The sequence below is a fragment of the Cricetulus griseus genome, chromosome 3 (genome assembly GCF_003668045.3).
Source record: "Cricetulus griseus strain 17A/GY chromosome 3, alternate assembly CriGri-PICRH-1.0, whole genome shotgun sequence".
NCBI lineage: Eukaryota > Metazoa > Chordata > Mammalia > Rodentia > Cricetidae > Cricetulus > Cricetulus griseus.
In genome coordinates this window covers 67708404-67996761 of record NC_048596.1, presented here as the reverse complement: position 1 = coordinate 67996761, position 288358 = coordinate 67708404, and the positions used below count along the sequence as shown (strand labels likewise).

Here is a 288358-nt window from a genome sequence, read left to right as displayed (position 1 = left end):
TGGCATCAACTTTAGATCATAACACTTTCTTTTCCCCAGACCCCCTACCATCTCCCAAGCTCACAGTTCAGAGCATCCTCCACTACGACCTCCTCCAGCTCCCTGATCTCAAAGCTCTCCAGAGCCGGTTGTCCGGTGCTTTGCCCAGGCCTCCCTCTCCCCCAGACCTGTACACCGGCACCCTAAGGCCCTCTGATGGCCTTGAATCCCTTGAAAGAGGGTTAACCGCTGCTCAGGACACCCTGGAGATCTCGCCCCTTAAGCACCCACAGGTGGCCTGCACCCTCCTCCCTCAGGCCCCCACTGAAGGTTGGGGGTGAGGGAGCGCTGTCTCCTTCCGGGCCTCAGGCTCCCGCTTACCCTCCCCGCCACACTCACTGCTCTCGTGTCCCCAGCGCCGACGGGACGAAGTCAGCCGCCACGGGACTGCCCTCTCGAGATTGCACAGGTACCGCAGCGCCGCTGTGGCCGTCAGCATCCGCGTTCATGTCGCTCTGCGTCTAATGGGCTGTCGCGGCCGCCATAGAGACGCGGTTCGGGCAGAGCGGACGCGCAGGCCTGGCCTCTCTAGGCAATGGAAGACCGTCTCCCTCTCTAATGCTCCAACCTTGCCATGAGAGGCCAACCCGCAGTAGAGAATCTAGGCTTCCTAGATGTCTTCTCCCTCCAGCCTACATCGCTTGTATCCCTTACTCTCTCTCAAAGTGACCATATCTGGGGACTGCTGTTTGTAAGCCATCGTTCAAAGTACTGCACTTTGGGAAACTCGCTGTCAGACGCCACAAAAACATCCGAAACACACACCACAGTCCAAATTCATGTCATCTCCTTGCTCTAGCGAGGCAGATCTGGAATGTAGTAGATCAGCCCATCGCATTACTGGCTTCCCGACCAAAAGACTAATTTCATTTGTGGCTAGAATTCTGGAAAGTAACTTGATGCAACCGGCTGACCCTTTAAGAGCTTTTGGTCAAGGAAATGAATGCCTTAGGGCCACCCACAGCACACCAGCCATGGAGCTGTGATAAAATGAGTAGCGGAATGTTCGGGTACCTGGGTGGGTCTTCCTCTGTGCCCAGCTAGGCATCTGAGCCTGCCCAAGCCTCCACCTCTGCATGCTTTAGTTTGACACCGTAGTTTGCTCAAAATAAAAGGTGACTTGTTACTCAAGACTTCGTGAACCTGAGATGTCTTCTGCCTATTGCTTTTGACTGCAGCCCGTAGTTCTCAATACAATGGAAAAGATCTTATGTGTTATGGGCCTAGGATATTTTCTGTACTAGCCATGAAATAGTCATGGTCCAATGTCCTAGGCAAGGATTTCAGAGGCTCCTAACAAGCTGCCTGCCGACAAAAACTTGTTTCCAAGGCTACCTTTCTGTTGACTCCACAGACAGAAGCCCAATAACAAGTCCCTTGAGGCAAATGGCAACAACAGTTACCCTCCCAGTTTGCAGTTCATCTTCTCCTACACATGGTGTTCCAAGATCTTCTGGCAATAAAGAATAAAGTAAAGGGCAGATGGAAATCCATGTACATAGTGATTAAAGAACTCAAGAAAGAGCGTAAGTAACCTTATTACAGAGCAATAAAACCACCGGATACCACAGCCAATTAGTGCTGCCTTGGGCAAGTAGTTGTTTTGATCTTTTCTAGACTCTAGATGCTACAGAAAGCAAACCTGAATGTGACGCACTGGGTCTGTAAAAGTTTTCAGTTCTAATTAAGAAGCATCCATGAAAGATAAGCCTGCCTTCAGCCTAGTATCTTGCCAACACTTAAGATGTTTTCGCTGTGTGTGATGAAAGCTATAAACAGTTGTTGGTACAGAGCCCTGGGAAAAGCCATGGTTTATACCAAATCCCTTCCCTGACTCCAGGAAGGATTATTCTGGCTGCTTAGTCCTGAGGGCTGTGGGGGCACCACCTCTGATCACCCAGGGAGAGGGGATTCTTGGCTGGAGGAGAAGTTCCATTGGGCAAGCTGTCTAGCAGCACCAGGGAGAAACAGAACTATATAAAGAACACAGCCCTTCCCACAGAGCACCAGTTACAGAAGCCCAAAGGCAGACCTATACAACCTGAGGTTGCCAGTGGTTATTTTGTTTTGGTTTTTGGGTTTTTTTTTTTTTAATCCCTGCAGACTAGCAGTGTTCACCCACAGCTCCTCTGGAACTATGTTTCTGAGAGTCCTCAAGCATTTCCCATTTGACAAATTCAAGATCAAGGGAGAGCTTTTCCTTCTTTGACCATGCAACAGTCAGTACACACACTTCTAGAAAAACCCTCCTTACCCTCCCTCACCCCCATTTCTCACTTCTGTTTTGATGTGAGCTTTCTGTTTTGGTTTGGTTTGGTTGGTTTGGTTTGCTTTGGTTGGTTGGTTGGTTTTTCGAGACAGGGTTTCTTTGTGTAACTTTAGCTGTCCTGGAACTAACTCTGTAGACCAGGCTGGCCTGGAACTCAAAGAGATCCACTTGCTGCTGCCTCCCAAGTGCTGGAATTAAAGGCATGAGCCACCACCACCCAGCTGATATGTACTTTTGAAAGGGGACAGTGGGCACTCAGTTCTTGAGTTGGATCCTCATGTTTTGAGACTGGGAATCACCATGGTCAAGTTCTTTTAACTTCCCCAGGTCAGTTTGCATAACATATATTAACAAGCATAACAGTAGCACCTAACACACAAGGCACCTAGAGAATGTCAATTAGATTACTCCAGTCCAATCCTACCTGTCTGACATATGAGAAATAGTAAATTTAAGTTCTGTTCGTTTTCAACTATAAAATGGGGCTTTAAAAATATACTGTTTCACAGAAATGTCAGGAAGTGTAAGTGAATGCACTGCATGTTTCAAGAGCCAAGGAAAGACCTTACATATAGTCAGGGTTCCGAAAATGTCGGCTATTATCTTTATTACAAGTTGAACATCGTTAGTCTAGTTTCATTTCCTTTTGCTGTGATAAAATGCTGACCAACGTGTTATTGAGGAAAGGGTCTATTTGATCTACAGGTTATATAGCCCATCACTGAGGGAAAGCAAGGCAAAGAACTCAAGGTGGAAGCTTGAAGGCAGGGATTGAAGCAGGTTTCTGAGGAGGAGCACTTACTCACCTTGCTCAGCTACCTTTCTTAAATAGCCCAGACCCACATGCCCAAGGATGGCACTGCTCACAGTCAGTTGAACCCTTCTACTTCAGTTAACAATCAAGAAAATGTCCCACAAGCAAGTTGAGAGGCCAATCTGATGGAGGCAAGTCCTCAATTGTGATTCCCTTTTTCCCAGCTATGTCTAGGTTTATGTCACGTTGACAAAAACCAACCAGCACAATCACTAATCTAAGAGTTAAAATCCAAACAGCTCCAAAATATGAAATAATTCTGGTCTTATGTATATCAGGGGCTGGGCAGTGGTGGTGCACCCCTTTAATCCCAGCACTTGGAAGGCAGAGGCAGGTGGATCTCTGTGAGTTCTAGACCAGCCTGGTCTACAAGAGATAGTTCCAGGACAGCCTCCAAAGCCACAGAGAAACCCTGTCTCGAAGGAAAAAAGTATATCAGGTAAAGGAGCCTCCAGCCCAGTGGTTCTCAACCTTCTTTTTTATGTTTTTTCAAGACAGGGTTTCCCTGTGTAACTGCCTGTGTTCCTAGCTGTCCTGGAACTCACTTTGTAGACCAGGCTGGCCTTGAACTCTCTGAGATCCATCTGCCTCTGCTTCCTAAGTGCTGGGATTAAAGGTTTTCGCCACCACAGCCTGTCAGTTTTCAACCTTAATATTGCAACCTTTTAATGTAGTTCCTCATGTTATGGTGACCTTCAACCATAAAATTATTTCATTGCTTCTTCATAACCTTAATTTTGCTACTTTTATGAGCCATAATGTAAATATCTGATATGCCTAAACCCACAGATTGAGAACTACTGTCCTAGCCTGTAATGACTTCCAGTTTAACCTCTTGCCCCAGTTCCAACTTATTCTTCTAGCTGCCTAGATTTCTCTTGATGCCTTAAATTCAATGAAACTGAACTTATGGGTCCTACCCATGCTCTCATGCCTCCAGACTTTTTAAAAAATTTTATCACATACTTATTCTGAATGCCAGCTCCCTCTCTCCTGAACACACATACACCATGTGTACATTGTGTGTGGAAACATCAGAGAATAACCCTCAAGAGTCAGTTCTTTCCTTCCACCATGTGGGGTCTAGGGATTGTACTTTGTACTGAGCTAGTGGTATCTGCCTCTGCCTCCAAAGTATTAAGATATAAGGTAGGCACTGCCAGCTCAGTACATGTCCATTCTCCTCAGTAACCTGCTGATAGGATAAAAACCATCTTCTTTGGACTCCACACTTTTTCACACAACATTTACTCAATAGTTACAAATTGGGCATGATCTACATGCCTGGCATTATTCCATATGGTAAAAATACAACAGCAAACAAATAAAGCATGAACTCTTATCTTCATGAATTTCAGAATAGGCTAGCAGGGGAAAAAGACAATAATCTGTAAAATGGAATAAAAAGTAGAGATAAAGCTAGATAGTGATAGGAGTTTTTCTTGGTTAGCTTTATCAACTTGACACATCTTAGAATTATCTGGGAAGAGAACCTTAATTGAGAAATTACGTAGATCAGATTGGCTTGCTGGGCACAACTGTGGGGTATGTCTTAAGAGTGTCAGAAACAATAGCCCTCACTTCATAATAAGAGTACTGGATACTGACTGGGTAGTGATGGCGCACTCCTTTAATCCCAGCACTCAGGATGCAGAGGCAGGCAGATCTCTGTGAGTTCAAGGCCAGCCTGGTCTACAGATAGAGTTCCATGACAGCCAGGGCTATACAGAGAAACCCTGTCTCAAAAAACAAACAAACAAAAAAGTGAAGCAGTTTATTTTGCAACCTTGAAAACTCCTATGTGAGCCTAGGATGGCAAGCCTACTACTGAGTGCAAAGTATAGTTATAAACCCTAGCAAAAGACCTTTCCTTTTTTAAATAATTAGGAGGGTATAATCCTAACAACAAAAAAACATGAGTGGGTCTGCCTCCATCTTGCTTAATTTATTTTATCTTATTTTTGGTTTTTCAAGACAGGGTTTCTCTGTATAGCCTTGGCTGTCCTGGACCAGGCTGGCCTTGAACTCACAGAGTCTCATCCTACCTCTATCTCCTGAGTGCTGGTATCAAAAGCATGTGCCACTGCCACCCAGCATCCTGCTTATTTTAAAGCTTATCAAACATATGACCTTGTAGGCAAGCTTGGTTGTCTGTGATTTTCTACACTAAACTTACATTTTGGGAGGGTGGCTTATTAAAGTTTGTGTGTAGGAGGACTAGATAGACTAGCAGTCATTAGGGAGGGTCAAATATTTTCTGTTCACCTGTAGCTGGATCTAAACTGGCTCAAGTAACCTTTGAAAAGTGAACCATCAGATTTAATTCCTAACAATTTATAATTGATGTAGGAGGGCACAGCCCTTTGTGGGTGGCACATAAGCATGCAGTCTTAAACTGTATGAGAAAACTAGCTGATCTGGAAAGAACTGCTGTTGGCAAGTTAGGTTGTCTTTCTCAGGGAATAATTTCAGATGTAAGTTGGGAGCTATCAATGAAAACTTCCCCAGTAACCAGACTAACCCAATCAGTCCTGCAAGAAGGGGTCTGGTGGCCTTTCAGAACACCTAGAGCAGGCATAAAACAGTGAGTCATGCAGTTGACTAGAAGACCAACATTCTAGGCAGAGGAGACAAGAAATGTAAAAGCACTATGACATGATGAACTGTCAGTGTTTCCAGAAAGCAAAAAGGCTACTACTGTAGCTGAAACTGAGCAAACCAAGATAGCAGAAGTAAGAAATACAATCAGAAATACAGGGGTGGGGGTGGGGGGTGGTTCTGTTAGTGGAGAGTTTGGAGGTTGGCTAAGTGTGATTGACACCTTATATTTGAACATTAACATGACCATTTCATTGGCTATGTTGAGAATGTATTTGGCAGGTTAACAGCATCACTTCATTACCTTGATATTTGGAGTATTCAATTCTGTTATGAAGCCTTTCCTGCCTTTCTCTCCTTCCTCTCAGTTTGGCATTGGAAAATATCTGCCAACAATGTCAAGTGTCCCTTAAAGGCAAACTTACCACCAACTGAGACTCTCTCTGAGAAATCACTGTAACTAAGAGAGAGAGATGATGATGCTTTGGCTCAGAGTAGCAGGTGTGCTGGTCGTGAATTGTAGGTGGCTATATTTTGAAGATTGTTTCAGTTTATCTGATGTGGGGATCAAGAGAAAAGGAGTTGTCAAGGTTGACTGCAAGGATTTTTGAATTGAGCAATTATCAGAAACAGTTTTATTTGCTGAACTTAGGAAAGGAGTGAATGGCAGCTTTGTAGGGAAACCAAGCTTGAAACACTGAAGATTCAACAAGTTGCAAAAGAGTAAGTTCCTTCCCTGAAGAGTTTCCTTTTTCTAATTTTTATAGTTTTACTTATTTGTTTTTATCTCCTATGATCTTCCCTAAATTTGTAGGTTTTGTTTGTTGAAACAAGTCTAGGAGCTTTGGCTGGCCTTGAACACGGCTTACAGTTGAATTATTTTTCAGTACAGAATCCTATCGTTTTATCAGCTCTACTACTTCTGACCAAAATTACCGTCACTACATCAGTCAAGATTATTGTAGATCTCCCTTTCCCTTCCACCTCTCCTAGACATTAGTCTCAACCAGGTAGGCAAAGTGGTCTGTTCAGACTGAAATTACATCATGTTTTTCCCGTGTCAAAGCTCAAACTGTGCAATTGCTTGAGTCATCTCCAGCCTTTCATCCTTCAGCTTCATTTGCAGAATGGACAAACTGGGTTATAACATGTGTAACAGAAAGTGTAAGGGAAAGTGCTGCGTCTCTTAGATCTGTAATTCCTACCCTCTCCTCCCCCGCCCCCAGCTTGGAAGACTCCATTTCCCAAAATGCTCAGCGGCGGGGCGTCCAGAAGACTCTGCGCCCAGCGCGGGGCATGATGGGGGAGGTGGAGATTTCCATCATGGCGGCTTCCATTTCGGGCTACACCTTCAGCGCTGTGTGTTTTCACAGCGCCAACAGCAACGCCGACCACGTAGGTGCCGGGCCCCCTACCGTGGCCGCTGGGACCTTCGGCCTCCTCCTCGGGCCGGCTCCTGAGGCCAAGCGGGGACCGCTGGAGGCTCGGCCCTCGGTACCGGGGCCAAGCCGAGGAGCTGGTGACCCAGGCGGCTCCCGCCCCTCTCCAGCTCCTGCACTCCGCGGGCCCTTCCCTTGGCGCTCTCGGCCTCGGGCGGGTCCTGGCACAGCTGTTCTCAGTCCAGCAGACGTAAAGTGCCCGGCCCCGCCAGTGTCAGGAATTGCTTTGCAAAACTGGGTGTCTACCGCTCGCCGAGAGTCGGGCTCACAGACTTGAGGAGCGCCCCTGGGTCGGGAAGGAGTAGAGAGATCAGGCTTGGAGTCTAGAAGGAGAGGAACCAAGTCCTGCCTGCTGGCCTCACTGGTTGTCGTGGCTGTCACTCTTCATACTTAGCAAGCGCGCTTGTGTGTGTGTGTGCGTGTGTGTGTGCGTGTGTGTGCTGTGTGTGTGTGTGTGCGTGTGTGTGTGCGTGTGTGTGCGTGTTTGTGATTTTTTTTTCCACCCGGTGGGAAATGGAGAATGTGAACAGGCGCCTTAGGTGCCGCGTCTGTTTGCACTTCCTCGAAGTTGCTTGTTTAGTTCCTCAGCGAACATTCTAATCCATGGAACTAGTCTTAATAAGGAAGTGACAGGCCCACATATGAGCGATCGTGGAGTCCGTAGGAGCATGGTCTCTTATTTTAAGCTGACCTCTGACTGGAAATTCTTTGTGACTATAGATGCTTTTACAGGACGTAATTAATTTGCCCACCAGTTGGGGGATTTTTTTTTTAAAGTGGTATTATTGGCTAGCAATTCAAATTCATAAGTAAGAATGTGTTTCTGTGGTTGTCAGTACAAAACAACGATAGCTGGAGGATTGGATTTGGTTTAATGTCAGCAATCTTTTCTTCCATTAATTAAAAACTGATTCTGAGAGGTAATTCCCTTAGTAAAATTGAGTGAAATGAATTTACTGTTCTTTTCATCTCTGCAGTGTTGATGGTAGAGATCACTGATAGGAATATATTCAGCATAGTACCCTCCCCCCCCCCTTTTTTTTTCAGAGATAGCTCTGAGTAGCTTTTGGTATTGCAGCCACCCATAAGTGGTTGTGCTACTGCTAGTGTCTGTGGACCATGGTTATGAGTTCAGGGCTGCTGCTTTACTCTGATTATTTTAGAGTACCTAGGAATATCATAGTCTATAGACAAGATTATTATAAGGATAAGAAGCGTCAACAGTCACTCTAGACATTGCTGTAGTCCTCTTGTTTCAATTGTTAATAATTCCTTGTTGGTTATTTGCTGTTTTGAAATAATGTCATATAATTAAGGCTGGGCTTGAACTCCTTATCCTATCTCCAACCTCCTATGTGATGGAATTTCAGGGGTACACCATTATAACCAGCTTTAGATTGCATGAGGCTAGAAATGTTTTGTTTTTTTTGTTTTTTTCGAGACAGGGTTTCTCTGTGGCTTTGGAGGCTGTCCTGGAACTAGCTTTTGTAGACCAGGCTAGTCTCTAACTCACAGAGATCTGCCCGCCTCTGCCTCCCAAGTTCTGGGATCAAAGGCGTGCACTTCCCCCACCTGGCTGAGGCTAGAGATTTTATACATTTGCATTGTGTTTTATACAATTATATTCGTTTCTATTAAATTTACCACAGTTATGGATGTGGAATACTTAAAAGTAGTGTCATTTTTAAAGTTGAAGAACCACAAATTTATTTTTGTAAGACACATTTGTTTGGTCTAAGAAAATTAGTCTAAAGCCAAAGTTATTCTATAGAGCCAAGGTTAGCAAACATTTAAATTTTTTTTTGGCCAGGCAGTGTGGTGGCGCATGCCTTTTATCCCAGCACTCGGGAGACAGAGACAGTCAAATCTCTATGAGTTAGAGGCCAGCCTGGTGTACAGAGTGAGTACCAGGACAGGCTCCAAAGCTACAGAGAAACTCTGTCTCGAAAAAAACAAACAAACAAAAAATTCCTTTCTTTTTGAGATTATAATTACATCATTTCTCCCTTTTCTTCCCTCCAAACCCTCCCATGGTCTCTTTTTTCATTAATAGTTATTACACGTTTATATTTATATATGTATACGTACATATACCTAAATATAACCTGCTCAGTCTGTATAATGTTATCATATGTATGTTATCAGGGCTGACCATTTGTTTTGGATAACCAGTTGTTTTACTCTTCCCTAGGGAAGACTTTGTCCCACTCTCAGCATTCCTTAGTGGCCTGTAGTTCTTTGTGTAGGGCTGAGGCTTTTTGTGCTTTCACCCTTCCACTTTGTCCTGTTATTGGTGTCATCTTGTTCAGCTCATGTTTATTAACCAGTCATATTTGTGAGACTTTATGGGCATAGCTTCTAACAATCTCACAGCTAACTCCTTTGCCTCTTACTGTCTTTCTACCCTCTTCCACAATGTTCCCTGAGCCTTATATGGGAGTGTTTTGTAAATGTGTCCACTGGGACTGGGATCCATGATTGGTTGTGGTTTTCTGTAATGGTTTCCATCTTTTGCAGAGAGACATTTCCTTGATGAGGGATGAGGGCTACACTTCTGAATGTTCTGGTTGTTGTGTGGTTCGTAAGTGTCACAGCTGGGTAGGACTGTTTGTTGCCCCACTCCTTTGGAAACTTGCATATTGTCTTCTGGCATATGAAAGCTGGTTCTCGGGGCCTGGGGAGTGGGGTTATTCAGGTCTGTTCCAACTCAGGGGCCTATGGGCTAAGTTTCTGAAGTGCAAGGTGTGTCTTTAGCAATAGGAACTTCTTCCACCTCTTGGGGGCACCCAAGGGCAATAGCAATAGACAGCCCTGCCCTCCAAAGAGTTTCTTATCCCTGATATTGGGTTTTTGGCTCTTGGAGGAAAACAGACATTTTCTGAAAAGGACCAGATAATAAGAAATAGTACTTCCTCTCTATTTAAAAAGTTTTGGAGCCATATGGTCTCTTTAGCCACTAACTCTTCAGTTCTGCTGTTGTAAGGAGAGACAAGGTGTGGACCATGAACAAAGGAGGTGACTGTGTTCTAAGAAGAGCTTATTTGTAGCACTGAAAGTTGAGTGGCTAATGATTTTCACAGTTCATGGAACATCTGTTTTAATTTTTGCAACCATCTGAACATGTAGAAACCATAGTTACCTTGCAGGCCATGCATTAACAGAGTTGGGCCTGTGGTTTGCCTCTTCCTGCTATAATGCAATGCAGTGGTTCTCAACTTTCCTAATGCCACAATCCTTTAATACAGTTCTTCATGTTTTGGTAACCCCTCAATGATAAAATTATTTGCATTGCTACTTCATAACTCTAATTTTGCTGCTGGTATGAATTATAATGTAAATATCTGATATGCAGGATATCTGATGTGAAACACCTGTGAAAGGGTCATTTGACCCAAAGGGGTCATGACTCATGGGTTAAGAAATGCTGCTGTAATAGTTACTCAGATAATCCAGACCAGTAATAAATAAACATTCCTAGTTAACTTAAGGATGTTTTAATGTCATGTGAGTTTTTTGTTTGTTTTTTCTTTTGAGAGAGGGTCTCTCTGTGTGGCTTTGGCTGTCCTAGAATTCTCTATGTATACCAGACTGGTCTAGAACTCAGAGATCCACCTGCTTTTGCCTCACCAGTGCTGGAATTAAAGGTGTGTGCTACCATACCTAGCTTCATGTGAGTTTTATCATTGTTTCTTATGCTGGAAGACTATTATGGTTAATAGGGAAATATAGAACACAGTTAAAATCGGATTTCAGGTAAATAATTTTATGTAACATTTAAGATATGTTAAAAACTTGTTTGCAGCTAGGTGTAGTATTACACACCTGAGAACTCATAATTAATAAGGCAAGTTTATATAGTGTTTCTCATGGTCCTTCTACATCAGCCTATTCAACATATCCTACTAGCTTGGGCCACGGTAACCAGTTAGTTGGTGTTTCTCAAACTAGTAGTCATACACATTTGTTCAAATATGGGAATTCTGTCTTTTTCTCTGCAGTGATGGGGGCTTGAACCTTGGCATTCTACTACTGAGCCACACATATCCCAAGCCCAAGATTTGTTTTTTTGTAAATGAAATCTGTACATTGGTCAGATTTAAATATAGGCAGAGTTTTTTGTCAGGACCTCAGTCCTGTTCCACCAAACACTTCCCAAATAACCACTCAGAGATTTATTATCAATTATAAATGCTTGGGCGATAGCTCAGGCTTATTACTAATTATCTCTTACAATTCAAATTCGCCCATTTTTATTAATCTATGTGCTGCCCTGAGACTCATGGCTTTTACCTCTCCTGCATGTCCTGCTTCTTTTCTGTCTGTCTGGTGACTCCTCTGACTTCCCCCTCCTTCCCAGCATTCTCTCTGCACCAAAATGCTGCCTAGCCATTGACCAATCAGCTTTTGTTTTTGTTTTTGTTTTTTGAGACAGGGTTTCTCTGTGGCTTTGGAGGCTGTCCTGAAACTAGCTCTTGTAGACCAGGCTGGTCTCGAACTCACATAGATCCGCCTGCCTCTGCCTCCCAACTGCTAGGATTAAAGGCATGTGCCACCACCGCCCGGCCCAATCAGCTTTTTAATAACAGTGTGAACAATATATATTTACAGTGTACAAAAATTGTTCCATAGCATTTAAAGAATGCCCTGAGGTGTGGTATTTGGGAAATTTGAGATACTTCATCTCTTTTGGGGTTGCTAGTAGTGTTATGGGTCAAACCAAGGCCTCACATCTCCCAGCAAGTCCTCTGTACACCTAGTAGACACTCTGCAAAGTCACATATAGAAGTGAGGCCCCAAAGCATCTGTCCTGCTCCCTTCACCCACAAATGTGCATTTGCAACTGGAAATGTTTTGCTTTGTTTTTGTTTCTGTTTTTTGAGACAGGGTTTTGGTATGTAACAGCCTTGGCTGTCCTGAAACTTACTTGTAGACCAGGCTGGCCTCAAACTCACTGAGATCCCCCTGCCTCTGCCTCCTAAGTGCTGGGATTAAAAGGCCTTCCATCACCACCACCACCAGGCTGGAAATGTTTTTAAACTGGGAAACTTCTGCAGGTGGAGTTTTTCTGTCCCAACTACCTGCTCCCAAATAACCAGCAACCACTTCCCAAATAAGTGACTTAATATAAATTGTAAATGCTCAGCCAATAGCTTAGGCTTGTTACTAACTAACTCTAACAACTTAACCCATTTCTATTAATCTATGTGCTCCCCTGAGGCTTATGGCTTTTACTTTTATCCTATTTTGTCCCATTTGTTCTCCATCTGGCTGGCGATTCTTCTGACTCTGCCCTTCCTCATTCCATCATTCTCAATGTGGCTTTCCCACCTAACTTTATCCTGTTCAGCTATTGGCCAGTCAGCTCATTATTAAGACAATCATAGTGACATATATTCACTCAGTGTACAGAAGGATTATTCCATAGCAGCTTTTGAATCAGCATAGAATGGAGAATTATGTAGGACAAGGTCTTGTTGCAGCAAAATTTATGCAAGTGTTTGGTGAACATTAAGTGAGGTTGGGCATGACGTAAGTGTAGCAGTCTGATAGTAAACAAGCACAGGTGCCTGCTCCCAAGCTTACCCTTTAGCCAGAGTGGGCATTGATTATGTCTGTAAGATGGCAGATAATGAGAAGACAATGAAGGTGGAGTACAGGGAACAGAGTGCCTGGCAGATGTGATTTCCCACATGTCAGTCTGGCAAAGCCTCTCAGATGAGGTTCCATTTGAGCAAAGGGAAGGAGTAAGCCCTGGGTAATCTAAGAGAGAGATTACAAAACAGTGTATCAGCTCATCCTCTCTGCCGGAGGGTTATTTTGATGTTTAGGGCATATCCTTACCAGCCATGTTTGTACTAAACATGGCAGCAAGTGCTCAGACTGGTAATTTGCAAAGGAATTCCATGTTGACTATGTTGATAGATATTCCTTCCCCACGGGTGTAAATAAGCTTCTGTGTTTATTAGATGGCAGCAACTGTGTTGTCTGAAATCCTGATTTCTCATGCCAGCTCTATCCTGTCATTGTCTTTATTCTTTCATCATTAGTGGTGTTTTTTAAAGCAATAAAGTAAGTTATATGAAGTTTCAAGAAAGCAACTGTAGCATATTTCTGCCTCCTGAGATTGTCTAGCATGCTATGGGACTGACTAGGATTTAAGTAATGAACTCACCTAAAAACAGGGAATGCGTATAGGTTTATAATGATATGTCATTGGGGAACATTTTCTTCCATATAATCAATCCAATTAATAGTATACCAGCTTTCTGTGGTCCTGTTGGTGGTTTACAAAACAGTACTTTACATGCCACATGCCTTATTTGGATTGGTGTTAAAATTGATAGAAAACAGTAGTCCTTGTTTCCTTTAAGTTCTAGCAAAAATTATCTTTAAGTTTAACTAGTTATTTTCTCCTGTTATTTTAGGAAGGATTTTTGCTCGGAGAGGTAAGACAAGAGGAAACGTTTAGCATCAGTGACTCACAGATCAGCAATACAGAGTTTCTGCAAGTAATTGGTAAGCTTGTCGTTGTCCTTAGAAACATCCTTTTTTAATAATTTTTATTTTATGTGTATGGGTATTTGCCTGCATGTGTGTCTGTATACATGTATACATGCCTGGTGCCCTTGAAAACCTAAAGACCTAGAAGCCTAAAATTCCAAGCTTCAGATACCTTGGAATTGAAGTTACAGACAGTTGTGAGCCACTCTGTCGGTTCTGGGGATCAAACCCAGGTCCTCTAGAATCAAGCCTAACTTTGAAGGTAGAGGCAGGAGGTTCAGGAGCCCTTGCTACATAGCTAGTTTGAAACCAGCCTGGGTTATTTGAGCCCTTGTCTCAAGGTTAAATAAGTAAAGTGTTAATGCATCAGGGGCTGGAGAGATGGCTCAGCAGTTAAGAGCACTGACTGCTCTTCCAAAGGACCTGAATTCAGTTCCCACCACCCATGTATCAGAGAGAATGCGCAGAAACTAAAATTATATCCACCAATAGATGATATGATGACTGGTGAAACAGCTCAATAGATAATCCAAGTTCAGTCCACAGAATCCATGTGGTGGAGGGAGAGAATTGATTTCTCACAGATTGTTCTCTGATCTCCATATGCATGCTATAGCATGCTATCCCCCCCCCCACAAAAATAAATAAATTGAATAAAAAAATAATAGATGATATGAGGAAGTAGAAAGATGGCTCAATGGTTAAGAGTATTTTGTTGCTCTTCTAGCACCTATGTCAAATGGCTTGCAATTGCCTGCAACTCCAGCTCCACGGGATCTGATGTCTTCCTATGGCCTCCACAGGCACCTGTACTCAAGTGTGCTTACACACACAGATATACATAAAAACAACTAATTTTTTTTTGTTTATGAGACAGGGTTTCTCTTTATAGCTTTGGCTGTCCTAAAACTCACTCTATAAATAGGCTGGCCTCAAGAGAGATCTGACTGCTTCTACCTACTGAACACTGGAATTAAAGGCCTGCATCACCATGCCTGGCTTTAAGTAAATCTTTTGAATTTTGTTTTTATTTATTTATTTTTAGTTTTTATGTGTTTGAGTGGCTTTCCTGAATGCATATCTGTTAACCACATGTGTGCCTAGTGTCCACAGAGACCAGAAGAGAGTGTTGGATCCCCTAGAACTAGAATTATTGATGGCTGTGAGCTACCATATGGGTGCTGGGAATTGAACCCAGGCTCTCTGGAAGAGCAGCCATGCTCCTAATATTTATTTATTTATTTATTTATTTATTTATTAGGTATACGATGTTCTGCCTGCATGTGTCCCTGTAAGGCCAGAAGAGATTTCATTACAGATGGTGTGAGCCACCATGTAGTTTCTGGGAATTGAACTCAGGACCTCTAGAAGAGCAGTCAGTGCTTTTAACCTCTGAGCCATTTCTCCAGGCCGAGCAGCCATGCACTTAATTGAATTTTTCTTTTTGGATTTTTAAGACGGTTTCTCTGTGTAGCTTTGGAGCCTGTCCTGGAACTCACTATGTAGACCAACCAGGCTGGCCTGGAACTCACATAGATCCCCCAGTCTCTGCTTCCCAAGCGCTGGGATTAAAGGCATGTCCCACCACCGCCCAACTAAATCTTCTTTTAAAAATAAAAATAAATTGTATAAGATGTTATGTAGATGGATTTTTTTCCATAGGTCTGTTGGCTCTCCAGTAATGATACGGAGACTTACCATTGATTTTGAAAGCTTGGTTGATAGCTTAGGTTTGTTTCTAACTAGCTTTTTGTTTGTTTGTTTTGTTTTGTTTTTTCAAGATAGGGTTTCTCTATGTAGCTTTGTAGACCAGGCTGGACTAGAACAGAGATTCGCCTGCCTCTGCCTCTGCCTCTCAAGTGCTGGGATTAAAGGCATGCACGACCACCACCTGGCACTAACTAGCTCTTATAACTTAAATTTACCCATTTCTGTTCATCTACATGTTGCCACGTGATTCCTAGCTTTACCTCTCCTGTGTTTCTGTTCCCTCTGTGTCTGCTGGCAACTCCAACTTTCTTCTTCCCAGCATCCTCTCTGCCCCCAAAATCCTGCCTTGCTATTGGCCATTCAGTTTTTTGGGTTTTTTTTTTTTTTTTTTTTTTTTTTTTTTTTTTTTTTTTGGTTTTTCAAGACAGGGTTTCTCTGTGGCTTTGGAGGCTGTCCTGCAACTAGCTCTTGTAGATCAGGCTGGTCTCAAACTCACTGAAATCCGCCTGACTCTGCCACTGCCGCCGCCACCACCACCACCACCACCGCTCCGCCGCCACCATTCAGCTTTTTATTAAACAAATCAAAGTGACATATCTTCACCATGTACAAAAAGATTCCACAACAATGATATTTCATGTACAGTGCACAGATGTAAACATGGGTCTTTTCTCAAGCTATTTCTTACTCAGCAACAAGTCTGACTTACTGAATTGGTATGTGTCTGCTTGATAGTCTCTCCAAAACCACAGTGAACCTGAAGCCTATAGATCATTCTGTCTCATTGCATGTTTCACTTCGTGCTACAATTGTAATTTAAGAAAAGCAGTTCATGCTCCATAGAGAAAGATGCCATGAACCACCAGACAGGTTCAAGCAGAGGGGTTTTTTATTAGGGAAAGGTATCATAAAAAGGGGAAAGGGAGTGGGGAGACCAGCCTCTGGGGACAGGAGCAGCAGGAGAGAGGAAGGTGGGGCAGAGAGAGAGGGAGGAAAGGAGGGAGGGAGGGAGAACAGACAGACCAAGGAGGATGGGAGGTGGGTAGGGCCCTTTTAAAAGGGAAAGTAGTGGTTGGGCGGTATCGCACACCTTTAATCACAGCACTCGGGAGGCAGAGGCAGGCGGATCTCTGTGAGTTCCAGGACAGTCTCCAAAACCTGCAGAGAAACCCTGTCTCGAGGGAAAAAAAGGGGGGGGGATAGTGAATGTGCAAAGGAGGTGTTCTTAGTGGCTGCAGATAAGGGCATACCCTATCAGAACCCCAAGGCAGGCCAGTACAGATGCCTGAATACTAACAACAATGAATGAAGATGTTGTTTTAGTCTTTCCTAGAGGGATCTGTCAAAGACAGTTCCATATGCTCTTAATACTTGCTAGACCTACACAGGAGTCCAAGGGAAACACTCAGCATTCACTCTGGGAAAGGCTGCTGAGAAAGAGGAAGGAGGGTTTATGGATGTGTCACCTCCCTTTCAATCAGTTTCTTTTTGATAAATAGCATAGTCTTCAGGAATACCTTAAACGCATCACCAAGTGGCAGTCTTGATATGAAGAATAGAGCAAGGGGTGTTTCATTTATTTATATAGCAAATGTGTTATAGGACTTCTCTCTCTTTTTTCTTTTTATCTCGCTTTTTAAATTGTGTTTGTGGATATGTACATGTGAATGCAGGTAACTGCCTCAGCTCCCCCTAGAGCTGAAATTAAAGGTCGTTGTGAGCTGTCTGAGGTGGGTAATGGGATATGAACTAGGGTCCTCTACAAGACCAGTGGATCTTCTCTCTAGCCCCTTTTAATAAAATTGTGTGTTCATGATGGGGCAGGTGTGCCAAGGCAGAGGTCAACTTTGTGGAGTCGATTTTCTGCTTCCTCCTTTACATGGGTTCCAGGGATCATACTTAGATCATCAGGCTTACATGGCAAGCACTTTACCCACTGACCCATCTCATTGACACTGTTGAAGACTTGGTATACTCAAGGCATAGGAAGGAATACCTAGATACCTTTTGCCTTCCAGCATGATGGAAAGGATATGGTAAACATAGAGAAATACCACACAGCTACAAAAAAGAAACAAAATTTTGTAAGTGTCTGAGTCAAGGGACAAACTGGTAGTGCAAAACCAGTAATGACATCATGAAGGAAGAAACATAGGTTTAGAGGGCTGCACCTTTTGGGGAGCATTGTATAAAGGCTGTATAAAGCATACAGAGAATCTGCCCTTTTTCTGTATAACTGAAACAGGATTCAAAGTGAACCTGAGTGGAGGATAAGTTGTCACATTGGGACCAAATCATCAATTTAAAGTCTGTTCTAACAGCCTTCTAGTACAGAGAATGGGAGCAAGAGTGAAGATTGAGGTGGAGTTAGAATTGAGGGAGAAGAGGTGATCCATCTGCAAGAGGAAAGACTATAATAGCATTGACACAGCCTTTCCCTGCTATGCAAAGACATGTTTTGTGTACAATGCCTTTCATTGAGAGGTTTGGGGTTTCATTTTGCTTAACTCCTTAAAATTCTAAAAAGTGGCTGGCAGGATGGCTCACTGAGTAAGAAGACTGGCTGCTAAACCCACTGACCTGCGTTTGATTCTTGGAATCCATGTGATAGAAGGAAAGAACCAACTCTTGAAAGTTGTCCTTTGACCTCCACACCTGTGCATGTCATGGCACATGTAGGTGCACACACAGATACAAAATACATATTAAAATTCTGAATAGTAGAATTTTACTTTATAAGGTATCTGTGTATGCAGTTATTTGTTATTTGCACCTAGGTTTTCAAAATTCATCTAGTAAAGGTTAAATTGATAAATTCAAGGCCAGTGAAATAACCCAGTAGGTAATGGCACTTCCTGCCATAATATCTTGAGATTGAGCCCCTAGACCCATGTAGTGGAAGGAAAGACTAAATTGTTCTCTGACATCCACACATAATGGTTATAAACATACAAATAATTTTTTTAAAAAATCTAAATTGCCAGATGTAGTTCAGTGAGTGCGAAACTTGCACTTCCAGTATATATTCTAGCTAATTATTTATTTAAGTACTGGATATCAAATCCAGGGCCTCCACATACACTAGACAGACACCCCCTCCCCCCATGAACTGCATGCCTAGAGCATGTCTATATGCCTCTAATCAAGTGGTTCTCAACTTGTGGATCATGACTCCTTTGGGAATTGAACAGTCTTTTCACAGGGGTTGAATACTAGATATCTTGCATATCAGATATTTATATTATGATTCAGCACAGTAGCAAAATTATAGTTATGAAGTAGCAATGAAAATAATTTTATGGTTGGAGTCACCACAGATGAACTGTATTAAAGGGTCACAGTGTTAGGAAGGTTGAGAACCACTGCTCTAATCTGACTTGTAAATTAAGGACACTCTGGACAATTTAGCTTGAGGACTACTACTTATCCAGAGTTCAGTTGTTCCAGGGCTTTCAGTAAGCAAAATAGTGTTTCCTTTAAAGTGAAAGGTAAGTTTTCCTTTTTCCTAAATCCTAAATAACATTTTTGCTAACCATGTCCCATATCTCAGTGACTAGCTGTGTCTGAAATAACGTAGGGTAGCACACTGTATCATTTTAAGCATCAAAAGAAAGGACTTTATAGATGAGGTTTTCTTGTTTTCATTGTGTATTGATGCCATATGCAGCGAATGACTCTTCAGCAGCAGGTCTGCATTTGTGCATGTGTTTTGGCAGCCTTAACTAATGAGAATAGCTGTCATCGAAGGTTCTGCTTTTATTTTAATTGTGGTAAAATTATTGCCTAAAATCCCAAGGCTGTCTTTTTAAACAGCAGATGATGAGTCACTCTCTATAAGAATGTGGTAAATAGAATTGACTAGTTAATTATTCTCATGTTCTCAAAAAAAAAAAAAAAAAAAGCCTTTGACCCCCTGATGAGTTTGAAGAAATTGTTCACTCTGCTTAATCCCAGCATCTTTTTTTAGAAACTGTTAGGATCTGTCTTATAAGTAACTGTTTTCCTTAATACCAACCAGCTTTGAAAGAGTTGATAGACATCCAGCATTCCAAGCACCTGGCCCAAGTTGTCAGGCATCATCGTTAGAGGGTTATTAATGGTAGGAAAGTTGAGGCCCTTCTCTTCCAAAGCTGTCCCCACAGCTTTTATCCAGTTTGATTAAATACTTCCAGTCAGTGGCTACTTTTTCCTGCAATGCTTTGTTTAAATAGGTAAGATGGAGTAAGTTGTACAATAGCTTCATGTTCCTGAATAAAAACTGTCAGATGTGCACTCATCACACAGAGACAAGTGCAAGCAGAGCTCTCACCCTCCAGTCTGCTTTGTTCTGAGACTGTGTCTCTTGCTGTAATGAAAAGCAGTCAACTGCCTTCATGGCATACACATGGCACCTGTTTATAAGAAGAAAGTGGTCTTGATTATCTTGAATTTTGATTTGAAAAAATCATGAACTATTTTATAATTGCCTGTGCCTTACATGATTAACTGAGTTTTTTGTTTTTTCCTTTTTCTGGTTACAGAAATTCATAACCATCAGCCCTGTTCAAAACTTTTTAGGTAAGCCATATGTGGATCCTCATTGAAGAAGTTTGAAATAAGTGAATTTAGGCCTGTAATTGATTATAAGTATAATTAAGGGTACTCAAATCTATTTAAAACTTTTTTCTGTTTTTTTGTGTGTGCATTTGTGTTGTCATTTTTGCTTAAGAAAAGATCTTGCTGTGTAGCCCAGGCTAGCCTTGAATTCATGATCTTCCTTCTCAAGTGCACTACCACACCTGGCTCTGAATTTTATTTATTGGATGCTAACAGTGTTTGAGGGATTGTGCTTGAGTGGAAAAGGGAAGCAGGGACTTGTAAACAATTGTGTCTGTGGTTTAGATTGAGCTTTCCCCTCAACCTCCCTATCAAGAGTTCTTTACTTAGAGAAGAAAGTTAATCAAAGATTACATATATATAAATTTATAGAAATCACATATAGATATAAATTTAATTTTGAGAAAAATTAAAAATGTTGATCCAGGATCCAGGTCCTGGTGGTACATGCCTTTAATTCTAGCACTTGGGAGGTAGACGCAGGTGGATCTCTGTGAGTTCAAGGCCAACTAGGCCTACACAGTGAGTGATTATCTAAAAAATAATTAAAATAAAAAGGGAACATAAACATTGCTTTTTTGTGTTTAAGTTACTATATGCCCTTTCTGTCATATGGCCACTGAAGGACAGAACTTAATGGAAGAGAGTCATTCTGAAGGAAAAAAGCAATAGGAGAGTGACATCTGCAGGGAAAAGTGGATGCTCCCAAACCAACACTCGCCTCTCTGGCAGTGTGGCTGGGTGAATGGAGGTCTTGCACATGCTAACCTCCCCTCTAAAATGGAGCTACACCCCCCAGTTGTTAGTCTTCTTTCTTAACCCATACCCTTCCATCTGAGGACTGGTATGTGTATTTCAGAAAACTCCCTGGGCTCTGCATCTTCCCCTTCTCTCCCCTAAAGGCAGACCAGTGCTTTTCTTCCAGTGAGCCCACATAAACATTGCTTGTTATTTGAGACAGGGTCTTTTTTTTTTTTTTAAGATTTATTTATTATGTATACAACATTTTGCTTCCATGTATATCTGCACACCAGAAGAGGGCACCAGATCTCATAATGGATGGTTGTGAGCCACCATGTGGTTGCTGGGAATTGAACTCAGGACCTCTGGAAGAGCAGTTGGTGCTCTTAACCGCTGAGCCATCTCTCCAGCCCCGAGACAGGATCTTATTATGTAGCCCTACCTGACGTAGATTTAGCTGTAGACCAAGTTAGTTTCAAGTCACCGAGATCCCCCTGCCTCTGCCTCCCAAGCTCTCAGATTAAAGATTTGTGCCAACTATGCCCATTTTTTCTTCCGTGTTCTTAATATTCATGTCCTTCCTTCATCCCTTCTAAGTCACTTTGTATGGTTCTTTCTGTTGTTCGTCCCCTTCTGTCTTCACCCTGACCCCTCTACAAGCACCCATGCCTGGGGACTTCTATCGTCCTTCACCCTGCACATATACCCTTATTCCTTAGTTATTTCAGAGATTATCATTAAGCAAAGTGACTGTATTTACATGAAGCCAGAAGTAGCCATTTCTATTTAACTGAAAGAGGAACAGGGATACCAGGTGAGCAGCTATGGGTTCATCTGGAAAGATGATTAGGTTTGGTCCACACATTACCTCTGCCTGGCTGTGAATATATTCTGGCCTGACTGTCAGAACTTCACTGGACATGCTCTGTCTCTCCCTCCTGAGTAATTTCACAAATCATTGCTGGAACAGAACTTTCAGAACCGGGATTTGACTCCTGCTTAGAACTGAAGGAAATCTTAGAAATCATCTCTTAGAAATCAAGCTTCTTACTTTGCAAAGCAGGAGGAGAGAAGAGCATGTAGGGTAAGTAGTCTGTCTCAGATCTTGAAGTGAGAAGTACAGCTGGAGCTGCTGTCTCCTGATCTCCGAGACAGTTCTTTCCCTACATCCTGTGAAAACCTTCCTGCCTTTGGGACCTGGGTGTGTGGTGGAGGAGGATGGCATTTCTAAGACCATAACTAGGCACAAGGGCCCTCATGTCAGTACATCTGATTGGTCTCGTTTGAAGCTACCCATACTAGTTTCCAGTTCAATCGGTCTGTCCCACTAGCTCTGCAGTTTGGACCAGTTGGTTAGCTTTTCTGTCTCTTTATTATATAAAAATAGCAGAAAACCTTATTGAATTGGGGATGAACTCATACCTCAGAACTGTGGCTAGAATATGTAATGATAAAGCATCCAGTGGGAGGTCTGTTAAACATTCCAGAAACGTTCATTTCTCAGAAAATGGGTTTCTGTTATCTTTTTTTTTTTTTTTCATAAGTAATTGATACTTAGAAACAAAGTAGTGGAGCCATTTGAAACCACACATTTTGTAATTACTTAATTACTTCCCACACATGGAAGGAATGTCTTTTGAATGTAGCAATCTCTTTAGTAGTATTTGATACAAAATGTAGCTTGCTATCAAGAAAGCACTTAAGCTGATTTCTGTTTACCAACCTTTGAGAAGAAGCAGTTTCATCTATTAGAGTTAGATGTTTTGTAGGCCCCTGTGGTTATGTCTATGTCACAGTACTATAGCATTTTAATTATTTTTTTTTCTTCTTTAAAAAAACAGTTTTTATGATTATGCAAGCAAAGTGAACGAAGAGAGTTTGGACAGAATCCTTAAAGATCGGAGGAAGGTATGTTTCATATATTGCCTGATACAGTAGCACAAAAAAGGAAGAACAGCAAGAACTCATGATAACCAGTGTGTATTAAAGGTTTTCTCTTTGTGCTGGAAATCAAACTCAGGGCTTTGGGCATAACAGGCAAGTACTCTGCCACTGAGCTACATGTCTGATCCCGTAAGTAGATTTTAAAGACAAATTACAGATTTGAAACATTACACTATTATCAGTGAGTGTGTGTGTGTGGTGGGGTAAGTATAATGTGATTTCATTTCTGTAAAATTTGTAAGAAAAAAAATTGGCTTTAAACCTGGTAGTGGTGGGACACACCTTTGATCCAGCTCTCAGGAGGCAGAGGCAGGCAGATCTCTGTAAGCTCAAGGCCAGCCTGGTCTACAGACTTGAGTTCCAGAGTAGCCAAGACACAGAAACCCTGTCTAAAATCAACAAAAAAAAAAAAAAAAAAAAACTTTAATACAGAAAATTAACAGTAGTCCAGATGACACTGGATGGTTCATTCTTTTTAGTTTATAATTTGAAAAGTAATTTTGTAGATTTTTTTTTAGTTTTAAAAACATTTTAAACTTACTCAACAATTTCATACATGTATAGTGTGTGTCTTGATCATATCTACCTCCAGCCTCCCCTGTTCCCTCTTAGACCTCTCCCTAACATTTGTCCATTTTATCTTCATGTCCTATTTTTGTTTCTTGTTTGTTTTCTTTTGGCTTTGGCTTTTTGAGACAGGTTTTCTCTGTGTAGTCTTGGCTGTCCTGGAACTTGCTCTGTAGAACAGACGTGTATACAGAAGTTTTTGTCCTGCCCAATCCCACTGCCATTTCGTCCCAAATAAATACACAGAGGCTTGTATTAATTATAAACTGTTTGGCCGATGGCTCAGGCTTCTTACTGGCTAACTCTCTCTTAATTATTAACCCATTTCTATCAGTCTGTATTTTTCCATGTAGTTTTGGCTTACAGGTGATGCCCAGACCTCTTGCTCCCTCTGTAGCTACATGGTGTCTTACTCATGACTGTGTACCTCTTCAAAACATCCTCCTAGTCTGGTAGCCCCTCCTATACTTCCTTCCTGGCTACATCCTGCCTGTCCATTGGCCGAAACAGCTTTATTCATCAATCAATATGAGAAACATATATTCACAGCATTCAGAAAGATATCCCCCATCACAGGCTGGCCTAGAACTCAAGAGGTCCACATGCTTCTGCCTCCTGAGTGCTAGGATTGCTCTTTGTTTGTTTTTTTTGTTTTTTGTTTTTTTTTTTTTTAAACTCACTAAGTCCAGTTCATTCTGCCTAGATGTACATGAGTAATCTACGAGTGTCCACTCACTCAAAGAAAAATGGCTTCTGCTTCTTTAGCTGCCTTCAGTTGCTATAGCTCCTCAGCTTCAGTGATACCTCATAAAGATACACTAATATTATAGTCACAACAATAATCCTGGAAAATGTAAATTATGCTGGACATGGTGGCTTATGCCTATAATCCCAGAACTTGAAAAGTAGAGATTGCAGAATCAAGAGTTGAAGGTCATCATTGGCTACATTGAAGGCCAGCCTGGGCTTCTTGACACCCTGTCTGAAACAGTAACATCTGCCACCCCAAAAATGTAGGGACTGGAGAGATGGCTCAGTGGCCAAGAGTGCTTGCTGCTCTTCCACAGGTCCCATAGTCAGTTCCTAGCACCTATGTTGGAAAACTCACAACTGCCTGTAACTTCTGCCTCGGGGTATCTGATGTTCTCTTCTGGCCTCCAATGGCATCTGCACATGTAAGGCACACACAGACTTATACATCAGTTTTAAAAAAAGCAAATAACGGGTGAAGATATGGCTCAGTGATTAAGAACACATTTACTCTTGCAGAGGACCTGAGTTCCATTCCCAGCACCCACATGCCAACTGCTTAGTTGGGGTTTTTATTGCTGTGATAAAATACCAGGACCAAAATAAGGGTCTATTTCATCTTACAGCTTGTAGTCCATTATCTAGAGAAATCAGGGACCTAGAGACAGAAACTGATACAGAGGTCATGGAGGACTGCTGGCTGATTCTTGGCTTACTCTTCATGGCTTACTGAAGATGGAGGTTTCTGTCCTGCTTGGTCCCACAGCCACTTTGCCCCAAATAAACACACAGATGCTATATTATTAAACTGTTGGCTGATGGCTAGGCTTTCTTATTGGCTAGCTCTGTCTTAATTATTAACCCATTTCAGTGGGTTAATGTGCTTGGCATACAAACATGAGAGCCTGAATTTAGATCCCTGTGCCCACAGAAAAACCAGACACAGAGATGCCTCCCACATGCATGCATCAGTGAAGGTACCTGCACACATAAGGACACTCAACATGTTTTAAAACTTTACAGCCTGGTGGTGGTGGCGCATGCCTTTGATCCCAGCACTTGGGAGGCAGAGACAGGAGGATCTCTGTGAGTTCGAGACCAGCCTGGTCTACAAGAGCTAGTTCCAGGACAGCCTCCAAAGCCACAGAGAAACCCTGTCTTGAAAAACAAAAGATAAAACTTTACAATGTGGAGGTCAGAAGACAACTTTGTGGAGTCAGTTTTCACGTTCCACCTTTATGTAGTATATTAGTTACTTTTGTATGGCTGTGACAAAACACCATGACCAAGCCAACTTATAGAAGGGCTTATTTTGGGCTTATGGTTCCAGAGGGTCAGAGTCTGTGATGGCTGGACAGCATGGCAGCAGGCAGGCATGGAAACTGAGACAGCTGAGAACTCACATCTTAGACTCAAACAGGAAACAGATAGAATGGGAGTGTCATGTGGCTTTTGAAACTTCAAAGCCCCCAGTGACACACTTCCTTCAGCAAGGCCATATACCCACTAAGCCTCCCCAAACAGCACCAACAACTAGGGGCTAAGTATTCAAGTGTAATAGACCTATGGGGGACATGTCATTTAAACCACCACACGTAGGTTCCAGGGTTGGGGATTCAAGGCTTGCACTATGTGCCATCTCACCAGTCCTCCACACACACAAAAAAAGTTTTAAAGGAGGGAAGAAAGAAAAAATAAAAATAATAGGCAAGTTATTAGATGTAAAAAGAAGTCTGTAATAACAACCAAGACACACAGGAAAGGAATTCTGCCTCAACCAAAACCACAAATTTAAATGAAGATGTGCCACGTTTGGCCCATCACATAGGCACAAGATTAGAAGACTCAGCTCTGACAACATGGCAGGAATGAGGAGGGAGTGGTTGGTGAATGGAAATTAATGCAAGCATTTGGCAGGCAGATTTTGTTTGTTTTTTGAGACAGGGCCTTCAATAGTCCAAGCTGGGTTTGAACTTGGTGTGTAGCTAATGCTAAACTTCAGTCTTCCTGTGTCATTCTAGTGCTGGGAATACAGGCATGAGCCACAACACCTCTCTTGTGTCATTCTGAGGCTCTAACCCAGCGTTTGGTGCATGCTAGATAAGCTTTTTACCAGCTAAGCTACTTCCCTACTCCCAAGAAGAGTGTTTATAGTAAGTTTTAAGTAGATAGCCCTGGCTTTAGAAATGTGACCGGAGAAAATAATTATACTCACATCTGGAATTACTGAACATGTAACTCTGCCAGGCCTTTGCCATGTATTGACATACTCCTGCTGCAGCCTGTGAGACAAATCACTCATTTGACTCTTTAAACTACTCAAGAAATTTGCTTAAGACTCTGTTGATTAATGATTGAACAAAGGCTTATACCAAAGTCTACTGTCTTGATCCATGTACAAGGAATTTTGTTGTTTCACTCTTTTAAAAGCTATCTATACATTCATTGGCAGGGAATTATTAGATCAAGTTGATTACATTCATATATCATACTATGGAACTTGAAGCAGCCATTAAAAAGAATGGAGGAGGAACTGGAGAGATGGCTTAGCAATCAAGAGCAGTGGCTGCTCTTGTAGAAGACCTGGGTTCTATTCCTAGCATATACATAATGGTTCACAACTACTTATAACTTGAGTTCCAGTTCCAGGGAATCCATTGGCCTCTGAGGGCACCAGACACACACATGGTGCATGCACAAACATACATGCAGGCAAAGCACCCATACAAAAAAATATAATATTTTAAGAAAAAAGAAAACAGGAGGTCTTCAGATCTCTAACTTATATGAAGTGAAAAGAGTAGGAGGTTTGTGTTTGTGTGTGTTTTATTATTTTTTTTGCATGAGTATATGCACACACACGACATGCATACATACTTATGTACCACAGCAAATGTGGTGCATAAGGCCAGAGGACAACTTGTAAGAGCTGATCATGTAGGTTCTAGGAATTAAACTCAGGTTCTCAAGTTTGGTGGCTTTACCTTGTTTTTTGAGTGTAAAATTAAATGTGAGCCTCATGCATTCTACCATCCTACTACTGAAGTAGTTCCAGAAGAAAACAGTGTTCTATGTAGCTTGATATAGTTTGAGTAAAGGGTTCTAATGCACAGAAAATCATCTTGTTGGAACTTTGTAAATATTTTTCATTCTTTCTTTTTCTTCTTGCTTTGATCTTTCAATACAGGGTTTCTCTGTGTAGCCCTTGCTGCCCTGGAACTCGCTCTGTAGACCAGGCTGGCCTCAAACTCAGAGATCACCTGCCTCTGCCTTTACCTACAAAGGCATGTGCCATCACCACCTGGCTAAGATATTTTTTCAAAAGTGGAGATGATATATAAGTTTTAGATGACAAAAAAGGCTTTATAGTTTATTCTTATTTGGGTCCACCTCCACCCAGGAAAGGCATGAAACTAAACCTTCACCTCAAAAGAGTGTGCTACCTACAGAGAAGCACTTAAAATGTTACAGTTGAGAATAGAACTAATGTGAGATTTTGTTTTGTTTACTACAAAATTCTCATATTGGGCAGGGAGAAGGTTCAGTGGATAAAGGACATGCCTTGCAAGTGTAAGGACAGGTTCCCAGAGCCTGCATACAAGCTGAATGGTATACTAGAGAGATGGCTTTTGCTGAGGACTGGGGTTTGTTTTCCAGCACCCACAATGATAACTCACAATTTGTAATTCTAGTTCTGGGAATCTGATGCTCTCATCTGGCCTCCACTGGCTCTGCACACATGTGGTACACTTAACATTTTGCACAGGCAAAATACTCACTAAAAAATTTTAAGGGAGTTAGAGGCCAGCCTGGCCTAAAGAACGAGCTCCAGGATAGCCAGAGCAACACAGAGAAACAAAAACCTGCCTTGAAAATAAAATAATAATAGCAAGGACTGGAAAAATAGCTCCACAATTAAAAGTATTGCTTAGTTGCTCTTCCCAGAGGAACTGGATTTGGTTCCCATGGTAGCTCACAACTGTCTGTAATTATAGTTCCAGATGATTCATTGCTCTCTTCTGGCTTCTTTGAGTACTATAACACACATGATACACATAGATAAATGCAGGCAAACACTCAGATACATATAAAATAAACTAAATGTTTAAAAAATAATAAATCTTAACACACACACAGAGTAGGTTGGGAGTAAGCAGCTACTTGTAATTCCAGTTGGAAAGTAAAGACAGAGCAAGTTGGCTAGTTAGACTAGGGTTTCTGGTCCAGTGAGAGATCACACTTCAGTATAGAAAGATACATGGAATCATATATATGCATCTGTGCACATGCACTTGTACACTATGCTCCCACATACAGAAGCACCACATGTATACTTTTAAAAATCTTTAGTATACAGTTCTAGCAGAATACATACTGTGCTTACAAAGTTTCCACAGACCTCAGTTTTAGGTCAAGACAAGCATGTGGGTGAGATTTTGTATCTTCTGAAATCAAAGCATCCTTTATGAAACAGATAGTAACAGGCACAACAACTTCTCGGTAGCAGTGTAAGGACCAAGAGAAAGTTGGTCAGTGTGCCCAAATGTCAGTGAATACTGAGGCATGAGGAGAAAGCCTGTGAAAACTCAACTGTGAAATGTTACAAAGTTTAGGGAGAGAGGTCCCTAATTCTTGATTCTGGTAGATGCATCCATCCAAAATGTCCTTTTTAGTACTGGTGACCTAGATTCTCATTGAGCTTGAAACTACCTTGTCTACTAACTCAAAAATACGGAATTGTAAATATCATCAGTATGAATTTGGCATCTTCACCTTCACTCTTTAGAATGATAAGAGAATTTGGTTTAAAACTGTTAGCAAGCCTGGCGGTCATGGCACACGCCTTTAATCCCAGCACTTGGGGAGGCAGAAGCAGGTGGATCTCAGTGAGTTCAAAGCCAATCTGGTCTACAAAGGGAGGTCCAGGACAGCCAGGACTACACACAGAGAAATCCTGTCTTGGGGGAAAAAAAAAAACTGTCAGCGAATGTCAAATTACCCTTTTTGTTTTTTAAAGTATGGATTTTTGTGTTAAGGATTGCTTAATGCTATAAAGGAAATAGACAAATAGAATAACTTTATAGTTAACAAACAGTGGATCTAAGAGGAGTTAGAGTGAGGAGTGGGGGGTGAATGTGATCATACACACAAGTATGAAATTCTCAGAGAAATATTAATAGTATATTTAAAAAAGAACAAGGCTAAAAATTAACAAACAATAGATCTAATGAAAGCTAAAAGTATTTGATCATTGAATTTATCTTTGTTTATGGCTGTGTGTATAAGTGTGCACATGCTTTTTTGGTGAGGGGGGGGGTTGGGACAGGGTTTCTCTGTGTAGTCCAGGCTGTCCTGGAACTCACTCTGTAGACCAGGCTGGCCTGAACTCAGAGATCCATCTGCCTTTGGCTTTCAATTAAAGGGGTCTGCTGCCCAGCCTCACATGCTTTTATTATTATTATTATCATTATCATTATTATTATAAAACAAAGTTTGTTTATTCACCAACAATTGTATAATTTAGAATTATAACATGAAATGAAAAACAAACAAATTTCTAGATATTTTTAAATTCCTGACATGTTACTATTGAGATTCGGGGGACAATAAATCAGTATTCTCAGGTGTTGTCATTTTAAAAAGTGGTTTGAGAGAGAAAGATACCATTCGACAGAGCTTGGCAGAGAAGGGAAACTGGCCTCTGGGGACAGAAGCAGCAGGAAAGAAGAAGGAGACAGAGAGAGAGAGAAGGAGAGACAGAGAAACAGGCAGAGAAGCAGAGAGAGAAAGACGGGAGGTGGGCAGGGCCCTTTTAAAAGGGAGCTCTTAGTGACTGCAGCTGAGGGCATATCCTGTCAGAACCCCCAGGACAGGCCAATACAGATGCCTGAACACTAACACCAGGTCTTAAAATTACAGTATTTTAACATACTTCTAGCATTCTTTACACTTAGTAATTTGAATAGCTGAGATTCTTATTAGAGATGTTCTTGTGTGTCCAGCAGGCCACATTATGAGGCATATTCTGAGTCTAGTTCACCAGCTGGCATGGCTGTGCTATAGGCAGGGCTAATAATACTAACCTTTAAACCCAGGCTGTACAGTGGGCTGTGCGTGACAAAATGCAATTAATGTGTGCTTTCATCTGTTTAATCCTTGTGCACACACTTGACCTGTGACTTTTAACCTGATAATGCACATCCTCATCACCTGCAAACCTGTCTACCATTTCCTCCAAACACCTCCCTTCCCTGTCTGTGTCAGCCTCTGAACCACTGCTTTTGTCAGGACTTCTTGAATTTTCCATTTACAAACCCTTCTTGTTAAAATTTTTGCATGACCCTGGATGTACAGATCAGACATTTACTGGTAATAGCTCACAAAGAAACTGATTTTAAGACAATTCATTGGTATACATATAATTTTATTATTTAGTGACAATGCTTCCTACTGAGATGATGTCCTTATTTATTTTTACATAAAGAATTAAACTTTTGCTAGACATTTAATACTGTGGAGCATAGGAATCTTCAATATATTTCAAATTGATCAATACTTAGGTTTTATAGTCCTTAAGGCTGGAAAAGCAGCTTCACATGACTATGTGAAAAAATATCATTACATAAAATTACAAATATTATTGAAAATTCTGTCTTAATCGAAGCCAAATTCATTCACTGATTTTTTTTTAAAGCCCAAGTCAGCAATTAAAAAACAACATTCTAATACAGCTCAATTCAAAGATACACAAATTTGATATTTAGGCATTGAAGGATGATGATAGAAAATGTTGTTTTGTTTTCCATAACTAAACCATTATGTTTTTACCAGAACTACAAGCTTTGTCTATGCAGTTCAGGAGAAGCGCCAGTCTGGTGCTTCTGGCAGCGTCTGCTGGTGTGGCGTGCTGCATATGCAGTACTTGTACTGAGTTCATTGCAGTGCAGTGCCTGCCTGTGCTGTGTGTGTGTGTGTGTGTGTGTGTGTGTGTGTGTGTGTGTGTGTGTGTGTGTGTGTGTGTGTGTGCCTGCTGTGTGTGTGTGTGTGTGTGCAGTGCCTGCTGTCTGTGTGTGTGTGTGTGTGTGTGTGTGTGTGCAGTGCCTGCTGTGCTGTGTGTGTGTGTGTGTTTGTGTGTGTGCAGTGCCTGCCTGTGCTGTGTGTGTGTGTGTGTGTGTGTGTGTGTGTGTGTGTGTGCAGTGCCTGCTGTGCTCTGTGTGTGTGTGCAGTGCCTGTGTGTGTGTGTGTGTGTGTGTGTGTGTGTGTGTGTGTGTGTGTGCGCGCGTGCGTGCAGTGCCTGCCTGTGATGTGTTCAGAAGCCAGGCTGAGGTAAAACCTTGCAGTGCAGCATTCAAGAGTGCTGCCACAGACATCTCAGATCTATCATGTATGTGAGTGTTTGTGTCCCTGTGTGTGTACACACTCATTGTGCAGTCATTTTGTGCCGTATCACAGAAGTAGAGGTCAGAGGGTAACTCACATGAGTCACTCTTTTTCTTCCACCATGTAGGTTCTAGGTATCAAACTCAGGTTAGCAGCCTAGGGGCCAAGCACCTTTACCTGTTTGAGCCATCTTTTCAGCCCTATTTGATTTGAATTAATTTATGGTCATTTCACATTCAGAAACTTTTTACTATTACCAATTTTTTTTAACCTCACATTCAGTTATGTGGCCCCATATGAGGTCATGACATAGTGTAAGAAGCTATGCCATATGTCACTACAGATTCATTTTCTAGACTTTTATACTAATAAAAATCCTTTAGCATATACTCTCCACACCCTTGCATACTTATTTGAGATTCCTCCATGCTGATTTGTTCCCTTTTTATTACGGTATATGATCCCATTGTACCACAGTTGACCCAGTTTATCCATTCACTTGTTCACAGATGGTTGTTTTAGTTCTGGCCTAGCCAACATAAAGTGGCCATAACATTTGTTTACTGGTGTTTGTGTTTGGATGTGTTCTGAATTAAATAAGCTCTTAATACTTTCTTCTGTTCTTATTGCAGAAAGTTATCGGGTGGTACAGATTCCGTCGGAACACCCAACAACAGATGTCCTACAGAGAGCAGATTATCCACAAGCAGCTCACCCGTATCCTCGGTGTGCCAGACCTTGTCTTCCTTCTCTTCAGCTTCATCTCTACCGCCAACAATTCTACTCATGCTTTAGAATATGTTCTATTTAGGCCAAATCGAAGGTAAAGAAAGCTTCCCACCAGCTGTGCATAAAAAGAAAGATGCTGGGCTTCAGGGGGTAAAGCAAGTGTGAGGACCTGAGTCTGGCTCCGGAGCAGAGCACCTGTGTAAAAATTGGGCATGGCAGCCTTCATCTGTTACCCCAACACTCAGTGGGCAGAAACAAGTGGGTCCCCAGGGGCTTGCTTACCAATTAAATGAATTAAAATAGTTTGGGGATCAATAAGCATCATTTAGACATGTTTGTATTCTTACAGGTAGAAACTTCATTTGTTTCTTCATGACCCATTATGCAAAAATAGAGTTTTGCTACTGTTTGTAATTTAATCTTTAGAACACACAATGCAAAGACAGAAATTGTAAAAATGATCCATTATTAATGATGAGGGTTTTGCTCTGTGACCTTGATAAAGAGCAAAACCAACATTATGTGACCATATTTGCTGCTTGTGAGTTGCAGAAAGTTTTCCTTCTGGAAATGTGCTCGTAGGATCAGTAGTCAAAATCAGTGAAATAGTTATTTTTCTTAAATATTTCTTTTTTATTTTTATGTGCATTGGTGTGAAGATGTCAGATCCCTTGGGACTGGAGTTACAGTTGTGAGTTGCCATGTGGGTGCTGGCAATTGAACTCAGGTCCTCTGGAAGAGCAGCCAGTGCTCTTAACCGCTGAGCCAACTCTCCAGCCCTCAGTGAAATATTTATTGACAGAAACCTGCCGTCAACCTTACCCTTTTGTTTTGTTTTTTGTTTTTGAGGCAGGGTCTTGCCCTGTAGTTCAGATGACCTGGAATTTGCTATGTAGACCAGGTCAGCCTTTAACTTGTGATGATCTTCCCCAATTTGCTGTTTGATTTTTTGAGACAGGGCCTCCCTGTGGCTGGATCCCTGACAGACCTGGTACTCACCCTGTAGCTCAGAATTAGCCCGCATAGCTGAGAATGACCTCGAACTTCTCCTCCTCCTGCCTCTACCTAAGGAATACAAAGATTACAGATGTGTGCCACCACACCTGGTTCATGTGGTGTTGCGTATTGAGCCCAGAGCTTTGGGCACTCATGGCAAGTACTCTGCTAGCTGAGCCACATCCACAGCCTTCAGTCCCAATCCTTTACGTTTTGTTTTGTTTGTTTTGGGTTTTTGTTTTTGTATTTCAAGACAGGGTTTCTCTATGTAGCCTTGGCTGTCTTGGAACTCACTCTGTAGACCAGGTTGGCCTCAAACTCACAGAGATCTGCCTGCCTCTGCCTCCTGAGTGCTGGGGATTAAAGGCGTACGCCACCACTATGTACATAGAATGCATGGCTGATGCTGGCAGAGGCCAGAAGAGGGTGTTGGATCCCCTGGAAATGGAGTTACGGACAATAGTGAGCCATCATGTGGGTATTGGAAATCAGACCTGTTAATCCCAATTCTTAAATGAATGCTTTTAAAACTGGGAATGGTGACAAATACCGTAAACCCAGCAATGAGGTAGTGAGGTGAGCAGAGTGTTTGAGCCCATGAATTCAACACTTAGCTAGGCAATGTAGCAGTAGAGCCAAAGTACGGTGGCATATGTCTGTAATCCCAGCACATGGGAGGCTGAAGCAGGCAGAATGAACAATTGAAGCTAGCTTAGGCTACATAGTGAGACCCTGCCTCAGACAAACAAATAGATGTACTTATTATGTGCTGTTTTTCTCAATTCTCCCCACAGGTATAATCAAAGGATATCACTTGGTATCCCCAATCTAGGCAATACTAGCCAACAAGAGTACAAAGTGTCTTCAGTGCCAAACACTTCTCAGAGTTATGCCAAAGTTATTAAAGAGCATGGGTAAGTTGAAAGGTGAAATGAGTTCTTACAGTATGTTCTTTATTAATATTTTTAAAGTGTAAGGAGAAATGTAAAATCAAGTGTATTTTAGCTGAAATTAAAGAAAACAGACCACTACCAGTATCATCACACATATCCAAATTCGTTCTTAATAAACTATTGAAATGATCCCTATAACTGAGTGGTGGTGGCACACATCTTTAATCCTGGCACTTAGGAGGCAGAGACAGGTGGATCTCTGTGAGTTCAAGGCCAGCCTGGTCTACAGAGTTAGTTCCAAGACAGCCAGGGCTATATACAAAAAAAAAAACAAAACCCTGTCTTGGAAAAAAAAAGACAGAAGAAATGATCCCTGAAGCTGAGTATGGTAGCTCACACTTGCAATCCCAGCACTTGAGAGGCTGAAGTAGAAGATGGTCATAAGTTCAAGGCCAGCTTACAGAGTAAGACCCTTCCTCAAAAAAAAAAAAAAAAAAAAAAACCAACAACAACAACAAAACAAGCCTACTCTGCAGCGAATGGTAGCACATATTTCTAATCCCAGTTCCCAGGAAGCAGAGGCAGTGGATTTCTGTTCCATTCCAGGATAGCCCGGGCTGCATAGTAAGACCCTGTTTCAAAAAGATAAAAATATATCTAGACAACTTAGACTGGAGAGATAGTTCAGGGGTGAGTAAGTATTTGCTGTGCAAGAATGACACCTGAATTTGTATTCTCATGTAAAAATGCTAGGTAGGAGGCAAGAGAGAGATGACTCAGCAATTAAGAACAATGGTTGCTCTTGTAGAAAACCTGAGTTTTATTCCCAGCACCCCCATAATGGCTCATAACCATTGTAACTCCAGTCCTACGGGATCCAGTGCCCACTTTTGGATCCTACAGATACCAAGCATACATATGGTTCATAGACATGCATGCAAATAAAACATTCCTACACATAAGACAAATTAATTAATTAAAAATAAAAAGCTGAGCTGAGCAGAGCACATTTATGACTTCAGCACTCGGATCACAGAAATAGGCAGGTGCTTGGAACTTACTGATCAGTCAGCAAAACATCCAAAATTACAAATCCCAGGTTCTGTGAGAGACCGTCTCAAACAATAAGGTGGAGAGAAATAGGAGGACACCTGACAGTGGCTTTGGCCCCAACAGAAGCATGCACATTGAAGCACACTTTTACATGCACATGAACAATCATGCATGTACACCTTCACACACACAAAAAAAATAAGTAATTCCTGAAAGTTTTTCTTTTTATTCTTATTGAGATAATTTTACTGTGTTTTCTCTCAGATTGCATTTTTTTTAAAGATTAAAAAAAAAATTATGTATGTGAATGTTTTCCTGGATGTCTATATGTGCACTGTGTGTGCAGTGCCTGAGGAAACCAGAAGAGAGCATTGGATCCTCTGAACTAGAGTTATGGGTGCTCTGGTTTGTGGTATGCAAACTGGGAACTGAGCCTAGGTCCTCTGCAAGAGCAGTGAGTGCTTGTAACCTCTGAGTCATCTCTCCAGCTGCTTTCCTCAGGTTTAAAAAAAAAAAAAAAAACAGCCAGATGTGGTTAGTTGTATACACCTTTAATCCCAGTACTTAGGAGGCAGAGGCAGTGGGGTTTTTTTAGTTCCAAGCCAACCAGGACTTCATAGCAAAGACCAGCCAGGGCTACATAGAAAGATTCTATCTAAAAATAAAAATAATAAAAAAGAGAGATAAACATAGTTACTAGGAAATGTCCTTTTTTAATTGGTGATGTATTTTTTATTTCTCTTCTATTAGCATATTCTTGTTAGATGTTGTCATCTTTGAGTCACAGCATGTAATTGATACTGTGAGGTAGAACTGTTAACAAAAATGCCTCCTCGTGTTCATGGTGATTTTAATATTCTGACATCTTTTTTCTGTCCTCTAGTACTGACTTTTTTGACAAGGATGGAGTCATGAAGGACATCAGGGCAATTTATCAGGTTTATAATGCACTTCAGGAGAAAGTACAGGTAACTGGTCTTTCCATCTTTTTTTATATTGCTCAAATCCTACTTTTTTGTTTTTTAAATATATATCTTTTAATTGGCAAATGAATAGCTGTGGTTCAAAAATCATAATGGATATCTGGAGAAATGGCTAAGCGGTTAAGAGCACCGACTGCTCTTTCAGAGGACTCAGCTTCTGCTCCCAACATCCACAAGGCAGCTCATAACTGGAGTCTGTGGCTCCAGCTCCAGGGGATCCAGCACCCTCACACAGATAAACAAATGTGCATATGAAATTTCTTAAAAAGTCAGAATGGATTTTGTGAAGATAATATCTGATGTCAATCAACAAATCCTGCCTCATGTGCTGAGGTAGAGGCCCTGAAGTAATTTATTAATGCTGCTTCTTAGAACACTTATGACCCCTTTTCAGTTGTGCTTTTTATGGTAAGTGCATCTTCAAAATTGAGTTTAAAGAGGGGTGCTAAGAACACAGTTGTCTCTGTCAGTTATATTCTTAAGGGGGACAATGTCAAAAGCCTACGCCCTGGTCTAGCTCTGCCTGCCTTCCCACACCCCCAGCTGCCATTGTGGAGTAGGAGGATTGCAGTGGAATCTGTTTCTTCTTAGTTATTCATGCAACAAATATTTACAGCATCACCTCCAACTGCCAGCTACATGCTGACAGTGATTCCCACTGCACTTACATTTGAGAACTAGAAGAAAAGTGGCCAAGTTGCAACTCTCAGAGGTCTGGGAAAGACCCCAGAGAGTAGAGGGAAGAGTGGAGGCAGCATCTAAAATGGGGGAAAGCCTTGGTGAGAGGACAAAGCAGTTTCCAGGGCCTATGTTCATTGTATACTTGGAAGTGGAGGGAGCACCATTCATGCTCACTGGTGCTAGACTGGCTTTCTGGAAGTTTCTGGTATTTCTGCTATGGGAGGATTGTGCAGTGAAAAAAAGCTTTGTCTAAAATCATGACCAGGGCCTTTGAGACCATTAGCACTAACCAAATGACTTCTAATGGTATCACACATTCCCTTCCTGATTAAAGGTCAGCTCTCAGTGATTGTTAGTAGCTGAATTACAGACAACAAACCTCAACTCTGAAACTTTCTTTTCTAGATTTCCTTATCATAATTATTTTTAGTTAAATAAATCTGTCTTACGCACTTTTTAATTTTTTATTTTTATGTATATGGATATTTTGCCTGTCTGTATAGATGTGTGCCATATGCATGCAGTGCCCTTCAAGACCAGAAAAGGGCATCAGATCCCCTGGAGCTTGAGTTATAGGTGGTTGTCAGCCACCATGTGAATGCTGGGTATCAAACTCCAATCCTTTGGAAGAACAGCCTGTGATCTTAACCTCCTAGCCATCTCTTCAGCCTATCTTATCCTGTTTCTCTTTTTGTTCCAATAAAATTGATTAAGCAAGGGAAGAAATTCTATTTTTCCCATCCTAGACTTTTTAAAAGACTTCTAAGCTAAACTGCACAATCATCATCTTTAAATGATTAAAATTAAGAAAGCAAGTCAGTGATAAATAACAGTCCAATGGGGCTGGAGAGATGGCTCAGTCAGTAAAGTGCTTGCTGTATAGCCATGAAGACCTGAGTTGTTCCACAAAACCTGCATAAAAAACTTGAGCATGGGCTGGAGAGATGGGTCAGCATTTCAGAGCACATGGTGCTCTTGCAGGGGACCAGTGTTTAATCCACAGCATCTTTTCTGGTGGCTTACAGCTGCTGTAACTCCAGCTCCAGGAGATTCAACACCCTCTTCTGACTTCCAGGGCACCCACACAAGCACATACATACACATAAATAAAAAATAAATCATAGAAACGTTGGGTGTGGTGACATACAACATCAGAGAGGCAGAGACAGGAGAATCCCTGAGGCTACTTGACCAACCAGTATAACATACTCAGTGAACTCCAGGCCAATGAGAAACTCCCTGGAACACTCTTAAAAGTGACAAAGAGAACTGACTCCGTAAAGTTTCCCTCTGACCTCCACAACATGTGGTCATGGTGCAGGCACATGCGCACACACACTATGCACTTATTAATTTTTTAACTTATTGAGTATGTGTGGATATGTGCATGTGAATGCAAGTGTCCGCAGAGTCCAGAGAATTCCATTGAGCTCAGGTTATAGGCAGTTATGAGTCACCATGAGTGCCAGGAACCAAACTCAAATCCTCTGCAAGAGCAATCCTGCTTTTAACCACTGAACCATCTCTCTAACCCCCTAATGATAATAATTTTTTTAAGATGACTGAAACTGACTCCTCATTGTGTTGATTAAAATAGCTTTTAGGACACAGCCTTTAAAAAAAAAGCTGGAGAAGTGGCTCAGTGGTTAGAGAGTGCCTGTTGTTCAAGTGTGAGGACTAGAGTGCAGATCCCATGTAATATGTTGGACGACATGGTCCTGTGCAAGCCTAGAACCCTCAAACTGAGTGGGCAGAGACAGGATTACTAGCTTCCTAGCTTCCAGTCTAGCCAGAAAAGCTCAGTAGCACCATGTTAGGGAGAGACACTTTCTCAAAGGAATAAAGCAGGGGGTGACACCTGAGCTACATAGGGAGGGCTTGTCTCATAAAGAAGAGTGGGGTAAGGCAGCCTGTTCTCGTGGGCACTCAAGTCTGCTCTGCCATTCCAGTTTGTGTTTAATTTGAATGACTTCAGTGCCTGGTGATCTTGGAGGCTAGAAGATGGTGTGGATCCCTTGGGAACACAGTTACAGGTGTTGTGAGTCTTCTGGGAATTGAACCTGGGTCTTCAGGAAGAGTAGCAGCCAGTGCTCTTAACTGCTGGGTTTTTAATAAGGCTGACTCGAATAAATTTTTCCTGAGGATTTTTGTTTTTTTCAAGACAGGGTTTCTCAGTAGCTTTGGAGCCTGTCCAGGATGGCCTCTAACTCACAAAGATCCACCTGCCTCTGCCTAGGATTAAAGGCATGCGCCACCACCACCTGGCTTTCCTGGGATTTTAATAAGGCTGAATTTATAGATTACCTCCTACCTGGTTTGAAGCTAACCTTCTTTTGTTTTTCATCCCCTCAGGCAGTGTGTGCAGATGTAGAAAAAAGTGAGCGAGTTGTTGAATCTTGTCAGGCAGAAGTGAACAAATTAAGAAGACAAATCACTCAGAAGAAAAATGAAAAGGAACAAGAAAGAAGTAAGCTTCTGACTGAGTCTACCATTCCATATCAGAGAAATGGATTTGCTCCGTGGGATGGGATCCTGAAGGCTGAACATAGGCTTTCCCATATGCTAGGCAGATACTTTGCCACTGAGCTACAATCTAGCGCACTCCCCCCCCCACCGCTGCCTTTTTTTTTGGTGGGGGGTCGAGATATGGTTTCTCTGTACTGCTTTGGAGCCTGTCCTGGTACTCACCCTGTAGATCAGGCTGGCCTCTAACTCACAGAGATCCACCTGCTTCTGCCTCCTGAGTGCTGGGATTAAAGGCATGTGCCACCAACTCCTGGCCCAGCCCCCTTTTTGCATTGATTCTATTTTATATTTATTTTATACACTTTCTCACTATGTAGACCGGGCTGGCGTCTGCCTTAAGATCTGCCCCACAAAGCCTCCCAAGTACTAGGATTACAGGTGTCTGCTCCCATGCCTGATGAGGTCTGTTTTTTCCATGAGATTCACATGACTCTACCTGCTGAGTGTTGGGATTAAAGTCGTGCGCTGTCATACTGAGCTTGACTTTCTGTTTATTTTTGGTTTTGTATTTGTTTGTTGGGAGTACCGGTGGAGGTCAGGTTGTAAGAGTTGGTTCTCTTCTTCCAGAACATGGGCCCCGGGGTTGAACTCAGATTGTCAAGTCTTGGAGATCAGGGCCTTAATCTCACTGGCCCTACTTTCTATTTTCTATTTTTGAGACAATATTCCTAAATTGTCCATACAGGGTTTGAACTTGCATAGTCAAGGCAGGCATAAAACTTGTGATCTTCCTGCCTCAGTCTCCAAAGTATCTAGAATTTTTTGTGTGTTTGGGGGTTTTTGTTTGTTTGTTTTTAGAGACAAGTGTTTTTCTATGTAATCCTGGCTGTCCTGGAACTCTGGTCTATAGACCAGGCTAGCTTTAAACTCAGATCCACCTGCCTCTACAGGGGTTAAAGGCATATGCCACCATGCCCAGCTCAAAGTAGCTAGAATTACAGGTCTTGCTACTTGACTACATGAGACCATTCCACAAACCTCCCTTAATCCCCATGCTTGTGAGGAGGGGTCTCATATATCTCAGACTGGCCTTGAACTTTCTCTATAGCTGAAGATAACCTCAAATTTCTGATTCTCCTGATTTTTTTCTACCAAGTACCAATACCACCACACTTTTATGTAGTGGTGGGGACTGAATCCCAGGCTTTGGGCATGTTAGGCAAGCTCTTTATCCACCAAGCCATGTCTTCAGCTGTACTAAGCAAATACTGGGTTCACATGATGGAGGGAGGACATTCCCTTGTCATGAAGCATTTAATGAGAAGTGCTTTTTTTACGGTATTCCTCAAGTTTCTGAAACTGAAAACAAGAGGACCAAAGAAAAAAGCTGAAGCAGAAGTTAAAGTAGATCTAAGAAATTTGGTACAGATTTTTGTGTGTATTGACAATATCATCTATTTCTAGTAACCGTGAAGTTGTTACCAAGCTAACTGCAGCATGCTGGACATACCAGGATTGTGTCCTGTGTTCATTATAGCCCATAAAAGAGACACTTAAAATTTTGGGGGACTGGAAAGGTGGCTTAGCAGCTAAGAGATCTTGCTACTCCTGCAAAGGACTAAGTTTGTTCCCGGCCCCCATATACAGTAGCTCACAACTACCTGTAGTTCCAGTTCCACTGGATCCAGCACCCTCTCTGGCTTCCTTGGGTACTTTTATGCAAGTGGTAGACACAAATGCAAATACACATTAAAAGAAAAGCAGTATTGTATTTGAAAGGAAACTGTCTAAGGAATGTTCCATGTTCGTGTAACTTGTAAAGGTGGTGAGGATGGTTTTTAGTGTCAGCTGGTAGTCTCAAATTTTTGAGCACAGTGGGCAACAGCTAGGCAGAATAGCACATAATTTGTAGTGACAAACCTATGTTTTACATCTTGGGGTTACACTTCTAGTCAGATTGCCTGGATTTTTGACTGTTTTCTTGTTTGTTTGGTTTTGGTTTTTGAGACAGGGTCTTGCTATATAACCATGGTTGGCCTGGTACTTAATATGGAAATAAATGGATGTATAGAGAAATCATTTATAAATATTAGCAACAATCACTTCACAGCCTTGCTGATCATTTCCAAAACACACTCAGGCTGGCCATTTAATGGAGTGGAAGTAAAAAGCTGTGAAGATGGAGAACTTGTTAAAATATTCTTCCTGTTTCCATGCAGGGTTGCAGCAGGCCCTGTTAAGCAGACAGATGCCGTCTGACAATCTGGAGCCAGCATTCAGCCCTCGGATGTCCTATTCTGGGTTTGCAGCTGAAGGGAGAAGTACTCTAGCAGATACAGAGCCCTCTGATCCTCCTCCCCCATATTCTGATTTCCACCCAAACAATCAAGAAAGTACTCTGAGCCATTCTCACATGGAAAGGAGTGTCTTCATGCCTCGGCCTCAGGCTGTGGGCTCTTCCAACTATGCTTCCACCAGTGCCGGACTGAAGTTCTCTGGAAGTGGAGCAGATCTTCTTCCTTCCCAAAGAGCAGCTGGAGACAGTGGGGAGGAGTCAGACGACAGTGATTATGAAAATTTGATTGACCCTGCAGAATCCCCTCATAGCGAATACTCACATTCGAAGAATTCACGGCCCGTGACACATCCCGATGAGGACCCCAGGAACACTCAGACCTCCCAGATTTAAGTAAACAGATGACTCTCTCTCCACTTGGCACTGCTTTTCTTAATGGCTTATTGAGAGTTTGTTGAGGACTTAATCTGTGGGGAGAACTGGTTTCTCAGATGCCGTGGCTCTCGAGTGGAGCACCCCATGCACAGAACCCCCAGAATCCTCTGCCCGCTGGTCCTCGCCTCTGGGTACAGTGCATGGGTTCACAGCAGAATCATTACGATAATCAAATTGTCCTAATTCTGGTGCGATTCATGGATGTACTAGTAAATTTAGGCAGAATGAAACTCCTCAGTGTATTTTGTTCTTTAAGATAAATTGGAGATCAGAGACTAAGCACAATTAGTCTATAAACACTCTATAAGTTGGAAACTTACCTCTGCACTATCATGCCTTGAAATTTGCTTTTTCAAAGGGAAACAAGTTTAGCAGCAGCCTTCAAAGAACTTTCTATGATGAGCCAAATTATCTTTGCCAGAAAAGAAATTTTGTTAATTCCAAGAAGCCTAATTGGAACAAGTCAGACATTCCTTCTCCTATCTGCATGACTTTGTAAGATGGGAGAGAGGGCTTTGTTTCAACTTTTTTCTACTAGCCTGATACATATTGTCACTTAAAATGGTTGCCTTTTTAAAAAAGTAGAAATACTAATCCCCAGTGAATACTCATCCTGATCAGTGTCATAAGTCAGTCTTTCGGTGTAGGGCGGCAACTGCTGCACTGCACCAGCACAGTTGGTCTCTGTTCTGGAATCTTTGAGGAAGGCCACACGGCAGTGGATGGCAGAAAGGAGTGAGATGCCAGGCCTGAGTCTGGTGAACAGATCCCAGACACAATGAATTTATCTGAGTTCCTGTGTAAGAGATGTAATGCAGATCCAGGGCTAGATTTGTGGAGGAAGGACATTTTTAAGAACATATCCAGGAATCTTGGTGAATAAGATATGCTTCAATGGTCTGAATAACCATACTCTTCCCCCTGTTTTTTTAAGTTGCCATTTGGGGGATAATTGCAAATGTGTGGAGACCATTGGGATGCACTTATGTTTTTATTTAATTATTGCTTGTTTTCTAGTTTTGCCCAAAATGTGTAACCACTAAAAAACAATTTAGAATATAATGGGCTACTGGATTAGATGGTAAGTCCAGCATTTATGCCGGTCATTCAGCCCATGATGCTTGTCCCTGAACTGCCTTTCCTTGGACTGTTTAACACATGTAAGGATGAAGATGTTGTTAAAAGGCTTAAGATCTGGTTCCAAAGGATTTATTTCTGTTTTATAGCGGTGTTAACTCATGAGCTCCAGCTCCCAGTCTCAGACAGCAGATTCAGGCTTAGAAATGAGATGCTGGACTGCCCTGCTTTGGTTGTGCCCCATGGTCTTCATTGTAATTGTCCCGGTTTTGCTGGGCTTACACCACTGCCGTTTGATTTGAATGTTGAGGGTCACTTTATGTGCAGTGCGTTCTAGCCTTTATCAGCTACCTACTATCGGCTTCAGCACGGTATGAATTCCAGTTTTTTAAAGTGCCATCGCCATCTCCTCTGTTCAGATTTTGACATTCAGGAAAATATTCTTATTTTTATGCCATACTGAAATATACAGTGTATATCTGACAAAGCAGTTAAATGTGACAATAAAAACTTATTTAATCATGATATGTTAGTGTCTGTCTCCGCACCAGCAAGTTCTTGCTTCAGTAGGTATTGCTTCTTGGGTAAGGTTTTTTTGGGTTTTTTTTTAATGACTTGCTTTTTGTTTGTGTGCATGTGGTTGCATGAGGGTATGTGCATTTGTGGGTGCAGGTGCTAGTGAAGTCTAGAGGAGGACATCAGGTCCCCTGGGGCTGAATTTACAGGTGATTGTGAACCTCCATTGTAGGCACTGGGAGCTAAAGTGTGATTCCTCTGTAAGAACAATAAATGCTCTTACTTAACCACTGAGCCATCTCCATGGCTATGTAGTTTCTTTTTAAAGGGCATTAAAACTTGTCCTCAGTCTCCATGGAGACCTGTCAGTCTGGCTTCAAGAGGAATCTAAGAACACAATTTAGTAAAATGTTCATTTTGATTTCAAGGAAAGTATGAGGACCAAGCTATCTAGAGAAGAACCCACAGTGGATAAAGCTGCAGCCTGGAGCTCTGGTGGCATCTCCCCAGAAGAGTCGCTCTTGTTTGAAGTGATTGATTAACCCAGGTCACCGCTGGGCATTGGTGGCACACGCCTTTAGTCCCAGCACTCGGGAGGCAGAGGCAGGTGGATTTCTGTGAGTTTGTAGGACAACCTGGTCTACAAAGAGAAACCCTGCCTTGAAGAAAAAAAAAAAAAAGGCTAGTGAGGTGGCCCAGCTGGTGAAGTGTTTGCTTATACAGTCTGATGACCCAAGTTCAATCCCCAGAACCCATACAAAGGTGGACAGAGAGTGGTCTCCACAAAATTGTCCTCTAACCTCCACACACATTATGGCACTCGTGCCCGCACGTCATACACACATGCAATAATAGTTCTTTGTATTTTAAAAAGTGGTCAAGAGGGCTCAAAGAGTAAAGTATTCACTATCAAGCTTAAGGACCTGAGTTCAGATCTACAGCACCCAATTAAAAAGCCAGGGGTGGTAATGTGCATCTGTAATCTGTAAAGTGCTGGGGAGGTGGAATAAACTCTAGGTTCAGCAAGACCCTGTCTCAAAAAAAAAAAAAAAAAAAAAAATGGTGGCAGGGCTGGGGAGATGCCTTAGCTGATAAAGACTTAATTGATTTCATTTTGGGCAATCCACACAGTAGAGAGAACCAATTCCCAGAAATTTTTCTCTGACTTTCCTATGTGTGCCATGGCATACATAAACACAAATTAATAAAACAAGGCACCTAATGTTGACTTCTGTGTAGACATAGGCAAATACACTCACTACACTCACATATGCACACAGACACCACATACACACAAATCCACAATAAAATATTTTTAAAGTCAAGAATGTTAAATTAAGCTGGGTGTTGGTGGCGTACACCTGTAATCTCAGCACTCAGGAGACAGAGGCAGGAGCGTCTCTGTTCACTCCAGGCCATCCTGGTCTACACAGAGGGTTCCAGAGCTACATAGAGAGGTAGAGAGATTCTATCTTTAAAAACAACAACAACCGGGGCTGGATGTACGGCTCAGTGGATAAGAGCATTGGCTGTTCTTCCAAAGAACCCAGGTTCAATTCCAGGCACCCACATGGCAGGTCATAACTCCAAGATCTGACACTCTCACACAGATATACATGCAAACAAAATGCCAATATACATAAAGCAAAAATAAGTTTTTTTTTTTTAAAAAAAAGGAAAATGTTTACTTCTCAGCTGACAGTCTCCCAGGAGAGCCTATAATTTAGCTTAGCTGTCTTTCTGTGTCTCTGTGTTGTATGTTTGTGTATATATATATGTCTGTGTATGTATTGTGTTTTGTTTTTGTATCTGTATTTTGTATATATGTATTGTGTGTGTGTGGTGTGTGCAAGAGCAGGTGCATGTATATCACAGCATGTATGTGGAGGGAGGTCAAAGGACAACTTTTGGGTTCTCCCCTTTCACTGTGGATTTCAAGGCCTGGGCCTGGTTGTCAAGCTTACACAGCAAGCAAGCACTTGCACTTGCTGCACCAGCTAGTCTTACTTCTTATAGTGGTTTTTGTGATGTCTTCAGTAAGGCAGGAGTCAGGTAATGGAGTACTGATGACCTGGCTATCTGATCTCTGGTCATTGGAGCAGGGGTATCAGGACACTCAGATGAGATAGTCCCTTGAGTACTGCCTGTTACCAAATAGCCTTTTACTCAAGCAAAGATTCAGCAAAAGGAAACTCGGTCTAGTGTTTTTCTAAGCATTCATGCTAATTATACTCAAATGCTACATTTCCATACAGTCTCCGGAAGAAATAGTTTGCAGCTTTTAAAAATACTAAGGTAGAAGTCAAAAACTTGTTTTTTGGGCCAGGCAGTGGTGGTGCACACCTTTAATCCCAGCACTTGGGAGGCAGAGACAGGAGACCCTCTGAGTTCGAGGCCAGATTGGTCTACAGAGTGAGTTCCAGAGTGAGTTCCAGGACAGTCAGGGCTATACAGAGAAACCCTGTCTCCAAAAGAAAAAGGAAGTTCTAAGTGTGGAAGGTGGTTTGGAGAAGCTAAATGAAGAAGCACAGGTTACTAGAAAGTATGACCTGATTTCTGTCGGGGAAGGATTGTTCCTTGATGGAAAAAATCTTCAAGGATAGTCACATAAATAACAACAGTAATAACTGTTACTTGTAGGCTGTGAAAATAGGGTGATCTTTTTTGCTTATTCACTTCTTTGTATTTATTATTACTAATTTAGTTTTTTGAGATAGGGTCCCACTTTTAGCCTTGATGGCCTAGATCTCATTATGTGGACCAGACTGACCTTGAACTGGTAGAGAGCCATCTGCCTCTGCTTCCTGAGTGCTGATATTAAAGGCATGTGCCACTGTGCCCAGCATTTTATTAGTTGTTATTTAGCTATTATTTATGTGTGCTGGATGGGTTGGTTGAATGTATTGGGTGCACATGCATGCAGTGCCTGTAGAGACTAGAAGAGCATCAGTTGCCCTTGGAGCCACCAAGTGAGTGTTGGGAACCAAACTGGGGTCCTCTGCAGGGGCCATTTCTCATCTCCTTATTTACATTTTCTAAACTTTTTTTTCTTTTTCTTTTCTTTTCTTCTTTTTTTTTTTTTGTTGTTTGTTTTTTGAGACAGGGTTTCTCTATGTAGCTTTGGAGCCTCTCCTGGCACTGCCCCACTCACTTTCTAAACTTTTTACAGTAACTTTTTATAGTGATTCTTCAGAAATGGTGATCCTTCCGCACATGCCACCCTTGGGGTGATCTAAGAGCAGTGTGAGTCGTTGGTTTTCTGCACTGTTTTCTCTGAGATGTGATCCAGATCCTATCAGCCTTGCTGGAACAGCTAACTTCCTTAGTGCTGAGCCTTTTGTCTCCCTCCTGAAGCAAAGCACCCATTCACATTTTTTTGTTTGTTTGTTTTTTGTTTTCCCAAAACAGGGTTTTTCTGTGTAGCTTTGAAACCTGTCCTGGAATTCACTCTGTAGACCAGGCTGGCTTCAAACTCATAGAGTTCCACCTACCTCTGCCCACTGAGTGCTCGGATTAAAGGGGTGTGCTACCACCACTCGGCTACTCATTCACATTTTTTATTCATCAACCCTGATTTTTTTCTCTAATAAATTTGAAACCAAGTTAATGTTCCTTAGTGTAGAATTGTTTCCTACAGGTCCAAAAAGTCTCAGAGAACCAAAGTGACAGGCGGCCAGATGGGATACATTCCTCTAAGGCAGAAGCCAGTAAATGCTACAGCATGGATCTGGGAAGACTTAAAACGTAGGAACAATTCCCTTGGTGTGTGTGTGTGTGTGTGTGTTAAAACGTAGGAACAATTCCCTTGGTGTGTGTGTGTGTGTGTGTGTGTGTGTGTGTGTGTGTGTGTGTGTGTGTTGACCACACATGCATTTCCTTGATCATGTGGATACTCTCTTTGCAAGACTCTGCCTTCTGCCTGTTGTTGTTCCTTAGTGTGGTGAACTTCAATGTGTTAAGTATCAAGAGGTGCAGAGTCTGGTCCCCATACAAACAAGTCTAGGAGGTGTTTGATTCCAAAAGAAACATTTCCTCATTAGGAACATTCATAGTGGCCAGTTCACTGTGGTTGCCAGAGCTTGGGGCATTAGGTCTCAATGACAAACAGATGTGCTTTAGTTGTATTAAAACATGGGTCAGCCAAAAGACCTTTTTGACAGTCTCAAATCAGGTATGTGGGAGGAGTAAAGAAACAGCAGCTGCTCCCTAGAAATAAGCACAGGGTCCCTGGCTCCAGGGAGGGGGCAGGTAGGAGTCTAGAGTTTATGCAACTTGACACTTTAAAAGAGTTTCAGTCTGGGACAAGGCTACCCATTGTTTAGAGGCCAGCTCAAATGTCTCCTTTAGAAACCCCTTCTGAGTCCCCGAGAGAACTGTGTAACCCAAGTGCCAGGCATATATCTTGATGCAGTCACTACCCAACACAGGGCAGACTGAGACTTAATATGTCTCACACTGTGGTAGGTGGTGATGCCCCAGAGGACAGAATAGTGACCAAAGCACCTCTGAATCCCCAGGGCCTGGGGCAGACAGGGTACCAGGAAATATGGTTTCATAAAGGAAGACAGTTACTCTGTTAAAAAGGGGTCAGATAAAAACCCTGCAGATACACATGCTTAGAAGAAAGAGGTGGTAAGACAGAGGTTAGTTACCAGCTGGGAGGTGCCAGTGAGAATTCTGGCTGGGCTGGTGAGATGGCTCAAATGGGTAAAGGCACATGTCACACAAGCCTGCTGACCAGAGTTTGAGCCCCAGAACCCACATAAATGTGGAAGGAAAGAACTGACTCCACGAAGTTGTCCTCTGACCTCTACTTGCATGCTGTGCCACACACAGGTGTGTGAGTGTGTACACTCGAGCATCGTGTACACACACCATATACACCTATAGCTGTACCTTCCTACTGGGCTGTATGTCCTGGTAGCATGTGACAAAATAAATCCCTTCCTTTACACTAATTTTGTCAGGTATTTCATCACAACAAAGAGACAAGTAATTAATATATTAGGCTTTAGTCAACTAATCCCTAAATATATAAGAAAGTCCTGATAAGATCATCCCCACATGCAACTGTTTGCAGACCCATCCACCCGACTCACAGCTGTCTACAAATAAAATAAGGAGTTAATATGGAGCCGGGCGTTGGCGGTGCACGCTTTAATCCCAGCACTCGGGAGGCAGAGGCAGGCGGATCTCTGTGAGTTCGAGGCCAGCCTGGTCTCCAGAGCGAGTGCCAGGATAGGCTCCAAAGGTACACAGAGAAACCCTGTCTCGAACCCCCCCCCTAAAATAGTTAATATGGCTTCTTTGACACCCCATTATAGCAATAGCAATGGAGGACTCCTTCTGTGCAGTACAAAGAACCCCAAACTGGACTGAGGAGACCTGTCAGAAATATCAATGATTTTGAGCAAAACACTTCTTCCAGGGTCACAGTTTCCCACTGTGCAAGAGGTAGCCATTAAGGGCTTGATAGGTCCCATTATTTTCCACATGGAAAGTTCTAGATGATGGCAATGCTGTGTACCCAGAGAACTCAGTACTGAGAAAAACAGAGTGGAGAATCTGGTAGAGTACTTTCTCCCTTCTCCTTCAGCTTAATCGGCATCTGAGGTCTGTATTTCTGGATTCTGCACCAGGGGCCAGGGTTGATGTGTCCGTCTAGGCTCTTTGGTTTTGCCAACAAGGTGGTCCCATTCCCAGTGTCCTCAGCAGGGGCAGGTCCTGAGAGAGGCATTTCATAGACTGATAAAGTCCCAGGCACAGCCTGGCATGGAGTGGGAAGATAGGTGGGGGCTGCAGAGGGTGGCTTCCTGTGCCCACACATTAATTTATTCTCAGTTTTTAAGGTCCTGTTGCATTTGGCCTTAGACCTCGCCATGTGTCTCTCAAAAGATCATGGGCAGTGGTGTCGAATGCCTTTAATCCCAGCACTCAGGAGGCAGAGGTAGGCAGATCTCTCTGAGTTCGAGGCCAGCCTGGTCTACAGAGTAAGTTCCAGGGCAGGCTCCAAAGCTACACAGAGAAACCCTGTCTGGAAAAACCATAAAAAAAAAGCAAAACAAAACAAAACAAAAAACCACCATCCACTCCTCATTCTAGTGGCAGATGCCTGGCCCAAACTAAGCCAACCAGATTCTAGAAACTTATAAAGTTATACAAAACCTCAAGGTGGCTGGGGCTAAGTCACAGGGGTGGGTGTGGGGCCCAAAGCCTAGAGGGATGGCCCAAGAGGTTCTGCTACTGAGGTCTCTGGAGAACTTCTCTCTAACATGGCCATGGCTCTCCAGCTCTTCCTCTGATAGAGGGTGCCACTCAGAATTCCTCAGCGAAACTATGTTACCCTGCTAGTTTGTTTCCTGTGGTCCTAGCCAGAGCACACTATCTTCTAGGGAAAGAGATAGGAAGTTGCTGGCTCTCAGGTAGGCAGTCTCCTCATGCCTTGTTCACCTGAGATCTAGTGGATGTGCCAAGAGCCTCCAAGGACAGTAACTCTCCCTGGTTTTCTGCTCCCAAAGCTGGGGACCCTACTCATTTCCCCATTTTGTTTGTTTGTTTTAGCAACTGTGCAATGTTGATTGAGAGGTTTAGGGAGCTCTAAAATATTTGGGAATTTTCCTTTTTGCCAAACAGAGTTTCATATATCCTAGGCTGATCTTGAACTCAATTTATAACGTAGGATAACCTTGAACTTCTGATCCTCCTACCACCACTTCTGGAGTGCTGGGATCACAGATGTGTACCACCACACCTAACTAGGGATTGAACGATGGATTCATTTCAGGCACTCTATCAACTGAGATATAGATCCAGCACTCCCTACCCCCTTTTATAAACTTAAATAATTATTTATGCATATGGGTGTTTTGTCTACATGAATTCTGTGCACCACATGTATGTCTGTCCCTGTGGAGGTCGAAAGAAATGGTCAAATCCTCTGGGACTGAAGTTACAACTGGTTGTAAGCTGCTCTATAGGTGCTGGGAACCTAACCTGGGTCCTCTGTAAGAGCACAAGTGTTCTTTGTTTGATTTGCTTGTTTGTTTGTTTGTTTGTTTGTTTTGGAGACAGGGTTTCTCTGTGTAGCCCTGGCTGTCCTAGAACTCACTCTGTAGACCAGGCTGGCTTCAAACTCAGAGATCACCTTGCCACTGTCTTGGCATGCACCACCACTGCCTGGCTGCAATGAGTGTTATTTAACAGGTGAGCCATCTCTCTAGCCCCCTGCCCTTTTTATTGTTGTTTTGAGACAGAAACAGTCTTACTATGTGGCTCAGGCTGGCTTTGAATTCCCAATCCTCTGGCCTTTGCCTCTTAAGTGGTGGGATTACAGGACTGCATCATCACACTCAACCCTGAGGGCTTAGGTATTTCCATTCACGGCAATTATTTGGAATTTGTCTTGCCCAGCCTGGCCACCAACAACACAGATACAAGGCCGTGGGACTCAACCTCTCCTCTGGTATTATCTATAAAAATGTCGTCAGTTTCTGATGTCCATGGACCAGCATCATTTCGAAAGCTAAGGTTTCTTGGATGGTAGCTACTCAGTAGAGTGACCAACCCCCTACCTCCCAGCCATACCAATGACATCCCAGTGTAGCATTGAAAACACCAAGTCGCCAGGCGTTGGTGACACACACCATTAATCCCAGCACTTGGGAGGCAGAGGCAGGTGGATCTTTGTGAGTTCGAGGCCAGCCTGTTCTACAGAGAGAGTTTCAGGACAACCTCCAAAGCAATACACCATGTCCTGAGTACCCTCAAGATGATTGACTCCCTGACCAATCGAAGAACCCAATGGCACTTATAGGATGGTGTTGCTGGAAGGGTTAGTACACTTTTATGGCCCATTCTTCCTTGGGAGAGGCTGGGAAAATGTTGGCACTCTGGCCCAATCGGAGCTAGGAAAACTATGTCAAATATATTCCTTTATAGGCTTCATTGATGAGAAGAAATGAACATACCTCAACAAACAGTAGCCTTCAGCTAGAAGATATCTCAGGTGAGAAGTCTTATGGGGGTGGGCAGGAGGAGGGAAAGGAAGTTAGTTAGCACTGGCCTCCTTGGCAGTTCCCTAAACCAATGGTCCACCAGGTAACTCAGACCCTCTCATCTGCCCTAAGTAGGTCAGGTGTTCTCTTTCTGTTATCATGCCCTGCCCTCCCTCCCTAGGCTATGATCCAGCTTAAGCTATGATCCAGCTTAAAAGCTTCTCCTCAGGCCTCTCTCCTGAGTTCCCTGATCCCAAACACACCAGCTGTCTCAGGGAAAACAGCAAAAATTTCTGTGATGAAGTACAGACCTCAGGGACCACCTGCCATCTGGTCACCTGGCCCAGGCCTAGGAAGGAGCCTAAGAGAGCTGAAGTAAGACTTGAGTTGGGCGGGGCAGTGGTGGCGAACACCTTTGATCAGGAGGCAGAGGCAGGAAGATCTCTGTAAGTTCGAGGCCAGCCTGATCTATAGAGTGAGTTCCAGAACAGCCAGGACTGTTCCACAGAGAAACCCTGTCTCTAAGCCGGGTGTTGGTGGTGCACGCCTTTAATCCCAGCACTCGGGAGGCAGAGGCAGGTAGATCTCTGTGAGTTTGAGACCAGTCTGGTCTACAAGAGCTAGTTCCAGGACAGCCTCCAAAGCCACAGAGAAACCCTGTCTCAAAAAAAAAGAAAGAAAGAAAAAGAGTTGGAATCCTAGCCTGGTGCTTTCCTTAATTACACCCCCTGGGGCAATCAGCTCCCTGACTCTGAGCTCCATCTGTAGTTACAGATGGGTAACAATACTTCTTTCAGAAGGCTGTGTTAAGTGGCAGAGTAGAGCATAAGGGCTTAAAAATGAAGCATAGGGGACAATTTATTGTCCAGAATTAAGCTCTCCTCCATGATGGCCAGTTTTACTGACCAGGACCAGCATGGGTAGGTGTTGAGAGGCCTGTTCTCCAAGCTACTCTACAGAATGGGCCTTGAAGGGGCATGGGGCATGGGGTAACTGTGGGAGATGGCCAGAAACAAGTGTCAGGTGCCTTTCCTAAATTTTATCAGTTTGCTAGACTGGTCTTTCGGTGAGCTTTGGTCAGAATGTAAAAGGAAATACACCTAGAACCCACAGTGGAAGGAGAGAACCAACCCCTGAGAGTTGTACTCTGTCTCGCACATACTAATAACAATAATAAATAAAGTAGGATAAAAGAAATATAAGCACAGATGGGGCTAGGCCAGCACTCTCCAATAGAACCTTCTGCCCCAATGTTCCGCCTCTGCATTGTTTAGTGCAGTTTCCCTCAGATCACGTGGGCTACTGAGCTGACAAATGTGCCTGACAATTCTAAAAAAAAGTAAATGAGTTTTAGAAGCTGGGGATAGAGTATTTGTATAGAACCATAGAACACAGGAAGTCTGTGGTTTGTTCCCAGCACTGTGTAAACCAGGCATGGTGGTGCATGCCTGTAATCCCAGCATTCAGCACTCCGGAGGTGGAAGAAGAAAGATCAGAAGTTTAAATTCAGCTACCTGGCAAATTGGAGGCTGGCCTGGAATATGTGAGATAGTGTATAGAAATAAAGAAAAAGAGAGGCGGGGAGATAGCTCAGTAAGAGTGCTCGCTGTGTAATCATGAGGACATGAGTTCAGATCCCCAAAGCCATGTAAAAACACCCATGTATACCTGTTCCCCAACACTGAGGATGGGGGATGCAGGAGGATCACTAGGGCTTGCTGGCTACAAGCCTAGCCCCAAAGCAAGCTCCAGATTCAGTGAGAAACCTTGTCTCAAGGAGATAATGTGGAGAATGGCAGAGTATAAGATACCTAATGTCTTCCCTTGGCCTCTGTGTGTACACCTGCAAACTCACACACATGTTCTAAATTTTAATGCAGTTTTCCTTAAATAGCTTTGTGACTAGTGGCTACAACACAGGACAGCCAAGGATGTTAAGCACTTGTCACTTAACGAGGGGACCATAGAGGCTGGTGTGTATCATGATGTACCCCATGTCACAAAGCTGCTGAAAAATCCAGGCGGGAGCCTCCTGCCTCCTCTACAGCTGCTCTCTAAATCAAGATTGGCTCAGTGAATGCTAGCCCAGGAAAGGACAGCTTCTGCCCCAGATAGACATAAACAAAAAGCAAGCAGAAACATGCAAGTGTTCTGGAAGCCCCACAGGCATTGGCAGCCAGTTTAGGATATATGTCTGTCCTCGCCCAGGCTGAAATGCCCTTCAGTGTCCTGGAACTTCCAGTGTATGCAGGCAAGAGCCAGACAAGAACAAAGAGACCACACTTGGGGTGGCCGAAACCTCTGTAACCCTCTTTCTGACCAGCACACTTGCTCCCTCCCCTGTTAGCCCAGCTTGGACAGAGAAGGCCACCTTCCGTGGAGGTCAAAGCCATCTCAGCAGCTCCACACAGACTCCACCTGCACATTCCCTCAGCCTGCCCACGCACAGGCACCCAGGTGGAAGATCAAATTAATCCAGTTCTGTGTCCGGAGGCTGGCACTCATATCTCCATGCACCAGGGAGTGTGGGCAGAGTTATGGGCAAGGCTGAATGACGTTCACGCCTCCAGGAGCAGAGGTGGGCAGGAGGGTAGTCCTGGCACCTCTTTCAACCCAAACCATCTGTTCCCAACTGAACCATATGAGAACACCAGAGTGTCCCAGGCACCCTGAGACCAGGCAGGATAAGTGTCCAGCCCCATTCCTTGACTCTCCCACCCCTTATATTCCCCACCTCTTCCTGCTCTCTTCCTTTCTTTCCCTTTTCATTTGTCCAAGTAAGTTTTTAATCGAGGTATAATAGCACAGAAAAGTCATAAACATAGGAAATTCCCCAATCACCTCGGCTAGGTAACTGACCTGAAGATCGAGAAAGGGAACACAGGGCTGGAAAGAGGGCTCAGCAGTTAAAAGCACTTGTTCATCCAGAGAATCTGGGTTTCCAGCACCCACATAGTGGCTCACAACCATCCATGCCCCCTTCTGATCTCCCTGTGCACTAGGCACTCAAAAAACACTCATACACATAAATAAAATGAGAAGACAGAAGACACATTGTGCTTGGTAACTCCCTTCCCTGTCCCTTACCAGCCATTACCCCCATCTTAGTTCCGGTTGCTGTTGCTGTAACAAGACATCATGACCAAAAGCAGCTTGAGGAAAAAAGGCTTTGTTTTAGCTTCTAGTCCATGTCACAGTCCATCATCAAAGGGAGTCAGGGCAGGAACTAAACTCAGGAAACTGGAAGTTGGTACAGAAGCAAAAGTGATGGAAGGATGCTGTTTATTGACTTGCTCTCCATGGCTTGCTCAGTCCGCTTTCTTATGCCACCCAGGATCACTTGCCCAGGATTAGCACCATCCACAATGGGCTGGACCCTATTTTGTAGCAATTCTATCAGATTGAAGAAGTCAATTTTCTATAAACTTATCCCTTGTTTTAAATTTATTTATTTTAAATTACCATTATTATTTTAACTATATCATTATCTATCTATCTATCTATCTATCTATCTATCTATCTATCTATCTATTTTTATGTGTTTTGTCTGCATGTATGTCTGTGCACCACATATTTACAGTGCCCTCAAAGATCAGAATAGGGTGTCAGATCCCCAGAGTTGTAACTGGTTGTAAGCGTCCATGCGGATGCTGAGTATCAAACCTGGTTTCTCTGGAAGAGCAAACAGCCTGTGCTCTTAACCACTGAGCCGTCTCTCCAGTCCCCAGGTTGTTATTCATTATTATTTTTACAATAATTTACTTATCTTTATTATTTCATGTGCATTGGTATTTTGCATGCATGTATGTTGGTGTGAAGGTGTCAGATCCCTTGGAAATGGAGTTATAGACAGTTGTGAGCTGCCATGTGGGTGCTGGGAATTAAGCCAGGTCCTCTAGAAGAGCAGTCAGTGCTCTTTAACTGCTGAGCCATTGCCCCAGTCCCAGTTTTTATTATTCTTAAATGTTATTTGTATGAATGTTTTGCCTGTAAATATGTCTATTCACCATGTGCATGCCTAGTATCCTCAGAAGTCAGAAGAGGGCATCAGATCCCATGGGGCTGGAGTTACACAGACAGTTGTGAGCTTCCACATGGGTGCTGGGAATCGAACATACATCTTGTGGAAGTGCAGCCAATGTTTTCAACTGCTGTTCCCTCTCTCCAGTTCCTCAGCTTCCCTTTTAAAGACCCCATCTCTAAAACAGTTCTATTCTGAAATGCAGAAATTATTTTAGTGAATTAATTAATTTATTAATCTTTCTTTAAAAAAATTTCTTTACACCTGGGTGGTGGTGGTGGCAGTGGCGGCGGCAGCATGCGATTTTAATCCCAACACTCAGGAGGCAGAGGTAGGCGGATCTCTGTGAGTTCGAGACCAGCCTAGTCTACAAGAGCTAGTTCTAGGATAGTCTCCAAGGCCACAGAGAAACCCTGTCTCAAAAACCAAAACAAAAACAACAAAACAAAACAAACAAAAAACAAAAACAAAAACAAAACAAAAAAGTCTTTGCTTTTATTTAATATGTAGGGTCTCTTGCCTACATGTATGTCTGTGCACCACATGTGTGCAGTCCCCAGGAAGGCCAGAAGGTATCCAATTCCTTGGGTCTACAATTACAGATAGTGAGCAGCCATATGGGTGCTTGGAATTGAAGCAAGCACCTGGGTTCTCTGTTAAAAACAACCAGTAATCCTAACTACTGAGCCATCTGGTTTGTATGGCCCCCATAGGCTCATGTATTTGAATACTTAATCACCAGGGAGTGGCACTATTTGAAAGGATTAGAAGTACTAGGAGGTGTGGCCTTGTTGGAGGAAGTTTGTCACATTTTTTGAGGTTTCAAAAACCCATGCTAGCCCCAGTCTCCCTCTCAGCTACTTCTCCAGCACCATATCTGCCTCCATGCTTCCTACCATGATGACAATGGGCTAACATCTGAAACTGTAAGCAAGACCGTAATTAAATGCTTTCTTTTATAAGGGTTTCCTTAATTATTAGGTCTCTTCACAGCAATGAAACAGTGACTAAGACACTATTCTGTAGCTCCTTATTTTTATTTATGTATATCTCTCTGTGTGTATTCCACTTGTGTTCAGGTACCCATGGAGGCCAGAAGGGACTTCAGATCCTCTGGAACCAGAGTTACTAGAACTTGTGAGCTTCCCTTTCATGGGTGCTGGGACCCAAACTTGGGTCCTCTGCAAGAACAGATGGGCTCTTAACCATTGAGCTATCTGTCCAGCTCCCAATTTTTTTTCTTAAATTGGAAGGTTTCTTTTGCACTGTACTTGGGGTGGGGTGCAGAGAATATTCTTGTAAATGTCATGAGGATGAGTGCTTTTGTTTTGTTTGCTTTGTTTTCTGTTTTGTTGAGATAAGGTCTTTTGAATCCTGGCCTGGGAGATGATTTATGGTGTAAGAAAGTTTGCCAAGCAAGCTCCATGACTTGAGTTTGATACCAGCATGGCAATGGAATATATTCAGTAGTTCTTCAACAAGGCTGTCCTTCCTAATCCACTAGGGAGCTTTAGCTCCATCAAATCTCCCCCACTAGAATTCCTGATCTGACTGGTCTAGGCAAACTGGGCCCCTAGTATTGTTTCAGTGCTCACGAGGGGATCCTGGTGAGCAGGCAAGGTTGAGATGGCCCATCTGTCTTCACAGTGATTTAAGGGCATGATGTGGTGAGAGGGTTAGTGGCCTTTGGGTGTCTCTATGTTGCCTCTGTCTTACCTGGGGGCTGGCTGAAACCTGAGAGAGCCTTCAGGCTGGTTATAACAGGCTCTTCATTCAGCTGCTCTTATGACTTGACACGCCATTCTCTTTAGAGAGCACAACCTGATAGAGCGTCAGCATCCCAGCCCTCAGAACAGGTCAGGCTAATGGCAAGAATCCAGGCCCCAGTGACAATAGCCTCTGCCACACTGGACACACCCAGTGTCTATTAGACTCTGTGTGGGCATTTTTCTTCAACCCACAGGTGTTATTATGTGAGCTACATGGTGATGGCAGTGGAGTCCACAGTTAGCCCAAGGTGTATAAGATGAAGTGAGTCAGACTGGAAGCATCCAAAGCTGCCTGACCATGAGGTCTGTGGGTATCTCATTAGTTCTTTTTGCTCCCCCTGTCCAAGGGGAGGAGGCTACAAACACCCAAGCCAAGCCAGCAAACAGGGACCTTTCCAGGGGCAAAGTCATATTTTTCAAGCCTCAGTGTCTTTGGAAACCCAATGCTATTTGGTACTTGGTATAGAAAATACTTCTGAGAAATCCTGCTCATCTTGACCCAGCTTCTGTAGCTTCACCTCTGGACACGTGCATTTCATCAGCAAATGTCTGCCATGCTTGTTGTTTGACACCCCTATGTTCTCTTTCTAAAGGACAGGCAGATGCTTGCTCTGTTCCTGAGAAGAGTAAATATGATGCAGATGGCTGAGTACACAACTTCCTGACTTGAAGGGAGACAGAGCCTCCCACTAGCAGGCTCTATGTCCAGGCTCCAGCACCATGAAGTTTGCTTTCTTTCAAATAAAATGTTTAGGGGCTGGAGAGATGGCTCAATGGTTAAGAACACTAGCTGGTCTTCCAGAGGTCCTGAGTTCAATTTCCAGCAACCACATGATGGTTCACAACCATCTGTAATGAGATCTGGTATCCTCTTCTGGCCTGCAGGGATACATAGTAAATAAATCTTTTTAAAAATGTTTAAATATGCCAGCAGGAAGGATATTAATCCCTCTTATTCCCTTCCTCCAACCCCCACCCTCCACTCCCAACCTCTATCTCTGCTAGAGATGCAACTCAGGTCATTAACACTTGCAAATCAAGTGCTGTATCTGAGCAAAATTCCCAGTCCTGAATTTAAAAACCAAAAATCCCATGCAGCCAGGGAGACGCTCACTCAGTCAAATGCTTGCTGTGAAGATATGAGGACTTGAGTTAGAACCACCCAAATCTACGTGGAAAAGCCAGGCGTGCCAAAATGCATGTGCAACCTCAGTGCTGGGGAGATAGCAAGTGCATTTTCTTGACTTCTTAAACGCCAGGCAGGGAAGTTGGGCGGTGGTGGCGCCCACCTTTAATCCCAGCACTTGGGAGGCAGAGGCAGGAGAAATTCTGTGAATTCGAGGCCATCCTGTTCTACAGAGTTCTAGGATAACCAGGGCTGCACAGAGAAACTCTGTCTCAAATTCCCGTTCCCTTCTCCCCCGCAAAAAAAAGTCCTGCGGGGACTTGATTGCGTCTTTGACAGGAGCCGTCGATAATAGTTCCACCAATGTCTTCTGAACTGGGCCAGTCACCTGTCACTTCCTTCTTCCTGTGTCTCCGGAAAAGCTTGTTCTGGAAAACTCCTAGTGCCTGTGCTGGGACTGTGAGGGGCGCGGCTTGCACACATCAGGCGGTTTGGCAGAGGCCACCTCTTGGCAGCCATTATGCCAAACCTTGACCTTGATACCTTTGGGGGAGGGGGGCAAGGCAAGGCTCCTCCACCAATGGAAACCGCACAGGTCATCTAGCAGCCAAGGTCTCTTCAACTCTTCATGAGTTTCAGAATGTTCAAGGATTTTTTAATGTCCACATTATGATTGATTTTCTTTTTTGGTCTTTCCAAGCTACAATCATTCCAGCGCGGATGTGGGAGCCCTTTCAATACTAGCGTGTGTGGATCCATGAGTTGCAGTGAAGAAATAATTACCTAAGGAAAGAGGCTTCATGTTGCTGCTACAGAACTGTGGGAAGATCCAGCTTTAAAAAAAAAAAAAAAATGTCAGGGAGCTGGGCGGTGGTGGCGCATGCCTTTAATTCCAGCACTCGGGAGGCAGAGGCAGGCAGGTGGATCTCTGTGAGTTCAAGACCAGCCTGGTCTACAAGAGCTAGTTCCAGGACAGCCTCCAAAGCCACAGAGAAACCCTGTCTCGAAAACAAAACAAAAAAACAAAAAGTCAGGGAAAGCAGGGCTTTGGTGGCTTAAGCCTTAAATTCCAGCAGAGTCAGAGGCAAGAGGATCTCTGTGAGTTTGAGGCCAGCCTAGTATACATAGAAAATTCTAGGACATCCAGAGCTATACAATGAGACTCCATTTTTAAACAAAACTAATAATAACAGCTTTATACACCAGTGATTTTTTGGAACAAGGAGAGTCAACACCCCCAAAAGGTTAATTATTAATAAGTTCAAAAGATTTTAGGCACACTCAGCCCAGACCAGACCTTTTATTCCCTCTTTTTCTTCATGTAATTTGTCATGAATTGGTCAAATGTAACTATGCATGGGGACCGTTCTGCAAGAGCTACTGCTCCTTAGAGCTATGGTATAAGACAAGTCAACACATTCAGTCCCAGGGCTTTTTCCAAGGTCATTTTTTTTTTTGCTGTGGGTTTTGCAGGGTATTAACAAAGAAAAAAACAAAACAAACAGCTGAAGTGATGGCCCAACAGCCAAGAGCATTTGCTGCTCTTCTAAAAGACCTTCATTCAGTTCCCAGCACCCATATTGAGTGTCCCATAGGTAACTCTTGTTCTTTGGGTTCTGCTTCTGGCACCATGAGCACTAGCATACCCATTAATTAAAAACAAAATAGGAAGAACCTTTTGCGTACACACACAGAACCTTTCTTTCCTTGCCTATTTAGTTTTTAAAGTGCTTCATTGGCAATCATGTCTCAGTTCCTGGGAGAGATGATTGTCTCCATGTGGGAAGGGGGACAAGAGGTGGAAGAGAAAGGCTCAGCTGTTGACAGCCTTCTCTGGCTGCACTTTCAGAGGATCAGAGTTTGATTCCCAGCACCTACTTGGCAGACTATAGCTGTCTATAAATTCAGTTTTAGGCGATCAGACTCCCATTTCTGGCATCCCAAGACACTGTATGCACCTGATGCACACACATGCAGGCAAAACACCCATATTCATAAAAGAAAAATAAACAAATTTTAAGAGGTAGAAGAGGTCCTCATTCAGGCTGGTCATTTGCATGTGGTGTGTGCCTCCACCATGTAAACTCATTTTATTTGTGCATTGTAACACACATTTGTAATCCCAAGAAACTGAGGTAGGAGGACTGATTTGTGTTCCAATGTAGCCTGGGTCACACAGCAAAATCTTGTTTCAAAAACACAAACAAGCTGGACGAATGCCTTTAATTCTAGCACTCGGGAGGTAGAGGCAGGCGGATCCCTGTGAGTTCGAAGCCAGTCTGGTCTACAGAGCAAGTTCCAGGACAGACTCCAAAGCAATACAGAGAAACCCTGTCTGGGAAAAACCAAAAGCCAAACCAAAACCAAAACCAAAACAAACAAAAACCACCACAAACAAGGGCTGGAAAATAGCTCATCATTTAAGATAGTATAGAGCTCTAAAGAAGGTATGAGGTTGATTCCCAGCTCTCCATCAGATGGCACTCCAATTTCTTGAAACTCCAAATCTAGTGGTTAGAATGCCCTCTTTTGGCCACCGAGGGCACTACACTCACTTAACACAAACCTACATTTATACCCACATGATTTTAAAAAATAAATCAGCTGGGTGTAATAATGCAGGCTTTTAGTTCCAGCACTTGGGAGGCAGAGGCAGGCAGATCTTTGTGAGTTTGAAGTCAGTCTCTTCTGCTTAGTGAGTTCAAGACCAACCAGGGCTACATAGTAAGATCCTGTCTCAAAAACAAAACAAAACACTAAAATTAATTAAAAAAAAAAAAACAACAACACAAAGCAGGGTTGGAGAGATGGCTCAGAGGTTAAGAGCACTGACTGCTCTTCCAGAGGTCCTGAGTTCAATTCCCAGCAACCCCATGGTGGCTCACAATCATCTGTTATGAGATCTGGTGCCCTCTTCTGGTTTGCCGATAAACATGGAAGCAGAATGTTGTATATATAATAAATGAAACCTTTTAAAAAGGGGGGCTGGAGAAATGGCTCAGAGGTTAAGAGCTCTGGCTGTTCTTCCAGAGATCCTGAGTTCAATTCCCAGCAACCATATGGTGGCTCACAACCACCTGTAATGAGATCTGTATGCCTTTTCTGGCCTGCAGGCATACATGCAGACAGAACACTATATACATAATAAATAAATCTAAAAAATCTTAAAAAAAACCAAAACACAAAGCAAGCCGGGTAGTGGTGGTGCACTCCTTTCATCCCAGAACTTGGGAGGCAGAGACAGGTGGATCTCTGTGATTTTGAGGCCAGCCTGTTTTAGAGAGTGAGTTCCAGGACAGGCTCCAAAGCTACAGAAAGCCTGTCTTGGAAAAAAAAAACACAAAACAAACAAACAAACAAAAGAGTGAACCTACATCAGTAAACATTTCTCAGGAAGAATGCAATAAATGAATTGTGATGCCTTCATCCTAGGAATATGATCCTGACTCCAAGAAGTGAGACCTATCTGATATTTACAAACAATGATCTGTAGAAAGCTATGGCATGAAGTGAGAAAAAAAACATGGCATGGAAGAAGTATTTAGTAGGTTTCAATTTATGTAGAAAAAGCAAGCATGCTGGAAGATGCATATTCTTCGACACTTCCACATGAAGGCATTTCCAGGATTCCCCACTCCTGTGAATTTGAGTTAGATGTTGTCAGTATTCCTGAGGGCTCCAGGACTGTCTCCACTGCCTCGACCAGCAAGGAAGACGCAATGCTGAGACTCTTCCTTAAGCAGTTTACTCAGGAAACTGAAACAATCTTCTGACCCCGGGGAAAGCCAGCCCACAGCTTAAAAGCACTCTTGCCAGCCAACCCCAGAACGCCACGTGGCTAAGGCGGATAGGCTCATATTTGCTGATGCAAGTTTGAATCTTAGACCAAGCCAAATAAGGAGTTGTTTATTCCAGAGAGCGCTCACCCTCCGGATGGTGGAAGGCGGAAACCGGCGCCATCTTTAAGGCGAGGCGCATCGAAGCTCTCCACACAGGACTCCTCTTCTATCACTCTTCATTGTGCACTTGACTGGATTTGGAATCACCTAGGAGACACACCTCTGGTTGTATCTTTGAGAGTATTCCCGGAGATCTTCCACTGAGGAGGGAAAAACCACCCTGAATGTGGGCAGCACCAGCCTGTGGGCTGGATGAAAAGGGCAAAGGAGAAAATAAAGGGAGCATTAGTGCTCCCTTCTCTGCTGTCTGGCCAGTACTGTGGATTGCTATATTCCTGCTGCCACACCTCCTCCCATGGCGACTGTCTTACTTTGAACTGTAAGCCAGAATAAACGCTTGTCTCCTCAAGACACTTCTGATAGTGTATTTGGTGACAGTAACAAGAAAATGAGTACACTTCCTGTGATGGTTTATATTGATTGCTGCTTGACAGAGTCTTGAATCACACAGGAGACATACTTCTGGGATGCCCAGGAGGGGTTAGGTTAATTGAGGGAGGGAGGGAGGAAGACTCACCTTAACTATGGGTGGCACCATTCCATGGGATGGAGTCCCAGGGGAAAAAGGAGGAAGTGAGTGCGGCACCGGAACTTCCTGTGGATTCTGTGGGTGCAATGTGACCAGCTACCCCAGGTTCCTGCTCCCATGAATTCATTATGATGGGGTGTCACCTCAAACTGAGAGCCAAAATAAACCCTTACTTCCTTAACTCTGTTTCTTGTCAGTTAGTTGATTCACAGCAGTGAGAAAAGCACCTCATACATTCCTTCTGCCACTGGGATTGACCTAGAAAAGAACCAATGTGAAAGCCAGGTGGGAACCGAAACCCTACAGCCTCTCCATGATTCACCCATTAAACCAAAGTGGCCAGACACCATACACTGTGTCTTCAGGGTGCGAGTCTGTGACAAGGCCTGGGACTTTTGGTGGTGTCTTGCTATAGCGGATGATAGCAACGGGCAGGGGGAGGGGATCGTTTTTTCAGCCACAATCCCTTAGCTAGGGACTGTGGCATCTTCCCTTCTCTTTTTTTTTTTTTTTCTTTTTTTTTTCTTATTCCTCATCTTTTCCTCTTCCTCTTTCCCTTTTTCTGCTATTAGCTTCAGGCTAGGTTGGACTATAGAGGGCCCATCTTTAAAACAGAAGTAAATAAAGAAGGCAGGGGGATGAAATAAAATGTCCCATTTCTTCTATTGGTATATGGTAAATCTAATTTTTTTTTTTTTGGCTTTTCAAAACAGAGTTTCTCTGTGTGTCATGGAACTCACTCTGTAGACCAGGCTGGCTTCAAGCTCATAGAGATCCTCCTGCCTCTGCCTCCCAAGTGCTGTGATTAAAGGTATGAGTCACTACTGCCCAGCCTCTAATTCAATTTTATAATTTAAAGTGATATTACCTGCTGTGGTGGGGCAGGCCTGTAATTCTAACACTTAAGAGACTTAAGAGGTGGAGGCAGAGGAGATCGGGTGAGTTCAGGGTGGAATTCATGCTTGGTGTTATAAACCTAGTCAAAAGCCCATGACTGCAGAGGTACTAGGTCCCAGGGAGGAACCTATTACTGTTGCTTTGCTAAATAGGCATGTTGCAATGACTTTTTGTTTGTTTTGTTTTTCAAGACAGGGTTTCATTGCATAGCTCTAGCTGTCCTGGAACTCACTATGTAGACCAGGCTGGGCTTGAATTTAGAGATCTTCCAGCCTCTGTCTCCCAAGTACTGAGATTAAAGGCTTGTGCCGCCACCACCCAGTGTTGTTACAATGTCTTTAAATCTATGTTCATACCCCTAGATTAGTGAGGCTCTCAGCCTTGGTCATAGAAGCTTCTCTTTGCAGTAGGCAGAGGTTAATGCAGAGACTCATCACTGGTCACAGCGCTGAGAACAAGTGCTCAGTCCAAAATACAGCATGACATCAATGTCACCTCTCCAAAGTTCAGGGTGACTCTGAAGAGGAGGCAGAAAGGATGTAAGAGCTGGAGGGTGTGAAGAAGTCTCAAGACCATTCTCTTCTGAGGGTGACATGGCTGATGCCCAATGACACCATAGCAACTGCAGTTACCAGCACATAACATTATGCAGGCCACAAATATTTCATCATAGGTGGGGTGGAATCCACCCCGCCCCGAGGAACTGTAGATAGTTAATAATGGTTGCTGGGGAGGAGGGAGTCATAGTCCTCAATGGTGTAATCACTGGTAAGTTATCCTTGATCAAGTAAATAACCCCACACTCATGCTCATGCAGGCAGCCCCAATTAAATGCAGTATAGCACAGACACAAAAGGACAGGAAAGGTATAGTGAGACTCTGTCTCAAAAACAAACAAGCCTCCAAAAACCCAAAATTCATTTCAGATTAATTTTCTTTTAAAAGAGTCTTATTTCACCAGGCAGTGGTGGTGCAGGCCTTTAATCCCAGCACTTGGCAGGCAGAGGCAGGTGGATCTCTGTGAGTTCGAGGCCAGCCTGATCTACAGGGCAAGTTCCTTGACAGGCTCCAAAGTTACAGAGGAACCCTGTCTCAAAAAACAAAAAACAAACAAAAAACAACAAAACAAAAGAGTCGTACTTCATCTGCAAAGCAGTAATGTAAATTTTCTTTTCTGGGGATGGGCAAGATGACTGTGCTGTTTTCACAGAGAACTGGGTTAGCTTTCCAGAACTCACACTTGAAGTCACAGCTGTCTGTAACACAAGTTCCAGAGAATCTGATGCCCTCCTTGGGCTTCTATAAGCACTTGTGCACACACAGTGAGCATACATGGACATAAAGCAAAATGATTAAATGAACTATTTTTAAATGACTTCTTTGAGGTGAGTGTGGTAGCGAACACCTTAATCCCAGCACTCCAGAGGCAGAGGCAGAGGCAGAGGCAGAGGCAGAGGCAGAGGCAGAGGCAGAGGCAGAGGCAGAGGCAGAGGCAGGTGGATCTCTGTGAGTTCAAGGCCAGCCTGATCTACAGAACTAGTTCCAGGACAGCCATGGCTGTTACACAGTAAAACCCTGTCTCAAAAAGGTCTTCTTTTAATATATATATATTTTGACACAGGGTCTGCTATGAAGATTGGGCTGGCCTGGAACTTGTGCTTATCCTGTCTGTACATAGGCCCTGCCTTGCCACAGGCACTCCTTGAAGGCCCTGCCTTCTGGATTCTTGGCACAAAGGCTTTTGGTCACTACCAGACAGCCCTTACAGACCAGCTGTACCTGTAGGACAGGTCTCTTGTTCATCCCTCCTATCTGGCTCTTTTACTTCCTTAATGCTTAAAACAGAATTGGGGGCTGGTGATCACACAGTCAGTAGAGCCGATGTCAGCCCTCTGCTTCTGGTTGCTTTCCTGTGTCCAGTGGCTATGAGGTCATGGGTGTAACCTTCTGAAGATTGTGTTCTCTGAGACTTCTTCCCACCCTCCAGTTCTTACATACTTCCTGGCTCCTCTTCAGAGACTCCCTGAGCCTTGGAGAGGTGGCATCATGTCATGTCTTGTTTAGGACCAAGAGCTCACAGGTGCTTGTTCTTGTCACTATGACCAATGACGAATCTCTGCATTAAGGTGACAACAAGGCAAAGCCCCTTTCTGTCACAGGTCCTGTTACATGATCCTGAGCAGTTGGTTCAAGCATTCTTGTTTTATTTAACTCCTGTCTCTGAAGAAAGACTGGTGACTCTAGTCTCCCCTACTAGAGAAAGGAATGGGACAATCACACCAGCAGTGGCTGAGTGAAACAAACCGGTTGTGCCGGCTGCCTTGCTACTAACTCCTGCAGGGAAGGGAAGGGCTGTGGACCAGGAGATGGTGGCGCTGTGGTACCTCTTCCCTCCCCAAGCTGAGGGAGGCAGCATTGCCAGTGCCTTCAACCCAAGGGAGTGGGGTGCTTGCCAGAGGGGAGACTGGCAGCCCATCCTCATGCTGGTCTGAAGAGTTCCCTAACAGAGCTGCTGCGGACAAACTTGGGAAAGCTCTGAGGTAAGTCAGAGTCGTCTGGATGCTATTCCTAGAGGAGCATGCTGGTGACACAGGAGTCAGAGGTACTAAGTGAGGTCAGCCTGCATCAGGGCCTGTGTGATGTCAGGGGAAGTCAGCTTTGGAGGGGTGGCTGGGCCCTTACCCTTCATGCTAGTTTCACTGTGTACCAAGGGAGACAGCAGTTACAAATCTGCCACCATAGAGGGCAGTAACAACAGTGTGAATGCAAGAAGCTAAGTAAGGATGTCCATTTGTTGTTGTTGTTGTTGTTAGCTTGTTTCAGTTTGGGTTTTGAGACAGGGCCTTGCTACATTGGCTAGCCTGGCTCAGGACTTGAAATTCTCCCGCCTCTGCCTCTTGCTTGCTGAGACTACAGGTCGGTTTGTACCATCATACCTTTGCTCTTTTACTGACCCCTCCTCTTCCCTGATCCAGATGGGAGGTGCTGCAGGTGATAGCTAACCAGTGGGGATGAGGATGGGATATGGAGGACAGAGAAGATGGACCTCAACTCCTCCAGCTCTTCTTAGGGGAAGCTTCAAATTGGCATGGAGTTGTGATTTACCTTGAACCATGTTCTTTATTACCTAAAGTGAGAGCTGTGGCTCAACACCTGAAAGCCACTGGGAGTGAGTGGGATGTGCTAAAGTGTCATCTGGGAGGGGAGAATTGGCAGAGGAGCTCTTCACAGAGGGTGGAAGGCTCGTGGGTGCAGCCAGACCTGTGGTATGCTTGCTACAAGGTTGAGAATGTTGAGGCCTGAGGATGTGTCTCAATTGGTGGAGTGCTTGCTTACTTAGCGTACACAAATCCACAAGTTTGAGAGCCAGCATTGGATAAATCAGGCATAGTGGCCTGTAATTCCAGGACATGGAAGGTCTCTAATTCAATAATAGCCTGTACTGCACAAGCCCAGTTGCAAAAGAAAAAGAAGTGATGAAGAAAAGAAGAAAGAATAGAAAAAAGAAAAAAGGTTGCTGGGCATAAAGATGTGCATCATTGTAATCCCAACATCTGGGAAGTAGAGGTAGGGGGTTCAGGATTTCAAAGGTCCTGCTTGGTGTGGAAGTTTGAATGACAGATATTTCCCCATAGTTTCAGGCTTTTGAATACTGGGTTCCTATGCTGCTAGGGTTGGACTTTGATAGTAAAAACCTGCCACCACTTCTGGTTCACTCTCTCTGCTTCTTGCTTGTGGTTCAATATGTGAGCTCCTAGCTTCCTGGTCCTGCTGCAGTTCCTGCCACTTGATGTCATACCTCTACACCACCATCATGAACGTTATCCCTCTGGAACTGTAAACCAAAATAGCATCTCTATTCCTTTAAGAAAAGTAACTAATATAATCGATTACAGAGCAAGATGGAGGGGAACCTGGACTACATGAGAAACTGTCTCAAAAACAAAAACAAAAACAAAAACAAAAACAAAAAAGAACAGGGCTGGAGAGATGGCTCAGAGGATAAGAGAACTGACTGCTCTTCCAGAGGTCCTGAGTTCAATTCCCAGCAACCACATGATGGCTCACAACCATCTATAATGAGATCCTTTGCCCTCTTCAGGCATGCAGGGATACATGCAGACAGAATGTTGTATACATAATAAATAAATCTTAAAAAAAACAAACAAACAAAGGAGAAGGAGGAGGCTGGAGGAAAAAGAAGCAGTTCCAGAAGGCCCTTTAGCTCTTACTTTCCCTTCACAATTCAATTCCAGTGTCATTCTCTGAGGGCCTTCCTGTCTGGCCCCAAGCTTACCGCTATAATATGGGGTTCACCTGGACTCCAAAAGCTTCCACTGTCAAGACTGGATCCAACTCCAGTGCTGAGCACATAGAGAAGCTTCTGTCAAGTTAAAGAATGAAAAGAAATTAAGGCAATAGGTCTAGGTGAGACTCATCCCAAGATAAATTCTACAAAACCCATAATGACACTTGTGTCTACATTTTGTCTGGATGAAACATTTACAACTGGATTTGATTGTCAAATTAAGACCTGAGATTGTAAACCAACATTTGTTTTGCACTTGTTTTTTTTTCTTTTTCTTTTTCTTTTTCATTGCCATCGAAATATCCTGAAAGGAAGAAAGAACCCCATCAGGGACTATCAGCTAAAAAGGAAGGATACTTTTTCTGACAGTTTCTTTTTAGGAAAAATGCAGGGTTTGTTGCTAAGAGCCTAAGGTTAGTTCTAAAGCAAGTCAGGACCCATTGGCAAGAGATTCTTCAGAAGATGGACATTTAGTATTAAGGACCATAAAAGATCAGCTACTGTGAAGGAGGGTACAGATACATAGGGTTTCTCAAGTTCATCCCCTTTATCCCAAGCGACCTTATGTAAATAGATAGCCCAGCATTGACCTGTGAATTAAAGGGGACAATTCTCTTCTGTCTCCCCTTGAGATTTTATCTATTTTTAGTTTATGTATTGGAGTTTTTGTCTGCATGTATGTCTGTACATGCAGTGGTCCCAGAGGCCAGAGGATGTCAGGTCCTATGGAACTGGAGCTACAGATGGGTGTGAGTTGCCAGGTGTAGGCTGAGAACTGAGCCTGGGTCATCTGGAAGAGCAGCTAGTCCTCTTTACTGATGAGCCATCTCTCCAGCTCCAAATTCTTTCCTGTTTTTTTTTTTTTTTTGGCTTGTTTTTGAGACAAGTTTCATGTATCAAGGCTACATTTTGAACTTCTGATCCTCCTACTTCATGTGTCAAATGTTAAGATTACAAATGTAGGCCATCATAGTGTGTGTGTGTGTGTGTGTGTGTGTGTGAGAGAGAGAGAGAGAGAGAGAGAGAGAGAGAGAGAGAGAGAGGTCAGAGGTTGATGTCTAGTGTCTTCTTTCACTTTCTACCTTATTTTTTGGGAGGTTATTTCACTGAACCTGTAGGATCTTCCTGTCTGCACCGCTCCAGTGCTGGGGTTACAGATGTATGCTACTATGTCGGCTTCTGTGTTAGCATGGAGTTCCTAATTCAGGTCTTCATGCTGGCTCAGGAAACACTTACCAATGAGCTGTCATGTCAGGTACTGACCTCCTTCTTCTGAGACAGTCTCACTATACAGCCCAGACTGGCTTGAAACTCATGGTCTTGCCAGCTCAGCATTTGAGCTCTAGGATTACAGATGTTCACTGAAATGTCAGCATGAAGAGGGGTAATTCCCCATCTCAGCTTATTGGACCTCTTTTCCTATACTCATCTCACGCCTTTCTGAGAAGTCAAAAGCCCGAGTTAAATATAAATATATATATATATAATATATATATATATATATATATATATATATATATATGCAATGCTCTTTTGGAATATAACCAGCTTGCTAATCACATCCATGATCACATTAGCCCATGTGCATAAGCATATGATTCCATATGTATAAGAGGCCTGGCAGATGTTATTATTACCTTAATTTAAATTTTATACATGAAGAAATTGAGCTCAAAAAGATTAAGCGATAAGTTCAAGTCATAGGAAGTAGGAGGTAATGCTGTCAAAGCCACCTCAGGAATGCTGCTTCTAAATTCTATGTGGACTTCTTTAATACCCTAGTGCTCATTAGAAGTTCCAAGGGCAAGAAGTGGGAGTATTTCCAAGCTAGGGTTATTCAATGTCTCACAAAACAAAACAAAAAACAAAAACCCACCCAATAATGACAACAAAAGGAAAACGCAAAGTCTAAAATGATATATTAAAATAGTATATTTGTGGAAATATCTTAAAATTTAATCTGTAATTATCTCTCTTGTTTTGTAAAAAGCTGAGTAGGGCTAGGGATATAGCTCAGTGGGCAAGTGTTTGCTTTGTAAGCATGAGGACCTAAGTTCAAATCCCTGGAATTTGTGTAAAATACCTGGCACAGCTCTGCATACTGGTAAAATCAGTATTGAAGGGCTGAGACAGGTAGATCCCAGTGGCTCCCTGGTCAGCCAACCTAGCTGAAATGGTGAACTTCTGGCTCACTCAGGATTGTTTCTCGAGGCAATAAGGTGAACAGAAGTGTCCTCCTTTATGCTATACACATGTACACATACATCTGCACATTCACCTTCATGGAGGGGGGTGTACCAGGAAGTTAGCAAGAGTTGGAGAGGTAGTGACAGGAAGATCCCTGGGTTTGCTGATCAGCCAGTCTATCCATTCAGCCAGACCTAGGTTCAGTGAAAGAGACCCTGTTTTTTTTTTTCTTTTCTTTAAAAAAGAAAGAAATGAGTGAATTTTTTCTCTTTGTGTGTGTAATATGGAGTGAACTCAGGACCAGGCTTCTTCGAGGCAAGTGCTCTACCACTGAGCTATGTCTCCAACCCAAGAAATGAACATTCTCGTTTTCTTTTTTCTCCTACAAGAACAAAGCTCCAGACAGTGAGCCCTGAGTGGGCAGTGGTGGTCCCCGAGAAGCCAGGGTTGGATGGGCTGTTTTCCTGGGCCCTAAATCCAACTTGCAAGGCTGGATATCAGGAATGTCCTAGCTGAAAACCAGAGATGCTGCCGGTATGCTATTGCCTGGACTAGGCCAGCACAAAGGACGGAGTAGGAAATCCAGAGACCAGATAGAGTCCACAAGGGAGGGAAGCAAAGGGCTACTCCTTTGGACACATGGGGTGGGGGATGCTACAGGCCTTTGCCAAGCATGATTAAATAAGCCTCATGTGTGCCCAGGAAAGGCATTGTTAATGTACTGCCTTGACTGGTACAGTACAATTGTAGGAATACTGGCAAGTGTGATCATAGGAGCCATTGTTCTTTCTTGGCCTGACAGACAGCTCTGCTGCTACCCTATGAAACACCATGTTCAACTGTCTTGGCAAACTCTCTGTAAGCCCTGAGACCAGCATCAGTGACAACAGCAGGAGCCATGGCCTCAAAGAGCCACAGGTTGGCAGGATACAGAGGTGCAAACTCAAGGCCAGCAAGTGATGGGGAGATCATGAAGGTGGCAGCAGTGGCTATAGGACAAAAGTCTCAAGCTACCCAGACTCAGGAGCCCAGAGGATCTGGGAAGTATAGCATTTTCAAGCAGGGAGCTTCGTGTTTATTTTGCTCTTTGGTGGCCCCAAGGCTGGGGCTGGCCCAGGCATGCAGAGCCTTGTCATAACCTCTCTGAACTTCCTGGACCCATTCCTTCTGTTGATGACATCTATTCCCGTGTGGCAACACTGTTATTGGACTCCATTGTTCTGCATCTGGAGCCTTGTAAGAGCTGAGTCAGAATGTTCCCCTGTTGATCCCTCCCTCCCTCCCTCCCCTCCCTCCCTCCCTCCTCCCCCTCCTCCCTCCCTCCCTCCCTCCCTCCCTCCCTCCCTCCCTCCCCTTCTCTCTGATAGGGTCTCATGTATCCCAGCTAGCTTCAAACTCACTATGTAGGCAAGGATGATTTAAACTTCTAATCCTCTTGCCTCTACCTCCTGAGTTTGGGAATTATGGATATGTGTAATATGCCACCGTACTGGATTTATGCAATCCAGCCACCGTACTCTATGCAATGCTAGAGGGCTAACACAGGGTTTCACAACTAGACAAACACTAACAACTGTGTTATATAGCCAGCCCCACATGTCTCTTTTCTCTACACATCTTGAAAGTTGCTCCCTTGAGTCCAGGGGGTATCATCCAGTTGTTTGGGCACAGCAATTTTATACAATGCCTGCTGGTTCTCAAAACAATGCCATTTTTTCTTTCTTGCAACCAGTCAATCTGCTGTTGGTCAAAATAAAGACCAGACACACAGCATGTTCTGTTTTGTTTGTTCTTCTAGACTGCAGAAGGGGAAATTCTCACTATGTCAATATCTTATCAAGCCTTTGTATTTTACATCTTGATTTTAGTTCCTTAGATGAGTGGGGTGCCCTCCAAATGCTGCAGCAACTCCATTTCCTTTGGGTCCCTGACTCAGGCTTCAGAATCTCCTGTGGGAGCTGCTGTACAGTTTCTGTTGCCATGGCACTGCAAATGATTTGTAAATGCTGAAATGGTGTGATTGCAGTAGACCCTCAAGAATTCAGTGTCGCTACATGAGGATTGGGGCTATGTGAAGATTTATTCGCTGAGTGACTGACATCAGAGACCACCCTTCAGGCATCATCTTTAGATCCTAATTTGATCACTTTCCTGACTCTTAAGTGACTGATTTGTAATAGATGGTTCAAATAGCGAAAATCTGTCACTTGATGGGATGCTGAACCACTGCTGCCAGATGAAGTCCTTCTTGGCCTTGATCATTCATGGTACCTATACTCTGGAGCTGTTGTGTCTTTTCTTTGTCACTGGCAATTATGAATCTCCTCAGATGCACTGCCTCCTGCTTAGCTCAGACATCCATCCATTTGTCTGCTCCTTCAGCAGCAGCTTTTTGCTTTTGTTTTTTCCTTTTCAAAGATGGATTTTAATTCCAACACAAAGCAAGTTCAAAGACAGCCAGAGCTACACAGAGAAACCCTGTTTCCAAAACAAACAAACAAAAAAGACTATATCTTGTCTGGAACTCATAATATAGACCAAACTGGCCTTGAACTCACATGTCTCTGCTTCTACTTTCAGAGTGGTGGGATTAAAGCCTGTACCATCACATCTGACAGCAGCAGTCTCTTGACTCCATTATCAGTCCTGTTCAGCATGATACCCCTGTGTTTTGGAGATAGAATCTACTCCAACTCTTAGAAAATGTATGCATCCTATGAAAGATGCTCTGAAGCATGTAGCAGGCTGTGTGTGTGTATGTGTGTGTGTGTGCCATCAACCAGCTCCCAAATCATGACATCGAGACTTATTATTAGTTAAGAGTGCTTGTTTCTTGCTGTTATACCTGTTTCTCTTCATCTACATTTGCCTCAGGGCTTTTACTTTCTTTTCTACTCCGTTTCTGGTTAGCTGGTTGGTGCCTGGCTGGTCTCAAGCATCTCCCTCTCTTTCTTCCTCCTTCTCTTCTCTCTTCTTCTCTTGAGCCTAGATCCCTCCTCTTATACTTTCTGCCTGCCAGTCCAGCCTATCCATCTACTGTCTAGCTGTTGCGCGTTTAGCTTTTTACTAGACCAATCAGGTGCCTTAGGCAGACAAGGTAAAACACATCTTTACATAATTAAACAAGTAACACACCTTTACATCATTAAACAAATGCAGCATAAACAAATGTAACACACCCTTACATAGTTAAAGTGATATTCCACAACAGGGGTGCCTCATTTTCTACCCTGATCTTTTACCCACAAACTAACTGGGTAAGCGTTTGTTGGTGGATAGTGAAGGTAAACACATTCATTGTAGACATGGGGGCATAACTTAGAGTCTAAATAAGGATGCTACCCTTGAGGTTCATGGGTTCTGTGATCAGTCCCAACTTAGCCTGTTGCCAGATCCTCTTCTGTTAATGGGTGCTGACATTCCACCAGCTGGCCTTTATTGTGGCATAGAGCACAATATGTTCTTGGTAGTGTGGGAGATCCTCCTTCTTTCTTCCCCTATGAATAAGGGGAAAAGAATGAAAACCAGTCCTACCTGTATGCACACAGTGTGTGAACACTCCTATGTGTACACACTTTACAGGGTGTGTGCCTTAATTTCTTTGGGCTATTATAACATATCACCTTTAGGAATTTGCACAACAGAAAGGCATCTTCTCTCACAGTTTAAGAGGCTGAGAGTTGGGAATCCAGTCATGGCAGGGCCATGCTTCCTTCAAGGCTCTGGGTAGGAGGTGTCCTTACTTGTTCCTAGGTTTTGGCATTTGACAGCTGTCCTTGGGGTTCCCTAGCCTCTAGACTCATCACTTCAACCTCTGCTTCCCTTGTCACATGGCTGTCTGTGTCTCCTGTGTTTTTATGTGCCCTCCCCTCTTCTTGGAAAGACACTACTCACTGGTTTTAGAGAAAACTCTATCAATCACATTGACTGATTACATCCACAAAGTCCCTATTGCATAAAGTCACATTCTGTGGTTACAGATAGATATATTTGGAGGAGACACTATTCAACCTTGTATATGAAGTTAAGCAAGAAAGCTGAGTCTCACAGTGGAATGCATCTCAAGTTAAATGATATTAAATGCAAAAAAATAATGTACATTTGTTTGTGTGTGGATCCATATGCATGTGTGCATACTGGCACATATTGAGGCCAGATTCAGTGTTGGGTGCCTTCCTCAATCAGTCTTCACCTTACTTTTTTTTGGAAGGTCTCCATTTTTTTTTTTATTCTTTATGTACAAAGACTAGTATGATCTGTTTCAGTGGGTAGACAGTCTTGAATAATCCATTCAATGTTGATTAGTCCAACTCAATGAAGCCTATGTCCTTCGAGTACTGATGGAATCACTGATGGCACATATTCAGTCATATTTCCAGACCAGACCATGGCAGTTAGAGGAGACGCAGCAAGAGTGAGATCCCTGGTCGAACTTCCTCGGGTGACCCCAATAGAGCTGCTGGTGACCCATCTTGCCTTCAGCTGGCCAAAGAGGGCAAAAGGCTCACTTTACATTTTAAGGCAGGGTTTCTCACTGAACTTGAAGCTCATCAGTTTGTAAAGAATGGCTGTATGCCCCAGGGACCCTCCTATCTCTACTGTCTTAGTACTGGGATTACATCATGCACCACCATGCCCAGTTTTCTTTGCGTGTATGGGGGTCAGAGGACAACTTTTAGGAGTTGGTTCTCTCCTTTATGTCAGTCTTGGGGATTGAACTCAGGTGATCAGACTCAGCAGCAGGTGCCTCTACTCTCTGAACCATTTTGCCAGCCTATGCCAAACTCTTTTATGTGTGTGCTGGAAGACTCAAACTTGAGTCTTTATGATTGCATGGTAAGCACTTTTACCAATAGAGACATCTCTGCAACCCTGCAAAATGTCTAGACCTAATGCAATATACATATTATGTTTGTGTGCACACACACAATTCAAAAATGCAGGTGAAAGATTTCTCAACAGTTACATAATGATTTTTTTTGGTGATTCCCCAGTTGAGGTTCCTCAACTTTTTGTTGTTTTGAGACAGGGTTTCTCTGTGTAGCTTTGGCTGTCCTGAAACTCATTATGTAGACCAGGCTGGCCTTGAACTCCCAGATTTCTGCCTGCCCCTGCTGCCTCCTGGGTGCTGGGATTAAAGGCATGCACTACAACTGCCTGGTGAGGTGCTTCAGTCTTGCTGGAGCAGAGGCACTCAGGGTCCCCAGAATGGCTGGAGTTTCAGAAAAGTATTTGTGCATTGATTCATGATAAAGTGGATCCTATGGAATTACTAGGGTTTGGTGTAGTCTATTAAGATATAACAGCCAGATCAATGATTTTCAACAGTCTAATATGATAGAAATACAGGTTAATGTGTATGCAGATTTACCACTTTATGCCCTGGGAGGGCTCTGTCCACATACAAAGGTGAGCATAATGGGCTTTAAGAAGTCACACTTTGGGACTGGACAGATGGCTCAGGTTAAGAGCACTGACTGCTCTTCCAGAGGACCTGGGTTCATATTCCCAGCACCCTCATAGTATAGCACGCGCAGCTGTCTGTATACATTTCTAGGGGACCTGACATCCTCACCTAGACATATATGAAGGCAGAACACCAGTGCACATAAAATAAAAAATAAATTTAAAAAATTAAAAAAGTCACACTAATTCCTGTAAAAATGCCCCACTGCTGAGTAAAAAAGAATAAGTTTTTGTGGTTTCATAAACTCAAGGGCTCCAGACACCCTTGCTAGGTGGATTCATCTTAGTGCCCTACAAATGACTTTCCCATGTGTAGACTGATTATGGAGGGAGGGGCAAACTCCAGAGCATTGATCAGTTTTATATACTGAAGCGTTTTACACACTGTTTTATGGTGAGTTAATAATTTGGCAAGGGGGTAATATTATGTGCCTGGAAGAAAATGTGTTCATTCCCATTTCTCTTCCCCCCTCACCCTCCCTTCTGTCTACCCACTAGAAGACTTAGGTAAAGGGCTGGTTGGCTTGAGCGGAAGAGTTGGAAGTTGACGTAAAACTGGAGATTTTTGGCTGAGTGGTGGTGGCGCATGCCTTTAATCCCAGCATGTGGGAGGCAGAGGCAGGAGGATCTCTGTGAGTTCGAGGCCAGCCTGGTCTCCAGAGTGAGTGCCAGGAGAGGCTCCAAGCTACACAGAGAAACCCTGTCTCGAAAAACCAAAAAAAAAAAAAAAACCATAAAAGTGAATGAAATTATTACCTAAAGAAATGTCTGGGTGCTCATAAAATGGTGCAGGAAGCAGAATATGGGATAGTGATGTGACCTGAAGTCCGAGGAAAGCAGGGGTCACATGCCGCCTGTCTCTCTATAGATGTGCTTGTTAGCATCCATCATCTAGTGATGTTTTATTTTAGTAACCGCTTTAGTTCAGCCACTAAAGATGAAGGCTGGGATCGATAGTGGCATGAACCTCAGGTTAAGCAGCCGCCTTATTGAAAAGCTAACCAGGTCCTTCCACATTCACATTTTCATCAAAACTCAGAAACTGTTTGCCTGTAAGTAACAGTGATTTTACAATTTTGTACTTTATCTCACCAGTTGCTTGCTGCTTACAATCTGAGCCAATGGTGTGTGTGTGTGTGTGTGTGTGTGTGTGTGTGTGTGTGTGTATTTGGAGGATGTTGTGTGTCTTTCTTGATCACTTTCTACCCTACATACTGGGCAGGGTCTCATGATGAAGCCAGAGATTGCTGTTTTAGCTAGTCTGGCTTGTCAGTTTGTGGGTTCTGGAGATTCAAATTCTGGTGTTGAAGCTTGTGAGGCAAACTTCTACCTACTGAGCCACCTCCCCAGCCCCATCAATGAATTTTAATGATTTGTTTATTTTTATATGTATGGGTGATTGCTTGCAAGCATGTCTGCACCACTTGTATCTAGTATCTACAGAGGTCAGAAGGCAGATTGGATATCTTGGAATTGGACTTACAGATGGTCGTGAGTGGGTGCTGGGAATTGAAGCCAGGTCCTCTGGAAGAGCAGCCAGTGTCTGAAGTGCTCTCCAGCACTGCCCTCTTATCAGTTACTCAGTAAAAGTCGGAAATCAATTTTTGGAATTCTGTTAGCATGCTGGAATTATGAAGCCACATTCCATACAGAGATAAATATTTTTTCCTGTCTTCTGTAACTTTTCTTGCATGTATTTGGATGTGAAATGTGGCTTACTAATGTTTAGATTTAACAGCTCTTGTGATGAAAGTGCTTCCTGACTTTTCTTGTCTACTTTTCAACTTTAGCTGATTTATTTTCAAATGAAAACAAAATTCCAAATCCCCTTCCACAGGGCACAGACAGAGCAGCAATCTGTAGATGGGGATTATCTGGGTTAGACTTGATAATCTCAGAAGTCATTGTGAATAGCATACTCTTTTTCATATATGAAATTCTGTATTCAAACAAAAACTTAGGCCTGGGAATGACTTTTATAGTGAATGCAACATCATTTTAAAGACTACTCATGTGGTTATTTCCATTTTATCCACTGTATATAACTTACCAGACAAATGTGGAGATGGAGTCAACCCCATGCATCAGGACTGCCGACAGCAGGCACATGGGAGTTCTGGGTTTATTCTCCACTAAGCTGATTACCTAGTACAGATTTGATTTGACCTCAAAATCTGCCAAACAACAGAAGGCTGTCCCTACAGCCCGCTGTGTCTGGGAAGGGACAGGGATACTGTCCTCAACAGATGTGCTTAAATGTGACTCTACAAGTAAATGACCCCTAGTTCTTATGAGGTTGTCTTTTTATTTGCTCTTCCTGATGACTTGGCTGGTTCTTATCTTTCTTCCCTGAGAGGAGTGGTGGAGTGTGACTAGGTACTACAACTAATGGCTTCTCTCTGCTCTTTGCATGAGTGTGCACAAATGAACACACCAGGCAAATGTGCACATGCATAGTTACATCCACAAATACACAAATAAATAAATTGTTAAAAAATTGTTATTGATTAGGAGGTTTGAGGCTAGCCTGGACTACACGAGATTGAGGCTGGTCAAAGCAACACAGACCTTGTTTCAGGGGGAAAAATTAAGTTAATTTGTTTGTTCAAAATTTTATTTTTAATGCATCATATACCATTCTAAATGTTTAGGACACATTAGTAATCATCAAAACATATAAACAAGGGGGAAGGCACTTTTTGTTCATCAGCAGTAAGTTCTAAATGATGTGCAAAGACTAGCAGAATGGAGTTCACTATAGAACAATTCATGCTTTATTTTATTTTATTTTATTTTATTTTATTTTATTTTATTGGTTTTTCGAGACAGGGTTTCTCTGTGGCTTTGGAGGCTGTCCTGGAACTAGCTCTTGTAGACCAGGCTGGTCTCGAACTCACAGAGATCCTTCTGCCTCTGCCTCCCAAGTGCTGGGATTAAAGGCATGCACCACCAACACCCGGCCATACTTTATTTCTTATGTGAACTACCAAGTGAGTCTGTGCTGGGAAGAAAGGTACATTTAACAAATATTTATAGCCATTATAAATCTACCATATCAAAGGTCTCAAAATGCTGGTTTTCATGATTCCCTATTAACCCAGAGGCTGCCAGGCAGGCTCTTCTCTTTGGTCCACTGTTTGAAGCAAATGAAATTATTTGCATGAGTCATATTAGTTAACTTAAGAAATACTGGAATGACATCATGGATAGTTTCAAATACTTTGAAACAGCATTAGCCTGTATTATTTCTGAAATGACTGAAAGGAAAGGAATGGAAAATAGTCAAACATTTCTAACTGCCCTGCTTTGGAATTACTTTTAGCTAATTTGTCATTGTACCACTTGGCAAAATGGCAGAATATTTTCAATTCCATAAGTGTTACATGGTAAGATGTGATGAAGGATTACATAACAGATCAATATTTTTATTTTTCTTTGTTTTCAAGATACAGTTTCTATTTGTCCACCACACCCAGCTCAATATTTTTATTCTTATGTATGTATTCATGTCTGAATGATATTTGTGCATCATGTGTTTGTGTGTGTGTGTGTGTGTGTGTGTGTGTGTGTGTCTACTCTTGATATGTGTGTAAACATGCATATGTGCTTGGGATGACAGAGATGTCAGCTTGTCAGTCGTGAAATGGAAAGGTTTGTTAAAAACAACTGGGCACAACAGGCAGTAGTGGTGCATGCCTTTAATACTAGAATTTGGAAGGCAGAGACAGGGGGAGTCTCTGTGAGTTTGAGGCTAGCCTGGTCTACAGGACAAGTTCAAGGACAGGCTCCAAAGCGACACACAGAAACCCTGTTTTGAAAAAACAAAAGCAACTGGGCAAGTAAATATCCCTCTGAACCCAGATCTTGAGGCCTCCACCTTTTTAGTACTGGGATTACAGACATGTACCAAGCCTAGGTTTTGGTCTATGGGTTTCTTTTATCCTTTTGCCTGAGTATGTGTGTGTGTGTGTGTGTGTGTGTGTGTGTGTGTGTGTGTATGAATATTTACACACACACAAAGATGCATTTAACAGATGTGCATGGAGGTGCCTTCCATGTTTGTTCTAAACTTGACTGAAGCAGAAGCAAGAGCTTGAAAATTCTGGTTAGCTAGCGGGGCTTGGTCTGGAAACCCCCTTCTCCATCTTTTGAGTGCTGGAATTACAGATGGGCCACCATACTTATCCAGCATTTTATTTTTTATTCTATTTTATTCTGTTTTTTTGAGACAGAGTTTCTCTGTGTAGCCTTGGCTGTCCCAGAACTCACTCTGTAGACCATGCTGGCCTCGAACTCACAGAAATCTGCCTGCCTTTGCCTCCATAGTGCTGGGGTTAATGACATGCATCATCATTGCCTGGCTACTCATTCAGTATTTATGTGAATTCTGGGGATCTGAACTCAGGTCCTTATGTTTGTGTGGCAAGTGCTTTTACCTAAGGGGTTATATATATATATATTTTTTTTGAGATGGGGGTATGTTCTCAATGTACAGCCTGGAACTTACTATGCAGATCAGGATTGAACTTACAGAGATCCATCTATCTCTGCCTCCCAAATTCTGGGACCAACAAATGAATGCACCTCCACACGGGCCAGAATTACTTGGTATTTTTACTTTTTAATTGAAATATATGCATTTATTTATTGACTGAAAGAGAGAGTGATAGCAAGTGAGCATGACTCATTGTGTGTGTGGAGGTCGGAGGACATCTTGCAGGAGCCAATTCTGTCCTTCCACCACGTGGGTCCTGGGGATTGAACTGAGGTTATTCAGTCTTGGTGGCAAGTGATTTTTTTTGAGTCACCTTGCCAGGTCCTGGGATTAATACTATTATCATCATTGTTTTTTTTGTTTTTGTTTTTGTTTTTGTTTTTTGAAGACAGGGTCTCTCTGTGAAGCCTTGGCTATCCTTGAACTTGAATTATAGACCAGGCTGACCTCAAACTTACCGAGATCCGCCTGTTTCTGCCTCCTGAGTGCTGGGATCAAAGGTGTATGCCACCACTCTCTGTCTGAGTATTACTATTTTTTTTTAAATGCATTACAAGGAAACTGCCTAAATATTAGTTATCAAGATGTTTTTAAAAAAACTAATAGGTAGTGGTGGTCCATGCCTTCAATCCCATCACTAGGGAGGCAGAGACAGGTGGATCTCTGTGATTTCAAGGCCAGCTTGGTCTACAAAGCAAGTTCCAGGACAGGCTCCAAAGTTACAGAGAAGCCCTGTTTTGAAAATCCAAAACCACCTGTAATACTCATATGATTCAATGGCACATTAAATGACAAGACCCAGTAGCAGGTCATTTGGCCATGATGGCTTTTTGCTGTGAACATAAATCATATTTTGAGATGGCCACAACCATAAAGTAACCTCGGACAGACTCTATGCTTCTAGGTGCCAAAGCCTCTGGTCTATTAATGATATTGTGGTTGATGATTGCGCTGATAAGTGGTGTAAATACGTCTTGATTAATCAAGATGTATTTTCTTCCCATCTAAGTTCAGGATCCACTAGAGGGCATGAAGACCCTTGGGTTAGGTACCATCCCCCTTTAGTCTGTTGGCCTGACACAAAGACAGCCTTATTTGTCTCTACCTTGCCAATGTCTTTTTTCCAAGCAGGGCTTCTCCATGCAGCTTTGGAGCCTGTCCTGGAACTTAGTCTGTAGACCAGGCTGGCCTCGAACTCACAGAGATCCTCCTGCCTCTGCCTCCAGAGTGCTGGGATTAAAGGCGTGAGCCACCAACGCCTGGCTCTGACTTTGTTTCTTACTTCATCAGATCTTCAATAACTGTCAGGGAAACTGCATTTTGTGTTTTCTTTCTTTCTTTCTTTCTTTCTTTCTTTCTTTCTTTCTTTCTTCTTTTCCTTCCTTCCTTCCTTCCTTCCTTCCTTCCTTTCCTTCCTCCCTCCCTCCCTTCCCTCCCACTCTCCCTCACCTCTTTCTTTCTTCAAGACAGACAGGGTCTCTCTATGTAGCCCTGGCTATTCTGGAATTCAGTCTGTAGACTAGGCTGGCCTCAGACTCACAGAGATCTACCTGCCTTTGCTTCCTGAGTACTAGGATTAAAGGCATGTGCCACTATACCCGACCACACTGTGCGCCTCTGTTGAAGCTGGTACTCAAGATACAGAAGAGTGTAATTTAAACGCAAGATTGTTTGACTCCAAAGTCCGAGCTTGTGCCACTCACAGCTCTAGGTTCAGAGGATAACACAAGTGAAATTACTTCAGACCTGACAGGTTTTGTTGTTTCTCCCTGTCCTCTTTCTCTTTGGACTGTGCTGGCCATCTATCTCAAGTTTTCACAATAGACAAGAGACCATCTACCAAGCTGCACTCACTTAAAAAGAAGCAGTAAAATAGCAACGGTTCTCTCACAATTTAGCGAGTCTAGCTTATATGAACACCTGGCCAAAGAGTTTCTTAGTCTAGCTGCCAGTGCTTTGTTCCTATTCCTGTAGGAAACCTAGAGAAGACACACCAAAGCTGTGTGCCAGGAAGCTGTTTTATTGGATACATGCAATAAGGCTCAGAGGACAATAGTCCAAAAATAGGTTGACCCTCCTAATATCCTGAGATTGGGATTTTTATACATGTAAGATTTGTGTAGTTTTTCTATATAACTACACACTAAAACATGAGTGTTTTAAACTACTAGACAGTGATGGTTAGAATGAGAGGGAAAGGAGGAGAGAAGGGGCTCCAGGGGAAATATATGGTCAGTCTTTATGCATGAGAGTACATGGGCTGGACCTTGACCAGTCCAAATGGCTGTTTCTTGTTGCTCTTTCTCTCAGTCCTCTAGGGCTTCTTCTTCCCCCACCACACTATGACTATTAATTTCTGCCCATTAGGTGAAACCTGTTGAAGTACAGTCCAAGACTGTCAGAGGGTCCAGTAGGAAGGTTTATGTATAGTGTGTGTGTGTGTGTGTGTGTGTGTGTGTATGAACATTCATGTGAATAAAGGTAAGCACATATCATGACTCAAGTGGAGGCCAGTCAAAAAATTCAGGTGTTGGCCTTCACCTTCCAACTTGGAGGGTCCCTTTGTTGTCTGCCTCTGCATATGCCATGCTAGCTGGATTAGGAACTTCTTGGGGATTCTCGTCTGTCTCTTCCTCACATCTTGCCTTGAAAGCACTGGGATTACACATGTGTGATAGCATTCAGTTTTAAGTAGGTTCTGGGTACTTGAACGAAGGTCTTCACGCTTATGTGGCAAGTGCCTTTATTACCCACCAACCCATCTTCCCAGCTCCAGATGAGATATATTTTGTCTGATCTTCACAAGTTTACTTTGTCTGCTCACAGGAGATTTTATTTTCTGTGCAGGTTTGTGGCTGGAATCCAGGAGGGCTACAGTACTAGTTTCCCAAAAAGCAGTGTCGTTTGTTACAGATGCCAACATGCAACAAAAGACTGCTCTGAATTTGACTTCCCTTGGGCCGTCCAACAATTTCCCCTCCACCTTCTCTCCTTTGTTTGCAAAAGTGCAAAGATATGCTGAAAGCAAAACCTTTCCCTGGGCCCAGTCCCTCACTGTAGCTGTCCTCCTATTTCCTGCCTTCCCCTCGTGGTCAAAGCCCCTGGATAGTAGTCTGTAAACCCACTCATGGCTTTAGCTTTTGAATCTTGGCATCTCTCCTCATCATCCTACTGAGAACTGTTCTCTATAAGGTCAGGGAAGCTGTTTGTCAAATACACTGACCTTTTCAAGGTTCTAATCTTCGCAATCTGCATACTTAATACTATTTTGGGAACCATGTACTCAAGGCTCACCACACAAGCAGCTTCCAGAATGTAGCACATCCTTCAATGTCCACCTTTCTATTTATTCCTTTTTCTCTGCCGGCAGTTTTCTTTCTTTCCCACTTCTGGGACTTCCACTGTAACTACTCTGTAGATACCTCTGCTGTTTGTGTCCAGGATCAGCCTGGTATATTTCCTAGCCTCTAATAAACCCCTGCTGCACTCTTCTGAGGGCTGCATCTGTAGACAACTGATTTGAGGAGGGCATCTCATGGCATCTAGTTCCTCCTGTGAATTCCAGTGTTGTTCATACCACAGTCATGCGTGGTCCTCTGACTTCTGATTCTTTCTATTGCCCCAGTTTCAGGTACTGGGAAACCATAAATAGAATAGTTCTTAACAGAAAACCTTTTTCCAGTGAGCCTCATCACTGTATTCCACTTCTGTCCCTCCTTTTCCACTCCCAAGGCTACTCAGGTCCTTGTCACTCAATTGTTTTTTCCTGTCCCCATTTCTACAGTTCCCCCCTCATTTTTATCACAGACTTTCCAGGAAGGTAGTTCTCATGTGGCACCTTATCATGCAAAAACCCTTTTGTTGGCTACTAAAAAATATTTTAACCTGGGCATGGTGGTGCATGCTTTAATCCTAGCCCTTGGGAGGCAAAGGCAGGCCCCTGTGAGTTAAAGAGCCAGTCTGGTCTAAACAGCAAATTCTAGATCAGTCAGGGCTACAATTCCAGACCCTGTCACAGAACAAAAAAATATTTTATTTCTAATTATGTGTGTGGGCATGTGCACATGAATGCAGGTGTTCCTGGAGTCCAGAAGGCATAGGATCCTCTAGAGCTGGAGTTGCAGGTGGTTGTGAGCTGCCCAACATGTGTGCTGGGAACTGGACTCAGCCCTTTTAACTTTGGAGCCACCTCTCCAGTCCAGGCTTTCTACTATTAATAGAATTAAGTAGAAATCCTCAAATGGAAAACAAGACAGAAAACAAATGGAAAACATGGTAGGATTGTATTTTCTACAGGTAGCTCAGAAACACCTAACAGGAAAGATACAGCAAACAATATTGGCCCTATTAATTACCAAGGTGGCTCTAAGAAATATATCACTTCATTCTTTAAATGGATTATTTCTCAAACCACAAATACATCTAAGAAAATGGTAGTTTGATCTTTGCCAAATAGCACCAATCAAGGTTTTGGGTTTTTTTGTTTTGTTTTGTTTTTTGAGACAGGGTTTCTCTGTGTAGCTTTGGAGCCTATCCTGGCACTCGCTCTGTAGACCAGGCTGGCCTCAAACTCACAGAGATCCTCCTGCCTCTGCCTCCCGAGTGCTGGGATTAAAGGCATGCACCATCACCACCTGGTTCCAAGACCAAGTCAGTTATTCTGTTTGTTAGCATGTTAAATTGCTTAGTATCTATAGATACTAAGTGCAGACTTTGGGGGTAGGAGTCCATCAGTAGTTTTCAAACCTGGATGCACATTAGAGTAGCTGAAGGATATTTAAGACCTATCTATGCCCAGATTCTCCTATTAGGGAGCCTCTCAATCAGTCTCAACAGGTAGAGCCCAACATCCATGTTTAAAAAGTTGCACTACTGATTCTAATGCGTTGTCAGGGTTGAAAACTAATAATTCCCCTTTGTGCATGTTCTGTGGGTGTGTGCAGGCCTTGGGGCAAAGGTCAATCTTAGATGCTCTCTTCAGTAACATCCACTTTAGTGTTTTGAGACAAGGTTTCTCACTGGCCTGGAAGAAGTTTTGACTGGCTGGCAATGGGAGCCCAGAGATTTTCCTGTCTCCTCCTTTCTGGCATGCTCTACTACACTAGACTTTCTTCTGTGGATTCAGGGGCCTGAACTCTAAGCACTTTACGTACTGATCGACCTCCTCAGTTCTAGATTTCTATCAAGTATCTTTTCCCCCCCTTAATTTCAAGTGGTTTTTTTTTTTTTGACTTTGTTCTTCTTTTCAATTGTAAGTTAATTTTTACTGGCAATCCCATTTTGTAATTGTAGGTTTTTTTTTTTTTTTTTTTTTTGAAAGGGTTTCTCTGTGTAGCTTTGGAGGCTTTCCTGGAACTCGCTCTTGTAGACCAGACTGGTCTCGAACTCACAGAGATCCACCTGCCCCAGCCTCCCAAATGCTGGGACTAAAGGTGTGTGCCACCACTGTCCTGCTATAGTTGCCTTCCTTATTTTGTGTGCTTATTCCTTGGTGCACAGATTTTTCAATAGACATTTACTAAATTTAATTATAAAGCTTCCTCCAAATCATAGTGCTTTCTTGTACTACTATAACAAGATAACATCCAACTCATCATGTGATCTATGCTCAAAACTGTGAAGCTTTGATTCAGAAAGGGGAAGCTGGAATTATTCAGAAGCGCTTAAAGAAAATGTTTCCAAAGTGTTAGTTGTACTATTGTTCTTACATAATAATGTGGTATGATTCTATAAATAAGTTAATTATATCCTCAATAATGTGTTGTTTTATAGGCAAAAGGCTATTTCCGTTTAAACTGAATTTATGTTCTTGAGCAAGAGGGAGGTTGTTGAAGGCCTCTACCTCATAGCAATGGCTATGGAGAGGAAACACACTAATGGTTGTGGAAGATGTTGGTGAGGGGAAGCTATACAAGATGTTATTCTTCACTGACCACTGTGCAGCTGTACATATATCTTACAGCATTTTATGCAAAGAACTCAGAATACCACAGACAGCTTTACAAAGTGAGTTCCTACCCAAGTTTAGAAACATCAAACTTCAAGTAACATGGTCATCCTTTTCTTGTACCTGTAATATCCAACACAACTACTGAACGCCATCCCAGAGTGCTGTAATGTTCCTTCAGCTCCTTTCTTTCCTTTTTTCTTCCTTCCTTTCCTTCTTTTTTCGAGACAGGGTTTCTCTGTGTAGCTTTGGAGCCTATCCTGGCACTGGCTCTGGAGACCAGGCTGGCCTCGAACTCACAGAGATCCGCCTGCCGCTGCCTCCCGAGTGCTGGGATTAAAGGCGTGAGCCACCAACGCCCGGATAAACATTTTTATTTTTAATTATGTGTGTGTGGCCACTGAAGTAGCTGCTGGGAACTGAACTTAGGTTCTTTGAAAGAGCATAAAGTGCTCTTAATTGCTTGCCATTTCTCCAGTCTCCATATTATTATTATTATTATTATTCAAATTACATTTGCTTATTGTGTGTGTGGATCAGAGAACAACTTCTGGGAGTTCTCTTGTTCCACCATGTAGGTAGTGGGGATGGAACTCAGGTGGTCAAGCTTGGTACCTTTACCCATTGAACCATCCTCAACACATTACTTCTAAAGCAATTTACACTTTGAAAAAGTTTACGTATAAAAGGGTGGTGACAGACCTTAAGTCCAGCACTCGGGAAGCTGAGGCAGAAAGATTACTAGGAGGTGCAGACCAGCTTTAGAGACCGAATGAGAGCCTGTTTCAAAATACTGAAATTTAAAAACAGAAAGAAAAAAAAAAGGTTTCCAACTGCATAAGGAACCGCGAAGCAGCCTCCCAGTTAGTAAGCAGTTCACTTCTGAGACGCGAGACTCGCGTTTGACTCAAAGCTCTGGCGACTCTGCTGCAGAGAAGAGCCTACGGAGTCCCGTGTACCTGTTAACTGCCTTTCAAAAGCATCCCGCACCTGCACTTCAGGACACTCGCCAACGCCGAGGACGCGTCGCGGGAGCGCGCGCGGCCTCACAATCAGGACGCACGCTGCTGATGTCACGGCCGCGGCCCGCCTCCTGCGCCGGGAAAGAAGCAGCTGTCTATTGGCTGGGCCTCCGGCGTCCTCGGGACCAATCACAGGACGCCGAGCAGTAAGGTCCAGTCCCTGACGTTGTGCGGTCGCCGCGGGGTTTATTTAGCTCTAGGGTCCTGACCGCCGCCATTCGGAGTCCTCAGCGCCCGAGGCCGTCCCTTGTCCGCTCCGCCCCTGTCCCCGAGCCGCGGCCCCCGCCTCCGCGCCGCCTCTCCGCCCCTCCGGCCGCTGGGAGCCGCGCGCGGGCCCGCGGAGAACATGTCCTGACTGAGGCGGGAAGGCGGAGGCGGCAGCAGCGGGGTGGGCGGCGGCGCCGAGGGAGGCGGAGAGGGGCCGGGCTCGGCTCGTAGCCGCGGGCCGTGCGGGAGTCGCTGCCGCCGCCGCCGCCGCTGCGGCCGCTGGGCGCCGCGCGTCAGACGGGGAGGAGGAGCTGCGGCCGCCAGGTAACCGGGCCAGGGCTGGGGGCGCCGCTCCACAGGCCCCTCGCGGGTTGGCCGCGGCCTGATGGGACCTCGCGGGGCCCAGGTTGCCGAGTCTCCGGGTGGCAGCTTTGCGGGAGAGCTCATCGCAGGCCCGGGACTGCCGGCAGCCGCGCGTCCATCTTGGGCTTCCCGGCGCGGGGACAGTCCGGGGACTGAGGGAGAGTGGCCCGCCCGGCTTGTTTACCGACCTGAGTTGGCCGCGGTCGGCTGCCTGGCTAGAGCTGCCCTTCTGCCCGCCGCATTCCGGCAACTGGGATTTCCTCCCGAGTCCGAGTGTGTGGGTCTTGTTCCCACTCCTCAGTAGGCCGTAAACACCGGGATTCGTCGCTTTAAGTTGGTGTTAGTCTCCAAACTTACATTTTGGTCCCTTGTACGCTTTCTCTTCGCCTCGTATAGTGGCCTCCCGTTGTTGCCATTTTTAAGCAAATCAGGGTGAGAGTTGAGGCTTCGGGTGGCTATGGGCACCTGGAACTCCGCTCCTGGTAACGATCACTTAGTGCAACTACCTTGTGTTTTTGTTTTTATGTTTGTTGTTGTTTTGTTTTGTTTTCTGCTCGGATTTGGCCGGTCGTTGCACAGACAAAAAGAGTTGTTATACTTGTTTTAAGCGCCGGGGACAGGCAGTTTAGGTTAAGCAGGAAGTTTGAACCCGCCCATTATCTTGGAGATACACTGGTATTTTGAAACCACCTTGCTTAGAATTTTGTATCTCAGCCCTCGATTTCCCCTTTCGGTTATCCCCGACTCACTGTTATAAGTGCCTCCTACTGCTTCCAGTGTGTGGTCTCACCGTACATTTGACCTGTGATGATGTTAATAAATGTGATGTACAAATATTTGGAAGTGTTATATAATGAATGTGGGCTCTCATTTAGTTGACTTTCTGTCAACTTTTGCAGCATCCATGGTACTTTTGTTGATCAAACATGGGTGACTTGGTATACGTAGAGAAGTCAGGGTAGCTCCACTCAAGGATCTTGGTTTGACAGGGGCCATTAGAAAGTCGTCTGAAGCGGGGCAGTGGTGGCGCACGCCTTTAATCCCAGCACTTGCTAGGCAGAGGCAGGCTCATCTCTGGAGTTCGAAGTCAGCCTGGTCTATAAAGCTACACAGAGAAACTCTGTCTCAGAAAAACAAAAACAAAAAAAGGAAGTCGTCTGAGCTATGCTTGGGAAGAGTAAAGCTGGATCCTGTTAATTATTAGTTTTAATTAAATGAAATAATTATAAAATACATTTAGAAGCCTGCCTCTTGATTATGGGGCTCTTAAAATAATCTCATTAAATTTTTGTAACTTTTTTTATTGGTTTGTGAGGGGTTAAAAAAAGTCTCAGTATGATACATTTTACTTTTTGTACAGAGGACATTATTTGAATGCCTTGAGAGATTTTTACTTGTTGCTATTTTAACACCTATTAGTGGTGTTGAGAGTTGGGGCACTCATTTATTTACTCTTGAAATGTATTTCGGATAGCATGATGAACTTATTCATGGTAGTGTATTTTAAGCTAATGGCCTTCATCCAAATCAGTGTGCTGATAGGGGTTATGGCATATTGCTTTTAAAGTCTGAGGATTAAGCCCGGGCATGGTGGTGCAGGCCTTTAGTCTCAGCATTCAAGAGGCAGGGGCAGGTGGATCTCTGAGTTCTGGAACAGACTGATCTACAGAATGAGTTCCAAGACAGGACTATACACAGAGAAAACATGCCCCCCTCAAACCCAAAAATAAATAAATAAATTCTGAGGATTAACAAAATTCAGTTGTACAACATTTGAGGTAAATTGGTTCATGTATAATTGATACAGTGAGAGCCATTCCATGTATTTTATATTTATATTGCTTTTATAAAGTTTAAACTTTGAAGTAAATGTAGTTGCAAAAGTAGGATGCTAACTTTTTATGTAACTTGGTTCGGTTTTATTTGAACATTGCTATGGCCTTCCCCTCTTCCCTAGAAATAACCTTGAGTTTGAACACTTCTCTAAATTTGTGGTGATTTATTTGAAATAACCGCGTCCCACTTATGCCTTGGGTAAATTATATTTTGTGTATTTAAACACACTTATGCCTTACCACAATATATAAACCTACAGAAATGAATGAAATAACTCAAACTCCTTCATGGTGTTCAAATTTCTCAGTAGTCTGGTGTTGATATATCTTTTAGTCTTAATTTTTTTCTTCTTTCCTAAGTGAAACTCATTCCAGCCAAACTTAAATTGTTTGTTCCTATGAAGTCTCTCCTCTTGGTCTTTATTTAATCCACTCTTTCTGTATTCATGGTTCTTACTGTGGACCAACTTAAGTGGTGTCTCTTAAGAACCCTCTTGAAGCTGGGCAGTGGTGGCACATGCCTTTTATCTTCACTTGGGATACAGAGGTGTGAGTTTGAGGCCTGCCTAGTCTGCAAAGGGAATTTCAGGACAGCCAGGGCTACAAAAAGAAATCCTGTCTTGAAAAACAAACAAACGGGACAACAAAAGAACCCCCTTGAGAACCTGGAGGGATATATTTGCTCATATTTTGTATGAAACTTTCTACCTTTTATCCCCTTTATCTGTGGTAGTGTAGATTTCTTTTTATGATTTCTGCTTCCCAACTGTATTTTTAAGGATCAGAGAAATGAGCTTGTTATCTATGAAGACAATATAGTTGGCCCTGAAAATATGGTCTACCAAAGTATTTCTGGTTATAGAGGTATTCCAGGATATATAGTTTATATTTGCTCTACTAATGAAGTTTCTGGGATTTTTGGTGACTTATGAGACAAAATAATTGAAACTATAGTCATGTCTTTAAAAAGACTTGGCTAGTATGTTTACATCTGTTAGCACTGTTTTTTTCTTTTTTTTTTTAAACTAGTACAAGGTGTTGGTATTTTTCCAATGATTATGTTATATTATTCAAATGAAAATCTCTGGTTTCCTTCAGTGTCTGAGGCAGGTACTTGGCTTTGGATTTGGTACTAGTGACAAAAAGGGTAGCCATTCTGTATTTGTATGCAGATGATATGGGAAGGAGCAATCATCTGTAGTTTCACTTTGCATTTCTAACCTCAGATGCTGATAGTATGTATAATTGGTCAAAAGGCCAATGAAGCAGGGGAATATGTGATGTAGCTCAGAGCTAGACTGCTAACCTAACAAGTACAAGGCCCTAAATTTGATCCCTAGCACCATAAAAAAAAAAAAACAAATAGATAAGCTTTAGCTTCATTAAATACAAAGAGAAAAAAGAAAGCAAAGAATTGAAGTGATTTACTTAAAACAACAAAAAAAGTCAAAGCCATTATATGCTGTCTTCTGAATTCCAATTGCAGTGTGTTATTGCAGCTTAATATGAAGCACTAAATAAGGACCTTTTCCTTCATCTACACAACAGGGATTTTGACATACATCTAAAATAAAGCATAAAGAATGCTGTCTCAAAATGATAAGCTTATAGTTGAGAATAATTAGAATAACAAAAGTTTAGTGAATTTCAACATACAGTAGGAGAAATGGATAGCCACGTTTAAAAAAATTAAGTTGGAACCCTGACTTCATTATAATATTTTATAGTTTTAGCTCTTATATTTATATTTATGGTCAGCCAGGCAGTGGTGGGCACATGCCTTAAATCCTAGTACTCAGGAAGCAGAGGCAGAACACTCTGAGTTCCGAGGCCAGCCTGTTCTACAGATTGACTTCAAGGACAGCAAGGCTACACATAACCTTGTCTCAAAAAAGAAAAAAAAAAAACTTTATAAATGATAATGAAGTAAGAGATCCAACTTAACTATTAGTAGGGATGTTAACTGATCTAGGTTTCAATTTTATTACTGGTATTGGTCTATGAAAGTGCTTTTTACTAATCCAAGAAGCCCATTGACTTGATAAGGTTATGTTAGTTTTTTTTTTTTAGTATTAAATGAATATTGAACCAGTTTATTGGTTCAGTTATTTATCTCACTCTGATATATAATTCTTTCTATTTACTTTTTTTTTTTAAAGACAGGGTTTCTCTGTGGCTTTCGAGGCTGTCCAGGAACTAGCTCTTGTAGACCAGGCTGGTCTCAAACTCACAGAGATCCGCCTGCCTCTGCCTCAAGTGCTGGGATTAAAGGCGTGCACCACCAACGCCCGGTTTAAGACAGGTTTTCTCGTGTCGTAGAACTCTCTCTATAAAACCAGGCTGGCCTGGAACTCAGATATCCACATGCCTTTGTCTCCCAAGTGCTGGGAATAAAGGCATTCAACACCAGGCGCACGTATTTGCTGCTTTTTGTCTTTGTTTGACAGGGTCTCACTGTCTCATGGCAAGCCCAGAACTTGCTATGAGACCAGGCAGCCTAGAACTCACAGAAATTTGTCTGCCTCTGCCTCCTGACCACTGAGATTAAAGTTGTTACACTATGCCTACTTCAGTGTATTTTGTAGCTTTGTGCTTCTATACTCATGAACCTTTTCTTCTTTTTCATCTTGTCTTTCTCCTCCTCCTTTCTTCTTTGAGATAGGTTCTCATGTAGCCCAGGCTGCCCTAAAACTTGGCATGTAGATGGATTTCTGATCTTCTGCCTCTACCTTCCCAGTGCTGGAATTTCAGGAATGTATGTACCATCATGCCCAGTTTATACTGTGCTGGAGCTATAACCCATGGCCTTGTTCATGTTAGGTTAGCCCTAACATAAACTACATCCCCAGCACTGTAGTACCAAACTGTTGAGAAGGCAGTTTTTTACTACTTCATTTTTCTGAAGTATATTCATTTGTAGAAGTTTAGGATGAAAGGAACTTTGATTTGCATTTGTTGTATTTCTTACTTTTAAACCATATATGTTAGTTGTAGAATAAATTGTTTTATCAGACAGGGTCTTACTGTGTACTCCAGGATAGTTTGGTGAATACTTTGCAGGCTGACCTAGAACTTGTGGATAGTGATCCTCCTATCTTAGCTTTCTGAGTGCTGGCTTTGTTAGGCATGTGCTATATGGTTTTAAAAATAACAATATTAATTTCCAGACCCAAACTGGATGTTTTATGCCACTATATTTAACACTTAAAATTATTCTGTAAAATTGCAAGAACAGTTTTTTAAAATATTTACTTTAAATTTGTTTATAATCCAGTAACAGTTTATTGACCAATGTAAGACCCTGAGCCATGATTTTTAGTAGGATTGTATTAATAATCTCCAAAACATTTGATTCTCTCTCTCTTGCTTTTCTTTTCTCTTTTTTCTTTCTTTAAGCAATCCAAGCCTTAATTCTCAGTCTAGAAATAACTTATTGATCTATTTAACTCCTTATGCTTGGGATCCAGGGACTTGTATATACTAGGTAAATGGTCTGTCACTGAACTATACCTACAACCCTTAAAAACTCCTTATTATGAAAAATTTCAAATTTACACATAGAGACCAGGACAATGAAATCTCATGTGTTCATAACCTCATTATCAACACATGGCCCACATTGTTTCATTTCTAGCCTTTTTACCTCTTCCTTGGAGATTATTTAAAAACATATAATGTAAATATGTCAGTGCTGATTTCCCTCTTCCACTGGAACTATCCCAATGACAGCAGGCTTGTGCCTTTGTGTCTACATCCTGTTACTTGGCAGTCATATCAGTGGCTCGATCACATTCTATTTCTGTTGCCATTTATATTATTTGGTACATTTAATTCATGGTAGTATAGTTTGGGCATCTGGCAGCATTAGAGGCAGGTTTTGATATTGCTCAGGTATATTATATAGTAACAAATATTAGGCTTTTTTTTTCCTGTTTTTTTTTTTTTTTGCTTTTTGAGACAGGGTCTCTGTGTAACTCTTGGAACTTGCTCTGTAGAACAGGCTGGCCTTGAACCCACAGAGACCCACCTACTTTTGCCTCCCAAGTAAAGAGATCAAAGGTATGAGCCACCACTGCCTGGTTACTTAAGTTTTAAAATTTGAGCTTATCTCAGTATATTACAGTGGAAATAAGGGAAATTTATTTTTCATTATCTTTGGAAATAAGTTGTTTGCAAAATAAATTCATTAGTTTTCTAAAGTGAGTTTTACACAAGAACATAGGCTTTGCTAACTAATGTAGTACCATGCTAGCCAGCACATTATTTAGGTGCCTTTTATTTTTACAAGTAAAATGATTTTGGCTCTAACAGATACGTGGGAAATGCTTACTAATCACATAGGCAGTCATTGTTTGCTTTTCTTTAAAGTGTGGTCATCTGTAGGTTCTGTAACAACATCTATACATGTCATTTAGTTAGATTTACTCTTTTTCTGCCCCCCCCAGTCTCTTTAGACTTACCTCTTTTTTCACTTGGCTGAATGAAAACAGAAGGCTTTTAAAATTTTTATCAGCATAGCATGCTTGTTTTGTTGTTTCTTTGAGACAGGCAGGTTCTCACTATCTGTGTAGTAGCTCTGGCTATTGTGGAATTCACAGAGGTCTTCCTGCCTGTGCCTCCTGAGTCTGATCCTTTTCTTTCACTTCTCCAATGTGGGCTGCTATAGATTAGTCTAAAATCAGGCTGCCTATGTGTCATCTCCCCTCCCCCTCCACTCCCCATTATCATTCTAGGTACTAAATTTAGTGTATTTTCTTAAAAATAAATTTCTAGGTTCTGCTTACTTGTTCAACTTTTTAGACATCTTTTTATAGTTTTCAATCTATAAAGGAAAATGTGAATAAAATGTGTGTCACCAAGTTTTTTTTTTTTTTTTTTTTATGTTTGGGTATTACCTGTTGGTAGTCTCAGAGGGATTGCTCTGCATGAAACTCAGGCAAGTTAATAGTTCAAGTTTGGATAGTGGGAACAGGTGACTGAGTGTGTGTGTGCTTGGATACAGAAAGCCTTGATTCAAATTCTGGCTCTACCACTTAGCTTGTGACTAAAAAAAAATTTTTTTTAATGGTAGTTACTGTGCTTTGTCTCCAGTCTTTAAAATTGGACATAATAAGTGTACTGAGGAGTGAATTGGTTAATATATGTAAAATGTTTTCATACAGTGCTCAGCAAGATTTATTAGCTATTACTGTTTACTTGTTGAACAGGGTTAACTTTGGCAAAATTGTGAAATAGACAGAGTTGGCCTAGCTATTTACCCACTTCAGATGATTGGAACCAACAGTGCTTTCAACTTGTTCTTCTTTTGCACTCTTCTGCATGATGCCCTTTGCTGTCTTTACAACTGCCCTTTGCTGTCTTTACAATGGAAAAAAACAAAACAAAAACAAAACTTCATTCTGTGCTTATTGCTTATCATACTATAGGAATCATGGTTTACTTTTTTTTTTTTTCAAGACAGGGTTTCTCTGTGTAGCTCTGGCTGTCCTGGAATTCACTCAGACCGGGGTGACTTCGAACTAAGAGATCTTTTTGCCTCTGCCTCCTGGGTGCTAGGATTAATGGCACACGCCACCACTGCCCATATTAAGCCTGTTTGTAGTTCTTAGAAAAGTCTCATTATTTTATGATTCTCAGGATGGAAGCCAGGATTTCAGGCATGCCAGGCTGCATTAACTCCCAGTTCTTTTTTATTTTTACTTCAGAGAGACAGGTTCTCTCTGTAGTCCTGGCTGTCCTGGGACTCATTATGTAGACCAGGCTGTCCTTGAACTAACAGTGATCCACCTGCCCTGCCTCCAGAGTGCTGGGATTAAAATGGTTGGTTGGTTGGTTGGGTTTTTGAGGCAGGGTTTCTCTGTGGCTTTGGAGTCTGTCCTAGAACTAGCTTAGACCAGGCTGGCCTTGATCCACCTGCCTCTGCCTCCCAAGAGCTGGGATTAAAGGTGGGCACCACCACCAGCTCCTCTTTTATTTTTAAGTGCTGAATTGACCGTGGACTGAATTGGCCGAAGGTTAATTGTCCCATTCCCATACACATTTAAGAAGAAGACTGTAATATTTCATTTCTATAGTTTCCCTGAGTACAAGGAGAATGTTTTATCTAGTTATATCTGTCCACTATTTGTAAATTGATTAGTTTTGTTTGAGATTGTAATTTGGTGTGCATGACTCTGTAGTTATGGTAAAATTGATTTTACTATAGCTTAGGGATATATTCTTTACCTTCTTTCTTACACTATCTAGCAACTGAAATGCTAAGAGAAAGTTGTTTTATATTTAAAGAGACAAAAGTTAGTAAGTAAAGAGAATTCCTGAAATGACTAGGAGATTGATGAAAAGAAAAGCCACTATTGTTATATGCTAGATTGGATACAATTGTAAATAACTGTGACTTCTAGGTCTTTTTCATTCTCATCAGTGGATTGCTAACTCCTGTTTAAGAAGGGGAACCTGATAATAATTCCTTTATTATGTTTCCTCCTCTGGCTAATGCATTCTTTTTTTTTTTTTAAGATTTATTTTTTCTGGGTGGTGGTTGCACATGCCTTTAACCCCAGCATCAGGAGGCAGAGACAGGCAGATCTTTGTGAGCGAGTTCCAGGACAGGCTCCAAAGCAATACAGAGAAACCCTGTCTCAAAAAACCAAAAAAGAAAAAAAAAAGATTTATTTTTATGTGCGTTGATGTTTTACTTGCATGTATGTCTGTATGAGGGTGCCAGATCCTCTGGAACTGTAGTTACAGACATTTGTGTGCTGCCATGTTGGTGCTAGAATTGAGCTAGGTACTCTGGAAGATCAGCCAGTGTAGCCATCTCTCCAGCCCCTAGTTAATACATTCTTATCAGATTGAAATGGTAAACTTCAATGGGGCTGGAGAGATGACACAGTGGTTAAGACCATGCACTTTCTTGCAGAGGACAGGAGTTGTGTTCCCAGCACCTACATCAGGTGGTTCACAACTTTAACACCCCTGGCTGTCTTAGTACTTGGTCTATGGACCAGGCTGGCCTCAAACTTCCTGCTTCTGCCTCTTGAGTGCTGGGATTAAAGGCGTTCGCCACCATCGCTCGGCTTGGAACAAGTATTTAATGAACAGTTTATTCTTAGTAGTCTAGTCCCTTTAAACTGTTGATAGTTTAACTGAGGCTTTAGAAACATGAAATTCTGATGTAGAATCAGTTTTGGATATGGTAAGTTTGAGATGTATGTTAAATAGTTGAGTAGATGTTCTGTAGGCAGCTGGATTCATTAATCTGAAGTTGGGTAAAGTGTCAGACTGGATGTAGAATTTGGGGATCATCAGGGTATAGGTAGTATTTAAAACCCAAAGACTGGGGTCTGTGAGAGATAGCTCAGGTACAGGCATTTGCTCTCAAAGTTGATGTCCTGAATTTGATCCCTGTAACACCCATAGTAGAAAGAGAGAATTGACTCCTTAAAGTTGTCCTCTTGCCTACATGTATACGTACATACATACATACAATACAAATAATGTAATAAGTGTAACCTCCCCAAAGATGTATTACAATTTCTAAGAGTGATTAGAGCTGTGTCAACCAAGGAACTCTTGGTGCCTGAAGTCAGAAATAAAAAGAAGCCAACAAAGATTGAGGGAGAATAGCTAATGAGAAATAGAGGCAAGCCAGGGGCATGTCTTGAAGTCTAGTGAGAACAGTGTGGGTCACAGGACCAAAAGGCTCTAGATTAAACTATTTGACAAATTTTATTGTTGTTTTGTCTTCCCATAACGTATTCATATTCCAAATATTAAAGTATCAGGGACAAAATGTTTTATAATTTTATTATGGAAATTATATTATTTCTATTATAAAGTACATTTTATGCAATACATAATTCATTTATTTTGAGACACTGTCTCTGTAGTCCATGCTGGTCTGGAAGTTGATATCTTGACATCCTCCTGCTTTTACTTTTTTTTTTTAATTTTTGGTTTTTCGAGACAGGGTTTCTCTGTGGCTTTTGGAGGCTGTCCTGGAACTAGTCTTGTAGACCAGGCTAGTTTCAAACTCACATAGATCCGCCTGCCTCTGCCTCCCGAGTGCTGGGATTAAAGGCGTGCACCACCACCTTATAAATTAAAATTTATTGTCTTATGTGTATAAATAAAGTTTTGCCTGCATGTATATCTGTTCACCACTGTGTGTGTGGTGCTTGTGGAGTTCTCAGAAGAGAATGTTGAATCCCCTGGAACTGGAGTTACAGATGGTTGTGAATCACCATGTGAGTTTTGGGAATGAAACTTAGGTCATCTGGAAGAGCAGCTGTGTTCTTGATTAATGAGCCATCTCTCCCACCCATTGTTTATATTTTGTTGGGGGATGGAATGGGAGGATGACACAGTAAGACCATGATTTTCAGTGAAACACTTTAGATATTTGGTGACACATAAAGATACATGACTTCTGTGCTAAAACATGGGGAAAATAGGTATAGCTAGCTTTTGCCAGTTTATAATCTGGCTAGCTAGCTAGGAATATATCTCAGATCTATCAAACATGAATTGCAGTCTAAAACCTTAGGTAGGAAACTTCATTTGCTTTGTTTAAATCAACTTGATTTGAACTTTGAAATCTCTTGATATGAAATTCAACCTTAGTCCTGTGTGTGTGTGTGTGTGTGTGTGTGTGTGTGTGTGTGTGTGTGTGTGTATTTAAGGAACTTTGGGATTATGAATCTCACCTTCTCTAGTTAAAATTTTTTTTTTGGGGGGGGCAGGGTTTCCCTGTGGCTTTGGAGGCTATCCTGGAACTAGCTCTTGTAGACCAGGCTAGTCTCGAACTCACAGTGATCCACCTGCCTCTGCCTCCCAAGTGCTGGGATTAAAGGCGTGTGCCACCACCGCCCGGCTTCTAGTTAAAATTTTTTCTTTCATTGTACTCCATAGGATTCCTTCTGGTTTCTCTGGTTCTGCTGCCAGCTATGGGCTCCCAGTGCTTGGAACTTTTTAAAAAATAGTGCTGGGTGCTGGAAATTAAACTCAGGTGTGTCCCCAGCAATTGGAATTTTGAGACACATTTTGACTGAGTGGCTCAGGTTGGCCTTGTGCTTGTTCTCGTTCTGTCTCTTGATTCCGACTGCTTTGATTCTAGACGTAGACTATCTTGTTTGGCTTAAAAAAAAAAAAAGTCAAAACAGTCGTACTCTTTCCTACTTAACACTGCCTCCAGGGTCTTGGCACTTATGTAGGTTTGCCCATCAAGTTGATCTCAGTCACTCTTTAGAATTTTTACAGAGGTTGCTCAGAAGCTTCACTGTTGCTTTTTCCTAGGTCACTGAATCTGATGTTATCTGTATTTTGTTGGTTTTATAAAACAATGTACTAGTCTGTAGGCTTTGTCTCTAAAGTCTCTTTTCGGAAGCCTTTGATGCCCTAATTGAAAATTGGTGGGAGTGAATGATGTAAGAAAAATTTAGGAATTGATATTCCAGAAATTAATACTAAGAGGAAATACAGTAAGTCTACATGTTAATAAAAGAATTGCTTGAAATGTCCTTGTAGTTATCTGAGAGCTTCCTATGAAAGTGATGAGAGGTAACTGAGTTTTAAGGATGAGCATATCTAAGGCAATAACTTCATGCGTGCATCTTTGGAAATGATAACATATCAAGTTGAGGGTATGTGTAGTGTATTTGGGAGTGAGTGAGTGGGCTTGTGTGTGTTATACACACAAGTGCAGGAGGGAACTGAGAGGTTATATTAGAGAAAGCTTCAGAAAAGAGAATTGCTGTGGTAACAGTCAGCTGGGTGTATTTAGAAAACAAAGATGCTTAGGAGACTATTATGGTAGTTCTGACCTGAGCCGAGGAAGAATTGATGCCAGTGGGATGGAAGCAAATAACTGATTAGATGGAACCGTTAGGAAAAAATTGGGAAGAAGGCAGAATTCAAGATGATTGACTCTGAGATTCTCAACTGGGTTCAGTGACATGAACGGGTTTCATTTGTGGAAACTGGAGAAGTCAGGGTAGGAGTGCCTTTTGAGAAGATAAGAGATTTAATGGGGATTTGATAAGTTATCTGAGCCATAGAATGGGATTAGATTTGTAGTTCGTGAGTTCTCCATGTCATCAGGATTCTGCTGTAGTACCACTGTTTTCCTGATGCTTGTGATAGAGGAAGATGAGAAATTGAGTGGGAATTTGGGCTTAAGAGTCAAGCAGTGTTGTCTTTCCTTTTTTTTCTTCTTTTTTGTTTTTGTTTTTCAGGACAAGATTTTTCAGTGCAGCCCTGAACTGCAACTCACTCTGTAGACCAGTTTGGCCTTAACTCAGAGATCTCCCTGCCTCTGCCTCTCAAATGCTGGGATTAAATGAATATGCCACTACCGCCTGGCTCAAGCAATGTTTTCAAATTTTTTTGTTTATATAGATTTTGTAATTCAGAATTACTTTGTAATGTTTTAAGAGAACTTGAAAATTTTGTGTGTGTAGTACCCTCTTTCATTTTCTATAGTTCTTTAAGATGTTCTGTGAGCATTTATAAAACTCCACAGTTTACTAGTAACTATATATTATGTATAGTTTATGTTAAGAAAGTTAAAAAAACACTTTAAGACTGCTGTCATTAATCCTTTTGAGTAGTTTCTCATTGGAAACTATTGGCAACGGAACATACAGTTTGTTTCTTAAATAGATTGTGCTTGATGAGGATTATTCACATGCATTCTTTGCTTTTTTTTTTTTTTTTTTTTTTAAACAGTGGTACAGGTGACCAAACCTGGAATTTTGGCCATGCCAGGCCCCATAAGGGATGGTGGTGTAGCTCAGTGGTGAAATGTTGGCTTGGCTTGCCCAAAAACTCCAGGAGGGTCGAGATTGTAGTATAGTACCTATTGTTTTGAGGCATGAGTTAAACGTTGCCTGCCTGCCTGCCTGCCTTTCTTTTTCTTTCTTTCTTTCTTTCTTTCTTTCTTTCTTTCTTTCTTTCTTTCTTTCTTTCTTCCTTCCTTCCTTCCTCCCTCCCTCCCTCCCTCCCCTCCCTCCCTCCCTCCCTCCCTTCTTTCTTTCTTCCTTTCTTTCTTCCTTTTCCTTTCTCTGTGTAGCTTTGGAGCCTATCCTGGCACTCGCTCTGGAGACCAGGCTGGCCTCGAACTCACAGAGATCCGCCTGCCTCTGCCTCCTGAGTGCTGGGATGAAAGGCGTGTGCCACCAACGCCCGGCGTGGCTTTCTCTCTCTCTCTCTCTCTCTCTCTCTCTCTCTCTCTCTCTCTCTCTCTCTCCCCCCTCTCTCCCCCCCTCTCTCCCCCCCCTCCCTCCCCCCCTCCCTCCCTCCCTCCCTCCCTCCCTTCCTTCCTTCCTTCCTTCCTTCCTTTCAGCCAGTCTTGCACTTTATTGCCTTCTCATCAGGCCTTAACCACATACTTGCGAAGCGGGTACAGCCTGTCCTTCCTCTGCTGCTTCTCTTCGTGTTTAGTGAGCCGGCGGCGCATAGCTCTAGTCTTCTTGGGTCGCAGGTCTAGAGGCTTGTACTTCTTACCCTTGTAGAATTTCCTGAGGTTTTCTTTTTGAGTCTGGTTAATTAAGGTGAGGACACGGGCAAAGCGGCGCCGCCCGTCACCTTGGCGACGCGAAGCTGGGACAGCTCCACCTTCAGATCGTCCAGTTGTTTTAGCCAGTTGTTTTAGCAGCTCCTCTTTCTTGCTGCGCAGGTCCTGAGCCTTAATCTTGGCCATAGCTGCGCAGCTCACCGCTGAAGCCTCCTCGTGGCTTTGTTTCTTAAGCGTTTAGTAATACTTCATAAATAAGGCTTAAAGAAGATTTTAAATTATTTTAGGTGTGTTTTTGTCTGTATACATATATGTACACCTCATGTTTGCGTGGTGTTTGTGAAGGTCAGACGGCATCGATCCCCTGGAACTTGAGTTAGTTATGAGACACAATGTAAGTGCTGGGAACTGAACCTGAATCTTCTGCAAAAGCACCAACTGCTCTTAGCTAGTGAAGTCACTCTCCAGCCTCAATAAAGACTTCTTAAGAAGAAATGGACATACTTTTGATTCTTTAAGACAAATGTTGCTTGGTTCAAGTGTAACATATAGTTCTGTGGCAAAATGAGTCAAGAAGCTTAAAAGATGTTTTAAAAATCTCTGTTGTGCAGATTTTTTGTACCAATTTATTGAAATATGAGTCCTTGAATAGAATTTGGAAACCTAGATTGCATGAAGAATTAGACTTACTAAGTTAAATGACTTGGCTATAATATGTTAACATGATATTTAGTCACAGTTCTTTTTCAAAATGTAGCATTAGCTCTTAGGAGCTAGGGGACTGGATAGATAGCTCAGTGGCTTAGAGCATGTACTGTTTTGTAGAGCACTTTTGGTCTCTAGCTTTCAACCACCTGTAATTCCTCTTCTGGCCTCTGCAGGTACCCACACTTAGGTGCACACACATCCACACAGATACACAGATACAATTAAAAAGAAAACTGTTACAACAAAACAAAACAAAACACCCTCTTAGAACTATTTGCCTTGAAAATCTGGAAGAAAAAAGATACTTTCTGTTAATTCTTAGGAATGTAAAAATCACACATTGTCCTTACTTTTTGTTTTTGTTTTTGTTTTTGTTTTGTTTTGTTTTTTTGAGACAGGGTTTCTCTGTATAGCTTTGAAGCATATCCTGACACTTGCTCTGTAGACCAGACTGGTCTCAAACTCACAGAGATCCGCCTGCCTTTGCCTCCTGAGTTCTGGGATTAAAGGCGGTATGCACCACCAATGCCCGGCTGTGTTTACTCTTTTAATTTACTGATTACCACAGATAAAAATGGCTCTCTCAGATGATCTCTAGTGAATTGTAGCTTTCAGTTACTAAAACATAGTGTTCTGTTAAGTTTTAATTCCCCAGAGTATGTATCTCTATAGAAAATAGTCTAGTGTGCTTTGCTTCTCTTGTCTTCCTTGAATTTCAGTTTGGAATTGCAGTTACTTGTATTTTCTGAATGGGTAGGGAAATTAGACCACTGTTTGTTTTTCATTTACAATAGCATTTATGATGAATGGTCATGATGATTATTATGTAATGCTGAAATTTAACTCAGGGCCTTGCATAGGGGTGACATGCTCTCCACTGACCTCTGCCTCCAAGCTAGTCTTGATATTATTACTACTTTGAATTTTATTACATTAAAATTTTCATTTTGTGTGCCTGTGTGAGTGTGTCTTGGCTAGTATGGAGAGGTCAGAGGACAGCTTGTAGGAGTTCTCTCCATCTACCACATGGATCCCAGGAATAAACTTAGGTCGTCAGTGTTGGCAGCAGGCACTTCTACCTCCTGAGCCGTCTTGATCCAATATAATTGTGTCAGTGGCAGTTCTTTGTTTTTTGTCAGCCTTGCAAATTTAAGTGTGTTATTACATACAGTTTACTGGTTGCATAGAGATTAGTAAAGTAAGATAACCAACTGTTAGTTGAGCATGCAGTGCAAGCACCTATAAGATGCTTCAAAGCAAGCACGGATTTTGAATATAAACATTTTATTTTTTTAATTTTTTTTAAGGAAGTAACTTTTTTTTTTTTTTTTAAAGATTTATTTATCATGTATACAGTGCAGGCCAGAAGAGGGTACCAGATCCCATTACAGATGGTTGTGAGCCACCTTGTGGTTGCTGGGAATTGAACTCAGGACTTCTGGAAGAACAGTCAGTGCTCTTAATCCCTGAGCCATCTCTCCAGCCCAAATATAAACATTTTAAATGAAACACTGTAATTGCTTTAGTATATGTCTATTATGACATGTGTTCTTGTTATGCTAACTTTCTGCATGCTCGTTATACCTTCCAATAGCATGAATAAGTAATTTACATTTCATTTCTGAAAAACTAAAGGAAGGAAATACCTAATGAATATGAAAATTTCTGTTGTACACTTTGTGTATGCTTGTAAGATTATAGTCCCTGCCATTGGACACACTTTTAGATGGGCTGTTAGATTGTGTATAGTCAGTGTGATGAATAAAGTAAAATTTAAAAATCTAAGCAAGGGGCTGGGAGGATACCTCAGTTAGTAAAGCATTTGTTTTGCAAGCGCAAGGACCTCAGTTTGATCACTGCACCCAGGTGTGCTTTTGGAACCCTAGTGCTGGGGAGGCCGAGACAGGAGGATCCCTGGGGCTCACTGCCCAGCCAGCCAGTTTAGCCTAATTGGGGAGCTCCAGGCTAGTAAGAGGGCCTGTCTCAAAAGAGGATGGCATTCCTGAAGTTGTTGTCTTGCTGCCACATGTTCACACATGCTCGAGCACACACGCGCACACACCCACCCACCCCCATATAGTTTTAAAATGTTCAAGCAAGATAATTTAAACTGCCTGGTTAAGAAGTAAGTGGGGAAAAACCCCAAGCAAATGTAACTACAAGAAAGATATTTCAAACTAAATTATAAGTAATTATTTTTTACAGACATGGATCATCTCACCTTTTCTTTTACAGTAAGTAGTACAGATTGGAATTGACTCAGCACGGCTCATACTCGATAATATTGTTGGTTGTGTTGGTGCATGCCTACAACCACAGGTATTTGGGAAGCTGAGGCAGAAAAACTGCAAGTTTGAGGCTAATCTGGACTACATGTGGAGACCCTGGCTCCAAAAAAATGAGATGTGGATACACACACACCTGTGCACATACACAACACATTATGCAGGAAACTTCCTCATGTTTAATTGGGCTGACCAGCCCAATAAATTAGCTGTTTTTTATTGCTATATTAAAGTAAAATTCTAAATATAGTAGTTTGTTATTAAGATAGTAAGTGTAATTAAAATAAAATTGATTAAAATTTAGGCTTTCTACAATAACTTTTGAATATAGAAGGCTATAAGTGAAATTCAGTTTTGGTCTCCTTTACAGGAATAGCTATTCACAGTCAGACAGAACCACTTACACGTTTTGCAGTATCTCCTGAGGAAGTCAGAGTCTGTGCCAGCATGAAGATTGAATCTTGTCTTTGGTCTGATTTACCTTTATTGTAACCATGTGCAAGGTGGAGGTTATAGCATGGAAACTAAAATCTTAGTAAGTGTGATTTTTATTTTAGCTATTAGTTTCCTTTCTATGGTGAAGTTGTCCTCTTAGCAAAGGCCACTCTGTATATGGGGTGTAGATTTGATAGGGAGGAACAGAATATACTTATAAAGTGATTTGGCTTTCCAGGTTTAGAAAGAAGGAAGAAATACCTGTCATTCTGCCTAGGAACCTTTTCTCTTTCCTGGTTAAAATAGGTCATGGGGGAGGTACTAAATTTAGAATAGATTGAAAAATTGAGAGGTTGTTTAGTATGGTAATTTAAGTCATTGAAATATCATTAAATTTGCCATGTAAACTGCTTCACTTATGAATTACTTGTTGTTAAACAATAAAGTCTTCATTATAGTGTAGTGTTAGTAAGCCCACTGTAGAGCCTGGGGAAGTATTGACTTACTTATCTCTTACTGTGTAGCCCAAGCTATCTACAGTCTCAAGATTCTCCTGCTTCAGCCTTCTAGGTGCTAGGATTACAGGCATGTGCCAGCACTCTGAGCTTCTAGGACCTTTTAGATAGCAAGTGTGTTTTTAATATTAACTAAAATTTTAATTTGTTAATTTTCAAATAACAAATATAAACATTCAAAAATAAATTGACATGATTATGCTAATAGTTTTCTTAGAGATGTTTTATCTATTTGAATTTCCTGAGAATATAGGTGATGAGGAGTTTTTCTTTTTTACTCCAAATGTAATAAGATTTTGAGGATACAGAATATCAGAACTATTTCTAGTTTATCATGTTATTTTGTTAATTGTGATCACTGCTCTTCAGCATCTTTCTTTTCTATCTGTGCTAATTAAAAGCAGTGAATAATGAGCACTTTCAAGCTATTTTTCTCCCTTAGCAGATAATTAGGTAGGACTTTGATCCTCTGAATCATGGATCAGACATACTATAAATAGCATGATCCACATGGTTTGTAACTTGAGAGTGGTTATGTGTTTAAGGTACTATTTGGTTTGTGTTCTTTCTCTTGCCTACAGGTCTTTTTAACTTCTAAATTAATGGTGACAGCTGAGCTGAAATTGAGTAATTTCTATTAATGACTTACCTATTTTTATCTCCTTCCCCTGTAGAACAAGTCTATATTCATCTCCTATCACTTTCAGCAGTCCAAAGTAATCTTTCATTAAATCCTGAAGTCTAAGAGCTTCTTTGGGATTTTATCTCCAGTATCTCTCTGGAAATCCCAAAACAAAAGTAGGATAATCCAATAAGAAATTTTACATGTGTCTTGTAAGAAATAGGTATTTTCTAAGTTGAAGTGTATTTTTATTTGGGGGCATATTTTCAGAGGTGGAGTTGTGCAGCTATTATTTTAATAACAGTATCCTAATTATTTATAGCTTCCTGCCTGACATAACTCACTTCAAGAAGTACACAATGTCAGAACATGGGATTAAGTGGGCCTGTGAATATTGTACGTATGAAAATTGGCCATCTGCAATCAAGTGTACTATGTGTCGTGCCCAGAGACCCAGTGGAACAATTATTACAGAAGATCCATTTAAAAGTGGTTCAAGTGATGTTGGTAGAGATTGGGATCCTTCCAGTACTGAAGGTGGAAGTAGTCCTTTGATATGTCCAGACTCTAGTGCAAGACCAAGGGTTAAGTCTTCATACAGCATGGAAAATGCAAATAAATGGTCATGCCACATGTGTACATATTTGAACTGGCCAAGAGCAATCAGATGTACTCAGTGCTTATCCCAGCGTAGGACCAGGAGTCCCACAGAATCGCCTCAATCCTCAGGATCTGGTTCAAGACCAGTTGCTTTTTCTGTTGATCCCTGTGAAGAATACAATGATAGGAATAAACTAAATACAAGGACCCAGCATTGGACTTGTTCTGTTTGCACATATGAAAACTGGGCTAAGGCTAAAAAATGTGTTGTTTGTGATCATCCCAGACCTAATAACATTGAAGCAATAGAGTTGGCAGAGACTGAAGAGGCTTCTTCAATAATAAACGAACAAGACAGAGCTCGATGGAGGGGAAGCTGCAGTAGTGGTAATAGCCAAAGAAGATCACCTCCAACTACGAAACGGGACTCTGAAGTGAAAATGGATTTTCAGAGGATCGAATTGGCCGGTGCTGTTGGTAGCAAGGAGGAACTTGAAGTGGACTTTAAAAAACTAAAACAGATTAAAAATAGGATGAAAAAGACTGATTGGCTATTCCTCAATGCCTGTGTGGGTAAGTTTCTGTTTTTGTGTTTTTTTTTTTTTTTTTTTTTTTTTTGGCATTATTTTGAATGAGATGGGAAAAGGCATTGAAAGTGGCTTGAAAAATAGGAGGGTGAGTATTACATAGCATTTGATTCATTTGGCGTGATACCTCAAATATACATATATAAAGTTTTTTTTTTTTTAACCTTGTCTGCCTTGTACCAAAGTGCCCATTTGTGTATGTGCCTTTTTATGAGCTTGAGAGAAAGCTTTTAAGTAAATTACTGTTAACATATTGCAAGAAAGTATATACCTGAAGTTTAAAATTGTTTCTCCTATTTATTGTAACAAGATGTGACAGAGGAACACTAGCTGCTGTTTCTGGATGTTTGTAACCAGTGTGAGCATCTTGTGATGATAGAGGCTTTAGTCAGAAGTTAAAAATATCATAAAAATGTGTGACTCCAAGAAGTCGAATGAACATAATATTGACCTTGAAAATGCTGATGTTAACTTAACATGAATGTCATGTAGTAAATATTTACACACTTGGTGGAAAGGATTTCACTCAGCCAGCTGATTCCATAGTTCAGATTATGATTTATGTGCATTGTGTTTTTAACACTTTCATAAAGAAACATATAATATTAGACCTGGTTGCTAAGAGATGTTAAAGGGCAAATACAGGTGGGATGAGGATTTTTCTTCAGCTACTAACTTGACAAATTAATAATTTGTGGTATAATTCATAAAGGTGTTATTTGGTTCTGTTTTGTTTTGAGACAGGGTCTCTCTACACAGTACTGGCTGTCCCAGAACTCACTATGTAGACCAGGTTGGCCTTGAACTCCCAGAGATCCACCCATCAGAAAGTGTTACTTGATTCTTAAAAGTTTTTTTTGTTTTTTTTTTTTTTTTTCCCCCACGTCTCCTGGAGATTAGTGTTTGGATTTTATTTAAATTATTTCTGTGGATTGCTTACTTTGACATTCAACTTTTTTAAATTTTTGTTTTTAAGTTTCATTGATTTCATTTTATGGGTATGGTTGTTTTGCATTAGATCCCCTGAACTGGAATTATGGATGGTTGTGAGTATCTTGTGTGGGTGCTGGGAATCAAACAAGTGCTCTTAACTACTGAGCCGTATCTCCACATTCACTTTTGTTTAGAAATATTTGAGTGATTTGTAAGGTTAAACTTGACGTGGAACAATATCTCCCCCCAATGTGGTTTTTCCTTCTGGAAGTAGTCCCAAGAGTATGGAAGATACAGATGGTCCTCCAGAAATCTGAGGTTTCTCGGGACTGGAGACATGCTCAGTGCCAGAACACTTGTTTTCTTCCAGAGGATCTGAGTTTAGTTCCCAGTGCCCATATCAGATGGCTCACAACCATCCATACCTCCAGCTCCAGGGGCTCCAATGCTTCTGACTTTCATGTGCATCTGTACCCAGGTGTTCATAGCCGTATACACAATTAAAAATAAAAAATAAATCTTAAAAACAAAAGAAATGTGGAGTTTTATTTTTTAAATTTCATGTTTTTGCCTGCATTTATGTCTGTGCACTACATGTGTGTAGTCCCTTGTGCAGGCCAGAAGGGCAATGAATTCCCTGGGACAGGAGTTACAGAAGATTTTGAGTTGTCATGTGAGTGCTGGGAATTGAACCTGGATCCTCTGGAAGAGCAGCCAGTGCTCTTAACCTATCTCTTCAGCTCTGAAATCTGAAGGGTTTTTTGGTTTGTGTGTGTGTGTGTGTTTAATTTATAATGTCAAAAAGTATGTCCTAGCAGTTGAGTGTGAGTGTGTGTGTGTGTGTGTGTGTGTGTGTGTGTGTGTGTGTGTGTGTGTGTGTGTGTTTAATTTATAATGTCAAAAAGTATGTCCTAGCAGTTGAGCCAGTGTAGCAGAATAGGTATCTGAACATTAGATAGTGATAGAGGAAGAAGACAACCTGGAAGGCCAATCTCTGACCTCTACAAATGTACACAAATGCAAGCCCACCTTCACACACATGTACATACATGTGCATATAACATACACGTAAATAAGACACAACTTATTTTAGTATTAATTGTAGAGGAATGGATATTTTCAACTTGCCTATTGGAGTTTATTTTCAAGGAAGTAAGCTGATAAAATTTTATTAGTGGTATTTTTGGAAAACAAAACTTGCACAATGTAATCAATCTCATATTATTAAAATCTTAGTTTTGAAATCTCTATCTAGTTAAATGAAAAAGTCTATTATAATAATACAAATAAAATTAGATTAAATTACATTGAAGATAGATTAGTTTTTGAGAGATTGGAGTAGATTAGTTTTGGGAGATTGGAGTATTGTCAGTTGGGATGGCATAAGGTTATTATATCAAGAAAACAACCATGTCAAAACAAAATAAAACTATTGAAGATACTTTGGGTTCATTGGTTCTTTAGAGTCAAGACTGGCTATGTAGCCTAGGATGACCTTAAAATTCTGGATCCTCCCATCTCTAATGCTTGACTACTAGGTTTAGAGTAGTGTATCACCATGCTGGGCTTCTCAATTTTAAGATAAAAAGTTTTATAGTTGTGACTCAGGAAGTGTGTGGTAATTTGTTAGAGCAACAGTGGGAAATGAGTATATTTTTATTTAAAAAATTTTAAAAGCATGTATATATGTTTTTCTTGTATGTATATATGTGCACTATGTGTGTACCTAGTACTCATAGAGGCCAGGAGATGACATTGGGATTACAGATGGATGATTGTATGCTGCCATGTGGGTGCTAGGACCTGAATTTGGGTCCTGAAAGAGCAACAAGTGCTCATAACTACTGAGCAATCTCTCTAGCCCTCAACTATGGGAAAAAAGAAACCCAGAAAAGTTATATTTAGTCTGCACCAGTTCTTGGGTGGTTTAGAGTTCTTTCATTGTCTGGAAAAAATTGTGCAGAAGTTAACCTGAGGAGATATGATGCCAGTCTTTTCTGCACAGAGGTTGTAGAGATTTCTGTTTTGCTAGAACACTAGACCAGAACAATCAGTTTTTAGAACTTTTGAAATATGTTTGATGCCTATGAATGCTAATGTTTTCAGTCTTGCCCCCCCCCCTTTTTTTTTGAAGGCAGTAAAATAAACATGCCTATATGAAGCTTATTGTATCCTAGGGTAGTCTGTCTCTTGCTGATAGGTCACAGCATTCAGGGGTCAATCAGATTATTTGTGCTTAATGTTTTATGTGCTGTTTGTTCTGTTTGATTGCTTGTAGTATATATAGCATATACAGTACAATCATTTGGACAATATATTTTTTATCTTTAGAAATTTTCCTTCCCAAGGGATTGCTTTGCAATCATTACTTCCGTGTTATGGACTCAGTAGCAGAGATCTTTGTTCTAATATGTCAGTTTTAGAAATCATCTCTCGGGAATTTAGAGAGGGAAAAACCATTCACTACCTTGTTAAGTTTCAGTTGTGGTTATTTGAGTGCTAAATTGTGAAATTTAATTATTTTATTCCTTCTTTTGAGACAGATTCTCATGTACATGCCCAGATCTGCCGTCAACTGTCTGTGTAGTGGAGAGTGACTGAATTACTGATTCTTATGCTTACACTTTCCCTGAGGTTACTGGCAATGTACCACTCTGCCTAGTGAACTTTGATTTTATATTCTTGCCAAACTGAGAAAGATTTTCTCGGCTTTAGTGTCCTGTTGCTTTTTTCTTTTTTCTTTTTTAGAGATAGGGTTTCTCTGTGGCTTTGGAGGCTGTCCTGGAACTAGCTCTTGTAGACCAGGCTGGTCTCAACTCACAGAGATCCACCTGCCTCTGCCTCCCGAAGGCTGGGATTAAAGGCGTGTGCCACCACCGCCCGGCTTTAGTGTCCTGTTTCTTAATATGTTACTTTACATACGGATGAAGGCAGAACCAGACAGAATTTTCTGGTATTTTTTTTAATAATAGTCTTTGACATTTAAAACTGGACAAACCCTGCCTTTTGAACAAAAATGCTGTATTAAAGGCTTTTAATTGCATCAAAAGTAGCAAATCTTTTTATACTGTATCCATAAAAGGAAAGTAAGCTTCTGGAATGCTGGCGGTGTATCCTTTCTATGTCCTTGCTTAACTATGTGTGATACTCTTAATGTGGGGTATGTGGGTATAGCCAATGCAACTCAGCATCTAGCATCGTAGTGGTGCTTACCTTTAATCCCAGCACTGGAGAGGCAGAGGTAGGTGGATCTGTGTAAGTTCAAGGTTCCTACATAGCCTATGTAGTTTTAGGCTAGCTAGGGTTATGTAGTGAGACCCTGTCTCAAAAACAGAAACAAAAATTCAAAACAACAACAAAAAGCAAAACAATCCAGTATCTTTTGCTTTATACACATTCTTGTTCATGGATTTACTTATCTCAGGTAGTTTATATTTAGCACCATAAAAGAAGTAATTGTCTTCAGGTAGTTTTTGTATTTTCTTTGCGAGTTTAAGGATTTTCTCTCATGATTTTATGAACTGAGTTCTCAGTAATATAAAAGGTCCTAATTAAAGAAGTAGGGAATGCATACCTGTGTGGGTATGAACAACACCCCCTTCCTTTCCACTGTTAATTGATGCTGAGCAGTTTATTTTGATATTTGAATACTTCTTGACACTGAGGGTTTGAAAAAAAGGAAAACTTTCAGGAATGGAGGCAGATTAATGATTGGTGCTGGTGGACATAGAGTCCTAGAAGTTTTCTTCTGGTTTATTGTATATTTGATACATGTATTCTGGCTTGCCAACTAGCAATTTGTACCTCCTATACTGAGAAAGGAAATGTGGCTGGCTAGCCAGCCAGACTTTATGGATATAGTACCTTCTTCTTCTGCTGTTTCTGAAACCCAGGGCCTTGTGCTGGTGATTCTTGATTGTGTGTATGATTATATGACATGATGTATGCATAATTAAAATTGGACATTAAGTGAATGTAGTAGGAACAGGAAGATTGCCACAAGTTGGAGGACAGCCTAAGCTATATAATGGACTATAAAAGGATGTGCTTAGAGTCAGTGTTACAGTCCAAACCAAACCAAAAAAAAAAAAAAAAAAAGCCTTATTAAAGCAAGTTGTGTACATTGTGGGCTACACCAAGCATTGATATTTGGGCTTTTTGGTTTTTGGTTTTTCAAGACAGGGTTCCTCTGTGTAGCTTTGTAGACCAGGCTGGCCTTGAACTCACAGAGATCCACCTGCCTCTGCCTCCTGAGTGCTGGGATCAAAGGCATGTGCCACTACTGCCCAGCTTGTCAGTTGAGCTTCTTAAAGAAAAAAATAATAATAAAAATCACTCTTCTTTTCTCTTCTCATTCCCAGTCTGATTTTGAAGACAGCTACCTTTCATCATCAGCTTATTCTCAAAAACTTTACAGTCTTTATGAAAGTTGCAAGCAGAGCACAGGGTTACATAGCTTTGCCATGGTTTTCCATTGTTTAGTTTGTTAACATTTGGTGCCTCCTCTCTTTCACTGGTTTGTTTCTTCTGAAACACTTGAGTTAGCCAAAGATATATGGCACTTTGCTTCTCAATCTTTTAGCATGTATTTCCCAATAACAAGGATGTTTTCCCTACATAATCACAGGATATAATTACACAGGAAATGGAGTACTGAAGTCCACATTCACCAGTTCCTCTGAATGCTTTGCCACACCCTGTTGAATCAAGGCAATGACATTATGTTCAGTTGTTTTGTTCAGTTTTGTAAATGAGACTCAATTTAGAATTTTTGGTTTTTCTATGATATAGATTCAGTTAGGTATTGCTTTTAGTAGGAGAGGGAGGAATACTACAAAGGTGAAGTTAGCAGTGCTTCTAATATCTCTGAATAATGCCTGTGTATCATTGTCTTTATATTTTGAACTTTATTATTTTATGGATATGAGTGTTCTGCCTGTTTACAGGTTTACATCGTGTGTGCAGTGTACAAGGAGGTCAAAAAATGGACATTGGCTCCCCTGGAGCTGGAGTTACAGGTTATGCGATGGGGGTGCTGGGACTGAACCCAGGCAGTCTGGAAGAGCAGCCAGTGCTCTTAACCTCTGAGCCATCTTTCCAGTTCCCTCAGTGTCTTAAAAACAAAACCAAAAATAAGAATTTGTGGCAAAATAAATATACATTTTACTATTTTAATCTACTTTAATTTTTGGTGCTGGGGAATTGATTCTTGGCACATGCTGGGCATACAGTCTCTACTGAGCCACCCCTTGCCTCACTCTTAGTGGTGTTACTTTTTCATTGCTGTGCAACCTTCCACCTCGAGGACTGCTTTCATCTTATATATTATATTAAACTGTGGCTCTTTTTCCCACCCCAGCAACTGCATTCTACAGTCTGTGAATTTAACTACTCTAAGAACTGCACATGAATGGGATTATATGGTAGTTTGGTCTTTTGTAACTAGCCCATTCTAGTTAGCATAGTATCTTTGAAGGTTCATGTGTTGTGACATGTGCCAATTTCCTTCCTTAATTTTTTAAATTAGTTAATTTTTGTGTATGTTTGTGTGCATATGCCCATGGGCCATACATCATGAGGGTAGAGGACAGAGAGTAAGTTTCAGGGGTCACTTGTCTTCCAGCATGTGGGACCCCAGGTTGTCAGGCTTGACTGCAAGCACCCTTACCTGCTGAGTCATGTCACCCACCCCAGAATTTCCTTCCTTTTAAAGACTGAATAATGTTTTATTTTGTATACATATATCGTGCTTTATTTGTTCATCATTTACTGGACATATTATTTTATCAAATTTAGATGCTTGGTCTGGCATGGTGGTACATGCCTGTATTCCTAGCATTTGGAAGGCTGGGCTGAGGCAAATGGATTGCTGTGAGTTACAGACCAGCATAATCTATGTAGCAAGTTCAGAGCCAGCTGAATTTACACACACACAAGTGGTGATGGGTAAGGCAGACTAAAATGTTTTCATCTTTTGGACTTAGGGTTATGGCTCAGTTAGAAAAATGTCTGCCCAGAATCCCTGTACTGGGACATCTCAAAAACCAGGCATAGTAGCTTATGCTTTTAATTCCAACTCGTGGGAAGTAGAGGTAGGAAGATCAGAAGTTCTAGATTTCCAGATGTGTAGTGTGTTAGGATACATGAGACCCTATCCCAAAAATAAATAAATAAATAAATAAAAATAAGAAATAAAAAAGTTTTCATCTTTTAAGAACTAAGTATATGGACCAGGAGATGGCTCACTGGGTAAAAAACACTTGTTGCATAAACCTATTGACCTGTGTTTGATCCCTGGAACCTATGTAAAAGTGGGAAGGAGAGAACAGATTCCATAGATTGTCACTGTGGCACATATGTTCCTCCTCTCTCCATCACACAAACACAGCAACACACTAGTTAATAAATATTTCAAAGAACTAAATATGTAGTATAAAACTGAGTTACTTTCTTAGTTACTTTTCTATTGCTGTGATAATACACCTTGACCAAAGCAACGTATAGAAGAAAGTTTATTGTGGGCTTACATTGTTAGTGGGTGAGTCCATGAATTTCATGACAGGGAGCATGGCAGCAGGTAGGCAGGCATGGCGCTGGAGCTTGGTTTCTGGGATCCACATGATAGTAAGAGAGAACCAACTACCAATTGCCTCTGGACCTCCACACATGTCTGTGGCATGTGTTACTCCTCCCCCCAATAAATGGAATAAAAGGGGGGGGGATAAGGTAGAGAATGATCAAGGAAGTTGGCATCTGGTATAGTTGGAATTTTCTTTGGGCCGCCAACCAGCTCCCAAATAAAGATATGGAGACTTGTTATTAATTATGAATGCTTGACCGTAGGTTGGGCTTGTCCCACTAACTCTTTTAATCCAATTTAACCTGTTTCTATTAATCTACGTTTTGCTTCATGTCTTTTTTACCTTTGTTTCATTCTGTATGTCTTCCCCTATGTCTGGCTGGCCGGCCCCTGGCATCTCCCTGGCATCTCTTTTTCTTCCCCCAAGCCTAAATTCCTCTTCCTACGTACTCTCCCTGCCTGGAAGTCCCACCAATATTTCCTCCCTCATTATTGGCCACTAAGCTTTTTATTAGACCAGTCAGGTGCCTAGCAGGCAAGGTAAAACAGCAACACACCTTTAAGTAATTAAACAAATGCAACACATCTTTACATAGTTACACAAAAATGTAACATCTTTGCACAGTTAAACAAATATTCTGCAACACACACACACACACACACACACACACACACACACACACAAAACTTAAGGGTCAAGAAAACACAGACTAAAAGAATTCATCACAATTGAGCTGTAGAATAAAACATTGGAGAGGTAATCTGTAGGAAAGGCTGAACCATTTGAGGCCTGTTCACCTGGATAAGGAAATTTAGCTCGCAATGTCAGGACAGCAGCGGACCTTTGAAACCTCTGAAGAGAGTGCCTCCATCTAATTGATGGTGTAGGAAGACCATCCTGGCCACAATATAGGGAAACAGTGAGTGAGACTAACCCTTGGGAGGAGTAGGCCAGAGGAAGAACTGGCAAAAGTGGAAGACTTTATATTGGACTGAGAAGAGGAGGAGTTAAAGAAAATAGCCAGGCTTTTGGTTTGGACACCTGGGGTTGGATAGTAGTGTAGATAGAATGTAGGAAAGAACAGGGTAATTTTAGACATGATGTGAGGGCGTCTCATAAGGGCCTTAAACTACTGGGCAGAATACACTATTCAGTTTATATGGATGGATGGATATATGGGGCAACCACGAGTAAGCTGTGGAGCCTTCTTCTGCAGCAGGAAATGATGGGGACTATGCTGTTTGTTTTTTCTGGCTGAGAAGCAGATAGCTTTGTGCTCATCTAGATGAACCCAGTACTTTATAACATGCTTTCTCACTTGATGAGTCACTGTCTTGGGATTACCATCTCCTGGTCCTTGTATGTCATGAAGGATACCTATGAATGTGGCCCAACAAATTGCAAACTAAAAACATAACAGATTTTTTTTTTTTTTTTGCATCTGATTTCTTTCCCCTCCTCCCCCAACTTGATTGCATGGTTTATGACTGTGTTAACTTTGTAGATGATAGTGCTGTATCCTAGTGTCCTAACTGCCAGGCCTTTCTAAAATAGTGAAATTTTAAATAAAGTCAACTAAGATACTGTGGCAGTATGTGGAATCAATTTGGTTTTGTTTTGTTTTGTTTTTTTGAGACAGGATTTTCCTTTGTAGCACGGACTGTCCTGGAACTTGCTTTGTAGACCAGACTGGCGTGGAACTCAGAGGTCCACCTGCTTCTGCTTCCCAAGTGTGTGTGCCACCACACCTGGGATGAAATTTTTGTTGTTTGGAAGTCAGAGAACTTGTAAATTTCACTGCAGTGGTGTGTTTGGCATATTTTAAAAGGATACTTCTAGAATTCTTCATTAAAAAAACTCCCTTCAGTTATTTATCTCAGTGATGTTTTAGGTTATCTTAAAATTGGAAGTCATATTCATTTCTCTGACTTAGTAATATTTGTGCTTCTGTTGACTTGTCCCAAAGATGATTTTGTGATTTGCTCCTTTAAATTCTTCCATTGTGTTTTTGTAGCAATTCTTTCTGTTCATCAAGACCTCTTTGTTTCTTTCTTTCTTTCTTTCTTTCTTTCTTTCTTTCTTTCTTTCTTTCTTTCTTTCTTTCTTTCTTTCGTGGGGGGAGGGCGTTTTTCGAGGCAGGGTTTCTCTGTGGTTTTGGAGGCTGTCCTAGAACTAGCTCTTGTAGACCAGGCTGGTCTTGAACTCACAGAGATCCGCCTGCCTCTGCCTCCTGAGCGCTGGGATTTAAAGGCGTGTGCCACCACTGCTCGGCTCCTTTGACCTCTTGAACCTCACTGGCAACTTTATTAAGCCCCTCAATAAAACCTCAATAGGCACCCATCCATAAGCTATCTCCTCGAAATCCTTCCTTCACCCTCAGCCGGCAGCTATGAGTTATTCAGGACTCTTGTGTTCTCTGCAAGGTTCCCTGCCCTTCGGTATGAAAGTATCTGTCAGTTCATATGCTTATCGATGACTTTGGGATTTATATTTTCACAATAGTTGGGTTAATAGTCTGAAGAAAGGAAGAGCTCATAGGTATGATATGATATAGTTCTGAAATTGTTAGTGGATCATTTAAAAGGTATTAGGAACTTTCTGACTTCCTTACTTCATTGAACCTTCTGTTTTCCTTAAGAGGATGTTTTAATGAACAGTGGGATTAGAAAGAAGTTAGTCTTAATTATAATTAAGAAATTATTTTCAGAGCCAGAGAGATGGCTTAGTGGTTAAGAGCATTTGTTGCGTTTGCAGAGGACCTGGGTTTAGTTCCCAACACTTACATTGCAGCTCACTACCATCTGTAACCCCAGTTCAGGGAATTCATCACCTTCTTCTGGCCTCTTCTGGCACTAGGCATACACATAGAACACATACATTTAGGCATGTAGGCAAAACACTTATACACATAAAATACAAATGAACAATTAAAATAATTTATTTTCAGTTTCTGATTTCTTGTTTTTTTTGAAAGGTCACTGTTGTGAGACACTGTTCTAGAATAGAAATAGCTGGTCTGAGCTTGTTACCTTTGGTTATAATGTGAAAAATGCAACTAGGAGGCAGTTTGGTCTGCTCAAATTATTTCTGTACTTGCCTCTGCTTGTGCCTGTTTGAAGCCACGGCTAAAAATATTAAGGACTTTAAAATAAAATTCAACTTTTCATCTTGGAGAGATGGCTCAGTGGGTAAAAGTGCTTCCTGTGTGAGCCTGAGGACCTGAGTTCAGATATCAGCACCATTAAAAAGCTAGGAGTTACACCAACTCCCCACCATCATATCACTCATCTTCTGTATAACTCAAGGTTGTGGGCTTGCTGATTTACCAGTGTATCTCCATGTTCAGTGATGGACCTTGTCTCAAAGGAATAAGATGGAGACTGGCAGAACAGGGCATTTAATGACATTTTCTTCTGACTTCTGTAGGCATATGTACGTACGTACATACATACATACATACATACATACATACATACATACATACATGCTCAAAGAAAATGCAACTCTTATTTGAGTATTAAAAGAGTTCCTTGCATATATTTGGGCCCAAGCTTATGATTAAACTATACCTAAGGATGTTTTTAAAAAATGGTTACTGGGTAGGATAGATTCCTCCTCTGGCTCTAAAAGGAATTTAATGCATTCATTTTCATTTCTGCGCAATTATAAAGTATTTAGTAGGCTGAAAATATGATCTACATATGAGAATATTTTATATTTTATTTTTGATTTTTTTGAGACAGGGTTTCTCTGTGAAACAGCCTTGACTGTCCTGGAACTCACTCTATAGACCAGGCTGGCCTCGAACTCTCAGAGATCCACTTCCCTCTGCCTCCCAAGTGATGGGATTAAAGGCATGAGCTTATATATAATTTATTAATGTAAACTTTTTGAAATATGTAAAAAGTGTTGTGGTTCTGAAATAATTTATTCAACTTCCAAATCCTTTACAATCTTGTTTTCTAAAAATGTTTAAAACAGAAATATATTCTTTCTAGAGTAAGTAGTAGAAAACTAAGGTTTTTAAGATTTAATTAATAAATGTATTTGTTCACGTTATCACAGACAAAGGCCATGGCTGTCTTTCTTTGTTTTGCACTGTTGTTTTCAGAGCTGCTGGTCACATCCAGGGCCTTAGGTAGAGGAAACTGCCTAGACAATACAGCCAGCCACGTCTGAATCTTTCTACTGACCACCCTTCAGAACATTCTGAACACTACCATTTAAAACTAACTTTTCTCTTTAAGGGTTCCTGAAATTGTGCCTGCTGTCTCCATGTCCACCCTGACCCCACAGCATAAACCATGCTGTGATGTTACACAGCTACCATAGAACTCCAGGGTAGTGTTGAGCTGGCCCATGTGGGTTCAGGTAAGTCTGGCTTTTTTTTTTACCATTTGGCATTTTTTTCAAAGTTAGTTACCATTATGATTTTATATCATAAAGGAAAATAAGGCAAAACTTTGAAAACTGTGCCATATATGGGGGAAAAATAAGTCTATTATCTAAACATCTAATGAGCCAGCTCCAGATGCTAACCAATGGAGTTCCATAGTAGCTGTGAAGTCCCCAGAGAGTTTCTGACCTGTGGCTTCAAGATATGTTAAGCTCCACTCTGGCCCACTTTATAGGACAGGTGATGTGAGCTTTCCTGCTGCAGCTGCCTCTTAAAATTTTTATTTGGTAGCTAGTAATATGCTATATGCTTTCATTTACTTAAAGACTATATAAATTAAGAATATGTTAACATTTTCCTTACCTCTAATTGCCAGCAGTAGCTAATTTTGAATGTATGATGATCCTGTGGGTCAGTTTTAGGTTGTTGTTTGGTTTGGAGTTAGTTTCAGAATGCTTCCACTTGTCTTTATTTGCCTTTATAGTAATATAAAGGAGGAGGGGCGGGACAGAACACACAGTGTAAGTTTGTTAAAGAATACTAAGGCACTTCAATTACTTTTGGAGACATTGTAAGTGGTCAGAAGCCTAAAAAGCAGGTGTAGATCATACCTGTATGTCTTGTTAGACTGGATCAACTCTCCCACCCCTAGCCTCTTTTCTATAAAGTAAGGTTTTAACACTTAACATTTATTTGCTGACTTTTCCTGCTTTCTTGTGCTTCTGTTTTTTTCTCCTTTTAGATGTTAGAAGTTGCTAAAAATGTAAAGAGCTTGGGAATATCTTTGTGATTGTGATACTTTCCTCCTCCCTAAGCAAAAAAAAAAAAACAAAAAAAAAAACAAACAAAAGAAAGTGATGGCTAAAGTTTAATTATATGACACAAGCCAGTTTTTTTTTTTTTTATATCAAACCTATAGTGAAAACTCCTGAGAAGAAACTCTAAACTTGATCAGTAGCCCTTTTTGAGCACTATGTAGTAAAATTTAGCAAAACTTGGACAGTTTCACGATGCTCTCATGTCTTTACTCTGTAATTTATCAGTTATTGAAAGAAAGAGCTGTGAGCTCTTATGGTTAATGAACACAATATACATATTTCCAAAGCGTTAGACAGTAAGTGTTATTAAAAATAAGTATTTTGTTCATATTTATGTCAGTTGTGTGCCGGGAAATTTGGAGTCTTAATTCTTCTGCTTCTTCGTCTGTCTCTAGTTTGTTTTGGGGAGCAACAGCATAGCCCTACTTGAGTTTAGCAAAGACTGGGAGGGGAGAATTCAGTATTTTTGATGTTCAAATCTAATGAAAATTCTGATTCGTTCTGTGTATGTGATTCATCTTTCTGAGGTATGATACATATGACATGGAGTTCAGCATTTGAAGTTCTGTATACTTTGAAGACAGGCAGGCAGTAGTGTTAATTGTAGTCTCAGGTGTAGTTTGCACAGTTCAGTGTGCTGGTTGGTCTCATGTCCCCGCCCCATGTGCCAGTGCTAAATTTCAGACATTCTTCAGAAACATTAGTGAGGAAATGAATTCTTAAGAACTTCTAAGATGTCAGCTCTACAGAGATTTAGCTGAAGAGTAAAGGCAGTGATTTAGAGGATCTTCGCTTCTTCCAAACCAAAGAAAGAAGTCACTTGAACTGTACACAGCAATTTCATTCATGCCTATACATCTGTATACTTATGCACAAATCTTGCTTTGTCCTTTCATGTATATTGATCAAGTTGTTGGGTTACTTTCAGAACTTTGAGCATTTTATGTAATGTGTATTTTATAAATAGATAATATTTTTAGGTTTTAAGCCAAAAATCTGTAAAAGGGGCAGAGATGAAGTGTTGGGGATCAAATCCAGTGCTTTTCAATTGCTAGATATGTGCTCTATCACTGAATTAACTCCAGCCCTAGTTTTTGTCTCTGATAGGACTGAAGAGGAAAACAGTTGTCTTTGTAAAGAAACACTGTAGGGTTGAGTGTGGTGGTACATGTCTGTAGTCCCATCATTGGGGAGACTGAGGTAGGGGAATTGTCTGAAATTTGTGGTCATTCTTTGATACATAGTGAGTTCTAGACTAGAGTTGCGTTGTGAGGCCCTAGCAAACAAAATAAAATAAAACACCTACAGAAACAAAAGGAGATCGGTTGAACATTCTCAGTTCTAAATAATATAAAATGCATTAAATTATTTTTAGATTTTTTGTATACTTTGAACATAAAAACTCTTTAATGAGAGATGATTTTAATAAGTAGCACTACTTATGTCTGTTCTTGAGCTTTGTACTTCAGGAAGATATCTCATGCTAACTCTACTACAATTTGGCCCTAGTGTCTTCAAGGGCACTTTTCTTCACAAGGATGTTTTAAAGCGTTTATGTTTAAATTTGGGTTGATTTATAGTTGAGATGTGTGGCAAGCAATGTATTGACCCAAAATACAAACTAAAATTTCTGTAAGAAGACATTCTTAGTTAATAACACCAGGGTTACCGTTGGCTTTGTTTTTATGGTGTTGGGATTGAACCTATATCTTCATATGTGCTAGGCAAAAATGTTCTACCATGAGTAAGCTTTACTCACAGCCCCAATATGGTGGGCTCTTATTTATTTTTGAGTAGAAAAGTTGCACTGTAGTTACTTAGGCTCTTGTCAAGCTCTTAGGGCCCTAGGATCCTCCTGTCTGAGACACCTAAGAATTGGGACTATATAGTATACAGCATCATGTCTACTTTCTCATAAGCCTTTAACCTAAAAATTTGTATGTACATGTTGGTGGGGATTTAGAATTGCGGAAAAGATTCATGATTCTTAGAGTTTGAAAACTTTTTTTTTTATTTTTTATTTTTTGTTTTTTCGAGGCAGGGTTTCTCCGTATTGTTTTGGAGCCGGTCCTGGAACTTGCTCTGTAGACCAGACTGGCCTTGAACTCACAGAGATCCTCCTGCCTCTGGCTCCCGAGTGCTGGATTAAAGGTGTGCACCACCAATGCCTGGCGAGTTTCGAAAACTTTTAAAGCTGACCTTCCTTCCTCACAAATGTGATTTAAAAGGATTTGGGGGAAGATAGGTATCATGTATTTACTGTCTTTTGAGTTCATATTGCTTTAGTAGAGTACTCAGGACACAACAAACATTTCAGTGAGTGTGGGAATTAAATGGTCAATTTTAAGATTTGTTTTTAATAAAGGACTGTTTTATTATACCATGTATAAGGAATGTCTTTTTCTCAATTCCTAATTCAAAATGGCAATTAAAATGCCTTTTAAAAATACACTAAGAATGTTTTTAGTTAATCTTAGTATTTTACTCAGAAGATAATTTTTTTTCTGATATACTTAGGAAACACTGAAAAATAGTTGGTGTGGTAATTTGTTTTACTGTATTTATTAGAGGCTAATGTGCACTTTCATCCCCTTCCCCTGGTCTTTTTATTATCTATATTGTTCAGTAATTACTGTCTTAACATTAATTTGTGTTAAGGTTAATAAAATGATTTAATGGGAATGGAAGGTTTGTGGCTTTGAAAAAAAGTGTTATTTCTTTTATGTTCCTGCTCCTAATTGCTTTGTTTGCTTTAATTTAGCATATTTAAAATTGTGTAGTATAAGTTTTATTTTAACGGTTATCATTCCCCCCTTTCTCTCACTGTATAGATCAGGCTGACCTTACAGAGAGCTGGCTGCCTCTGCCTCCTAAGTGCTGGGATTAAAGATGTACACCACCTGCTTTCTTTAGAGACATTGTCTCTCTAACATAGGCTAGCCTGGAATTCACTGTGTAGACCAGGCTTGTCATGAATGTACTACCCTCCTGCCTTTAATTCCAAAGTGGAGTGCTGAACTGACACATTCAGCTATTTATGAACAATTTGTAATGTATATAAGGAAGTCTTGACTGGTGAATTCAAAATGCTGTCAATTTTTACTTAAAATGAAAATTATTTCAGAGCGACACAGCACTGTGGATAGCTTGAAAGTTTGTTTTATTCTGCTTTAAAAATGCAGAGTAAGGTCTGGAGAGATGGCTCAGAGATTAAGAACACTGACTGCTCTTCCAGAGGTCCTGAGTTCAATTCCCAGTAACCAAATGGTTGCCCATAACCATCCGTAATGAGATCTGGTGCCCTCTTCTGGTCTGCAGGGATACATGCAGGCAGAACACTGTATACTTAATATTTTAAAAAAATGAAGAGTACAAGACAGAAATAGCCAAACACCAACTGGAAGCACATGTGTGTTTCTTTGGGTTTTGCTGTCAGGATGAATGCAAGGGAATAACAGCTCATTTCTTCTGTGAAATCTTGTTTCTCAAACTAAGTTGTCTTTATTTTAATCCATTTACTGTATTCTGATAGTTCTTTAAAGCCTGCCAGAGTATGGAGCCTAGCCATGATGGTGAGGTAAGTGCCAAAGTAGGCAGTTCTAGTTCTGGAAGAAAACTTAAAAAATGGTAGGGAAATACCAATTTTCCTTATTTTCTTTAGGACATATAAATGATGTCAAGGATCCAGGAAGTACAAAGGAATGTTTAAAGAGTTTAGTGTGGTTGCTTCACCTATATATGCCTTTTGAAGAAACATAATTTAAGTGCTTTTCTGTCTTGGTGCTTGTTTTAGGAGTTGTGGAAGGTGATTTAGCAGCCATAGAAGCATACAAGTCATCAGGAGGAGACATTGCACGCCAGCTCACTGCAGATGAAGTACGCTTGCTGAACCGTCCTTCTGCTTTTGATGTTGGCTACACTCTGGTACACCTGGCCATACGCTTTCAGAGGCAGGACATGTTAGCAATATTGCTTACAGAGGTAAGTGTGGCATTTTGGTTATTAAACCCTGGGCTTGTATGTGTTACCATTGAACTGTCACCAGCTTTAATGTCACATCCCCTTGGAACTGGAGTTACAGTTGATTGCAAGATGTCACATGGTGCCATGAACCAAATCCATGTCCTCTGTAAGAGCAGCCAGTGTTCTTAACTACAGAGCCATCTCATGCCCTAGCCTCTTCAGTTGTATTTTAATGGGCACTCCTTTTCTGGTGTGGTGGATGGTTTTTTGTTTTGTTTTTTTTTCGATAGGGTCTCATTACCCAGGATGAGTGTTGTATGTAGCCAAGGATATCCTTGAACTCCTAACCCTCTGTCTATCTCGCAGCTACTTAGTTTGTAGGCCTGTCTTACCCCCCCCCCCTCACTTTTCTTTTTCTTTTGAGAAAGGGTTTGTCTGTGTAACAGCTCTGGCTGTCCTGGAATTTGGCTTTGTAGACCAGGCTGGCCTGAACCTCTGAGAGATATGTCGGCCTCAGCCTCCCCAGTGCTGGGGTTAAAGGCATGGGCCACCACCACTCGGCTCTCTTTCCCTTTTGTGATGAGGTATTACTGTGTTGGTTAGGCTTGCCATGATTCCCTATACATACAATATCTGTCTTTGAAATGCATATGCATATAATTTCCTGAGTTGATGGAGCTACTGATGTATACCACTGCCCCCCCCCATATAGCCTTTTGAAGCAGGACTTATCTTTTATTTGATTATTTAACTAAGAAGTATTTATTTAGTGCCTATGCTATGTGCCTACCTCTGTGGCTGAGGAGGATAGAATTGTAAGGATGCTGACTATTGAGTTTCTAGAGAAGTGGAGAAATGAATGGGTATTTCTGTGTAGTATGAGTAGATGACCATTTGAGTACTTAGGAGAGAGCTTGGGAGGTATCTTCCCTTTCTGCTTAGCAGGTCACATTTCATCAAGCTTCCCTATCTCCCTGCTCCTCTTCCTTCTGCCCATCACAGTATTGCAATTATCCCAGGCTAGCTTGCAATTTTTTATGAAACTGAGGATAACCTTGGATTTCTAACCCTTCCTCCACCTCTTGAGCACTGGGATTACAGTTTTGCACTGTCTGCCACACTGGGTTTATGCTGTTCTAGGGATGTCCTTGTGCATGCAGGGTAGGTGGTCTGCCAATAGAGCTATATCCCAAACCCCATTTCATCAAATTTCTGGAGAAGGGATAGAAGTTAGCATGTGAAGTAAACATGGTGGAGAATTGAGTTAAGTAAACAATTTATGAAGGTCTAAGGGATCATATCCCTAGGAATATGATCCCTGGGATATGATTTTATTTGGACAAGAGATGTTATTTTTCATGATAGGAGAACTAGAATAAAAGCACAGAAAGTCAGATAAGTGTGGATTCAATTTTTGTCACTACACATCTTCTGGGTATACTTTATATAAGTGTGTAAATTGGTAATTCAAGATAACCAGTATCTGGTAACCATTATGTACAGATACTGTATGGGGATTAAAAATATGCAAGATAGATGAAAACTTGTTTTTGTTGACAACCATTATCTTTAGCAAGATTTCAGTGACATCAAAAGAGGTTGGGTAGACTCAGGGAAGGGGAGCTTACTATCAGGGAGGGTAAAAAGGTAGGCTGTGAATCTCACATAAGAGGGTATGTTAATAGAAAAAAGCACAAAATCAAGTTCTTTTGGAATGAGAAGAGAATGTTGATTGTAGGATATGTATCTGGGGCAAAGATTTTCATTGAGTTTTGTGTCACGGACCTGGGAGATAGGTAGTACTTATGAACTCCTGGAAAAAATGGCTTTTTATGGAAATCTAGTTATTAAAATACAGCTATCAGGATAACCAAATTTGTGACTTTTAAGAGAGAGAGAGAGAGGGAGAGGGAGAGAGAGGGAGGGAGGGAGGGAGAGGGAGAGGTGTTGGTGGTGGCACACACTTTTAATCCCAGTAGTCAGGTGACAGAGGCAGTTGGATCTCTGTGAGTTCCGAGGTCAGCCTGATCTATAAAGCAAGTTCCAGGATAGCCAGGGCTGTTACACAGAGAAACTCTATCTCAAACAGAGAGAGAAAGGAAGAGCGGAGAGGAGGAGGGAGGGAGAGGGAGAAAAAGAGGAGAGAGGGGGGAAGGAGGGAGGGAAGAGAGAGGAGAGAGAGAGTGCATGTGTATGAGTAGCTGATACTGGCTTAAAATTTACAGTCCTCCATCTCCTGAGTGCTGAAAATTAGAGACAACATGCTATCATGTTCATTGCAAGAAAATGCCTTATAGTTTAGGTCATAAGCTAAGGAAAATGAAAGATTTTTGTATAGTAAAAGTAAACTCCATGGATCTTTCCTAGTACTTGGACTACAAGTTCAGTACAACTGGCCTAAGGAGGATGTTTGAGGTTTGAGAATGGTAGTGAAGGGAATGTTTCATGTTTCTCTTGAAATTTATTTCATTCCATTTTTTTAAAAAGGGAATTTTGGGTATTCATGGGTATTCTCTGACAAATAGTAATTTGGAAAATACCTGATAATTGGTTGCTGATTTTCAGTTATTTGAACTTTGAGTTTCTAGGTTCATGGAGCTAAAATGTAGTGAAAATTTTCAGTTACTGGCAGTCATTGAAATCAATGATAAGGAGTCCTGTAGCTGCAGTAATTCTGCTGAGCTAAGAACTCTGTCTCCTTACTTTAACAGTAGTGATGCATCGAAAGTTGTTAGCAAAACACTATAAGACATGCTGCTCCAGGTCCCATTTAAGGTAGGAAGGGGGCTTGTGGTAAGGTAATAGCTAGCTTGCTCTCACCAGATTTCTAACAGCAGAGACTGACTGGCTCACTCAGTATCTACTTCCACTTACTAGCAGATATTCTTTCTGTGATGTAAATAGTTTCCATAGAAGTGTGTTTTTTTTCTTTCTTTCTTTTTTTTTTTTGCGGGGTGGGGGGGGTGGGGGTGGGGGAGGGGGGGTATAGACAATGGTGAGATGTAGCCCATGCTGGCCTCTTTACTCCTGATCTTCCCAACTCTGACTTTCTAGTGATTATGACTACAAGTATGCACCATCATTCCTTGTTTCACACATTAAATAGAACTGGAATGCTAGTTGAAATCTGTACTATTTGTTGCCATTCCACATTTAATAACTTCTTTGAACAGTTGTCCAAATGTCCACTGGCAAGGAAATAATACCTAGTACATTTAAGATTAAAAAAATGAATTTGGGGGAAATTGTGCTAATTTAAGTGCTGTTGTGTTTTGTTTCTATTCATGATAAATAAGATACAGAAGGAAGTTTCTTTCTGTATTTAAGGTGTCTCAACAAGCAGCAAAGTGTATTCCAGCAATGGTGTGTCCTGAACTGACAGAACAAATTCGGAGAGAAATAGCTGCTTCTCTTCACCAGAGAAAGGGAGATTTTGCTTGCTATTTTCTGACTGACCTTGTAACATTTACATTGCCAGCAGGTAATCCCAAAATTTATTTTGAAAAGCAATCTCTTATTTTCTTAGTTATTTTTTTATAGAGGTAAAAATGTTTTTGTAAGAAAGCAAGTAAATTGGGATTTTTAACATTTTTATATTTATGTGTATGAGTGTTTTGCCTGCATGTGTATTGGTGCCCCACATATGTCTCTGGCACCAGTGGAGGCCAGAAGAGGGTTATCAGATCCCTGGAACTGGAGCTGGAGCTAGAGACAATGGTGAGCTGCCATATGGGTGCTGAGAATCAAGTCCTCTGGAAGAGCAGCCAGTGCTCATACTGCTGAGCCATCTCACTAGCACCATAGGTTAGGTTCTTAAGATATGACTGTTCTGTTTATGCTTGAAGTCATTCATGCAAGAAATATTTGTAAACAAATACTTTGATAGTTAGAAGACAGTAAATGATTTTTGTTGTTGTTGTTAGCCTTAGTTTTATTCGAAGATAGGTTTTCACTGTACAGTTCAGGTTATCTAGAACCTGCATGGATCTCTTGTTTCATCCCACGAGGTGCTGGGATTATAGGTGTAAAGCCACTGTGTTCTATTCCTTAGGTGTTCTTTTTGAGACAGGATCTCATTGTGTAGTTCTGGCTGGTTGTTAAAATTGCTATGTAGACCAGGCTAGCTTTGAACTCACAGAGATCTCCCTCTTGAGTGCTGGGATTAAAGGCATGTGCCACCACACCTGGAGTATTAAAAACAAATATACATGTATAATATATACACATATATGTATGTATTACCCATTCGTTTTCCCCTTTTATTTTAGAATATCCTTTCTTAAGTCTCCTATTTTTAATTTTTCCCTTTATTTTCAAATCATGTCTGTTTTGAAACTGTCTACCTGTTGACTGTTACTAAAAGTTGAGATTAGGATATAGATTTTTAATGGGTTAGGTTATTTGAATGAAAAATAATGGCACCTTGGATCATGTCACCATTTTTCATCCATTAATTTCTGCTCTATTTATGAAGCTTTTTAAAAAAGATTTTATTTATTTATTTATGTATACAACATTCTGCTTCCATGTATATCTGCACACCAGAAGAGGGTACCAGATCTCATAATGGTTGTCTGTGAGCCACCATGTGGTTGCTGGGAATTGAACTCAGGACCTCTGGAAGAGCAGTCGGTGCTCTTAACCTCTGAGCCATCTCTCCAGCCCTTATGAAGCATTTTTTAATGTTTTTAATTCTCTCATATTTGAAAATGTTTCGAGATTGCCTTTTGTGAATTGATACTGAATAAATATACCAAAGAACTTTTTTTTTTTTTAAAGTAAAGGTTCTATCAGGAACCTGAGTATTTTCAATCTTTTGTAGTCATATGTATTTACACATGGAAAGGTTTGATAATGAAGCCTTTTTTGTGTGTTTTGTTTGAGACAAAATTTCTCAATATAACTCTGGCTGTTCTGAAACTTGATCTGTAGATCAGGCTGGCCTTGAACACATAGATACTCTCTTGCCTCTGCTTCCTGAGTGCTGGGATTAAGAGTGTGCACCACCATTCCTGGCTAATGGAGTCTTTTAAAATCAGCATATTTCATTTAAACATACTCATCTCAAGGTGTTAACTTGAAAAACATTTATTGTATGAGTGCATGTTAGTCATGCATGTTGTTGAGGTCAGAGTACTACTTACCAGAATCTTTTTTCGTTACATCATGTGGGTCTTGGGGAATTTGAACTCAGGTAATAAAGCTTAGTGGCAAGTGACATTTTCTTGCTGAGCCATCTTGCCAAACCATACATAGTTTTTTTTTTTTTTTTAAGATTTGAAAATGCCGCTGGGCGTTGGTGGCGCACGGCTTTAATCTCCGCACTCGGGAGGCAGAGGCAGGTGGATTTCTGTGAGTTCAAGACCAACCTGGTCTACAAGAGCTAGTTCCAGGACAGCCTCCAAAGCCACAGAGAACCCCTGTCTTAAAAGAATTGAAAATGCCATTTAAAAAATTAATATATTAAAAACACAAAACACTTTAAAATTAAAATATATTTTTAGATTTATAAATTTTAATGTATGTATATTAATGTTTTGTCTGTGTATACATGTGCATCAAGTGTGTGCTTGGTGCCCTCAGAGGTCAGAAGAGGGCATCAGTTTCCCTGTAGGTGCTGGGAATTGAACCTGGGGTCCTCTGCAAGAACAGCCACTTCTCTTAACCACTGACCCCCTCTCCCCCCCCCAGGCTTTTAAGGGTAATGCTTTTTATTGCACTAGAGTGCTCTATTAAGTAACCTGAACATAGAATGCTTGAAGAAGGTTACAAAAACACTGTATGTCAAAGTGCATACAGTTCATTAACTTTTATGAGAAAATTTCTCTTATGTTTGAAAATAACAGTTTAATAAGTTTAATAAAGTGTACACCTTTAATCCCAGTACTTGGGAAGCAGAGGCCAATGGATCTATGAGTTCCAGGCCAGACTGGTCTACAGAGCAAGTTTCAGGACAGTTGGGGTACACAGAGAAACCCTGTGGGGTTTGGGGGGAGTGGGGGGGGGAGCATGGGACAAAAAACAATCCAACAAACAAATAGAAAAAAGTAGGTTTGTGCAGAAGCAGCCCATATAAAGAGAAAGCACAAATAAAAATCTTAAGTATTTGTTTACATGTTATTTTTTATATTAACTAAGAATTTTAATAGTGAAACTCAAAAAAGGATTTCTCTGCATAGCCATGTTACATACGACATTAAACATAGATATCTGACAACTTCAGTAGAAAGGAAACATTTTTAATTAGAAGCTGGCATTTATTTATTAAGTTTTAAAACAGGAGAACAACTTTTAAGCCTGATTTTTCTGTGCAGATATTGAAGATTTGCCTCCAACAGTTCAAGAAAAATTATTTGATGAGGTACTTGATAGAGATGTTCAAAAAGGTAAGTGGATGATGAATGATATAATTTATCTTTTATCCAATCAGTTAGCTGTTGTATTTTTATCTTATTTTTTTAAAAGATTTATTTATTATGTATACAGTATTCTGCTTGCATGTATGCCTGCATATCAGAAGAGGGTACCAGATCTCTTTATAAATGGTAGTGAACTACCATTTGGTTGCTGGAAATTGAACTCAAGACCTTTGGAAGAGTACCCTTAACTCTTAACTTCTAAGCCATCTCTCCAGCCTATTTCATTTTTTATTATGTAGGAAGTGGTTTACTATGTAATTGTTTTGCCTTCTTTTAAATTAAAAATGCAGAGTCATTGAGAGCAGTATCATAGTTGTCTCATGCAAAGCCCTGGATTTGACCCACAACTCTGAACAACAGTGCAAAACAAAAAAGATATCTACAGCCTTTGTCTGTGATAGCATGAACAAATACATATATTAATTAAAGCTTAAAAACCTTAATTTTCTGCTACTTACTCTAGAATTATGTATTTCTCTTTTAAACATTTTTGGGGGGCTGGAGAGATGGCTCAGGGGTTAAGAGCACTGACTGCTGATCTTCCAGAGGTTCTGAGTTCAATTCCCAGCAACCACATGGTGGTTCATAACCATCTGTAATGTGATCTGGTGCCCTCTTTTGGCATGCACTGCATACGTGATAAATAAATAAATAAATCTTTTTTAAAAAACACATTTTTAGAAAACAAAATTGTAAAGAATTTGGAAGTTGAGTAAATTATTTCAGAAACAAAATATGTTTCACATATTTGGAAAGTTTACATTAATAAATTACATATAAGCTGGGCAGTGGTGGCATATGCATATGGGAGGCAGAGGCAGGTAAATCTCTGAGTTTGAGGCCTGCCTGGTCTACAGAGTGAGTTCGAGGACAGCCAGGGCTATAGAGAGAAACTCTATCCCCAAAACCCAAAACTAAATAAATAAAATATAAAATATTCTCATATAGATCATATTTTCAGCTCACTAAATACTTTATAATTGTGTAGGCATGAAACTGAATGTATTATTTAAATTCCTTTTAGAGCTAGAGGAGGAATCTCCAATTATAAACTGGTCCTTGGAGTTGGCTACGCGTTTGGACAGTCGACTTTATGCACTTTGGAACCGGACTGCTGGAGATTGTTTACTTGACTCAGTACTACAAGCTACCTGGGGCATTTATGACAAAGACTCGGTGCTTCGGAAAGCCCTGCATGACAGCCTGCATGACTGTTCACATTGGTGAGCTGGAACCTTTCCTGTTTCAGTTTAGAACTGAGCTTGCTGGATCATTTCCTTATAATAGTGGGTTACTTTTCTGCTCATACATAATTTTTTTATGTGTATAAGCATTTTTCTTGCATCTGTGTCTGCACCATGTATGTGTCTGGTACCCAAGGAAGCCAGACTATTGGATCCTTTGGAACTGAAGTTATAGACAGTTTGAGCTGTCATGTGGGTGCTAGGCATTGAACCTGGGTCTTCTGAAAGAGCAGCAAGTAATATTTAACTATTTAACCATCTCAGCCAGGCAGTGGTGGCACACACCTTTAATCCAGCACTTGGGAGGCAGAGGCAGGTGGATCTCTGTGAGTTTGAGGCCAGTGTGGTCTACAGAGTGAGTTCCAGGACATCCAGGGCTACATAGAAAAACCCTGTCTCAAAACAAACAAACAAAAAAACCCCCAGGCAACCAAAAAAGTATTGAGCCATCTCTCCAACCTGTCTTACATAAAAAAATTTAAAATCTTTATTTTTAACGAGGGCGGGGAGAGTATATGTATACGTTTGTCTGCCTATAGTGTGGTGGTATGATTGGTTTGGTTTTTGAGATGGCAGCTTTTTTTTGTTTGCTTGCTTTTCTTTATAGGTCTGCCTTGTAAGTTTAATGTGATTGCCCTGTAGGATGGATATATTCTTTGCTGCTGATGAAATTTAGCTTCTTAGCTGGAAAGCCAGATCTGGACTATGGTGGCAAAATCTGATTTGAAAAGCAGTCTGGATCAGGGCATACTGGTCTGGTATACCTGTAACCCCAGTATCTTGAGTGGAAGTGTCAGGAAGACTGAATTCAAGGCCACCTTTCAGCTATGTATAAAGACCCTGTCTCAAAAATTTTTGCTTCATGCCGGGCATTGGTGGCTCACGCCTTTAATCCCAGCACTCGGGAGGCAGAGGCAGGTGGATCTCTGTCAGTTCGAGGCCAGCCTGGTCTCCAGAGTGAGTGTCAGGATAGGCTCCAAAGTTACACAGAGAAACCCTGTCTCAATAAACCAAAAAAAAAAAAATTTTTTTTTCTTCATACAGAACCAAACACATCACCCAAGGCAGCTTGGGAATGTTTCCTTCCTAGTAATTGACTTATCTAGTAAGGCTGTAAGTAAATTGTGAATTTTAGTAGTTGATTTACCCCTTTCCCTAATTGTGAGGCTTTTATTTTTTACTCTTTAATTTGTTGCTAATAATTGTAGTTTTGGGACTTACTCTGCCTGTTTCTTAAAAGTGGCCATAAGTGATCTTATATTTATATTTGAGCTGGACTGAATCATTTGAGGTTGTTAGTCTAGTACAAGGGTGAGAAGAGGTAGTAAGAGAGCACATAAATGAGCCAGGTAGAAGCATTTTATTAGAGTAAGACAGCATGAGGTGCTTTTAACATTGTGTCATTGCAGCAGAACTTTGAAGTAGTCTTGATTCCAATGGATGCTTCAAGGTGAAGACCTGCAGTTATTATGTGGACAGGACTCCTGATACAAAGTATGCTTTGATGCCATCTTCTGGAATCTCTGCCATTAGATACTTTTGCTTGATGTTTTAGAGATCATATGGAAAGCTGAGTGGAAAGCACAAATGATAGAATCTCCTTCTACTTATCTTGGGAATAGGTTTGGGATAAAGATTATAATGGGAAGAGATGGCGTGTTACTGTTTTTGGTTTGGGTTCAATGACTAGTTTGCTCATCAAACTCAACACATGACTTTCATGGCAGAATGAGATTGGTGGACAAACTTGGATCTTGATTTTGGCTAGGAGAGGAAAGGTCAACATTACTACTTGTTTAAAGCTGCTCTTTACTGAGTTGCTAATTTGCATAGTCCAAATCAACCTGGGAAGATTGTCTTCAGCCTTGTAAAATCGTTAGTTAGAGCTGAGAAAGCAATACTCTATTATGTGAACTTGTATGACTTTTGGTTAGGTTGTTTTTATCTCTTTATGTGTTTGTAGCCATGCAGTTCTGTTGGATACCTGTGATCTGAGCTGGCTGATGTTTTCAAGACTGAATAGACAGTATTGTCCTTCTTTTGTCTTACTTTTCCTGTTACTTTAATCAAATAACCCAGTTGTATGACTGACTTTTCCTGTAGAGACAACACCCATCTACTAGCCCACAACTGACCAAAGTAAAGTCCATCTTGATGAACCAATGAGTTTTATGTGTTTCCTTATAGGAATATGGATGAGAGATTACTTAATAGAACCAGAAATGACCAAAGCCAAGCCCAGCTTGGGTGGCAGCTCATGAAAACGAAACTTGGACCACACTGAACAGCCTATAGGCAACTCAACAGGTCCTTTGCAGGTGGCTCAATTGGTCTGATCCTGTTACAGTAGTTTGCCTGGTCTCTTCTTCTTACACACAACTGGTCTTGTCTTAGTCTTCTCTTAACAATTTTCACTGTTCATATACTTTTGGGAGAGAGGTTCTAATGAATCTAGTCTGTTTCAGGGACTTCCTGAAGCTAGTTTGAGTTAACTGCCTGTCTTAACAGCTTTCCCATATAGTATTTCACCTCTCCCTAGAACATCCTGTTGCTTCTGAGCTGGGCAGTACTGGTACATCTTTAATCCCAGGCAGAGGCAGGTAAATCTCTGAGTTCGAGACCAGCTTGGTCTACAAAGCTACTTAGAGAAATCCTGTCTCGAAAAACCAAAAACAAACCAAACCAAACCAAATCATGGTTTAATAAGTCTCATTTGTCAGTAGTTTCTAAAATTATACATGCTATTATAGTCAACATCTGTAGCTGAAGTTCTGTGCTAGCTAGTGTTTTGTCAACTTCATACAAGCTAGAGTCATTTGGGAGGAAGAAATCTCAATTGAGAGAATGCCCCTGCCAGATTGGCCTGTGGGCAAGCCTATGAGGCATTTTCTTGTAGTGATTGGTGGGCCCAGCTCACTAGAGACAGCGCCACATCTGCACAGGTGGTCCTGGATGTATAAGAAAGCAGGTTGAGCAAGCCAGTGGCCCTCGATGCTCATTGGCTTCTGCTTAGGTTCCTGACCTGAGTTTCCATCCAGAAACACACATAGACACACATCCCTACCCTCCTACCCCCAGTGATAAAAGATAAAGGAAATTCTTTCCTTCCCAAGTCACCTTTGGTCATGGTGTGTTATCACAGCAATAGAAAAACCCAAAACCCAAACTAAGACAAGGTCACAAAGATTTGGTCCTCTGTTTTTGTCTTTGGAATTTTATAGTTTTAATTTTTGGCATTTAGGTATTTGATCCATTTATTATGGCCTAAGTTAATTCTGTAGAAATCTGATTGTACAGTTTACTCTCTCTTCTGTGGTCTGGACATTTTTATTGAAAATTAACTGACTATAGCCAGGCAGTAGTGTCCCACGCTTCTAATCCCAGCATTCATAAGGCAGAGCCAAGCAGATGTTTGTGTGTTGGAAGCCAGCCTGGTCTACAAGGTTACACAGAGAAACCATGTCTCGGAAAAACAAAACCAAACAAAACAAAAAAACCCAACCAACCAAACAAAAAACTAAAACAACAATAACAACAAAAAATGAAAAAGAAAATTAATAGATTGTATAAAAAAGATTTTTTTCCCTGAACTCTTGTTTCTTCCTCTCAGAAGTTTGAATCCTTTGACTTAGTACTTGTGTTTAAAGGAGTCCTATAGTTTTTGTTTTGTGTAAACTTTAGGATCTGTTTAACAGTTTTTATAAAAAAAAAAAAAACAGCCAGGATTTTGATTGTAATTGAATTTAAAATTTTTTTTATGTGTGTGTGTGTGTTTCTTACATGTATGTCTATGCACCACATGTATACCTGGTGCCCACAGAGGTCAGAAGAGGTCATGGGATCCCCTGGAACAGTTGTGAGCTATGTGTGGGTCTAAGAATTGAACTTGGGTCTTCTGTAAGACAAATCTGTTAACCACTAAGCCATCTTTCCAGCCCTGAAAATACTTTTTAATTAACAATTAAATCAATAAAATGTTATGTTTTAGAAACTCAAGTTTATAAAATCAGTTTTTACAGAATCCTACCCTAAATTAAAGATATGCTTAACTTTTTGCTGCAGCAGTAGCTTTTCTTGTCTTTTGCCTCTCCCTTTATATGTAAGTGCAATAAGTGGAATATAAGTGCATAAGAGGAAAATGTCTTTCAAATTTAAATATTTGTCTTCAGAGGCCCTTTTTTCTGTAGAAGAAATAATTTTAGTGAAATTTGTGTGTCTAATTTACATGACAGCATTTTAAAGGGTGTTAATATAAAGAATTGTTCTTTCTAGCTATAGTAACTCTTTGGATTAGTATGTAATCATGAGATTTTATTGATGTAAAGGAATCTCAGGTAGTGATATTAGTTATTTTTAAGAACATGATGGGATGTTTCAGGGATTGTGTTTATACATAGTGATGCATCACTGGAGAAATGTGGTAGCTTTGTGTTTAATACCCTAACTGATATCTTGACCACTTTCTGTGTTTTAGAGACAGACTCACTGCATAGTCCAGGCTAGCTGTAAATTCTGTAGTGTTGAGGGTATAGGTGTGCAGAACCATAGCTGGTTTTTGAGTGGTTTGAGTTTATTAAACCAGCAAATACTATTAATAACAATGAAACTGTTTTCATCACTTTATTTAGTTAATTAGATGGGTGGTAAATTTTATTCTTGTGGAGATATGCTAAAAGATGTCTTTTTCCAGAACGTGGGCATTGATTTCTTGACAGAAATTGACCCCCCCCAAAAAAAGCCCAAAACCAAAACAAGCAAGCAAACAAAAAAAACATATAGGGCTCAGAGGTTAAGAGCATTGGCTGTTCTTCCAGAGGGCTTGAGTTCAATTCACAGCAACTATAAGGTTGTTCACAACAATCTATAATAAGATCTGGTGCCCTCTTTTGGAGTGCAGGCATACACTACGTACATAATAGATACATCTTAAAAAAAAAATAAAAACAAAACTAAACTAAACACTTGTAGCAGTGTATTGCTGGTTCAAAGCTTGCTTATCATTTCCTTTGCCATTTGCTTGCTAGGTTTTACACACGATGGAAAGACTGGGAATCGTGGTATTCCCAGAGCTTTGGTTTACATTTTTCACTGAGGGAAGAACAATGGCAAGAAGACTGGGCATTTATTCTCTCACTAGCTAGTCAGGTAAGGTTGTATCAATATTTTTTTCTTTCTTTTTTAAAGAGGAAATCTACATGCTCTTAGTTTCTTCAGTCTGTTTGATCAGAACATGCTGAAAGCAGTATGAATGAGAAGGAAAGGTGCTTTATCACTGCAGAACTGTTGCTTAATTCAGGGTAATTGCTGTCAAATTTGTCAAAAACAAAAGATCTAATGATAGCTTTTAAGCATGGTATAGTCCAGATTCCTGCTTGTTCTTCCTTAATACCGGAGGCTTTCCACCCATTTTACCTATCTTCACAGTAGCTCCAGATTAAAGGATGGAACTGAGCTATAAGGCTTGGAGAAAGAATTTGACATTCTTTATATTAACGCCCTCATGACTGCATTTATGTGTTAAGGGAAGAGGGCAGTCTGGATTACTCTGAACAAATATCCATTTGTTCAGTCAGGTTCATTTGAACCTTGAGAAGGGAAGTTCCTTATGTTTGGACAGTTTGTGCAGTGTTCACGGTGGCTAATTTATGAAATAATGTACTTCATGGCCATGTGTTGTCTATAGTGGCTATAGTTGAAGGATGGACCTAATTTGGTAATACTGCCATTTGACTTTGTGCAAAGTAAAGCTGTTTTCATGATAACTTTGTTGCATGTAGGACTTTCTCATTTTATGAAGTGTCCCTTGCTATCTGAACTTTTTTCTGAGATTCTCTACATCTGTGAGTTTGGATATGAATGATGCCTATGTAAAGACATGGGAGATTTTGTTATAATTCTGTTGGACATTGTCATTTGGGGAGTCAGTTTCTCTACCAAGGTTTTCGATATAATATTGGTTTTTACACAGCAGTTTTCCAGTACTGGTAATAAATGTTTTAAAGGTAAATTGTCTTTTCTTTTTGTGTGTGTGTACAGCCTGGAGCAAGTTTGGAACAGACACACATTTTTGTACTCGCACATATTCTTAGACGACCAATTATAGTTTATGGAGTAAAATATTATAAGAGTTTCCGGGGAGAAACATTAGGATATACTCGGTTTCAAGGTAAGCCATTCCTCAAGATTCCTCTAGCAGTTTTGTTTACTATGACCATATAGTTGTAGCTTCAGAGCACTTACTTATGGGGAAAAGGTCAGAGGAGCTGCTGGGTTTCAGGAGGTTAGAACAGTGGGGGTGGGGTTTGGGTAGTAGATAGGTACTTTCTCCTTTTGCTCTTGTGCTTTTTTTCTAGGAGTTTATCTGCCTTTGTTGTGGGAACAGAGTTTTTGTTGGAAAAGTCCAATTGCTCTGGGATATACAAGGGGCCACTTCTCTGCTTTGGTTGCCATGGAGAATGATGGGTATGGCAACCGAGGTGCTGGTGCTAATCTGAACACTGATGATGATGTCACCATCACATTTTTGCCTCTGGTTGACAGTGAAAGGAAGCTCCTCCACGTGCACTTCCTTTCTGCTCAGGAGGTAAGTAGCATGTTGTCTTGTTACCCCAGAAACCAACCTCCTGTGCCTTCCAGAAGTGGTGGCATCTTTAGTATGTGATAGGAGCTGTCCAAGTACCCCCCACACACACACACACCAGTCAGAGAAAACTGACCTTTTCAAAATTGAAAAGGCAGCAGGCTGGTTATTGAATTTATGACCTAAATAGAGGTAAAAGGGGTGCCACCATGTTAGTCTCCCCAGGGCTGGGGTAAAGGTGTGCTCTATCCTGCACCTTTTTTTTTTTTTTTTTTTTTTTAAGGCATTGTAAGGGGACTGAGTTAAAAAAAGGGCATGGGCATGGCCCTTAGGGTTCTGAATGAGCTAGAAAGTTCAGAAAGAGATTGGATCTTTAGTTTATGCCAAAAACATGGAGAGGCAGCAGTGTGTAAACCAGGCAGTGAGGATATATAAAAGAAGACCCAGAAAGCCTATGTTTTAGAAAATTATTGGCTCTTTATTATATATTCTAGTAATGACCACAAAACACAGTCATCAAGAAAAATAGTTCATAGACCATGACTTGTACAATTCTAGCCCAAATGTAAACTTAACCAGGGAACTTACCTTGTCATGTCTGAAGCTCATAATTTCTGTAAAGGTTATGTCAAGTAAATTACCCAGTTTTTATGAAGAGGTTATTTCCTCATTTAATTGTGACCACAAAAAAAAAAAAAAAAAAAAAAAAAACCCTCCTGGCTTTTAATGATGAAACTGACAAAAGGTTGTAGTTAGGTTGAAACAGTTGTTTGCTTTTACTTTTCCATTTTCACAGCAGCTTCAGGTTATTCCTGCCAAGCATCTGACCTGCTGCTGTGTTACTTTCTTTTCTTCATATTCCTCTAAAAGCTAGGTAATGAGGAGCAGCAAGAGAAACTGCTCAGAGAGTGGCTGGACTGCTGTGTGACTGAAGGGGGAGTTCTAGTGGCAATGCAGAAAAGCTCGCGTCGGAGAAATCACCCCTTGGTCACACAAATGGTAGAAAAATGGCTTGACCGCTACAGACAGATCCGGCCTTGTACATCCCTGTCTGATGGAGAGGAAGATGAGGATGAGGAAGATGAATGAAAACAAACGCACTTAAGGAGCAAAAAGACCAAGGCATCAGATCTGAGATGACCCCAAAATTAATTAGTGTGGTATTTTCAGCAGAACATACAGCATGGAGTGAGCCACACCCTGCAGGATCTGCTCCCAAGTATCTTTCTGCTCCACACCCACTGGAGATAACGAGTGCATCTGCATGAGGAGATGGAGAACTTTGAACTACAGTTTGTAAAAAAGAAAAAAAACAAACAAACAAAAAAACCCACACCAAACCCTAATTTTATTGATAGAACTTTTTTCTTTCAAATTGTAAATCTGTCTATGAATGTATCGCATGTGGTTGTGTAAGAAGTCGTGTACTAGGAAAAGTGCACCAGCATCTTCATGTTATTGAGAACATTTCCCCAGCATGGGCACTCATAAAAAGCACATGGCAGATAACCTTGTTGAGATACTCTCATTAGAACCTGATATCCTGCTCCCACCATAAAAGATCCATTTTCCATTGTTTCAGAGATTTGAAAACTTTGTACAAATTATCCACGGCAAGATAAAAATAAACAAGCCTTTATTTTATTAATAATTTAGTTCCTGTTGTGCCCAATAAAATAAAAATCAAATCCTTAGGAACAAACTGCAAGGAAAACTAGCAATTTTTTTTTTTTTTTTTTGCAGTGAACTTTACATAGAAATTGTCTTGTTTTGAAGAGGGTTTTGGTTTCTGTTGTTTTCAAGTTTCCTGAATTGCCCCTTTTGTTATTTAGATATTTGTTTGGAAGAGTGCCCTATAAAAGGGGTTCTTACTCGACTTTGGGCAGGTGCATTTTTGCACTTAGTCCCTGGATGGATAGAACGGCTGAGCAGGCCCGTTTGTCACAGGGTGGATTGTGTGACTGTCACTTGGACTCAGACCTGTTCAGCTCCCAGGTGGCCATACAGAGGGTCTTCAGATTCTTCCTGTCTTTATTGTCACCTCTGCTCTAAAGCAGATGCTGTATCAAGAGCATGCCTTTGCTTAGGCTGATTGGGAATAGAGTTCAGTACAGAATAAAGATTTTTTTTTTTAAATGCAGTAAGGTGGTCAATGCATTGTATGATCAATTTCTCTGTGTAGTCTGAGAATTTTGCATGTTGGTTAGTTGTAGCCATTATTTAAAGTTAAAACTATAATCTTTATGGAGTTATTTGACCACTTCAGGTATGTTAGTATTGGGTAAACATTTCTGACCTATCTCAGGAACACGACACATAGTTTCCCACTAAGCACTTAGACTGACGTGGCAAGCAGGTGCTACATAGTAAACGCACACTTCCCCTTTTCTTTCCCTTTAATGAAAAGGCTGTGAAACCTTTAAATCTTGTTTTCTGATGAGATGGTATTAAAGTGTACACAACCTTCATTTTTCTGGAATACTAAAAAAGTACCTATGAGCCGTTATGTCTTTAGTTCTTTTTCTTGTGAACATTCAGTAAAAAGGTGTTCCCAAGATGAAAGGTCATTTATGCTGCATGTTAAAACCTGGGAAAGTAGTTTTCACACTAGGTGACTCCATATAAACGATTTGTGGTATCAATAATGGTAAATGTTACTGTTCCAGTGGTTAATGTTTTCCTGCAAATTGACTATCTGGTTTCCATTTTGATCAGTGAATGATAACCAAGTCTATATAAGGCTGCTATTCTAAGTACTTAGCTTCTATAGCATCTGTAATACCTGTTCTCCATGTGTACAGTTGATTTTTTTCAGGAGGCAGAGATCCAGTTAAGCAAAACCTTCTCTCCCAAATGAAGAAGCCACAGAGAACAACAGGGGAAAACTGGTCTCTGGGTGGATCTGTATTGCACCCAAACCTTGTGGTGTAGTCAGGCTCAGGACTGAGCCTTGTTCTGTGTACTGTGGTTTCCTGAGTGTCCTTTCCCAAGTTTCCCCTGTATTTATTTATTTATGACCGGTGACTCTGACCACATATAATTTGATGGGTATCACACTCTTCCCTGTGGGAAAGAATTAGAGATGGTTCCATTTCTCAGGCTCAATACAGAAATGGGGCCTTACATAGTTTCTGTAGCAGACTGACTGGCTGTGAAAGGCCAACACTTTTGGTAAATCAGTGCTATGTTAAGCTCTTGAACTAAACCAACAGCCATAATTATTGTCCCAAAAAAGTGTATGCCGAACTTTGTTAAAGATTATACGTGGCTGGGTGACAGGTGTAGGTATCTTTAGACTGACTCTGAAAAGTAATACTTTTATAACTGCGTGGACTTTGGTTCTTTTTTCTAGGGTGACACCAGTATTTTGTTTTTATTCTGATGTTGTCATTCTTTGGAGTCAGTTTATATATAATTATTTCTAAAGGACTGTTTGAGCAATCATGATCTAATTAAACAAAACCTAGGCACACCATGGATTCAGATCTGACTTCTTCTGTTTCTGATCTTTAGGCCCACTGTGTCAGACATAATGAATGTTAAGTAAAATGCTGCTGTGTAGACAGTTGGGACCTCTTTTTCATCTGTATTTGATCGGCTGTTTTTGACAAGACCTGTGATTGTCAAGGGAGTGTTCTTACTACCTTACTGCTTTCCATGTGTGGTCATTTTATAGGGCAATTAAGATAGGGCCCTCTTGAAGATAGGCCAGGCAGTTGGGAAGGATAAGGAAAGATTTAGAGTGTAAAACTTGGAATTGTGGGACGTAAAAGCATTGAACGTTATTTTAAAAGGTAAGTAGAACTTCAAAGTTCTCTGTCTGTAGCCACAGCGATAATTATTTCGCACCCCCCCAAAGAAAAATTCTAAAAGTTGACCAGTTTCTAGAATTTACTTCACTCTAAAGCACTGCCTCATCTTTGACTAATTTGGACTTCCAGGTCAGACAGTGTCACCACAAGAGTTGGAAACTGGCTGGTTGTCAATGTGGTGACATCTCAAGGGCTAACTTTTATAGGTGAGATGTACTTAAATGTCAGGACTTAACAGAAATTTTAATTACTTTTATTGAAAACTGCACTGAACGCTAAATGTCCACCTTTACAATAAACAAATACAGTAACGGTAACTCACACTAAAACAAAACATACTTCTGATAGCCATTATTTTTCTGTTTGGGACAGTTTAAAGTTTTTCTTTTGTCACAAAAACAGGAATGTACCTATACAAAGGCTCAAAATAGGCCATCTTTAGAAACAAAAAGGCAATGATTCACAAAAGACTATGAATAGAACATGTAACTAGCTGATACAAATCTAATAGGATTTGTTAAAATCAGTCACATCTAATAGCACATCTGAAGTGTTCTTGTATAAAATATCACGTGAAGAAAAGAATTTATCAATGTCTAAAAAAGTGGGTTTGTTCATAGACAATCTGACAAGTTACCATAAAAAGTGTTTCCTGAGACATAAGGAAATGCAACATTATTCTTCTTGAACCCTTCTTGTCCAAGACTTTCCACTCAATAAAATAGCTGAGGATCTGAAACTGAGAAAATATATTTGAGTACAAACAGCTTGTGAAACTTAATACTTTTTACTTTTTGTTCTTTTCCTTTTTTTGTTTTTTTTTGTTTGTTTGTTTGTTTTTGCATCATCAGAGGGTTTTACTGAACTCACAACCAACTTTGCCTGCTCAGAGTTGAGAAACTTCTATACAGGAACTTTTTACTTCTTCAATCCTATACATGTAGATGTCTACACAGGCAAACATGTCCTCCCCCATCTTGTCTTAATTAATCTTCCTACCGGTAAAGGAGGCAACCAGCCCCTGGAGACCAAAGGGACTAGTCTTGATGGGGGTTTCCTCTCTTTTTTTATTAATAGTCAGAGCTCTTGATGCAACACTCTAGAGCAAGTTGCTCAGGACCTGCCGTGCCCAAGGGACTGATAAAGGAAAGCTCTATTTATTCTTTGTGATTTGATGCACAGATGAAAAACTTAACACACAATAACAGAAGTTGGTCGTTAATAAATCACGTCCTAGTTTTTCCACACTTCCAGAAGCAGACACCATCTTCAGTATTCAATCTTTTGTAGCTTTAACACTGCAACATCAGTGATGTCCAGGATCAGTTTTAAAGACTGCCAAATTCCTTCTTAGTTCATCTGTTTGCTACTGTCTCTTGGTCCCAAGTTTTTCTGAATGATTACCTTCTCTGCTATTGCTCGTTGGGGTGCTCTCGATTGTCCCCGTGTTTTGTGGGCTGGTTGGGGGAGGGAGCTTGGGAAGGATGTGCCACTGTGGGGAGGTTGTGAGTCACCGGGATGCCTCCTGGGATGATCCCTTCCATAGCTGCAGGAAGCCCTCCTGGAGCCACCCCAACAATGCCTGGGGGATACCTGAAGGAGCACACAAAGGCTTGTTACTGTTTTCCCCAAAGCAAGGTGAAACTAGGTTTTTATGTAGAACTGTGGGAACCTAGTTTTAACTGTGGAACTGAAGTTTTAATTACAGCTGGGCTGGTTTTGTGTCTTTTAGACAATAGGAAGGTATCGGTACATACTAATTACTAACATTTGTGGATTTGTTTAAAGCACACAAAACAATATACAGGTTAGACTCAAGGTTACTTTTGGAAAATACCAGACTGATTTCCCTGCAGATTTCACAAAGTACTCTAAGTTATGTTTTCAGGTCCTATTCTCTAAAGTGCTAGAAGATGTAACTTTATAGTTACGAGGAATGGCCAGACTGCCTCCAACAGGATCCTCTACAGGGCGTAGCCATGGCTTATTCTCAGACTTCTGCTTCCAGAACTGAGAAACAGACATGTGGTTCATTAGCCACTGAAGAAACTGATGTGATGGTTGAACTCAAAAGAAAGTGGCTCCCTAGGCTGATTGGTCCTGTGTTCCTCGCAGAGGAGGACTGGTATAGTAGGCTGTTGGTCCATTGCCTCTCTCTGTATGTGGAGATGCCACAAGACACTATGTATATGAGGATGAGCTGCCTACAGAGCACATGGGTCTAAGGTACAATGTGACTCAGTGTATAAACTCAGGAGACCAGAGCTTTGTAAGTAAGGTAGCAAGGATGGAAGTCCCAGCACCTCTCCAGACCTTTAAGTACATTCTAAGCTTTAGCCCTTTGCAGTCCCATGGAATGTTGCAGAGGGCCAAAGAGTCTTATTTGTTGAAGGAATTGAAAGGGATCTTAAGGGTAAGCACAAACATGAATGAACAAAAGATTGTGCTGTAGTGTGTACAAGTGACAAAGTCCTTATGAGGTAAGCTAAGATTGGCTCTAGGTCTGGTGGCGCACCAGAACTCGGGGGTGGGGGGTGGGTTTCCATTGATTGGAGGCTAATCTGGATTAGAGCGATACCATCTGACAACACCCTAAGATAAAGATGAGACTGGGTGGAATGTAAAGACTCATGTGATCTATACGAATATGCATAGCTTCTTCAGAGCTTTATTACATATAAACCAAATCCCATCCTTCCCCACCTTATTCAAATGCTAGAAATAGAACTGGGAACACACGTCAATGTCCTGTCACATTTCTAGCTGTCTTGGAAGTGGGACTATCTATCACTCAACATTACAGTGTATAGATCAGCCATGGTAAAGGCCCATTTTGCCCCAGATAGGAATGTTGTTAAGTGTTCATAGAGCCAGGCTGTGGCTTCTTTCCCCTCAATGCTCAGTGAATTCATTTCCCTAGAAGCTAGCAATGATGGCAGAAAGGGATCATGGGAACCCCCACAAACAACCCTATTGCTTCCTTTAAGTGCATCTGTTCCTATTAGAAGGTTTTCCTTGGACAGAAGAGTCAAACCAGAAAATGGGATCATTAATACATTCTCACAGACTTGGTCTCACAGACTTGGTCTCATTATTCAAGAGGAAGCTCAGTCTGCAGGGGTCTTTAGCAGGGTTATATCACCTTAAACTTCAGAAAATAACTATGGAGTCCTTCTTGTCACCATCTCCTATACTTTCTGCATGGAATTTGCTGGGCCAGAAATGGGGCTATTAGTGCACATATAATCCTAACCCCTAGGAGGCTAAGGCTAATTTAAGGGCCCAGGTTACAGCAACTAACATAGGTCTTAATCCTAACCCCTAGGAGGCTAAGGCAAATTTAAGGGCCCAGGTTACAGCAACTAACTTAGGTCTGGGCTTTTCTTGCCTCCTTTTCTCCCTAAGGACATGATGATACCAGGTGCAGAAAACATGAGTTCTCCTTCTCACCTGTATGTGGCACCATTGAGCTCGGGATGAATTGCTTGCTGGTCGATGACTGACCACGGAGCTGAAGTAACGAAGAATTCTTTGTTGACACAGTTTCGCAAGCTTTCTGGGATGCGACCTAGAGTAGGTGGGTTATGATTAATCATATGCGTTATTTCACAAGCATGAGCTTAGTGTGTGTGTGTGCGCCATGGCACATGCCTGGCAGTGAGAGGACAATTCCTCTGTGAGGGATCTTGTGATTGATCCCTTTGGAAGTGTGTTCCTTTGACAGCTTGAGCCATACATTTAAAGCCACAGGACTTCACTGTTCTAGTGGCTTCGGCCTAAATCACTTATCAAGGGCGTTCTTGCTGACTGTTCGGCTACCCTCTGCAATAGGGGAGCTGGGTTCCTCTTTGAAATTTAGTTTTAGTTCGTAATAATAACTCAGCAGATACTTTTAGCCATCAGGTTTAGAGACAATGGCACCATGTTAGGGGTGGTGGCTGCTCACCTGTGATTGCTCGGCGGATCTCAGTGGCAGCTGCTTCCCTCATCTCTAGTGATGCTTGTTCACTGTACCAGGCTGTGTGCGGCGTGCAGATGAGATTTGGTGCATCTTTCAATGGGCCCTGAGCAAAGCTGGTGAACGGAAATGTATTCAGTAAAAATGGGAGAAGTTTAATACAATTACTACTCATTATGGGAGGCCTCGAGGCCATTTGGAACAGTAGCTGTGTAAGTTACCAGTAAACAGGGAAGCCCTGTGTCAGATTTCATTTGAACAGGAATTGGCGAACAAGTCACCACAACTATGACAGCAGGTATGCCAGACAGAAAAGAAGCTACTTGAGGGATCCCTTCTAGTCAGAATGAATATTCCAGGGTCGCAGATCAAAGACACCACCATCTTGCTTTTCTGTCCCAGCCCTCTCTAATGTCCTTTTGGGGATCGTTCCACAACACTGCAGAGTCTCAAAGACCCTGACTCTACTAAGCACTTTTGCAGACTTTCCTGCCCAGTTTACTGTGTTGGAAAGCACTTCAAGTTTCAAGTGTTGGACTGGATTCCTGGTAGGAAGCTAGAAGCATCGCAGCCACACACATACCTGAAGGGCTCAGACTCGTGCACATCAAGAGCTGCTCCTCGTATCCTTCCCTCTTTGAGGGCTTGAGCTAGGGCTTTCTCATCTACCAGACCACCTCTGGCTGCGTTCACAAGGAATGCTCCTTGCCTCATCTACAGAAGGAAAGAGGAACCAGTCATACTGTGAGAATCTCTGGAAGGAGGCTTAAAATGTTGGGTCTGCTGTTTCAACTATGAGGGGCCGTTCAGGGAAAGGGGAATGGGAAGAAATGGAGGTCAGAGTGTTTCCCCTTCTTCACCGGGCCATGAGGTATGGAAGGCTGGAAATGTGCCAGTCAAGTCATTTGGCTGCCTGAAGGGATGGATGGGAGCCAGTTAGGCCATAACCCCTATTACTGATTATCCCAGGGGTCACTTCCCTGCATACCACTGTGCCCATGAGCCTGCTTCCATCCCTTCATGCCCGTGGCAGGTGCTGTTAAACTCTGGCAGAATGTAAACTCGAACCAGTTTACAGTTACTTTCCAGTTACCTGCTTGATAGTGAAGTCATTGATGAGGTGGTGGTTATGCTCATTCAGATTGCAGTGCAGGGAGACACAGTCACTCTGATACAGCAGGTCTTGCAGGGTGTAGACCCTTTGCACGCCCAGAGACCGCTCTATCCCATCCTGTAAGTAGGGGTCATAAAATATGACGCTGAATCCAAAGGCCTTGGCTCGAACTGCAACTGCCTGCCCCGTGCGACCTGTGCAGAGACAGAATATTTAGGTGAGTACGGCCTGCAGAGCCTGTGTGCTGTCCCCCTACTCTGTTCAGTGACCTGAGATTGTCGTTCTTTCTGGGAAGTGCTACCAAGTTACCATGCCAGAGTGTGTCCTCTGACTGTGATGATGTTATATCCACCACGGGGCTTTATAAAAGATGTATGTGGGTCTGTGCATTTAAGTGCAGGTACCCAGAGGCCAGAAGAGGACATCTGTGCTGGATAGTCTGTCAGTTTGACACAAGCTAGAGTTATCTGAAGGGAGAGAACCTCAATTGAAAAGACGCCTCTATTAAGATCCAGCATTAAGCCGGACAGTGGTGTCGAACGCCTTTGATCCCAGCACTCGGGAGGCAGAGGCAGGCGGATCTCTGTGAGTTTGAGACCAGCCTGGTCTACAAGAGCTAGTTCCAGGACAGCCTCCAAAGCCAGAGAAACCTTGTCTTGACCCCACCCCCCAAAAGATACAGCATTAAGGTATTTTCTTAATTAGTGAATGATGGGAAAGGACCCAGCAAATTGTGGGTGGTGCCATCCCTGGGCAGGTAGTCCAGGATTCTTTGGTCTCTGCATCATCTCCTGCCTCTAAATTCCTGCCCTGTTTATGAGTTTCTGTCCTGCCTTCCTTTGATAATGAACAGTGATAGGAAGTGTTAAGTCCTTTACTCCCCAACTTACTTTTTGGTCATGGTGCTTTGTGAGCACTAGTAATGATGACTAAGAGAAATTGGTACCAGGATAGTGGAATATTGTTGTGACAGACCTGACCATGTTGTTTAGGGGAGGATTGTGGAAGGATTTCGGAACCTTGGGCTAGAAAAGCTATTGAGTGTTGAGCACCCCACGAGCTTTTCTGTAGGAACTTGGAAGATAAGAATGTTGAGAGTAAGCTTGGCAGTGGTGTTGCACACCTTTAATCCCAACACTTGGCAGAGACAGGCTAATCTCTGAATACGAGTTCAGCCTGGTCTACAGAGCGAGTTCCAGGACAGCCAAGGTTACACAGAGAAACCCTGTCTTGAAAAACCAAAAAAGAATGTTGAGAGACGTGCAGATGATGGAGACCTGGCTTGTGAGTTTTCAGAAGGAAATTTAAAGACTCTAGCAAGGCTGTTTACTATTCTGGATAAAGATTCTGTCATTCTGGTGAGCTGTGATTAACAAGAGACGGAAGCCACTGAAGTGAAACCTTCATGTTGTTACTGGGACAATTGATACTGGTTAACCAGAGCTAAGAAATCAGTGGTGATTAAGAGGAGACCAGTATCATTAAAGTGAAATCTTTGTGGGAAGTGTTTCCTGAGAGTCAGCATGCAGAAGCTATGTTCCAGAAGTGGCTAAGGTTGTATCTCATGCTGGCAGCTGAACTTGGTAGTTAAGTGTTAAGTCACACAGGTGGTACTGGTTTTGAAGGCAAGAAGTGGTCATGAAAAGCAGCTGAGACTCGACACTGTGAGAGGCCAGGAAAGGACATTGGTGAAGGTGCAGCCTCAGTGGCAGTTAAAGGCCCAGAACTGAAGAAGTCATGCATAGAAGTTGAGGCTTGGCACCACAAGAAAAGCCTATGAGAGGTTACTGGTGAAAGTGCAGCCCAGTTGCAGCAAGGAACCCTAGCCATAGCCTAGAAGACAAGCTGTGCGTGCTGCAGAGGACAAAGCTGGAGTAGTGACCCAAGCCCCTTAGGGATGCCCACATCATGAGTAAATCACAGTGGAGTTTGGTTTTGCTCTGATAGGATTGTGACTGTGCCCTGATTCTTCCCTCTTGAAATAAGTCAGCATTTATTTGTTGATTTTACTAGAGCATACATTTGAGACTTTGAATTTTAAAAGACTTTGTATTTTTAAGAGATTAGCTATTTTAAAGGGGCTAAAATGTTAATACGATTGAATTTGTAAAGACTGTGGGACTTGAAGGGAGGCAACCTCAATTGAGAAAATGCCTCCCCAGTGTGGGTGCTGGGAACCAAACTTGGGCCCTCTGAGGAGCAGCACACACCCTTAGCTGATGTGCCACCTTCCAGCCCCAAAGGTCCTTTTATATAATTATTTTCCATGGACATTTTTAAAGTGATACCCAATTAGGACATCACACTCTCTTTCCTCAGGTCCAAACATCACCATAATGCCCCGGGTCCTGTTATTTCTCTCATCTTTGTTTATGTACCCAACTTCTTGACACTCTCTCAGTATGCGAACATCAATGTTTCTAGCCTAATGCCTGTTGGACTTGCCTTTAATGGGGGTCAAAACACCATTGCCCTAAGGCCTGACGGACTCTCCCTATTATAATATGTCAGATAGCAGACAGAACTCCACAATGGCTATCCTCTGCTCAAAGCCACTGATCCCAGCAGCACTTCCTGTCTCATGATGGTTTTAAGCTTGAAAACAAAATGGTTTGAGAGGGATTATGCAGGACTGGAATTCAAATAGGCAAACTACAAGTATACCTTATCTAAAACCCTGTTCTGTTGAAGCAGGGAGTAGTGATGCACGACTTTAGTCCCAGGACTTGGGAGGGGGAGGCGGAGGCAGGTGAATCTCTGAGTTCAAGGCCAACCTGGCCTACGTAGTGAATTCCAGAACACCCAGGGCTACATGGTGAGACCTGTCTCAAAAACAAGAGGAACAAAACCTGTTCAAACTGTGGTTAAGGTTGGTGTGACAGCTCAGTGGATGAAGGTCCTTGCTGTCAACTCTGACAATGACCCAAATGGTGGAAAGGAGGACCAACCCTGCTTGTTCTGTGACCTCCAAAGTATACTCTGTGGGAGGTGACACCTACATACAGAACCCACATAAATGGTTTTGAAAATGAGCAAAGTTAGAAGGGAAGGCGTACGTCTTCATCTGGTAGCAGCAGACACTCACTCTTTGTGCTCTTTGCTATAACTGTGGAGTAATGAGGCCACTCTGACAGCGGCGGTGTCAATGTCATCTCCCTTATTGTTGTCACTTTGAGGACACGGCTGACCAGGAGCTAGCCTAACCCCATGGTAGGGTGGCAGAGGAGCAAGTATGACTGGACAGTGGAAGGAGGAAGGAAGTGTGGAAGTAAGGGCTCAGTGACATCCTTGAAAGGTGGGATTGGAGGACCCGTGTCTAAGCTGATAAATGAGTTCTTCTCTTAACTGGGTGTGCAGTTTCTTTATACTGTGATCTGAAGCCTTCATATGTCCAGGGCCTCGGTAGGTGGCAGAGGTGCTGGATCCCAAAGCCAGAACTAAACACACCGTGCTGACTCGGCCATTCTCCATGGGAGTGCGTTGCATCAATTCACACAAGTTTTCACTGCCTTCTACTCTTACCCAGAGCACTTCTGACTAAAATGCCATCAACATCGTGGTCTCTGTAGATGAAAACCCAAAGGCACAGGCCATGTTTAAGACAAAACCTCTTCGCTGGGTGTTGGTAGCGCACGCCTTTAATCCCACCCAGCACTCGGGAGGCAGAAGCAGGCAATCTCTGTGAGTTTGAGACCACCTTGGTCTACAAGAGCTAGTTCCAGAACAGCCTCCAAAGCCACAGAGGAACCCTGTCTCGGGAAAAAAAGAAAAGAAAAGACAAAAACCCCTCACTTTGGCAGACCACACATTAAGTGTGGCCCCTGTATAAAGGTGACATGATGTGAAATGTTCCAGTTTTTAATAAAACCTTTTTTTTTTCAATGCCGTATCTAAACCCTTGTATGCCAAATTAAAAACAAAAGCAAACATCAGTAGGCAAGTAAGTATCTAGACAGTTTTTATCAGTATGGCAGGCAGTGTGAGGGACCTTTGTCCAGCCCCAGCTTCAGGTTTCTTTGAGCCTCCTCCCTTGTTGCTCTTCAGCAGGCTGGCCGCAGCTCTGGGCAGCCGCAAACATCCTTTCTCCTGTCTCTTCACTACAGTTCCTGGGGGCCATAGACCATTAGAGCTATACAGGAAGCCAGGGAGACTGCAGCAGCCATGAATGTAGGGAAGCCAGGGGGAGGGCTTGGGAAAGCTGAAAGTCAGCACTCAGCCAAATAACACTCAATTACAAAAGCACATGTGATGGGTACAGGGACTCCAGAATGAGAGGGGCTTCTCACCGGCTGGCTCAGAGCCGCCCACAGGTTCTACAGCCTGATAGAGACCATCCCAGGCCACAGAAGGGCTTCATAGGATGGCCACAGGAAGCACAGGAGGGTACTAGCAGAGAGTGCTATAGTACTCACACATGGTACCTGCATATCTGAAGACCTGTGAAACACCACAGAGCCTTCCCCAGCATCTTGAACTCAGACTCTGACTGCCCCAGAGGCCTAGGCTTGGGGTCGGGGGTTGGGGGGGGGAGGGGAAGAGTGAAGCTCTATAGAAAGAGGAGCACTCTTGGAGTCATCCAGTAAATCCTCCCTCTTCTAAAACTGTCTTAGAAGCCCTGACCCTCAGCCAGCTCTGAGCTAAAGGTGATACGAATCAGAAAAATTTCTGGAAGCCAGAATCAACCTTTTCCATGTGTTCCTTATGCTGCCTTAGAGTCAAGAGGCAGCAGCCATGTATCCCCCTGCTTCCACCTAATGCTCTAGTTACAGAACGAGAAATGGAGGCAAAGAAGCCAAACAATTCCTTAAGGTTATGGAGTGAGTTAGTGATCGCAACCAGCTAGGAGTCCTATTGGAGTCTGTGTGGATAACAGCAGTAGCATGTGTCTATCTCACTTCACCGCTTAAACTTTCCTCGGTCCCCTACCACACTTGCTGGAGACTCCCAGGTCTCTGCTCAAATATCTCCATGGCAACAACCAAGTCCAGAAAGACTATGTCTTGTCCTAGTCTCACAAGAGATTTTCAAGCCCACAGCTTGGCATTACCCTCAGGCTTGAATCTTTAAGTGATTTCATGTTACTGCTGGGGGGAGGGGGGCATCTATATTTAAGAGCCTTCAGGACCTATGACCCAGGTTGCTGCTCACCACTAGTTACACACACTCACCAGTAGTAACACACCTTGTACAGCCAAACTTTTACCCTCTGCCTCAGGGAGATTTACCAAGCACAGTCCTTTCCAGTGACAGCAGAGGGTGCACTCCTGCTGTACCACTGGCCAGCAACATAGACAGATTCTTGTATAACAGGCCCAGATCTCACTACCGGTCAAGTTCTCTTATTATTCTTGACCCTTGACCTACCCACCCCCACTCCCTTGAACCAAGTCTGTCTCAAGAGGCACATACCAAAACCGATGAGGCCCAGTGTTTCCCCTCGGATCCGGGCAGCTCCCGATGCAACCTCACGGATCTGTTCCACGCTCTGAACCCGTGTGCCTTCTCGTAGGGCCTGGTACAGCCATGTGTTCCGCCGATACAGATTGAGGATGTGGCAGACAGTGGAATCGGCTGTCTCCTCCACTGCAGCAGATGGGATGTTGCAAACAGCAATCCCTGAAAGGGAAATGGCCAGGCCCAGAGGTGAGCAAAGTCCCAGGATTCTGAGGTACCCTGCTTAGAAATGGAGAACTACTACTTCCTGTCCGGGGTTGGGTCAAGTATTTGGTAGGCCCTCTTCGTCTCAGAAGTACTCACCACTAACTACACACATATCCAACATGGTTTATAGGTTCAAGTCTTAGCTCACAGCCAGCCCAACTCCCCTTCTTTCCAGTCCTGGTCTGAGGCCCAAAGGAGCCCCAGAGCAGGCAGAAAGATGGTGGGTGCTTCAGTCCCAGATCTATCCGGGACAGGCCTGGAAGGGTGGAGGGACCAGAAATCCAGACTCTTTTCCAGGCTCATTGTGGAGCTATATGGGCAAGAGATTGTTTCCACCTTATGCACCCTAATGTAAACCCCAATACCCTAGTCACTAATTACTGTTGACACACAGCTCCAGGCAAGCATGCTGACACACACCTCTAACCTTAAACGCTGAAGGCTGAGGCAGGAGGATCTTGACTTTAGAGTTATCCACGTTTCTAAAGCTCATGGTTTATCTGATTCTGGCAGAGAGCAGGAGGCCTGAGGCCTGAGGTGGACCTGTCAGAGAATGGACTAAGCCCCCAGGAAGGAGGGGTGTGGGCACCAACTTCCCTTCAGCAGGGGGTGTTGAGGAAAGGTAGTAGCTTTCCCTGCCACTCTTCAGGCCAAAAGGCTCCATCTTGATTGATAGTTGCCATCTGGGCAGCAAGGTGCAGCTACCTTTCAAGGTAGCCTTGGGTTCTGTTGGCTTTTCAAGACTGGGGGATACGAAGATCACCTAGACGGAAGGTGATCAATAGTCCCTTAAACACCTTAGGTCTGTGGTATTATGTCTCTTCTTGTCTCTTCTTGCTACCATGACTGCCCTGGGGTCCAGTGATGTGACTCCTCCCAATAAAACAGACAGCTCAAAGCGAAGGAGGGCACCATGAGCAGGCCATCCTCTCTGCCTGGCTGCAGTGGACTTCTCTGGGCTACAGATAAATTTGCTAAGGAACCTTGATGATGGAAGCTATCTTTCCTATGAGTTGAAGAGCAGTAATCCTGCAAAACACAGGGGCCCCATTCATTTGGAATGACTCAGCATGGGATCTCGGGCTATTATTATATTGTTATGACGCATTTCAGTCCTCTGAGAAAAAGCCCAGTGGGTGGTAATCAGATTCGGCTGTGTGCCCAGCTGTGGTTCAGGGATGTCATAGCTTAGCTGACCAATGACAATCAGTGCAGGCAGGCCCCCATATGATAAAGGCAAGGTGAGAGTTCTATATAAAGAGGGAGACCAAGGCAGGATGTTTGCTCAACTCAAAACCACAATGTGGATATGTAGCTTCTTGGCTCTAGCACCCTCGTGGAGAGGCGGAACCCAAGCCTGGGAATAATTAATAATTGGACAAGAAGAGGAACCATCTTGCCAGAAACGGCAGACAGCTGTCCGTTGATCATTGAAGTGGGTCTTGTAGACATGCCAAAGAGTTCAGTGGATATGTTCTCCCCAGGGTAACCTCCAAGTGCCAATTCCCATATGGTTCTCTGACGTCCCGAGAAAAAGACCATGGTTTTAAATGAGGAAATGAAGGAGTCACTGTAAGTGGCTCCAAATAGCTGAATAACCTTCTGAGGAGAGACCAAGGATGTTCCATTACCTGTGTTATGCATGATCTCTGGAGAACTAGGGTGTTGTGGGTAAGTGCTGCCCTGCATTAAACAGATTGAAGGGCTGCACCTATAGATACAGAGGGCTTCACACAAGACCCAGTTATCACTACCTGCTAGGTCCACTGTGGAGTGTTCCCTTCCAGGAACAGGGCACACCTGCCACTCGTCTTACTACTCTCCAAAGGGTCTGCTGGCTGACTTGATAGGCACCATATGTACTTAGAGCTAAATGACAGACACTGCTGGAGGACCATCTATTTCATTAGCAGAAGTCTTCTGAATAGCCACTCCAATCACAATGGGCCACAATAGTGACACTTCGTGTCCCCTTTACACTTTTCAACGCTCTGGCCCTAGGCAGTCTGTTTCTTGGACTCTGACTGGAGAAGAGGGGCTGACTACCAACAGGAACTATGTGTGAGAGACAATGGGCTAGAAAGCTGAATGTCTTCCTGCATAGTCCCAACTCAGGGAATTTATCTCTATTCCTGACAGACACACGTCTTTTGTTTGCTTTTTTTCTAGACAGGGTTTCTCTATGTAACAGCCCTGGCCTGGAATTAACTCCATTGGCCAAGCTGGCCTTGAACTCAGAGATCTACCTGCCTCTGCCTCCCAGAGTACTGAGATTAAAGGTGTGTGGCCACTTCCTTCAGGCTCAGATACATATTTTTAAACACAAGCATACTTGCTCGTGTCTGGGAAACATCTTTTTTCTTTTCTTTCTTTTTCTGAGACAGGGTCTAAGTAGCTAAGGCTAGGCTCAAACTTGCTATGCAGACCAGGGTGGCCTCAAACTCAAGAGACCTCCCTGGATAACAGGTGTATAACACCGCACCAGGTAGTTTTCTCAATTAAACTCAGGTACGTGGCCTCACATCAATCACAACAAGTTTCTTCTGTTGCCAAAGAGGGGCTCAGAGGGGCTGTAACTGGAAAAGAACAAGGCTGCTTAGGGTAGGGACATAGGAAGCCATGATTACCCAGGACTCTCAAAAGCCCGGGCTGAATAGGACTGATTCTGCTTTACATGAGATGTCTACCTTCCCCTGTGAGGTTGCCCCACAGACATACTGTGGGCATTGGCTGGTGCCACCCGGCACAGCTTCCTTTGTCCTTTTCTTATCCTGGGGTTCAGGCTCATAGTAACTGCTGCTCTAAATGCAAAGAAACAGAAAACTAAAAACAGGCACCCACCCCTCTCAAAGCTGCAGGCTCAGACTGTGAAGGGAAGTTGGATCCAGTGCTGCTTCAGTGGCCAGCATGGCGGGTGTGTCTGGGTTATAGACAGAGCTGTCGAGTCTAGCGTTAGGCCCGGTGCAGAGATGACTGTGAGGCACTGCGCACACCTGGCTTTGCTGTCCTAGGAGTTAGTTCCAGGAGCCCTTGGGGTGAGGCAGCAGCAGGTGGTAGGCCCAGGCTGATGGTACGAGCATTACTATGCTCAGGCTGCTGTGGCACCATCGGTACATGGGTTTCTAGTTATTCTGAGGTATTTCAAATGCATGAGGCTCATGAATAAAGAGGCGGCACACTTTATTCAGACAAAATACGTGGCTCTGAGGCACTCCCCACTGACCCCCCCAGGCTCTGCTGCCAGTGTACACCAATTCTCATGGGGGTGTGGGCAGGAGTCCCCTGTGCCACTCAGGTACTCTACCTTCCTGCTTAGCTTTCTACCCGCCTGTGGTTTTCTCTGAGAAGCACCCTGGGAATGGACAGCAGGTGGTGGCCAGCTTCTTTTGGTGTGCTCAATGAAGAACTCACTAATCTACTGCTTATCTCAAGATCTTCCAGCCCCTGAACCTGCTTCGAGCTGAGGCTGGGCAAAGGTGCATGGGAAAATGGAAACAAGACTCCCTAGGACAACTGCCCTGCCTTCTGCGTTCTGCCCATTACTGAGTGTGGCCTCCAGGCAGCCAGCATGGCCTTTCGACTCACCGAGCTCACCAGCAGCCTTGATGTCCACGTTGTCATAGCCACTGCCAATTCTCACGATCACACGAAGAGCCTTGAACTTCTCCAGGTCTTCCCTGGTGAGGGTGATAGTGTGGTACATCATGGCACCCACAGCCTCATTCAACACCTGTGGGCAGGGACATGAGTCACAGGTCAGAACCCCTGGGAACACAAGGCTCTGAGACTTTGTTAGCAGAAATTATAGGATGGAGACATGGAGTAAGTGCCTGAGGGTGGCAGAGTAGGCTAAGGACATCGGGAATTCCATACACTTTAGGCATTCCTGTGTGTGACTACTGTGCTTACTGACATCAGCTGGCCTGGAGGGGCCCAGGTAAGGTGGGGTGCAACCCACCTTTTCATGGATTTCCTGAGTAGACTGTGCATCACAGAAGGCCACAGTGGCCAGATCCTTCAGGATGGGCATTTCCACGGTACAGTCTCTGCCGTCGAGCAGTGCCACTAGGGGGCGGGGATGCAGGGGGCCGTTCATGATCTGAGGGCGGATACCTATAAGGAGAAGAAATGTGTGGTAAGTACACTGTAGGGAGGGTGTCCTCAGTGGCTGATGCCAAGGCAAGCAGAGAGCACACAAGTCTGGTGGAGCCAAGGACATGACACAGCTTTACCAGCTAACGGGGGGGGGGGGGGCGGCAGCAGGGAGTGAGGGGTAGTGATGTTCCTAGATCACTGGAGGGTAAGTGCAGAGTTCTGGTATGAACTCACTTCGCTCTAAGACCCAGAGGGGCAATTGTATAGCTCACTTGAATTGCCCCATAAAGTAAAACTCTGGTCCAGTGAGATGGCTCAATGGGTAAAGGCACTTGCCACCAAGCCGCATGGCTTCAGGGTAACTGACTCCCACAGTGCAGGAGAGAACTGACCCCTGCAAGTTGTCCTATGATTTCACATGTGAACATACACAGACCCGAGAGCTGTGTCCATCTCCCTCTGGCACCCTCTCACTGCATGCAGAGACATCCTCACACCATACTGGCAGTCAGGGCAGACAGTGAGCCCAGAGTAGAGAGAATGTCTTTGTCCTGGTCTTACGGGAACAAGCTGTGTTGAAAGGGAATCTGACTGAATGGCAGCCAGACCCTGATATTATAGCATTCCCAGCATTCACCTGCCACCTGCCTGAGTGGTCGTGCCCCAAGTTCTAAAATCCTTTCATACTGGCAATGGCAAGGTAGTGAGCAGCAGGGTACACCCCAAGTCCTCACTGGCCCATGGCTCAGGTAACTGACAGGTTGGTCCTATAAGAAAACAAAGCCTCAGCCGGGTGTTGGTAGCGCACACCTTTAATCCCAGCACTAGGGAGGCAGAGGCAGGTGGATCTCTGTGAGTTTGAGACCAGCCTGGTCTACAAGAGCTAGTTGTTCCAGGACAGCCTCCAAAGCCACAGAGAAACCCTATCTCGGAAAAAAAGAAAAGAAAAGAAAGCCTCACTATCCCCAGTAGGTCCAGGTGAGGTCCCTGGAGGTGGCTGCTGTCACAGAAGGTGAGGTGACAGTGACATCACACAGTTGTTGATGTATTCATCCTGTCAATCAGCTACAGAGCACTGCTTGCTAACCAGATGAGCAGCTGAGGTATGTGAGGTTCTGATGCCACCCTGCCTTCTTTTTACTAAGGGAGCGTGCAAAACGGCCAGAGTCTAAGAACATGGGTTGAGCGTCTGGCAGTATCAGACTACATAGGTCAGAACTCCTTCCCCAGTCTCTCAAGAAGCTTGGCTTTTGGAAAGTGCTACCAGGATGGTTCACTGTACCAAGTCGGGAGTTCACGTATTAATTAAGGAGTAGTTTACCTCACCTTGCTAGTGAACAAGACAGTGCCAGGAGGAACAAGCCAGAGATCTAGAGCCATTCAGTACACCTGGAGTGGCTGAGAGCCTCCATCTAAGAGGTCCATCCACAGTCCCAGAGCATGTTATCTGTTACCTGGGTAACAGACTCCAGGTTGCCTAGCGATCAGTTCCCTCCCTGACATGGTCTCCTTTTTTTCTTTGGTGAATCCTTTCCTTTGTTCTTTCCATCAGGAGAGGTGGGTTGACAGTACCCTCAGGGCACCTGGCCAAGACCTAAGGTATGAACCCCAGTTGAGAAAAACTCTGATAGCAAGGCAAGGGAAGAGGGGTGGGGGGACAGGACAGGATGGGACGGGACAGAGACCTGTTGGGTGTGTAAGGATGCTGACTGGGGATGACCGGGCAGGTGGCAGTGATACCATGGAGCCTGGCAGAGGAGCCACCTAGCACACCTTAGGAGGAGGAGGGCTGGGAACCTGTCCCCCCCACCTCCCGCCAGTATCAGGGAATACAAACTCAGAGGCAGAGCCCTGGTGATCTTAGCACACAGCTCCTAGCACATCGCCCTCCCACCTGTTTCAACAGTTCTGATGAACTGTACCATTTTTACAGATGAGGGTGCCATGGGCACATCTCAGGGTAAAGTACATTTATATTAATATGATACATATGACCCTCAGGGGTGGGCAATCAGTCCTCTGGTTGGCCCCTGGCCTGGAGCTGTGGCTCATTTTTTCAATCGCCAGGGGAGTTTTTGGAGAAAGGAAGCCCAAGGCATAGTACCTAATGAGATGTATTCCAAAATGGAGTTTAGGTACTAGACACTGTTCATGGCTTTTCCACATAGCCAAACCCTGAGATTGACAAGGACCTGGCAATGCCGCCATCATTCTCCACCTCCCACATACTTGGGAGACACTTGATGATAAAGTGTTCAGTGACTATACAAAATGATGATATATCCCTCTACTCATCTCCAAAACTTGTTCTGCCCAATAACAATTAGGCTTGTTATGGGAACACAGGCAGTGCCCCACCTCTGACGGCCTACCCAGCATCATGGGTGGGGCAGAGAACTCAGTTCCCCAGCTGTCAGTTACTAGCTGGCGCCAGGACTGCCTCTAAACAACATGGAACTTGCTCTCTATCTCTCTGGAACCATAGAGCTGCAGGTCCCTCGATGTAATATTGCTTGGAGATCAAACTGCTGAGCAGATCACATTTATGCCAGCCATCTGGCTAATACCAGGTGCAAAGGCCTTGTAGACCCCAAGTGACCTCTAGACAAGAGACATGGGCAGCTTCTGGCCAACCAGCCTCTGTGCCACTGTAGTTGGAAAAAGCATTGTAGGACACTGCATGTCCAGAAACACATGGTCCTGCTCCACATATACCAAGAGCTATGAGCAGATAAGCCACCGACTCCCTTCAAGTATTAGGATGTATGAATACTTTATAGTGTAATGTACACTTAAATTAACAGCACACGGATGACCCTCCAGGACGGAAAGTCGAGTTATCTCCTGGCTCGGGATCTACCCATGGCTGCCATGCTTCCCAAAGCAGCAGTACCAGGAGGGAAATGTGGTGATCCCGTCCCACAATCATGCCCTGTTATTTCTGAGACCCACTTTCCGTTTTCTTGGGCACTGTATGAATAAAGATGAAGAAAGGAAGGAATCCATTTCTAAAATGTGGTCTGAATCTATTTCTGTTGTTTGCCGATTAAGAACCTAGGTTCAGGGGACTCTGTGGTTAAGAGCACATATTCTTGCAGAGGACCTGGGATTCCATTCCTGGCTCCAACATGGTGGCTGACAACCAACCATCTGTTAACTTCAGTTCTAGGAGCTGTGTTGCCCTCTTATGGCCTCCCTAGGCACTGCATGCATCTGAGCCATACACACATACACAGGCAAGCAAAAATACCCATACATACAAAAGCCTTTGGATCACAAGAGTTTGAATACCGCCTTGCGACGTGGGCTAAAATGTGAGCATGTTTCCCAAAGGTTCTTCCCTGGGACTTTGGTCCTTAGTACAGTTAGGGTGTGTCCTTGGAAGGGAGCAAGAATTTGTAAGTTTCTCCAGAGGATGTTGTAATATATGAGCCTGTTCTCCCTGCTTCCTATTTCAGGTACTGTCACCATCCTCTATAGCCAGGATGTTATCTGCTGCTGGGACAGAAGCTGGCAATGTACTCTGGAAGTCCTGACACCTTACTCTAGCCAAGCTGGAATCAAGAGTCAGAGACCAGGAACTCATGGATGGCACCCAGACAGAGTCTCTTAGATGCTTAAGTTACTTTGCTGGAACTCTCTAGATGTTTCCCACCAGTTGTCGACTTTCTGGGTAGCATCAGATTGCCACCTGCAGGCCACTGATTTTTAAACTAACTTGCTGTGCTCTAAAACCTAAGGGATATATACCCAGGAATGGCGAGGTCAAGGCAGTCAGGCTGACAGAAGTTAAACAGCCCTTTAGAGATTCCAAGATAAAAAGGTGTCGTCCATGGAGTCCTATGTGCCTAGCATGATACCTAGTCTTTAAATAATTCGTTACCAGCTCTGAGACCCATAAGATAACCGGGGAAGCTGCTGAGTCGGTCATATGGGTAGCTCCCAGCCTCACCCACAGGGGCATAGAACCTGGGAGGAAAAACCAGTGATGGAGATCTAAGAGCTGCTACCACCTGCAAGGTGAACCCCTCAGAGGGACCAATGGAGTCCCCCCCAGTGTCTTAAGACAAGCCTCCCCATTGGTTTGGACTTTTCCCTATTATATGGCCACTTTCCATTAGAACATAACCCTCCTGGATGGGCACAATTCATTTCTAGAAAGTCAGGTGGGAAACCATAACTGAACTGGTGTGTGTGTATACCAGAGGCTTGGGATTCACAATGCAAACCCAAAACTGAGGTTCAGGGTCAGGGTGAGGGCTGGATGCTGACACAGTGGTCATATGGCTCAGCCTCAGTGCATCCCCAGCATGCCTCTTGTTCTGCCAACACATTTAAGCACATTGCGGAACTGTTTCTGTCCTGCCAGTGTAGGGATATACACAACAGCAAGAAGGTTCTCGGGGCAGCAGTGGAGCCTGCAGCAGTTGCAGCAGCTAGCCAGGGAGCGGCCAATGGCACCCAGCTCCGTGCTGAGAAGCCTGGGATTCAGGTGGCAAGTCTTGCTAAGACTCACCTCTTTACATCACACCATCTGTAAGGTCAGAAAACACAAGAATCAGCAGCCTCAGCTTTTGTTGGCACAGCTCCGAGGTCACAGGCCTCAGCACCAGGGTGCACCACATCACAAGGCCTGCTGAATCTTCCCGCCAGGCACTAGTGACCTTGACCTCTGTTGAACTGAGGGAAGGAACCTGAAGGTCAGTCAGTGTTTACCCACCACAGAAACAAGATGAGCCTGGAATGAAGCAGGGCCCCTTGGGGACACGCCCAGGAGAAGGAAGCAAGGACCACCAACACAAGTGAAGGCAACAAAACAGCTGCACAGCGCGGCAGGAGCCTGCTAAGAAGATCCCATAATCCCCTCAAACCCGAGGACTAAGCTGTGCTGGATTCTGAAAAGAGTGTACCATAAAATGCCTAGGATAAAGAACCACTGGCTAAGAGGTCTCCATTGTTTCTAGAATGATCTTCTAGGGAGCGACAAAACTTAGATGCACCCCAGTAGGGCTTGGGCAAGGTAGCTGGGCCCATGACAGGCCCCACAAACAGGCAGAGCTGGCTGAGAAAGGATTGGCCCACTGCTACCGCATAAGCCCTGAGGGGCTAGCTGGTCACAAGGCCTCCTCAGGAGAGGCTGAGGACTTCTTAACTCAGGAGTTCTTCTGGGTGGAGACTCTAGGAGGGCCACAAGAATGCCATGCTAAGTAGGTTGGTTTGCTTAACACTATTGTATTTTGGTGGGTTACAGCTCAAGTGAGAAGAAGTACAGATTGCTGCTCCAAAGGCCTGGGCCATGGCGGTGGGCCATACAGACTTCCTGTGTTCACACCTGTATTTTTGGGCAGAATGCCTTCCAGGGGGAATGTAGAGCCCTACACTGGTGGGAACACTGTTGTGTTCCCAGCTCAGTAATAGGTAAGCAAACTTAAGACTACTCTCCCATCCCAAAGAGATCAGCATTTGCTGTTACTTCAACTGGGTTCTACCCCAAGACAGACACCTCTACAGCTTGTCCAGAGTGCTCAGACAGAGGAAAAGGACAAGTACTTTCTCTTCCCATGTCACCTGCCAGTCTCCAGCAGCTGCTGGTGCTCAGAAATGAAATGAAATGTCTCCTAACAAGTTCTTTGAAGTGGGTCCCTGAAGAACATTACCAGACACTGACCAGAAAATAGTGTGTCAAAATGCATAGCCAAGGACACAGGCTCCGCTGGTGTTCTTGCTAAGATGAGCTGTGTGTCCTACATCCCTGGTGGCCTGCCTCACCAGGGTGGTCCCTGGGCATTGGGTCTGGTTATCTCTAAGCGGGAGGATCGCTCAGTGATGGACTTTCCTGCATCCCACCCTGCTTTCTTAAGTCACTAATGACAAAAGCAGGTTCTGATTTTCCAACACAGAAAGTGAGAGGCCAAGAGGCGTGCTGAATTCTCTCAAGGTCACGGAGGAGGAGTTGACTCAATTCTACTTTAGGGCTGGAGGGAGGAGTTCAGGCTTACAGTGATGTAAAGTGGGTAGGCTGTCCCACAGTCACCATTCATAGGAACTGCAATAATGACCTGAACACCAGGCCAGGCCAGGGATGCATCCAAGAAAACACATCAAGTCTTCCAGAAAGAATACCAAAAGCACCTCCTTCTATTGCTGCCTTTGTGTGGAGGGTCGGGTCTTCAGTTTCCACACTCACTGAGCAGACCCACCCATCCACCCATCAATCAAAGACAGGAGCTGGAGAGTCCCCAGTCCTGCACAGGGCCAAGGATCTTACCAGGCAGGTTTCCTCGCTCCATGGGGGGCAGGGGTGTCTTAGGCTTTGAGCCCTAAGAGAAAAACTATCATGATAACTGTCACCCAATGTCATTCTGTAGCACCAAGGGAGAGAAAAACTCCAAACTCCCTTTGATTTTACAAGGCCTCTGAGGTCCATGGCTGAGGCTTGGTGGCTGGTCCCTAGAGTCCTCAGAGGAGAGCCATAGTCTGGGAGAGAAAGGATGTAACTGCTATAGGTATGTGATTTAGTGCCCGTTCTCCCCAAACTTGACTGGGGATACCTGGTCACTCTTGATAGTGGCCTGTGATTCAACATGAACTGATGGACATGCCAGATAAGACATACCCTGGCCCAGAGTCAACATAGGATTCCACAGAATCGTGGGTGACTTCCTCTACAGGAACAGCCTTGAGGTGGCCTGCGGCTGGTGTCTCAGATGCCCTGAGCTTTGCATATACTGGCCCATGGGCCAGACAAGGCATGATGAAACTTTGAGATAACTAGGGACTCCTGGGCTTCTGCCAGTGCACTGACTCAGAAGGAACATCCTCCCACAAAGCCTCAGGCAGAGAGAACTCAGGGACCACACTTCAGCTATAATGAGCAAGGTCAGGAAGGTGGGGGTGCAGATCACCCCACTCTGGGACTTCCCACAGCCACTCACCTGCAGCCCAGGTGACCCTTCCACACGGTAACTGCTAAGAGAAGACGACGGAGGGCTCCAAAGGACCCAAAAAGAATACCTGTCAATCAAAGCTCTCTGTGTATGTATTTCTGCCAGTAATTCCCTATGGCAGGTGGGGTGTTTACTTTCAATCAGGCCAGAGAAGAAAGATGTGTTCCACCTCCCTCTGATGCACTAGCTGAGTTTCCTAGAGAAACAGCAGCCTGGATTGTGTGTCAAGACAACCTACTCTCCTTTCCTGTCATGAGACTCATTTTCCAGATTTTGATGGAACCATGCATAGGACAGCCAAGCAGGAAACCACTCTTGCAAGCTAGTGACCAACTGACAGAAAGAGCCAAACACTTCTGCAAGGCCAGGGCAGAGTAACACAGCAGAACAGCATTGCTGAGGACTGCAGGCAAGAACCACCAAATACCTTCTAGAGTACAGCCTATGCCCTGTGTGGTCCCAGAGCAAGGCCAGGCTAGTTCAGAGCCACACCCTTCCTGACTTTAAAAGAAGTGCAAGGACACAAAATTCCATCCTCCCACGTCACTCATGCAGCTAGAACCTGGTGGCTTTGCTTTGGGCTCCAGCCATCGCCTTGCAGCCCTGGACGTTTCTAAGAAGGAGCATCGTGACAGGATGTGAGTAGCTCTTAAATGCTTAAACTGTGCCCATGGCAACAGAGAGAATGCCAGAGATAAACACCATGGAAGACTGGAACAGAAACCTGTCCAAGGAATCTGGAAGAGGACAAGAGCCACACAGGAACATGCAGAGCCCAGAGGTGGTCCCTGGTATCTCACCCTGATGTCAAGATCATTTGAGACGGTTTCCTAATTGGTCTGGCATTATGTAGCCCAGGCTAGACCAAAGATTGTGGCAATACGTCTGCCTCCCAAGTGAAGGGCTACAGAGGTCTGAACCTTTGTACTCAGACTCTCCTTATTGAAGGCTGAGAAAACCCACTGTGTTTAAGTACCTGGGATCCCTGTACCCAGCACTGGGGCTTCAAAAGCTAGGGGATAGAGGGGGAGAAGTCTTAGCCAGCCTGAGTGATCTGTGAGGACATGCCAGTTTCTTTTGGCACTTGCAGGGCCTTTTGTGCAAAAACCAGGAGGCAGCAGCAACTGGGATGGCAGAGGCCTAGGTGCCCCATGTGCTCACATCACAAAGACACAGCGAGAGGCACAGCCGACTCATGCCAGAGGACCAGGATAGTCTGTGGGCAGCCTGGTCCCTGGGAATGGAACACATGCTACCTTGCCCCTCCAAGGGGCAGACCTGGCTCGGTACTCTCTCTACATCAAAGTAAGCACAGATGTTACTGTCATTCTGAAGCTAAGGCAGCCCCTGGGGGCCAGCAGAAGAGAGAAGAGGCCCCGTCTGTTCCACGTTCTCCATTCCGCAGGAGTTTTTAGAGGCCCACCAAGAAAGTGACTCTTGAGGACCCTTTTGTAGGCTCACCATCTGTGAGGCCAGTAGGCTGACGTTCCCAAGTGTGGCAGCTGGTCGGTCCCCACCCCTTCTTTCCAAAGTCATTTTTTCTAAGCATTCTAGGTTCAAATCCCCACATACAAGGAAACACTAGACTGTACCAAGTCACATTTATCACTCTCTGTATTAAGGGCATCTGACAGAGAAGTCCTCAAGCGCTTGGGGGAGGGGGGACACAGCTTTGAGCATCATAGAGGAAAATGGACCACAGGACTTGGCTCTGAATTCTCCTGACAAGAGTTCCTATTGTCCATTCCAGCCTGGACACAGGGGAACTACAGAGGGGGCAGCCACTCTCCAGGGCCCAAAACTACATGGAAGAGTCAAGCAACACAAATGGAGTTAGGCTTTGATGAGCCTGAATGGCAAAGATAACATAGGCAGCTGCTCTAACACAAGGAAGGCCAGGAGTGCAGAGGAGAGACACTTCAAGAAAGTAAATGTCAACATCAGAGCGTTAGCTAGGTGACCAATCAAGAGGACACACACATCAGGGTCATTTAGAGAAAGCTCCCCCACAATAAAAAGCTCTTGGGTTTGGTCCTCAGTGCAATGGGAGTCTGGGAATCCACTGTTTCACTCACTAAATGCTAGAAAGCTTTCAGAAGAATATTCTACTCCTTGTGTTCAGGCTCACCAGGAATGGTCTGTGTTCTGGCCTGGTTCCCCAGCTTCATATTTTTTTTTTCTTTGCCCATTTAATCTTGTCCTTGTTATAGTTGCTGATAGCTTAGCCCTGGTCCTCTAGGGACCAAAGAACAGCTTGCCTTCCATTTAATCAAGAGACTGTTCTTCACTCTAAGGAGGAAATTCCCCAACTCCTATAAAGAGTTTGGTCATGTGGTCAGAGCAGCTCAGGACCAAGTGTAGCCCTGACTCAGGCACCAGGCAGGGACAGGCCAGACTCAATAAGGGTCTACAGAGTCACACACAGGCCCTCCTTGGGCTTGCCATACCTAGAGTGGTGAGTGAATACAATATAGAACTTTGGAACTTCATTCAAGGAGACCATGCCCGCATCCTTACAAACCAAAGAGCCCACCCTCAACATGCAGAAAGCACTTCAAAGAAAGAAATTTGAGGCAATCATGGGGGCCCTGTGGGGGCAATCCCCATCCTGACTCTGATGGCACCAAGGCAACATTTCTAATCAGATCATGTGTTCACATGGCACACCATGCCATTTGATAAACAGCCATAGATTTTTTTTTTTTTTCCAACTGACCTTAACAGTCCTTAGTAACAGCCCTGGCAACGAGATAACTAGAATGGGAGGCTTCAGGGTGCTTCATCAGTGTGGCTACATTAAGAAAAATAGCTGGGGATGGATATGGGAGGTGGGTAGGAGGTCTGTGAGACTGCATCTCACACAGGAAAGAAACTGTCCTTGGCTCAACATTGGCAAGCTGTGCTTTTTGGGATTCGGGGAAGAACAGGATGGAAAACGGCCGCCACCATACTGGTGTTTGTGGCATCTGGTACAGAGAGGCTCAGACTCTTGGCCATGGGTGACAACACGTGACAGACACTGTGTCAGCCGGCCATGTCAGTGTGGGCTGGAGAGTCGACACACCAGGTGCCATCAGCTAATCCTGTGCATCTGCCTGCCTTGCCTTGCTGTTCTGAACTGCTTGGTTGATGGGCTTGGGCAGGAGTGGCAAATAGAAGCCTATTGTGCACAAACACCAAACAAAGCAAACACTAGTACCCACACTGTGTCTAAAGAGCCAAATGAGACCCTTAAAAAAATCCCAAAACAATTTTGCTGCTGCAAATATTTGACATGACTTCATCATAAGGGCAGGAGAAGGGGGTGGGTGGGTGTCAAGCTCCCAGGCATTCCAGGATCTTCCCTACTGGGCAGAAACTAACAGAGTTTGGTGAAATCAAAATGAAGGATCAGTCAGGCTGACCCTGCCACTAATGAATAACATACATGACTCCATTTCAAGATCAGAGGTTGCCATCTCTGGGACCAAAGGCCAGGCAGCCTGCCCAACAATGTGCCTCAGGACTCAGGTGCTTTTCCTTTGGTCTAACACCTCTCTGGGGCTCAGCACCCCTATGCCTGAAGCCATGCCTATAGACACACTCCATGAAGTCTCCTGCTGCCTTCGGCATACCCCGATCTGGCTGTAGACTCCATGAAACAAATCTGTCACCCAAATGCCATTCATACAGCTGAAAAGCAGCCAGGGAGCCAAGGCCCTGCCCCCAGCCCTGACAGGGTAGAGTCACAATGCCACACGGAATGTACGATAAGGAACAAGGATGACAACTGCTGCTCTGGGATAGATCATTTGACAGAGAAATTTATTTGCTGGCGGACTTCCGACTGCAGGCTTGCTCGGCACTGGCTCGCTGCCATGCAAATGAAATAAAAATCAATATCCTTGGGTCTGTAAAACAGTGTGTCAACAATCACACTCCAAACAACTTATATAACATACCTCACCCTGTACCCGAATAGCAGTGAGTGTTTTTGTTCGAATGCAGCACAAAATAAACAGGGGAGGGGGACGGGACCACGGAGTTTTGCAGGACCTCCTCCTTCAGCAAAACCTTTCCAGGACTTCAATGAGGAGATAATCTTTCTGTGATTATGACCAAACCCTTCCGTTGCTTAGCAACACATAATTAAGGAATATGTTTTCAGATCCGCTTTGCAAGCCCAGCCATTATCAGATGAAATTACTGGAGCAACAAATGTCATCGCCATGCAAATTAGTTGGTTGCAAAGAAAGAATGTTGGACTCAGACAGCAAGAAGGCACAGGCCCTCAAAACTTACCAATTCCCCTCCTGGCACACATGGAATTCAAAATTAAAAGTATAGAATCAAACTTTAAAGAAAAAGAGTGGGGGTTGGGGGTGCAAAGACAAAATCACTAGCAAGAAAAAAATAAGAAAAAGTAAAAATAAATGGAGTGGGGGAAGGAGACCACCCCCAAGCAGTTAGCCAGTCTCGTTAGAAAAACAAAGTGCACGAAGGGCTGGCTCTATAGTCATGACAGTCACTCTATGTCACACTCACAGAAAAATGTGTCTTAGGGCTTGTAAGGCCAGGTTCATCCAAGGCAGTTTTAAAGGACACTATAGAAAATGTATAGCATTTCCCACTCTACTACCCCTCTCCTCTATGCTAAATATTTTTAAAATGGATCTTAAAACTTTGAGGACTTGGTAGTTAGGAGCACTGCTACTCTTTTGAGGATCTGGGTTCAACTCCTAGCACCCAGATCAGGCAGCTAACATCTACCTGTAACTCTAGTCCCAGGGCATTCGGTGCCCTCTTCTAGCTTCCGGGATTCCCTGGCACATACAAACATGTAGGCACTCATGCATACACACAAACCAAAAATTAATATAAAAATGATGTCATTTTCTACATTATGTTGGATAGCAAAGGCGAGAAGAAAACTGACCTTTTATTTCGGTCAAGACTGTTCAGAGGACGCCCACCAAGAAGTTTAACCATGGTGTCCAATGAAAAGCATGCAATGAATCAATCACGTCGGGCTTTTGCTGTGAAGAAAATCACCTAGCATTCCTCCCTCCCCCTTCAATGTGGAATTATTATCTTCCTCACGAATAAGCAGAATTCCCAACCGTATTTTCTAAAATGAGAGGCTAAATCTGTTTTTTTCAAACAGTTCTAAAGAATTTCAACATGTTGCTTTGTTTAGCCCACAACTGTGGAAACAGACGCATTCATATCGGCAGTGAAGAATCTCTGCCTCTGATATGTGTGCTGGACTTGCAGAAGGGTGCTGTCTACACTGCCAGGCACTTTTACCAGCAACTTATCCATGCACAATTTATAGGAGGCATTCCATCAGATACTCTTGGCTTTCCCAAAGCTACCCAACAGAACTGAGAACCACCCGTCTCATACAAAGATTTAAAACAACAACAACAAAAAACCCAAAACACCAGCTCCTGATCCTCTGTGGAAAGCGGCTATGTTTCAGCACCAGAAGGGGAAATCTACAGACTTCGGCTTAATTCAATCAAGAACAGGCCGCAGGAGGAGGGAACTGAACCCAGCATTCACCCTGGGGGATATGGTAGGGTTGGTGGGTGGGGCAAGCAAAACAGACAGACACATTATCTACTCTTCCCTTCTCAAATCTCTGTACCCTCCCTTGACCCCGTGAACTCCCAGACAGGAAGGGTAAGTTACTTGGTTCTGGAGTTAGCATAGTTGACACGATGATGGGGGCCCCTGTCCGCCGAGCCACCTTCTGGTACGGAGAATGAGGTGTGTGGAGGCTTTGGCTAACTGGTGGCAGAGCAGACGGCTCCATAGGGACTGCTCCAGGTTTTCTCAGGAGCTGGGGACTGCCATGAGGGCTGGGCAGCGGAGAGGTGCGCTCCCTCTTCAGCAGTTCCATGGGCACCGTGTATGAAGTAGAGTAGGCTGTTCTGTGACTTGATTGAAGGGGAACAGAAGGGCCTGGGTTAGTCAAGGCTACCCCAGCTTGTGAAGGATAGGAGGGAGCCAGCCGTGCTGTTAGGGCACAAGGGGTAGGAGAGCTATACCCAGAGTTGGAGGGTAAGTGGGGGGGTTGGGCCCCCACCACCGGGGCAGAGTAAGTAGCTGCTGTCTCCAGGAGATGCTGAGAAGGTGCGCTGGAAGGGCGGCGAGCTATATCTCTAGCTCGGGGAGATGGTGTCTGTAAAGGCCCAGGAGGGTGAAACTGCAGGGCTGTGGTACCCAGTGAGGCCAAGTCATTGGGCAGCAGTTCACTTCGGTGGCTGAAGCTACTGGACCGAGCTCGAGGTGGAGGACCTGTCCGGTCCTGTCTCCGAAACTGCATCTCTGTCCTGCAGCTGCTGGCGAGGCGGCTCAGGACACGGGCCTGGCCCAAGTTGGGTGCAACGGACTTAATGTCAGCATCCTCCAGGGTGGCCAAGACGGCTGGGGAGTCAAAACCTTGCTGTAATAGGGCCGCCAGGGTGGCCTCCGCCACACCCTCTGCCCGTAGCAGGGCCAGAAACTCAGGGTACACTGTCCTCTTGCCCCTAGGCCCCTGGAACGTAGACAGGTCAGCTTCATAATTCTCATAGGTCAGCTTTGAGTGGACATTTTCCCGGGTAGGCCCATAGCCTCTATTCAGGGAACCTGGGGCCGCCCCTGTGCTGTTCTCGGTAGGAACAGCTGAGCTGGGGTCCACAACCAGGCATGTTGGGGCCACCTGTCTGGCAGAGGTAGAATCAACAGGTCTTTCACAGACATCATTGTAGACTTGACTGGGGGTGGGGGAGTAGGTGGGGACCTCTATCCCTAACCTTGTATCAGGCTGTTCCCTTCCATACCTCCCAGGAGATGGATCCCTGACATGTGCCCTCTGTCCGTGCTGGATGGTTTTACCCCCAGATTCCCGGTACAGGTGGCCAGAATCCTGCAGAGCTGGTAACTGGCCTTGTACGTGCTCCCACGGCACTCTGCTGCCAAGTACTCCGTAGCTGGGCACCGGCCGGCTGGCTCCTGGGTCCCGATAGAAGGGAGGCTCCTTGGATACTCTGGTGCCCCTGGATGGGTCGCCATAGTAGTCTTGTGGCAGCATGGAGCCACGGCCAGACATCACTGCCTGTCTGCTGTCGTAGAAAGCGAAGTCAGGCACGGAGCCCTTTCTTGATGGCAGAGAGTTACAGAAAGCTTCTCGGGATAGGTAAGGCTCAGTGTCCTGTGCGTAGTGGTTTAGCAGCTCACACCAGGTCCCTTCTCCAGGGCCATACGTCAGAGAACTTCTCCTCCCTGGAGGCCCAGCATTTTCCCAAGGGACCTCATACCAGCCAGCAGCATCCCAGCTCTGAGAACGGCCAATATTGATGTGCCTGCTGGGAACCGGCATTGGCAAAGCAAATGACTACGGCAAAAGCAGGGAGGAAGTCTTTCTTTATAAATCTTCAATTACATACATCAAAACCAGACCTGGCCGCACACGAGCCCTTCCGAGACGGCAGGAACAACCAACTGGGGGTTTCTGTTTCAAGGCACGACCTAAATTATTAATCCTCTGAAACCTTAGTAGGCAAAAAGCAGACTCACGGTAACTTTGCCTCACTCGCCAAAGGTAGCCCGCAAGGTCTGTCCTGTGTGACTCTAGCCCAGGTAGGAGGCTCTACTCCAGCCCACAGGGCCCCCTTTCCAGTGGCTGTGCTCACATGGCCCTCAGCTCTTGCAGCGTGAGGATTAGGAGCTAAATAAAACCCCTAAAGCTTTTGTTCCATGTGACATCTCAGACTGATGAAGCCGGCTGGCTGCCTGCTTTAGCCAGGCACAGCTATAGCAGGCAGCTGGGAATGATCCCACATGGCTTCTCCTCCTGAGCCCGATCCACTCCCATCCCTTGTCCAGTTTTTGTTATCCCTCTTGTGGGAGCCCCTGACCAGTCCCTCTCCACCGATGGCAAGAGAAGCAAGCTAGGACTGCTTAGCTGTCCATCCAGTCCTAACCCCACTGCACGAGACGTTAATCCGTAGCACACCGCTAGAACAGATCAAATGGAAGTATATAGGAGAGCCTGGCAGCTGTTCCCAGAATGGGAGGTGCTCTGAGAAGCAGGAGTCTGCTTCGAGATCAAACAAGTTTCATTGCTCAAATCCAAATAGACTCACCTTAAGATCGGAAGACAGATTCTTTTATACCTCCAGGGAAAGAGATCTATGGGCTCAGACCTGGAATTCATCAGCGTAAGACAAGGTTCAGCCACCAAGAAAAAAAAAAAAAAATAGGGACTCCTGTGCTTCCTGTATCACTCTGTGGGACATGTGCAGAGCCCCAATCCTCCTCGTCTCCACCCCAAACCTGTGTCACAGACATCACAAAATAAACCAAGGTGGCGATCAGGAAGTATATTTAAATGAGATAATATAGCTGCATGCAGCCATGAGGCCAAAGAATTATGTGCCTACTTCTCTCTTAACCTAAGATTTAACTAGAACCTTCAACTAGAGAAATACCACAATTTAAATGAAAAGATTCTAATGTGAGAAGTATGGAAAATGTACTGATGTACTGTGGTGGGAATTTGAAGTACCATTACTTTTTCTTTTCCTCTCTCTCTCTCTCTCTCTCTCTCTCTCTCTCTCTCTCTCTCTCTCTCTCGTTTTGAGACAGGGTTGCTCTGTGTAGCTTTGGAGCCTATCCTGACACTCGCTCTGGAGACCAGGCTGGCCTCGAACTCACAGAGTGCTGGGATTAAAGGCATGCACCACCAACGCCTGGCGTGAAGTGGGTTTATGATAGGTAGTGCAATGTTTTCACCCATTCCTGAGCAATTCTTACCAAATTCTGGGACAAGAGCTGTGTAAATAGCTGATATGCCTTAAGGACTTCTTATCCCTCCAAACCAGCCTTCAACGACAGATGGCACCTGCGACCAATGCTGGACCACAGTGCAATTAACCTGAACACATGATCCCAAAGACTATAGACCATCATGTTAATACCACTGCCCCGATTCCTGACCCAAATCCTGTTCCCACTCCCCATTCCCTAGGATTCAAGAGGAGGATGAAGAGCTGGGAAAGGCAAAGACTGCATAGCATCAGATTCCCACACATGAAATACACCTTCGGCCAGTACCTGGAACTGATCCGCAGCACACTGAGGATAATAGCAGAGGTCCAGGTAAGGAAGACCAAGGAAACAGGTGAGGACACACCCAAGCTGGAATTTACAACTCTCTACCTCTGGTTCGAAGTAAGTTCACTGAGAATATTACACACACACACACACACACACACACACACACACCCAAAAAGAAAAGCTACAAAAAACAGTACAAAGCTACACATACCAGCTCACTGCAGTAGATAGTACTTAGTAGCCTGTCAGGGTCAAGGGAAAATAAGCTGGGAAAGTGCCCACACGTGGTGTTTGTAGCCTTCAAAGGGTGGCAAGTGCTCAGTGCTTGGCTATTATCCTCTGTTGTGATACAGCATTAACTCCAAAGGGGTCTACTTGTAGTGTGGACAGGCTCCTCTAGATATAACTAGAACAATCTGGTAGCTGTCTGGGAACTAGCTCCCACCCGAGGGGACTCTGGGTGCCTTACCAATTTCCTGCCAGGAGTTTTGTAATGGCCAAGTTCACAAATCTAAAATGATGCAGAAAACTGCTAAAACTGGAGAGCTTGCAAGAAACCAGCAATGACTCTTAGGCAGCCCCTGAAACAGTATGAAGGCATGATCACAGGGCAGGGCTGCAGCAGAAGACAGGTTCCAGCCTGGCATCCGTCCCCTCTGCAGTAGAACCAGGAGGCCCAGATTCCATTCCCAACCACCTCCAGCTGGTTCTGCTTGGAAGCCAACCAAACTCACCAAGCCTCAGCTCCGCAACTCACCAAATATTATGACAGATGTTTTCTTCTGTTAGACTAACACCTGTACCTGGACACAGACTTTTCCAAACACCCAACACCCACAGCATTTGCGAAAGTACTGATTTTTTCTGAGAAATGTCTGCCTAAAAAGGGCAGGATGGGTCCACTTTCTGAAAGGCTATGAGTTTCATGGATCTAACTTTTTAATCCTACAAGAATTCCCCTCCATAAAAGATGGTATAAAGTAAAAATACAATGCTTGTCTGAAGTAAAAAAGAACCCATGCTCTGGAGACAAAAAAATAAATCCGAGAAAGTTCACTGAACGGCCAACACAGATCTGCAGGCAAGTAACGTTTGCTGGATGCATGGTGGTGGGGTGGGGTGGGGTGCTTTCTTGTCACTGCAGGGTACCGGGACAAAGCCCAGAGCCAGCAGCTTCCCAGGGTTGCTGTGGAGGTTAGTGGGTTACACACTGCCTTCCGGCTGAGACAGAGTCAAAAATAGGCCCAAGCCATTCCTACTTCCTACTTTTCAATGTGGACAGGCTGTGCTTGGCCTTTTGAAGAAACCCTATTCTCCTGTGACGATCAGTGATCTAGAGTTTTGTGTTGGAATGCAGCTTTCTAACAAGGTGTGTGGGTGTGGGATGGGGGTGGCCTTATTTCTCATGCACCTAATGTCCTTTACTAAATAAAAAGTAAGGTATTACTCTACAATGTGCTTTGAAAACAGCCACAGGATGTGTGGTGGGGCTGGAGGCCACTTTTACTCTGATGACAGGAACACATAAACAGAACTATGGACCATGTCAGTTTACTCGTCAAGGACAAAGCATACAGCTTTCACCACATAGTGGCACTCTCACTACTTATGGGCCTGGAGCATCAAGGCCAGGGAACATACCCACTCTGCTCCAAAGAGACAACCGGGGGAGGGCAGGCTGGTGACAGCCAGGGCATGGGCTGCAAAGATCTTCCATGGGACCTGGAAGCATGAGCGTCCACCCTCTTTGTGGATCCTGGGAAAATTCACTTCTCAAGCTCCAGGTGCCAGTGGGGAGGGGAGAAGCATGTTTTAAATATGCCTCCCCTACTAGAATGTAGAGGATGGAACCAACACATGCTATGCTCCAGCCTCTCTGAGGAAGTGAGACAAGGGCCACTGTGCACAAGCACATGCCACCTTTGAGGACTCTTTCACAGCCTAGTGCTGAGTGTTGCTAGACAGAGAAAAGAAGCCACAGAATCATTAGAAAGGCACACCACAGATGCTCCCTACAGACAGAAGGAGCAGGAACACAGCCAAAGCAGGTAAGCTCTTTAGCAAGAGATCCAATCACTGCCCAGGGCACATAAACAGTCTGAGCAGGAAGACCTAAGCTGGGCTGCAGGGGCTTTGTTGCACACCCTAACACGAGAAGAAGGGCAAGATGCAGCAGAGGACAAGCAAGTCTTGGGCTTCTGATTTACCATGGTTGGTGATCTATGGCTGCTTCCAGACCTACTGCAGCCAAGAAGATGGGTGTACTGGTTCCTTCTTAGGAAATCACCACTGTCCTAAATATGACCAGGAGGAAGGAAATGCACCAATGAGAAACTGGGCTGGGAAGACAACCAGGTGACCCTAATGCACCATCAGGGAGCTTGAGCTCAAGTAGTAATGGAACCAGGGGACAGTGAAAGCAGCAACCAAAAAACTATTGGGGGCCATAGAAATGGCTCCACTTTATCTTGACTTCAGATCAGAGAGTTCAAACCCACTGTTGCTCTTCTAAGGTTAAGCAACAGAATGCTTGACCTAAGGTGTGACTACTGTGTGTCTTGTCTTGACAACAGGATATTTGGCCTAAGGAGTAACTAATGAATATCTTACCTAAAGAACTGGATATTTGATTTAGGGTGTGGTTACTTTATGTTTTGGGTATTGAGAGGCTAATTATACTTGCTTGTTCTTTGTATCTTGACAAGTAAGTCTTTCTATCTTTCCCCACTTTTGATTGGGGTATATAAGGACTGTTGTGTAATAAACTTGGGACGTTCCCCCTAGAATTCACTGGAGATGCCCTGCCGACTTTATCTCGTCTCTTGCCTATTCCTTTCCTCAATCCGCACTCCCCCTTCTCAGGTACAGACCAGAAAAGTTAGCTGGACCTGACAAAGCCCCCAAAATGTGGGTTATGACCAAAAAAAACCAAACCAGAAAACAGCAGTGTATCCCCTGCCAGGGTCTCCTATGGCACCATATACCCGGAGCCCCAGGGCAAAATCTAAGCTGCCTACATTCAACTAGAGATGTGATGAGCACAGACAGTGAGCCATCAGGAGCAAATTGACAAGTCATTACAAAGAGACAGTTGCATTTGTCCTGGACCAATGATTAAGGGAGAGTGAATTCAGCATGCAACTTGATTCTTAGCTGCAAGTGAAGGCCTGGCCGGGAGCAGACAAGACGATGACCCTATACTCCCCAGGTACCAGTGAACAGGGAGATTGGACTCCACAGGCAGGGTCACTGCTCCAATTCATTGACTTAAATAAGACAAAACGGGGTTTTTATTGCATGCAGATTATTGCTTTGGTTTTCCTGTGTGAGCATTTCTTTACAATGTGGAGCATTATCTGGGACATTTGTTTGTATTGTAGAGTTTTGAGTCACATCTAGTTGACTATTGTATATTTATTTACACAGCTAAAGTAATTGCAGCTAATCACTTAATTACTGGAAATGTGCATAATTGCCTGATCTCAACATATAATTAAAATGTATAGCAACATTATGAATCCCATTTTTAAGATATAGGTTTGGGGGCCTTTGAAAGACAGCTTATTACAAATGATCAGGGGTATAGGGTTCAAGCCTGCTTCTATGCAAAAACCAACAAAACACAAATGCATATTGCATTCAATTACAAAAGGACAGGTGAAACCAAACAGCATCTTGGATGCAGAAATTCAAATAAGGTCCTTGTATAGGTGGTGTGGGCTCTGATGGGCCCTGCTAGGCAGTGCCAGCAGCTAGAGAAGTCCCATTAGCCTACCAGGCCCTCAGCTAGGTTTGGGCATTTTGCTACTCAGGTTCCCTCAACAATCCAGAAACATCTTAGGGATGGGAAGACCACACAAGCACCTTCTTGGGGAATGTGCTGAGGTACTTCACAGTGGCAAACAGATCCAAATCAGAGCGGAAAACACTACCTCTAAAAGCAAGCTGTCCCACATCTACAGTACTGTGTCCTTGGTGGCCAAGTAGACACAGAAAGGCCACACTTCTTTCTTTTCTTTTCTGCTCATGAAACTGGAGGGGAGGGGTGTTGATCAGAACTTTTATGTAAAAGCAGTTCATAGCACTTCCTTGTATTTAGTTATTTATGCATTTGTTTAGCTTATCATAACTCAGCTGGTACCATTCTTGGAACCGTTTTCCACATTTCTAAAGAAACACTTGAACACAATGAAGTATAATACATACTTCGTTATATTGTTTTTCAAATCACACCCTCAACAGCTATAGGAAAGGAATGTATCCAGGGTGTGGGATTCTGCCCACATCCATTGTAAGATGGCCTAACAAAGGTCATGGGCAAAGCTGCAGTGGAGTTCTACAGTCCTACAAACCCAAATCCTGGGTCCGCTTGGTAAGGCTGAGTGACAGCATGCCTGGTCTGTGACCCAACCACAAATATTTGGGGAAAACCAACTAGCCCTGGCATGATCCAAAAGGGTATTCAAATCCACACGTTCGTATAATCCACAAATGGACTGCATCAATTATGTCAGCAAACCAGAAAGAAGAAAGCCAGCACCTAAATTATACATCAGAAGGAAAGCAGGTTGCAATCTAGGGATGAACAGCCCATGTGATCAAAGGCTGTTCCATAATTATTCCATACAACGTACTCCAGGATTGTCTGAGAGCAAGCATCAAGAAAACCAGCAGAGAACAAATTACAGATATCAAAAAGGGTCGATTACAAAAGCACATTCAAATCTGGCTTTTAAGTTGGCCTCAAAGATTTTATTATTCTTGTTGATTTGGATGGAGTCCCGATGACTTTGACTGCCCCCTCAACATGGAGCAGAGATGTCTTCTGGGTATGTATGTGAGAGTGAAGGCCCACATTCCATGTTCGGGTATAAAGAAAGATGGAGCTTCAAGACATGGTCACTGGCATTAACTCTGAGCAACACAGGCAGACTTCCCAGAGAGATCACAGGGTTCAGAGCAGAGTTCTGGGGGAAGAATTCTCACAAGAATAAAGCTAAGATTTTATCTGACCAGCTCCTATGGCACTGACAGAGTCTTACCCAACTGACAGAGTCTTACCCAACTCTGGCAAGGGATCCCAAACAGGTGTGTGACCGAAGAGATTTAGAGGTTGTTAGCACTGTTTGAAACCAGCAGAAGGTATCTCTCCAAAACCCAAGATATATGCATTCAATCAATTAAAAACAAAACTAAGCCAGATGTGGTGGCACACACCAATAAAACCCAGTACTAAAGAACATGAGTAAAGAGGATTGCTCAAGGACAGCCCGGTATACACAGCAAAACCTTATTTCAAAAAATAACAAACCAAGCGACAATCAACCAACCCAATGCCCCTAAGAGACACAGAGGAATTATCCTTGGGGTGGAGTAGGGCAGAATAGCTGGACAGGCTCTCTGGAAATCTATGCTAAACAGACATAATGAGAATGCAAAGCTATGTGTGTGCTTTGTGGTAGCTGTACAAGGCCTTTGGTCTTGAGAGCCGAGTTCTGGGAATGACTAAAGAAAAAGTAGCTGTCTTGGGAACCAGGCACAAATCACCAGGTAATTAATAAAATGGGCCAGACCACTGACAGGCATAACAGGGACATTCAGTTCACACCCTCAACAGCTGTGACTTCCTTAGACATTGGGCAAATAGGATCACAAACGGCTACACCGGGCGAACCTGGAAATACAATTACTCCTGATTCTGCAAGACCATTCATGCACATTTAGACAAAGATGCAACTGAACTTTCCATTATGAACCAGCCTTGGTCACAGATACAGGGATGAGTGAGAACGTTGGTGAATGATGATCGGGACAGAGGACATGATCAATTGGCTGGCTCAAGTCTGGTCTGTTGAGTTGTAAAAGCTCCTCACTCTTGTTCTTGTTTCTGATTTGTCATCTTTAGTGGCAGAGTTATGGGTGGAGTTTTCCCAGATGCTAACCTTGCCAAGTTGGCTCCCTAAGGCTTTCTGGAGAGAGGATTCAGCAACCACCCTCCATTAAGCCCCTTTCTGCTAGAAGTCAGTCAATTTCTATAATCAGGAGAGTTCAAGTTGTAGACTATTCTGTGAGCCACTAAGCCTCAAATCTTCTATCACAACAATACTCCCAAAGTCTATAAAAGGCCAGGTTATTATATGAGACTCTCTTCAAACTAAGGAGATATTACACTCAAATGCAATGGGCAACCCCAGATGACTACACAAACAGACATGATAAAAACAAGATATCTACAAACAGACCCATGTGGGAGACGCAAACATGTAATTTGTATCGGATGGTATCTTAGGGAATGATTATGCTATTGTGGTTATGTAGAAAACTATCCTAACAGGAGACACATGCCATGGGGTGGTGACAGGAAACCACTACAAGCCTGCCATCTACAAGCTTGTTTCAGATGTTTCTGGAAACAGTTCACACAGCAAACCACACACACACACACACACACACACACTTATACCTCATAAAAAGTGATCAAATGTTACATTAGTAAACGCAGTTGAAAAAATAAAATACTGGCATTCATGACAGTAGTCCGTCAATCTTTCTATAGGGTTTTAAATGTGTTGTCAGAGACCAATAGAAGAAATTTAGTATCTTTAATGTTTACTTTTAAAAGCCGGTTAAATGCCAAGTTCCATAAACTATAGCAGAACCCAAGGGTCTTGGTTGGCTGGGGTTGGAGTTCTTGCATACTTTGCACAGAGTGCTCAAGGGCTGTCTCAAGCAGAATGGCTTTGATGTCCCCATCCCATGTGGCTTGAGCTACATCTATTTAAAAGACAAGCAATTCCATATGGGTGGCTGCAGGGGAAGGAGTGTGGGGGTGTGTGCCTGCTGTAAGCTGGTAGGGCAGTCACTGCATGTGCACCCTCTGTTACAGACTCAATAAGGAATGCACCTACCATACTACTAAGAACCAAGGCTAGCCCTGCAAACAACTTCCAATAACCCCCAGACCAAGCTAACCCTGAAGCAAGGATTCTGGGCTGACACAGTCTATATAAATCCACGAGTTGCAGTCTAGGGGTTCTTTGCTACTAATTAGGGAAGGACAGTGCTTAATCAATGTTTCAGTTTTTATCCCCAGGTTTCCATTAGATTTTAATTATGTTTATTTTCCCTTTCATGAATAAAACACTTCCAGACATTTTCAAAGATACAGAGGACTTGAAAACATCAAGAGGGGCAAGAGGGGGCTCCTCAGAAATATCTTGGAATTCATTGTTGTAAATATCTTAATGGAAAACAGATAAAGTCTAGAAACTTCAGGAAGTTAAAAAAGCTGGCCCTGATAATGTGGTGTCTTTCATATGCAAAATAACCCTAGGTATATGGAAGAAAGGCACCTCACAGCCTACAGCCCTCCCTCACTTTCTGCCCAACCCCCACACAAGCCAGGCCCTGTCTAAAGCCAAAGGACTAGCTAAGGACACTGTGTAGCCAGTGCCTTAAAAGGTAAGGTGCAGGAAGAGAATCTGGAGGCCCTACTGTCAGTGTGACACAGCCAGGCCCAGCTATCTCAAATGAGCAGGTTGGAGGGGATCTTCGTGAGGGGCTGCGTATCTTTCATGAAAACCCTCCAGCCATGCTGGCTCTTACCTTCACAAATTCTGTCCAATCGCTGTCGCTTGACTCTGTGCTTATCCACAAGGGCCATTCTTTATCGAACTTTGCAACTCTCTGATTCAAAAGGCAAAGCAGTCCGCTAAGAACTTAGGGGAACTCGCAGGAGTTTGCGTGCATTGCGCCACTATGAACCCTGAAACAAGGAGAAAAGAATCCTTAACTCTCTGGAGACCTCCAGGACACAAGGTCATTCGTGACTTCCTACCACTTTCTAAGAGGGAACCTGCTGCTCTGGCACACGGTGCTTGCTCTCCTCCCAAAACATGGGTGGTGGCTGCTTCACGTGAGCCTCACCCAACTCCTGTTCACTACCTTGCATCCTTCAGAAAGCAAGCGGGCAGGGGGACACTTGCCACACACATTGCTGAAAACAGCAAACATCGGTGTATGGGCTTCTCGGCTATGGACACCAATTACAGACCAACCTCTACTATTATTATTTCAACTCCAAGGCCAGAGACCAAGACACAGCTGGCTGGTTCTGCCATTTATTTCTTTGGACCACAAAAGTGCTACACCACCAAAGAGACAGCCTCACCCCTCACAAACAGCTCTGGAACACCAGGCTGGGGGTCCTGCAATATAACTGCATGGGGGTACCCACACACCACTGTGACTACATCCCCAGAGGCTCTCTCTAGGCCTCTGCTGGGTACTTTTCAAAAGCGCTTCCTTTCCATGATGGACTCAAAGGGGCCAGGCACCAAAACACAACGTGTGGCAGCACAGCACAAGCATAGCACAACACAAGCTCCCTGCTACACTGTGTCAAAATGGGCTTGCCCGTGCCACCTTCTAGAACCTTTCTTAAATGCAGAGGGGGCTGTTGATGGCTGATCTTGCATTTACTCCCACATTCCTGGACTGTAGTTCTGGCTGAGGATCCTGTGATGACTCAGGATCAGGACAGGAGACCTGGACGGACCACAGTTGCCTGGAACCAAAGTACCCCCTCTTCTCTTTAAACACCAGCTCATAAACTACAAGCCAGGCACTAAGGAGTCTCTCCTTCAGAACTTCAGTCTGTCAGTCATTGTGAGAGCAGCAGGGACTCATTCGATGGTTTTCAGTTCCTCATTGCAGAACATCAAACCCGGTGTTGTTTTAAATCTAACAGCAATACACGTACACACACATGCACACACAGCTATTCTCAGCTAGCAGACAGAGAAAAGAGACGGTGGAAAAGTAAAGCTCGGGGATTAAAGTGAGAACTCTGGCGGCGGATGGGCATCAATTATGCCGAATGCCAGGAGTTACTTTATCAAAGGTCCAGGCACAGGTCTGACTAGTGAAAGGTAGGCAGGTTCTTGGTAATTAATGGCCAATTTCCCAGCAATGAGGCTCATAAGGCATCCTAAAGATTTATAGCAATAATTATGTGAATTTGAGGGTCAGATAGGAAAAAGCAGTTTCTAACCATATAAATAATGACCACAGTATCCAAAGGCCACCAGACTCTAACACAAGCAGCTACCTAAAATAAGCCAGTCACCACATGGACACAGAACGTTTAGTGTCACTGTTGTTTGCTGGGCTTTCATAAAGGTAGCTGTGTGTGTGAGCAAGCCCCTAACTCCAGGAAAATGGAGATGGGATAGAAGGACCAAGACCTATGCCAGCGATAAATGCACAGGAATGTTACCCAATTCACCACACACAGAGCCTGTGGCTAGCCTTTTTACTTTGCTGAGGCTCTGATGTCCACACTACAGTGTGGAACCTCCTGGCATAAATGCACAAGCCTCGTTGTCTATCTTATCCAAAGGCCGAGTTCATTTTTGTCAAGTGCAATGGAGAAACCGCCAGCGTTATGATCAGCGGCAAGATGAGCTTTGCACCCTCCTCCTCCAGTGAGGCGTAATCATTCTTTTTGCTTTCCTTTGAATTTTAATTTGTATAATTAGACGGCTTCTTGAAAAATTGATAAGCAGAATCTTGATCATGCAATCAGAGATCAGCCAACAGCTTACACAAATGTCTGTGTCTTACTACTGTGACTGATTCTTATGCCTGGCTTTTCTGGGGCTCTTCTGTGGGGTCCAGGGCAGACCCTGAATGGAGGTACGCACCCATAACATCAGCAGTGAATATAGACTTGTGGTCCAGCTAGTTAAAGTATTGCCCAGACTGGAGGCAGTGACAACAGATAGCTACTACCACCTCTTACAATACTTTTGCTTAAAAAAAAAAAAAAAAAATTATGAAAGACATTTTTCTTTTCCTTTCCAAGAAGCAAGCTAGTTATGAAGACTAACACAGCTACTGTACAAATGTCAGGCACAAAACATGCCGTATAAAGGAGCTATGCACAGTGGCTTCAGGCATGTGTCCACACCAATAATGCCCACACTGCACTAGTTATACTGGTTCTGGGCTCCCAAGCATCAATCACAGATAACAAACCCTCTTGAGTTTGTTACAAAAAAAAAAAACCCCAAGCTTGTCCTTTAAGTAAGTCCTCATTCGCAAGTCATAATCATCTAGCTAATAGTCATCTATTGATATCATTAGTCAAAATGTTCAACAAAAATACAAAGTATACCTAGGGAAGGAAAAGGAGGAAAAAAAGAAAAAGAAAAAAAAAGTGCTGTGGTTCTACTCTTTCTTTGCTGAAATCACAACTTGAATCCTAGGAGGAGGAAAGCCATAGGTCAGCTACAGAATGACCTCATGAGGTTGTCCCCTTGCTTGTGGAGTGGGGAAGGCATTCGCTGTATGTCACCATGTCTAAGACAGACACAGGGAATCTGCTAGGACCTGCTCTACCAGCTTTGGGTTTGGTGTTGGCACTTTGTAGAAGTTGGCCTAAGGTAGAGAGAACAAATGCCAATAAAATTGAAAGTCAAGAGAAAGTAGATCTCTGGGAGTTCAAGGCTAGCCTGGTCTGCAGTGAGTTCCAGGACAGCCAGAGCTGTTACAAAGAGAAACCCTGTCTGGCTGTGGGAGCAGGGTGGGGGCGGCTCCTTTTCATGGAGGGGCAGCAGCATGAAGTCCAACCTCACAGCAGAGAACCAGAAAACACCAGGCCAAACAAATCCCAACCCAGAGATAAAAACATCCTGAAAACTGTATTCGGTTGAAGTGAAATTTAACTTATAATAGCCTTCCTGGACATGGTTCTGGGTGGCAGCATGACAAAATTCCATGCCACCCTGCAGCCTGTAGCTAGGGCTGGAACCATCCTGCTGTCTGGTGTATCCACACTGTATATGCCACCTGAGCATTAGTTACTCAGTAACTAGATTTTGATAGACAATTGAAATCCATGTGTTCCAACAATTTGCTTGATGGTCAAACATCAAGGATCACAACATTGGCAATTTGGTTACCTCAGAGAAAAGCCAAAAGTCCCTCCTTTGATCAGGAAGGTGAATAATGATGCTGAGGAAAAACAAAGACCTGGTTGGTATTCTCGACTCATCAGGCATCTACTGCAGGCCCTAAAACACAACACAGCAGCCCTGAAAGAAGCAGGCAATAACACAAGTAAGCCAAAGAGATGTTTAGGTAAGACAGCTTTTGTGGGACACTGTTTCATGGCAGTGTCAAAGAGACTCAAGAAAGGGACAAAAATGAAAGATCAACACATTTTATAATTACCCACTCTGACATTAAACTAAAAAGAAAACCATCTGGAATTAAAGGCAAAAGAAACCACTTGTCCAACGGAGTCTAAGTTTGGGTCAATAAGCATTTTCCTCCAATTGGCACCAAGGGCTACCTCTTGGCCAAACCCAGCTACCATGCAGTTGTACCACAAAAAAATCCCAGCCTTCATAAATCTGTTTTTAATGAGAGGGTTCTCTGTCTCCATTGTAGATTAGACTCTACAAAGACCAGACGGAGCAAGTCAACTGCAGCGCAAGTGTGCATCTTCAACAGTGTCTCTCAAAATGAAAATGCCTCTAACCAGTTTAACGCCACAGACAGCTAGCTTCCCTTTTCATCTCCTTACCCGCGTTGTGTCAATACACAAGGATCCAGTCTTGCAACATTGTAGTTAAGTGGACACCCCTCCTTGTTAACCACAAACCAGGTGCAGACTTAAACTTCAGTGCTGTGACGATCTAACGCAAGTAGAAAACGGTCCATACACCCAGAAGGCAGCACTGGGGAGTGTGCCTGTGCACCTTCAGCGGCTGGGACCCCTTTACAAGGCCTTCTTGTATATACAACTCAGGTGAGGCACAACAAGGAACCTATACCTATCGAAGAGAAGAAAGGACTTGGGGTTGTGAGGCGCAGGAGCAGGCTTAGGGTCTCTGAATGATGGTCTAACAAGAACACCCGCAATACACCTTGTTTGGTCCCACAAAACGGAAGCCACTGGTGCTCATGCCTCAACAAAGCCATTCCATGGGCTTCAGGAGGCAAGCACAACCAAAGACTGCTAACAACTCAGTTTGCAAAGAAATTACTACTCCATTTCTAAAAATGACTCCTATGTGCAGAATGTTTGTGTGTCCCCTAAATCCTTTCATGTTGGTAATAGTTCCTCCAACCATTCATGTGAGCCTCTGAGCTCCCCTAGCCTGGAATGTACACACGGGTAGCTATGGCTCAGCCACAGCCTCTTTCTAATCTGGGTAGCTCCAGAAAGTTGGGCATTTATAAAGGTTAACATGTTACTTTTAATCACCTTTTACTTGCCTGTCCCCAGGCCAACAACTATAATTCCATACTAGAAAAATAAAGCCAAAATCTCATACCGTGTGATCATATCGACTCAACTAGATAAGACTAATCCAGATTGCAAAAATAAAACAAACTGTCAATAATTTAGGCCAGGTCTTGCCAGATTCTGTCACTGTTTAGTAGAATCTGGAGGGTACTCCTTGGTGACAGAGGGCTGGCCTCTATTAGCTTTTATGTGGCCCTGGGTTTGAGCTGTGGCATAAGTTAAAAGTGAAAAAGATCACACAGTTGTGCCATGGAGAATCCACCAGGCCAGAGGCTGTCCCAGTACAGTGGGAGGTGATTAACTTTAAAACCGTGATTTTCCTGGGATAAGCAAGGGCAGTGCTGCTTTGAGCTGGGATTCTCGGTCCATACAAATACATTTCCCAGTGTCAAATGTGAGCCTCAAGACTTCTAAATATTTTCACTAGCTAAGATTAATAACCAAGACACAAGGATTTGAGCAGAAAGAGCGCTTAATGTTCCTAATTGCTTGTTGTATTTGGGTCATGTTGGGAATCCACCGTGGGTCTTCACATTCTCCAGGAGCAGTCTAGAATTTTCACACATTTTAAAAGCCCTTGTCCTCCAAATATGCCTTGAAAAATAAATATTTTAGTTAATAATAGAGGCAGAACAGAGGGGATAAAAGCAAACAAGCAAATGTCCATTCAAATTAAGAGGCACAGAAATGACGGTTTATGCTCCAGTGGCTTAGTCTGAGGAACCTCTAACTTGTCTCGACCCAGGCCAGGATGCGAGCTCTTTAGCTCAGGAGCCTGGCTAAGCAATATAATGAGACCGGCAATCTTGTTGCATTCTGGGGACAGAATAGCTTTATCTCTGGTGACATATTTAGTGCAAGACATGGTTCAGAATGCCACCATCAAGAGACAGAACCCAGAAACTTTGAAGTGCCAACAGAATGTCTGCAGAGGGGTCACCACACAGCTGCTAGGTGGGGATGGTGACCCAGTACCCAAAGATCATTGAGGGCAGAGTTGACAGCCTGTGACAAAAATACACGCACACAGTGTCTTCTCCCAATGCTGTGTGTGTGCAAGCACAGGGTGGATGGCCACCAGCAGCCTCGACCCAGGAGCTGGACCACAGTAAGACCCAGCAGGCCATGAACCTTTGAGAACAGCATGGAAATTACAGGTTACAGACAAGAGGCTTTCACTAAATCACAACACACTAGATAACAAAGTTATATATCAAATTATATTGTGTGCCGGGCGGTGGCGGCGCATGCCTTTAATCCCAGCATTCGGGAGGCAGAGGCAGGTGGATCTCTATGAGTTCGAGACCAGCCTGGTCTACAAGAGCTAGTTCCAGGACAGCCTCCAAAGCCAGAGAAACCCTGTCTCGAAAAACAAAAACAAAAAACAAAACAGAATTATGGACACAAGCCATTATAACCAAATAAACAAATATTTGGGCTTATTGTTAAACCTGGACTATTTGTCTGTGGAAATTATTAGTTCTAACATCACTTTGATTTGGCTCAAATTAATTCTTAATAATTATGTTTATTTAAATATCTATGAAAGGCAATTTTAGAAGGCTAGCTACAAATTACATGATAAAAAATGTTAAAGAAAAACTAAAAAATCTGAGTTAGTTTAAACACATCTGTCCTTTGATTTTGTTTTCTCTACACACAGAGACCCCTGACTCCTGTGGGAATTGTTTGCCCAATTTGGCATTACATTGTCCCTTAAGAGATCCAATTGGCTTACTTCTTGACATGTGAAGTCCAAAACACATTTCCTAGTCCCTGCATCTTACTGTCTATACCTGTTTATCACAAAAGCAATAGGGACAAGACTCATCCCCACCGTACTCCTGCCCTGTGAACAACCTGTATGGCTAGGAGCAAGATCAGAGGGGGAAGCATAGGGCCCAGCAATGGGTCTCTTCAGCCAGCAGAGGGCACTGCTCACCCTGCCTGGCCATCCCAGGCTGCAAAGCTAGCTTTGCCTGGGTCTCAATGCAGACTCCATGAGAACCCACAGAAAATGTTATCAGCTTCCTTGAAGGAAAGGCCTGAGCACTGCATGCTTTGGGAAGCGAGAGACTAGACAGAAGGTAACTGGTCTCCCTCTAGCCATGAATGCTGATTGGTGGGGATGTGACTAACAGAGAAAAGAATGCTATGCCAAGCCTTCCTGTTATCTCACACTTGTACTGGGAGCTAAGCCGACCCCCCACCCCCTTTCATAGCTCAAGCTGAGAGGAAAGGTAGTCCAAGGTTCCTGACCCAGGGTGCGGGGGCGGGGGGGGGGTTGACTCCCAGAGGGGCATGAGCTGTCCTATGGAGTGATTTTCCATTATTCTTTCAATTCTCACCCAAAGATGTGTGAACACCAGTGATGGTTGAAGGGAACTGACAGTGACAGGATTTACAAGACAGAAGAATAGTGGAGGTATGGGGCTTTGCAGTTCTGCTAAAGCCTGATAAGAAAGAGTTTCCATCAAACTGAAACTTGGGGATGGTGGAGGGTGTGCGCAATCCAGCAATTTTTCCTTGATCCTAAGGTCCCTTTGTTGTAAGACTTCAGAGTAAATCCCCATCCCCCCAATGGCAAATATTCAGTGGAGGAAGGAAAACTAAAAGGATTTCCATTGCATTTTATTAGTTTATTTGGGGGAGGAGCACATACCACTGGGTATTGTGTAGAAGTCAAAAAACAACGTTTGGGAATGGGGTTCTCTTCTTCGACCCACCCTGGGTTTAAACATCCAGATGTCAAGCTTGGTGGCAAGTACCTTTAGGTACTGAACTACCTCACTGGCCTACATTCCCGAATCTTACATAGGAGGGTTGAGACCAGCAGAGCCTCCCTCCACCTGCCTGCCCAACAGCCTAACCCTAGAGCTTTTCTAGTCAGGAGCCCCCAGTGATGCGGGAAAGAAAGGGTTGTTTAACCCAATGATGTTATAGAAGGGACACCAAGCCTCACCTAACCTCACACTCTCCATAGAACAACCATCTTCTCTGACCATTACCTTCAAACACAGTTGCTGTGGCAACGGGATGCCACTTAGATCGAACAGCTGTTCTTTAATATGTACACCATACTTAATTCTTGGAAAGAAATGTTCCAAAATGTGGGAGATGCCAAGGGGTCCTAAGAAGCCCCAATTTCATCTCCATGCAACCTCCAAAGGAAGAACTTCCATCTCCTCTGACATGGCTCTCACATAACAAAAATTGCTGGTGGCAAGGATCAAGTGAGACAGGGGTGGTGGCCCATGCCTTTAATCCAGGCACACAATCTGGAGGTAGATGTGGGTGGATCTCTAAATTCAAGGCCAGCCTGGTCTATAAAGTGAGTTCTAGGACAACCAGGGCTGCACAGAGAAACCCTGTCTTGAAAAACAAAAGGGACCAAGTGGCATGATTTTCAAATCAAGGATTTGCAATTGCCCTACCTCATCCTCCTGCCTCCTGTGTAGCTGGGATGACAGTTCTGTCACTGCAGGGTCTTTAGAAAGTAAAGAACGGCACTTGGTGAGCCTATTTTCCTCCCTCATTCCAAAGGGACAAGGAGAGAAAATCCTCATCTTTGTTGCCCAGCCTCCTGTCTGCCTGGTGGCTATGTCACTCCAATGAAAGACTCCTGCCTTCTTCAGTCACCTTTCCAAGTCTCACCCAGGGCAGGATCTACAGCCATGTGTGGCTGCCCAAAATCCCAAGCTTGAGGAAAATCAAGTCTCTGCTTCAGGGGACAGGAAGGAGCAAAGAAATGGCCAGTATCCCAGGTGAGCACCTCAGAAGGTACCCTGTGAGGGGATGGAAGGCAAAGAGAGCTTCTCTCACCCCTACCACCTGGCTCTGGAGTCAGCCTGGGGACTGGATATGGTGGGGAAATCTGAAGTTGTAAGAGGGAACAGTCAAGTGGAGAAGTAGGCACACAGCCTTGGTTTGGGGTAGCAGGGCACTGGCCAGAGGCTGCACCATGACAAGTTCTCTTGGGGGACCTTGCTGAGTTTCCAAGGACAAGGACTTACCAATTTATCCAGCTCCTTACATGTTTTGCCAGACCCAGAAATTCACACACAAATAAATCCCCCCCCCCCCCCCGCTTTTAGAGATAGGGTTTCTCTGTGTAGCGTTGGAGCCTGTCCTGGCACTTGCTCTGGAGACCAGGCTGGCCTCGAACTCACATAGATGCCCCTGCCTCTGCTTCCCGGGTGCTGGGACTAAAGGAGTGTGCCACCAATGCCGGGCTCATAAATAAATCTTTAAAAAAAAAAAAAAAACAAAAACACAGAAATTCAAACCACTGTTGCTGGTCCACCATTTAAGAGATTTGTATTGTGGGATGGTGGATTTCCACAACAAAGTCCTGCATGTCAAATAATTTACAAACAAAAACTTTATTGAAAATACTGAGGCTCCTAGTTCCTCAGGGACACCCCCGCCCTACATCCTTTTTTTTTTTCCCTTTTTGGTAATTTCTGATCATAACTAGCAGAAGAATCAGGTTGGCATATAACTTCAGATGGCATGTGAAAGACAACTGTGGTTTCAAGCATAGCCAGGCTCTTGGTGGCACTCTTGGAGGGTCACTAGCAATCATCTTTTTAAGATGTTCTACGGACAAAAAAGAAAAGTTCTATGGAGTGGCCTGAGCAACTGACCATTAGTGGGGAAACCATGGTCAATACCCAGACTGCAATAACATGGGGGAGAACACACCAGCCACAGGCACCCAGTTAAGCTGGACAGATTCTGACCCTGGAAAATGAAAACAGCAAGGCTTTATGGTTTAAATCTCTACATTCTGAGATATTTTGTCACAGGGCAATAGATAAATAACAGAGCCCTTTATGCAGCCCATCAAATTTACTATGGCCACTGATAGAGTGCAGTTCAACAGAAGAGACAAAGCCTCGGATCCATTTGTAATGCATGACACCAAGCTCCAAGCACCTACAGGCTGGGAGAACACTAACAAACCTACCAAAGGCTGTAAATCCCAGCTGTCTATGCTGACGTTAGGTCTGTGATATATCCACTTCGTGTACTCCTAGGGTAAACTTTATTCTGCTCACATCAGCACTACCCAGGGGCCCCAAGAGTGGAAAGTCTGCTACTATTTTCACTTAACCCAAACTCTTTAAAAAAAAAATTCCAGGGCTACCCTCCACTTGTACCAAGGCACCCTGGGGTTTCTACACTGACTCATGCATGCCCATAAGTCGGATCTATGGGAGCCTGGGCCCCACCTTAAGAATGTATTTCCCAGGCCTTCCTCTGGCTTCTTTGGAAGTGGTCCTTGAACTACAGCTACTACCAACTGTGAGCTCCCAAAGTCATTGAAGATACAGGTAAACACTTAAGGCAGCCTGCAAGCTTGTAGTCACAAATATGGCCAGCCATTCTTGTGATGGGAAACCATAGTTGTGAGATTAGAGATGCTAAAAAGCCCTGCCTGACACTCAAGATGAATCAAGAAGCAAGAAGGGCAGTTGTGGTCACATGCATAAGTCACATGTGCCAAGTAACACAATCATGGCCTCCAATGCTTGTGGAATCTTTCATGAATCTTTCATGGCATCCCTGAAGCCTGCTCCTTACAAGTCACCAAATCTAACAGCTATCTATCTTCAAAAAACCAGTCTTCATAAGGCCAGCTTGCCCACAGTCCATGCTTTCTTCTGACCCCACCAACACAGGAACTGCTCTGCAGAAGCTGACTGGTGCAAAAGCCTGGAAGCAATCCAGGGAGTGAGATCCAGCCCCAGGGACCAGCTACTTCCCATGGAGCCCCACCCTTTAGCTTAGAACTACTCAAAGGCATGCTCTCTAGAACCCACTGGACTGGTTTGAAAAGGCATTTGATAAAAAGAAAAAGGTGGCCAGGGGGACACAGACCTGATATGGGCAGGAGCTATGAGGGACAGGACTGTGGGAAAAGCGGGAAGCTCCCAGTGGCTGGAACACTTTACTTGGGCAAGCATTATTTTTAAAAGTTAGTATATAGTTCTTAATGGTTTCAGGTGCAGTAGCAGCCCACAGACACCGTGATGACAATCCTCATGCTAAACCATCTATGGCACACAGAAGACCACCCAACATAGTGACTCTGGTCATCACTTCATAGCTGAGCCCGCCATATCTCAGGTGCTTGCAAAGTGCAGGCACCCCAATGCTACCCCAGATGTCCTAAGAATAGGCTACTGTAAATAAGTTGGAGAGATTTACTTAATGAACCACGTGGCTTATTTCACAGAAAGGCTGAGAACCAACTCTGTCTACTAAAGTTCTGACTCAAGTGAATGAGAGGTGCTAGCCAAACTAACTCCTGTGGGCTCAGGACCTCTAAGATGGTCACTCTCAGATCCTGTAGGAACCAGCTACAAGGGCCCCTGGTCCCAGGCCACACCCCCACACCTTCTGGGAGGTTTTCTCCTGGACCTTATATTCTGTGTTAGCCACTCTGTAGTCTATCCCGTTAGGGAAGAAAACACCAGTATCCCCTATGTACTCAGCATCAGGAATGTAGTGCTATGGAACATGGGGCAGACCCAGTGGGGCAGAGGCATAGCTGCCAACTCAGAAGGCAAGGCAATCAGAGGGAACTCAGGAAGGGTTAAATGGGTTCTAAGAACAAAATGGATGAAAATGGCTTCAATACAATTTGATGAGGTCAGTGAGTATGGAGGCCTAATGAGGGTTGTAAGAAAAAACATCTGGTGGTGTCAAAAGGTCGGCAGGAAGTGAGTAGGGTTTACATGGATCTGATAGGCTGGGCTGATACTCCTGGAAAGAGACACACATGGCTTAACTTAGCCCTAGAGGGCCAACAAAACCATTTTCAATTGTCCTCTGACCAGTCCCTCCTCTGGGGTCCCCCGTCTGGAACCCTGACAGGCAAACGGTCTTTGTTTGCCCATTCTGCCCTCTGAAGCAGTAGCCTTTGGGGTGTGGCAGCTGGATGGTGTGCCCTCCCTCTTAGGCTCCAGAATCCCCAGCTTCATTTTGTCCTAGAACATGGTTGGGTCACTCCACTAGCACATGTTTCAATAAATCCATCCCTATGAAAACCAAAACAAGAGGTTCCTTTGGAATAACAGGAAGTGCTGGTACACAGCATGGCTTAAAATAGGGCCCATTCCATCTGCTGACAAAGCTGCAGCCTCAGAGCCAGCTTACCTCTCTCTCAGTGCTCTCGCAGGAACCCAGGCTGTCCCCCCAGGGCTTTAGAGGGAATGGTTTTTGTTACTATCAACCCTGGCCCTTCTTATTTCCTGTTCACAAGCCCCAAAACAGCCCCATGGGAAGTCAGGCTGTCCCCACAGCAGGGATCAGTTCTGGTGTTTTCCATAAACTGTGAGGTTTGCTTGCATCCTTCCCATCACAGTCGGTATGACCACAGGCCTCTTGTTATCAGGGACTGGATTCTTATGGTTTTTACAGATCTGAGAAAGACACAGGTCTTAACTGGGCAGCAGTGGCACACACCTCTAATTAATAACAGCACTCGCACTCAAGAGGCAAAGGCAGGCAGATCTGTGAGTTCGAGACCAGCCTGGTCTACATAGTGAGTTCCAGGATGGTCAAGGCTACACAGAGAAACCCTGTCTCAGAAACAAACAAGAAACAAGTCTCCGTGGCCATAACTTAACATGCAGTGCAGCAAAGCTGGGTACATCTGGAAAGCTATGCAGGAAAAAGATAGGAATGACTTCTATTCTTCCCAGCAGAGCTTGCTCTTTAAGGGACGCAAGCACTGAGATTCTTCCACTGATGATGGCCTGAACACCGCACATACAATGATTGGTTCCTTGCAAGATGCTCCTGTGCAGCACTTTGTGTACACTACTGCCTGCAGCCTAACTGTCTAATCATCTCTCAATGGTCTGTAATTTTGGAGGAGGGGTGGGAGGAGCAGGGTCTCAGGTAGGCTAGTCTGCCTCAAATGCAATCTGTTGCTAAGCAAGACCTTGAACTGGGATTACAGGCTTGCAGTCCCTTTGTGTAGTACTGGGATCAAACCCAAGGCTTAGTGCAAGCAAGGCAAGCACCCTATCAACTGAGCTACAATTCCAGCCCTTTTTAAAAGTACAGTGCTTCCTTTCAGTGAGACACACATATACAGAGATGCCATCCTCAAAGTCACTGCTCGAAGTACAGATGGATTCTGTGTTTCTTTACCATTAAGAAAGTTTTATACAGAGAGATTCACAGTGTGACCTACCTGGGGATAAGACACTTTGTTCTTGAATCAAAAAGGAATGGGGTGGGTGGATGGACACACGCACAAGCACACGCACAAGCGCACACACACACACACACACACACACACACACACACACACACACACAGAGAGAGAGAGAGAGAGAGAGAGAGAGAGAGAGAGAGAAGAGACACACAGAGACAGAGACACACACAGAGAGACAGAGACAGCTATAGAAAGCTACAAAGAGTAACGTATAATTTCTCATCAGGAAAGTGGAAAATTGCTTCTAGAAATTAGAGAGGGAGCGAGCAGGCCATAGGAAAGTCACAGCATTCAGAGGAAACTTAGCTCGGATCTAAGAAGTGCCAGCATTTATACTGGTTCACACCTTTCCTGCTGGACCCATAGGAAGAAGCTGGGCCAGATGCCATCACACCCCTCCCTACCAACAGTCCACAACCTCAACTTTACATTTAACCAGGACCTGCCAGCTTCTTTGAGCTTGATGAGGGAACAGGAAAGAGTTCCTATTTGGGGACTTGTGTAGGGTTTGGCTTTACTCATCATTTGGGTGCCAAGACAGAAAACAGACTCTGGCTTCAGAACTTCACAGTTCGGTGGTTAAGTTCAGCACACCTCTCTACCTCATCCTGAGATCACCTCACCCAGGCGAGCCAAGACTCCAGGCCTCTTCTTTGGAACTAAACTTGCAGGCAGGAACCTGCCATACAAGTCATTCTCTGAGTGAACATATGTGGCATTGCAGTGGGTCCACACAAGCATTCCCCACAGCACTTATTTTAAAGCACAAGGTACTATTTTTACCCTCCACAGAAACACTGCCAAGGAAATCCACACAGGAAAACAAAGGCTGCAGCCTCTCGTGCTACTCCACTTCACACTTCCACTAAACAACTCATCATGTCACACCACCCGCTCCTTTGTCTCGGGGACCACTCTCATGAGTCACTCGGCATTGAAATTGAAGAGAGGACCAAATAATGAAAACACCAGTTCTCGCCCTGCCTGCCATGATGCTCCACCTGCAATTTCTGAGGCTGAGTATGTGATAAACATGTTACTAGAGAGAAGTGCTTAGACTTCAGCAGGGGACATTCCAGAGCCTCCATCTCCCCTCTGCCAACAGGACACTTCCGTGGGAGAGATGCTTAAGTACTATGTGGGCAGACCATGATCAGGTGCAGGCAGAAAGCTGCAAGGAGGGGGAGGGGTTGTCTTAGAGTGGCACCTTAGCTTTACAGAGTCACATAAACCAAAGCAACTCACTTTCCTACAGGAGACAGAAACCTGGTCCAGGACTAACCTACCCAAGGAAAGGGAAGGGCTCGAAGTGTGACATCTGTGCATGATGTATGCTGTTCTGGAATCTTCTAGCTGGCCCAGGAGGTATGCCTGAGGGCACCTCACAGTCAGCCCCTATTAGACCCTGGTCTTGCAAGGCTGGCCTCTTGCTGGATTCCTGCAGAGGCAAACAGCCCTGGTATGTATCATTTTATTTGCACTCAAAACATCCTTCCTGGAGCTGACCCAACAAGCTGAGCACACTGTTCGTAACAAGGCCTTGGCGGTATCTGGGAATGTTTTAGGGAATCTCAACAGTTCAAGATAGCAAACATCTTTTTCTCTGCAGTGAAAAGGGCTCAGAAATGGAACTGCCCCCTCTGGTGGAGCAGCTGGCAACAGGCACAGCCTCAGATACACTCCCTGGGGGCAGAGGAGTGATTTTTCACCCCTAGCTCATTCAATAGCCATGCTGCTCCTCAACCCTAACAGCCTGAGGGCAACAGGTGTGGTAAAGATAACATTCCAGAGAGTGGGGGGGGGGGCGCTCAAATGGACTCATTCATTCTCTAGAAACTTATCCTTTTCACAATGGTAGACCTTACTCAGATATACAACCTAGAGGTGGGAGTGGCCCCAAACCTAGGAGATCTGGCTGTGTCTAGGCCCCAGGCTTAACAGGATCCAGATTCCCATACATTTCACTTCATTAGTTTTAAATTTGAAGATGAAAGGCCTTGCACCACTACGAGGCAAAAGTGAGTGGCTCTGCAACTGTACTCAGGGGGAAGCCTGTGCACAGGGGCTAGCTGAGGCCTGGCTTCTGTACCGAGTTCTAGAGAACTAGAAAGAGGGGTTCCCTGAACAGGTGCTCACAAACTCAAACTGTGTATATATTTAACCAAAGGAGGCTAACCTTGTCCTTTAATAATTCACAATGCAAAACAGTTGCTATAACGAGACAACGAGTAAGATTTACTTTAAAACAATGTGGCAGGGCAGGAGGAGAGCCCTTGGTGTGTTTGAATGCTCCTATAATCAAACAAAATTGTCCATCTAAGGGTAGGGGAGGTGGATCAGTTGGTGAAGCACCTGCCCTATAAGCAGGGGGGGCAATACTTTGATTCCGAAAAGAGCCAGGTGTGGTGGCATGCCCTTGCAATCCCAGGACAACCTGTGGATTCCTGGGTCAGCCAGTCGACCAGTCTAGCCTGCTTGGTAAGTTTCGGGCCAATAAGAAACCTTATCTCAGGGGTGGGGGTGGGGTGCCTAGGGGCAGTGCTTGAGGAACAAAACCTGTAAGGGTAAGTGTCCTCAGCACCTATTCATGAAAGTTCAAGAATGAACAAATGAATAGGAACACAAACGAACGAGAACACACACACACACACACACACACACACACACACACACACACACACACACACAAGCGCGCGCGCGCCTCTCTCTCAAAATACAACCACCCATTTGTGACGTGGGGAGAGTGCTATTACTTTGGGCAACGGCTCCGAACTGTCTTCACACAGTGGAATTTGTAATGAGGTGGGCCAAGTGCTCTGTCTGGTGGGCTCTGAGGAACCTCAGGAAAGGGCACACTGAGCACCAACTTTCAGGGCCTCTCGAAAGCTGGCTGACTTCAGATCACCTTTCTGGACCAGGTCTCTGCAGAATGCACTCAGCACCTCCAGCAATGCCCTGGGGAGCAGCACTCAGCCTCAAACAGCTGTCCTGACAGACCTTGGCTGCCTTGGCCCTCTATGCAGCACAACTGCCATTAGCCTCAGCAAGAAAGACCCAAAAGCTAACAACCACACTGTGCTTAATGGAGAGGTATTAAATTATTCTAGGCACATCTTTCTGAAGTCTGGATTAGATTTATCTGCAAGCCACAGGGGTACACATGTGCCACAAAGCCTATCATATCCCAAAGGGGAGTGAACATTTACTCATTCACTGCCTCAGCTCTTTGACAGGAAGAAACCATGGAGCATACCAGGCCACCAAAACACAGCAATCCACAGGACAATTCTTACTTACACAGAAGGACTTCTCAGTTCTCAATAAGCACAGAGGTGAGACAAATTTCTCAACCTTTGGCTTCTTTCCAGTAGAGAAAAAAAATTAATCGCCACATACAATTGCTGATTCCCACCAAATGAGGCCATACAATGTATCAACTCATGGAGAGGACAAACTTAACAGTAGTGGTTTAACTATATCACCTGAAATAGTGTGTTTTCTGTGGTAGGCAGCTTTATAAGGGATGTAAAGTTTTGTGAATTCATTCATGGTAGGTAGGACAAACTTCCAAAGCAAGTAAAGATGGTTGGTGGCTAGGGCTGGCTTGTGGGTTTGTCACAGGATTCTCAAAGCTAGATTCCTCTCAGAGCTTTGGTAAACCCCCAAGGGTGGGGGACCCACAGGGCTAATATGCAAGAGCCACTGTCCACTTCCAGGGGGCAGCATCACCCAACATCCCCCTGCACAGCGATGCCACTCTCCGACGACTCGATGATTCCTTAGGCCCCAACTGTTTGTTCCCTTTGTATAGAAATCCAGTTATTATCACTGCAATAGCTTGTTTTATTTCCTGCAAGAGTAACGAATTTATAAACATCTCATACAGTTCCAGAGATGTTTAAAGCAGACAGTAACTCAGAGAGAGGGCCAAATGACGAGGACAGAAGGGGCAGAAACCATTTTTATTTTACTAAATATACCTGTTGCAGAGTAGGGGCAACACTGTCATTTCCTGGGCTATTTCCGTTTAAGTAGTCCTCTGCCTCGTTCCATTCTTTTTCTAACGTGAACAAGCATGAACACATGTGTTCCATTCCCCTCTCCCATTTCCAGTTATTGTGAAAGACTCCCTAGTAGGCAGGCAGACAGATAAGGAGACGGGGCCCTGTGAATCTCCAAGACGGCCAGTTCCTTACAGGCTCAAGAAGTTCAAGGCCGAATCAGTCCATGTCTCATACAGTTTTGGACCAATCAACCACACTTTTTGTTTTCATACTGACCAACACTAAATTAGGGGAGGAAGTCTCTCCAGAGGCCCTCAGCCCTCAAGAAGATAGTGCTTTGTGGAGCATCTTTTTCTCTGTGTCCGCTGCATGTGTCTCCTCACACCTAATAAATGCCCTTCTTCAGCAGCTGATTCTGTTTGCAATGTTTGAGATTCCTCTGCTGCTACCTGTCGTGGTTCGGACTTTTGCTGCCTTTTAACTGGCAGAGAGAAAAGGAACCTGATCCAGACAGTGTTGGAACAAAAACAGCCACCTTCTTCCCAGCTCAGCAAACGCAAGCCTTCAGAGAGAAACGATTCTGCAAGAGCCTCTCAGAACACAGACCTCAGTAAGGATGATACAAATTAAACAGCTCTGAGAAGCTCACATTGAAGACCCATGAGAAAAGATGGCATCATGGATGTCATGCTCGCTTTAGATTCTGTCCACGGTGCTCAGATCTCTGCTGTGATTAAGTTCTTTACAAAACAAAACTCCATTCATTTTTAAGAAACCTCTATTTATGTATAGGAAGTAGGCACCCATGATACTGGTCTACATGTGGAAGTCAGAAAACTCATGGGAGTTGGCTCTGTCCGTCCTTCATATGGGTCCTGGGGGATTAAACTCAGGATTTGCAGACCTGATGGCAAGCACCTTTCCCCACTGAACCATCTAATCTTTTTAATTAAGTTCCATTACATTTATTTATTGTGTGGGATGCACATGCACCCATGTGGAGGTCATGTAACTTGCCATAGTCAGCTTTCTACTTCTACCACGTGGGTCCTAGGACTCCCGTCAGCAGTTGCTTCAGTGGGCACCTCCACTTACAGGGCCGACCCACTGGCCCAGGACCTGTGAGCATCTTCTGAAGTAGAGCTGGGAATAATTCAACTTCCAGTGATCATAGGCTACTATCCACATGTCGTTTTTTCCCATCTCTGGCCACTTCAGTTTGTCCCTTTGTTAATCAGCTCCCCTCTGCCCCTGGAATGGGAAGATAGGGATTCGGCTAATGGCCATAGGAAGCAAGACTAAGAATGAGACCTTTCTGGTTTGGTTGTTCTTTTCTTCTTTCTTGGTGAAAGTTTGCATTTTTAACATTTCTTTCCCAAGGTTCTCCACCCCACTGGTTTTACTGCTTAATGAATAGAGAAAGACTCTTCTGGAATGATTATCTCCAGTGCACCTGCAGCTAACCAACATAGATCAAGAAATGCCCAAGAGAACTGATGTTGGGTGATGGAATGCTTGCTTCTAGGAAATCCAGTCTGTTCTCCCCGCTGCCCCCATGCATGGGCTCCTGTGAACACAACTTAGGGTCAGGTGGCTGCTTCAGACTGACAGACTCCCTGGGGAGGTCTTGCTGCGGAGGTTGAGGCCTCACAAGAACCCAAAGGAAGTGGTGAGGGCCTGTTTATACTGTGATACTTCGGTGTACTGCACTCCCTTTGTGATTGGTGTGTGTTTCTGGATATGTGATAGGGTTTTAAATATTGCACAAAATCCAAGGAAAAGTCAACATTGTAATGCCTTCAATCATTCAGCTGTTTATAGCCTCTCAAAGCAGGGCTACTTCTGGCTAAATAAAGCAGGCTCCTGGGAGGGTTTGTTCCTGTGGAGGTGGGTCTTGAACTGGGAAGTAAGTGCGGGCTTTAGACAGAGTGGAGAGTAGAAACCATGCCACCTGAGGGCCAGACAACTGGAGAGGAAAGGCATCCCCTTCCCCCTCAAGGGCTCTGGTGGAGGGATAACAGAACTTGCCCCAACCCCTTACTTCAGTTTCCATTAGCATGGTGGAGGCGAGGCACAGTGGCCACTCCTCTACTGAGCCACATCATTTATGTGGAGCCAGGAGGGATGGGCAGCACAGAGAGACTGGCAAGACAGATGGGCAATGTTGACGACCTCTAGGCAGCATCTTTGCAGTGGAAAGATTGAGTCTGGATTGTGGGCAACAAGACATTGTGCTCTGGCCACAAGATGCTGAGTGCCATCTGAACCATCACATCTGGGAATCCTGAGCTGTAATAAGAACTATTTCACCAAGATTTCTAACTGTGACCCAACAAAGACACTAGCACTGGTGTTTCTTGGTTAATGCCTTAGGTGAACCGGCCCCAAGACAGCTGGACATGACCTCTCCTTATCTGCTCCCATAGACTTTCTTGGTGTCTGTAGAAAGAACTGGCCAATGTTGAAGCCACCAAGTTCCCAAAGCTCAGGCTGGCCACAGGGCCTCAATGCAGAGAGACAACCCCTCTCAATGGCAAAAGCCTCCCTGCTGTTACCTGTTACAGAGGCAACTAATGTGGCATCAGCTGGCCAAGTACTAAGTTTTTTCTCATAGGAAAATTCTCCTATAAAATTCACACTATTGCCCGGGCTAATCATGAGACCTCAGACAAACTACAGGACAACCCAAAGACTAAATGATTATACTTAAAACCCAGATTGCCCAAACTCCAGACTTGAGTGAATAAACATTATGCTCACAGAAGCAGCACACCACTGGAAATGCTACCTGTAGGGAAACTGGATGAGGAGAAATAAAATTACTCTCTGCACCATCTTCAGCTCTTTTACAATTCTCAAACCATTCCAACCTTGCCATCCAGCTCTGTCTGTGATGGCTGTCAACATCTCATTAGCAAGCTTAGTTAAAAGAAGGCCCTCACTTGTCCCTATGGTGAATCCACCATGAAGCTCCAAGATCAGGGCACCTGTTTTGCCCTCCCTGACTCTAGACAGCTGTGGCTGTCCTCAAAGGCCAGCCCCTAAGTCCTAGCTACCTGCCAGATAGCAGTCCAATGTGCATTCTATGAAACCAAGTGGGGCATTCATCTGCCTATTTTACAGAGGGTCCATCACTTCAGAAGCTCACCCTGTGGTGGGCAAGCAGGTTAGATAGGTACCCACCTCCCCATATAACTGGAAGGTCCTCACCTCAGCAGGCATATACAATAAGAAGAAGCCACAGGGAGAGGAAGATGCAACACTGCAGGTGAATTTTGTTGCCAGGCAATAAGCCCTGCTGACCTCAACTCCAGAGGATTCTGGGAAGGGTTATGATAGATCCAGAGTTCTGCTCCAATGACCTTCCTCAACTGTGGAGGCCATGTCTTCTCTGATCAGATGGACTGTTTCTTGTTACCACTCGAGAAGTCTTACATCAAAGGATATACAAAGCCACTAACTTAAACCTAAGGAAAATATCAATTTACACATATAGGCCCATCCTCTTTCTCCCAAAATAGAAACCTGCCAAGACTTGGAAAGCAGGTGGGTAGGGTGGTAGAAGCATGTAATCCCAGCTACCTGGGAGGCTGTAGCAGGAGAACAGCCAAGTTCAAGGCCTGCTAAAATATAAGGATGGTTCAAACACGAGGTAACTCAGTGGTAGTGTCTGCCTAGCATGTGAGGGAGAGGATGTATTAGATTAGTGGACAATGGAAATGACAATGTTCTTCCCCAAAAAGACGGGCTGCAAATGAACAAGAGACACGGCAAGCAGCATGTACCCAAGAGCTTTACTTGGGACTGGCTCTGTGAGCTCTCAAATCATGCTGGAGCATGCTACTGCATCCATCTCCCTCAGCATTTAATTCTTAGGTATTGTAGATCCCTGCATGTGACCTTATGCAACTCAGTTACACTTAATATTGTCTCTTGGATCTATCTACAGCTGGGAGATAAACTTACGGGAATGTACTAATACGCAGGAAGTGCCTGGAGCAGAGCAGGTGCCCTCCCTGAACCTTCATCCCTGGACAGCCTGAAGGCTGGTCACTCCCACCTAACTTCCCCCTCACCAAGGCAACACCCACCCCTCCCTCAGGACAGTCTGCAGTGGCCAACAGCCCCTTCCACTGATTTAATTATCAAGACAAACCAACTTTTGCAGCAATTCTCAGGTTTGAAATTCTACAATCTGAGTCAGAGGAGGTCTAGCCCACAAAGCATCTAGGACAACCAAAGTTTCCACTTACTTCCAGTGTGATATTCCCTAAGGCAGGGCACTCTAATCACTTTGGCTGATGCCCGGTTCATGGAGGATGGATCACCACCCTGCATGGCCTTCTGACTCACTCCTCCCTCCCCTCAAACAGAAACCAAAGATTTAAAATTATTTCCTTTTCCTCACAGAGGAATTGAACCATGCTGACAGAGAAGGCCACCCTCTACAAATATAATATAGACTTTAGTTATTATTAACAGTGGGCGAATGTTGTTTCATTAATTGTAACAAACATGACACATTAACTTAGGGACTAATAATGAGAAAATTTGGTAGGAGACACACATACCATTTTCTCATTTTTCTGTCAAGTCTCAAATTGGTCTTTAAAAAGTATTTTAAAATAATTTTTAGAGACAATTTTTAAAAAGTGACTTGTTTCCTCCCACTTGTCCCTGTGGTGACTTCTTCCCTCAGCTCACTTTGTAAAGGAGCTATTCCCTCCATACTCAAATGCTCAGGGTCCCAGGAAGGGTCTGTAAGTCCCACAGGTAGTTTGTAGACACAGTGGAGGCTCTGGTGTGAGGGAACAGCTAGGCTGGCAATTGGGGCACAGCACTAGAGGCCCAGGGGTTTGGATCGTCCTGGAGGAACACACACTACACACTCTGAACTGCTGTCTGAGGAAGAAGGGGCAGTCAGCAAGCAAGTCAGCAATTTGTGTGGTTGACTCCAGCCCAAGAGCACAGGAAGTCAATCCAGCATGCCAAGATTCCAACTGTTAGAATAAGGTGCCGAGATGGAAGCAAATAGTACTAATACAGCCAACAAGCCCAAAAATGGACAAATAGGCCAGGTTTCAAGAGGAAATGATAAAAGTGATGCTCACTGGGGTAGCTGAGGAAAGTGATGGTAAATAAAACCTCTAGCCAACAGACAAATCTTTAGAGCCAGAGTCCAATAATCTTCCTTCCAAGAATGAAAAAGATCAGCAAACTAACTTTGCAAATTACACAGATGCAGACCACCATATTGAAACACATCTCCAAACTCTTCTGCATAGATGGCCACTGAAAGCTACCACGGCCAAAAGCAGAACGAAAGCAGAAGAGGGAATCTGGTGACTTTCTTATGCCGGGGTGGGTGGGGGGTTCCAAGCAACTCATGGGTGTGACAGACACAGCAGAGCCTGTACAGGTAGACCAGAGGTAACCATGTGCTCCTTCCAAGCAAGTCGTGGAGACATAATCCCATGCCACAACCAGCCCCAATCCAGCCCACGTAAAAAAGGGAACAAGCAAGGACAAGAAAGTACCAGATAGCAATTTCTGGTTGCTCCTACCAAGTGGGGGAGAGTCCAAAGTTATGGACCACTGACTATCAATGGAGGTGTGCCCCACCCCCAACCACTTCTGGAGAAGCACAGGAACAAGCCCAAGGCAACAAGGAACAGGCCCAGGGTTAACAGGCTCTGTGCTGCTGCAAAAGCTAACCAGAGAAAAGGTTAGCTGAGCCTCCGTATTCATCTGCCCCCATGAAGCATACTGTGCTACAGTACTAATTATCTTACAAGGCCTCGAATCATTAACAAAAAACGTTGATTACCATTCCAGCAGTCATTATTTAGGTCATTACTTAAACTGATGGATAAGATAGGTAGGTAGGTGATTGATGGATGGATGGACAGACAGACAACACCGTTAGGTAAGGAGCAAGGCCATAGTGGATCCAAAATGGGCTCACTGCAGTCTTAAGTGAACCATGATTGATGAATCAGTCTCAACATTTTTCTCCTCATTGCAAAATTGCAGAGGCCACTGCTGTTTGTGCAGGTTTGCAAGTTCATCTTAGTATTAGAGATGCTCATTTTAGAAATGCTCAAATATACCTGATTTCTTCTATGAAATCCACATTGTTTACCAGTAAGCACTTCGCACAAAATGGACATATAGAAGAATAAGAAACCAACTGGCATGTGACAAACACTTTTACAATTCTCTCTGTGTGTATGTGTGTGTGCCTACGGGTGTGCACCTGTGTGAGCACAAAGCATGCATGAGGATAACCCAGGGAGTTGATCCTTACCACCACCACCCCCTTGTTTGCTGCTATGCACACCACGCCAGCCAGTTGGACTTTGATTTTCCTGGGATTCTTCCATCTCTGCCTCTCATCTCACTGTAGGTACTTTATATGGGTTTCAGGGATCCAAACTCAGGTCCTCACACTTGTGTGGCTTATCTACTGAGCCATTTCTTCAGCCCAGCAAACACTTTTTTTTATGAAGCAAAGCAAACAACTTGGATTTAGACATAAAATGAAGGCTTGATAGATTTCTTCAAAAACATTCTTAGCTAATATAGGTTTGTTGGGACTGGATATAGGAAACAGCCTGTATTCAGACTTGCTGGTGGGTGCAAGGATCCACACACAATGATGGATGAGTGGTCCAGGGTTGAGGCTGGATGCTGTGTGATGCCATCTCACTGAGCCTCAATGACAGGAGGTTCTGCTCTTAAGTCTACATACAGATGTGGGCCCCCTGGGCCCCATCCCCAAACTAGTCAGTGGCTGAGATGCTGAAGAACTTTCCAAGCACTAGGGTATCAAAGGGATGTAAAAAAACCAGGTGGGTCAGATGTTTAAGGTCATCCTAGTTCAAGGTGTATGTGTGAGAGACTTGGGGTGACACAATCTGGCATTGCTGGCAATATCAGTAGGGCCATAAAGACTTTGCTGAGAGCTATCCTTTGCTGCAACCACTGCCCTTTCAAAACCAAAATAACTGTGGTGCAGGATACATTGTGAAAGCAAAGCACTAAATTCTTTCTCATCCTCTAGGAACTGCTTGCTGTCCCTTTAAGAACCTTGCACGCTACTTCCTGCTGCCTTAGCCTTTCTACCTGGTATTACATATCACCCTCAGGCTGTTCTTCCTCAACAGTTGCTGATTCAACAAGATAGAGAGATCTAAGTAGGGGAGGTGTCATAGCCACACAACACAGCTAGAGTTAGCCAAACCGGACTAGCCTCTGTCTGGGAATGACATGCTGCCTTGAAGCTGAGTCTGTCTGACCTTTCCTTCCACACCCTCAACTTGCTTTCTGACACATCTGCAGAGACATGAGAGGTTTGTCTACATGTAAGCTCCAAGGATGGATGGCAGCAGTCGGCAGAATAAGGAAATTGACTTTGCCCACCACCAAATGCAGAGCCCAGGAGACTGAAAGTGAGAACCTGGACCCACCACTCTCATCTGATGTGGACTCCGCGGTGTGTGAAGGTTAAACCAAACTTCTACATGAAACCAAGAAGTGGATAAGGATCTGAGGTGGACCCATCGCTGAACTGAACTTAAGCACAAAGGTACTGGCCACAAAATGTGACAATAGATTTGGTTTACAACAGTGTGTACAGCTCTTCCAGAGGACCTAAGTTTGGTTCCCAGCACCCACACTGGATGGTTCATAACCACCTGTTAACCCCAGCTCAAGTGGGATTTGATGGCTCTTCGGGACACGTGTACTCAGGGGCCTATACATATGCATAATTAAAAATAAAATAAATCTATTTTAAGACAGTGAGAATGGCAAAGAGAAGAATACAGGCATCCAACAAAGCCTTGTAGCCAGCATCTGCCAGGAATTCCTACATTTCTAGTACAGTAAGATTGGAATGTCTTCCTAAATGCATGTGTAGAGAGGGTTCTCCATAGTCCAAGAGTTGGGAAGGATGATCGAAGAACAGATAAGGCCAAGAAGCTATGGCCTTATCACAATGAGTTTGAATCCTAATGTAGGGAAAGGCAAGAAAAGAAAGGGGGGCCCAAACTTTGCCCTTTATAATCAGCTTTCCTTCCCAGTTTTATTTATCTGATGTGGTATGGCTGAGCATGAGGCCCTCATCATGCTGGGCCCTTTGGCCTTGGACTTGCCAGCCTTTAGAATTACAGGCCAGTGAATCTCTCTCACTGTAAGTTATAAGCTCACACCATTCAATCCTAGCAGCACAGAGCAAATGATGACAAGAAAAATCTCAACAAACTGATTTCTAACAGACTGAAGTTTGGCGGGTACTGCTCAGGAGAATGCCAACACACCCAATTAGGCCATAAAACGGCCTAATAACACAACTGAAAATGCCTTCAAATACTACTACAAATGGAGCAGACTGGCTAAAATAGCCACAGGAGGACTAAGAAGTAGGAGGCTGTGAACAGAAACTCCCGTGTGTAGGTGGCAAGAGTGTAAAAGAAGAATTCTCCAGAGCTGGTCACTTGTGCCTCAATGCCAATTCCACAGAACAGAATGGAAACATTAATGGTAATGCAGCCACAGAAACACCTTTTAAATGACCAGTGAACATTATTTTTTTTTCTTTTTTTTGGGGGGGGGTGGGAGTGGGGGAGAGGGTTTTTCTGTGGAGCCTTGGCTGTCCTGGAACTCAACTCTGTACACTGGACTGGCCTTGAACTCACAGAGATCCACCTGCTTCCACCTCCACTGCCAGGCAAACATTCTAGCTTCATTAAAAGAAAATGCAAGATGCCTAACCAAAGAGCCCACACTCCAGAGCCCCCATAAACTAGACAACCTTGTGAATAGGGACACAACCCACCAACCTGGGCACCGCACCTCCTGTCTTGCCCAGACCAGAATCTGCCTCAAGCAGGTTTATTCAGACACTAGGCATACTACCTCCACCCAGGTGGAAAAAGCTCATTATCCCTGAACGGGTAGAAGGGGCAGCTAACCAGGGTTCCAGCTCCAGTTTCCCTAGCAGGGATGGATTCCTCACACAGCTCAGGGCCCACACCCTCTGTACACCTTGACCTGTAAGATGGGCCAATGCTGGGATTTTGGTCTTAGAAGTCTCAGATTCTTCCAAGAACCTTTGTGAGAGAGTACCTCGCTCTGTCGTGCCTCTCACCTCTGCACTCACTCACATCAGCCCCTGGAGTCTGAGAGGCAGAGCCTGCTCTCAAAGCACAGTTTACATCTGATACCAATGCCAGTCAGGGTAGTGTAGCTTTGGGGTGACCATGAGGAGGAGGGTTAGGGTTAAGAGGGTTATGCTCGTGCAGGCAAGAGGCAGCTAGCTCTGTTACCAGGAATGTCCATGACCCTCCCCATTTCTTCCCCTGAAGAGTGTGAACTAGCAAAATGCTGTTTCCTCCCCAGACCTCCTTCTTGGCTTCCCCCTCTAAATGGTCTGTTCTGCCAAGAATCATCTGTCCAGTAACTTCCTGCTAGCCTACTAATTACAACATCAAGAAATAACCCCATGGTGATGTCATGCAAACTTTCACTTCCTGTAGTGAATGAATAGGTTGGGCCAACGGCCATGCCCAGAATGCATCATGCCTCCATTTTGGAAGGAAACCAAAATGCTGACTCGCATATGCCCCTGAAAGCTGTTTACAGAGGCATTCTGAAGGTTTTCTAAGTAACCCAGAAAATGAGGTATGCGGGACTGGGTAATGGCTTATTTGGTACAGTGCTTGCAGTCCATGTCTGAGGTCCTGAGTTTGAATCTTCAGTATAGAGTAATATCACTCAATATCTTTTGTTCTAAACCTGTGGGTTCTAACCCCTTGAGGTGGCTTAATGACCCTTTCACAGAAGTTGCATATCAGATATTTATATTAGCAAGGAAAATAATTTTCTAGTTGGGGTCACCACAACATGAGGGACTCTATTGAAAGGTCATAGCATTAGGAAGGTTGAGAACCACTGGGCTACTATGCCAATTCTTAAGCATGAATACAACACGCATAGCCAAAAAGTAAAGCGACAGAGGTAATCATGTGGTCTCCATGTGCATGTGCACTCATGTGCACCACATATATATACAAGCACAGTTGTATCCACCACGCACATACTTATACACACACACAGAGGGGAGGGGGGAGGGGGGCGCTACCATCAACAAAAAGCAGCTAGTTCAGGAGAAGAAAGACGCCGATTATGTGGAGGTGGGGACAGAAGTTACCACACACAGAAAAGGCCACACTTTCTTAACGCATGTAATGACATGTGGGGCTCCACAAAGCTAAAGCAGCCCCTTCACCTGCAGGATACAGAGGCAGCTATGGGTGACAAGGACACACAAAGATAGGGTTTCCTTTCTCTTACCCATGTTCCTAGAGTAAGAGGAGGAGCTAGAGACAGGGAAGGAAGGACCGAGTGCCAGGCTCCAAGCTGCCTGGGCTCAAACAATAGCTTTACTCAGTGCCCCTCACCTTCACCTGACCTGGCAGCCAACACCAACCAGAGTTTAATCTTCTGAAGGGATCAAAGAATAAAGCTGTGCCCAATAGCATGTTCTGGAAAGTTCTATGCTTGGGATTTCCAACAAAAAGGGCTTTCTCTGTGGCAGACAAACAGGAACTGGCCCAGAAGAATAGAAGAAACCCAGGTTAGCTGATGAAATTTACCATGAAAAGGTTGTGGTGAGGCTGGAAACTGCACTATAGATTCATTCACTCGCCCAAGTGGTTAGTCCAAAGAGGTCTACTGCTTAGAGTCTGCCTTCTGACACCAGCCATTTTGGCCAGTGGGGATCAAGAACCAAGCCTGACTTTTGAAACAGGCAATAGCAGGGATGGAAAGACCATTCATTCTGCTGCCGCCATTGATTCACCAGTGCTGTGAAATCATTTTAGCTCCTCCAGATACAAGCAGAGCTCTTCCTTTTCAGAAGGTGCCACAAGATATGGAGAGGGAACAGCTGGGAAATGCTTCCCATTCTAATATACCTGAGAAGATTGGCTTGCTTTTTTTTTTTTTTAATCCAGATCTTGGTACCATTTACCTTTTTATAATTTTATTTAATTACTTTTGTTTTATGTGTGTGAGCATCTTGCCAGTATGTTTATACTGTGTACTTGCCTGGTGCCAGGAGGACAGAAGAGGGCACTGGATGCTCTGAACTAGAGTTACTGACTGAGCCACCATGTGGGTGCTGAAAACCAAACCTGGTCTTCTGTAAGCACTCTGTAGCCACTCGAGCTGGTATTACCAATTATCACATACATTCTTTTCAAGTGAATTCCACTGACCAGACTCCTCTCAAGGCCACCCCAATTCTGAGAGCTACTGGCCCTATAACCACCCCAAGATTAACTCCTACAGTTTTTGAAACCCAAAGTGTGCCTCCAATATCTGACTTCGGGAATATGCTGGGAAGGTCATAGGCAGGCCAGGCTATGAGATAACTGAAAGGCAAAGGCGAGCAGAGGCCACACTGGATGTTGCAAATATGGGCATATTCATGAGGATCTTTAGATACCTACGGGAGTCCTGGCTCTCCCCTGAATCTTCATCTCAACCTCAACGGAAATGTCTCTTTCCACCTGTTTTCCAATCGCGGAAAGTGTGGATCTTACAGACCAATTTAAAAAGGGAGATTGGGGAGACAGTACACACTAGGCACATGCCTTCAATGACCAAGTCCCCTCAAACTTCATTCCCTGGGATTCAGAGGCCAGTACGATGTCAACCTGGCTCTGTGGGAAGGTTCCTGATTCATCTGCCCACCTGGCCTGCAGTAAACAGAAGTACCATCTTGCACACCTTTCAACTCAGAGGCTGGTAGGGCCTATATACCTACAGCAGGGCATACTTCAAATATTGTTAAGTGATCTATAATCTACTTTGGTGACTTTCCTGGCTCAAAAGCTATAGTCCCCTCAGTACTGGGGACCCTACACCATCAGGTTATATATTTACACAGATTGAGACATACAAACAGTGACTGGCTTTCCTTGAAATAACAAAGAAATGGAAAATGTCATTTTGAAACAGTCCACTGCATATAAACAAAAAAAAATAAAATAAAATCAACATTTCAACGTGAACATCATGATGGGTTGAGAACAGCAGTCTAGGGCTGGAGAGATGGCTCAGCAGTTAAGAGCACTGACTGTTCTTCTGGAGGTGCTGGATTCAATTCCCAGCAACCACATGGTGGCTCGCAACCACCTTGAATGAGATCTGGTGCCCTCTGCTGGCTTGCAGGCACAAGACTGTATACATAATAAATAAATAAAATCAAAAAAAAAAAAAAGAATAGCAGTTTATTAATTTTCCTGAAATGTCCACGTATGGACTAACCAGCCCGCTCTCAGAAGACTGTTGACAAAAGATCAAATAATTATCAGGGTAACTCATCTGCATAGAATCAGCTCCAAAATCAGGGAAAGGGTCTACCTCAGCTGTAAGTTTATTAACCAGGCATTCTCTCAGATGAAACAGTGAGACCAACATAGAAACCACAAGCTCTTCTTTGCCGAAAACCACTTCCACCACGAGGTACCAGCGGAGAAGCACTTTTCTAATGTTTTAGTGGAATCTTAAAGCCTGAGCTGACACTCTCAGTGTCCATTACCTGGCACCATTGCTAAATGGTTCTGAACCTGTCTGTACCTCAGCACTTGCCGTGATCCGTCAAATAAAATCTTTCCCAGAGTTAACACTGCTGAATATTTATGCAGCTAATGTCACAGCTTTCTGCGAAGTGCACAAATCACTTTAACAGAGTGTAAATCCAACTACCATGAAGGCATTTTACACTCTGCTTAACTTCACGAAGGGACAGGTAAATCAGGCTTCCATAAGTCTATGTAAAGAAACAGAAGTCAAAACTTACAGAGGAAATATACCAGTCTCTGTGGATTAGGGAGCAAACACATGCCTACTCCCTCCACCAAGGTCTAACTCTCTTAATGAGCACAGAACATTCCAGCAGGACCAGGGTAGTCAGGGGAGAGACTGGGTCTTCACAGTATATGTCTCCTCTATATGTCTGGGTACCATCATCCTCACTACAGAATAATGGGGACCGATCGATCACAGGGGTCTGGAGATGTTTCAGCATCACCTAGGGCTGACATCTGGGCTATCTGGAGTGTCCATCCCATTTGGAAACACAATCCCTCTGGCTTTTTCTAAAGTGAACTCAATGCCCTAAAGCCAAAGGTCCCCAGATGCACACAAGCAATATAAAAAGGGGAAAAGAAGGCAAAAGAAGACATTCATGCCCACAGCAGCTGAAGTCATAAATTATTTACAGAATGAGGGAATGTTAGCCATGGCCCATCTGGAAGAGCCTGATGTGGGTCTCAAGCTGTGGCCCAAAGGTCGACAGCAGGGGCTCCAGTCTGAGGACCCAAGAACCTGTGAATTCACTGCTAACTATGGCTTGCTGTGTCCTCAGCAGGTGATCCCATGTGTGTCACATCCACCAACAAGGCACACTCAACACTGCCCTCCCCCTCAGCCCCCACCCAGATGCAGCAAGCCACAACAAGGCACAGCACACCTTCCTTTCTGGCCAAAGAGTTAAAACTTGACAAAAAGACACAAGATAACACAGTCCACCCAAGAAAAACATTGGAAAATCTGAACCAATCTGAAAGCTAAAATAGAATGACAATACCTAGATATAAATAACACACTAGATGAAGAGGCCAGGAATCTCCACAGATAAAGCAGACAAAACAGCATAGCAATGTCCATTCATTTAACAGTCATCATAACTACAGATCAGACAAGCAGGATCAATGTTGCTGGTGCGTTGAGGTTGAGGGCCGGCAGGACATCCCATAAAATTGTGCCACGGACCCAGAGTTTTGGGGTTGAGAAAACAGTGGGACACCATCTTCACTGTGTGATCCAAGTTAAACTCTCTGGTAAGCAGACCAAGTGGATCCAGGGACAAGGACAGGGACAGGGCCTGCCCATGCTGCAGCCAGCCTGACTGTCTTCTTCCCCTGGGCAGCAAGCAGAACAGCAAACCAAAGCCTTTCTTCCCCTACTAAGGTGGAAATGGGGGTGGAGACCACAGACATACGTTTTTAATCCCAACACTTGGGAGGCAGAGGCAGGTGGATCTCTATGAGTTTGAGACCAGCCTGGTCTACAAGAGCTAGTTCCAGGACAGGTTCCAAAGCTACACAGGAAAATCCTGTCTCGAAAAACAAAACAAACAAACAAAAACCTCAGCCCCTCTGGTCAATCAGACAGACCGAGAAACAGTAGCACCCTGTGGAAGACTTCCTTCAACTACTTTTGATTTTACAATATAACTGATCCTTATAAGAAAATTAATAAACTATCCTTTGCCTCAGGTAACATTTTCAGTTAATTCTGAATTCCAGCCCCAATACACACCCGTGATTAGACTCAAGTCACATCTGCATACTACCTCCATGATCACTGTGCCCCAGCCAGATGATTTAGCCTCTACTACACAAGGAGCAGTGGTCTGCTTGGGGGCAGACTGAGCCAGACTAGGGACCACTGCTAGGATTGTCAGAAGGCCCAGGGGACCCCCTGATTACCTCTGCATCTCAGCTGTTGAGCTGTTGATACTCAACACCCATAGGTTTAATTAACTAAACCTAATATTTTTCCTATAAGATTCTAAGCCTAACACTGACACCAAATCTACCTATGAGGCAGTCGGGGCAGCACACATTTTTAACACTTGTAAAAAGCTGTGCGAGAGCTGGGCCTGGTTGCTCCTAAGAGCTCTGGATTTAACATCTGGATGCAAACAAGGAGTAGGCCTTGTGCTGGGAGGGAAGGAACACTGCAGGACATCTGCGGCCTACCCCACAGCTCCACCATGAACATGTCAGCTGCAGCTGGCCGAGCACTGGATAGGGTGTGCATGAACCTGTCCATCAGGAACATGAGTTGCCCAGACTCAGTTTCCTCATCTGCACAAGGAAACACCACCATGTTACTGTGACTATGCAATCTACACCGTGACTAACTGGGTTAAAAGGTGATGTGCTTGGAACAAAATCCAGGGCCCACTGACTGTACTTACTCTTCCTTGCCTGAAAACACAGCCAGCCCACAGCTCTGAAGCTACCTCCAGCAACACACAGGAGCCATGTGGCTGGGGCAACTGGTCCAGTCATCTTTCTATTTTGAGCCCACAGCAGTCACAGAAAGGTGACTGCAGGAATGAGTAAGTGTGTGACTCAGCAGGAGGTGATCTCAAAGCCACCCCTGCTTGCCTCAGGGGGGCCACCTTCTAATAGAGCCCCTATATCCAGGTGCCACCCAACATGGTTCTCCTGTTTGAGAAGGGAAGACAATGAGAGGCGGCACTCTAGAAATTAACTCCCCAGGTCCACAACTTTAGTCCCAAAGGCCCTCAGTGGCTGCCTCCATTATGTCAGGGAGTTTTAGCCAGGTTCTCAGAGAAGCACCTCCAATACTTTCTTTCCCCATCCATCCTTTGTTCCCTGGTCAGGTGTACAGAAGATCAGGTCAGTCCCACCCAGGATGCCACAGTCACCCTCTGAGCCCTGCCTACATTTCCTTCCTTCACTTTGGCCTCCTTGAAATCCTTGTTAATCTTTCCCACCCAGCTGTCTTGTGATCCCCCACTAACTTTCCCCCTTCTCTGATACCCCAATCAGTCCCAGGGGTGGTTGATCTCGCCACCTGTTACAGCTGGTACTCAACACCTAACCACGAGCTCTGTCTTCCCCACATCAGCAAATCTTCACCAAAGTGTATTTGTCCTTGAACATTCCCCGGGCTCCATGAAAACAAAGCCCACTTCTTAGCAACGGCACACCAGGCGCAACCAGGGACATACGACCCAGGAAAGACTGCCCAACCTGGAGTTCCTCCAACAGCCCAAGACATGGCTGGAGACAACAAAATGCACCTTCAGCCCTCGTGCCGCCACCCCACCCATCACCTAAGCCTTCACACTAATCTATCAACAGGAAAAAGGAGGCAGATTGCAAACAGCTGCCTAGTCAGAGATCAAGAGTTTTATTTTCGTGTGGGGGGAGGGGGCGCATTTTTACTAACAGCGTAATTGTATCAGAGAAAACTCCCTCCTCCTGTAAGATTCCAGCGCTGCTCTGACAGCAATTTAAGCAGCTGAGAAAAGATGGTGTAGACAGTCATTCCAGCAGGATCCCGTCTCCTCATGCACAGGGCTGACTCTCTTTAATGACAGTGAGAGAGAGCTTTGCAGACATATGGGGACGGGAGCTACCCTGGGTGCAGCAGCAGTTACATAAAGTGTTTAGTAGAGGATTTAGCTGTTGTAAAGATCCTATTAGCCAGAGACAATTTCCATCCCTGACTCCAGGGAGAGCTGGAGGCTTTCCTTCCAAAATCAGGGCAAAGGGCCTCCATCAGCAGTATTAATTGAGCCCTCCGAGGGCATGAGTCGATGCAGTATATAGTGTGGTCCCATCCATTTCAAGTTGCTACCTCAGTCTTTCTCATCCATCCATCCATCCATCCATCCTTCCATTCCCCTACCTCTCATCCATTTTCTCTCTAAAATGTCTTGTGTGGTCCAGACTGGCTTTGAAGTCAGAGCTTCTTACCTCAGCCTCTACAATGCTAGGACTATTATGCCTCAATCATCTCTTTGCTCTGCTCTAGCCCTTTATCTACATCATTTCCTACAAGGTCCTACAATGGACCCTTGTCACCATATAACACCAACCTAGTGATTGATTCACTAAAGATATCCCAATATATACCTTGATGGCGACATAAAAATTTAGTGTTGGCTGACACTATCATGCTCTCTGCTCCTTCCAGGAGGAGCAGGGCTAAACAACCACTCTCTGTTCACTGACTCTCTCTGCCTGCTCTTCCCAGGAGCTCTTTCCCCAGTGTGTCTCCTGTAACTCTCTCTAGTGTTCCCTTCAGAGGCCCATGAACAACAGGCCTTCAAAATGGTTCCTGGCCCAAGACCTATGTCCTATGGAGAAAGCCCCAGCCCCAAGAGCCAGTTACTAGCCCAGAGGTGGGCCATCAGTTGGATGATTAGACAATAAGTGTGAAGTCCTCAGCATGGGATGAGGGCTCTCCCCAGAAAGCTCCTTTTGTCCCACCATCTGAGCATATGATAAGGTGGCCTTCAGCAGACACTGAATCTGCTTGTCTCTTTACTATTTTAGTTGTTGTTGTTTTGTTTTATGAGACAGGGGGGTTTCTCTGTGTAGCTTTGAAGCCTGTCCTGGAACTTGCTCTGTAAACCAAGCTTGCCTCCAACTCACAGAGATCTGCCTGCCTCTGCCTCCCGAGTGCTGGGATTAAAAGCATATGCTACCACCACCTGGCTCTTTATTATCTCTTATTTGTTTAGCAATACTGAGAGCTGAGCCCAGAACTCATGCGTATTAGGCAAATGCTGAACCACTGAACTAAATTTACAACCTGCCCTACCCCATCCCCTTTATTTTTAGACAAGGTCACAGTAAATTGCATGGGCTGGCCTTGAACTCACTCTAATTCAGACAGGCTTCAATCTTAGAGCCTGATACATCAGCCTCAGGAGGAACAGGGATTACAGACTTGCGCACCACCAAGCCTTGGAGGTCTTGGACCTCCAAGCATTCAAAGCATTCAGGTTTCTGTTGTCTACAAGTTGCCTGGTTATGACTGTTTCCTATAAGAGCCCAGCAAGTCAGAATGAAGCAGCCTATCATCAACTTGACACCAAGCCAGCAGGGAAGCAATGCACCCCGGAGGAGTGCTTTGCCTCTAAAACAATCTCAGTGACAGCTTTGTCCACTGCTGTTGCAGAGCTTGAAGAACTGTGCCTCACATGCATGCGTGCGTGCACATGAACACATGAGCGTGTGAGATGAAGAGGCATGCAGGCAAAGGCGTACACATACACATACATACACACACACACACACCAACTTTTGAATGAATACATATGTAGCAAGAACATAGCCTTGTCTTTCAGCTCTAATCTCAACCCTAAAGAGAGGCCAGTCATCACCATACCCACGGCTGGTCCTAAAAAGAGGGTCCGAAAGATGGAGATGGAACAAAGACAGATGTCCCACTGGGACTTCCTGTTGCAGGCTACATTAGTCATCTCATTGACCCACCGCTCTACCCATAGGCCTTACAATGTCTTATTTCTCCTTGAGTCTTTAGTTTAGCTAAGAAATTAAGAACTGCCATCTAAGAATACACCTAATTCATCTGAATACTCAAGACCTCCATGTTTCTTCAATACAGGATCCCCATGATGTGCACTGATCCCTTCAAGTGAAACCTGGTGGCCTGTCATACAATCCACTAGGATGCAAGAAGCTCTGTCTCTGGAGTGGACTAGTGTGGGCTCTCCACGCCTTTAGCTCTGCACTAGTCACTTTCTGACCCTCAGCTCAGCTAAGAACAAGTGTTCTTTCTTTCCTCTGGGCTTCCTGTACCAGATCCTGGGGGACTCTTAACTCTTAACTGCAAAGATCCAGGTGCCAGGACACCCAGCCCTGGCATCTAAGCACTCTGACACTGCATGCAATACAATGCTCCCCTTTGGCTCCATATGCCACGAGGCAAAGGGAAACAAACCCAAGAGCTGAAGTAAAGAAACAAAGACAAAATGACCTACTGTGTGTCAAGGATGCAGCACACAGAATGGCAGCAGCTAGTTAACAGATGGAGTGAAAAGTTGAAATGGTGAATGAGAAGTCAGCCTTCCACAGGCATGGACTGGACTACTAGTGTGGTTATGAAGAGCAAACAGGGAAGGTGCAGGTTATAAACCACAACCTGGACGAACGTGCAAATAATGTCTCTTTACCACCCGGAAGACTGGCTGGAGGCATCGATGCGGCCCCTTCTGGAACTTCCTTGAAAAAAAGTGAGGGCTCCTCTGAGACTGGCATCACACACTTTAAGTAACAAGCAGTGTTACAAGTGATCCAGTGGGGATATCTAAGTCACTCCAATGACTGGGAACTACCCACTGTTTCCAAGTTGTAGATGAGTCAACACTGTCTGGATGGCACTCCTGGAAATAACTTAGTGCTTCCAGTCTCTACAAGTCAGCAGCCCTGCCCACGACCTCACAATGTTGCCTTGCATTAAACACAGAAACATGGGGCCAGGGCGACTGCTCAGTGGGTAAAGTGATTGCCAACCTGTAACTCAGCTTTTGAGAGGGGAAGGTGGAATTCCCAAAGCAAGCTGGCCTAGTTAGAGCAGGCCCAAAGACCCTGCCTCTGTATAAGGTGGAGAGCGCTGAGCCCCAGCACGCATGCACACTCTTCCTCTCTCCCAACCCAGGGATGATGACATTTTTCAGAATCCCCACTCTTACACTTACTGTGTAAGCCAGCCACCTCCAAACAAGTTACTTGATGGAAGGGAGATACTGGGAGCCCTCCTGAGCCCTCTGACCCCCCCCCCCAGAGTTTGGTTATCAGAAGCTAAATGGTAAAATGCTAAATTGAGCCTCTTCACTTTCCTATCCAGAAGTTGCCAGGTACAACACACATTACTGTGGATTTTACGAAAAGTCAGACCAGTCTCACTCCAGCTTCCCTTTCAAATAAGCAGCAATTGAGTAACAGCTCTCATAGGGCACAGTTATTTACACCTCAAAACAAACTGAAACCTACACAGAATATCTCAGCACCTGATGTGAAATATTTTTACTTTACCAGATCTGCCTTTGACAGGTTTTCCACCAGAATCAAACACAAACACACATGTGCACACACACACACCAGCACACCCCAAAGCAATGCTTGACCACAAAAGGATGGGCAAGGAAACACAGCTAACGGGATGGGATGCTGCTTCTCCTAAACATCTAGAATCTGAATTCACAGAAAAACTTCAAATCAGGGTAACTAAACCTGAATTTTTCTCTGAAAAGTTGACCAACTGTGGTGACAGCTACACCATACAATGAACAGTCTGGCTGACCTAGAGAGGACAGTGTGAACCCTGCCTAATAAGCCAGGGCATATGTAGACACAGCCCCAGTCGCTGACCACACCAGGAATGAACAGCTAAGGAACAAATGGCCAGGCAGGCCAAGCTCTTTGGTGAAATTCCTGACACATAGCAGGCTCTTCATAAATGCCCAACCACTCCTAAGCAATCCAGCTGCTTAGGGGAAGCTCAAAGTGAGGGAGACGAGTGGCAGAAAGATGCCAGTGTTGTCCTCATCACTGTGTACCAGCGTCTATGCCCAGATAATCCCCAAGAGGATGGAGGAGGCTGCTCTTCTGCCACGTGCCAAGTATGAGTATGGACATTATGTTCAGGAGCCAGGGTGCGTGCAAAACTGTGTCGCCTTTATACTCTAGTGGCACAGGTATTCACACAGCAGATGGGTCCAATGGCACCCAAAAGCCAGGGTAGGGTGGCAGTGTTGGTGTGCCCTGTTCCTTAGGGGGCAGTATGTACTCCCCAAGTTATCAGGACTCACAGATCACCGTGGGGGTCCCAAGCCTTGAATGGTGCCCACTAACACCAGGTAACCCCTGCCCATTTTCTCCTGCTTCTGCCCGAGTCCTCCTTCACCTGCAACTGTTAAATGCCCACTGGCATGAAAGTATCTGTGTCCTTCCACCTGAGGTTCCAGGCCTATCAGGAAAGCACCAGACAGCTTTACTGAGTAAGAGAATTCCCACTGACAATAACTAGGGCCTGATTCTGCCTGCTGCCTGAGTGACCATTTTGCCACTCCCATGTACTTGGGACAGCCACTGACTGCAGCAGGTCCTATTTTGAGCAGACTTTCCGCATTAAAAAGCACAAAGGTTAAAGATGGTTGTGCGATATATTGCCATTCCAGGCACATTTAAAAATTCAGTCAAATGCCAAAGCAGGGGAGATTGTTTACCACACTGAGGCTTATACAGGGCCTTCCTGATCAACCAGGCTGCCCTGCCCCCTCCTCCCCCACACAGCTGGGTGGGAATTCACTGACCTAATATCATTGGACAGATAATTCCTTGCCTTGGGGAAAGACTGGCAAAGCCCATGGCATCTGCCGTTTCCAATCTATGCTCGGGAACACTAACTAGGAGCTTGTGCCAAGAAGGGAGGGGGGAGGGGAAAAGCAGCACAAATGCCTGTGACAGTGGCTGGAAGTGAAAACTTAAAAAAAAAATCCACCCCCAGCCTTGTGGGAAGTCACTGCTTTGCAGTAGAAAAGCCCAGCATTTGATTCGACTAAATCATCTCCAAGCCTACGAGAGAAAATAATTGAATTAAAGAGTTGCCATAACTCATTCAACTGAGATAAAACCCAGCCAGTGGGGAATCAAAAGGACCACGAAAAGACATTGCTGCAAAGATTCACCATCTTCTCCAGATAGTAAAGGGGAGAAAAAGCAATATAATATGGTTCAAAGGACAGATGGGACTTTCCTAATTGTCCCCAGATTCCTAACAGCAGGGGTGGTAACTAAGCGGTTTCAATTAAAAGTTAAAGAAACAGGGAAAGCAGGCGGTTAGGTTATGCCTGCTGCTGATAAGCCTCCACTCAGTCTGAGGGATGCGGCATCCCGACTTCAGACAGCCAAGTGTCAATGGCACATGAGCGGTGAAGCCATCCCAACATGTCACCATGACAAGGTGACAAATAAATCTGTCAAAAGCACTGCCATGAGCAGTCTTGTGAGAGTAAAGGAGCCAGGCACCAGGCGTGAGGCAATGTCAGAGGCAGGGCCTCTGTCTAAGTGGCTTCCTCACTCACAGGGCCCTGCCTGGGCCATGGAGGTATAAAGAGGGGAGTGTGAGGAACCTGGAAAAGCCAGAAGTAGACATGGAGCCTGGAACCACAGCACTGATAAAAATCCTTCGGGAGGCCAGGAGCCGATTGCTGGGCCACTCCAGTGAGGCGTGGACTGCAGGAAGTTTAAGCAGAATATGAAAATGGGCCCACAATACATTTCAACATTCCTTAAACCAGTGGTGCTCAAAGAGGTGCTATTCTCACTCAGGGGACCTTGGGCAAAGTCTATAGACACCTGTGACTGTACTGTGAGCACCTCCTGTGCTGCCAACTAGGGACGGTGCCCACAACAGGAGCACACTGACACAATGTCTGCACTAACATGTCTAGAAAGGAAGGTCACCTCAAAACATCCATGACATTTCTAAGGAATTAGGAAATAGGTGGTGCTAATTACAAGCCAAGTTAATTTTTCACCAATGCAGGACACCAGAAACATGCTAACTTGAAGGCGCCTGATGAAAAGGGGCAAGGGGAGACAGATGGAAACCAAGGATGGAATCAAGTGTTTCTGTTGGGGGTAGGAGTGGGCAGAGAGGATGTGGCAATAGTCTTTCCAGGTGGTGCATGGCAGGGGCACTGGGAGTTCAAGGTCATCCTCTGCTACATCATGAGCTTGGAGCAACCCTAGGGATACAGGAGACCCTGTTTTGTTTTGTTGTTTGTTTGTTTTTTTAAAGAGGAGTGGGGAGGGGAGGGAGGAATCCAAACACCTATTAAGTATGGCTGCAGCAGGTTAACACTGCCACACTTAGTATTTATTTCCTCATTTTCTAAGAAAGAGATGACACTGATGGACTCTGCCTACCTATACTCAAGCAACCAACAGTGAAAGGAAAAACACACACACACACACACACACACAAAAGCATAAACAATGACGAACATTCTGCACGAGAGCTGGCAGGGTGCCTAAGGGGTAAAGCTGCTTGCTACTAAAACTTCATGATCTGGGTTCACCCCCCGAACTCACCTGGATAGGAGAGAGAGGTCACTGGAGAGCACACATGCTGTCACACACACACACACACACACACACACACACACTTATTAAACAAATGCAAAATATTTCTTCTTCATGATGCGACCAAACCAACCCAGGTCCAATATGGGCCATTCACTAGCTTACTTCCCAGCTCGAAGGAAGTAGAGATCAAACCCATGGCTAACAACAGCCAAATCAAGTCTACACGTAAGTTCTCTGTCCTCAGAAGGGAGGTGGCAGCCTGTTGACCTGGCTCCTCTGACCGATTCTTGCCCATGACAGTCAATCACACATGTGCTGAGACTTAGAGGTACAGACACCAGTAAGAAATACCAACATCTCTACAGCAAGAAACATGTCCGGGACACTTGTTTAGTGAAATTAACTAGTGGTTTAATGCATGCACAGGGGTGAGGGGGGCCGTCTGATATACAAGAGTGCCCCCCGATTTCTTCAGAGAAATTAACATTTCAATCCTGTTTTTATCTAGAAGTCATTAAACTGTGCAACATGAATTATTGGGAGTGTAGCGGCGAATTAACTCTATTCATCAGCGAAGTCCAAACACTTTAGAGCGCATCGGTAATGAAAAAATAGCTCGGCATCCTATCTCTTCTCATTAAAGGAAACCAGTTTCACCTCTCTCAGTATATAAAGCTGTCTTTTCCTCCAGTAATTTATATCACCGTAAGCCAGCTCGAATTCTAAACTACTACACACCTCCAATTAATTTTTGCAGCTTTTGCCTTTAGATTTAATGAGATAGTAGTGTATGAACCTGCTGACTCCCTGATTAGGTGTGTGTTCCTGATTTCCACGATGGCATAATAAAATAATCTGATCCAGATAGAATCACTCCCATGGCCGGAGTGCTGGAGGTAACGTGCAAAGCAGGGCCCCATACTTGACTTGTTTGTACCTAATTGTAAAATTTACTGGCCTCAAATTAAACTGCATCTACTCATCCACCTGGAGAAAAGAGAAAGCAAGAGGTCTGGTGGAATTCTCACTGGGGACCATTTCTAGGGGCATCTCAGTGAATGGCTAGGATGGACGGCTGCTTGTCCAAGAGTTCTCTGGCACAGAATAGAAAGCATGGCGGCTTCTCACACCCAGCCCCCAGAGACTGGAGAAGCAAAAGGCCTCTGAGCACCAGAAACAGGAGTTGCTCTGTTCAGCCTCCAGGCCTCCCTCAGGTACACATACCACAGGCAGACTCCGTCCAGTTGACACTGGGGATGGGCACATGTGTATGTGTGTTTCGTTAGCTTGTGTGCACATATGTTGTGTCATCTCTGCTTGCATAAGCAAGGGTGCACAAACATTTGGGTATGCCTGAGACTGTGTGCATGTGTGAGCATGCAGCCATGTGAGTATGTGTCTAAGTGTTTGCACATGAGTGCATCTCAATGTGCCTGCGGGAGTCAGACAGAAATAACAGGTCACAAGCATTGAAGCTCCAATCTCGGTCAAGGCTCCCTTGTTACTCACTTTTGCCAAAAGACTAGATGCAAAGAACGGGCAAAAAAACAAAACCAAAAAGACAATCCTAGTCTCGGACTGATAATCACTGAAGATTTACCCTGGGCCTTTGTTTTTTAGCTGATTTTGTGTGTGTGGGGGGGCACCTTTGTGTGTGCATGCAGTGGCCAGAGCAGGACATGGAATGTTCCCTCTATTACTCTATTTTTAGAGGTAGTCTCCCATTCAATCAGAAGCTTGCCATTTTGGCTAGGACAGCTGGCCTTTAAGCTCTAGGGAGCCTCCAACGCTGTGGTCACAGGCATTCATAACCACACCCGGCTTTTTTATGTAGGTGCTCAGGGTTCTAACTCAAAACTCCACACTAAGGAAGGTACACTGAAATCCCACTGCTATGAACCAGAGAATGAGTCCTGAAAATGAGTTGCTGGGCCTTGGGAACCTGTGCTCCATTTCATCCCATGAAACTCATGGGATGATGTCAGTACCACCCCACTCCCCACCCTCAGGTACAATGGAGGATGAAAATTAATCCTAGTCTAAGAAAGCACATACAGGCAGGGTGGTGGCGGCCTGTAAATTCAAGGCCATCCTGGTCTACAGAACGAATTCCAGAACAGGCTCCAAAGCTACAGAGAAACCTGCCTCGAAAAACAAGCAATGAATGCACATATAGGCTGAGCAGTGTGACTATGGATGGTGAGCCTCACTGAGTCTCCTAGTTGCCAAGGCATGGAGGAAGAGAGGTTATGCCCACAGAGTTATCGGGGGAGAGAGGCAAAACAGACAGCCCAGCATGTGAGCTGCCCTTTGACCTTGGTCCACCTGAGTCTCTGGCAATAAGCATGCACATCTAAGGCTTCTCCTTGCTTGGTGTCACCTCTACCAGGCTGGATATATGATGAACAAGCTCTAAACTCCATGTTGTAAGAGCCACAAGCTCAAAAGATCATGAGCAGAGGGCCACGTGGGCAACGTGGGGTACCTCAGAGGCAGACTAGAGAAAAGCCATCCACAAACATGGCTCAAAGTCCATCTGTCTGAAGAAGGTAGAACATCAGAATGTGTTGGGTTCAAGTCCCACCTCTGCTCCTGCCAAGCACCATGGAGTCAGCATGCCTCATCATTCTGTTCACTACCAGGAATGCCTAAGGCTGTAACCCCAGCCTTGCAGGCTGCATCACATGGGTCATGTGAGTTTCCAGCTCACAAGAAACACACAGAACACACAGCTGACTTTCCAGAACCTGTGGTTGGACCACTCTGGCCCTTCAAAAAATTTCTTTTGAAAATTCCCCTTCCCACTCTGCTTTCCCGACCATGAAAAGCATGGGAAACCTAAAAACTCCACCTTCCTTGAAAAGTACACACCTCTCCAACTCCGACTGCACTGCCCTGTGCCATCCCCTGTACCACTGTTACCACTTTCCCTGTACCATCGTGCCCACTATGCCCTACACCGTCTATGAAGCAAATGTTCCTTTATAACAGTGGGGGCCCCTCATGGACAACAAGGAAAGCCAAGCCACTTCCTGGAGGGGCCACCCGTAGGTCTGTATGAAACAAGAGCTTCTGAGTTGCCAAAAGCTCCCAGCTAAAGGAGAGCACAAGCAAAGAGCACTCACCCCAAGGACTGCCTGGGTCCACGGTTGTTCTGTCTTAGCCCAGAGCTGCAGCCAGGCTCGCCTGAGTGGTTGTCTGGTCTCACGTCAGAACCAACAACAACCCAATCTACCCTGGTCAGAGGCCTCAAAACAGATTCCACAGAGTCACAGGCCCAGATCTCAAGTACCAGCAAAAGGGACCTCAAATTTGACAGCGCCAAGCCCTGAGAAGACATAGCAGGCCTCCCCAAGAGCACCAAACCTTTGCCTGTTGATGAACAGAGGCTATAAATTGTGTTACTGGCACACACAGATGTCTGTTTCTAAAATCCCCAAATAGGCCAATTAGCATATTACAAAGAATTTACTTCCATTTTCCCTTGACAGATCATAAAAGCCAAAACACAATGCTCAGTTTGAAACTGACAAGTGTATATAGCAGGAGAGGCAGGATTAGCAGCAGACAGCAGTGAAAGAAAACGGTATTTATAATGATTAGACACCTAATTAATTCTAAGTGTAGAATGTCAAAAGCTATACATGCATATCTTTGGTTACTGAAGCTCAACATCAAACAAGTCACTTGTGCTGTGTGAAGGGGAGCCCTGACACGCTCCCTAACATTTGCCTGGAGGCTGTGCCACTGGCTTTCCAGGTAAGCTGTTGGGAATGTATATAGAAAAGTAAGGGGAGAGAACGGGGAGAACGCTCGGCTGGTAAGGTGTGTGCCTCACCAAGAATGAGGACCAGAGTTAGACCCTTAAAACCCACATGGAAATAGCCAGGCATAGTAGCACGAGTCTGTAATCTTAGCACTGGAAAGGCACAGACAAGAGGGTCAGTGGACTTGCTGGCCACCCAGCCTAACCTATCTGGGAAGTTCCAGGTGAGAGAGACTATTGAAATTAAAAGAGTTGTACAATGACAGAAGCTGTCCTTTGGCAGGCAGGCAGGCAGGCATGCTTGCATGCATGTGTCTGTGCCTGTACAAACATGTATGAGCATACACACAAAGAGACAGAGGGGAGGAAGGAGAGAGCGTAGGGTAAACAGCCAATAACACAATATCCAGAGTATCAATTTTTACAATTAAAATAAGCTTAAATATACAAAATAAATATTAACATGGTTCGAGGATGTGTGTCCATCCCCTACTGTGGCAATTAACTCAGTGTAAAGGAAGAAATTCTCAGGCTCCTGTCATGTGAGAAAATCCAAAGCCTTTTTGTGTTTCTTCAACTTGACTGTGGGTGGGGGAGGGGGGAAGGACAGAGGATAATGCTAAGACAGACAAAGGTATAATAACATTATTATTCTCTGAAACTTCAAGCTCTTTCCTTACTTGTATGTTTCGACATGACCCTATGGGGGAGGTGGGGAGAGGAGAGGACAAGAAGAAAGAACAAGAGTAAGATGTAAGACCAAAATTAAGTTAATACATGCCGAGTTGTCCTTCTGTATTATTCTTCTAGAATTCTCTTCCTAGATTGCAAATCAAAATCTGCATTTAAATAGAATATTTTTAATGTAAGAAAGAGGAAGCCCTAGGGTACAAGGTATTTCATTCAATACCTATGGGCACAACATTGCATTCAAAATGAGATGTGGCATTTTCAAAGTTACTGAATAGATTACATACTCCAGATTGTCTGGTTATTACTGTTTTTACTAAATTCTTCTGTTAATAAGTGTGTTTCTTTTAAGGCCAGCACTGTTAATAAAAGTAACTCGGTATTACATCATTCTATCAATTTAATCTTGAGAAAAGATTGCATGATCCCAGATCTCAAAAGCTGTGGGCTCTGATAACTCCAGCCATTATTCAGCGTGAAATTCAAACAGTCTGAATTCATTAACGTTCGTTGTTACAAATCTGCATTTTTAGACTTTGCCATAAAATGCAGGAGTCCAAACCCAGTGACCTGAATCTAACAGCCTTTCATGTGAAGTGGTGGGTGCTCACCAGCTTTTCCCCGAGTGGCTCCCAGATAAAGCCCTGTCGTGTCCTTCTCCTCTCCCAGGCTGGCGGGGAGAGGGAGAGAGAGAGAGAGAGAGAGAGAGAGAGAGAGAGAGAGAGAGAGATGGAGGCTGCGGTGGACCTAAGGCCCTGCTATGTATGAGATGAAGTTCAAGTAGTTCAAGTGTTGGAGGCTTGACCCCACATTCAGATGTGGTTATGTATTTGGAGATGTAGACTTTGGTGGATAAGCAAAAATTCCTGAGCCTGGGAGGCTGGGGACCTGTGGCCCTGTGGCCCTGTGATGGTGTGACTGGCTGCACACTCTAACCAGGTTGTATGAAGGTCTTATGGTGCACAAGGTGGCCATTATGAGATGACTGGCTTTCCAGGGTCCTCAACCCTAAGAAACTTATTTTTTATAAGCCTGCAGTACACAGACAGAAGATTCAGTCATACTGTGGAGCCTCAAGCCATCAACCGGGACACAAAGGATGCATGTTATTAGCAGGTAGGAGTCATCTCTACTGTGTGCACCTGTCACAGGAGCAGGTGGCTAAGGTGACAGATGCATCATGGCATTGGCATAGCCCCTCAAGTGAGTAAGAACTGGACTTGAACCTGGAGACATCCCAAAACTGCCACTGCTGGGTGAAGAAATATCACCACCAGGCTGATGCAATGGGAAGACTTATCCCATCCCCTAAAATTGTTGTAGGCAAGAAAACAAGAATTCTATATTCTTTTTTGCCTACCAAGTTTTCATTACAATTGACTGCAGGTGTGGCGCTTTGTCTTCAGATAAGGAAGCCCCCTCCCATGATGAACCCATGGTCCTGCATGTACTGTGCTGCAGGAGATGACAATGATTTCCGTAAGTGATCCCAATCACATGGAGATTAAATACTACTATTAATTCCATTGTAGCAGAGGAATGGGATCTCAGAAATTAAGCTCAAAATGGCTTACTTTTCCCAAGGCCATTGTCATCAGAGGAAGTCAAGGTCCAGCTGCCAGAGTTTCTTGGCCATGGTATCAGGACTCTGCCCCTCTGCCCCTCACCAAGGCCTTGGAATTTTTACCTTCATTTGCAAACACAAGAGAAAGCAGCCAAAGTCCCCGGGGCTGCTGGAGAAAGACTGCTCGGGTGTGATTCCACAAAGCGCTGAGCTGTTTCCTGGCCAAGTCTAGTGCAGCGTCAATCTGCTCTGTTTAAACAGAAGGCTTTCTGGCTTGAATCAGGCCTTAGAGTGCTGCCCCATAAGCCCAAGGGAGTCCAGGGCACAAATCAATATGGATGTTCCTTCCTAGAGGAAGCTGCAGCCTGGCGTTGCGGCTTGGAGGTCATCCTTGGCTGTAATTAGGGAGCGGCAGTGGGTAGCAATTGAATCATGAAAAGCGGAGTACTGCATGCTCATCCAAGTAAAGGTTTCAAACAAATGCGGGACTGGAACTGCCAGTTACACACAGGAAACACAAGCTTCCAGGCCTCTGATGGTGGCAGTGACACAGGCAGCTGCCACACTGGTCCCTGAAGGAATTTGATAGTCATCTAAATTTCACCCCCAAGGGATCCAGGGCTTAGGGACTAAGAGAACCACTTAAGCTCTTGTGCTGTCCTCATGGACACCACTTGGATCTAGTCCTGGCAGCAGAACCATAAGCCCTGTTCTCTATGAGGTAGCAGAAATCCAGCACTCCCAGAGGATGGGAAAACATAGGCAGACTCCCAAGCCACACCGGCACATGCAGGGAGGGAGGTTATGCCACTTTCGGGGAGTGCAAAGTTCAACTCTAATACAACTCTGCTTTTAAAAGCCTCACTTAGTTTCACTCACCCACTAGTCGCATCAGAAGGGACAAAGAGAGAACCCATCAGAAGAGGTTACCATCCTTGGCTACTGCTCCAGCAGTGACCACACCAGGCAACAGGCCACCTTCCTGCATTTAAGAAGCACTGGTAATACAAGCATGTGGGAAAGGCAGGGGGCCTCTTCAGCAGTGAACCTTCCAAGTGATGTCCCCAAGAAGGCCAACCACAAGGGCTGCCAACACTGCTGAGACAAATGGTTGTGGTCTCTATGGGATGTGGGCTCCCATCCTTCTCTGTTGACTCCTGACTAAGTTTATTTATGGCCAAGAGACTGAATTATATGGAAGTGGATTGTGTCTTTGGTCAACACCTGGAGCTAGACACACTGTGACTGAATGTTTGAGAAAAGAACAAACCTAACTTGGACTCCGGGACCCTTCTCTCAGGCGCCACCAGGCAAACCCATTCATCCCCATGACCTGACCACCCAACCACATTGCCAATTCATTTTCTGAGGAACTGCAAGGGACAGCAGCCCAGGACAGCACAGGTTTCCTCTAACTTCAACATGTATATATGTGAGCTGTGAGAGACTTCCCAAAAGCTGAGCTGAGCAGGAAGCAGGCAACTTCACCTGCATTCTCATCTCAAACCCATCCACACACGTCACAATGGCATTCGGAGAAACCAAGCACACCCAACTGAAAGCTCACAGGAATGTCAGAACCAGTAGCCCGTAAATACATCTATGGGAAATAGGAGTCCGATAACACTACCAGGGGCTCCAAATGGCTCTGCAGCCAAGGGTTGTAATTTTTTACAAATCCTTGTCCATTAGTATTTCCCCTTAATGCTCTTTTTTTTTGACATATATGATTAATTTCAACAGGTTCTGCAACTTAACCCCACACGTTGTTGCCATTTCTTTTCAACAGTTCACTGCTGAGAAACTGATTTGTCGGCTCCCAGTGCTAAAAGAAACCACATTATGACATACATATAAATGTCACAATTAAGGCTACTTCTCAGAAAAAAGTTCAGAGGTATGTCCCATTTCCCTCCCTTTTCACAAATGGTCACTCACAGAAGACATTCTCATAGACTACTGCACCCTGAAATGGCAAATTACACAGCATTTTCTTTTTAAAGCCAGCTATTTATCCTTAGCTGGTCTAAGTCTAGGAGAATTATCTTAATTGCCACGTGGAAAGAGTGAATTGCAAAATGCATTCAGTTAGCAGGAAGACTTTATTTGTAAGCAGCTTGAGGCCAGGTAGGAGCCTTGAAGTTTGCCAAAAATAAACAAGTCAATCAATAAAGAAAGTGAGTGTGCTAGACTGGGGTTAGATGGATACCAAGGGGAAGGACAGAGCCATGGGCCAGTAGCATCCTTCTTCTGGGCCTGGATAAAACATTAGGCTAGAGCCCAGTTCTAGGAGGGCATGGGATTCCTGGTGGCTCTTGGAGCACTGCTTTGGAAAATGCAACTGACTCTGCTTCCCCCCCCCCCAAGACAGGGTTTCTCTGTGTAGCTTTGGAGCCTATCCTGGCACTTGCTCTGGAGACCAGGCTGGCCTCGAACTCAGAGATCCGCCTGCCTCTGCCTCCCGAGTGCTAGGATTAAAGACGTGCGCCACCAATGCCCGACTGACTCTGCTCTTTAAGCAAAGAAAAAGCAGGGACCTGAAACTGGTTTAAAATACAAAACAAAAAACTCTGTATGTTCCCTCATCACTACCATCTCTTAGGCTATCTGAAGGTAGAGCCACTGTTAGGTTTCATTAGCATTTATAGTTTTGAACCATTGCAAGTTCAAATTTAAGTCCTTCTGTTCTCTAAGCTGGGCATGTCTATGCATATCATGGAGGAGGTCCTGCCATAAAAAAATCAACTTAAAGTAACTTGACCTGAGGCCATGTTTTTTTTTTTTTTTTGGGGGGGGAAGCTGGAAAGATGGCTCAGCAGTTAAGAGCACACTTGGCTCCCAGCACTCATGTCAGGTAGCTCACAAATGTCTGTAACTCCATCTTCAGGGAATCCCACTCTCTTCTGGCTTCCATTGGCACAACACACATGTACAAACCCATACTTGAAACACACATCTATTCAAAATTAAAAATAAAATAGAACTTTTAAAGTAGGTATTAGTGGTCTCGTGCATTTGTAAAGCCAGCAACAGTAATGCTCAAATGATAAACTGCCCACAAGGAATAATCCCGCTCTGCACTACTAACCACACGTGGAAGCCTTAATTTGAAATCCAGCTAAAATTTTAATGAAAGCCCATCCACCTGCCTCTTCACTTTTACACATTAACATACACCTCTCATTTATTTCTCCCAACAAGTCAGAGCTTCTCCTCATACCCCTCTCCTTTCTACTCTACAGAATCCAAGCTCCACGCCTCAGGCAGAAGAGCCGGGAGGAGTCACTGATGTTTGTATCTAGTATTCCCACAGAATGTTGTCTGTGGTTCCTAAACCTGCTGTGGGAGACCTCGGGTGGATCATGAACTTGTGTGGCTGGTCATCTTGCTTGTCTTGCTCCATGCAAGCTAGCTATAGAGGGAGACAGGACCTGAGTCAGCCCACAGCCATCTCACAGGAAGCATCTAGAGGCCAGCCTCCATGCCCTCTGAACCACGTGCTAACCTCTCAAGATTAGGCATGACCTACTTTCAGAAAGATCAAAGATCCCAGAAGGGACTCACCAACTACAAATGGATTCTCTTACCACTGGTGAAGCTGACCAAACCACCGTAGTGTTTCTGAAAGACCTCACAGGAAGGACAAAGGAAACCTGGGTTTGGGATGACACCACCACTACCACCCTCAACACCAGGTCTGCAGAAAGGCTCCATTGCTGGCGGGCAAGTGGATCAAAGTGTTGAGTTCTTCACAGGTTTATAGATTAGGTGATATATGTGCCCAATTCTGCTAGGATGTTCCACATGCAGATGAACAGATTGGCACACCAAAAGGTCCCTCTCAGTCCTGGTCATTAGGGAAAAGAGGTGACTATACCAGTTGTGTATACCCCTAAGAGGACAGATAACAATGGGCTCACAGACAACTCTAAAGAAAGCCTGCTGGCCCCTGATTATGAGATTGATGACTGACTTATATGCTTTCATCCAGCAGCTGGTGGAAGTAGAAACAGACACCCATAACTAATCACCGATCTGAACTGGAACCCAGATGCAGAGAAGGACCAGTGAAGAACACAGAGGTCCAGACCACACTGGTGAAACACAGAAACAGCTGACCTGAATATCGGGCAACTCTTGCTCCCCAGTCTGATAGGAACCCAAGGAACATGGGTTTCTGTAAGGAAACCTCAGAAATCTATGGGACCTCCTGTAGAAGCCCAGTATTTATCCCTAGCATAGGTGTGGACTTTGGGAGCCCAGTCCATATAGAGGAACACTCCCTGAGCCAAGACACAGGAGGGTGGGCCTAGGCCCTATCCCAAAGGAAACAAAAGATTCTGATGGCACCATCAGATCCAGGGAGAGCAGAAAAGATATGACAGTTAAGGTTTTAGTTGGTGGGGTAGGGGAGGACGGGTGGAAGAAGGGAAATGGGATTGTCATGTAAAACAATCCTGTTTCTAATTCAAATAAAAAAAGTTGGGGAAAAAAGAGAGAGAGAGAGAGAGAGAGAGAAAGAAAGCCTACTAGGAGACATTTTCCAAAGAAGGGCCCTGCAGCAGGAATCCCAAGGTGGCAGAGAACCCTGGAAAACAGAATTTGGTCCCATGAGTGACAGAGTGAAAACTGAGACTATTTCATTTGTTTCCTTTTCAAGCCAACAAGCCAACAACAGGCTGGGGCAGGGATGGGGAGGAGAGGGGAGCCTTGAACTTTAGAAAACAGGGGGAACCCCAGAGGCTAGTCCCACTCAGGAAATTACACTTGGATCCAGAAATTCTCAAGAGGAAGGTCCACTAACATTTCTTCTGCTGGAGAAATCAAGTTCCAATAAGAGCCAAAGCCTCCAGCTGCAGACCCTCTCCACACAGCTAGCTCCATGCCTTCCCACCAGCAGGCCCGGCCTTACCCCTAACTCCTAGCTTACACACTTGTACATTTTCTTTTTGGCTTTTGGTTTCTCACCACTATAGCCCGACACATGTGCTTTAACCACAGCAAGACCAATGTCCTTCAATAGACACGGAGACATATATACTGGAGCTAGAACTAGCACCCAGGAGGTCGATGGTCAGGATCCTGAAAACACACTGAAACCTCAACCCATACCATCAGATCCCAAGTTTGGAGCATTTGTTTATAATAAGGCAAGTCTGTCTGTTCTTTGATGGCCTCTCCAGGGATCCAAATCTATATCATCATCTGACAAAATACAGTGTGGGTTTGGAGAGGCGGCTCAGTGGTTGTGAACCCTTTCTGCTCTTGCAGAGGACCAGGGTTTGGCTCCCAGCACCCATGGGGCAAATCACAACTACTCTAGCTCCAGGGGATCAGATGCCCTCCCCTGGCCTGTGAGGCCACCAGGCAAACACCCATAAACATGAAATCTTAAAGGAAAAGAAAAGAAAAGCAGTGTGCATAGACAGCCAGGTCCAGATGCACTTCTCATAAAACCCCAGCCACCAGGATTCTGCCATTGTTTTATGTGAGAACAGCTAAGGGCTCTAATGTGACTTCCATTCTTTTAGAGACATTTACCAAAGTGCTTCTTTTCCCAACCTTAAGATGAATATCCATAAAACACAGTAAGTATCCCCCTGAGGAACTGCTCCCCAGCCCAGGGGCTCCCAGACCCAGGTAAGGCTGGGTCATGACCCCTCTGTGAGTCACATTATCAGATATTTACAATACAATTCTCCACGGTAGCAAAATTACAATTATGAAGTAGCAACAAAATAATTTCACGGTGGGTGGGAGGGTCACTACAACATATGAGGTATCATTAAAGGGTCACAGCATTAGGAAGGTTGAGAACCACTGCCCCAGGGGAATAGTGAAACGTGGCCTTGAAAGGCAAAAATCAAGAAAAAAAAAAAAAATTCAAAGAGGCTGCCTTAGTTAGGGTTTCTATTACGGTGATGAAACACCATGACCAAAGCAACCTGGGGAGGAAAGAGTTTATTCGGCTCACACTTCCACATGATAGGAACTCAAGCAGGACAGGAACCTGGAGACAGGAGCTGATGCAAGAGGCGATGGAGGGATGCTGCTTACTGGCTTGCTCTTCGTGATTTACTTGGCCTGCTTTCTTATTCTTTCTTATTCAAGAACCCCAACCCTGAGGTGGCACCACCTACCAGTAGGCTGAGCCTTCCCATATAGATCACAAATTAACATAGTGTCCCACAGGCTTGTCTCACTACTTAAAATATTCTGAGCAAGACCTGCATTTTGTGCACGACGGCAAAAAAAGCATTCTGAACCAAGCTTGGTGCTAGTGCAAGACACAGTCATGCCCAATCAATATTCTCTCCTGACACATGCCTCTTCAACCTCCACCCACAGTCCCTGTCGCCTCCCTCAGGGTTTTTTTGTTTTTTGTTTTTCCCAAAAAAATAATAATAATAATAATCAGGTCTGGAGAGATGGCTCAGAAGTTAAGAGCACTGACTGCTCTTCCAGAGGTCCTGAGTTCAATTCCCAGCAACCACATGGTGGCTCACAACCATCTGTAATGAGATCTGGTGCCCTTTTCTGGTGTGCAGATATACATGGAAGTAGAATGTTGAATACATAATAAATAAAATCTTTAAAAAAAAAAAAGTTACATCACAAGATGCTGGAACTCCCAAAAAGAAAAAAAAAAAGGCATAAGCACCATGGCCATAGGCAGCCAGCCACGTCCTTTTTAAGGACATCCATCTACCATCTTACAAAGTAACTGAATGGCAAGAAACCATCTCCCTAATTCATTTTTATTCTTTTTAATTAATACATCGAGAAGTCCTACTACTGTTTCCATCCTGACTGCAGTTTCCTTGTAGGATAATTTCTGCTGACTTCTATCTCCAGCAGCAGGAGCAGGAATCTCTTGCCACTGGACTGTATTGCTTCAGAGTTAATTACATGTATTTTGCTTTGATAAATGGAAATACCAGATGCAATTAATTGAAAGACAATCAATATGATCCTGCCATGAGACATCCCCGGGAAGCATCCAGAGGCTGCCAGCAGATCCATAGTCATCTGCTAATTGAAAATACCTTCCAAAGGGATTTTAGAAAACTCAACTTTTACCTGGAGATATTTTATAGTAACTCACCGATATAAACACGTCCACAAATTCTACAGCTCACTCGATGGGTTATCTTGTCTTTTTAAGTGGGTGCAGCTTCATCGGTTCACAACCATTTATGGTGATGGAACCCTGAAAACACAAAGAATCGAGTCAGTGAGGATGAAGTACCAATTCTGTTTACAAACCAGCCATCCTTTAATTGCATTTTTCCAATGCCTTCAACTCGAAGCTACCAGGTTATTAAATGGTTTCATTAAAAATACTACTTATCTTGCTGTAGCTGCACGGCAGATCAAATTAAACAGTGGAGCACCAGAACAAATGGTCCCTTTCCATCCACTCTGACATGAAGCCAAGAGTGCAAAACCAGAAAGGTGACTGTGTCATCGGCATGAAAATGTCACTTGGCTTCCTTTACAGGGCCACATAGCACACCAAGGGGCCAAACAATCAATACCTTCAAGCAAAAAGTATTAGCAAGTGTTCTAAGAAATATAGAATTATAAAGTGCATTTTCATAAGCTCCTGGTTTATAAGTGCTATTAGCATAAATGCTGACAACTGCTAATCTACTGGAGGTCTGAGGAACGGCTGCAGCTGTCCATTAATAGAAGGCATTTTAACTCACTACTGAAATTGATTACCCAGTTAAGAATTCAATCCTAACGTTCAATAAAAATCGCACTTTCTTGGCAAATGCAATATGAGGCTAGGTATTGCATTAAACAGCACTCACATTCATTTAAACCCAGGTAGGAAGAAATATATGGTACTATCCCAGTCACCTGACCTGCTTCTCATACCAGCAGAGCAGCAGCAGGCAGGGGTGGGCAGTGAAGCCAGTCCTGTGGCTGAGACAGAAAACCAACATCTGGCCCGCACGTATGACCAGGTGTCTTTCTCTACGGCTTTTCCATGAAGACGGATGGAATTCCACCAGTGGGAGCTGATATGCAACTATAGAGCCCACACATATGAAGGCAACCCACTAGGAAAGGGGACATTCATGAACTGTTGCCACCAATATGCCCCCTCCCAATCTCACCAGTTAACCTGGATTCCAACATTTGGTTAACATATATCCTCATCATCACCACAACCAACCAACCAACCAAAATCCACATGCCAACAAATGCCATGAAATCGCTAGTTTCCCAACAAGCCATACAATTTTAGGGGGCAGAAAAAGAGCTGAAGGGGTCTCACTAAATGGCCCTAGATGGCCTTTAAATCACAGAGATCTAACTGCCTCTGCCTCCAGAGTGTACCATGATGCCCAGTCCCAGACAGGCAGACCTTAGAATGGCCTAGTTTCCTAACAGGCAGTTCACTGCCCATTGCACAACCTCCCACCCAACACACACACACACACACACACACACACAACACACACACACACACACACACACACACACACACACACCCCTTATAACCCAAAGGCCCCAGTTTAAAGAAGGTAGTATAATGCAGACATTCCAGGCTCAAGGGTCAGGAACAGAAGGACATGTGCAGCCTTTGAGTGGTCAGGAGCCTCTAATGACAGAAGGCTCCACCACAGCCAAAGAACCAGTTTTCTGAGGCGGCAGCACTCAGCCTGACAAACTCCTACACTTTTTAAAAAACCATCTTATGGGTACTTTCTGTAACTCCTTCCCTTCTGACTTTGTTCAGTGTTCAATATTCTTGTTTCTGAACATAGGAAAGAATCAAGTATAATTATCAATGCAGCTGAACTCCGTGTAGTATGGCTTGTCTTAAAGTGCCATAGGATTCTTTTTCAAATGTTTGTCTCTCTCTTGCGAATATATTTCTAGGTGAAGTGGCACACACCTCTTATCCCAGCACTCAGGATACTGAGCCATGTGGTTCTCTGTATCTCTCTGTCTGAAAAAAAGTGGGGGGGGAAAAAAAACCCACCAACTTCCAAAGGGTCAGGAAATTACATACCCACTTGACTGACAAAACTGACCCCTTTAGAAATAAATTAAGGAGAGAAAGAAATTGAGAGGGTAAAGTGCACTAGATTTGAACACAGAAACTCAATGCTTGCCTATTCTTAGTGGGTAGTGAGCAGAGGCTTTAGTCAATAGTCCATAGTAAAGTGAGTAAGGGAGGCCTTGAAGACAGCTTTACAGAGGCAAGACTTCCTGGAATTTCAAGCTGGGGATCCGGAAGAGCCTGAAGCGTGTAGCCTAAGCAAAGGGTGATGGCTTATTTATGGATTAAATGCTGAAGGGCTTGGAAGACTGTCACAATCTTTAAAGCAAGAACCACTGTTACTTGAAGGTTGGAGGAGGTACCTATAGAGAGTGGAGCTACAGAACACCTAACGATTCAGAGACTTGTCTTGGCAGATTCTTGCTGACAGTGCAGTGTGCAGTGGTGCCCTGAGGATGCACCAGGGGAAATTTTCTTGGCAGGTTTCTCTAAGAACTTCCAGGAGTATACAGCCAGACACAGAAATGACTTAGCTGATTAAGATCACCACCGTTCCTAACTCAGGGACCACAGGATCCCAAGCAGCCTCAGTACAGGCTTGCCTGGCAGCCTGTCCTCCACCTTTCTTGCCATCTACTCTCAGCAAGGCCTGTCACCTGGGCGAGGCAGCCTAACTAACCCTCACCTACCTCTTCTTTCACCTGGGGGCAGTGTGTGATGCTGCACACTGAATTATAGACATATGCTGTACGGTGAGCACCGTGGGGCTGCTGAGGGTCTGACAGCACAACCAAAAATAAATGTGGTACAAGGGACAGCAGCTGGGGGGTGCAGCCTTTTCTATGGAGCCCTCCTTTCTGGGTCCCATGGTGATCCAGGCCCTGGGGATGTCACGGCTCCTGCATCACACCCTTGATTATCATATAGCTGGCCCACTAAGCACAAGCCTACTCCAGGAAGGCCTGGCTCATTGGTATGAAGCAATGCGTTTTGGTTGTTCCATGGGGAAAAAACACGTACACAACAATGTCCCCTGCAGGGCAGAATAAAGCAGCCCACATCGGACATGGGAAACATGTGCCAACGTGTGCCATCGCTTTCGAGAAGGCAAGTTCTCAATCCCATCAACTACTGACTTTGTAATAAATAAACCACATTAATTAACTTGGAAACAATCTCCCTTCATCAAAAATGAAAAGATTCTGAAAACTAATTCTTCTGCTGTCCATCATAGCCACTTGGGTATCACTGCATTTCAGGTCCAACACCCTATCCTACCTGAGAAGTCCAAGAGTGTCAATTTCAAGAAAGACAACGCCCTTTGGGCAGTACTTTACAATTCCAGGCTTTGTGAAGTATAAGCAAATTGAGGAATAGGAGACAGGTTATTAAGAATGTGAAAAGCTAGCTGGGCTGTTGTGGCACACACCTTTAATCTCAGCACTCAGGAGGCAGAGGCAGGTGGACCTCTGAGTTCAAGGCCAGTTTGGTCTACAGGACAGCTAGGGCTACACAGAGAAACCTGGTCTTGAAAAACCAAAAGAAAAAAGAATGGAAATAGCCATGACTTGAGAACTGCTTTCAACTAGTGAAAGCTGTAAGGCAAGCCTTGGAACAGCACGAGTAAGGAGAGGGAAATGCCCAAGCCTTGGCTGTGTCTCCACGGACTAGGTGACAGGAAGCACTACCCTGGGAGCCTTGATGGCACACTGGGTGGCAGGTGCACCTCAATCTCATTGGCTCATGGAAGGTACAGGGATAGCAGGTAGAGTCTTGGGGGTCACTGGAAACAAGAACTATCCTTTGATTATTGGGATCTGCTACTCAGGGCTGGTGATGGCCAAGTTTTAAGAGGAATGAAAGTTAGATCCATGAGCCTTGACGTCACCAAATGAAAACCCACACAGAGATGTCATGTTGTGACCTCAAATAAGTTTCCACAGGCAAAACTGCCAAGCTTGCCAGGAAAGAGAAGGTAGCTTCGGTGAGCAATGTGAGTACAAGCACCCAGGGATGGGGTGGGAGGCAGCATCTACAGGGAGTAGGTGGACAAGAGACTGTACAACCGTCTTCACCAGGAACAGGATTCCCTGGAAACCAGCTTGGCTCAAAGAAGCCTGACCCACACCAAAGTCTTCAGCAAAAACTCACCAGGGCACCTTTCAATCTCTACCCAAACACCACTGAATGGTAGCTCTCCTCTGGCCTAACATTCCAAATAGTTATCTGGGCCAAAGTGACCAATGAGTAGCAAGATCCTCTTTGAGAGATTTGGGAAACTGATGGAAAAAACAGATACAAGAACCTAGGCTAAACTGGCAGTGACTGAACCAACTAGGCTTCCTGTCCACCAGAGATAATGGGATGCTATCCAAGAACCTCGATACTAGGTACCCACCAACACTCGACTGAGCAAAGGACAAGGGGCACAGGCTGATGTTATAACAAGATAGAGCTTGGACACCATCATAAGCTTCAGCTTTAAGGTTTGGAAGGCATGATGGGAAAGTGGGTGCTCATAGCTTTTAAGAGTCTGCAGGAAAGAGTCCTCACATGGCAGTTGGGGGAGTACTGGTCACCTAGTCCCTGGAACCATCTCTGAAACCTTGACATGCTATCCCTAATCTGTTACTGAGGAACAATGGGACAAGTAGTCAATACTTACAGAAAAGTAAAATGTCACTGCATGGAGGTTAGGTTAACACAGGAGATAGTGTGTCGTGTGTCACTTATACCATATATTATGACACAGATTTCAAGCAATCCAAAATAAATATATAGGAATACCTACCGGTCAAATGGAAAATGAAATACAAAACATTCAGTTTTTCTATTTAAATTCTCTAGTCAATTTCATCTTTTAATGTATGCATATATGCATGAGACAGAAAAAAACTAAAGTGTTATTTCTCCATGGTACGATTAAACATGATTTTCTAAAATATATAATGGAACAGTTATTCACTATTCATTTTAATTTTCCTCCCTACTTCCCTGTGTTCTGAAAAGAGCATGTGTTTTCTGACACCAAGAAAATGCTGCAAGTTTTGCCGGGTCAGGAGGGACAGAGCTGGAGCTGGGGAACAGCGATGGGATGCTTTCCTGGCTGCCTCTGTCTTGTTTTCTAGCCACCTGGACCATAACTTGGGAAGACAACACAATATATTACGAAAGAAACAGAGTCCTTCACTGTATTACTTCCGCTATACCTATATGTGAATCTAACAAGATACCAGGGCTGGAGAGATGGTTCGGTGTGTTTAAAAAACAAAAAAAAACCTCCTGTCATGCATGTGAAGCCCTAAGTTTAGATTCCCAGATAAAGCCAGGGAGTTAGCAAGAATTGTAATCCCACTACTCTTTGAGATGAGAGGCAGACATGGGAGAAATCAGGGTGGTTCCTGTTGACAAACACAGGCACCGGACTGGGGTCACCGGCTTCTGGCAACTGGCCTGTAAGAACACACAGCTCCCTGAACCCTGACCTTCTTCCACTGGAGCTGGCACTTTCCAGAAAGCCAGGCTGGCTTTTTTTCTTCCAGCTGTTACTTGCCAGTCACCAAAAGCCACACCTGACAGAAGACTGCTGACATGGGGCCTAGGATGAGAGAAAATAACCCCCTGGGGAAGCTGGGTGAGTGGGGCCCCATGGGATCAGAAGTCCCTGACCCAGCCTGGCTGAATTGAAACTACAGACAGACTGGAATGGGCTACAACTGTCCCAGCCACAATGCGTACGCCCAGCTGGCTGGCTTCCAATGCCCAGCTCACTCAAAGAAAGTTCTGGAACTGGAGTGTTCCAACAGATCGCCAGGGTCAGTGGAGACGCCTGGCCCAGGGCAGATCCATGCTTATTATGCCTCTGTTCCTCAAGCAGCTTGGGGACCCAGTTGGTGGCCTCAGCCTCTGTGTTAGCCTTTTATACCAGGCAAAAGGTCTTTTCGTAGCACTTTTCTGTCCTCCCACATCCTTGTCGCCTCCCTTTTAAGGAGTGGAGAGCTGGCTCTGCAGCTAGCAACTCACAGTAACTTCCCTGCTGATTCAAAGAATCCAAAAGAAGAAAATTACAGGAGTGTCCTTGCTATTTCCGCCTGCATTGTCTTCAGGCTTGCACTTTCCTCAATTCTTCCCTAGAGTTTATCCTTACTATCACCAGGCAACAATCATGAAAATACCTCTTTCCCCAAAATGCCTGGTGACGTACAGTGTGTGGACCAAAAAAGGATTTCAATACTAATACTCCTATTCCCCCTAGATTTTTATGAGACCTTAAATGGCTGTTTTCTTGAATAAGTGAGCCACTTTCGAACCACCAGCAACACTTGGCTCCAAAGCTGCTGGGGAAGGAAAAAAAACCAGAAACCCATGAATCTTCCACATGAATAAAAATTACATTCTACATAAATTAAATATATAATTTGATTAAACATGTTTATGTCTTTGTGATGACATTTAAAATAGAAGTAATCATTTTCTTTTTTTTTAAACAAGAAAAACTCTTTCAAATATAATTCGAAGCTGTCAAACCAATCTTCTGCTACAGATCTTTTAAATGTCACATACCTTCAAAAGGGGATGGCAGTTTCCTTTTAAATATGCAATTCCAAACAGTGTGCTCTGAATCAGGACTGTATTAAAATACACCGCTGGCATTTATCCCGACTTAAGTAGCGCCCTTTCCTCCTCTCTCCGGGTGGATGGGCTTCTATGCTGGATAAGCTTAGAAGCCCGACAGAGACATCCCTCCCCAGGACAAGCTCTTTCAGTTCAGCAAAGAGCAGGTGAATGCCACAGCAGTTGGCTGCAAACCACAGGGCTTGACACCAACACACACTCTTCATACCTTAAGAGGGCAAAGGTGTCCTCTGCCGAGTCTAGTTCTTCCCCCACCCAGATGGCTTGCTGAACTCTGTGTAACCCACTTTGGCATAGCGTTGATGGCCCAATTGTAAGACAGTGTTAATCAGATGCAAGGAAAACTCCCAACTCATTCTCCTAAGTCAATGACCTACATATTCAATTGCTTATTTGCCATCCCGGTAGCAAACACCATGCTATATTTAAACTCAGCACAGCTATATCTTTTTTTTTCTAAAATGCTTAGAGACAAGTAAGCCTTATGCTCCAGCCTTCTTCCTCTTGTCGGCATCAAGCATTTGGGGAATTCTAAAGAGTCCACTGTTCCATCTTTCTAACCACGGAGACAGGAAGAACCATTTCCATAAGCAGCAACATTCCCACTACAGCTTCAGCAAAAGCAGTCAGGTTCCCTAGCACCTGGCTCACAGTAAGTGCTCAAGGGAAGAAAAACATAGGTCAGATAACTTCAAGTTAGTTAAACACAGGTGACAAGCACAGTCACAAAAGCGCACAGCATATATCAAGGCAAGGACCAACAGCTGAATTCTCTTGAGCCACAATGAAAGGAAGAGGAGTAGATCATGATGATGAAAGACCAGGTGGAAAACACACCTCAGTTGCTACCATCTCTTAGTATCCAAGCTTCAGGAAGAATTCAAACAACTCAGCCGTCATCTGAATGCCTATGGGCAATGTGAGGTATCTGGGCACAGTGTCTGAAAAAGCAAACAGGGAACACACCCAACCCCCTCAATCCCAGATGCAGATACCTTCACCTCTTAAGGAAAAGCAGCACTTGGGGTGGAGCTTACAGGACTGCACAACTTCAAAAGAGCCAACCATGTAGACTAGTACAGAGGGGGAGGGGCTAAGATAAGCATACTTCCTCATGGAGCTCAGGTAGAGACAGGGAAGTCACTGAAGGTAAATCACTGAATCCTGAATGGGAACTAACCAGTCACAAGAACCAAGCAGTCATCTTGAAGATAACAGGATTTAGCTGGCAGTAGTGGCACAGACTTGTAATCCTATCACTCAGGAGAGAGACTGAGGCAAGAGGATCAAGAGATGGCGGTCAGTATGGACTATATGCTTTGTCTGGTAGCAAAGAACCTCACTGGCTGTGTGGCAATGCTTTGAGGGAAGGGGAAGGAATCAGGCTACATATACACAGACTACCAATAGTAAGAACTATTCTAAAACAAAAAGGGGAGGAGAGCAGAGGACAAAGGGAGGAGGGAGGAGGGAAGGAAACAACATTAGCAACTTCCACCAAAATTCTTACTCAAGTTCTGAAACGGCAGTCATGAAACTTAACATCCAGAGCTGATCCCAGTCACTGGGGCTTGAAGAAATCTGTAAAAATGCCAGAGAGGCGAGGAAGAGCTCGCTCAGGCTCTCTTGGATTCTGGCAAACTTCCTTTCGTGGGTGGCAAGGCCCTCTCATGGTGCAGAGGATTATGGCACGATAACATTCTGAAAACTGGCGTCTGGAATATCCACAGCTGCACAGGGAGCTGGGATGCAACACAGGGCCAGACCCATCAGCCCAATCCACAAGCTTCTTCCCTAGGAATGCTCCAGTGCTTGCCGAGGCCATGCAGAAGTCACTACCTCCTCTCCCGGGAACCAGTATTCCAATACTTGACCTTGCTATATCAACCCCTGAATCAGACATTCACACATAGCACATGCGCCTATGTTCATATGATGAACCTCACCACGGTGACACACCTTCAACGGAAACTCTGCTTGGAATGCGGAACCTTGACCTTCCCCCAGGCCAGTGATGCGTTCTATATAGCCTTCTGTTAAGGTAGCAATGGGCCTCTGGTAGCAGCAGCTGGGACACCTGGCTTTTTGGAACAAAATGGAACCATCAACTGGACTAGTTCTCAAGTCCAATTTGGAATCAAATGACCTTAGAAGGGGCTCCTCACCACACCCCTTCCCTCAATATTGTGCTTCTGACTTTTCCAGGTCCCAGACACAAGCCCAGGTTGTGGGAATTCAATCCTAGATCAAGTGCCTGGATGGCAATGCTTTGGGGGGTGGGGAAATCAAGCCCAATATATACATCAGAATGCCAATCACGTGTCTCCAACCTCAGTGTGGGGAATCACAGGCTTGTACTGCCACACCCACATAGTATGTGAAGTCCTCAGAGTGGTTTCTGGAAAGAGGAAGGCTATAAGTAAAATTGAATCCATTCAAGATCACTCTGGTAATCCTATAAAACATGCCTCAGAAAAAGTCCCAGAGAGACCTTAGGAACAAGACTGTCATGCTTCCTCTAGGAAGCTTCATTGGGAAGCCTGGCATTTTGATTGGAAGAGGCAGTAGGAAAAAGGAGAAGGGAAGAGTCAGTCATACAGAATAAATTAGGAAAAGTGAGTGAGCTCTCTTCCAAAAGGAACTCCACACCCTTCTTCCAACAGAAGAAAGGGTGCAACCCCTGAACCCATCTTGTTAAGGGAAGGCCAAGGAAAGTCAGAGTCTTGGACTTGCTCCTTAAGTCCAGCTACGAAGACAGCCAGAGTTCCAGTTAAGTGGGTTGCTTTTTGGTTTTGTTTGGGTTTTTGTTGTTGTTGTTGTTTGACATAGGGTCCTGATACCATAGCTTAGCCTGTGAGTACACAGTGATCATAACTACCACAACCTCCAAACCACTGTAATTATAGACATGTATCACCACACCCTGTGTGTTTTACAATTTGAAAATGTGTGTTGATCAAAGGAAAACAAGCTCCAGGCAAAAATGTATATACCATGTCAATGTACAGCATGCTGTGTGTTTGTGTAGATTGCATATAATATACATACAGAGTATTATACAGAAAATTCTGAAACAAGCAAAACCTTGTTGGGAAAACCAAGCTAAACCTACCAACCAGTCAGCCAACCAACTAACAAACAAACAAGCAAAAAACAGTGATTGCCTGTGGTGAACTCGAATGTGGTAGAGGACATGGTCTAGGCAAGGCCACCAGGAAACTTCCTGGATAGAGCGGTAAGTTCTATATCTTGATGGGGTCCAAGATGCAAGTGTACCTGTCAGAACTCATGGATGGCACACTGATGGCCAACACAGGTCATGTGGCTGCTGTTTTCCAACCAATCCCCACTACAGCCCACTAATACTTGCTGAACATGACAGGAAGCTGAATATTTCTTTTTTTTTTGGGGGGGGGGAGTTTGAGGCAGGGTTTCTCTGTGGCTTTGGAGGCTGTCCTGGAACTAGCTCTTGTAGACCAGGCTGGTCTTGAACTCACAGAGATCCACCTGCCTCAGCCTCCCGAGTGCTGGGATTAAAGGCGTGCGCCACCAATGCCCGGCTGAAGCTGAATATTTCTAAGCAAAGCTGAGCCCTGAAATGCAGCCCGGTAATGTGGCCAAGACCAAGCTGGAGCAGAGCAGAGGTGGGGTGTGCAGTGCTGGCAAGAGAGCCACAGGTGGCTTAGTTGTGTGCTCAATGTAGATTGACACTAGTAACCAAAGGTCAAAAACAGTTACCAAGGTGATATTCCAGAGAAACCTCAGCAGCTCATCAGGTCAGGGCTTGCTGTCTTGGGAATGAAGACCACTGCAACAACCAAGGACCAGCAGCAGCACTCTATGATGAACAGATCCATGACTTTCAGGGGCGCCTGGTTAAATACTGAAGGCTAGGGAGATGGCTCAGTGGGTATAGTGGCCTGCCTAGAATCCCAGTGCTGGGGAAGTGGGAGGCAGAGATGAGATTCCCAAAAGAACTAACTGGCTATCCAGATGAATCAGCAAACTCCAAGTGGAAAGCAGTAGAGAAGATGCACTCTGCTTCACCCATGTACACATACACAAGCACACATCCTCCCCCCCCGCCACGTCGAAGAAAAGGACCAGAATACGAGGGTGGCAACAGCCTTCCACATGGCTTTGAGGCTTTACAGCCAGCCCTCAGGGCACCTGACTCTCCCCTTCCAGGCCTTGTCAGGGCAGTGCCCAACAGCTCTGGAAGAGCTGTAACTATTTCTGCCGGGTCCCTTCGGAAAGATGCTGCTAAACAGCACGTGACTCTAACAAGGCTGCCATTAAATAAAGTGACTTCTCAATCTGAAGTTCCCTTTCCAAGGTAGGTCACGTGCAGCTGTACTTACAAGCCTCTCTTAGTACCCAAGAGGCTTTTTAAAGTATTAAGTAGAGAAAAATACACGTAACTTCCCAGTTAAAATACAGTGCGGATACTCTAAAAGGTCGAGGCGGCATCCACTCCATTTTCATTGCCAGATGGCAGGACACTTTGATAAAAGCACACACTTCGACAAAAGACTCAACTGCTGTGACCCGAGATGGAATCCTAGCAATCTCTCTCTCATCAGGGAAGATTCTGAATTCACCTGGTGGAGGCTCCTCATTTAAGAGGGAGACACCCTGAAATCCTAGGAAAGAAATTGCCCTCCTAGTCCTGGGCCCTCTATCTAACCCACTTGATTATAAACAGATGTGTGTTAGTCTCAGGCTCTTCCACGCACAGAAGCCAAGCCAAGCAGGAAGCTAGAAGACCTGGGAGGCAGAGGGAAATGGCCATCCATGTAGAGTGGTCCAGAGATGGCAGGGTTACTGGAGAGGTGGGGGCTAAGACAGGAGGATTACAATCTTATTTGAGACCCTGTCTCCAAACAGAAAATAAAAGAAGTCTAGTGAAGCAAATTTGCCTGGCACTTGAGATGTTCACAGACCATGCTGGCCTGGAACTCACAGAGATCCACCTGTCTCTGCCTCCCAAGTACTGGGATTAAAGGCGTGCGCCACCACCACCTGGCTACTTTGTAAACCACAAACAAGGAAAAACTGCTGTCAAGATATGGCATGGGATTTATGACCATTTGATTCCAGAGATGTTAAAATATTGTCAACCAGTAAAATACAAGTATTCAAATTGAAGACCTCCAATCAATAAGAGTAGGAACACAGGAATCCCCACTTCACAGATAAACCTGGGGCTCCCCAGGGTTAGGAGACTTGCCTCTCACTCCACTGGCAGAACTGGGAGGGGGTTTCCAGCTAGCCTCTGAATCAGTGCCTGGAGCAGGGTTAAGCTCTGCACAGCTGCCTCTTGCCACACAAACGCCAAACAACCATGCCAAGCTTAAGACCTCACACATCCAGATTCCGCCACAATGGCACACCAAGCACTTCAGTAGAGAATATTCAACTCTTGATTTAAAAAAAGTCACTAAAACATGAGTTTTCATCTGTGTAACACTTCAACAAATTCCATGATATTCTAGTGAGAGCGGATGGTGTACAAAAATAAGGATCCAACTGGGTAAACTGTTGAGAGTTATTTTCACATCCTCATGAATTTAGTTTCAATAAACACAAATCAAACAGACACTCAAAATTCTAATGGTATGGTGCAAAATGAAAATCAGAACACCAGCTAAAAAAAAAAAGTCATGTAAGGGATGACTCCCTTCAAAGTGTCTCCCTCATGGTCTAGAACCCTCTTCCGAAAGCAGATGGAAGCAGAAATCCACAATGGGCTGAGCTCCTGGAGTACAACTGAAGTGAAGAAGGTGTGATAACATACACAAAGGAGTCAAGACCATGATGGGAAAACAGAGAATCAGCTGACCCAAGCTAGTAAGAAGAGATCTCTGAATCCGGTATGACAAATGGGGAACCTGAATAAGACTCCCTTAATAGAGGTGACAGTGGTGCTGACTGGGACAATATATGAGGCCACTGGCAGTGCTTCCAAGATCTTACACTAATTCACAAAAATGACTTAGTGGAGCCCATTCTGTATGTTGAGATACTTTGCTAAGCCTAGACCAGGGATGTGGAGGGTGGAGAGGTGCCTTGGTCCTGCCTCAACAAGACGACAGGACAGACTTACTAGACTTCCTAGAGGAAGGAGGTCTTACCCTCTCTGAGGAGCAGATGGGGGGAGTAGGAGGAGAGGAGGGACGGGAAACTGGGATTGGAATGTGATAAATTTTTTAAAGTTGGGGGGGGGGTGCAGGCAGGCCAAAGTAAATCCAGACTACTCACCTTGCTGTATATGGCTACAATCCATGTCAAGCCCATCACTGCACTGAGAAAGCACCCCAAGTTCAACCCAGAGTTGAACAAACTGACTACAAGTATGCAATTAACAGGTTGGATACAAAAAAAACAAAAAAACAAAAAACAGAAGCCAGGTAAACACAATGAAGCCCAGGCCACACGCTCTACAGCCTAGTGGGATGTTGGTGGGGATTCCTTAAGCTGAGCCCCTCCACCTGAGAACAGAGGCTTTGGTTTGGAGACTAATCAGAACACATCTGAACATGGCTATACAACACCTGTCCATCAGTATGTGACCATCAGCCCAATCTACTGGAATGACATTTTCACCCTCATAAATAATAAAGCCAACAAATTCCTCCAGTTGTTTGTTTTACAAAGAATCCTAAAGCCTAACCACTTCCCTAAAACAGAAGTATAGCATCTCGGGCAGGAGAGATGGCTCAGTGGATAAGAGCACTGGCTGTTTTCCCGAAGGTCCTGAGTTCAATTCCCAGCAACCACATGGTGGCTCACAACCATGTGCAATGAGATCTGTATAAATAGTAAATAAATCTTTTTTAAAAAAAGAAGTAGTAGTAGTATAGCATCTCTTGCCCAACCTGGGAGCCTTGGGGACAAGGCTGTCTCATTCCTATGGAGCCACTATATGGAAAGCAATACCCAAGAAACTGTCCTGTATGGCAAGCACACACCACCACGTTCCCAAGACTATAGAGTTTATTCTGAGTGAGAAGTCTGGTTCCAAAGAGAAAGCCTCAGAAGCACGAAGAAGTTCAAAGTTGTGATGACATTAAATGAGAAACTAAAAACTACACTTCTAGGTAAGACTAGAAAGCCACAACAAAGCCAAGGCCTGGGTCACAGAACATTTCCCACCTGTTGTGGGAAGAAGAAAAATCCAGAGGCAGGCAGATCTGTGAGTTCAAGACCAACATGGTCTACAGAGTGAGTTCCAGGACAATTGGGGCTGTTACACAGAGAAACCCGTCTCGAGAAACCAAGACAAACAAAAATCAACTGTCCCAAGTACTAGATTAAATGTTGTGACTCTAAAGGAACCTAACACTAACTACCACTACCTGTCAGTAACGCCGGATCCTTTCCAGCTCATAGTTAGGAAGGCTAAGGCTCAGAATGTCCTGTGCAGGACTTCACAACAGAAACTTAGGTTAGCTCAAGCCCACCTGTGACCCAACCCAACTGGAGGAAATGGGTGAAAATGTCAGCATGGACCACCTGGCAAGGGATGCAGGACCCTCTGCTTCCTGCTCCCGCCCCAGCCCCCAAGATTGGCAACAAGGGTGTGGTTTTAACTGAGTCTAGAGTTGATTCAGGTAACCTCAGGCAGGGGCCACATGCTACTAGACCTACCTGCTTAACAGCTTCCTAATATGCTAGTACAATTTTCCCAGCACCCCAGTCTGCAGGGGTTCAGTGTCAGGAACCAGACAACCCACTCTCCAGCTATTCCCTACCCTCATTTACTCCCTACCCCAGAAAATATTACCTCCTGGGCCAAGGATGAGTTTCCTGGGGAAAGTGGCCCTTTCCTGTCCATTTCCCTTGGCTTTATGGGGTTCATCCCCCTCCACCTAGGTCGGAGCATTGGAGGTTCAAGGTGCCCAACCTGAGTCGAGCACTGAAGTTGTTTCCTAGGCAACGGCTGCTTTTTTTGGCTTCCCAGGGACCAGTCCTTGCTCCCAGATCTACTTCACAAGGACCTAAGAAATGGCTGCTTCACTTTGAGAAACATAGGCAAAGACGCTGGGACATCAACTGTCTCACAGCAACCTCATCCTATAAAGCATCTCCGTGTTGGGGGGTGGGGGTAGGGTAACACAATGGCAAAGATATATATATATATATATATCTTCCCCCCGTTGATGGGAAGCTGGGCATCCCTTTTCAGGGTAAAGTGGAGGAGTTTCATGGTCCTGCCCTACTGTGTAGCCCACCCCAAGAGAGATACATACGATCATTCAGGCAGTGTGTGAAGAGCTGAGGTTCTCACAGCAGCCTTCAGCTCCTGTGCTCAGATTCTGCTGAGCCTGGGAGGCGGGAAGTTAAGTTTCTCTGTGATTGTGCCTTCCAGCCCCAGGTGAAACTGAGAGTTGCTGGTGGAACAATGTTAAGGTTGTGCTGGAGGTCCATTAGAATCACCTGAAACTTTAAACTAGCCAAGGCAGGTCTCTCTCTAGGCCACTAACAGGTTGAGAGGGTGGGGCTACAAGTCTTTGAAGCTCCCAGATGATTCTCAGGTCCACAAAGGGAAGAGGATGCGAGTATTGAGTATGAGGCAGATAGATTAAAGAGGCTGTGGCCTAGCCCCTACCGTGTACACACACACACACACACACACACACACACACACACACACACACACCCTCCCTCCCCTAGGACTCCCAATTTCCTACTGCTGAGTTTGGATTGCCCACTGCCCTCTGAGAGGGTGATGGGAGCCTTTCCAGCAGGGCTAGGTCAGGCTTGTTCAGGCCACCACCCCAGAGCCCTGCAAAGGAAGGGCCACAGTGTGCTACCCCCGTCCCCATGACTCAACAGGAGAAATAAGTAAAGATCCAGCTCTCTAATGCAGGAGAGAAGGACAAGAAATGAAGCCCACAAGCCTGTTCTTGTGGGCATTGTGCCCTTAACACCTCCCAAGCCTCCCACTTAGGACTGACCTGCTCCAAAACAAACTCCTGCAGGGAATGTGTTAGCTTGGCCTCACTGCATACCCCTACATGCCAGGGCTTGAGGAACTTGAACCCACAAGATGTCATCTAGAACACTATTAAACCCCCCCTCCCCCAGAGACATGTAGGAGCAAAGACAGAGCATACATCCTCTCAGAATGGTAACCAGAAGCTTTTCTAGTGGCATAGCCCATGGTCTGGAAAGAGCCAGGGGACTTCAAATGGACTCTGGGCAGGCAGAGGGGAAAGCCAAACCCTTAGCCTGAAATCACCACTGGGAAGAGAACTGTCTATTAGAGACTTGTGTGTTTTGCATATTCTTCTTTTAAAGATTACAGTTTGCATATTCTTCTTTTAAAGATCAACACTTTCCAGCTGGGGCTTCACACTAGTCACCAAAACCACGAATTCACCAAAACATAAGGGTAACACTAGCAATTCTGAAAAATGGCTTACACAGAAAAGAAATCAGGATAACAGGAAGAGGTTTGTAAAAGATGAGTTTTCACAATGTATGTACCAAACCAAGCCCCTTAGCTTGGTATGGCCGGGTGACTCTAGTGAGCTGCTATTCTCAGGACCAACACCCCATCCTGCCCTTGCCATCCTGTCCTGCCCCAGTTAGTTGCAGCCGGTTCTCTTCACGGATGGGGAGCTGTGCATTCCAACATCAAGGGTCAGACTTTATCTTCTAAATGCACAATGTGCTTGGGCCAAAAACAAAACAAAAGGCCTTTCCAGGATGCTTTCCAAATTCCTGAAACACACTGGGTGGAAAAATGGAAGCCCGTTTCCTCTTATTTTTTAATCTTATACTGGTTATGTTTATAATAAAATAGTATAACTTATTTATTTGCTTACCTTACTTGGAAAGACAATAAATTGGAAGGGCTTCATAAATCTCACAGGGAATTCCTTTAAACGAGGATCGTCAGCAATCTGTAAATAACCCCCTGGCAGCCTTGAGCAATCACCTCCAGCACACATTCTTGTTCCTCCTTCCTTTGTACTTAACAACTTGCAAACAAATCAAACTGAGAACTGAACTTGCTTATTCTTACACCACCAGTAAGGTTCCGAAACAACCGGAATACAGGAGAGGTCCTGAAGCAAGGTTGTGATGGGTCTGATGAGAATGACCTTCAAAGTTCAGGACCCATGACGACGGACAGTCTCACACAGAGGCTTCAAGGACTGTGCTAAAAATAAGTTTAAATAAGAGGCAAAGGGAAGCTTGGTAGATAATCAAACTGCACCATAGCAAGAACTGCAGTAATCAATTTACATATCACACAAAGGGTAATTACCATGACTAAAGTTCTCCAAGCCAAAAGGTTACAAAGAAATTAAGCCCAGCCAACCACTATCCAAAAGTGACTAAATATGCATTTTCAGCCAGGCTCAGACTTAAAACTGCTACACCTTGACCTCAAGACTTTGACTTGGGTGTGAGGCGCACAACCTCAGAAAGCAAAATAGACCTGTCCATGGACGTCTCTTCCCTCATGATTAGCTGAACAAAGTAAGTGGATTGTAAGTTCCACTAAAGTCCCCATATAACACCAAAAGACCCAGCATGATCTCTGTATCTCTAACCATGCTAACTGGTGCCTGCTGGGTAATAGAGCCCAGTCTGTGGGGTATGACACTTATATGCTGAGCATCACCCATCTGAAAATGCTTCAAAACCTTGAGTGCTGGCACAGCACAGGTAAAAAAGTTCTATGTGCCAAAGCCGCTAACACTGTGAAAGGCTAACCACTTACATCTGTGTATCAGGGAGAGGTAAAACATTAATTCATCAGCTCTGCATTTAGACTCAGGATCTCATTATACATATGCAACGATCTCTTGGGGAGGGGGGCTGGAGAGATGGCTCGGTGGTTAAGAGCACTAGCTGCTCTTTTTTTGTTGTTTCTGAGACAGGGTTTCTCTGCATCTCTGTCTGTCTGTCTGTCCTGGAAATTATCTGTAGACCAGGCTAGCCTTGAACTCAGAGATCTGCCAACCTCTGCTGGCGTTGACACACACTACCTTAGCATGGCATATAAAAAGTAAATCTTTATTCATTCTATTGGTTCTGGTCCTCTAGAGATCCTTGATTAATACCTTGCATCAGGTGGGCAGTGGTGGTTCAGTTGGGTGGTTAATCCCAACACTTGGCAGGCAGAGGCAGATGGATCTCTGTTGAATTTGAGGCCAGCCTACTCTACAAAGTGAGGTCCAGGACAACAGGGACTGTTGCACAGAGAAACCCTGGGTGGTGGTGGTGGTGGTGGTGGTGAAACCAAACAAACAAACAAAAAATCTCATTATGTATAAGGCAAATATTCCCAAAATTTGAAAACTTCAAAATTGAATGAAACACTCCTAATCATAAGCATTTCAGATAAAGGGTACTTAATCTGTGACTATGGAGGAACACACCAAATAAATTTTCACCTCCTCCCTCAAGGGAAGCTCATTTATAAATAGTAACTGGTGTTATTTCTTAATGAACATCTAACAAGAGGCCTTTCTGAAAAGGCTCCTTCTTCCAGTGACTGCATCATCTAACACACTGTTGGTTTTCTCCACTTGCAGCTCCAGCTGCAAGTATAGATCAGGTACTGGGTGCTTCCCTGATGAGCACAGTGAGCAAGGCTGTCTCCCCTCCTCCAAGCAGCCAGCTGGGGTTTTCCAATCCACAAGGAACACTCCTACTCAAAGGTGGAGATAGGACAGCCCTGGCCACCACCAGACCCTATGGCTGCTGAGCCCTGCATCTTTGGGGTGTCGGGTGTGTGTGGGGGTTCCCTGTCTTCCACAGAACAAGGATTCTGACTGATGAGGTCTATGGGCTGCTTCCTGTTGGTGATGACGGTTCTTAGTAAGTTTGCCAATGTTCTTCATGCCAGCCAAACAAACTCTTTACGCTAATTTTTAAAGAGCTTATTTAAGGTATAATTAAAAAAAAAAAAAGGATGCATTTACCTGTGAACCCATTGCCACAACTGTGGTGATAACCATATCTCTTTTCAAAGCTCCCAACTGCTGCCCTTTGCTTGTGTTCAATTAAAATTCAGTATTCAACTTGTCCTATAAGAAATCCCACCTTTCGGACTTTGCAGAGCCCCCCACTGAGGGCCCTACCCTGCCTGGGGAGTGGTGGGTGGATGGGGTGGGGGTAGGTTGGAGGTGGGGGAGGGGAGGGGGTGAGGGGAGGGAGAGGGAGAAGGGACTTACATGTGAAACAAGCTTGTTCCCTAACTTGAACTAAAAAAAAAAAAAAAAAAAAAGATATAGGGCTATCATATAATAAAGGGAACCTCAACTGAATATCCTATGCTATCAAATAAACTCTTCAGTACCAGTAAAAAAAAAAAAAAAAAAAAGGAAGGAAAGAAAGAAATCCCACCTTTCAGGCTATCCAAGGATGGTAGAGAGAATGACCAGCAATAGGGTTCATTTCCCAACTTTGTAGCTAAGACCCGGGAAGAAGCAGCCTTCTGTTCAGAGTCTAGCACATCACCTCCATTAACAGTCCTTGTCCCGTGGCCCTGGAATCTTTGAGGTATGTGCCACATCCACCTTTTAGCTGCTAATTCAGATTCTCCTTCAGCTTACACTTTCAGGCTCCCTACCCAGAATGCTGTTAGCCAGAGTCTATGTCTCCATAACTTACCTGCAGAGCACCTCAGATGACCACTCTAAAGAACCCAAAGATGTACAGGCACTAATCTAAGGCAGGAGTGCAGGTCACTTTGGGTCTCAACTTCCACACATCTAAGGGTTTTGCCAGTCAACGCTGGGTCAGTGAGAGGTAGCCACCCAGATCTGGACTGGTTTGCTTACTGTTAAGAGGGGAAATGGTGGTTCCGGCAATAACAAGTAATTTAATAAATGCAGTGATTCCCCACTTAATAATAGTCTTACAATTTCATGGCCAGGCAGTGGTGGCACATGCCTTTAACCCCAGCATTCAGGAAGCAGAGCCAGGTAGACCGCTGAGTCAAGACCAGTCTGTTCTACAGATCTGGTTCCAGGACAGTCAGAACTACAGAGAAACCCTGCCTTGAAAACCAAACCAAACAAACAAACAAACAAAAAACCCAAACAAACCAGAGATGTTTCATACTTACTTCCCAAACAGATGGAAGTAAGGGAATATATTAAAAACTACCAAGAAAGCACTCACATCCCAGAGTGCAACAGGGCAAGTGGCCCAGTGTCTCACTGTGCAGGCTTCCTCTAGCACCTGTGTAAAGAGCAGACTCCTTTCTCCTTAAAAATGGCCTCGTATACACAGGGACCAGAAGGCTTAGGACTGGCCCCTGGAAACTCACTCAGGTACTCCATACTCTACTACCTGCAATGGATCAATGTGGCTGACCTTCCCCACCTGAGAAGTTCTCCAGTTCCCTGGGCTTTTCACAGACCACTCTCCTTGACCACAGAAAGACAGCTGGCCCAGTTGGACTCTACCTTCAACAAACAAATCATGACCAAGAGTGGCCCTAGGAGTCCTGGGAACACAAGCAGCCCCAGGGCTGTGAGCATCGCACCACCCAGCTTTCTCTAAGACCAAGAAGGGATGAAGCAGCCAGTGTTCTGGCGATCGATTGCAGTTCCCTCTGGACCTGGAGCCATGGCAGACAGAACAGACAGACACGTGTTCCCTGGCCCTTCCAAGAGGGGCTGGCAGGACACCATGGAGAGGCTGTGGAAAGGCACTGAGCAGCTGTTTTGTGTCCCCAGGGAGCCCAAGGATCATGGCATGGCCTTAGATGCACCAGGCCCTTAAGTGTGAGAACCCAGAACTGCTCATCTGATATGGGAGGGTACTTTGAGGTGACAGGTGGCTTAATGTGGCACATAAGAGTTGGGTTTCAGTGACTGGCTTTTAATACTAGCTGTCTAGAATGAGCCAAAGTCTGTCCTTAAGTCTTAGGCATGCCTGGCATTAAACTAGTGGGAGGTCACCCAGGCATGCCCATCTGCTGTGCTTGGGCTATCCTTGTGGGCACACGCTCGATCCTTAGTCATTACAAAGGATCCAAAAACTTCCAGCCTCTTGCATGAATGTCTACCAACTTCTATTAACTTCCTAAGTCTTTTCTACTAACAAAAGGAAGAGAGTTGGCTCAGCAAGATGGCTCACTAGGTAAGGGCACTTGCTTGAAGCCAAGCCTAACTATCTTAGTTCAGTCTCAGAACCCAGACAGTGAAAGGCAAGAACTGAGTCCTGAAAGTTGTCTTCTGACATCAACATGTCTGCAGGAAAGCATACAGGGAAGCAGAGTATCTTCCAAAGCACAGAAATCTTTTTGAAACCAAGTGGTATTTATCTCTTTTTGAAAAATTTGCAGAATCGCAAGCTACAAGTGAGTTCTACTCTCTACAAGTATATCTACATGACACTGTAGGGAGTTGGCACCCTTTTAAAAAGTGAGTAAGAGCTAAGACTTTGTGGAATAAACTGTAAAGCTCATTAACACGGTAGTGGCCTTGCAGTCTGGCCCTGCAACCATCTACCCCCGGCTCCTTGGAAAGCACTGAAGGGGAGCCCAACCACAGAAGCAGGGGTTTGGAAAACACTTGCAGATTCTTCGCAGATTTAAAGTGATGCTACAAACAACATAGTGAGGAAAAATCTTTTGGCTACCTCTGGTAATTTCATGGCCAGGGGAATGGGAAAGGAACCCCCGCCCCAGTAGATTTCCATATCAGCTCTTATCCATCACAGCTGGTGTCATCACAGCTGGTGCCGTCATCACAGGCCCTTTTCAGCCTCACTACAAACCCAGTGGTGCCTATTTAAGCAGGAAAAAACAGCCCTTGGTTGGTCCAAGTTGCTGAAGGAACTGCCTACTCCAAAAACGGGGCTGTACTTGTGTGTGACTTACATCAGGACCCAGAATCCAACTCTGTCCCTCCCATGGACATCTAGAAAAAGCACTCATGAGGCAAACAAACAGCCTCTGAGATACCTGAGAGGAATTTCTCAGAGATTAACACTCTCTTGGCAGGACACAATGGGACTATGGGTTGTGCTTGGGCTTAGCCATGTTCTGATTCTGGCCACACACCACACCTCCCTCTGCTCTCAAGGTCCTCATCTGTTGACACAGGATAGGTTCAAAAGGCCCAGGACAGCACCTGCACACAGTAGTCCTCTCTTAGAAGACATTACAGTCAGTACCCAATGACCATGGACCTGGCCAATGTACACAAGTCAGCCACCACCTGACAGCCAGAAAACCCTAGAGTCCTGTGACACATGATCCAACCACTGTTCCAGAAGCAAAATGGCCAAAGAGACCACAGCCTCCCAGGGATTCGCTATACCTGAGGACGGTACCAGTTGCCCCCAGGATTCTAGATGCCTCACACTTGTAAGCAGGAAGACACCTTAAGTACAAGAGTCAAAAGGCAAGTTCACTTTCTCTGTCCATCCCACAATTACCACCCGTGCACACCAGTGCTCTTCCTGTCTGCCCTACAGCAAGCTGCTTACTGCTTACACCAGTGCTTACAGCTCTTCTGCATTAGATTCCCAGCCTGTGAATCCACTGATTCATTTTCCCAGGCACAGCAATGGTTTCTATAGGAAATAACTTCAGCTGGATTCGATTCGGCAGCACACACCTTTAATCGCAGCACTCAGGAGGCAGAGGCAGAATGAGTTGTTCTGAGTGTGAGGGCTGCCAGCGCTACACAGTAAGACCCTTTGGTGTAGCCCAGGCTGAGGACGGACCCTTCTGCCTCCATCTCCCAACAACTGCAATTATAAGCACTGTGCCAAGCTTCCTGGGGTTTATGTGGTGCTGGGGATGGAACCCAGAGCTTCCCGCATGCTAAGCCAAGCACTTTCTCAGTTGGGCTATGTTCCCAGACCCTGAGGATAATAACCTCTCAGCAGCCCACCATCATCTTCAAATGAAGCAAAACTCCCAGACATCCTTTCTCTTCAGACTCATCCTTCCCAATGCCCTTTACTCCAGAGATTGAGACAACAAGGGAACACTCACTCACACCCTGAACAAAACCATAATGCCAGGGAGGTGGGATTTAGCCCAGGATCCCCAGCAAATACCTGGAGCACACACCTGGGGATGATGCACCTAGCCACAACACTGCAGGAAACAACCAAATGTCCCAGTGGGCCCACCCACTACAGCCCTGGGCCTCGGGATGGCCCAATGTCTGGTTCCAATTCCAGTTGCCCCTGAAGCTCCAGGCTCTCCCGGAACTACAGCACACAATAGGAGCTCTACCTGATTTTAACAAAGAAGTAATCTTATGTGACACCTCACTTTGGACATCTATTTTCGTTTGATTTACTAAATTATAAAGCTTTTCCAGATTGCTTAAAAATACATCCTCCAGTGGTGTCTAACTGTTTAATTGGGAAGTGTACTAAATGTAATGAGACTGTCTAAAACTACAATATTGCTTATGGGAGTACCTCTGCTCATGCATCGGCTTCATTATGCACTTAATGTCTATTAAGATGACTGTATGAGAGCAGATAGGTGTGCTAGAATTCATAAATCACAAAGTCATTGTTTTGGTAGAACAAAAGCAGTCCCCAAATGAAATTGGTGGGTCCCAAAGATTCTACTTTCCATATATTCAAGCAGGCTAGCCCCTTGCTTTTCCTTTGGGTATTCCCTAGTGTGCCCAAGCTTCATCAGTAAGCCAAGCAACAAAAGTTCAGGTCATGGCTACAACAGCTCTTACAGTCACAGGTGCACGATACTCCAAAAGCACCTCAGAAAGCAGCTACCCTCACTAAGAGTGAGGCTGCTCTCTCTGTCCAAGGTCCAAGTTACCTAGTACCCAAGCAAACTGAGGTCCCTTATGCCGTCCCTCGTCTGAAGACACCTGTGAATATCCGTTAAGGTCAGTTCATTTCTCCCTGTGAATTCAGGAAATTACCACTAGAGATTCAACTGGATAAACTCACACATGCACACCTGTATACACACACTTGTATACACACACACACACACACACACTCTTCAAATTTGCACTTAGCCATCCCTAGACTCACACACACTACCTAAGAAGAACACAGCCACTCTTGGCACCAGAACGTGTGTGTCAATCCACGTGGCTTTGACAAGGTGGAAAGTGGGAAATAATCACCATCCCTTACTATGTCACACAGGGTTGTTAGTAAAAAATAAACAAATCAATGGGTGACAAGACATTTGTATACATAACAACGAGGTAGGGGCTGGAAAGACTACTTTATGGTCAAGAGCACTGGCTGCTCTTCCAGAGGGCCTGGATTCCCAGCACTCATATGGTGTTTCCTAACCATCCATAACCCCAGTTCGAGGGGATCAAATAGGCATGCACATAGTGCACACATGCAGGCAGGCAAAACAATCACAATACATAAATCTTTAAAAGAAGAAAAGGAGGTAGGGTGTTGTAATCCCAGCATTTAGATTGAAGGTCAGCTTCAGTTAAATATTGAATTAAAAGGCCAGCATGAGATCTTGTAGGTAGGTAGGTAGATAAGGAAGGAAGGAAACGAGGGAGGGAGGAAGGGAATGAGGGAGGCAGCATCAACCAACCAGCCTTGGAAACAGGTAATGAAAAAAGCTGCATCAGTACAGTCCCAGTAGTTAAGACTAAATCAGGAGGGTAATTTGAAGTCTACAAGAGACTATCCTGGGCCACACAGTGAGTAAATAAATAAATAAATGGAATTTTTTACAAAAGGCACTCACTGTCATCTTTTTTGTTTTATTTTGAGACAGGATTTCTCTGTGTAGCTCAGGCTGGCCTCAAACTCAGAGATTCACCTGCTTCTGTCTCCCATGCTGGGATGTCACCCCTAAAACAGAAGGCATTGTTGCCGAATCTTCTTAGTGCCTGATATTATTACCAAACAGTGCTGTCTGCAAGGGAAGGGGAAAGCATCTATAATCCATGCATGTTAATGCTCATATCAGTATTAAGCATATCAGCTTCCAGGTAAGGCATGGAAACTCATCTATAATCCAGGGGAAGGCATTCAGGCAGGAGGATTGCCACAAGTTCCAAGCCAGTCTGGGCTAGAAAGACCCTGTTTCAAAACAAACAAGCTGACTTCATGAATCCATCTTTGATGGTGATATTCATGGTGCACTTCACCAAGCCAAGTCTTCAAAGGTTTCTTTCCTTGCTGGCATGCTATGACATGACTCTCAGTGCAGGCTCATCTGAACAAACACTGTTACACAAAGATATAGTTCAATGTCAAGTCTACCTGCACATGGAACCAGTCCCAAGAGTAACCGACAACACACACACACACACACACACACACACACACACACACACACACACACACGCACACACACACAAAAAACTTCCTCTTGAGTTCCTAGGAATGTCTGGTGATGTTCTAAATGCTTAACAAGACAGAAAGGCACAAATACATGTTTCAAATTTCAAATGTATTCATTCAATCTGGGGGTTAGTCAAGCTATATAAAACCTTCTTTCAACCACGTTTGCATGCCAAATGTTCAACAACCAGACTCGAGTGTGTGGGTGTAGCAATGGGGGAGTGGTTTGTGTTTAAAGTAAGACAGACTGTGTGGTTGGCAGGTTCTGGGCTGACTACAGGGAGAACCACCTGGAGGAGTTTGCTAAAAATACAGATGTTGGGGGTTGTCCAACATGATGTCGCATGGGGCCCAGGAGACGGACTCCTAGAAGGGGTGCCCCGGGGATCCCCCTGCTCTGGCAGTCAGCTTCTCTGGAACTACCCAACCATCATGTCCTCCCTGGGGACTACAGGAGTCACTCATGTGAAAACCACCAAACCCACAGCCAGTTTCTTAACCTAGCATGCATGGGTCAACCTGGAGGGCAAGGGCTCCTGGGTTAAAGGATACTGGCACTCACCCAGGTCACCTCCTGGGAGGACCCTAACTACATCCCTATGCCAGGGATAGTATCGAACTAGAATACTAAATGCAACTCAAGAAGACAACTTATCATTCTCAGTTCTACTAATGCTGTTTTAACGCCGTTCCTCCCTCTGGGGCTACCACCAAAACCACAGTGGCAATAGAACCAAGTATGCAAATACCACAGGCATCAGCATATGGGCTTACCCACTCTCTCATAATCCGCTAAAGGACCTTCCAGCTCACAAATGACCATCCATCCATCCTTGCACTGCAGACCCCAGTTTTCCAAGGGCATCTTCAAGAACTATCTCCAAATTTAATTTTGAATTGAGGAAGGGCATGAATTGAGCACAAAGAAATTTCTGGTCCATGAAATGGCCATACAGACCTCCTTGAAGATAACAAATAGTGTCTTCCACATAGGCACACGCGTACAGCCTTACTCCACACACCTGGAACCTGATGGGCAGCACAGAGGAGTGGCACAGCCTAGAGGGAGCAGTTCATGCTAAAACTAGAATCAGCCTTGTGAACTTGGCGTTCAGGAAGCTGAGGCAGTCAGGTCAAGAGTTCAAAGGCAGACTGGGCGATGCAGCAAGACTGTCTTAAAAAAAATAAATAAAAAACAAATAAATAAAACACAAAAAAAGAAAAAGAATTAAAATTGGAATCTCACTACTCACTCAATAATAAAGACATATGCATGACCAGCCTGGCTCATAATGGGTACTTTGTCAGTATCTGGTAGTAAGTACATGGACTGATAACCCTGAGGACCATGTCCAGGGTTTGAAGGGCTTGGATCAGAAACCTGCTTACACATGCATAGCCGCTACCCCACTGAATCTGATCCAGTTACCAACTTTTACTTCACCAACCAAGAACTCATTACCATATAGCAAGCAGATGACCCACAGAAGACTCCATGAGGCAATCACCTGCCCTCCCACCCTCCTGCCTAGGAACCAGGGAAATAAGCTAGTAAAGGCCAGTCCACAAGGGAAGGAAGGAGGAGAAGAGGTCTTTTCTTCCTGGCCCATGCTGGGGCTCCCTGCCCAATGCAGTGGGAGCTAGACTCTCAGGGGAAACAACCAACTCCTGGTCCATTTTCTCAGCAGGTCCAGCTGTCTCAAGCAGCAGGACCAGGCACAGCCCCCATGTTGACTGTCCACCAGGCAGGGCAGCCAATTTTTTTTTTCCTTCCATGGAAAAGGAATAGGTCTCCAATAACACATGAATATTTTACTAGGCATTCCTTGGACTTAACAAATACGTAGGAACATGCCACTGTCTAAAAACGTCTTGAACCGTTTCTTTAACCAAACCCAGTGTCTTTCACTAGTCTAGTCACTGCATATTCCTAGTATCCTCTTGTAATGGCCCCAGTCAGTCTTGAGCTGGTGGATTCTCTCCACTGTTCGAGATCCTTCCACACCATGGATGCCCTTCAACACCCACCACTTTGAAGGGCACAATGGGGTTCCTTAGCACAAGAGTGGCAAGTTTACTTTATTTTACGATAGATTATTTATTTATTTTTGTTTGTTTGTTTGTTTAAGAAACCAATGTCAGTCAGTTCAGAGCACTTATGAACATTACCTCATGGGATACTATAACATACCTCGAGTCTACATACTCAGAAACTGAAACCCTTATAACAGGCTTAATAAATAAATGCAGTGAGAGTTCAAGCATTTTCCATCCCATCTTTGCCACACTTTCCAGAACAGTCAACCCTGTGTATCTTGATGCTTCTAAGTTCTTAGAAGGGTGTCTCTCCTATCTAAGAGAAATGTCTCCTGGAGGAAGTTAAACCATTCTACTAGCTTAGTGGTTCTCAACCTTCCTAACGCTTCAACCCTTTAATATAGCTCTCATGTTGTGGTGACTCCCAATCATAAAATTTTCGCTGCTACTTCATGACTGTGATTTTGCTACTGTTACGAATCATGATGTAAATATTTCTGGAGATAGGTTTGTCAAAGGGAGCCTTGTACTAAAAATCTTCCTCACCTCAACACAGTGCAAGTGCTCCCCAAGTGGGCTGCTGGGTCCCTAGCGCGAGTTCATACATCACCAGCTTGAAAACCTCCTGGAATTCAGCTTCAAGCCTGACCCTGCTCTAGACAACAGGATTTGGGAAGTCTCTTTCTAAGTAAGCTTCCTTTTGGACTAACCAACAGTTACAAACTTACACTTTTAAGCTCACAGGCCTAACTGTCATGCATGAATAGAGCCCAACCAACCAGGGATCACTATATCCCTGTGATCCTTATACACAACAAACACAGCCAGAAGAAATTCCTAGAAGCAACCTCAAATGAGTGAGTACCTGTGGTATACCTGACCAGCTTGGGAAGGAAAGGAATGACCCACTAGTCCATCATACTCAGGAAGAGACTCATTTTTTTCTTCTTTGCTTTTTTCCTATTTTTTTGTTTGTTTGTTTTTGGAGACAGGGTTTCAATGTATTAACAGCCTTGGCTGTCCTGGAACTTGCTGTAACTAGGCTGGCTTCAAACTCAAGAGATCTGCCTGCCTCTGCCTCTGGAATGCTGGAATTAAAGTTGTTCTCAATTCTCCATTTAGTTGAGAAATGAAAGGATGCTTCCTGGCAAGGGTGAGGGAGGGATAGGGGTCTCCACCCAAGTCAAAAGTGCTTTGAAAGACCCAAGAAAACAAATGGAACTGCACACACACAGGATGGGACGACTAGATAAGATACTCAGGAGACTAGGGTGAACCTCAATGGTTAAAGCCAACACAGGATACCCTCTCCAACTGACCTCTTATGTGATGTAAAGCACAATGGATACCTGCTTGAAAACTGGGGGGAGGGGGACCTTAAACTAGAAGGTAATACAATCATTACCCAAGCTGGAGCAGAGCCAGGACACCAGGGCAAACATGAGTAATTTGTTAAGAGACACCTTCCAGCATGTTGTCCTCCATTAGGGTCGAACCTACTGTGTCCCCAGCCCCCACTCTTTCAGACTTACACCCCTCCTCAGCATAACTAAAGGGATTTCCCCAGCTCACAGGCCCACACCTGTTCTCAACAGGGAAGGAAGGGTCACAGAGCAGGAAGGAACTCTTTTGATGGAAGCCTGTTTTTCAGGAAAATCCCTACCATATGGGGACCTTAGGCCCAGAGTTCCAGCCCTGGGTGCCTTTGAGCTGAGTTAATCACTACAGGGGCAGGGCTGGCCTCTGGATTTTTAGGACACACCCAACTTCGTGCCATTCCCTTTCATTTCTGATCGCCACTTTGAAAAGAAGACTAATCCTTTTGTTCTGGAGAATTCACTCAAATTCCTTGCTAAGGCCAGTGTTACAGAAATGCAAGGCTGTAATCTAGAACTTCCTTGAAAGGAAGTTTTTACTGGTTTTACCAGAGTTAGGCAGAAACACCATCCCATCCTCCTTAGAGGGGGACCCAGCCCAGCTTCCTCTAAATACTTACGTGCAGAAATTGAGGGTTCACCCCACTCAAGCCACACACCCCCAAAAGTGAGGGGCACTGAGACCATGATATCCCAGTCTACAAAATGGAAACTCAAATCTTAAACTACTGAAAGGGTGATGACTGTCCTTCAGCACTAGGCGTTGTCCCTATACTCCTGGGGGGTCGTGTATCTCTAGGGGAGTGGGGCATACAGGTCAGAAGTGAGTCTGCAATCCGGGGAATCCTTTCCACACAGCCAAAGCTTCCAGAGACCTCAGGTCTGAATAATCTCTTGAAAATTACAGTGAAGAGTGGTTGGAGATGATTCAATGGTTAAGATCACTGACTGTTCTTTTAGATGACCTGGGTTCAATTCCCAGCATGATCAGGTAACTGCTACAAACCTCATCTGTTAACTCTAATTCCAGGGGGTCAGATGCCCTCTTCTGGCCTCTGTGAGCACTATGTGCACAGACTTTCATGCAGGCAAAACACACATATACATGAAATAAAAATAAATGTTATTTTTAAAGTACAGAGAAAACTAAGTAGCTGGAACCCTGGCTGCTCAGCAGACTGAGGCTGCAGAGTGAATTTAAGGTCAGCCTGCAAATATAAGAAAGAAAAAAAAAGATATAGCTCAATGTGCTTGCCTAGCTTGTGAGACCCTAGGCTAGATCTCCAGCACAAAAGTGCAATGAACCTACCAGCAGGTGGTGATGCACACTTACACACTCTTGATTTCCTTTCTCTCCCACCCCCATGCACACACAATTGTGATTTAAAATGTTTTTAAGTGCAATAAATTTTAAAGGCCTGAAGAGACTGCAGGAAGCACTCCTTGGTTTAGACTGTGCCACTCTTTTTCCCCCCTTTTTGGTTTTTTTCTAGACAGGGTTTCTCTGTATTGCTTTGGAGCCTGTCCCTAGAACTCGCTCTGTAGACCAGGCTGGCCTCGAACTCACAGAGATCCACCTACTTCTGCCTCCCGAGTGCTGGGATTAAAGACGTGCGATACCAACGCCGGGCTGAGACTGTGCCACTCTTAACAAAAAGATCACCCAAAGGACAAAATGAAAACAAGTCGGACTTCTCAAAGCACCATGAGCTCTGGGAAACCTGTGTGGTGGAGGAAGGATAAAATGGAATATTTCTGTTGAAGTCTGTCTGAATTCTAGAACATAGAACCTGCTCCTTCCCTCTTCGTTAATAGCAGAGAGCAAAGGGGGATAAAATGCGGCTCCACCCAGGGAAAAGGTCCTCTAATCAGGCAGTGTGAACTTTCCACACTTCAGGTCCCAGCTCTATGGACAGACCATAGGCAAGTCACCTCTAAGTGCTTCCTCAGTCAGTCATCCAACACCTTTGGACAATCATAGGCTAGTGTAGATCAATCACAGACAGATAGATACAAGTGAGGACTCAACAGAGGTCTCTAATTGTTAATTTATCAAAAGTAACAATGTTTCAAGGAGTTCTGAAATTATTAATAAAGTCTACAAAGACAGAAGCCAAACGTTTAGATTGTTTAACCATGGAGAACTACCAATTCAAAAATCTAGATCCTGCTATCCCTTAATGCCCAGGCACCTCCAGACATAAGCCCTGGGCCCCAGGAAACACCCCATTTGTTGGAATAATCGGTAGAAGGCCTCGGTCCTGGCAGTTACCTGTGTCAAGCTCCGTAGCCCTGTTTGTAGAATAAAAGAGCACTGAAAAACACCGCAACCCCCCCCCCCCGCGCCGCTCCGGGTTGTAAGTATAGTGGTCCTTTTGCCCTCCGGCGGTCTATCAAGGAACCTCCCTTAAGACTCCAGGCCCGGGACATTAAAAGGCCAGGATCACTGTGGGCAGAAGTGGAGTCAGGTCAGGGGCCACGCACCTGGCTCTGCTGAGCAGAATGAAGGTGTGTCTCAAGTCACCCCACAGCTCCCTCCCCGACAAGGAGTCGAGCTGGTGAAAGGGAAACCTGCAGGAGAAAGGAAGTGGGGGCTGGGAAGCAGGGTCCATTTCCATCACCTAAAGACTTCCCTGCTGTTCGGATTAGCAAGTGAAAAGGCGAGGGCAGAGGGAGTTTTCCCAGTGTCAGGTGCCCCACCCTGCACCCACAGATAGGTGGGCGGGGCCGCCAGGTGCGCATACCCCAGGGGCAAGCAGCCCACTCCACTAGTGTGCGATTTAGGCCCTAGGATCCCAGAAAGTCCAGTAGTGAAAAGGACCTCTCCCTCTTCCCCTGGGTCCCCGGCCAGACCCCGCCCCTGGCCAGGTGTGGCGGAGGCCTTCCTCTCTTCCCTGCCTGGAAGGTCGCGCGGGACACCGGAAGTCGTCCTGGTGTCCGGCTGGGCAGAAGGCCTAGGGTCCCGGGTGGCCGAAACACCCCCACAACTCTGCACTGCAAGAACTAGGGGTGAGAAAAACAGCCCCTTCGTGACTTAGAGGAAGCAACTTCGTATTTCTTTCTCGAAAATAAACAGGAATTACTGTATTTACCCAGCTCGCAGGAACCTCGTGAAGATTAATGGCTGTGAACTGTTTTTAAGATAAAAATATATTCCAAGATCTTACTTGTAGACACTCATATGCATATGGATATCTGATGCACTCTTTATCTTTAAGTGACTTTCATCACCAGATCTGAGAGCAACTGAGAAAGTGATGGGTGCTCTCCAGACAGTATCTGACCATGGTACCCACCAGAGCCACCTGCTCCAGTCTCCCCAAAATGGGCAGGCAAGCTATCCAGCCAGCGGTGTGGTGGTATAACATCTGGAGAAGGCAGGGAAAATAAAACTTTGAAAATATCGGTCATCCACTACACTAGGAAAGAAAATGAAACAGCCCCTTCCTAAGGAATCCTAATTAGGCTCGGCCTTCACCTGGGTCAAGTTGCCAAACCCAGGAGGAGCCCACCTGGAGTCGTCCTATCTGTCCTGGCAGCTCCAACAACAACCCCGCCCCCCCTCGGGGAACTAGCTTGGTTCCTGAGTAATGCCAGGCCATGTGATCACCGAGGGCACTGTTGGGCTGAAGATGGGAGCTGGGGGTTCAGGATGTTAACCTCTTTCCTTTAACCATCCCTGAGACTGGTTTTGCCCTGCTCACCTGGCTTTCAGGTTGTCCAGTCTGAATGTAAAGACACCAGTGTGTGTGAGGCTTTACCCCCACCCATCCTCAGGCCAACCTGGGCGGAAAGTAGCAGTGGAGAAGCACACTTTGTTTGGACTCTTGGACAGAGCACACTAAAACCCACCATCAGCAATAGAATAATCACAACTTGGGAGGGTTCATTTAAAGGGAAGGAGCAGGATACTCTCACCAGCAACTCATTTTCACCTGCTCCTCCTACTCCTACTGTAGTTGCTGTTGTTGTTTTCTGTTTGTTTTGATTTTTAGAGACAGGGTTTCTCAGTGTAGCTTTGGAGCTTATCCTGGCACTCGATCTGTAGGGGTCCGCCTGCCTCTGCCTCCGGAGTGCTGGGTTTAAAGGTGTGCCCCACCACCGCCTGGATCACTTCCAGGTTTTAAGCCCATAAAGCAATGTTTTGCTAGCCTCTACATTAACTTAGTTTTCTCATTTAACTGTCATAGGACCAAGAAGAACAACAAAGTATTCCATTAGGTCATGGGCTAGGTCTCTTAGTTCCTTCCTAGGACTCCATGACAAAGTTTTTGTTTGTCCTGAACTTGTGAGATAGCTAGAGGCCAAATTTCAAGTATGATGGGAGCATAGCCACAATGAAGATGAATTTACAAGGACTGAGGAGGCCTGGTGCTGTATTACACATTCTTGTAGGGCCTCACTCTGGGCCCCAATAATACACTGAGCTACTCTCCTACTGCTGTCTCCTGGCAAACAGTCATTAAACCAGGCAATTTAAATCGTAATTCAGGATGTTGTAATGCAAGAAGCACACTTCTGACCAGAATCCAGAAAAAAAAAACATGCAATATCATAAACCAGGTGTGACCAGGAACAAATTTAAGTCTGTCCTGTCCTACATGAGCCCAGACCCTACCCTCCCCCACAAAAAAAAAAACAGCATAGGGGAAAAGTCTAGTTTCCTTTTTTAGTTCAAGTGGAAAGGGTTTTTATAAGCATAATGAATAAAAAGCACCTCCCTCTTTATCAGGGCTTTTCCTGGCCACCAGAGGCCAAGGCAAACCTAGTCACTAGGTATTCTGGGTTAACACTAAATACCAAGCAGCTTGAGGGATGGAGAAGAAAATTCTATTATTACCTGGGACAGAAGTCATAATTCCCTATAAAACTGGCATGACTGCTTGCCCCATTAGTCAGAATCCAACCATTTTATCACAGTTTCTATGAAATTTAAGTCCATTCTAGCAGTCATCTGTTAAATTTAAGTTAGGTGCACAGCTAAAGCAGGACATTTCTAAGCACCCACTGGAGACCTAGCTAGGGATGGATGGAAACTGCCAAGGGGCCTCAAAGTTATGACTGTGCATTGCTAAATACCAAACAGAAGCAGCCCTGGGAATAGACAATTACCCATATGACTCCAGTTTGGATGGAGGCGTCTCAGACGGTACCAGGAATGCCTGTCACCTGAGCCATTCTATCAAGGGCCCCATGTGGAAATGGGAGGCTTTGAGAATGAAGACTCAAAAAGACTTTTTCAGAAAGAATAGCAGGAGCCACCAACAGGCCCTACAGTGACTATTCCTAAAGGCACAGCAGAGGCCCGGGGAGGAATTAAAAACAAACAGCTCCTTCCTGGGACTTCAGTTGCCTCAGTATCTGGCATATACATTGTTCTCCTATATCAAATTTGAAGGGGGGAGGGCAAGAAAAAGTTTGTATTCTTAGAGCTTTTCTTGGAAAAGCTTCTATTTGCTCTTGTAATCTTTCCTAAAAAAGAATGCAGATTGCTAAGAAGCCAAAGCATGCATTCCCTAGGAGTCCAGTAAGACCACCTTCTAAGAAAAACTCAGGAAGGGAAGCTGGCCAAATTTCCATGCGTGGCCAAGGCGGATGAATGCCAGGCTGGTTCCCATCCCCGTTCTGTTCTCCTGCAGAAGGCAAAACTGCCCCTTGGCTCCCATTGTCAACATTCCACACAAACAATGGCCTGGCTCTCTCTCACCATTGTACATTCTATATTCATCTGTGAATCCCCCTCTTCCACACAATGTGCAAAGCCCTTCTTTTCACAGGAGAGGTTCTGAATGCCCAAGTGCAGCCATAATTTAGGCCTTCAATGTTAATAATGACATCTAAAAGCAAACTCCAGATTAGGCCCAAACATTCATTTGTGACCATCATTAGCATCACATTGATGGCTTTTGGATACTTTTCATTAAATCATGATCAAAAGAGCCACTGAAAACCTTTAAAAATGGTTCTGAAGTTTTTGGCGACTATTAAATATAATTTTCTAAACTCAAGAAATAGGCTTTAAAAAAACCTTTCATAACTCTATGACACATATTCCATTAAATCCAGACATGAATAAAAATTAGCTTCAAAAGATGGAGATGGGAAAAGCCTCAAATTTTCCCTACTTTCTATGGGGGCTGTAACTTTAAGTTGCAGCCAAAGTAAAGTAGGACATGCTTACCAGCTATAAAGGTTAAGGTGATCCACCTGGGCAACAAACCTAGAAGTTACCCATCAAGCGTTCCTGTACTAGCCTACAGAAGGACTGTTAGTAAGATACCCAAGATTTCACCAAAAGGTGTCACCTCTGTTAAGTACAGGGCCTTCTTTTGTGAGGAGTCAAACTACACTATTTTTTCTTTCTTGGGGGATGATGGGGTTTCTCTGCATAGTCTTGGCTGTCCTGGAACCTGATCTGTAGATCCGGCTGACCTTGAACTCCATTTGCCCCTGAGTACTGAGGTTAAAGGTGTTCACTGCCCAGCTCCGTATTTTTTTCTTTAAAGACTACAAAATTGTATTCCACAATCTATGATGGAACTGTTTATCACCTGGACATGGAAATATTAACTGAGTTGTTCATACCCAGCAGGACCAGTAAATGTCCCTTCCCAACCATGTGCTGTGCCACCATGCGCTGTTTCTTGTGGCCTGCATCAGGCACCTGGGACACTTGGCCTGCTGCTTCCAGCTGATAGAAAAATTATTAACAGAGGGACCTAGATTGAACTCACATACATTATGATGACAGCTCCTCTATACTGAAATGACAGTGGTAAAAAATGACAACTGGGGCCACCATTCTACTAATGCTGTAAACTCTAAAAATTTTAGGAAACAGAGGGGGAATAACTTTGCCCTCGAAAATGATTCATGCCAGGGTCATGTTGTTGGCAAATGACATTCCCTCCTACAATGCAGCAGGAGCCCTCCTTAAAGGTATCCTTTTGGATGTCCTTTTCTGTTCTTTAAAAAGTCAATAAGAATAAGAAAGGCAGGATGTGGAAGCACAAGCCTTTAATCGCAGGATGTGGGGGGCAGAAGCTGGCAGACCTCTCTCTGAGTTATAGGCCAGCTTGGTCTACATAGTGAGTTCCAGAATAGCCAAGGCTATGTAGAGACCCTGTCTCAAAAAAAAAAAAAAAAAAAAAAAAAAAAGGTTAACAAAACATGCCATCCTAGACTCACTTTCCTTCACTATTTTAAAAACTTTTCAATGACAGTATTTTTTTTTTTTCCATTCAGTCCACTGCTGGTTTAGTATACTGGATGTTTCCTGACTGCTTTCTTGGAACACCAAATGGTACAAGTTGATTTTCCTAGTTTGTTGTTTCCATGCTTGTTTCTCTAATTTAATTTTTCTTTAAAACACTTTCTAGACTTACAGGAGTAGAATTTCTGTTTGGGAGTTTTTCAAGTCAAAAGTGAAGTTATTGATTATTCCCTGAAAAGTGTAACGGATGGAGTAGTTAATAATTATTCCACTAGCAAGTTTTACTGTTTCATCTTGTGTACAAAAGCTAGATTAACAATACCAGGGAAAGCAAACGACTCAGCAAGGACAGGAACAGGTGTGCCTGAATCTTAAAAGGCCAAAATATTTCACAAAGTATGTCACCAGTGCCTTTTTCCCCCCAGTGGCAGTATTTGTTTTGTTTTGTTTTGTTTTGTTTGGTGGATAAACTTTTTTTTTAACTTTCTTAACTCTGAAGTGACACTTTTGCATTTTACAGATATTTCCTCACTTAAGTTGAGGACGAAATCACACACATAAATTGCAACTCAAGCTTAGAAAGGAAATGCATTTGAGGGACAAAGGCTTTTTTTTTTAATCACAGCTAAGAAAAGGTAATTCACCCTGCCCCTCCCCCACAAGAACACCCATTCAAGGGCCAGTTTCAAAGCTCCCCAGTGAAACCGTAAATAACTCACGTGGTAGTAGATCCCCTCAGCAAGGCACACCACACCGCCCTCCACTCTCCCTTATTAACGTGCCATTACAAGGTGTGGGGGGTGGGGTGGGGAGGATATACTTCTCCAGTTTAAGTATCTCCCCAAACAAGAAACCAAAACACACCTTGTCAGGTTCGGAACTAGCTCCAAACCTGAGACCTTTTAATTCCCTCTAATAGCTGCTTTCCAGAGACGTACCTCGGCTGGGTCCCCTACCCCTGGGGCACAGAAAAACCAATCAGTGTCATAAATCCCCCTAGCTTTCAACCCTCTCTCTTGAACTGGGGCGGGTGGGGGGAGGGGCGACCCAACATCAACACTTACACTAAACCCCTCAATGCTCTACAGAAATATGCTGGCTTATTTCCTTTGTTTGGTCATGTTATACTTGATCAAGTGTGAACGATTAGACTGGTTTCATTAAAGGCAAGTACATTCACGGCTAACATTCAACTTCAATGGCGACTATAAGCATATTTTGTAAGAGGGAGGACCTGCTTCTTGCTTGAAACCTACCAGCTCATTAACTTTTCTTTGGGGGGCCATAAAAAGGGCACTGGGGGTTTTTTCCAGGAGTGTGTTACAGCCAGACAAAAGGATATTCAATGTTCCAACTTTAAGATACAGTTGCTATTTAGGAAACAAACAAACAAAAAAAGGAAACCTTGTTTTCGAATTAAAGTTGCTAGGGCTGAAAATGTTGAATTAGCATGTAAAATATTACTTTGTAATTGCTGTTAAGAAGTACTCTTTGAAATCAATTGATTATAAAAAAAAAACAAGATCCTTTTAAAGCCCCATTACTCAAGATGTAAAAGATTTATTTTGAAAAATGTTTGAAATCAGAATTCTCCGAAGTAAATGGAAATTAGTTCTTTGAGAATCTATCTAAAGGCAAACAGCAGCCCCAGGAGCCGAGCGCGAGGTAAAATTTAAACTGTCTTTGAACCCAGCACGAAGAGAGAGAAGGCGGTATCTCCTTCGAAAAGAGGTCCCACAGTTGATGCATCCCGTCAAAGTTAGAAAGCAGAACCACTTTTGTAATCCCTCCACCCCAATGCAATGTTCCCTCAAAACCACCCACCTCAGATAAAAATACACACGACCCAAAGAATCGCAAATAAAGGAGTTCAGCATTTTAAATTTCCAACGCATCGAGTTCTTTCCTACCCTTCAAGACACTCGCAACCAAGGACTCTCTAAGAAGTTCCCATTTCTGATTTTTAAAGAAAAGAGGGCAAATATCCAGGAAGGTCTGTTTCCCCGAGGTTGGGAGCCTGGCGTGGCGACGTAGGCCACTGCCAGCAGCCTCCTAGCACGCATAGATTTCACGAAATATTCCCCCCGATTCCCTACAAAATCCCAAACGTAGGGGTACCCTGGAGCCAACCGCTGTTTGGGCCGCCTCTGGGAAAAGTAAGGGGTGGGGGCTGGGCAGGGGTACCACAAACACGCGCGCGCTCTCACCCTCGGTGTCTGCCACCATCGTCTCTGGCGGAAAGCAAGCCACCGGAGGGAGTGTGTGCGCGCGAGTGTGTGCCCGCGGTGACCGCGCCAAGCTCTAGGGCCCGCGGCCTCCGAGCCCCTGGGCGCAGCATGGGCTGCAAGCGACCGGCCACGCCGCGGGGCCTCCCGGAGGAGCAAGGCCTGAGTGCGCCGACACTCCCGCGCTGCCCAGCCCCAGTAGCCCGAGGCACTGGGGAGGGCGCGAGCCGGAGAAGAAAGGCTCTTCCTGCGGGTGAGTCCGGCTCCGCGGAGCACACCAGTAGCAGGAAAGCGAATGCGGCGGCCCGACCGTGCCCACGCCACGCTGGGTCCCTGGTGCCCAAGGCGCGCCCCAATCAGCCCCTTCTACGAAACTTTCTTTTTTGCTTCGCCCCACCCGAAAAGTGCGGCCCGGGTGAGGGCGCCGAGGACAGCCGGCGCAGGGAGAGGAGGAAGTGGTGCCCGCGGGAGCGCGGCCGGGCAGAGGAAATGCCCGCGCCGCCCGCCCCCGCCCTTGCAGCCCGCCCCGGCCCCCCGCCCCGCCGCGACTTTGGCGGGCCGAGCCCCGCGCGCCACTGGCGGCGGCGGCGGCAGATGTGGCCCCGGCTGCCCCAAGGAGCCAACAATGCCGGGCCGGCAAAACAAAAGGGATCCGCTTCGCCTCCTTCCCGGCCTCTCACTTACACTCTCGGGAGCCGCACGGGATCCCGGGCCGACAGGGGCGCGCCCCCAGGGGCCCCGAGCCACGCGCGCCCGACTTGTCCCCGCCGACCCGTCCTCTCCTTCCCCTCCACCCCCGCCCGCCGCACGCCCGCCTCACAGGCGCAAGGCCTGCCGCACCCCGGTACGCTCGGACTCCTGGTCCCCAGGGATCCGGCCGTATTGTCCCCGCGGCGCGCCGCGCGCTCGTCCAAGATCGCCAGCGGCCCCCGCGCGCCTACCCACCCGGCTCCAGGAGCAAGCCGGGGGCGCCTAGGAAACCGTCGCCAGACGCCGCCGCCGCTGCCCTCCGGACGCCGCTGCGCTCCGGGTTTTTCTTTCCTTTTTTTTCCAATCCTGATGGGAAGGAAGGTGACCGCCTACTTCGCATTCATCAACTCTCATCACAACAACAAAAATCCTGGCGCAAAGGGCGGCCAGCAGGCGCAATCGGTGGCGAGGGGCGGCGGGCGATAACCCCCAGTCGGGCGTCCACCCCCGGGCGCAGCGCGTGGACACGGGGCCGGGGGCGCTGACCAAAGATGTCCTCGGATGCCGGCCCGGTGTCCTTCGCCCTCCTCCTCCCGGAGTGGCGCAGTGAGGCGCGGGCACGGCGCCCCAGCCAGCGGCCGCAGGTGAGGCGGGGGCGGCAGCAGTCCCAGCCCTCCCCGAGGACCCCCCTCTTACCTCGTCTTGGGTCGCCGGCGTCCACGGAGAAGGGCGCCCACCCGGGAGGCGGCGGCGGTAGCGGTGGCTCCCGCCCCTCCCACCCCACCCGGCGGCGGCGGCGGCGGCGGTGGTGGTGGTGGCGCTGGCGGTGAGGCCCCCCCTCAGCGCGGCATGGCTCCCAGCTCGGTCTCCCGCTCCTCAGCCGCCGCTGGCTCCTCTGGGCAGCTCCCGAGCCACCTTAAAATGACACACGCACACAGAGACACACACACAAAAACTTAATCTCTCCAGCTCCGCGCCCCACCCCCTCCCGCCCTCCCCTCTCTTCCTTTCCCTTCCCTTCCCTCCCTTCCTTCCCTTCCCGTCCTCCTCCTCCCGTCGCCGCCGAGCCTCTTCCTACTTCCCCACCCACCCCACCCCCTTCCCCCGCCCACCGGCTCCCGATCCCCCCCCCATCCCGGCCGCGCGCCCTCTCGCCAGCCCTGAGGCCAGGCGGGGGCTGCGCTGGGGGTCCCCGGCCCGAGCCCGCGCCGCACCGCGCTCACCCCCCAGAGGATGCTGGCTGCAACTTGGATCTGGGGAGGGAAGGTCCTAGAAGCCAAGCGCCTCCCGGCTATTTGCTCTTCTTTATTTGTTTTCTCCTCCCGGAAAGGAGGAGGAAAGCGCAGAGAAAAGGAAAGGGAAGGACGGAAGCGGCGCGGGCCGCTGCTCCGGTGCCCTCCGGCTGCGCAGGAGCGAGGCGGGAGGCGAGGTGAGGGTCCCCGCTCGCTCACTCGCTTTTTTTTTTTTTTTTTCAAAGGCGGGGTCTCTCTTTGCAAACCAATGACACAACCCCACATGGTCCGGTCTCGCCCCTACAGATACTTCTCACTACAAATCGGCTCTCTCCAGGGATTAGCGGCTACGCGAAAGTGCATACTGGCGCTGCGGGCAATCGAGGGGGCCGGGCAAGGCAGGCACTCCCCAGCCCAGCCCCATGCCACCCGGGAGGCGCGGGGGTCCCGAGGCCGGTGCGGTGATTCCACCCGCCCTAGCCTTCCTCCTCCGCCCCTTCCACGTGGGGCCCGCCACGTGGGGAGACGCGAGCTCCAGCGGGCCTGGCCGCGGTCCCCCGGGTGGCCCCGGCTCGGTAGGGCCCCACCACGCCCGCGCAGCAGACCTGCCCTCTACTCGGCCCCGAGGCTCCAACTTCCTCCTGGGCCCTGCGCAGGCCACCGGTGCCGTCCCAGGCCCGCGAGGTCAGGCGCGGGCCGGCCACAGGGGGCACTTGCGTTCCCCGATCCCAGATCCGGGAGACCGTGCCGGCTGCGGGTGCGCGCGGAGACTGTTCTGTGTGCTGGAACTTGCCGCGGTGTGTTCGCTATGAGAAGCCAAGTGTTTTTACATATTTTTTTAAAAAAAATGTCTTTCTACTGTCTGTATGTCGCTGGGGCTATTTTGAAAGCCTTGCCTTGGGTCGGATCCCCAGCATGAGGCCTTGGGGGTCCGAGGGTCGCTTGCGCGGTGCCCTTTCACGAGTCCACTAGTGTCTCGGTGTTCTGCGTTTGGAATCTGGACTCCCAACGATGATGGGCCACTTCGGCTGCGCGGGACTAGACAGCATCTGGGCTGGATTCCTTGGCCATGACCTGCGACATCCGAGCGCTGTCCCCGGAAGGGAGCCAGCTCCTTCGCCCAGGGCCTCCTAAGCTTACTAACCAGACTAGGTGGGAGGCTTCTAAGGACCACAGGGGCGCTGAGTAGTGCCCTTGGGTGCAATTGTTTTTAAATCTTTTGTGGGTGCTAGCGACTTGAGATGTTGGGCTGAATGATCGAGAGGAGGGGTCTAATGTCACAGCTTTGAAGGCCACAGAGAGTGCCATTCAGAGAGCCACTTTGAGTGGTGTGGCCTTCTACAGACTGAAGAAATTTATAGCGTATATGGGCCGCTTGAGGCCTCCAAGCCCCTGGACCCATCGCTGTGCGTTCTGGAGAGCACTTTATCTGGGCCTGTTTGCTAAAGTGCACAGATGTTGCCCGCAAGACCGGCGATGTTGGGTTTCTATGATCGTTTTGTAGTCAAACTGGTTTTAAAATAGTTTACAGATTTTTCTGAATGGCAACGCGGTAACGGTCTCTCTCAAATATAATATGATAGTTTTTACGTGGCCCTAATAGGCTTGGGGCTGATCAGTCATGAAGTAGCTCACCATCCTGATTTCTGTGAGAGAATTCACAGGTGTGCACCTACCCTTGACCCCTCCATCTTCTTTGTATTCTTACGGATTCCTCTAAAGGAATCCAGCAGCTTCACTTCAAGGTCGTGGGGCCCTAGACCTACTTGTAAACTGACCTTGTCATACCTCAGGCTCCTGTGCTACCAGTTCCTGCTTTGTGAGTTCCTTGATCCTAAACTATGGTAATGAAAGCTCCTGCTTCTTTGTGTCTCATATCTTTGCCCTTTGTGGTCCTCTATTACCAAGAAACCACAGCCAGCTGGCTTTTCCTATTGCTTGTTCAGCTTTCCTCCAGTGTAATTTTGAATTCTACTTTAGAAATACTATGGTGGGCCCTGTGGAGTGGCTCAGCCAGCAATGATGCTGTCAAGCCCCAGGATGTGAGTTCATTCCCTAACACCTAGTAAAAGTAAGAGTGGACTAAGTTGTCCTCAGATCCCTGCACATGTTTCACACATCACACAACCAATAAGAAAAAAACTAACCTTTTATGAATTCAGAACTTTAAATTATTTCGAACTTCTGTCTGACAGCCTGCATTTTAAAGTATGGAGCCCAGGCTGGTGGAAGTAGTGCAGAGAGCAGAACACTGGCTTATATGAGGTCCGAGGTTCATCCCTTGCTCCTGGGGACAGAGGAATCTCAACCCAGGTGATGTTACACAGGTAATACTTTGGGGCTGACAAGATGGCTCAGTAAGGTGTAAAGCACCTTCCCCCAAGCCTGACAACCTAGAAAGAGCAAACTGACTCCCTCAGGCTGTCCTCTTGTGGCCATACATGTATCATGGATGGCATGCCCACCACACCAAGCAATATAAAAATGTACTAACATTTTTAAGACATGTAGGTCTGGGACTGGAGAGAGAACTCAGAGGTTAATAGTATTGGCTGTTCTTCCAGAGGACCCATTTTTAATTCCCAGCAACCCACATGACAGCTCACACCTATCTGCAACTCCACTTCCAGGTCTTCTGACACCCCCATACCGGCATACATGCAGGCAAAACACCAATGAACATAAAATAAGCCTTTAATCCCAGCACTCAAGAGGCAGAGACAATTGGATCTCTGCGAGTTTGAGGCCAGCCTGGTCTGCAGAACAAGTTCCAGAACAGTCTCCAAAGCTACAGAGAAATGATGTCTCGAAGAACCAAAAATAAATAAATAAATATTAAAAAAATAAATGTAAATCCAGTTATCATCAGCATGTGAATTAGTTCAGATACCAGTTTTTAAAAGATGTTCAATATAAACAAGAAACAAAAACCCAGTGCTGGAGAGATGGCTCAAAAGTTAAAGCACTTGTTGCTCTTCTGGAGGACCTGATTTCAGTTTCCAGTAACCACATGGCATGGCTTATAACCTCCTGTAACTCCTGCTCTAAGGAATCTGATAATCTCTTCTGATCTACAAGGGTACCCATGTGCCTGTATATATACACACTCAAATAAAAATCTTTAAGAGTAAGAGCGGGCATTGGTGGCACATGCCTTTAATCCCAGCCCTCGGGAGGCAGAGGCAGGTGGATCTCTGAGTTCAAGACCAGCCTGGTCTACAAGAGCTAGTTCCAGTACAGCCTCCAAAAGAAGCCACAGAGAAACCCTGTCTCCAAAAACAAACAAAAAACAACAAAAAAACCCTTTAAATATTAAGTAATTATTTATTTATGTATCTAATTTTTTAATGTTAGTATTTTGGCCTGTGTGTATGTCTGTGTGAGGGAGTCAGATTCACTGGAACTTGAGTTACAGATAGTTGTGAGCTGCCCTGTGGGTGCTGGGAATTAAATCAGGGTCCTTTGGAAGAGCAGCCAATACTCCTAACTTCGGAGCCATCTCTAGCCCCCTTTAAAATTTAAAAATATAAACAGACTCTAATAGATACTTCTCTGAGGATGATGTTCAAATGGCCAATAAGCATGCTCTCAAACTGCTCAGCCTCAGTCATTAGGGAAATACAAATGAAAAACCACAGTAAGATACCACTAATTATCCATGGGGATGACTATTATCAACAGAAGGGGAAATGATGTGGAGAAATGGGAGTCCTTCTGCAGTACCGATGGGGGTGTGAATGGTTCCTTCACCTTGGCAGCACCTCAGAAAGTTAACCTAGAATTGCTCTATGACCCAGCAATGTCATTTCTGCTGATATGCCCCCAAAGAACTGCAAGTAGAGGGACTGGAGTGGAGAGTGACAGAGCAAGGCACTCACATCCTCTTCTGGCCTCTGTAATGGCATGGGTATGCACAGCTGTACACACACACACACACACACACACACACACACACACACACACACATGCATGCACACCACTAAAAAGAGGAAATTCTGAATTGTCATAATATAGATGAACATTGAAAAAAAAGCTAATGAAGCAAACCTGACACAAAGGAAAATTATGTATAACTCCATTTACATGTGGTAAGTAATAGGCAAAACCGTAAGAAGCGCACAGGTGATGACTGGGAACTGAAGGGAGGCAGTGTGAGAATTATTGTTGAGCATGTAAAGCGCTTGCCCTGCAAGCCTGGTGACCTGAAGTGGAGCCCCAGAGTCACATGCATACTATGGCATCAATGTGTCCATACATACACACAGAGAATTACAGTAATTTTTTATAAGAAAGGGAAGACAAAGGCAGGTGTGGTAGTTCACAAGTGCAGTTCTAGCTGGGGCAGGAGGATTGCCACAAATTCTAGTCCATCCTGAGCTGCAGAGTGAGCACTGCACATAAAATGGAAGAAAGGAGTTGGGGAGACAAAGATGTTGGGTACAGAGGGGCAACTCCCGAGACTCAGTCTCTGCACATTAGCAAAGTTGTGATGAGAAAGACAGGTGAATTCTTTTTTTTGTTTTTGTTTTTGTTTTTGTTTTTGTTTTTCCGAGACAAGGTTTCTCTGTGTAGCTTTGGAGCCTATCCTGGCACTCGCTCTGGAGACCAGGCTGGCCTCGAACTCACAGAGATCCGCCTGCCTCTGCCTCCCCAGTGCTGGGATTAAAGGTGTGCGCCACCAATGCCCAGCTCAGAGGTGAATTCTGACAAATAAGAGCTCCATGTGTGCTTTTATATTCAAGAGAAAGTAACATGAGTTCACAAAGGTTACAGCGATCATTTTTTTTTTTTCATAGCTATTTATGATTAGGCTAGGTAGACCTGGTGGCTACCAGGTGTAAGTCCAGCACTTAAGAGACTGGAGCAAGGGGATGGCTGTAAGTTGGAGACCAGCCTGGCCTTCCAGGCCAGCAAGGGCTACACAGTAAGATTTTTGCCTCAATAGGCAGACTCTTTATTCTCTTTTTTCTGGTGGTTTGAGTTAAGTTGAAAGTCTTGCTTTTTCTCAGGCAACATCATTAACCAAGCTTCAGAGGACTTGTAATGTCCACATGGCACTGGGTGTGCAATGGGCTTAAGCTCTTTTGCCAAGGACTCTCTATTCCCCTGGCTTCTGTCTTTCCTGGTTGACTTCCACCTCCTCTGGTTGGTTGCATGTGGTTCAGACTCCCCATCCGAAATTTCTTTCCTTGTCCCGGGAATATACATTCCTTCTCTATTTCTAGGTACCCAAATTTGGGGTTCAGGAGAAAGGGTCCTAGCTTTGCATTGAGATGTCTGGCCTGGTGGAGGAGGCCCAAGGCTCCGAGATGAAGGCAGGTGTGCCTGGTGCAGGTGTACCCTGATGTGTACACTGCATTGTATCTGCTGCCCTTACTATCCTCTTAATTTACAGTGCTTATTCTATTCCTCTCAGCCTTGAGTTCTGTCTGGCGATAGTGAAAGGGAATGGGGACCTTTTCATGGTTTGCCATTAGATCATGGCTCTGTATTCACTGCTAGAATCCAAAGGAAAGGGCAGTGAGCACTGGCCTAGACTCTCCATCAACACCTGGCATAAAAGGAGGCCCTATGGTGCACACCCATAATTCCAGCACTCCTCCAGATGTGGAGGCAGGAGGATCAGAAATGAAGGTCATCTTCAGTTACATAGGGAGTTCAAGCCCAGCCTAGGCTACTTGAAACACTGACAAAAAAAATCAAAACAACCAAAACCAGCCACCTGCTGGTTAGTGTCTGTAACCTACCTACAAGAGAAACAAAGTATATCTCTGAGCCAGGCATAATGGTTGCAGATACCTTTGACCCCAGCAGTTAAGAGTCACAAGCAAGCTGATCTCACTGAATCTGAGGCAGGTCTAGCCTACATAGTGAACTCTAGGACAGTCAGGAATGTGTAGAGAAAGACCCTGTCTCAAAAAAGCAAAAGCAAAAACAAACTAAAAAGTCAACAACAAAAACAAAAGAAGCCCAATAACAAAACAAAGTGCATCTCTCTCCAAGAATTAATGAATTTGCTTCCTAACAGATCCTTAAAACTGCAAACCACCGAGATTTGTCACCTCGGCCCACAAGAAGGATATTTAGTGCTTAAGGATGCCAGTTATCCTACTAGTATTCTCTCTCTCTCTGTTTCTCTCTCTCCCTCCCTCCCTCTCTCTCTCCCTCTCTCTTCAGCTCTTCAGCCCCCTAAAATTCTTTTTTTTTTTTTTTAAGATTTTATTTATTTATTATGTATACAGTCTTCTGCCTGCATGCCAGCAGAGGGCACCAGATCTCATTCAAGGTGGTTGTGAGCCATCATGTGGTTGCCGGGAATTGAACTCAGGACCTCTGGAAGAACAGCCATCTCTCCTGCCCCTGCCCCCTAAAATTCTTAATACTTTGAAGAAGAGTTATTTCATGTCTGCTTTCTGAGTACTGGGATGACAGGCTTGTGCCACCATGCCTGGTTTAGAGTGTGTTTTGCCTAAGACCACTCAGCCAAGGGGGTAGATCTGGTATTGACGGAAGTCCTTAACGCCTTCAAGTTCTTATACCTCAGCTGACTTCAGAATCCAGTTTAAACAATAGATAAAGTAGACTCTGAATGCCTTTCTTCCTGTTCCATGGAGTCACACAGAAGCCACCATGAGTCTCAAACATCCCTTACCTCTCTTGAGGTCCCATCCTATCCCTGTAATATTCTTTTCCTGTAGCAGGGCAGGGATGCAACATGCAAACCTTCAGAAATGTGAGCAATGGTGAGTAAGAATAGAGTCACAAAGGCCATTGGCACCACTCAGTGGGGTTAGTGCGGGGGCTAGGCAGGGGAATGACAGCGGGAATAGCCAAATCCAGGGCAGAGATGGAGTTATCAGGCATGATCTCCCTAAAATGCATAATAATGCTTTTAAGCATTAAGGTGCTCTTGTGCTTGAGTTGGCCCTGAGCTCCAGACCCTGAGACAGGAGGAAAAGAAGTTCAAAATCATTCTCAGCGGCTTAGCCAATTTGAGGCCAGTCTGAGATTATGATACTTTAGACGTAGCCTTGAAAAACAAACAAACAAAACCAGTGAGGTACCACCAAAAAGCCTGCTGCTTGTTGGGACCATTTTATTCCTATTTGGTCATATGTAGTTCAGGTTTTGTCTCTGTAGAGATAGTTTTTTTGTTTGTTTTGTTTTTGTTTATTTGTTGTTGTTGTTTTTGTTTTTTTTTTGAGACAGGGTTTCTCTGTAAAACAGTCCTGGCTGTCCTGGAATTACCTCTCTAGACCAGGCTGGCCTCAGAGATCTGCCTGCCTCTGCCACTCAAGTGCTAGGATTAAAGGCGTGTGCCACCACCGCCTGGCTCCTCACTTTTCTTTGCAATGTGTAGGTGGCCCCAGTTCTGAGCCAGGAGTTCAAGGATGGAGCTACCCTTCTCCAGGCCCCATAGAAAGCAGTATCTGCCTGTGCCATCATGTAACCATTTACCCAGGTTTCTGTGTCTGCGTCTTGTTTTTCTCCCCTTAGATAGTCACCAGTTCCAGCCTGAGGGTCCCTCCTAATTCAGAATGGCCTCACTTGACCTTGGTTACAGCTGCCAAGACTCCTTCCAAATATGGTCCCATTCACAGTACAGGAGTTAGAACCTGACCCCCACCACACTCTGCCCACCAGAGATGCAAAACAGGAATTACTTAAAATGGTTACCTTACATGGACAATATGGACACTGTTGTATCACTCTAAACAAAGCTGGAGATCAGAAGCCTGTGTTGACACAGCCTTTGGTAAATGAGCTGAGAATTTAACTTTTGATACAGGCCACAATCCCAACTGGGCTTTTCCCACAGATGTATTTATAAATAGCCTCAGGTGTTAATTATTAATACATATAAAACATTTATTAAACACTTTATTTATGCCAGGCTCCTGTGCAAGGCACTGACAAGACAAAGAGGAATCTGATGTAGACTTAGCCCTTGAGGAGCTCCTGGTCCATTAGGCAATGGTAGTAACTCATAAGTGCACACAGGAGCACTTTTTTTTTTTAATTTGAATTACAAACAAGATTGAATTACATGACAATCCCAGTTCCCTTCTCCCTCACAGGAGCACTTGTTAACACTTATTGTACACATAGCACAACCTGGTTTTGTGGTCTTTGCTCTCATCCCATCTGTAATCTGCTCGGGCTTTCCAAGGCAGAGTACACAGGAGCCACAGCAGAAATCTTCTGTGGGGTACTCAGACTGCAAACAAAGATCTTTTCCTGACTGGCCCTGTTTTCTTCTGACCACTTGGTTCACGGCTCTCTCTGGACCTCCCTCTCTCTCTCCATAAAGAGGAGGCTCAGCATGCAAAAGCATTTGCTGTGCAAGCCTGGTGGCCTAAGTTCAATCCACAGAACCCACATAACTGTGGAAGGAGAGAACCTGACTCCGCAAGGTTGTGTCTGACCTCCACATGTGACCCTTCACACCTGCTGCCTCTCACAGCGTGCATGTATAGACAACAATAAAAACAAACAAATTTAAAACTGAGAGAATGAGAGGATGGAGGGACTGGAAATGTATGTAGTTCAGTTGGAAGGATGCTTGCTTAGAATGCATAGAGTGAGCCTGGGGTTTGATACTTCGTATACAAACATAAATTGGGTGTCATGGTGCATGCCTGTAATCCAAGCACTTGGGGGGTGAAGACAGGATGGTTGGCTACATAGTGGTTTTGAGACAAAGCTGGGATACATGAGATCCTGTTTCAAAAACATAAAAAAGAGGAGAGGCTGGAGAGATGGTTCAGCAATTAAGAATGCTTGCTGCTTTTGCAGAGGACTCGGGTTTAGTTTCCAGCACTAATACTAGGCTGCCCACAGTACCTTTAACTCTTGTTCTAGGGGATCTGATACTCTTTTGGCCTCTGTGGGTACAGTACCCATGAGGCACACACAGTTAATTAAACATAAGGAAAAATATAAAGGAGAGCTTCAAACCTCATCATAACCTACTGTACCAACATTTGCTAGGCATTGACCATGTTTCAGGAATAGTATGGTGAACTTGCCAAACATTATTGCGTTTATCTTCACAATATTCCTATGAGATCTAGACTTGAGATTATTCCCATTTGAGTTGAGTTACACTGGGCATGCTCTTTAGGAGGCCGAGACAGCAAGATCTGGAGTCAAGGTCAGATTTGGCAGCAAAGAAAGATCCCACCTCAAAAAGGCAACTACCTCCCAAGTGCTGGGATTAAAGGCTTGCGCCATCAATGCCCGGCTCTTTCTTTCTTCTTAAGACAGGGTTTCATTATGTAACTCTGGCTGTCTAGAACCTACTATGTGAACCAAGTCAGCCTTGAACTCACAGAGATTCTCCTGCCTCTGCCTCCCAAGTGCTGGGATCAAAGACTTGCGTTACTATGTCTATCTGAGAACTGTTCCCATTTTGCAGATGTAGAAACTATGGCTTAGTCAAACATAGTGGTACAGGCTGTAATTCTAGCACTCTAGATTCAGAGGAAGAAGGATTGCTGCATATTTGAGGAGGCCAGCCTGGTCTACACAGCAAGTTCTAGGCCAGCCAGGGACACATAGCAAGATTTTGTCTCAATAAATAAATAAATAAATAAATAAAAATAAAAGAAGAAAGGAAGGAGCTAAGTGGTGGTGGCACACATGTTTTTAATTCCAGCACTTGAGAGGCAGAGGCAAGTGTGTGAGTTTGATGCCAGCCTGGTCTACAAAGTAGTTCCAGGACAGCCAGAGAGAAACCCTGTCTCAAAAAAAAAAAAAAATTAAAAAAAAAAAAAAGAGCCGGGCATTGGTGGCACACGCCTTTAATCCCAGCACTTGGGAGGCAGAGGCAGGCGGATCTCTGTGAGTTGGAGGCTAGCCTGGTCTCCAGAGCGAGTGCCAGGATAGGCTCCAAAGCTACACAGAGAAACCCTGTCTCAAAAAACCTAATAATAATAATAATAATAATAATAATAATAATAATAATAATGAAAGGAAGGTGAGAAGAAAGATAAGTAAATAAATCCTTAGAAAGATTAAGTCTGTTTTCACAGGTCAAAGTGAATTAACTGTTAAAACAGGGGTCAGCTTGAGTTCTCTGCTGTTAAACTTACTTCTCTGAGGAGACATAAGCCATGTCTACCCCTTCTCCTAAGGTCCCAACAACAAACCAAAGTTTGATTCCACTCTGGGGAGCTAACAAGTTTATTGGACTTGCTTGCAGAGGACAGGTGAGGGCTTTCTTATTGGAGTGTGGATGATCTCCTGCAAAATGCCACTGGACAGTCTTTACCCATCAGAGACGGTGACTTTTTCACAGACACAGAGAGTGGGGTCTCTCCCCTAGTCTTCTCTAGCCCTTTGCTGCAGTATGCTCTAGCCCTATATGCTCTAGCCCTTCCCTGAGGCAGACTTGCATAGAGCAGCTGGATAATTAGGTGAGGGTCCCATGACCCTTCCTGTTCCTCTTGAAGGGATGGAAACAGTCAACCAGCCCAGCTGGAATTACCTTTTGCAAGCAGGCACTTGCATTCCCATTATAGCTGAATTCCTGAAGCTGGCAGCAATTTGGCTTGGAGAATAATCATATAGAGCACCCTTTGATGCCAGGACCAAACTCTTTATTTTTAATTGTATGTATATTTTATGTAGGAGTATTCTGCATGTGTACCTGCATGCTAGAAAATGGCATCTGATCCTGCTATAGATGGTTGTGATCCACCATGTGGTTGCTAGGAATTGAACTCAGGTCCTCTTGAAGAGCAGCCAAGGCTCTTAACCCCTGAGCCATCTCCTAGCCCCAGGACGAAACTCCTAACAAAGCCACTGTGCTATCTTCCTTTATGTTCCATGATTGTGCAGTACTCATCTCACTTGCGAAGGGGCACTGACCCATTGGTGAGAGTAGAAAGCCTTGGGCTGCCAGGGAAGAGGGGCGTCGTTCCCACATACTCAGTTGGAACATGCTGCTGTGTCCCTTTCTCCACTGTGACATTCTCACAACTTGCCATGAGCATTCCAGATCTGGCAATTTCTCTCTGTGCTAGTTGCTAGAAAGCTCACCCCCACCCCAGTTTTTACTTTCCCTGTCATTTTGACTTCATCTAAGATCTACTCCATAGCTGCTCCATACACTGCTGTCTTTCCAGACTAGCTGCCTACTAGCCAGCCAATGGGAAACAGTTGCCCAGAGGAAGGGCAATGGAGGTCAGTGTATCAGTTTCTTGGATCGCCTTTGATCCTGTCTCCCACTCTCCTTAGGCTGCCTTAGGCTGGCTCTATTTTTCCACCAAAGGTTATGCTCACAATTAAATATTGAGATCTACCTCACATGTCTCCATTCTTTGTTTTTTTTTTTTGTTTATTTATTTTTAGTTTATTTATTCTTGAGACATAGTCTCTCTATGTAGCCCTGGCCATCCTGGAACTCATGTAGACCAGGCTACCTTGAACTCTTTGTTTTATTTATTTATTTATTTATTTATTTATTTTTGAAACAGTGTCTCTCTAGTTGTCCTGGAACTCATTCTGTAGACCAGGCTGGCCTTGAATTTATGGAGATCCGCCTACCTCTGCCTCCTTAGGGCTGGGATTAAAGATATGTGCCACCACATTTGGCAATGTCTCCATTTTTGAAGTGTTCCATTTCAGTAGTTTATAGAACATTTATAAGCCTTTGCAGTGAACCACACCCATTATCTAAAGCCAGTACATTAAAACCAAGATTTAGATTTAGATTTTATGTGTATGAGTATTTTGCCTCAATATGTGTGGCAGGTAATAGTTTCTCATCAGACTGCTGTGGTTGTTTTTTACTCTTTGGCTCTTGTGAAGGGTCTGCTACTCAGTTCCCAAATAATCACACATGGAGGCTTATTATTACTTATGAATGTCTGGCCTTAGCTTGGCTTATTTCTAGCCAGTTTTTCTTTTCTTTTTTCTTTCTTCTTTTTTTTTTCCGAGACAGGGTTTCTCTGTGCTTTTGGAGGCTGTCCTGGAGCTAGCTCTTGTAGACCAGGCTGGTCTCGAACTCACAGAGATCCACTTAGCCTCTGCCTCCCGAGTGCTGGGATTAAAGGCATGTGCCACCAACGCCTGGCTTCTAGCCAGTTTTTCTTAAGGTAAAACATCCCCTATATCTTTTGCCTCTTGGCTTTTATCTTTATCCAATATGCCTTCTTTACTTCTTACTCCATAGCTTGCTGTGTAGCTGTGTATCTGGCCCCTGCAGTCCTCCTTCTCTTGCTCCTAGCTCTCTCTTCCCAGATTTCTTCTCCTCTTTATTCTCTCTGCCTTCCAGCCTCACCTATCCTTTCTCCTGCCTTGCTATTGACTCTTTCAGCTCTTTACTAGCCCAATTAGGTGTTTTAGACAGGCAAAGAAACACAGTTTCACAGAGTTAAACAAATGCAACATAAAAGAATGTAACAATCTTAGGTGGGCTGGGCGTTGGTGGCCCATGCCTTTAATCCCAGCACTCGGGAGGCAGAGGCAGGTGAATCTCTGTGAGTTCCAGGCCAGCCGGGTCTACAGATCAAGTTCCAGGACAACCTCCAAAGCAATACCGAGAAATCCTGTCTCGAAAAACCAAAAAAAAAAAAAAAAAAGAAAAAAGAAAAAAAAGAATGTAACAATCTTTGTATCCATACCATAAACAAATGTAACACATCTTTAACTATTATTCTACAACAGACTGACAGCAAGCAAATAACTGAAGGGACCATCCCCTCACCCAGCCCCCTGCTTTGGCAGCCATGACAGGCTGCAGAAAAGACCCAGCAAGACAAAGGCCCCTGACTCAACAACATGCCCCGAACTTCCAACCTTGCCCCTCACTAGGAAGCCAGATACCATCAATGTGGCAAGGAACCAATCAGAAGTTAGTCGAAGGGCTCTGGATGTGCTTTATGATAACAGTGGAATGCAGAGCATAGCAACTGCCCTGGGAGGGCTATAGGCCATAGCAACCTACCTGTTGCAGCTGGCCAATCAACACAGGACAGGTAGTCCAAGGCCAGAAGTGCATCAATCCTGAGGCTGTTGTGGACCCCTAGACATGTCCCTCACTCTACCCCAAATAAATTCCCTGCCCCTTGGTCCCTCCAGGTCCTTCTAGTCCCACCTGCTGTGTCAGACAGATGAAGGAACCAACTTAAATACAGTTAATGCATTAAACTATAAAAGATTCTTTGCTTTTGCATCTGATTGGGTCTCTTGGTGATTTTGGGGTTCAGAATTTGGGTACAACAAAAACAACACAGAGACTTATTAATTTTGAAAGCTTGGCCTTAGCTTTCCCACTAGCTTTTATAACTTAAATTAACCCATTTTTTAAAAGATTTTATTATGTATACAACATTCTGTTTCCATGTATATCTGCACATCAGAAGAGGGCAGTAGATCTCATAATGGATGGTTGTGAGCCACCATGTGGTTGCTGGTAATTGAACTCAGGACCTCTGGAAGAGCAGTTGATGCTCTTAACCTCTAAGCCATCTCTCCAGCCCCCAATCCATATTTTTTTTATATCTACATTCTACCATGTTGCTTTTACCTCTCCCCAATTCTTTGTGTCTCCATGGTATCTTTCAAAGTGCACCTAGATTCATATCTTACTTCTTTCTCTGCCCAGAAGTCTCTCCTCTACCTCCTGCTTAGTTATTGGCCATTCAGCTCTATATTAAACCAATCACAGCACTATATCTTCACACAGTGTAGAAATAACCCATGACAAGGCCCTATGTGTACAGTGCCCTTATATGACAGAAGAGGGCATCAGAATCCCTGGAATCGGAGTTATAGATGGTTGTGAGCTGCCATGTGGGAGCTGGGAACTGAACTCAGGTCTTCTGAAAGAACAAGTGCAGTCAGGCATTGATGGTGCACATCTTTAATCCCAGCACTTGGCAGGCAGAGGCAGGTGGATCTCTGTGAGTTCGAGACCAGCCTGGTCTACAAGAGCTAGTTCCAGGACAGCCTCCAAAGCCACAGAGAAACCCTGTCTCTAAAAACAAAACAAACAAACAAACAAACAAACAAACAAACAAACAAAGGGCAGCAAGTGCTCTTAACCACCAAATCATCTTCCAAGCCCCAATTCCAGTATATTTTTGTCACCCTCAAAGAAACCTTCCCTTTTCCCCATCTCCCAGTATCCATGAATCTCCCTTCTGTCCCTTTGCCTTTTGTATGTATGAAAACACAGTTGGCCTTTTGGCTTCTTCACCTGTTTTCAAGGTTCATCCCTCTGGTTGCATGAACCCGAATTCCATTCCCTCATGCATCCTTTTGACACTACCTGCCTGTCTTTCTGGGAGTCCTGGAACTTCTTTTCTTGCCTTTGGGTCCTACAAGTAAGTGTAGCCCCAGGCAGCTGAACTACCTAGAGTGATTTTCCTCTTTAGAGCATTCCATTTGGGGTTTGTCTTTGTATCCTATTGAGGTCCTTTGTGACATCCAATTTTCTCAAACATGGTGTATATTTTATATGGATTTTCATATAAAGTTTGTGCTTTTTCATAATAAATCTGGACTGAACTAAATATACAGCAGGTCTACTGATACTAACACATTGATGTGTGACTCCTTCTCAAGCCAAGTACCAAGGGATTGCTTGGTCTTAAGAATCTTGGAGCTGTGGGACAAGTCTTTTATCCCAGCACTTGGGAGGCAGAGACAGGCAGATCTCTTTGTTCGAAGCCGGCCTGGTCTACAGAGTGAGTTCCAGGACATCCAGGGCTATACAGAGAAACCCTGTCTTGAAAAACAAACAAGCAACAACAAAAATCCAACTCCCATAAATTGTCTTCTGACTTTCACACATATACTGTGGCATGTGCACCCCTCCCCAAATGTATTTATTAAAAAAAAAATACCAGAGGGTCTGGAGAGATGATTCAGTGGTTGAGATATTGGCTGCTCTTTCAGAGGCACCAGGCTCAAGACCCACCACCCACATGGCAGCCAACACCTGTCTGTAACTCCAGTTTCAGGGGATCTCAATACCCATGGCACATCTCAATGCATATAAAAATAAAATATAAAAAATAAATAGGATCACAAGGTCTCTCAAGCTCACCAACCCTGTCACTTCTGAAGTATCATCAGGGAAGGCCTGGTGACTCCATTTTGAGGGTGGCTCACTGACTTGGCTGAAGTGAAGGTTGAAACAGCTCTCATTGAATGGCTGGGCTGCAAAGTGGTCACAACTTTTCAGTTCATGGGAAGGCATACATGGAGGAATGAATGAAACCCTCCCTTTTCAAAGAGAACTCCTTGGGAGGGCTGTCAGGCTGACAAGGAGCCATTTTCTTGCTTTCATCAGTCACCACTGGTGGCTGGGAACAGACTGTCCAACTCTGCCTACTTCTGAGGATTCCAGAAGAGTTTTCAATAAGTTTCATTTATTAACAGGGAACAGTTGTGCTCAGGGAAACAGAATAACACTTGAAAATAACCCCCTATTACTTAAGGTCTGTTCCTTACTGTATTCTGGAAGAGCTAGCAAGAACAGCAGAGCAAGACAATGGGCTTCATTGGAGGCGAGGAACACGGGAGCAAGGAAGCAAGGTCTCTGCAGCCATTTGCTTATGCCAGATCCAGAGGCCATTTTTATCTTAATGATAAAATCCAGGAGCAAGGCAGCTGGTTAGAGCAGGAAAACTACAAAATGGCCTGGTGTGGTGGCACATGCCTTAAACCCCAGCACTTGAGAGGCAAAGGCAGAGGCAGGTGGATTTCTGTGAGTTCGAAGACAGCCTGGTCTACAGAGCTAGTTCCAGGACAGCTGGGACTGTTACACAGAGAAACCCTGTCTCAAATCCTGCCCCCTCATACCTCCAAAAAGAAAGAATTACATCAGCAAGAGAAAA

At 44.2% G+C, this 288358-nt stretch overlaps 6 protein-coding genes, 1 long non-coding RNA gene and 1 pseudogene across 20 annotated transcripts in view; 3 read left to right on the top strand and 5 right to left on the bottom strand.

The window, feature by feature from the left end:
• Eef1akmt2 (EEF1A lysine methyltransferase 2) overlaps positions 1-550 on the bottom strand; it is a 77763-nt gene extending 77213 nt beyond the window's left edge. For 2 of the 7 annotated variants that reach the window (XR_003484036.2, XR_003484037.2), the window contains exon 1: positions 379-538. Coding sequence is in view for 4 of the 7 variants with exons in the window: in XM_027409142.2 (XP_027264943.1) it covers positions 379-488 (110 nt within the window). In the remaining 3 variants the exon portion in view is untranslated. Of the gene's footprint in view, positions 1-378 lie in introns of all 7 variants that reach the window. The other 5 variants (XR_003484035.2, XM_027409141.2, XM_027409142.2 and 2 more) reach the window with 4 other exon arrangements.
• A 6452-nt stretch (positions 551-7002) lies between these two features.
• Positions 7003-43482, top strand: Abraxas2 (abraxas 2, BRISC complex subunit). The gene is made up of 9 exons (XM_027409139.2): positions 7003-7115; positions 13585-13675; positions 19891-19927; positions 22549-22615; positions 31981-32171; positions 33868-33987; positions 35903-35987; positions 39036-39150; positions 41369-43482. Exons 1-9 carry the CDS (start codon positions 7017-7019, stop codon positions 41836-41838), a joined length of 1275 nt encoding a protein of 424 aa, XP_027264940.1. The 5' UTR covers positions 7003-7016; the 3' UTR covers positions 41839-43482.
• Positions 43483-56519: 13037 nt separating this feature from the next.
• On the bottom strand, positions 56520-87441 carry LOC103161632. 2 transcript variants are annotated; one of them, XR_004769074.1, is made up of 5 exons: positions 87163-87441; positions 68066-68152; positions 62860-63129; positions 62310-62530; positions 56520-59216 (listed from the first exon to the last, which is right to left on the bottom strand). It is a non-coding gene; the product is annotated as an uncharacterized LOC103161632 (long non-coding RNA). The 2 variants fall into 2 exon arrangements; XR_003484034.2 differs by having other exon boundaries at positions 62310-62482.
• LOC113834964 (40S ribosomal protein S29-like) lies at positions 74307-74816 on the bottom strand. The gene is given in 2 exon segments (XM_035442155.1): positions 74307-74633; positions 74636-74816. Coding segments are annotated over 2 exon segments (168 nt in total). The 5' UTR covers positions 74736-74816; the 3' UTR covers positions 74307-74565.
• Positions 87442-87592: 151 nt separating the features above from the next.
• Positions 87593-141272, top strand: Zranb1 (zinc finger RANBP2-type containing 1). 3 transcript variants are annotated; one of them, XM_027409131.2, is made up of 11 exons: positions 87603-87725; positions 104475-104639; positions 105999-106849; positions 123385-123572; positions 126882-127035; positions 129869-129940; positions 130998-131196; positions 136242-136362; positions 137254-137383; positions 137571-137800; positions 138668-141272. In XM_027409131.2, exons 2-11 carry the CDS (start codon positions 104599-104601, stop codon positions 138884-138886), a joined length of 2205 nt encoding a protein of 734 aa, XP_027264932.1. In that variant the 5' UTR covers positions 87603-87725; positions 104475-104598; the 3' UTR covers positions 138887-141272. The 3 variants fall into 3 exon arrangements, with proteins under 3 accessions (XP_027264933.1, XP_027264932.1, XP_027264934.1); XM_027409132.2 differs by lacking the exon at positions 104475-104639 and having other exon boundaries at positions 87593-87725; XM_027409133.2 differs by lacking the exons at positions 104475-104639; positions 105999-106849 and having other exon boundaries at positions 87610-87725.
• LOC100770170 lies at positions 100967-101297 on the bottom strand (annotated as a pseudogene).
• Positions 141273-141840: 568 nt separating the features above from the next.
• On the bottom strand, positions 141841-272633 carry Ctbp2 (C-terminal binding protein 2). 5 transcript variants are annotated; one of them, XM_027409136.2, is made up of 12 exons: positions 272499-272633; positions 271972-272190; positions 232889-232993; positions 180077-180236; positions 156301-156455; positions 155928-156072; positions 152091-152297; positions 146661-146875; positions 146151-146281; positions 145556-145683; positions 145060-145177; positions 143022-143202 (listed from the first exon to the last, which is right to left on the bottom strand). In XM_027409136.2, the coding sequence occupies exons 4-12, from the start codon at positions 180132-180134 to the stop codon at positions 143022-143024; spliced, it is 1338 nt and encodes a 445-aa protein (XP_027264937.1). In that variant the 5' UTR covers positions 180135-180236; positions 232889-232993; positions 271972-272190; positions 272499-272633. The 5 variants fall into 5 exon arrangements, with proteins under 5 accessions (XP_035298045.1, XP_027264937.1, XP_027264938.1 ...); XM_027409137.2 differs by lacking the exon at positions 180077-180236; XM_035442153.1 differs by lacking the exon at positions 272499-272633 and having other exon boundaries at positions 271972-272249.
• Positions 271827-275662, top strand: LOC113834963 (translation initiation factor IF-2-like). The gene is made up of 3 exons (XM_027409138.2): positions 271827-271919; positions 272343-272704; positions 272814-275662. Exons 1-3 carry the CDS (start codon positions 271827-271829, stop codon positions 273424-273426), a joined length of 1068 nt encoding a protein of 355 aa, XP_027264939.2. The 3' UTR covers positions 273427-275662.
• Positions 275663-288358: the final 12696 nt, after the last annotated feature.

Excerpts from the sequence above, each read along its gene's own strand:
- Abraxas2 (XM_027409139.2), top strand. The coding sequence starts at position 7,017 with ATGATGGGGGAGGTGGAGATTTCCATCATGGCGGCTTCCATTTCGGGC. Across the intron at positions 22,616-31,980 it reads TCCTTAAAGATCGGAGGAAG|AAAGTTATCGGGTGGTACAG; the intron begins GTATGTTTCATA and ends TTCTTATTGCAG. Across the intron at positions 35,988-39,035 it reads CACTTCAGGAGAAAGTACAG|GCAGTGTGTGCAGATGTAGA; the intron begins GTAACTGGTCTT and ends TCATCCCCTCAG.
- Zranb1 (XM_027409131.2), top strand. The coding sequence starts at position 104,599 with ATGTGCAAGGTGGAGGTTATAGCATGGAAACTAAAATCTTA. Across the intron at positions 106,850-123,384 it reads ATTCCTCAATGCCTGTGTGG|GAGTTGTGGAAGGTGATTTA; the intron begins GTAAGTTTCTGT and ends TGCTTGTTTTAG. Across the intron at positions 127,036-129,868 it reads AACATTTACATTGCCAGCAG|ATATTGAAGATTTGCCTCCA; the intron begins GTAATCCCAAAA and ends TTTTCTGTGCAG.
- Ctbp2 (XM_027409136.2), bottom strand. The coding sequence starts at position 180,134 with ATGGCCCTTGTGGATAAGCACAGAGTCAAGCGACAGCGATTGGACAGA. Across the intron at positions 145,684-146,150 it reads CACGAGTCTGAGCCCTTCAG|CTTTGCTCAGGGCCCATTGA; the intron begins GTATGTGTGTGG and ends TCCGTTCACCAG. Across the intron at positions 143,203-145,059 it reads CTCAATGGTGCCACATACAG|GTATCCCCCAGGCATTGTTG; the intron begins GTGAGAAGGAGA and ends GTGCTCCTTCAG.
- LOC113834963 (XM_027409138.2), top strand. The coding sequence starts at position 271,827 with ATGTCCTCGGATGCCGGCCCGGTGTCCTTCGCCCTCCTCCTCCCGGAG. Across the intron at positions 271,920-272,342 it reads GCCCCAGCCAGCGGCCGCAG|CCTCTTCCTACTTCCCCACC; the intron begins GTGAGGCGGGGG and ends GTCGCCGCCGAG. Across the intron at positions 272,705-272,813 it reads GGAGCGAGGCGGGAGGCGAG|ATACTTCTCACTACAAATCG; the intron begins GTGAGGGTCCCC and ends TCGCCCCTACAG.